The sequence below is a fragment of the Monodelphis domestica genome, chromosome 7 (assembly GCF_027887165.1).
Source record: "Monodelphis domestica isolate mMonDom1 chromosome 7, mMonDom1.pri, whole genome shotgun sequence".
Classification (NCBI taxonomy): Eukaryota; Metazoa; Chordata; class Mammalia; order Didelphimorphia; family Didelphidae; genus Monodelphis; species Monodelphis domestica.
The window spans coordinates 285,956,926-286,245,283 of record NC_077233.1 but is presented as its reverse complement, the minus strand read 5'-3'; the positions used below and the strand labels follow the sequence as shown (position 1 = coordinate 286,245,283).

The following is a 288,358-nucleotide window of genomic DNA, read 5'->3' as shown; positions in this document are numbered from 1 at the left end:
CATGCCATGACCACTAGATGAATGTTGTCTCAAATCACACTGGGCAGTGTGCCTGGAGTCCCTCCTGGAGGCTGTCCTGTTGGCTAACTAGGTGGATGGCATTGCTGGGACTCCGGCTCCCTGACTTGTGGCCACTTTCTGTCCTCAGCCCTGACAAGGGGTTTGAGCCATCTCTAGGACTCCTTCACCTGAGAGGAGCACCAGGAGTCGCCACAGCCAGAAACAAAGATGGAGCCCGCGCTCATGGTCCACACGTGGTAGTGGAGGTTCCAGGCAGCCGTGGAGAGGGCAGGATGTCATCAGGCATCATGGAGCCACCTCCAGCTGTTCTGTTGGACCACCTGTTTCCCTGGTTATTTCATCATTCCGTGAATAAAAAAGGACTTCGAGCAAATCAATATAATGAGAAGGGTTTTCAATCATTCCAATTTCACAGCCATTACCTCCTCAATGAAGCATAGCCAGTCAGGAAGGATGACTGAGCCTCTCTATATCCAGTTGGTATTTTTGGAGTGCATCCTAGTCATTTTGACTAAACAGTCAATCAATAATAGTCCATCTCTTCATCATTTGCCTACCAGGCAAGGACCAATTAAAGAATATATACACTTGTGGCAGTGAGGTGGCTTAGTGGATAAAGCACCAGAGCTGGAGATGGGAGGTCCCAGGTTCAAATTTGGCTTCCAACAAACACTTCCTAGCTATGTGACTCTGGGAAAGACACTTAACTCCAATTATTTAGCCTTTACCATTCTTTTACTTTGGAACCGATACTTAGTATTGATTTTAGAATTTTTAAAAATATCTTTAAATTCTTTTATTTTTTTAATTTAAAAAAATTTTTATTAAAAAAGCCAGTGATTGAATAATGTTCTAAATGGACTAAATAAACTAATCCAAATGGGGGGAAAATAAAAAATAAAAAAATAAAAAAGCCAGTGATGACTCACATGCAGGAAGTAGTGTGAAAGACCAATCTCTTACACACTTTAAGTATATTAAAGAAATATATATTTGGAAATGGAGAGAGCCAATCACATGGCAAGAGCAAAGAATATTATAAGCATAGCCTGAATTCTGTTCCAGTAACCATGAAATATTAAATGACCTAGAAGAAGACATCCACTATGTTAGATGAATTATCTGTAAAGGATTTATGGAAAAACTAAAACAAATATCATTCAGAATGAGAAGACGTGAATAGGTTATGATCTGCACCAGCAGAGACACCCCTCATATCATCACTTCTCTGAGCTCATGAATCTAAAAGAGAGCGTAAGGAGGAAGAAGAAGGAAGGAAAAGATAAGCGCAATAGAATTCTGTGGAGGATTTTTTCTTTTTTCTTCCTCAAAATGCATATTCCTAAAGAGGAAGGCAAATGCATGAGTTCTTTTAATAGACTAAACTTGAGCTATATTTTTATTCGCAGTGAAGAATCAAAGAAACAAAAGTAAACCATCTTGCCTCTAATTCCTCAGCAAAGTTTAGGACTAATATCCAGAATTATTGACTTCCATTGAAACGGCCTGATTAATGCACAAGTCTCTTCAATTCATGCAAAATATGTTATAATTAAGCATTTCTTCAGATTTCAGATTTTGTTCATATCAGAGTAAACACCAAATTCAAAGAAAGAATTAACATGAGAAATGGTAGGTGATTACAGCAACTCAAATATGACCGGCTTAACTTTATAAGTTGTTGACTGAAAAAATGGAAAGTGGGAAAAAGTAAAGAAATTAACTAAAATGTATTTATTCAATACTTTAAGCTTTACAAAGAACTTATCACATTATCTCATTTGATCTTATTTGAGTCCTATACTTAGAAATCAGTACATGTGGACTCAAATCCTGGCTAAAATATTAATTCTTTGGCCATATTCAAGTTATTTAACCTCTCTAATCCTCTATTTTCTCATCTATTAAGTGGAATAATTGAATTTTCTGACTCAGAGAGTTGTTGGAATGTGTTTTATTATTATTATTCTCAAAATAAGTCTATAAAAGTGGGAATTATTTTATAAATAAATGATGAAGAAGATGAAGAAACCAAAGCTCAAAAGGAAAGCTACTTTCCAAGGATCCCATATCTTGTCTAATTAAGAGCAAGATTTGAATCCAGGACTGTTTGGACAGCAAGCTCAGCATTTTTCCAAATTTAAAAAAATAAAAAAGCTAAGAAACCAAGTCTTCCAGAAAACAATTAGTCCCCTGGTCTACCCAAATGTCATTTGATCTGAGAGTAATAGTGTACAATATAAACTCATTTACAAGAAGTTACATTACCACATCGGACTGCAAAAAGTAATAGAGGAGAAAACAAGCCCAAAGAGAGCTTGAAAGGAGGTAGAGTTAAACCAGACAGTCCCAAAGAGCACATTCAGATGAAAATGGAGGGAGAACAACCAGACTGCAAGCATTTTATAATGGGTTTTTTGGTTTGTTTTTTTTGTGCTCAGTACTAATGATGGAAATACTATAGTTGGACTAAAAAAAAAACCTTAGTCCCTGATGTTTATGGGGAAAATGAAATGTAGTACAAACTGTTTTGTTTGGATTTTTGTATCCCCAGTGCCTAACACAGAGCGCTGCTTAAGACAAATACTAAATAAATATTTGGGGAATGGAATGAACTAGAATCGAATCCCAACATTGGAAGGCTCTCAGAGGTTATTTGGTCCAACTTGTACCTGCACTTGAATCTGCCAAGTGGACATAATTTCTGGAAGATCTCTAATGAAGGGAAACTCCTGCAACAGGAATAGGATCAAGTTCTTCTGTCCAAAACTCTTAATTCTTAAGAAAGTTGGAGGTTTTTTTTTTTTTTATATCAAGTTGAAATGTGGCAATGAAACTTCCAGCTAGCACTGTCTTCTCAATCTTTTCAAGCATCCAATTCTATAAAGTGCTGGACTTGAGTTCAAAATCTGACCTCAGACATATGCTAGTTGAGTGACCCTGAACAAGTCAGCTAACTTCTGTCAGCTTCAGTTTCCTTATCTATTAAAAAATGTAGCACCTTCCTTCCAGGGTTGTTGTGAGGATAAAATAAAATTAGATTTGTAAAGCTTTTTGCAAACTGTAAAAGTTCTACATAAATGATAGCTGTAAACAAAACAAATTTAATTACACGTCCACCTGACATTCCTTCTGGTTCATTATTTCAGGCACACAAGTATGATCACCCTCTCTTCAAATGTAAACTTCCTTCTAAAATGTGACTTTATATTATTTATCCTATTTTATTAGAAAAGTTCTTTGGGATCTCAATTCTTTCATCTAGTACGTGAGCTACCCCTCTTATCTTTGTGTCAACTATAAATTTGATAAAGATACCATCTCTACCTTTATCCAAATCATTGACTTAAAATTGTTGAAAAATGAAGAGCTAAGACTAGGTCTATTTCTAGCTGGAGACCTTTTTCAGGTTGACATTGAAATGGTAATGCCTCTCTTTTAGGTCTGGATATTTTACCAATTCCAAATCCATCCCGTTGTCTGTGTTCTTTCCTATTATGCACAGAAACAGCATGAGGGATTTTGTCAATGCTTTGCTATAATCTAAATAGATCAGTCTAGTAATCCTGTCCAAAAAAGAAAAGAAAAATGAAGTTAGTATGCCATTAGCTCTTTATGATAGAGCTGTGCAACTAATTTGCTTCCACTGATTTGTTTTATGAATGTTCACTAATCATTCTTCTGATAATCTGTTTTAGAATTTTGCCAAAAATTGAGCTAAGCTCATTGCCCCATGGTTTTCACATTGCTTTCTTTTCTGTTTTTAGAAAATTATTTTTCTCCAGTCTCCTGCTGCTGTGCATAACATATGCAGATCTATGAAAGTTTCTCGACAATCCTATTTTCCAGACCTTTTAGTAACCTAGAATAGAATTCATCTGTAGTCCAATGACTTAAAGTCACTAACAGCAGTTCGGCGTGGTACTCTTCCTAATACCCATACTTACTTTGACCATCAGTTCCCATTTCTGTTCTGTCCTTAATAGTCCAAAGAATATTCTTGGACAGAGAGAACTGAAATTAAAGTTGAATAGTTCTGCCTTGTCTGTCATTAGTTATCACTGTCCCATCAAGAACAGCTGTCTCTTGTACAAAAATATTCATAGCTACGCTCTTTGTGGTGGCCCAAAACTGGAAAATGAGGGGATGCCCATCAATTGGGGAATGGCTGAACAAACTGTGGTATATGTTGGTGATGGAGTACTATTGTGCTAAAAGGAATAATAAAGTGGAGAAGTTCCATGGAGACTGGAACAACCTCCAGGAAGTGATGCAGAGCGAGAGGAGCAGAACCAGGAGAACATTGTACACAGAGACAAACACACTGTGGTATCATCGAACGTAATGGACTTCTCCATTAGTGGTGGTGTAATGTCCCTGAACAACTTGCAGGGACCCAGGAGAAAAAAACACCATTCATAAGCAAAGGATAAACTATGGGAGTGGAAACACCGAGAAAAAGCAACTGCCTGAATACAGAGGTTGAGGGGACATGACAGAGGATAGACTCTAAATGAACACTCTAATGCAAATACTATCAACAAAGCAATGGGTTCAAATCAAGAAAACATCTAATGCCCAGTGGACTTACGCGTCGGCTATGGGGGGTGGGGGGGGGGGAGGAAAAGAAAATGATCTATGTCTTTAACGAATAATGCTTGGAAATGACCAAATAAAATATATTTAAAAAAAAAAAAGAAAGTCACATGTTGAATTTATCAAACTTAGAGGGAAGAAATAGAGATTCACACTTTAGTATGTAATACTCTATGTCTTACCACATACATAAAATATTAATAAAATATTGTTCTGTGCTACTTAAAAAAAAAAAAAAGAACAGCTGTCTTGTCCCTTCCTTGATCCTCTTCCTTTCCGATATAACTATACGTAACAAGAACTACTGTTGAGTTCATTCCTTTAGTCTCCCACTAATAAAGAGCCCCTGTGCATCCTCCAGTAAAGTAGGAAGACCAGACTCAGCTCTTGAGGAGCCCTTGTCTCCAATAAAAAGAGCTTCTTTAGACTGGGGGAAATTCATATTCAATTAGAATAATTGTCATATGAAACTTTTCCTAAATGTGGAGTTTAGAAAGTCAGCCAGCTTCCAAGTAAAAGTAATTTACTCCCAGACCTCAAGATACCTTATTGAGCTAGCTTTTGTTGGAGCTCTGGTGGAAACCTGCTCCTTGTTTATCTGTAAACAAGATAAAATCCACAAGCTCTAGCCACTATACACTAGGCAGTTGCCATTTTAGATCGTCATGGCCTGGCCATGTGGCAAAATGTGGCATTTTCCAGGTCTGTTGGCATCCTTGGAACAACTCCCTTCCTATGCTGGGTAGGAGGTCTCTAAGTTGACTTCCAATGGGACTTTTTCTCTGGGGAGAGACTGAGTGATGAAAAACAAGATATTTTGGCTTGCACCACAGTTCTCTTTTGCCCTTCTCTTCTGATTAAACTCTTCCACCCAATTCTCCAGCCCAGCTTCTTGAGATTTTTACTCTATCTCAGGCCTGTTTTTTGCCCCTGCTCCTGTTCTTTGGCAGCTGTTTCAACTATAGAAAGATACCACTGGCTAGAGTTTCTGGAGCAGTCTTTTAACAAACATTTTTAAATTAGTATATACAATTTTCAGAGAACTCCATTCCTTAGAACAGCAACACCCAAAAGCCCCAGTAAAAATGATTTAAACTTAGATTTGCCTTAGATTTCAGGTCTCGCTAAACTAGGGGGGTACAAAAATCTTCAATATGCTTTTCATGACATAAATAATAATCATTAACATTGAAAGAGCACTTAATATATGCCAGTCACAGTGCTAAGCACTTTACAGTTATTAACTCATTTGATCCTCACAACAACCCTAGAAGATAGATACAATCATTATCCCCATTTTATTTTGCAAATGAAGAAACTGAGACAAATTGGAACTTAATGACTTGCCCATCAAAGGAATAATGAACTGGAGGGATTCCATGTGAACTGGAAAGACCTCCAGGAACTGATGCAGAGTGAAAGGAGCAGAACCAGGAGAACATTGTACACAGAGGCTGATACATTGTGGCACAATCGAATGTAATGGACTTCTCTACTAGCAGCAATGCAATGACCCAGGACAATCCTGAGGGACTTATGAGAAAGAATGTATCCACATCCAGAGAAAGAACTGTGGGAGCAGAAACACAGAAGAAAAGCATATAATTGATCATGTGATGCAATGCAGATATGATTGGGGATGTAGACTCTAAATGATCACTCTATTGCAAATATTAATAATATAGAAATAGGTCTTGAGCAATGATACATGTAAAACCCATTTGAATTTTGCATTGGCTACAGGAGAGGGGTGGGAGGAGGAGAGGGAAAGAGCATGAATCATGTAACCATGGAAAAATATTCTAAATCAATTAAATAAATAAATTTTAAAAAGAACCAGGAGAACATTGTACACAGAGACTGATATACTGTGGTACAATCGAATGTAACTGACATCTCTACTAGCTGCAATGCAATGACCCAGGACAATTCTGAGGGACTTATGAGAAAGAATGTATCCACATCCAGAGAAAGAACTGTAGGAGTAGAAACACAGAAGAAAAACAACTGCTTGATCACATGGGTTGATGGGGATATGATTAGGGATATATAATCACCCTGGTTCAATTATCAATAATACAGAAATAGATCTAGATCAATGACACATGTAAAACCCAGTGGAATTGCGCATCAGCTACAGAGGGCAGGAGAGGAGGGAAAGAATATGAATCATATAACCATGGGGAAACATTCTAAATTAATTAAATAAAATGTTTCAATTCTCAAAAAAATTAAAAATTATAAAAAATAAATGACTTGCCCAATGTCACATAGCTTGTAAGTGTCTGAGGCTAGATTTGAACTCATGTCTTCTTGAATCTGGCCCAGCATGACTCTATCACTATACCACCTATTTATTTAGCCCCTCCAAATAAAAGATATGTTTACACAAGTGATTCACAAGCCTACACCAAAAAAGACAAACTGCAGTAATAACTTTTTACTACTGTTATGCTCTCCTAGGCAGCTGGCACTTGAACTACCAAAAGCAAAAGGCACCTTCACCTCACCTCTATCCTGTCCAAACAAATCCCCCCCCCACCAGCTTCATGCCTTCTGGCATGCTAGAACAAGGGTTGGGTTTATTCTGTCTTCTCCAAAGAACTCTTCCTAAAGGGCAACTGCTACAGATGGAAGACCCAGAAGCTTTTAACTTCCCCAACTCACATACTCCAAACTGTCTCCCAAACTAGACATTTTCCTCTTAAGACTACTGTTCAGTCACCTCTACTCAAGAAAAAACAAAATCCAAAAAGAAAATATATTCAAGAGTTCAAGGTCCACGTAAAGGCTCACTTTAGCCAAACTCTGTGCTTGCAGAACTTGGGGAAGCCTCTAGACCTTTACCTACCCCATCCTCAGAGAAAAGCATGAAGATTCCTGCTCACTCAGCAGCTGAGAAGAGAAAAGTAAAGATAGAAGGCAAAGATGCTCCCTTTAAGGACCACTAAGGGGGTCCCTTCTCCTGTCTTAGTGGCAGGGGTGTACTGGTGTCAGTTGCAACCACAAGTCAATTGTTAAATACTCACTGTGAGCATTTATGCCTCAAATATCAGCAAATGTGACAAACCAAATCTTGATTTATTATTTTCTTGATTGACTAGACTTAGGAAAGTGTTAATAATGCAGATTAAACTTAAAACTGTTATGTTTGGTAACTGCCAAAGTCATTTTCCCTAAGTAGAGTTCTGAGGATGCTATTCCCCTACTCAATAAAATTCAGTTGCTCCCCATTAGCTTTAGGATGACATATAAACCCCTCAGTTTGACATTTAAGGTTCTTCACAACTTAGTTCCATCCTCTTTTTCCAGGCTCATTTTATGTTACTCTCCTCCAAGCACTCCAACCAAAGTGTTGGGATCCGTCCAAACTGGGTTTCTCACTGTCCCCCCCCCCAAAACATATCTCCCATCTCTGCACCTTTTCATACACTGTTCCCCATGCTTTGAATGTCCTTTCTATTTTCTGTCTTTTGGCATCCCTGGTTTCCTTTAAGATTTAGGTCAGATACCCCCTCCCAGAGGAGGACTTTCCTGGTCCCCACAGCTACTCTGCTCTTATATAATAAGCCTCTGATAAGCCAGAAAACAAGATTGGGGAGCCTTAGCCTATACAAGCCAAATCTGGCTCTCAGTTTAATTTATGCTGTCATTTCACGTCTTCCAAAATTCAATGCTCTCATACTAACAAAACTCAAATATACTCAAGTTGTAAAAACGTAGCATGGCTTCCAAAGTGTTTAATTACAGTTCACCGGATGGGGCGAGCACTTCATTGAAGAAGACCTTCCCCCCAGGAGATAGGAAATGAGTGACAGTGGTCACCACAAAACCAGATCTAGCATCCTGAAAGGAAGAGAAATAACAAAGAAATCAGTCCAACAGTGGTTCAATCCTGGGGTTTGGTGGCTTTTTTGTCCTAATATAACAAAATGCAGACATTAGGAGAGAAAACTGAAAGGCAACATTTTAAAAGTCAATAACCGGCCAGAAACCTGGAGATTCTTTTTCAAGACCTTATTAAAAGCCCAAGATGGATGTGTTCTAGCTCAGAAATAGCAGGCACTGAGGAAAAACAAGCCCAGCATGCTTCACTAGCGCAGCGGAAGGAGCTGTCACAAGGGGGAAAGGCATCTTTTCTCCAAAGCAGAAAGACTGCTCGAATGGGTAGAACGAAGAAGGCTGTGTCAGCTGCAAATTAGAAATGAAGCAAGCCCCAAACACATCGGCATTTGGTACTTTTCTCTTTCATCCTCGTCATTTTCTATGTGTAATGAGATTTATCGGCTCTCCCTGCTGTTCGCTTAGTGGTCCTTCGAGAGAAGAGTCCAGGCCTAACCCTTTTTGTTTCTCCCCCCACATCTATACTTGCTAAAAGTGTTTGTGGAATTTGATGGAGAAATAGCTATGAGAACAGGAAGTTCCTTAAGTACAAGATACAGACAACTTCAGAAGGAAAGGAGGCACCATATGAAGGCAGGCGCTGCAGAAACAGCTGTCTGACGATTGATCGTGGTGAGAGCCAGAATAAAGAGGAGACATTTACCTTCAGAGTTCCCTTCCTCGGGATCTTGGAATGCATTCTTCCTGGGTGCTCAGTGTCCTTTCTTCCCCTGATTCAGGAATATGCTGAGGCCAGACAAACCACAGGCTTTGAAGTTTAATCCATTGTTTTTCACCAGAACTTTCTCCAGTCTAGACAATCAAAAAAGCAATAACTCAAGTCCTGATTTGGAGCATTTAAATGGTTAGACTGAAGATTTAATTACTGAGCCTCCTGGTACCCCCAGCTCACCTCCTAGGGAATCTGAGAGGTATAGAAATGGGGGGAGGAGGGGGACAAGCACAGTTCACCAGGCTCTCTCTCAAAGAAGTTTACTCCTTCCTTCCTTTCCATGCTCGACACTTTCCTTGAAAGAGAAAAAAAGTTTCTAATTGATTTGACTTTGTAAGAGCAAATCTCAGGCCAACTCTTCCAACCAGTGGACCTTGGCAAGTGGGGAAAACTCTGAGTGCTCCTAAGAGCATGCACACCCTTATTAGCCATTCTTCTAAGGATTCCTCAGTTGCTGTTTGCATTTTTCCTGCTGCCTCACAAGTCAGTGGGCAGTGAAAGCCTGACTTCTGCCCTACTGGCCCATAGAGGAAGTCATAACCCTAGGGGGGCAGAGGTAGAATGATCTAGAAAAATCAACAGCTCATTCACAACTGCCTCTATTTGCCCAATAGGCAAAGACTATCCATCTTCACTTTCCCTCTGTTGGCAATCCAGTCTCTTCAAAGCTATCATTAAATACCAGGAAATAGTTTTACTGTCCCTATGAAGCTCCTCATGCATACACAATGGTTATTCCACGAAATGAGAGGAAGGAAGTTTTCCCCTGATCCCTCTGAAAGACTCCCCAAATACCTCAAATACCACTTTTGACATGAAACCAACATCCTATATATCATCCCATTACCCAAGACTCCCTTTCTTCCACAGTACCTTTCCACCACTTAAAAAAATGAATTTGTCTGTAAAGACACTATAGAATAATTCCTCCTGGTGACCTCAAATATTCTTCTCCAGGAGAAGTACATGCCCCTAAAAATAATAGAATTCTTTTTGAAATTTGTTTGTTTGTTACATTGAAGTTTCCAGGTATCTCCCTCCCTGCACACCTCCCCATACTAAAGAAGGTGATAGTGTCCCATCACACTCATATGCCACAACTTGTTTAGTCATTCCCTGATTGATGGGAATCCCCTTCATTTCCAGTTCTTTGCCAGCTCAAAGAGAGCTGCTATAAATATTTTGGAATCTATAGGTTGTTTTCCTTTTTCCTCTGATCATCTTGGGGGAAAGATTTAACAGTGGTTTTGTAGGGTCAGAGTTTATACAGCTTTGTAACTTTGGGGGCATAATTCCAGATTGCTCTCTAGAATGGTTAGATCAATTCACAGGTCCACCAACAATGTAGGTGTCCCTATTTTACCCTTTTATTATTTTAGCCAATCTAATAGATGTGAGATATTGTTTTGATTCACATTTCTCTAATAATGATAGAGAATGTTTTTAATATAACTACATATAGCTTTGATTTCTTCATCCAAAAACTATCCATATCTTTTGGCTATTTATCTGTTGGGCAATGGCTAATATTTGTATAAATCAAGTTCTCCATATAGTTTATATTTTAGATATGAAACCTCTGTGAAACTATAAATTTTCCCCAAATTTTCTATTTTCCTTTTAATTTTGCCTACATTAGTTTGTACAGAAACTTTTTTGCTTATTGTAATCAAATCATCCATTTTATATCCCAGAATGTTTCCTAACTCTTATTCATAAATTTTTCTCCTAGTCATAAATCTGATAGGCAATATATTCCTTCTACTTCTAATTTGCTCATTATATCTCCCTTCATGATCTTTATGGTCTCCTTTTTGTTCTTTACCTAGCTTCTACCAGACTGCTTTATAGTTTTCCCAACAATTTTTTACCAAATAGTGAATTCTTATCCCCAAAGCTTAGGTCTTTACTTTTATCAAACACAGGGTTACTATCATTTTTTACTACTATTTGTTGTATTTCTATTCTGTTCCATTAATCTGCTTTTCTCTTTCTTAGTCAGCACCAAATAGATTTGATAATTATTGCTTTATAATACCGTTTAAAACATAGCCCTGCTAAACCTCATTCTTTATATTTTTTTGTTAATTCCTTTGACATTCTTGACTTTTGTTCTTCCAAATTAATTTTATTATTCCTTCTAGTTCAATAAAAAAAATGTTGGTCATTTAATTGGAATGGTATTGAATAAGTAGATTTATTTAGGTAGGATAATCATTTTAATTACATTGCCTCTGCCCACCCATGAAAAAATAATATTTCTCCAATTATTTAAATCTGACTTTGTATAAAAAGTGTGCAATGAATAAAGTTCTCTGGAGACTGTGTGTTTTTTTTTTACATTTTAAAGTATTAACTTATTAATGCCCACTAAGGATTTCCATCTAGCCAGTGGACTCTCTCCACAATCTAAATAAATACCAAAAGCTCAATTGGGGTGAGAGAGAGAGAGAGAGAGAGAGAGGAGAGAGAGAGAGAGAGAGAGAGAGAGAGAGAGAGAGAGAGAGAGAGAGAGAGAGGAGAGAGAGAGAGAGAGGAGAGAGAGGAGAGAGAGAGAGAGAGAGAGAGAGAGAGAGAGAGAGAGGAGAGAGAGAGAGAGAGAGAGAGAGAAATGTGAGCTTGAGCATCCAGGCAGCTAAGATAGGCCAGAGAGAACAGAGACTTAAGCACAAGTAACTAAGTGGTGAGACTGCACAAGAAGAGAAAGAGAGCATACCCAGAATATAGAGACAAAGGAAATCAACTTCCTCTCCTGCTTGTCTTATGTACCCCTTGTGGCATCATCATCCAGTTCCTCCTCATGATATCCTAAGATGTCTCTGATCAGGAAATAAGCAACAAGAAGTGGAATCAGAGCCTGGAACTCCTTCATCTCAGGAAGGAGTATGCCCAAGGACTCCAAGAGATGTACCATGATGTTGCCAGAATGGCTGCACAGCCCAGGCTATCCAACATGGACACTACTAGCCAATTTCATTATCTAAGGTTCCCATCCATAGACATACAAAGAGCAGGTCTTCATACTTCCTGTGAAAGATCTGGGCAAAAGAAGGGAGGATGCAACCCAATTTCAAAGCATGGGGGGAGAAACTGTTTGCCTCAGCTTTGACCCCAAAGTGGGGGGGGGGGGACACAAATGGGGAAATAATTTTTAAATAATATCCCAATTCAATATTAATTTTTCACAAGAGTTTTATAATTATATTTACATAGTTCCTGAGTTTGTTTTGGCAGGCATGGTCATAGGTATTTTTCCCCTATGTATGGTTAAATGAATTTATCTATTACTATCTCTTCTTGTGGAATTTTGTTAGTAATATATAGGGATGCTAATAATTTATGTGGATATATTTTAGATACTAGTACTTTGCTAAAATTAGTGATAGTTTCAACTGTTTTTATATATATTTATATATTTTCCCATATATACCATCACATCTTCTTGAGAAGAGAGTTTTATTACTTCTTTTAGAGCCCTTTGTGCATAATTCCAAATTGCCTTCCAGAGTAGTTAGATTAATTCACAACTCCACTAGCAATGCATGAGTGTTCCAATTCTGCCACAACCCCTCCAACATTTATTATTTTTCTTTGCCAATATTGGCCAATCTCCTAGGTGTGAGGTGGTACATCAACATTGTTTTGATTTGCATTTCTCTAATTATGAGGGATTTAGAACACTTTTTCATGTGCTTATTGATAGTTTTGATTTCTTTATCTAAAAACTGTCTATTTGTGTCCCTTGATCATTTGTCATTTGGGGAATGGCTTTATTTTTTTGTACAATTGACTTAGCTGCTTATAAATTTGAGAAATGAGACCTTTGTCAGAGGCTTTTGTTATAAAAATTTTTTCCCAATTTGATTTTTTCTCTTCTAATTTTGGTTGCATTGGTTTTGTTTGTGCAGAAACTTTTTAATTTAATATAATCAAAATTATTCATTTTACATTTTGTAATGTTCTCTATATCTTGCTTGGTCTTAAATTCAAGAGGGAAGATTCTAATTGCAATACTAGGTACCATCTTTGAGCTTACTGTGTTTTGAAACCTCACAACATAGATGAAGGTATAAATGACCTATGCTATAGCATAAATCTGCAAGTTAAAAGAACTAGGACATACACAGGAAAAATATCTTAGCAAGATCTTTGGGCCAATGGGCGAAACTGAACAAAATAAAATTTATAGGTAAATTCAATATCTCCATACCCCAAAAAAAGTTCTTCAGGTATAGGATAAAGAAGAGGTAGAAAGTCTGTTAACAGTTCCTTTAAAAGAGTCCTGAGGCTTAATAGATAACAGTCATAGAATAAGACCAAGGTAGAGGCTGGATATCATGAGAACAATCTAATGCCTTGTGGCATAAATATACTACTCAGCATTGCTTTGTTACTTACTATTTATGTGAATTGAAAAAAGTCACCATTCTGGGCCTCATTTTTCTTATCTGTAAAAGAAGGACGGCATCCTAGAAGAAGAAGGTCCCTTAAGCTCTCCCATTCTGTTTTTGAGTCTTAGAGCTCTATTTAAAAACAACAACAAAACACTTTTTGCAATGCAGGGCTGGAATGTGCATGGGCTTTCTCCATCCCCTACCATACCTATGGGAACTGCCTTTTTCCATAGACTGCATAGCCAAAACTGTCAGCATCTTGTATATTGCCAAAGTCCATTTTTACTTGCCCTGCATTCTGATCTAAGGATAAAGGACTTCTTTACTCTCATCACCTAGCTAGGAAAGAACTTCTTCACTTCCCCCCATTAACTCATATGGCTCCAAGGAAAAGGCATAGTCGATTGGCCTTTTTCTTTATCCTTTTTTATTACAGGTATAAGGAATAGAATCTCCGGCCCAGGAACCTGGAAATCCAGAAGTCTGGGAACCAAAGCGAGATGTTGCATCCAGTTCAACAATGAAATGGTGGAGAGCAAAGGTCTGGGGAGTACGAGATGTGAACTCAGTGAGGCTAACGCTTTAGACCAACCGAGCTAAACTGGAGTCTCTATGTTTATTCTCATTGTATTTTTTAAATACAATTTTTTTAATTTTTAATTAAATATAATTTTATTATATATATTATTATATAATATATATTATATAAAAATTTTAATTGAATACAATTAATTAAATACAATTTTAAAATACAAATTTTTAAACTTTGCAAAAGTTAATTTCCCTTCTCCCATTTTCCTCTCTCCCTTCATCCCTTCTCTCTTAATCAATTCAATATTATTTATAGGTGCTGTTTTCCCTTTGTAGTACCTTCCCTCCCCTTTCCAAAATGCAGATGTAACAAAACACACAGATTTTAAGCTCATTTTGATTTATTCAGAGGAAAAAGTCAGTGAAAACCTCCTCTTCGTCCTGAGATTGGGCAGAATGACCCTGGTCTCTGATAGCTGAGCTTCCGTCTCATTACCCATAACCAGCTTATCAGGGGACTTCCTAGATAGCTTCAATTCATATCATATATATAGATATGTATTTATATTTATATATATTACCTGCTCTTCCCCCACTCACAATGGAATTTAGACTCCTGCTCGTTTGGGCAAGCTTTTCCTTTGACTTATTGGATACAGGATTATTGGACTTCTAAAGGGTTTTTAGGTAATTATCTATGATTTTTAAATGCCTCCGTTGCCTCAAACAGAAGGGCTGTTTTGAAGATGACCAGTTTCGATTGTTCACATTCTTAGCAATGATTTAGCTGAAGACACACATGGCGTACTTATCAAATTATATGTTAGGGTTAATAAAAGGTTATTCAAAGTTGGGGTGCAACAGACACAGCTCTGGGCTGGGAGTCCTGAAGTCCAGAGGTCAAATCCAACATCAGACATTCATCAGCTGCGTGATGCTGAGGAAGTGACTTCATTTTGTTTGCCTCGGTTTCCTCGTCACTCCTATCAAACATAAATACTTCTTGCATTTAAGACTCTTCTCATTCCTCTTCTTGAAGTCACCGCACACTCCAACAATTCAGGCACTCACTGTTTCCTGGCACAAAGCACTCCATCTTCTGTTTCTGACCCTTTGCCTTTCCCTCTACGTTTGGAGCATCTTCTCTCCCCACCTCTGCCTCTTGATATTCCGGGCTTCTTTTCAGACAAAGCTCAAAGGCCACTTCTGCTGGAGATCTTCCCAGCGTCCTAGTCTTCTAAGTCTTCTCCTCTACGGTTGCCATCCTTTTACTGTGCCTCTGCCGTGTCTACACTTGTATGCTTTGATGCTGTCTCCCTAGTCAGCATGAGGCGAGGGAATGTCTGTCTATTCCCACTTACAACTGTGTGTGGCAAAAAGTAAGGGTTGACATTTGGTCAACTCTAAAACTGGCTCATTTAGGTCTGATTCAGGATATTATCTGGTTTAATCATTATTCGAGCTTCCTCCTCTTTTTACTTCTTCTCACGCTTTCCCATTTCTTTCTCTTTCTCCTTCTTTGGCCAAAAACGAAAGAGGAGAAAAAAAATTAAATTAAAAGTTTTGGAGGAAACATTAATTTGCTACAACTGGAAGCTTGCTGTAAAGCCATGTTATGCAGAAAACTTTTATTTGTATAAACTATCTTAAAACAAAGTCCCTTTTGGCATTTGAGTAAACAAATCCCTCTGGAAAATAGAATACAAAATGAACTAGCCTGATTTCAATTCCATTTCTTTTAAACTCTTAACTTCCATCTTGGAATTAATACTGTGCATTGGTTCTAAGGCAACAGAGTGGTAAGGGCTAAGCAATGGGGGTTAAGTGACTTGCCCAGGGCCACACAGCTGGGATGTGTCTGAGGTCAGATTTGAACCCAGGACCTCCCATCTCTAGATCTGTTACCCAGCTGCCCCCTTCAATTCCATTTTTTGTCAAATATTTTTAAAGAGAAGTGTCAATGTAGTTTATTTTAAAAGAATTAATTAAATAACAAATTAACTAATTAATTAAACTAAAGAAAATATTTGGATGAGTTATGGATTTCTATTTACCCTTGACATTTTTACTCCTCCCAGCCCCCAGTCTAGCACAGTTTATGACATCTATCAAGTGATAAAGTATTTGTTGTCATAAATAATTAATAATTCACCATATAGAAATCACAGGAAAAAAGATTTTGAAAACAGAAGGAAGAAGGTGCACCACTTTTCTGACTTCGTCACTAAGACTGGGACAGAATTGGGGATTACAAATGTCTTTCCAGAAATTACAGAACGAGGCTCCTGGAAGCCAAAGGATGGTACGTAACTCATCCTTGAAGCTCCTTTGATGGGGTCACGTGTCACGCACATAGTAGATGCTCAGTAAATATTATTGACTTGAACTGAAGTTTAGTTCAAATGAGAGTGGATTTGTTCTGTTCTTCAAAAGCCCATCTAAAAGGCTGAAGCATCGTGAGCTCCTCAAACGTTTACCTAAAATCATGCAGCGACTTGAGAAATAATTTCCCTGTCTTTGAAAGGTTTGACCTGGTGAAGATTACATTTCGGGGAGCCTTTTCATGTCCTATGTATAAGGGAAGGCAAGGCCTGGTGAGCAGGGAAATGATCTTCCCGAGGCGTCCAGAAACCAACAGAAAAATAGGCATTTCCTTTTTAGTCCTGTTTTCTGTTGATGATTATCTTGTTGACACTCCAGTCCCCTGAGTAATCGTGATAACAGAAGCCACATAGGCTTAGCTGAGATCAAAGTATATATAATAGCAGGGTTGTTCCTACGGAACCAAATCTTGCTGCGAATGTTAGCAATGTTAGCTTGTTCCTATTTGCTCAGAAACCATGAAAGGAAAGAAATGGGTTTTAAAGCATTTATTCCAAATCGTTTTTTGCCCTTTCTTCCTTTAAAGGTAGCTCGGCTTCCAAATAGTCATTTCCCATCCACTAAGAGATATTCTGGGTGGAATAGTTCTGTGATAAGAGAATTTTTTCAGGTATTCAGATATAATTCACATCCAGCCTCTTCCATCTCTTTTAACTCTTGCTCCAAATCGTGGGCAAACATTCCATTCCCAAATGACAAGATTCTCTTTCTCCTTCTATCACCCAACCAAGCCCTCCTCGTGGGAAGGTGCCTCTAGAGATACGTCCTTATCTTTTCTCCCCCAGCACAGACGGGTCAGCTTTTTATTTTCATGGAAGAGCAGGAAATGCCCAGTTCTTCCACTGTACGTAATTAGAGCATAGAAACTCTGTTAGCCCGTGCCAGAAGTGAAAAGACCAATTCTCATAAACCATCGAATTGCCTGACATTGGCCAAATCAACTCTGAGCCCCAAGCTTTTTGCCATTAAAATGGAGAATTCGACCCAAAACTAAGAGCTAGCATTTATGTGCTGCCTTCAAATATGCAAAGCACTTCATATCTATTATCTTGTTTGATCCTCACAACCACCCTGGCAGTAGCTATTAGCATCTTCATTTTGCAAACAGATAAACTGAGGCTAAGTGCCCAGGAACACAAAGAGAGTCCCTGATACAGTATTTGAACTTGGGTCTTTCTGACTCCAAATCCAGTACTCTGTGCTATCAGCTGTGCTTTCTTGAGGAAAATCTATTCACCTCTTTGGGTTTTCCTCATTTGTAAAATGAGTTGGGAGAGTTGGGGAGGGAAGGGGGATGATCTATGAGGTCCCTTTCTCTTCTAACCTTCTGTTATTCTGTGGTTCTAAACTCATCCTCAGTTCTTTTTCCTCTCCTTCTCTTTCATGGACACGTACACAGGAAAAGTCAGCTTTTCTTAACCCCTCTCTTCCTAATTAATAAAAAGGATGAGAGAGAAGCACAGATTCTTTACAAGATTAGGAGTCACTATAGCTACTTACCCACCACTTCTAAAAAAACTTCTTCTGTTAGAGTGATGCTCAAGGAGATAGTTGGTGGCTCATTGAATGGAGAACCAGACCAACAGACCAACAGTTCTGGGTTCAAAATTGACCTCAGACACTTCCCAACTGTGTGACCCTAGGCAAGTCACTTCACCCTGTAAAGGGTGAATATTATGGTTGAGACTGAAAAAATCTAAATTTAAATGGTCGCCAAGGGAAATCCCAAATAATAAAATACCCAAGTCAGCTGCCAAGTTTTTATGGTGATTTAATTTCAACAGGAGGAGGAAAATATTAGAGAGAGAGAAGGGGGGGGGGGAGAGAAGGAAAGAGGGAGAGAAGGAAAGAAGTTTAACTCAGAACCACTCTGGCTCAGGCTGAGCCAAAGTGGGCATTAAGGCCTTGGAAAGCCAAGGCAAAGAAAGAGGTCTAAAGGAAAGCTGTCTGCAGGGCTTCTCCATGCTCAAGTTCCAGGATCAAATTGCACTCTAGCCCTCTCTACAGGAAGTCACGAGAACTCCAGAGGCTGTTCTCTACCTCACTTCCTACATCTCACATGTGTCGATGGTGGCTCAAGCTTGACTTAGGACCACCCAGAGGTCTGTCCTTTTTTTTGCACATGTCTGTTGAAGGTCATCTCCTCAGATAATTAAATCTTGAGCTTAATGCAGACCTTCCTAATCTTGTTAAACTAAGAAGGGAGGAGAAATGTAGTTTCCAAGACCTAATTCTCTTATTCCAAGTATCTCTATTGTTATTGATCAGGAAATAGCTAAATCAGATCTTCTAAAGAATGGTCTGATTAGGGTGGAATAGTTTTGAAATTCATAACCCCCTTTGCCTAGCCCTTACCACTCTTCTGCCTTGGAACCAATACACAGTACGATTCTAAAAAGAAAGGTAAGGGTTAAAAAAAAAGTGATGCTTAATTTGTCCTTCCTGGTGTATTGTATAACAGGTGCCCATGTAACAAAATCCTAGAACTGCTCTGACAGTCCACAATAGCACTGAGTATCCAGAGGAAGATACTTGTTCCAACTTCCCCTTGGAGTTCAAGAAGAATCTTCTAATGTTATTTCCCTGATCCCTTATCCAGTGTTTTCCCTCAATCTATTCAAAGTCCCTTAAATTGACGCTACTTAATAGCAGATACTTTTACAAAAGAATACTCACTGAAAGAATCCAAGTCTCATCATCTGTGCCATGGAGGGCCCACTCTCCCCTCTGGGCTCTTCCTCAGCCCCTTGGAAAGACAGACTCAGAGGGGAGACTACAAAACATTTCTAGCGCCATGTTCACTTCTAGCTGAGGGATGGCTGATACAGGAGTTGCTTCCTTCCTTTGGACATGACATCTCAGTAGCTGGGCCAATCAGCAGTGGCTGGACTAGGTCAAGCGGATCTCTCCACTGTGCTTGGCTACTGGGGGTCCTTCTGACCTTTTGAAGCTCAGGACACAGCCTGATCGGTCCCACCTTTGATATTCTTTCATCTAAGAGTAGAGGGACAATAGGCACAACAGACACCGAAGAATCGCCATCATCCTATACTAGATGCCTCGGGTTGGGAGAAGAGACCATTAGCAATGCCCATCTCCAAACCTGGAGCCCAAAAGAGCTACTTCTCCCTTCCATACCAAGAAAGAAATGAGCCCATCTCCTCTATCTAGAGCATTTTGTACGCAGGCGCAGCTTTTTCTCCGCCAATTAAAGGGTTTTCTTTGTCATTCAAAAAATAGATTTTACTAAATCACAGCCCAGAAGGGTTCTTCCACTAAGCATCATGGTGGGCTGACACCTTCAGGCTCACCAAGCCCACAGCAAGGGCTGACAGCAGGCAGAACATGCTACACGGGCTCCGAGAAGGAGGCTCAGCACCCTGTTATCCTGGATATTCTCCGCCTGTCTCTGGGCTGTTGGCTTCTGGCCATGCGTGACTCATCTGCTGAGTTTCCTGTTTGGCTTCTGATCCAGACGAGCTCATTCTGCTGGTGGAAGAGGAGACGCTCTCCAGCTGGCAGCCTCTCTGGGAGCCATCCTTACTCTGGGGCACAAGGAACTTGGAGGAGCAGCTCTTTCCTTCCCTCCACAGAATAGTGTCTGGGGACGCTGCTCCCACTGGGAAGAGAAAACTCCACTTATGGAGGCTCTTCCCGGAGCCTCTGGCTGCCTCAGTCTCTCTTTTAATCAATCCTGTGAGCATCCAGACATCTGCAGGAATAACGGCCATTCCCCCTTCCCTGCCTGCAAGAAAGCAGCGGGGTGAAGAGAGTGCCTCAGCATCCTCTAGAGGAGTCTAGAACTAGTCTGGGTCAGCTTCAGGGAGGGCCCTGGAAAAAGCAAAATCAGCTTTTGGTTGGACAGTCCCAACAGGGTGAAATAGAAGAGGGCTAATTAGCTGTCCTGGAAAGCCTGTCCTGAATATTATCCTCCCGGCGGTAGCTTGGCGATTCTCTCGTGCTCAGCATGGTTTTCTGTGTGGCGATAAATGGCCTGTCCTGGACATGATCATTGTGTGCCTTGTCTGTCTCTTTTACTCCCCTGCTTGTTAGACGAGAGTCAAAATTAGCAGCAAGTCTCCTCAGAGGAGCTGGGCAGGGATGACGTTCCAACAAATGAATGAGTGAAAAACCTCGGGTATCCCTGACAAGGAACCCAGGCGCTCTCCAGGACGAGTGTGTCCGTTCTGAGGCGCCATCCAGCGGTCCCTCAGCCTCCAGGCTGGACTCTGCCATCCATTGAACACTCCCCGAGCATCCAAAGACGGTGTTTCCCAGCCCTCAGAGCCCTGAAGAAAATATGCACAATATACCCAAGGAAGGGGCAGGAGAGAAGGCAGTGAACAAGCGGAGGGGCTTCTCCAGTCTGATCTGAGGAGCTTCAGGACAGCCTCTCCACACCAAAGCTCTGCTGCCACTTCCTAGCTCTTCTGCCTTCCAAGGTCCCCATTCAATTACAATTGCTTGTCATAGGGATGCTTAGACTAGAAAAAGCCCTGAAGTAAAGGGAAGCTCATAGAAAGTCTCATCCAGATGAGGGCTGCAACTAGGGAATTGGGGGCAGGGGGGGGCTGTTGTAAATGGGGAAATGATTATCCCTGAATAGCAGAGATTTTTACACAAACCCTGATCATCTTTCAGACCCCTCCACTGAGGTTAGACCCCGTGGATTCTCCCAGCCTCCCAAATCATGCTACAACTGGGGACTTTGTTACCCTCAAGCAAAAGGCATCATTTCCCTCCTAGAAACCTCAAAAGGCAAAGGATGCTCTAGGCTTCTTCAAGGCAGGAACAAGGCAAAAGTGGCTGCTTATCACTGGTCTCATTTTAAAGTTCTATTTTCCTGACAAAGGAATGATGCTCTAAGCCAGCTGCGCTAAAAACCAACAAATAGCAACAACAAGAACAAACAAAAAAGTGGAGGCCACCTAAAGGGTACCTAAGGGCACCTACGGCCCAAATCTTGCCTTAGAAAATCACATGTTAACATTTTCTTTTATTAACATAAATATTTACATATAAAAATACAATAAAACAGAAAATATTTAATATGATATTAAATATTTCCCAATTGCATCTTAATCTGGTCCTGCCATGCCAGGGAGATTTGTGAGCCAGACATAGCCCAAGGGGAGCATGTTTGACATCTCTGCTCTAAGCTGGTGCTAACAAAAAGGGAGCAGAATGATTCTGGAAGGGTATGTATGTGCTGGAGCCAGTTTTTGATCTATAAATGTGAAAAGACTAAAGATGGTCGGAGAGGTCACAAACGTCTTGTTAGCAGCAAATCTAAACAAATCATATGCTGCCATATTACTACGAAGCTGAGACAATTGATGCTAAAAGTGGACTATCAAGTGAAATGAGAGGTTCTAAAATCAAATTTAATGATAAAAAATTAAATGAATGCCAGAAAAGATTTATTTACTGTCAAGTTTTTCCAATATCTTATTAATCTACATCTCATTAGGCAAACCTTTTATCTCGTTAGATGTGTCACAGTCTGTAGTTTATGAAAAAGGGAAGAGGCTACTGAAGAGAGACAGCATATGAATCTCAATGCAGTGAAAAGAATGGTAGGAGACCCTGGCTACTTGAAAGTAAGCATTCGGATATATTCCAACATGCAAATGAAATAGGACAGCTTTTCTCCACTTACTTAGACATTTTCTTTGGCATCTGATATATACCAATGCCTGGCACATTCCGAACCTTGAGACTTTTACCTACAAGAATCAATGATTCTGATCCACATTAGATATTGAATAGTTATTGGCTGTAACGAGAAATTCCCAAGGGGTCATTTCTAAAACAGAGGGTCTCCTGTCCAAGTTAAACGGTTCCTTAGTTCCATTGGAGAGTGAGCTCAGCTTTAAAATGGTGGCTACAAAAGAAATGTATTACAAGGTTCTCTTCTCGTCGAGGGATAGTGGATAGATGAGTTCCTTCCTTTTAGGACATGCCATCTCAGCTGCTGGGCCAATATGTTCCTGGGAGCCTTCAGAGAGGGGTCCTCCCTGGGCTTGGCTGCTGACCTTCTGGTGGCTCTTCCAACCTTTTGAAGGTCACAGCCATCTCTGATGCTCATTCACCCAAGAGTGGGGGGAAACTGGCACAACAGAGGCAGAAGAATCGATGTCATCATGTATCAAAATCCTCAAGTTCCTCCCAGGTCATGAGAGTAAACCCTTGGCAGTAACTCCCAACACCGAAGCAATCATTTCCACCTTCGATGCCAAGAAAGTGACTCTTGAAACGTTGACCTCTAGGATGAAAAACCAGGAATCCCATCTGGAATGAGTCACTTAGGCTTACTGAATTTCCAGTTTCCCGTCCATCCAATGAGAAATTTGGCCTAGATGATGTCTAATACTACTACTAGGTTAAAAAAAAAAGCTTGCCCATTCAGAGGAGGGCCATGTTGAAAGTTATGAAGCTCCTTCCTCCTGGCCCACCTCCCCAGGACCACTTCAAGCTTGCTTCTAAATGAACTCGTCTTTCTTCCAAATCTCTTTACCTTTTTTCATGTTGTAGTAAATAGCACTTGGTACTGCCCAGGTCAAGGTTGCTTGTCTGAATCATACCACTTGGTACCCTCTTTCCCGTCCCTGAAAAAGAGTAGAACCCGAGACTTCCCCCTCCAGTCCTATCTCAGCCCCCAGGATAAGCCTTCCCTTTTGGTCGCTGCTCCACTTTCTCCTCTTCCTCTCTACTGGAAGAGTAGGGAGGGGAATTCCTTAATCCCAGACACCTATGTTTAAAAGGACCTCCTTTACACAAAAAAATGGCTCGCTTTGCTCAGGGGGAAAAAAGCAAATTTTGTCCATAAGGAAAGCCATCAAATTATCCATTTTAAAAATAATATTTTATTAACTGTGTTACATGTGATGCCTTACTATATAACTCATAACAATGATAAATGCCTTTTAAAGACCCCAAATCTGGTCAGGGGAACAGAACTGACCCAAAGCATCTGTTTCGGATGCCAGGGTCAATTTCACCTCATCTTTGGCACCTTCCATGGCCTCCTCCTCCGTGCAGTGGACAAACACATAATTCACACGTTCATGGTCAGCTAGAGATTGCATGTGAAGAGAAAGCAAATAAAAATACAGCTCTAAGCGCAAGAGGGCAATATAAATGGATTCCAGTTAGAGATTGGTCAAGGGAGGAAAGCATTGGAAAGAGAAAAACGCTGCTCACCTTCTCAGAAAGAAGCAGACGAGCCACCTTTCTCCCAGAAGAATCCTCCGTCATTGGAGGCTGAGCCTCTACCCTCAGCATGTTTCCTCTCTCTGGTCATCAGAGCTGTTCTTCGCCAGCTTCCTTTTCCTCCAGTGCCAGACTGAAAACATCACAGACGTTGCTGCTACCTGGCTTCAGCATCCGGCTCCATCATCTTCTACTCTTTTTGAAGCCTTTATTTCCTGTCTTTGTAACAGCTCTAAGACAGAAGGACAAGAGCCAGCAAACAGGGCTAAATGACTTGCCCAGGGTAACCCAGCTAGGAAGTGGCGGAGGTCACCTTTGAATTCGCATCCTCCTGACTCCAGGTCTACTGTTCTATCCTCTGTGCTGCCTCCTGCCCATCACCTTTTACTCTTACAAAGCAGCTCAAAAGCTTCCTATGGGCCAGGTGATCTGTACTCTACCCAACCTCCCAACCTCCTCAGACCAGGCAGAGTTGCCAGTGTTGCATCTTATCCTGGGAAAGGCTGAGGGAAAAAAATATTACAAATCCTAGAGTTTGGGGTTTTTTTAACCCTTACCTTCCACCTTAGAATCAGTACTTTATATTGGTTCCAAAGCAGAAAAACAGTGAGGGCTGGGCAATGGAGGTTAAGTGACTTGCCCAGGGTCACACAACTAGGAAGTGTTGAAGGCAATATTTGACCCCAGGACATCCTGTCTCTAAGCTTGACACTCAATGCACCAAGGCTGCCTCCAAGTTCTATTTCTGAGCAAACGTTTCCTCCATGAATGTTTAAATTTTCTATCCCTCATGTAGGGGAAATAAAAATACCTCATTACAGCATCAGCCTGGCTGATTATATTAGCTGCTTGGCAATCTCACTGTTGCTGAGTGGTGCAAGAAAAGGGGAGAGCAGACAGAGAAAAATGTCTCCTCTGCTGCTTCCATCTCTCCCTCTCCCTCTCCCTGGGGATTGGGGTTTTCTGTTTGGGGGTGGGCTTGTCTTCTCTTTGAGGATGATGCTTTCGGAAGAAGCACACACTTCCCCACTGCAGCCAGTTGAGGGAAAGCTGAAAGAAGGGTCAGCTTCATGTGACCAAACCTACAAACACTCTCCAGCCAGCCACTGGGTGCTGCGGATTGTGTCTAGAATTCAGAGCATCCCTGCTTCAACTCAGTGCTTTGGCTCAAGTCTCCGCATCATCTCTTGGCTCAGGGCAGATTCTGCTTGACCCTAGTACGAGCTCCTTCTGATCGGGACGTTGTCTCCAGCCTCCAGCCTCTCAGCTCACGAGCAATCAGTGCAGGGAGTACAAAAACAATTCAATATTTTCACCTCCTACATGAGTCGGACCTTTCCAATCAACCTCTCTCCACTCCCCGACATTCAACAAGAGGTCTTCGATCACAGCTGAGGGCAGATCTCCTCTCTAGGCTTGATGAAGTGTCCACTGATGGAACACAAATGTACTGTAATAATATTACTCTTTTGTAGCATCTTGTGAGTTTTGCACTGACGTTCTCCCCTCTATTGGCTCAGATGATCAAGAACAAACTGCAAGTCATGCTAATATTCTTGCCATAAAAAGTGCTCAATAACTACTTTGCTCATTTCTTTCAAACTGGAGAATTTTTTTCCATTTAGCAGGAACTTAGACAAGCCTAACGCTGTTTCTCTTCTCGTTGACCCATGCTACACATAGGCAACGCATTTCTTACACCACAGATTCTCTTACACCGAGATCCCTAACATTTTTGTACGTCATGGTCTCCTTTGGTATTCTGAAAAGCTTGTGGGCCTTTTCCCAGAATAATATTTCAAAAAGCCTAAATTAAAATGTACAAGATCACAGAGGAAACTGATCCTGTTAAAATTGGGTTATGAGGATGTTTTTATAGTTTGCTGATACCGGATTAAAAATCCCTGTTCTGATGAGAGTGACATTTGGCCCACCTATTCTGGAATCCTTTGGGCAAAGATAACAACAGTCTAGTTCTTTCTCTGTTAGGAGTCTTCCCACCACATTAAGAGTTGTATATCTCAGGACCCAAGCCATGGTGCTCCCTCGTCTCCAACCGAGTACCTCTTTAGCCCCACTTAGATGAAATTGATGTGGTGTCAGACTCTCGACATACTCAAACCTCCTGACCCTCCTCAGGGAAAAAAGGATGTTGCCACCTGGGGCTGGGCTACCTTCATCTCTTCCCTTATCCAGCGTCAGCTTCCATTTTATAAGTTGTCTTCTTTCCTTAGACTGTCAACTCCTGGGGAGTGGAACTGAATAGTCATCTGGAATTATTCCCAGAGAATTAGAAAACTGTAAAGCCCTTCAGGATCTAGCAATTGCATTATTGGGTCATTTCCCAAAGGAGATCAGGTGAAAGGAAAAGAGCCTAAATATCCCAAAATATTTATAAGCGGCTGTCTTTGTGGTGGCAAAGAACTGGAACTTGATGGGATGCCCATCCATTGGGGAAGGGCTGAACAAGCTGTAATATATAATTAATGTAATGGAATACTACTGTGCCAAAAATAAAAATTAACCTGCTCATCATTTCTTAATTTGGAAAGAGCTCTACAAAATAATGAAAAGAAAAATGTGTAGATCCAAAAGGACACTAAATAAAGTTTCATAATTACTATTCGAAGAATAACCTGTGAAAGTCCACCTCTAGAGAAATAGCTGCTAAATAGAAAGACATGATTTATACTTCTTCTGGTCAGTCGATGCCTTCTATGGTTTGGGAAGGGAGGGAGGCAATGGGAATTCACTTGGGAATTCAATTTTTATTGTAGAAAGAAATTTCTAAAAAAGAATGTAAGCTCCTTGAGGGAAGAGACTTTCTTTCTGCTCTTACTTGCCTTCCCATCAATTAGCACAGCATCTGATACAGAAAAAGCACTTAATAAATGTTTGTGACTTGTTACATTGACTACTGACTAGGAAAAACGTCAAGTGAACCAAGAAAAGAATCTATCTGGGAGTTCTGGTAGCAAAATTGATTTAGACAGAAAAGGGGGAAATGAAGAACGATTAAGGATAAAGATGAGTCTTTAGCTACACTTGGGAGATCAGAGAAAGACAAAAGGGTCATCTATGCCAAAATATTTATAGTAGCTCCTTTTTGGTGGCCAAAAAAATAAAAAATGGAAACGAAAGCGCCGCCCATTAATGGGGAAATGGCTTGACAAATTTGAGCCTATAGATGTAATGGAATACTACCATGTCATGAAAATGGAGGAAAGGGAGAGCCAGGTGGCTCAGGGCACTGAGCACCAGGCCTAAAGACAGGAGATCTGGGGTGAGGGTGGGGTTAAAGGTCTCAGACGCTTCCTAGCTATGTGATCCTGGGCAAGTGACTCGACTGCTTAGCCCTTACCACGCCTCTTCCTTGGAAACAATACACAGTATAGATTCCAATACAGAAAGTAAGTGGCTTTGTTTTTTTATTAAGTAAAATAAAAATTGAGGGAAAATGTCATTAAAAAACATGCAAAGACTTGTTTGAACAGATATAGAGTAAAAGGAACAAAAGTAAAAAATACATTATATACCAAAATCAATTATTATAAAACTGCACAATTCTGGAAAGCATAAGGACTCAGCTAAATGATTAGCCTTGTTCCTAGTGTACTGATTAAAAAAAAAGGAATGCTATTCACCTTGTGGCAGAAATGATGGGCAAATATGAAGAATAATGGATTAATTTTTGGATAATATTAATATAAAAATATTATTTACTTCCCTGGGCTTATTTATGTAGGGGCAAAAGAAGAGAACAAACAATGTCTTAAGCAGCTCCTTATGTGCCTTGCATTGTTCTAAGCACTTTTAAACATGTTGGGTTTTGTTTCATCCTCAAAACAACCCTGGGAAGTACATGTGTGGTCTTATTATCCCTATTTTACAGTTGAAGAAATTAAGGCAGACAAAGGTTAAGTGAGTTGCCCAGGGTCACACAGCTAGGAAATGCCTGAGGCTGGATTTGAACTCAGATCTTCTTGATGTCATACCTAGCACTCTATTCACTATTCCACCAAACTGCCTATATAATAGAAAGAATCTATATTTCTTTCTTTTCTTCCAGTGGGGAAGGGAAGTGTGTGAAAAGGGAAGCAAGATTACTTAACAATTGATGAAAATGACTTTTTTTTAAGAGAGCCCTTTGCTTAGGAAGAATAGAAGGGAAAAGAGAGCTTCCTGCGAGGACTGTGGCAGGCTAAGGAAAGCTTTTATTCAGAAGGAGAAACCAGTGACAATTTCCTTTCCAACAGCTTTTGCTGGATCACCTAATTATCCCAAGGGGATCCAGGACTAACTTTGCAGAAATTGTCTGGTGGTTTCTCCTTTTCTCCTTCAATCGAGTGGGTACAAAGAAAGAACAAGCTGAGTCGTTTTCTTACCATTCAGCTACAAATGTCTGAGTCTCTGCTTTGGAAAATGTATGAAGGTTTTTGTTGTTATTAATTGGTTGGTCCGCTTGCTTATTTATTTGAGCACAAGTGACTTGGTATAAAACGACTTCATCCCAAGAGAATCACTAATCACCATGTTCTCTTTTCATTATTTCAAGGACTGGGAGCATTTTGCTTGTCCCACAAGGGGGCAATAGCATGTTCATCTAAGGTAGAATTGGGGAGGGTGCGTCAGAGGCTACACTGGCAAAGAAAGGAGACCTCACAGAGATTTGGCCTTTTTTTAAATGGCTGTCACTTCTGAAGATAAATATTTTTAATTAACCAAAGCTCTATGAGAACAAAAAAGCAGACATCAATCATCTCTATGTCAAATATAAAACACTATGACATGATATTCAAATGAGGTTCAATTCATTATCATATTTAGCCTCTACTCCTTTATGACAGCTAGTTCCATGGAAATATGATATTTTCCATTTTTATATATTAATTTTTTCTTTTAATAACAAACTTTGACATAACTTTTCCAAAGACACATAACTCATATTGTCTCCCTCCATTCTTCCCTCCCCACTCCCACAGCTGACAAACAATTCAATCTGGGTTCTACATGTATTATCAAGCAAAACATATTTCCGTATTATTCATTTTTGTAAGCAAATAATCTTATAGGACCAAAACCCCAAATCATATGCCCAAATAAATAAGTAATAAATCGTATCTTTTCATCTACACTTATACTCCAACAGCACTCTTTTTCATAAGTCCCTCAGAATTGTCCTCAATCATTGGACTACTGTTAGTAGCAAAGTCAATCACATTTGATCGTCCCACAACATTGCTGTTACTGTATACAATGATTTCCTGGTTCTGCTTATTTCCGTCTGTATCAGTTCACAGAGGTCTTTCCAGCTCTTTCTGAAATCATCCTATTCATCATTCCTTATAGCACAACAGTATTCCACCACCATCATATGCCATAATTTGTTTAGCCATTCCCCATAAAGGACATCTCTTTAATTTAGTGCCACCACAAAAAGAGCAGCTATAAATATTTTTGTACAAACAGGTCCTTTCCCATCTCTTTGAGATGGGAAACACCTACACAGCTACTACTACTTACACACCTAGTAATGGTATTACTTGGTCAAGAGGTAGGTGTTCTTGTATAGCCCCTTGGGCATAATTCTAAATTGCCCTCCAGAATAGTTGGATCAGTTCACAGCTCCACAAGCAATGCATTAGTGTCCCAATTTTGCCACATCTCCTCCAGCATTTATCATTCTCCTTCACTGTCATACCGGCCAATCTGATAGACGTGAGGTGGTATCTCAGAGTTGATTTAATTTTCAGAAAATAAGATTCTTGATGATCTCTTCTCTGGACTTATATATAAACCAAGGGAATTGGATGAGATGACTTCAGAGGTCACCTCTAGCTATCAATTCTATCATCCTATGATTGCAATATTTAGCTAGACTTCTATAAAGAGGTAAACCTTCTGAAGTAGGAAAAGTATTTGGAGTTTCTTTTCCTCTTCCCTTTTTTTAGCCCTTTGACCATTCTCCAGTCCTACTGCCTGGTTATCTCCCTCTTGCAAGAATCCATTTAGGGTACTGAGAAGAACCACTGCAAGGAAGGGCCCTTCTCTCCCTCCTCCCAACATGCTTGACAACTTACAAGGCTTTGATGAGACGGGTGTTCACAATTCCATTCCTCCTTATGAGGTGGAAGACCACTGGGCTTATCATCTGCTCTGTTACCAACTCCTTGAGTCTTCCAGATCTTGCCAATTAATTGTCATGCACTATCATCCAACTTATTTACACAACCTAAGGACCCCTGGGACTTCCCATCTACTCCACCACTACATATGTAGAACCTCTGGGCCAATGACTTCCAGCAACATTTTCTCTTATTCATTGTCTCTCCTACTTACAGAATGAGTTCTTTAAGAGCAGGAACTATCTCATTTTTTTCTTTTTTGTATCCCCAGCACTTAGCATAGTGCTTGACATATATTAAATGCTTAACAAATGCCTTGTCATTCATTCCCTTGTTTATGGGCTAATACTGAGCCCACTACAAACAATCGCTCCATCTCTAACATGAAATGAATTAAATACATTTTAGGAATCAGAGAATCTCAGTGTTAAAAGTCACTGTAGAAATTCAGGGTCCTGGAGCTGAACAGGAATTGTCTCCATACAATCTCTGAATTGAAGGCCTCCAAATGATGAAAAAAAAGTCTTCATAAGGTCACTCATTTCACTTTCTAAGTGTTCGAGTTGTTAGAATTGTCTTCTTTATGTTGAATTGACCTATGGGTTTCCATCATTTCAACCTATTCTTCCTTGATATCTGGGCTAAACATAAATAATTCCTCTTCTCTGAGTTAGCTCTCCAAATATCTGAAGGCAGGTATCACATCTCCCTTAAATCCTCTGTATTTCAAACTAAATATCCCGTTTTCCGTCCATTGATTCTCTAGGTATTCTCTGGTTTCTAACCCACTAATTACATTTGTTGATCGGGAATAAGAATGTAATCCAGGGACATGGCACAAGTTGGAAAAGTAACTGGCTCCTAATGGTGATTGAATTGGCAACTCTGGCTTCATTATCACCCTGCAGCTACCCACCCAGTAACTTTTAGGGACTGTAGAATGATATGCTAAGCCATTGTGGATGGAGCTGCGAAATAGTACAACCATTTTGGAATACAATTTGGGATTATAAAACAAAGCACTAAAATGTCCCTAACTTTTGAACTGGAGACTCCCAAAGCTATCCCTGTATACTCCAAATATTTGTAGCACCACATTTATAGCAGCAAAGAATTGAAAACAAAGTAGATGCCCATCATTTCATGAATGGCTAAACAAATTGTGGTTCATGAATATAATGGAATATTACTGTGCTGTAAGAAATGATGCATGTCATGAATTCAGTGAGGCATGGGAAGAGATATATGTGCACTAATGCAGATTGAATTAATCAGAGCCAAGAAAACAATAACTATACAATATAAATGGAAAGAACAATGGACGACACCCCAGAAAATCAAAAGTAAATGTAGCAAACTAATAAAGAACTTAACTGAAGAAATATGAGAAGACACCCCCTACCCACCCATTTGGTGGGATGTAAGGGGACCACAGACAGGTGTTTCACATCAAATATATCTTCAGACTTTTTCCATGTACTGATGAGTTGCACTGATTTTTTTGCCTCTCTGGAAAACACTGTTTGTTGTATGAGATACCCCTTGGGAAGGGATGGGGAAATCAAGGAAATCAAGACCCAGGGGGGTCTAAGTGATTTGTCTGAGATCCCACGGAGAATAAGTAGCAAATGTTACATAGAATTGTCTGATTACCCAATTGGCAACTCTGTTTTTCAAAACTACAGAAAACGTAACCACTAACTAGAGTTGTGGTACCCATCTGTCTGGACTCTCCTCACTCTCTCTTCCAATGAGAAAGTAAATGAGATAAACATTCCCACAGACCACACCCATCTCAATGCTGTAGAGCTGGCTCGTAGCTGGACATTTCAACCTAACTACCACCTTCTCCTGACTTTTTCTTTTGCCTTTTCCTGGGTCCAAGCCAAAGCAGAGACTTAGCTGTGCTCTAGTGGTAAAGCCATGGCCACAATTACAACACAATACAAACAAACGACAGCTGAGAGGCAAAAAAAGAATAACCTGGTTCCATTTAGAAATTTCATCTTTTGGGGCGAGTTACAAAGTTACTCATACAAATTGAAAAAAATAATAATATCATCATATTCTTGCCTCCAGGCAGCATTTAACTACCAAGCTGGAAAGAATTTTCCTTAGTCAGTTACATACTATGAAGGAAAAATATTCAAAGGCTACATACTGGGCATGAAAACAAGAACAAAAACAAAAGGAATCACTGGAATCCCTTCCATCATTTATCTTGAAGAAACAGACTTAACAATATTATTGAAGTCATACAAAACAGCTTAAAGGGAAAATGTCAAACATCGGGTTTAAATATCCTTCTGAAATAATGGATGGGTGGATAGGGAAAAGCAAAGAGAAAATGTTCCACCAACTACTTCCATTTTGCATCTGGGAACATTTCATTCAGGTCTGAGTTTGCCTCTCCATTTGGTCAGTGTTGTCCAGTATAACCCCAAAAGGGAGGGAGCCTCTGGCTACTTGGGTACACACTGCCCTCATGTTGTTCTCTGTTAGCTGCTTCTTTTCCATCTCTCCTCCCTACTTCTAGCTGTTGCCACCAAGGAAGGGGAAAACAGAGGAATCACTGTCTCGGATCTTTCTCCTCTGGCTTCATCAGCTCAATTTCACCTTCTTATCCAAATCTCAAGCAGCCATTTTAAAACTTCACAATAACCCTTGGGCACCTTGAAATACATTTTTCAGGAGGCTTTGTGGTTAGGACTTAGAGACCTGCCTCAACTGTGGGATCTGTATCTGGAGTGCTACAAAAGAATTAGAGGATATTACTAAGTATAACCCCCTCAGTTCATAATTCCCATATAATTACAGGAAATGTAGCTACAAAGGAAACCAAGAAAAAATATATCTTCTATTTCCCTGGCAGCTTTATTACAGTATTTGAATGATTTGTTGATTTTTTACAATGCTTTTCTTCCCAATACCATCTCCCATTAAAATTTTCTACTGTAACAAAAATGCAAAACAAACCTACACATTGAACACATCCAACAATATATGTTTCATCCTGCATCTTTAGTACAGTCTCTCTCCAGACAAAAGAGGTATTTTTCATGCCCGACCCTCTGGAAGCAAGAGTGGTCGTTGCATTCTTCTTTTAGTGTTGTAGTGTTTTCCTTTATGTTATTATGTTCACTGTTTATGTCATTCTCTTGGTTCTGTTTTCTTCTCTTTGAACCAAATCATACACATCTTTCAGCCTCTGAATTGTTCATATTCACTGGTTATGACACGATCACATGCCACTACATTGACATTACACAATCTATTCAAAATTCCCCAATAAATGTTGGGTCCTTTGTTTTGGCTTATACAATGAGGGTTACTCTAAACAGGGTCTTTCTATCATTTAGCTCTTTAGGACATATGTTCCAGGAAGGATCTTTCTGGTTATCTAAACAATTGGATAAACTTCCAGCTCTACCAACATCGTATTAATGTGTCTTTCTTCCCAAATCCCTTCCAACTGTAATGAGGGAGACTTGGTTTTCTCTCATCAACTAGATGATATATCACAAGTGCTGGGGGCCATCAGACCACGACACCTTGACAGAGTCACACGTGGTAGCTGGGGAGACCACAGAGTGGTCCTTGGCGAGATGTGACTGCCCACTCTATCCCCCTTGCATGACCTCTTTCATCAACGCCCCTTACCTATGAATTGGTATGATTATTATTCCCCCTAGTCTCAAAAGAAATAATGCAAGAGCAAATGCCTGTACCCTAATTCTCCAAAACATCACCAAAAGATCACACCCTCAAACCCAATCCCAAAAGACTATCATGGGTTAACTTTTACTTAGATACATAATTCCCAGCAGAACTGCAGCTACAGCCCAAGCCCAGAACTTTCTCATGAAGCCAGTAAACAAATCAATCATAGAGGTCCATACAATACGTACAGGTACACTAAGCTTCAATATACCTCAGTGACGCAATTACACAAATCAGTAATTCAAACTCCCTAGAAAGCCACCTGTGATGAAATCATTTATCTTGTATTCTGCCTGTAATCACAATACAAAAATATAGAATGTTAATCAAGTGATTTGTTCAAAGTTAATGTATCACTTTTCCAATTATCTCTCTTTGAACATGTGTGTTAGGTAATGTAATCTGCCTGCCCAGAAAATGGGTATAAAAATAAAAACCAAGCCTGGGAATGGTGGAGCAGCTGTTAGATGCAAAGCAGTCCCATGGTCATAATGATTAAGCTGTCTTCCGTTTGTTATTTATTTTATTTTATTTATTTTGACTGATCGTTCACCACCTGCCGGGAACCCTGGAGTCACGAGTGAGTCTGGACCCTGACCATGGCACACAAGAAGTTAGGGACAGATAACAGAGAAATATTAATATGTTGAAAAGAAGTTCAAAGAAAATATCTATGTTCAATGATCTTTTTATGAAGTATGGAGTTCTAATTCTAATACAATTGGGTACATTGGTTTGCCATAGATTAGCCTATTGTCTTTTTAAATATTTTCTTTTTTCCAATTATATGTCTAAAAATATTTTAACCTTCCTTTCTTTTATAATTTTGAGTTCTGAAAGGAAAATTGTTTTATATTGCTTTCATGTTTTTTATCATAAACCAAGTGATCACTTATAATCCTTAACTATAACTCAACTATGATTTAACTTAGAAAAAGTTAAACCCAGCTAGTAAGCTGTGAATAAGATGTCAATTATAATATTCGTTTGGCATATTAGAATATTATAGCAACTCGCTAGACTGAGCTTCTGTTGGGGGAATAAAAACTTTAGGCTTGTCTTGTTATCCAGGGAAGATGAAACTCCTGCAGCAGAAAATAAGCTGTGCTCATCTGGCATGGTGAGTGGACAGCTGCCCTGACGAGATCACAGGAAAACAACATTGGCACGGCCAGGTGTAGGCTGATCCTGTGAAGATGTTTGCCAACTACAGGTACCCCCGAGTATTACGGCCAAGAGAGGTCACTTTGCCCTGATCCCTCGCAGAAGCAGTAGATAGATAGTTCTGGAGGACTAATTGAATTTTCTTATCTTAACCTTGTACTGGAACTTATTGCGTTGTACCCCATGTTACAAACCCTGGTTACCAAACATTATAGCAGGTTTCTGAACACCTTTTTGGGGACTTACGCTACTTAACTGCCCAAAACCAACACAACACACTATTGAATCTCTAAACTGGGTCTTTGCCACAGGCTGGATGTGGGGAGACCTCCGGCTTTAATATCCACAGTTGAAATCTGGGCTTCATCTCAGAATGATGGGCTTTATTTCCTAGAGTTCCATATTTTCCTTAACTCTCTGCCCCCCCCCCCCATTGAGAAAGCAAACAATTTGATGAAGTTTATGCATGATCAGTCAGGTAAATAATATTTCCGTATGAGACAGAGGGATCGCAAGAGAGAATACTTCAATCTGCGCACAGATTCCATCAATTTTTTCACTGGAGGTCCTTCGGCATTATCTTCAATCTTGGTATTACTGAGAATAACTAAGCCATTCACACCTTCACATCTGATCATTGTGCAGTATTGCTGTTCCTTGATGCAATGTGCTCCTGGTTCTGCTTATTTCACTCTGCATCAATTCATATAAATCTTCCCAAGCCCGGCACATTTCTTTGAAAACTGGCCTTTTATTCCTGAGGATCAGCTGCAGCTGTGACCTCAGGTTCCCCCAGCACAGAACAAGCTAATCAGCTTCAAGAGTGGTGACAGAAGAGCTCCTCAGTGCCAGGTAGTTCCATATCAAAGCTCAATAAGCAAGGGAGCCCTGAGCAAGCGCAGTGAAGGAGCATCAGCTCAACCTCAAGGGTATGTGCATTGCCTCAAAGCACCACTGAGGCTGCAGGAGCCTGTCTGTGGCAATGGAACCTGAGGAGAAGCTGTCTGTTCCTTGAAGTCCTCTGAGCATCTGCCTGTTATGCTCTTCCAAATGGCATGTGGAAAATATCCTGAATTGCCATCCGACAAGTAGCCCCGTGCTCACATGATCCCAGTTCACCGCCTAGAAATTCTCCTTGAAATTCATGGCCAACATTCAACATCCATTTTTCCCTGTTGGCTACCCTGAGTGGTGTCTGAAGTACAATTTGGAGAGAAAGGGCTATGATAGCACTTTGTCATGATCATCAAGTAGTAGTATTTCTCCAGACGTGTTCGACTCTTCAAGACCTCATTTAAGGTTGACAGAAAGCCAAGTGATTTTTCCATGAGGATCAAGAACACACAAAACTCAATGGCACTTAAATGAGTACAATGAACTATAGGACCTGTTGTGACAACTACATGAGGAATTAATAACTTCTAGTCCTCTAATTGCTTCTAGGTGGCACAGTGGATAGAGTCAAAGAGTCGGGAAGATTTGAATTCAAATCCTGCCTCAGACACCAGCTGTATAAACCTGGGGAAGTCACTTAGCCTCTTTTTACCTCAGTTTCTCTGTCAATAAAATGAGGATAATAATAGCTCCGACTTCCCAGAGTTGTTGAGAGGATAAAAATGTGATCATATCTGTAAGAATTTTGTAGACCTTAAAGCACTACATAGTAATAATAACCAGTGTCCAAGTGGAAACCAGTACAGAAAATGTTATGCAGATTGCCATTCCAAACCTTCCCTAGCCTTTATTATGAGTACCATGAAAATGTAATGATAGAGTCCTAGATAGTCCCTTCATCTCCTCACCATCAATTCTGCACTTAATATTTCACGCTCACACACAGCAGATGGTATGAGATACTGTTGTCTTGGAGACTATTCTGTGCCTCAGAGGATCCATGTATTGTCCTCTGCTTAACCAGACCCTACCCTGGTGATGACACAAATGGACAACATCTCTGAATCCTAGATGTATGAAAACAGGCCAGTGAGGCAGAGGTAGCTCCAGCTCCCCCATGCCAGGAACGGTACGCCCACTGGGACTTACTGCCCTGTGCCAAATCATACAGCTACCATTGTTAGCCCTTCAGTAACAATCTCATACAGCCTTGTTATTAGGAACCAATCACAGTAAAGAACACGCCTGAAAAACTAAGGCAGCTTTGGAGGAATCCTTGGGTCAGGATGTGTGTGTGGCTGAGCAGAGCATTATCAGGAAGTCCCAGAATACCAGTATCAGACCCAGAAGAACTTCTGCTATATTTTTCCCTGTTAGCACTGACTTCTCACTAATGGAGCAGCATCCTAATGCGATCAGTGTGCAACAACCAGTAACCAAAGCAGTGGCCAAAGGAGACTATAATTGAGGCACAGAACCTCTTCCTTTCTCTAGAAGGGAATTGCCTTGGAGATGAGGGTTTGGGATAAGGTGGCAAATTGAAGAAAATACTGTCAAAATTACATGACTGGAGTTTATTACTTACAAATTCTATGCACAGAGTAGATCACCAACATATTTGTAGCCCAAAGTCCTAAACATGGATGGGATGGATGTCTAGAAGGATCCACTCTCAGGTTCTGAGATGCCCAATGGTATCACGTTCCTAAAAGTATAGCTCATGAGCTCCCTACCAGTGAACTGATTTTCAATAATTAGCCAGTAAATGCTGATATGGCATAGTAAGGACAAGCACTCCTCCTGTAAATCTGGGGTAAACTCTCAGTGGGAGGAGTTGGTCCAAATGCAATATGGTAGTGATAAGTCATACATGTGGAAAACACGTGTTCCCAAAGCAATTCTCTTGTTGTAGAGTCCTCCCTACAGACAGCCTCCCCGTTGAGTTAGTCACTTGACAGATCTGCTCTTCTCAGCTCACCTCAACTGCCAAGACTATTCGTACAGAATCAACTCTCTTCCCTGCTACTAGAGATCTTGTTCCTCTCTGGATCTCGGCTCCCTGCCTCTAACTTCTCAACTTTCAAACTTCCTCCATGGGATATGCCATCCTTTAGTAGCTCGCCATGCTCATACACACCATGGCTAATGGCGGGGAGGGGAGGGGAGGAGACACAAATCTCTTTTACCCCACTCTTTTCTTGTTGTAGATGCGCAGTGGAGTTATACTCCACCAAACTGCTCCCTGTCTCAACTGGCTCCGAATTTCAACCTTTTCAACTACTTTCAGGACTCAACAGATTCAGTCTTAGAAAGATCATCAGGAGCATGGTGAATTTTATTTTCCAGGCAATGGCTGTCTGCCTTTACAAGTCAATCAGAGAACTCCTTCTCTGATTAAGAGATTACAATTGTACACAAGTCTTCACCCTTCTTTGGCATATTTACCTCCATTATCTGTTCCTTGCTTTTTGTGATTACATCAACAAGCTGAAAGGAGGAACTAAAATCTCCCCAGGACATACTGAAAATAAGTTTGGAGAGCACCAAAATCAGGGAGTGTGGTATTGATGTTTAACCTTTTAGACATGTTAGATAAGAATGTCTAAAGCTATTTGAAAGAATGTGCATATCTGATGACATGAGTAGCAGACCATTGACTATCTTCAATGGACAAGAATTACAGGGTCACATTTAATCCTTGAACTCTATACATGCAAACCTAGCAATTATATCATATCTCAAAACATAAATGAAAATGGATACAATTCTCAGAAATCTAAATAATTAACATCAATTCAGCTGCCTCATTAAAAGCATTCTGTAGGAGCCACGGACACAATGGTCTCCTTTCCATTGCTAAGATGGTGAATTTCAAGTCACCTTGACTCCTTCCCCTGCCTTGATGGCTCCCTCTCAAACATGCCACGCACTAGGTCCCCCACAAGCATAAAGACTTCAAGGCAATGACTTGCCTACAAGTTCTGGTTAAGCTCATTCTGAAATAAAAGTATATTTTATGCAAGTGATTAAGTCAGATGAAATTGTTGGTGTTATAAAGGGCAACGGCTTCGACAGGCTGGCTAAACCTTGTGAGGGTAGCCATTGGGTCGTCATCGACCCCTGGTGAACTAGGGCTTTGCTCACCCAGCATGTGAAGACTGCTTCAGCTGAACAGATGGAAGAAACTAATAAGAAGGTTCAACGACTGAGAGGGCGACGCAGCAAAGCACTGTGGAGTGCTCAGGGCGTGTTGGAGCACAAAAGACAACACGGCCATCCAATGCAGCTGAGGAAGTCTCTAGGTGTAACGACTTTTCGTGCCACTGGACCCAGGCTTCCAACGCCGAGAGAGTTTGACTGTCTCTGTGCACTGACTTTTCCACTTAAATCTCTTTCACGCACAAGTGTCTTTGTGCACACTCATCTACATCACAGATGAAAGCCCACAAAGACAATTGTCATCCTCGGTTACCGAGAGACTACCACTACTATAAAAGCACTGTTGAGATGGCACTAACTTTTGATGGATGTTTGGGACCTTTTTTAAAACAAATGCCCCTTTTGGGCCCTTTAAAACCACTAAGAAGTGAGGGCAACCTCAGTTAGTGCGAATGTTCCTGGAATTGTTCAGACAAGGACACCAGCATATGCTGAATTTTCATTCCACAATCCGCAAACTGCTGATAGTCATCAAAGCAATAAAGCTTTGTGTTCTTAATTAGACAAGTGGAAGGCAAGGACAGAGACCTAGTCAGGAGGGGTTCACTGGAACAAGGGGCTCTCGTTCATTCATGTAAGTCCCTCCTGGCTAGGGAAACCTAACATGAAATAAAAAAAGGAAACGTTTCGGTTTCCAATAAAATAAGCCCCAATTGAATAGCTTGACCCAACCTGGCAATTATTACAGCGCATCATTTGTTTTTGGAAATATGCTGTCAATGGAGTTGGGACAACAGAACAGTAAAGCATATGGTACGAACAGGATTTCTCTTCTACTGGGTAGGACAGTTCATAGAACAATACCTCATATATGTAAAGCCTGGTCAGGTTTGCAAAACACTTTTTTCACAACCCCATAATGAATAGACATGAATTATGAGATAATTATAGAGAGGGAAACTGAAGCTCGAGAGAGATTTACTCATTTGTCCAAGGCCCCCAAATTGGGAAGTATCTCCTGATTTTTAATCCAATGCTCTTTCCATTGGGCCATGCTGCATGAAAAATCATTTCCCTCATAATTATTTTAAAATGTGTTATTATGTGCCAACTGCACCCCGTGCCATGAATCCTTTTAACTCTGAAAGCTACGTTCCTATCTCTCAGAAGATTGGGGTCACGGAGTAACAAAGAAAAGTTTGAGGCATTTAAAAAAATAATGAGGAGGCTTTGTTAACGCATGGGAGTAGGACGTACCCTATTCCATCTCCCATCCTGATTTCTTTGTATAGCTTTTCTCTGGACCTACAAGGCATTCTCTCGTCTCTCTACTTTTTCCCCCAGAATTCTTAGCTCCCTTCGAGGTTCATTTCAGTTTCTATGGTTACCCTTTTCTGATTCTCTTCATAATCTATGCTATCTCCCTTCTTAAATTATCTTGCATTTACTTTTCTATGTACGTGTTGTATATATCCAGTTGAAAGTAAGCTCCTGAGGGCAGGGGCTGATTTTTGTTTCAGTCCCCAGAACCTAGAACAGGGCCTGGCACACTGTCGTTGTCTGAACATCTTCATGACCCCCAGGACCATAGCAGCACAGGCCATGCTATCCTTTGCTACCTCTTTATATTTGCAGCATTTAAAACTGTCCTTAAGGCCTCTTGGCAAAGAAATTGAAATGGATGGCCATTTCCTTCTCCAGAACGCTTCACCATGGCAGGTCCATCCTGGGTCACCTAGAACACCAGAGCTCCTAGTTTCATGCCAAGGCAGTGATGGAGAAGGGGATGGGGCACAGTAGGTCTTAAATATGTGTTCAACTTAATTGGATTGAGCTTCCCCTCCTTTCCATCACCTCGACTATTTCCTCCCTGTACTCACCCCAGAGGTCTGAAGACCGCCATCATGATGTGGAGGCAGCCTTTATGCGTGCTCTAGACTTTAATAGAAGTTCCCGGCCATCCCGTTCCTTGTTCTCGTGTCAGTAATTACTGTATAAACTTTGCCTGTCTATTTTCTCGGTTCCCCTCCTCTCTGATCCAGACCAGCCCTGGTCCCGGGTCACCAAAATTCTTGAGAACGTCGTCCCATTTCCTAGGAAGGGACTTGAGGGAGTGAACAGAACCGCCTCCACAGGCTCCCCCAAGCTGCCCAATACCGTGTTCAGACTTGGCGTCTTTGGCCTTGACCTGGTTCTCCTCAAGCCTACCTTGCTCTGCAAACAATTTACCACCTGAGATAGAACTCCAGAACCTTCATCTCCACACCTGAGCTCTAGCCTAGAATCTCAGAACGCCCCTTTGGACGATCTTCTCCAGACCCAAATGTGTTCTCTTGCCCATGAGCCCACGCCTTGGGCTTCTCTCATGGCTGTCAGTATATTTGTTACCTTGGTGGGAGCTCAGCCTTATCTTGTTTGTCTCCCCCTCCTCTCTATTCCAGGAGGCAGGAGGGAGCTCTTGGAGGCCAGGCCTGGCTCTGGCTGGTCCAGGGGTTCAGTTTAGATTGGAATGAAATGAGCAACCCACCTATCGCCTAGTAATTGGCAAAAGGAGGTTTGCTCGGTGACAGCATGAAAAATTATATATCTATATATGGTGCATATATATGGTTATAAATGGTTCTGAGCCCCAGAAGACTACATCTCCCAGGATCCTCTGCCCCAACTTCCACAGACCCCTCCCACTTCCTTTGGGGGAGGTGTCTGAGAAGATATAAAAGGAAGAGAAGAGAGCGGAGTTTGGGTGCACTTTCCAGAGAATGAGAGGAGAGCCTTTTTCCCCTGAGTAGCTGCAGGAGATCTAGTTGTCTCTAGCCTTTCCAGAACATTATTTTCCTATACATCTACCTAGCTATTCCTAGAGTCTGGCTTGATTCAATTTAATTTCAGGGGATAATTAGAGCTAAAATGAAAAGCCAGGTCAATTTCCCTACTGGAGAAAGGGGGGACCCCCGGCTACTTTCCCTTCCTTTCCCTACCTTTTCCCTCCATTTTTCCATCAACAATATATTCAGCAAGAATATAATGCTGATTCAGGTAAACCCAGCGTCAGGAAAAACTAGCTCAGGCTAGGCAGCAGGGGATTAGTAAATGCTTGCTGTGTACCACACACTGCCCCCTAGTGGGTTTTCTGATAGGTTATCTAAAAAGAACGTAGCCCCCCAAAACTCCAAAGCATAGGAATTAAATGGAAACATCGTTGGATGAAATGCTTAACAAAATAAATAAAAATAGAAGGTTGTTTGTTTTTTCCATAGTATCCAACTCTTCATGGCCCCATTTGGCATTTCTTGTCAAAGATGGTTGACCATTTCCTTCTCTCTCTAATTTTATAGATGAGGAAACTGAGGCAACCCTGATTAAGTGATCTGCTCTGAGTCAAATAGCCAGTAAGTAGTGTCCGAGGCCAGATCTGAATTCAGGACGATGAGTCTACCTAATCCCAGGCCCAGCACTCTAGCCATGGTGCTACCCAGCTACCTGAAAATACAGCATAGATCATGTTCATTTGTGGGTTTAGAAGTCAATAGGTGGCGCTCAGAAATCTGTTTCTATTTAGTCTGGCACCGCTATTCTTGAGGACTTTACAGGACAACTCTAATCTCACAGATGTTTGAAGTCTTATCTAGGCAGCACTAGAGAAAAGACGCCGTGAAGGTAAAAGTAAACCCAGAGGGACAAAGGAACAAAGCGAGCTCTGGGATGGTCCCCTCAAATAGTACAGTGGCACAGCGACTGAATATAGAGGACGGAGCCCAGAAAACTCAGCCGTGGCTTCTGAGTGTCAGATACAGCCGATGGTGGTGGCTTTAGAAGATGTTTGCCATAAATCTCCCTATACAGAGTAATATACGAGCAGCTGTACAACGGGGAACATCTGGGTCACAGGACAAAAGATGGCACCTGTAGCATCATCCAACACTAAGAACTCATTGTTCCGTTGGCATGGAACATGGCCAGGTGCAGGATCAACATTGAGGCTTGACTTAGACCTACCATCATCCTTTCAGTCTTCCTCAGCATACTAGCCTTCTCCCCTTGATGAGGATAGAATCTTTCCCCCTTTACAAGCTTCAACTGAAGAGTCTCCCCCTTTTCATTATGAATGCAGCAAAAGGAATGGGTTTTTTTTCATTAAAATATTCATCCCAAGGATAATTAACAGGATTGGAGTTGTGTTAACACCAGTGAAAAGTTATGAGATTAGTTTTTCAGAGCTAGGGACGCTTGAGATTGCCACAGTATCTGTTAATAATTGGGTGCATGTGGATGCCTAGTTTCAGAAGAATTAAAATTATATGCGGTGGTTATGTATAATCAACTTCATCACATTACAGAGGGAAAATAGCTTCTTCTTCATCCTTAGAACTGTTCTGATGTGAAAAGTTTTGTTTTTTTCCCGTTAGTCTGATACTCATCATTTCCCTCCCCATAAACATGAATCTCACATTTTTATTTGATAAGTAAGTTTTCACACCTCAAGATAAAGCACTTCAGTGGAGGCTTTTTCCATAAGGCCACAATCTGATGTATGCCAATATTTTCAGCAACTAGAATATCTATTTGTACTCAATAAGTTACTGAGGCTAGTTGCCTTAATACTAAGAAAGCAATCTGCAAATAGGCCTTCAGCATCTAAATGCATGTATTTGACTACAACCAAAGAAGCCAATGGTTATCTAATCTGATTTATATGCAAAAAATTCCTACACAGTTTATTTCTTTTGAATAAGAAGTACAGATAGCAAATACAGTCTGTGATGTATACTTTGATGACCACAAAATAAAGGTAAACTTTAAAAGACTATAATACAAAAGAAAAATCATTAAAAATGTATTTCTTGGCTTAAGAACTATCTCCCTTATAATATTCATTTATAGCCTAACATCACAGCATACACACCAATGCAAAGAAACCTAATAAACCAAACAGGTAGACTAAATTTTTTGTCCAATATTTTAGGGAAATCTCTGAATTCATAGTAATAAAATACTTCTTCCAAGATCCTGGTAGCATGAGTTTCTTTGCTTTCATTATATAAATAATCATTGCTATCTTTAGAAACCTGTGACACAAAGGCTTTTTTTTTTAATAGAAACATTTTGTAGAAGACACTGAAAGGTAATTTCATAATACTTTCATTTTTCAATAGAGTAATGCCCTACAATCCCAATTTTCCCAGTAGTTTTCTTATCGTCCATCACTTAAAATGGACAACTTAGATAGTCCAATGGATAGTGTTAAGCCTAGCGTCAAGAGAACCCACAAACAAGTCTGACCTCAAATATTTACTAGATGTTTGAGCTCTTCCTGAATTCCTAACTTGGCTGCTTAGGGATACAGCACTTATATCCTTTTAACTTTGGAAATGTGTTCTTTTTTAATGTCTAATTCTACTGGCTCATATGTTTAACAACCATTCCAATCACTCATTAGGTTATTCTTTAAACTTAACTTGAAACCTCCCAAGTTCCTTAGTATAAAGATTAAAATTAACTCTCCCATGATGGTGAAGATTAAATTGTAACTCCTGCCTATTTTTAGATTTTTTTAATCACCAAAAGTGTAAACGCCCTACTTAAAAGTTGAGTATGGAGATCTGCCCATTTTTAGATCTAATCGCCAAAAGTGCAAACATCCCACTTAATCATTAAGTGGGAGGTCTGTGACCCACGTGTGTGATAGTGGGTGATGAATCAGAATTGACTGACTGCCCCATGGGCAGTCCTAAAGCAGGACTTCAACTATGATTGGTAGATGTAGAATTAGGGGAAGGCACAGGAAATGATGCAAGAGAAAGTGTCTTTAAAAGGGAGTGACAACTTCCTGAGTGGAGTTCTACTGACACTTTGTTCTTTGAAGTGGAGGCTGAAGGAGAAAATCTGTTGACTGGACCTGAGACCCTATTCCTGATGAGAATGTTGGACTGACACATGGTGAGTAAAAGAGTTAACTCCTATACTGGATATTTTCTGGAGAAACTAGCCTCAGGAGAGACTAACCTCTTGAGAGAGTTTTCCCTAGGTCCTCAGTTTTGCTGAGGCCAACTAAGTACCAACTCGTCCTGCCTGGGTTAGGCTAGGGGCCAGAAATAAATTACTTAGTGCTTAAGTATCTTACCTATTCTCTCTGATTTTCTTACTTCACTCTTTCTACATGTTGTAAATAAATTGTAAATAAATCTCTTTGGAATATATTAAATTCCTGGTGACCACACCCTTAAATAATCCAGTTCAACCCTTTTATACTTTTATAAATTACCCCTTTTTCTCCTTACATTAGTGATAAAAACCTGCCCACCTTCCAATTCCTCTTTAAAGGAAATCAAACTCTGGAGGGCAAAAATAATATAAGCTCAAGGCATTTTTACCTTCAGGGTACAATTTTTGAAAAGTAAGAGTTCTATCTTAAGCTACTAAATGATCACAGTTTACTTTCATTGGCTTTCTTTTAATTTTTTTTTTTCATTTTGAACCACCAGAGTGAGCATTTCCATATACATAGTAGAACAGAAGAGGATTGTACATGAAACTGAAAATCTCTATTATGGAGTAATTGCATTTCTTTTTAAGTATTTGATAAATGGAAACTGTAACTTTCAAAACCTGTGATCTCTTCTTGTCTTCTTTCTGTTCTGTGCATTTTCTTTCTTTTTTCTGGAAGATAGATTTAAGAGTTTATTAGGATTTTCATCTTTCATTTTTAAAAACGTTAGTCCATTCAAGCACTTAGAAATACGTATACAGAAAAAACAAGGCACTTTAAAATATTTCTATTCAAATTAAACCTTTCAATCTGAAACTTAATGTATTCAGTCATTGGAATATTATGCTATGGCAGCCAAGTAATCTAACCAGTTGAGTTCTTAATCCTAAAAGCTGATTTGTTGCAGACACTCGCTCTTGTGTTATCTTCCGTCATCTGTCCTTCAGAATTTTCCTTTGGTGTTCAAGTGGCCATCTGAAGAGCATTCTCCAGCTCTACTTCTTCATTGCCTTTTTACTCAAGAAAAGTTTCCCACTTACATAATACTTTCCTATTACTGTAACTTTCCAAGCTATGTCAGCTCCAGATGGATCAGACTGTAATAAATAAGTCAGCCTTCATTCCAGCTGTTCTACATATAACATACAGCTGTTAAGGCAAACTCAGTCTGACCAAGGTGACCGAAAGGACTTGAAAGTGATCGGCGAGAAGTTGCAGCTGTGTTCCTGCATCTTCCCCAACTGCATAGAGACTTTGGCCCAGTTCCTCTTTTGTGAATTTTCAAAAAGTGCTTCAGTCATTCTCTTGTTTGTTTTCTTTTTTTTCTTTTTTGCAAACTCATCGCTAGCACTCTTGCCTTTCTAGATTTCCTGCAGCTATGATGCTTTTAAGAACTACATAAATACAGCTATAAAATGTGGTTTACAGAAATATACAGGCCTAAATAAATAGATAAATATTAATTGCTTGTAAGGAGGAAGTTAATATAATAAAAATATACTCAAATTGATTTACATATTCAAGGCCATCCTAATCTGTCAAAATTACTTTAGAGAACTAGAACACATCATGACAAAATTCATATTGAGGCACAAAAGACCTAGAATTTCAAGGGAAATAGTGGGGGGGGAAAGTGGCAACAAAGGGATCCTAGCAGTACCAAATATCAAACTACATAACAAAGTAGCAATTCTCAGTACAATTTGATATTGTCTAAAAAATAGAAAAATGGATGAGTGGTACAGATTACACAGTCTACGGAAGAATAAACTATAGTTTAAAAGCCCCAAAGACCCGCCCAGAGGGGCTTTGCTTTATGTAGGTTGCAAGAACAGATGCGTTTGGCATCTCTTGCACCCACTCCCCAGGTCCAGGTCCAGAGGCAGGGCAGGCGGAGGTGGGGCTGTGTGCTAAGGGTGAGAAACAGTTATAAAGCCTCATTCGGTGCCCCTATAAAGTAAGGAGCAGATTCATGAGCATCCGCTGTGTGATTCGGCACCTACAGAACCCACTAGCAGCTTCTCACACAGTGTGAAGTTCATAGCTGGAGAAATAGGACAGGAATCTCAGACCGAAAGTCACCTTCAGCAAAGCTTTCCAGCTGACTGATAGTGGCTGCCTCCACCACCAGTTACTGAGACTTAAAAGGGAAGAAGGCCATGGACCTGTGGGCAAACCCGGTCAGGAACTTAAGGAATGCAGACCAGAAGGTCAGCAATCAGACTTTGCACTGGATCAGACCACCTTGTCAAGAAGAGCTTTCAGATCCCCTTCCTGAGATCCTATCACAACATAGCGCTCATTATTGCAATAAAGCAACAACAGGATGGAAGCAGACACAAACTTGGCTGAGACATTTTCTCCAGGAGTGTGCAAGAGCCTCTCTCGTGACTCAGTTTACCTTTTGAGAAACCCGCAGCGCCAGGCACCCCTGTTTTGTATATAGTGAAATGTTATGTACTTTTGTTTGTACTCTGATCAAGAGGCAGAGTTGGGTGAGGGCCGGAGGCCAGTCTCAGCCCCTGGCCCAGTTGGGTTGGACTCTTTCATCAAGAGTTCTTTCTTTGGCCATCTATAGATTGTTTCATCTTAGAAACCAACCAGGAGGATGAATTCGATTCTGGGGTAGACAGTGAGATTTGGGAAATGTTAACCAGAGATAAGTAGGGGATTAGGGCACAGCAAGAAAAGGAAGAATTTCCAGGGAGGGACATTTAGAGGGGGGAGGCTAGTGAGATTTCTGAGAGCTAGGAAGCCCTGTCCCTTAATCCTCCTTCCCTAATCCTTTGTTTATTTTAAATCAATCCCTTTTACCTGTTTACCAACACTGTCCTGGAGGCACTATCACTCCCAGTGAGTGAGGCTCATCCCTACTTCACTGAGGGTTCAACCATGCCTCAGTCTACTAACCTTATTTCCAAAGGGATATACATTTTTAGGAACTCCACAGATTCAACTATGCCAATGCGTTCACCTCTTCAAAAAATAGAGAAAAACATTTTATAGTGGACAGAGTTCTGGTCTTTAAAACAAAATCCTGGATTCAAATCCTGACCCAAAAAACTTTCTAGTTCTGTGACTGGATAAATCACTCCACATCATCCTGGCCTCAGTTTTCCTGTCTGTAAAATGAGGGATGGGGAAACATACTCCATGATCTCTGAGGTTCCTTCTGGCTTTCAGCCTTATCCTGTGTGTATGTCCTTAAATCAGGAGGCACTAGTCCCTTCAATTTTAATTTCCATTTGGGATTTCTTACCTTTTTTGTGTATCATAGACCACCTCAGCAGTATGATGAAGTGTACCCTTCTCAAATTAATGGCTGTCTTTAGTTCATCCTAAAAGGAAATAAAACCTTTCATTGGAGATGCATGAAAATAAAGATGAATTTTTTTTTCATCCAAATTCATGGAACCATTGAAATGGATCCACAGAATCTGAGGGTCCATGAGCCCCAGGTGAAGGAATTCTTGCTGTAACTATTTTATTTAAATGCCATCTCTGACTCTTTCTAGCTATGTAACCTTAGAGTAGTGTCTTAACCTCTCTGGGCCTCAGTTTCCTCACCTGTAAAATGAGTGTATAAACCAAATTGCTTCTAAGACCTCTCCCAACTCTACATGTATCATCCTAGGAGCCTCCGGTTTTGCTTGTTTTGTCTTTAATAAACATAAAGAAGCCAACGGAGTTGATTGGATGGAATTTTTAAAATGTCTCTAATAGGAGTTACTAAATGGTTATCGATTTAATCCATAAGCCCTCAGAGGGTCCACTTCCTGCTAGGATGCTCACAGAGGCCTCTGACCATGCTAAACGGTGCCGTTCTCTCTTTGGGTTGAAGAGTGTTTATACAGACTATACAAGCCACCATCATCATTTCATGAATGTTTGTCTTCTTGTCAAAGAGTAATTCCCTTCCTGACGGACAGTATCTAGGAAGTGCCGTCTATGGTGAGCCTTACTTGGTGGACAGGCTCGCCTGGCTCTATTCAATTTCCTGTAGACGTTCTCCTTCGGGAGAAAGAAGACAGGAGCAAACGAGCTTGGCTTTGGAGGAAAAAGTCAAGTTGGGTGAACAAGCACTTGTGCAGCACCTTCTTGCTTCGGTCAGGCATTGGGCCAAGCACCGAAGACAGCAGGACAGAAGCAGCTCCTCTTCTTAGGGGGTCACCATCCAAGAGGAGGGGAACCCTCTAAACAGCTGTACAGAACAAGGTCCGGGCAGGAGATGAGCCACAGAGGGAAGGCTCTCACCTCAAAGGACCAGCAAGGCTGTCTACTGGAATCTTAGCTGGGAATGGATGGACGCCGGGACACGCACACTCGTTCTGAAATGCCTTTTAGCTGTAGCCGATCTCAGAACGCAGGCAGTGAACAGCGTGTGGATGATGGAGGGCAGCCTGGGTTCAAGTTCTGACTAAACTCACTGTGACGTTTTCTCTCTATTTCATTTCTCCAGACTTCCCTATCCCCATCCCTAAACAAAGAGGCTACGGCTAGCCTTGACTAGGTCAGCAGCACTGCTGCGGAGGCATTTTTAAAGACTGAGCAGCACTCTATGAACGTGAGGTATTCCTTGTGGCTCACTGTGGCATCACTTGCCCAGGCTGCCCATCCGGGTGACCCTGTGGATGACATTCGTCAGGCGTAAGTTCAGACGGTCAATCATCCCTTCTGGCGGTCTGGAGCTGGATTGATATCCCTGACAGCACATTCTTTACAGCTCCCAGCAAGTTCCAGTAAAAGCCCTGGGGAAGAAGGCTGCACTGAGCAGAATCAGCACTCAGGACAAGCTGCCCCTCCCCTTCCTATCGGTCCGATGGGTTCTAATGGCCTTGGCTGACTCCGCAAAGGCTAAAAACCCCGTCAAACACGCGTCACGAATTCCTCTCTCCATCAGCCTTGGAGACGGATGTAAGAGAAACTGGAGCTCTCTACGCTTTGCTCAGGGGGTCACCCACTTCCACAGATCAAAGCCTGCCACCCTTTCCTCCGCCTCCCCCCCTTTCCCTTCCCCGGCCTCGAGCGTTGACCTTTCGGAGCAGCAGCAGCAATGCCGATCCAATGGACTCCGACCATCCTGTCACAGCTCTTCCTGCAAGCGTTTGCTCCTCACGTCAAGCCCTCCTCTGGATCAGGGAGAAAAGCAATGTTGACTTTATCAAAAGGCGCAGACTAAAAGCATCGAGTCACAGAGCCATGGAGCGGGGGGGGGGGGGGGGGGGGGGGGGGGGGGCAGAAGAGAGCAACAGCAAGCCATCTGAAGGAGGAGCAGCCCGTGGAAAAGGCAGGCCAGCAGGCAGCACACGTGGCGTCTATGGCCATCCCCTTTGCAAAGCCGATAACTAAAATCATAGTCGTGGCTGAGGAATACGTGGGCATCAGCTGTGCATTGGGGTCACTCTGGGGGATCTTGTACAGAAGCCTGTCCTGGAGGGGTCTCAGAATACAGCTGGCATGAAGGTTTCTGCAGATTCTCAAGCAACCAGGCAAACATCTAACTTCCAACATAGTTCAAATCTATTATCGTCTTTATTTTACCCCCAGAAAATATACAGCAGCCTAAAGGACTCAGAAATCCATGAATTATCCATTCAATTCTCTGCTCTTTAGCCAACCCCCCCCCCCCCCACTGGCTACCCCTCAAGGAGTCGTCTAGTCTCATAATGCTCTCCAAGGTTTAAATTCCTCCCTCCCAGAAGAGAAATAAATGTGGAATTGGCTAGAGAATCAGTCCTACACCTTGTAGTATGGGCCACCCCTCAGCTCCCTTGGGAGCTAGTCAGTACTCCAGAAGTATAAAATTACTCTAATTTGGGGATTCTCCAAAAGGAATGTGGCCCTTGAGATCACTGGCGTGACAGCCCCCTTGTTATTGGATCCTCACATTTTTAATAACCCACAGCTGTCCTTTAATAGGTTTACATCCCCATGTTGGACCCTTACTTCTCTAGCTCTAGAATGCTTCTTTTGCTTCTCTTCTCTCCTGGGTTCTCAAGGTAATCAAGGACTCCTGCTGGTCTCCACAAGGCATCCCCCCTTTTGTAGCTGGAAGGCTGGGTCCTGGAAGGCTAGATACTCGTACACTATCCTGATGTAGTCATTACTTTTGCCCCACTTTCCCAGAACAAGGCCAGCTCCATACAGCTTCAGGATTCTAGTTATAGCCTAGAGGGTCTGGGATCTCTTTCTCCATGCTAACACATATCCAGTGTGTTCTCCCCAACCCCGCCATCACCACTTTCAGTCACCACTTACCAATGCCCCAGTTTAATTTAACCAATTAACAGAAATTATTTTAGAAATGAATATTTTATTCAAAGCTATAGGAAGAACAGAAGTGTAAGCATTTTCTCCCAGCACTGAGGGAGACTTTTCATGATATCACTTTGGTTTCTAGAGAAAATGAGCTTAAACTTAAAGTGGTTACTACATAGCATTTGGCTCCACCAAGTTCAAATAACGGATCATTTCTGCTAGATGAGCCCTTGGCTCCATTGCTATTGAGCTACGTCCAACCCCAAAGCCCTCCTATTCATCTATACAGTCAATCAAAAAAGTTTGTCATCATCAAATGGAAAGCAGACCAGAACAAGTTGCAGAATGTCTGTGCCTGCTCCAAGCTTGCTTCAGCCAAGCACTCTGCATATGTTCCCAAGATTCTCCCTTACACTCACCATGCACTCCCAACATCATGTATTTTCTCTTTGTAAAACAAAACAAAAAACCTTTATCTTCAGTCTTAGAACAAGGCAAAGAGTTGTAAAAGCTATGTAAGGAGGGTTAAGTGACTTTCCCAGGGTCACATAGCAATGAAGCATCTGAGGTCAGATTTGAACCCAGGTCTTCCCAATTCTAGGTATGGCTCCCAATCCACTGAATCAGTTAGCTTCCCCCCTTATGCACTTTTAAAATAAAAGGGAATTAGTACCTAATTAATTTTAGATTCAGAGACTGTCATCACTGTGCAATTTCCTTGACCTCTGCTACCTCCTAAACCACTTATTTTAATAAAAATCCAAGATTTTGAAAATTTTGTTCGAGAAAAGATCTTCAAGGAAGAAGCTTGCTAACTCCTAAATCCAGAGAATGAACTGTTGCAGAAAGATGCAAGAAAACCTACACTACATCAAGAAGATACAGAATGAACTTTGGGTGTGGTTGATTGGACTGAAGTTTGATTGAACATTTATTGTAAATGTACACTTTTATGCCAAAGGGCACTGCCCCTAATTTGGCTTTTTGTCAATGTGCCTAGCAAAACATTTGTTTTGCTTTCTCTCTTTCTATTTCTCCCTAATTATTGTAATTTCCTCTTAGAGACTGAATATTGTATACATCTGTAGTTAGAAGTACTTTAGGACTACAAGATGATTGTGTTAAATGATCAATGGGGAGACTAGTCTCCCAATGATCATCAGGGGGGATTGTGAAATTTAGATTACTCCACCCTACTTAGAACTTACTTTATGGAGAAGATGAAATTGTAATCTCCTCATTGAACAGTGAAGGTACTTAGTTCTTACTTTATAGTGAAGCTAGAACTTTAAGCTAAGTCTATTTTTAGATCTTAATACAAAAAGGTGTTAAGTAACTATAAAGGTTAAATTAATCACAAAAAGGTTAAGTAACTCACAAAAGGTGAATTTAACAAAGAAGTGTTAAGTAACTTTAAAGATATAATCTAATCAAAGAAGATGAGAACTAAAGAATGGGCATTTAGAGGAGGGGACACAAGAGTAAAATGTCTAGATATTTGCCTCACTTCCTCTCTCCAGGACCTTTTGGCAGTGGAGATTTGGCTGGTGGCAGCATGCTGGGCCTTTCAGCATCTTGACATGGCTACAAGCTATTTTCCAGTTCAGTGGTGAGTTTCTGGCTGAGTTTTTTCTCCTTTACTTTCCAACTTACCCTCTTAGAAGCCTCTAATCTCCTTTAGAGAACTAGTGGTAGAAATCTGGAACTCTCCTTGGCACAGGCTAGGTGGGAGAAATCCTATACCCTCTTTCCTCTTTCTCCTTAAATCCTTCCCTCTATATTAATTAAAATTACCATAAATTTCCAGACTGACCTTGGTATTATATTTGGGATTTTCCCCCTGGTGACCAATTAATTTAGATTTAAGTCACAACCCTAAAATTATCTTTACACTCAGCTATAGCCTTTCCATGGATGGATCCAGGAACTCAGGGTCCAAGGACCATAAATCCTTGACCATGATGGCCTTCAGCTATGGTCTCAAGCTGAGGGAACCTGCTAGTTAGTGCTGGAGCCAGGGCTGGAGAGATGTGTGAAGTATTATTATTCTAATGGATAATTATTATTACCCTACAGGAGCCACTACACCATCCATTGTGTTTTTTATTGTTTGTGTCACAAGAATGTCTCCCACCTGTAGCATGGAGTTGTCCTTGTGTGGCTTGAAGAGAGACAACATAGAAAGCCTTAATCCAACAATCCCCAAGAGAGACTTTATTTTCTGCCAAGAGGAGAAGCAAGAGTTTGGAGTCAAGAGCTTGGCCATTCTGCTCTCCACAGACTGAGAGAGATACAACTGTTAAATAACTGATATCTCTTAAATATTGTTAGTCTGGGGAATGTAATTTTCAGGGTTACGCTCACACATTCTGATCATTGTTTCTTAATGGGGAAGGAAGGTGCAAAGCTTTATTTCCAGAGCTTGACTCCTTTTCCACCAAAGACCACTTCTACAATGAAGATATATACAAGTAGGAAAAAAATTATCCAAAAGCAATAGCAAAACAGAAATCAAAGAATGTCTACATAAGAGGATATATACCAGATGTTGTGTGAAGGAGTTCTCCCATTGGGAGTGGAATGATTCAGCAAGAAAGAGACAGAGAGAGAGAGAAGGAGTCCCTGGTCTCACCCAAAGGGACATTCTCCCAAGTCTCTTAGTGTAACAAGCTAGGGATGCTGACCCATTGGAGACTACCACCTCCTCTCCTGTCAGCTTCTTCCCAGAATCTCACTCTCTCTTCTGCAATCTAATGTGAGATTGCCATCATCCATCTTCACTCTCCAAGCTGTAAATCAGAAGCACCCAAAGTGACCTTTGAAGAAAGTCTAAAGGTGGTGACCCAGAATCTCCACCCTCCTGCTCCTTCCAACTTGGCCTCGCCTCTCACACAAGTACAGGGCATTGATCTCTATCCATGAAGGAAGAGTTCCATACCTGTGAGCTTTTAGATTTGGGTTATATTTGGTTTGCCTTTTCAGATTGCAGCTCAGGTCCATAAGAGTTCAACATTCAGATAAAGTTCAGCCTAAAGGCCAAAACTGGCTTGTTTTTATACTGCCCAAAAGCTAAGAACTATTTTTACATTTTTTTAAACCTTTGTTTTCTGTCTTAGAATCAATACTGTGTATTGGTTCCAGAGCAGAGACAATGGGGGTTAAATAACTTGCCCGAGATCACAGGGCTAGGAAGTATCTGAGGTCAAATTTGAACCCAGGTCCTCCCAATTCTAGGCCTGGTTCTCAATCCAGTAAGCTACCTACCTGCCCCCTACATTTTAAAATATAATGAAATTTTATTTTTAAATGTGACAAATATTCTTAACTCACTAAATTATATTACTGTATTTGGCCTAAGGGCTTTGGGGAGAGAGTTAACCCAATCAAATTATCTCAAACAAAGGCCTCATCTTTAAACTGTAGTAAATTATCTGGGATTACCCTTGATCATACCTTTTGCTCATATTTGAATTTTGCTGTATATGCCTGAATAAAAATTGAAAATAGGTCTTCACAGATGATTTTTTCCTTTCTTCCATTTCTACTATGATATTCTTCTCTATAGAATAGAAATAATTAGTGATCACTTATAGTTGGGGGAATCATGAAGTCATTGTACATTAATCTTTTCCAGTTGCCCAAGTTAAGAATAATTTGAAGTTTTCAAAACTAGTCCAACATTAAATAGTCAAAGAGAAAAATTTACATTTAAATTTTTAGTTAATTTAGTTTATACATTTAATTACATACTTCTGATAGCCTTTTAGTTAAGTCTGTCCCTTCAATCATGCACTGTTATTTTAAATCAAACATAACCAGGACTCCTGATATGCCCTTTCATCACCCTTAAGTTACTATGTTTCCCTAAGGCTGTGATGATGAGCCTATGACACACATGCCAGATGAGGCACTCAGAGCCCGCTGTGAGAATGTACACCATTGCCTCAGCATAGAGTTCATGACTAGAATGCCAAAGGGACTCAGGACTGGGCTGCTTCCCTCTCTCTCACCTGAGGACATTTCTCCCATCACCTGTCCCTGTAAAAGTTTCCCCATCACTGCCCTAAAGGCTAAGGTATTGGCAGTGTGGATATAAAGAGGAATAATAGAGCACTGATAATGATTACTGTGTTTTTCCTATTTGCGCAAAGGAAAGAAACTGCTAAATAAGAGAGTAGCTGGTGGCAAGATTTTATGTTTGGCCTATGTAGGTCTGCCCTTTCCCTTCCCTTTTCTTTACGATTGCAAGATATAGGAATTCCATTCAAGGACAGAGAACAGAGTAAGACAGAGAACTCCCACACAGTTTTCAATGGCTTTTGGTTGTCATTGAAATCTGCAGACACAAATTAAGTGACTTAGTTGGGGTCATATAACTGTCTGGGACCAGATCTAATACTTTGTCCACTGTGCCATCTACCTACCTCTGAAAGGAGGCTCTGTAGTTTCTCCCATCAACCTTGCTGTAGAGTATAATAGCCAGTCAACAAGGTGGCATAGAGGATAGAGTGTGGGACCTGAAACCAAGAAAATGCATCTTTGTGCATTGAAATCTGGCCTCAGACACTTACTGTGTGACCCTCAAGAAGTCACTTAAACCCCTTTGCTTCAGGTCCTCATATATAAAATGAGCAGGAGAAGGAAATGGCAAACGACCCAAGATCCCTGCCAAGAACACTCCAAATGGCGTCATTGGACACAACTGAAAAATGGCTCCACAACAACAAAGAAGGTAACAAGTATTCCTTTCTGCAAAGTTAACATTCACCCCAACTGAAAAATAAGTTTTGTTCTCTGGCTCTATACTAGGTAGAGACGTAGTCAGCACTTTGGCCATTCATCGTTGGCTCTTCACAGGTCAAGTGTGCAAAGAATGTAGTAAGACAAATAGCCATTTAGCTGGTACCTTTTCCCAGGTTCTAAGCCAACCTGGGTTGTGTTCATTCTAAGCTAGGATCTGGGTAGGTCCTAAGACTTTGGGACTAAAACAGATTTATGAAATCTCCTTGGAAAGAATCCAAACCACTCAAGAGCTCTCAAAATCGAAGTTCTCATGGCTGAGCTAGATTTCTTTCCCAAGTCTGCTCTAAACTGATACAGAATCAACTAAAACTCTGATGGCGGAACCATGAGATGCCAGGCAAAAAGTTGTCCCTCTTGCTAAATCCCAGTCTCTAAGTGACTGTTTTTTAGCTCGGAATGCATTCCTATTCATTATTGTCATTCTTACATCTTCTCCTCTATAGATCAAAAGACTCTTCGGGTGAGCACTGCCTGCTTACAAGAGGTGTTAGGAAGGACCAAGAAAGTAAGCCTATAGCTTTAGAATCTATATGGCCCATGACATTCCATCCTGATGAGGACAAGTTCCATTTTCCTTTAACTAAGGACAAAAAAGTCTGGATTATCTATTGGTTGTAAGATGTACCAAATATGTTCTGTCAATGAATAGGGAACTAGGAGAAACCACAACTCTTCTAACAACTTTCCTTCCTCCCGACTTCCTTTAGCACCTTAGTAGTAGAATGAATAAGGCACTGAATGAAATTGAGGGAACAAAGAGAGTGGATTTTCATAGAGGGGACCAGTTATGCCATCTGTGCAAAAAAGAAAAGACCTCAAAAGGTGAGGGGGTGCAGGGAGAGCCATATCTACTTGCTTGGCCCCATCACTCCACAATCCTTAATTTTTCCCGTTAAGTCACGTTTTCCAATGTTTTATTCCTCCTCAATGCCCCTGTCCAATTCTGTTGGTTCTTTTCTTTCTAAGGAGCAAGTTATGTGAATATTGTATGAGAGATTGTTTCAACATATTATTAAAAAGATGTATGACTGTAGTTATGTGTCCTAGAAGAGAATGATGCCTTGCAAATATTAAGAGCAATTAGAAATCTAATCTTGGGCCATTCCTTTACTTTGACAAAATCTCAGCTTTTACTTTGCTTCTAACTCTATATTTCCCATGCAGGTTTCTAAATGACCTTTCACCTTGAGACTTTTGTCCTTTAAAAAAACTAACCTGATAGAAATCTCACTGGAACATGGAAGACATATTACTCTATTGTCAGGCACTGAGTAGGCACAAAGCTTGAGAACTTTAAAACGTTTCAAAAATTTTCTTGTAAAATAGAAAAAGATGAAGTACATTTTGGCAGGATCTTGGACCCTAAATTATTTAGATAACCTTTATGGAGGGAAGGAGACATGTTAGACATTTAAAAGTCATTCTTTTCACTCGGTGCCATTTGACATCTCCCTATGTATGCCTGACATTTTATCCACTCTACAACGACTAAATCCTGGAATTTGTCATTTAAAGTTAGTACCACTAAGTCAGATGTGCATAACTATTGGTTGATAAAAGATATCTAATAAGGAATATTTGCCTTAATACTTAGGACATAGCATTATAGGTGATTTACAGAAAAATTGAACATTAAACTTCATGCTTTAATGAATTTTTAAGTTGTAATATTATCTTCCAGTTAATCTTTATTTTTCAACTACAACTTTCAAAGGTCTTGCCCTTTAACCTGGAATGCAGCTGTTCTAAAATGGAAGAATATTTTTTATTTATTCTAGTCTAGATCAGAGAACAAAGAGCTTGCAAATCATTTGCATGAGTGTTAAAGAATTTCTTTTGGTCTTGCAGTTCATGCCATTTGATAGAACTGTGCTTTGCATCAGAGATAGAAACTTCAAATATGATGCTTTATGCACAAAAGGAACTTAATAAATGCTGGTTCAACAATTCAACTAGACATTTATTAAGTACCTATTAAGGACCTGAATCATTTTGGGTCTTGGAGAGACAAAGTCAAAAAACAGAACAGTCTCTACCTTCAGGGATCTTACATTTTACTAGATTTATTTAATAGGCACATAGCTATCTTTATACAAAGTGATTTCAAGAAGGAAAGAGTGTTAATAACTGGGGGTATCAGAGAATGCTTTCTGTAGGAAGTAGCATTTGAGCTGTACTTTGAAGCAAGTTAAAGGATTCTACAAGATGGCGGTAAAGAGGGAGTGCATTCCAGACATAGGAGATCATTTGTGCAAAGGCATGGAAGCCAGAGATGGCAATGAAAAGTCAGGAAATTCACAAAAGGGAGTAATGTTTAATGTCTAGAAAAGTTATTGGAAGTTAAATGATGGAGCTCTTTCAATGCCAATTTTAGAAGTTTGCATTTTATTCTAGAGGAATTATTGAAAACATTTATTATTGACACAACCATCTCTTTGTAGCCATCATTCTGATAAGTAATGTGGCAGATATGGAAGAGGAAGAAGGGAATAAGAATTTCTTATTTATAAGAATAAGAATTTATATCACTCTTACTATGCTAAGTGCTTGAGAGAGACTGGAGAATGGAGAGAATGGAGGTATGGAGGCTACTAAATGCATCCAACCAAGGGATATTGAGGATCTACTACTGTAAACTACTGTAACTACTGAACTACTGTAAATGTTATATATATGGAGAGAAGGAGTTAGCTATTAGAAATGTATAGAGCTAAGAACAAAAAGACTGGATCAATTTGATATTGGATCTAAGAACAAGAAGAGCGTCCATGGTTGCAAACCTAGGGTACCAGAAGGATAATGGTGCCTTCAATGAAAATAAGAAAGCTTGCATAATAAATGGAATTGGGAGAAATATATAGTGAATCCTGACTGATATTATCTCTCTCCTCAGAAGGATGGATTCCGGAGTGTGCTAGAGTCAGCTCAAATCACCTCCAAAACTTAAAAATGTAATGTCAGTATATTTTCCCCATAAAACCAGTTGTTAAACATTTGCCAGCATACCACTGTTTAAATGGGTCTCAAAAATATCATCCAAGGCACTAGGGCAGGTGGGTAAAGGTATACAGGAGTAATAGAAGTACAAGTTAAGACCTCTCAGACCTGGAGACAAATAAGGCACAAGAGGTGCACAAGAAGCCTGGCACAGGAATAGAAAGAACAACCCTAGCCTTCTACCATTCTCTCCTCATGAAATATGCTCCAGAAAAGAATGGAATTTCAGACTGACTTAGAAGACTAAAAAAGTTCTTTTCTTAGATTTGTAGTTTGTGGCAATGTTGCCTATTATTTTGGAAACAGAGAAAGATGATCATACTCATCAGTGGATAGTATATATAAAGCCATTCAAGAATAAGAACATGTCACTGCATGTGAAGAAAATCCCGATTCCATTTCACAAACCCTATGGTAGTCCTTTGGGCAGTTAGGTGGTGCAGTAAATAGAGATCTGGTCAGACATACACTAGCTGTTTGACTCTAGGCAAATCATTCAATGCTATTTGCCTCAGTTTCCTCATCTATAAAAGGAGATGGAGAAAGAAATGGCAAACCATTCCAGTGTCTTTGCCAAGAAAATCCCATATGAGGTCACAAGGAGTCAAACTGACAGGAATGTCAACAAAAAGACAATCCTTTCAAGGTTACTACTGGTCCTCTTAGGAGATTACAGAAACAAGCAGGAATTGTTTGGAAATAATCATTAAAGCATTTTTCATCTGTAACCACAGGCTCTAGAGCTGTTACCTGGAAAGTGTTGCCCTAGAAACATGACTCTGAAAAAGGGCAAATGAATAACATCCTAGAGTTTACCAATGTGGTGATATTTTTTATTTAACTTCAGTCTTGGAGACTTGAACTAATATCATGACAGGTGTAAGAGAGAAAATCAGATCCAGCAATGCAAAGGAACAGCCCAAACAGGGGAAGGGCAAAGAAGACCCAAGATTCCAGACAGGAACAGATGAGCTGGGGAAGTTGAAACTGTCAGATCACTTCTTGTCAGCTCTCCTGGAGTGGATGGTCTGAGAGAGGACCTCTGAGTCAGAGGATCCCTCTGGACATGGACTACCTTCCAGTGGACCCCTAAATCTCTGTTTCCAGCTGAAGACAAAAAGTGTACCGGGACTTTGTAGAAAGCCCTCTACTAAAGAAGATTTCTCTCTATCCCCCAAAATTGTCCTTGGACTTCATCTCATAGCTAGATCAACTTAAGAGGAAGAACATACCCAACAACTGGCCTAAAGGAGGGTCAGGCAGATAGCCTGAACCCCTCAGGACTTGGGGGGGTCAGTTGTTAGTCATAGGAATTCCCATCTCCTACCTTCCTCACCCAACGACCCCATTCTCTTTGCCTTCTGTGTCCCCAAGAATAAAGTATTATCCCTTTTAGATCAGGTCTGCCTGTTTTCTAACATCAAGGAAGGGGAATGGAGATTTGGGGAGGATCTTATCTTTCTCCCCAAGGAGGGGAATTAGCTCCAGACCAGGACTGGGGAGTATCTCAGGTCTCAAGGGAGAAAGGTGGCAGTTGGGAGATTGGGAAAATCCAGAGGCAGGAGACTTACTGAGCTTCTCAGCAATAGCCAAGATCAAGAAGGGAGGCGAGGCAGTGGATCAATTCTCTAAGACTTTCTCCTCCATTCCTTAACCTCCATATTCAGCCCAGTCTCTGAGGAGGCATATTCTGCCCCTCTGGAAGCCAAGTTGTGCTACCTTCCCTAAGGGGAAGAGAGGGGAGGATCAACTCTGCCCTCTCTCCATTTTAGCTCTTTCACATCCTTCTCTCCCTAGTGGGAGTGTAGGCGACCTCGTTCTGGTCCTGTATTGGACAGGGTAGCCAGCTGGTACAGTGGGTAGGAGCACTAAGCTTGAAGTCAGGAAGACATGAGTTAAGTTCTGCTTCAAATGTTCTCTAGCCAGATGCTCTGGGAAAATCATCTGTGAAATAGGAATAATAATAATAGCATGGATCTCACAAGGTTCTTGTGACTATCAAATGAGATAACATGTTTAGCACCTTGCAAACCTTGAAGCATTATATAAATGCTAGCTAGTATTAGCAACTAGTTACAAATAATTAATAAACAATTTGATTCTACTGATATGTAATAACACTATTAACAGTAATTGTTCACTATAATTTCACTGTTAGATATTATTTATATTATAAATATAAGTAGTATTATTTATGTTCCTATAAATAACAACAGCTAAATTAGTGCTTTAGTGGGCACACACACACACACATATATATATATCCAAGAGGCACAAGCCCAAGTCTTCTGCTCTGAGATGCTTACAGAAGCAATGGCTCTGCCTTCACATGACTGTTTTACCTTCTCTCTCTCTTCAGCTCTTTCCTCTGCACTTCCAGACCCACAGAACTGTTTTTCTAGTTCTATCTGGTTCCTTCTTCCTATGAAAATGTCTCAGGGCGTTGCGAAGTTTCTCACTCAATGGTATTGATTGATTCAAGCAGGTGAATAGGCTCCTCAAACTCAATTGTGATTGATTTATTCAATCAATACATGTTCTTGCCCAACAAAAATAATTACTGTTAAGTGAGATGGGATAGTCAATGGAACCCAGTCATTACAAATGGATTAAAAAAAGGAAACTGAACACCATGAAGCTTGAAGACCCTGGAGGTCGATATACCTTCCTCCTTGCTATGCTACGATTGTATAATGTTATATAGAGACTGTCAGAGTTTCTGTGTTGGTTGCTTTGGCTGAGCTACATCTTTCTCTTTCATTCATTAATTCTTTCTTCTAAGGATGCTGTTCTGGATGGGGCAAACGGAGGGATAGGTACCGAACGTAAAGGGATATAAAGGGGAAACTGCCAACAGTCGTTGTAAAAGAAGTTTTAGATAATACTGTGGCAGGAGTTCACGCTTGTTTCCCAAGAGGCTGTTATGAAATGATTCTTTCATTCAATTGAGAAGGAAAGGTAAAGTGGCTACACCATTCTTCATATTGGTCTGAAGGGGACTGATTTTTAGAATAAGGTCAATACAGATTTATGAATTTCATTTCTTTTAGGATCTCTACACAGCAATAAGTTAATCTGCCTTAAATTGGTGTTTCTAATTTTGTTGGTCCTCAGAAAGAACTTGAATAGGAAACAAAGAAAGGAACAGAGCTGGCTGCAGGCAAGCAGACTTTTTTTTTTCCCATGGCTCCCTCCTAGAGGTTTCAGGCTTTACAAACTGAGGGAAAACAGCCATGTGAAAGTATGTGTCTGAGGGAGTCGGGGAGAGATCAGATCTCAGCATTGCCAGACCACTAACTTACCCAGCGCCTACCACAGAGCCTCGTATAGGAAAGGAGCTCACTAAATGGTTGCCAAATGAACAATCATTACCACATGATCTTCCTGGGAAAGCTCTCTTTTTCCTCTTTTTGATTGTTGATTTATTGTAAACTTGAAGAAGGAGGAAAAATGAATGACAGTTTTAAAAGAATGTTGAGCCCAAGAGGAAGCTGCCTACATTTGTAGGAGGCAAGGAAAGAACCAATAGATGAGGAGAGACGAAAGACTGGCAGAGGACATGTTTAAGGTGGCAACTTCCCAGAGGAGACAGGAGGTATTGGCTGGGTCAATGATGCCAAAGACAGAGGTCTTTCACAGATTGAAAACACCTGATTCTAGCCAATGACCCAAACTTGATAAATCAGAAATTTACCATCAGGAAAAAGATAATAATGATGGCGTCCCTCTCCCTGATAATCCACACTGGAAGTGAGTTCCTCCCCAGTCCCAGGGAGTTGAGTGGGCTTTCAAGAGTGGTCTTTCAGAATTCCAGAGTCTTTCTCCCAAGAGGCCTTCTTGGAGATCTTTCCAAGGTCCCCCTAAACTGATTTTGCCTTGCTTCTGTTTTTTTTAACCCTTACCTTCCATTTTAGAATAAATACTATCTATGGGTTACAAGGCAGAAGAACGGTGTGGACTCAGCAATGGGGATTAAGTGGTTTACCCAGGATCACACAGCTAGGAAGTGTCTGAAGCCAGAATTGAACCCTGGACCTCCCGTCTCTAGGCCTAACTGCCCCCTTGCTTTACTTTTTAACCCAGGTTGGGGCATTTTATGCTTACTTGACATGGGCACCAGCATTTCTAATTATAACTCTGGAATGTTAATAAAAAGAAGCACCAGAAATTCATATTAGGTTTTTTTTAATTACCATAGTGAAATTGATGACCATTATAGCTTACTTTAATAAGTTTTAAATATTATAATCAAATAATATGGACTGCGTGTTGGTTATTGTCTCTATGTGATAACGACAGTCGCACTTATTCGCTGTGGCCCAGTCATAACTATGTCTACGTTCTCTAGTCCCTCTTGGAGACTCTTTTACATACTTAATGTTGTTTAATTATTTTTTACGTAATAACAGCTTTCCTTAATATATTAGGAAATAAAATATCCATAATACTTTAAAATAGAAATAAAATAAAATATCAAAAGTGCTTTCACCACAACTCTATAAGCTCAGTATAAATTTTGCTATGATTTATTAATTGATTTATTACGACTCAACAATGAGGAGATCCTTGCTGAGGAAGGGGGTTGTCGCCTTCTTTTTGAAGGTTTTCTGTTGCTTAGCTCTCTGCCATGTTCACTCAAGATGGAAGAAATTGTGAACAACCAGTGCCCGGCCTGCCCCCCTCCTCAATTTTCTGAGCTATAATAGGAGAGGAGTTGCAAACATGCCCAGTTCTTTGGATACTCTCAGGGAAAGACCAAAATGGCAGCAAGTGGAAAGCAATGCTTTAATCATACTTTCGTAAGGCACAGATGATACAAAGGCTCTAGGACAGAGGATTGGGTGATGGAGGGGAGGCAGGCAGTGGGAGAGAAGGGAGGCAGAGAGGGGAGGACAGAGAGTCCTTTTCTCTATCGCACATGGAAGAATGATGGAGAGGTGGGAATTTGGGGTGCCATTTTGTCACTTTTTGTTGGGGCAGAGGGGAGAAGAGTACAGACTAGCTCTCATCTGTGCTCCCTTAAGCTTAGTTCATAATGTTATCTGGAAGTGAACAAATTCCTGTAGGGAACCTCATTTACTTAATGGTTTGCTGATTTTGCCATGCATGTTTGGAACTTTTCTGGAGCTTACAGGCCAAAGGTAATCAGTGGAATGAATAGAATATGGCTTAACCAGCGTCCCCAGATTTAGCATATTGTCTCAGGATATGGCCTCGGTTAATGTAGGAGGAAGCTGCAAATGGCTTCAAGGCTCCTTAAATTTAGGAGACACTTTGTAAGTGATCCTCTTACAGTCTTACTTCCCATTACTATTACCTTATGCTGGCTACTTATAGACTGACAATATACTAACTGGGGAGAAAAGGGAAGATAGTAGTCAGGAGGACCAGGAAGAGAGGCAATTCCAACACTCTATGGCAAAAAATATCCTCCTCATCCTCCTCATCGAATAATCTGGTCACAAACTACCCCATAGGAGTCAGATGGCCATTCATTTGTCCCATAACTCTTCAGTTTCCATAGTGGTAGAACCCACCAGAGATGGTCCTTCGAGGGCACAGCTTTATGCAGATGTGCACACTTCTGTGAGGCATTGATGAGGAATCTTAGTAGAACGTATAGAACAACAGAAACAAGCATTATTAAGAATCTATCATGGGGGAGGGCAGCGAGGTGGCTCTGTAAATTGAGTTCGGTTCAAGTCTGTTCTTCCTAGCTGTGTGACCCCATTGCCTCATCCTTACTAGTCTTGTGCCCTAGACCTGATGCTTAGTATGGCTTCTGAGCAGAAGGTAAGGGTTCAAAAGAAACTACTGTGAGTATGGAGCTGTGTGTGACCTGATGGATATACAACAGTAAGTATTTTGTCTATTCTTCGTAACCCCAGTGCTTACTTAGCACAACATCTGGCACACAATTCGTATTTTAAAAGCACTTGGTGATTGACTGAATAATTACAATATCAGAGTGAAGATGTCACTAATGAATGTGCTTCCCAGATGGTGCCTCCCATACTCCATGAATCTGTCATTTCATCACTGTGAATATTCCTTCTGCCAATGTAGATTATAACTCATCAAAGCATTTTTATCCTGCGCAAATTTTCACTACGTTCTTCCATAAATCTTCTTTAAGGATCTGCATGACACACTGAAGAATTTCATCTCTGCACTTCTGTATTTTTTAATTTCATGACAAAGAGTTAAAACAATGTCACCCAATAAACAGTGGGAAAACGCTACAGCAAGAGTGAAGAACAGCCCATATAATCCTTTAGTAACTATGAAGCATTGAGTTATCTAGAAGAGAACCCGGCAGGTTAAATGAACTCTTATTGATAATCTCTGGAAAGCAACAACAATGGTAAGCATGGATAGTTGACATCTACAGAGTTAGAGAAACTACATATGTTGGAAAGATCATAGATGTCAGTGTAATACTTGGGCTTTCTGTCAATTTTCCATCTCTTCTGCTCCATGTAATATCCCCACTTTGGAGAATGTTACACACCATCAATGATATAATTTTCATTTTTTATAATAATACCAACAAATATAAACAATTTAAGATTTATAAAACATTTTGCATGCGTTTTTTCATTTGAGCTTCACAATAATTCTTGCTTAGTAGGTCCTGCAGATATTATTTTGATCATGTTGTAGATGAGGAAACTGAGTCTTAGGTACTTTCCTAGATATTGCATAACTAGTAAGTATCAGAGGTAATATTCAAACCCAGTTTTCTCTCAACTCCTAAATCCAAAGCCCATGTTAATACATATTGGCAAATCTTCTTGCACTCCAATCATTGTTGGAAAGATACTGGCACTACCAACATCAATTAGACATCTTTTCTTTGCCCTTGGGTCATATACAATTTTGATTCTTTAGAGATCATAGAATTCTGTGATTCATAGTTATAGATCAAATCTAGGAAAGTCTGGTGTGGAAAAATAACCTTTAGTGTTCAGGGAGACTTTATGATCATTGAAAATACATAGAGCTTTCTTGAGGAAATGTCCCTCAATTGGGAAATGGCTGATCAAATTGTGGTATATGTTGGTGATGGAATACTATTGTGCTCAAAGGAATAATAAAGTGGAGGAATTCCATGGGGACTGGAACAACCTCCAGGAAGTGATGCAGAGCGAGAGGAGCAGAACCAGGAGAACATTGTACACAGAGACTGATACATTGTGGTACAATCGATGGTGATGGACTTCTCTACTAGCAGCAATGCAATGACCCAGGAAAATTCTGAGGGACTTAAGAGAGATACTATCCACATTCAGAGGAAGAACTGTGGGAGCAGAAATACAGAAGAAAAACAACTGCTTGACTACATGGTTCGATGGGGTTATGATTGGGGATATGATTGGGGATGTAGACTCTAAATGATCACCCCAGTGCAAATATTAATAATATGGAAATAGGTCTTGATCAATGACACATGTAAAACCCAGTGGAATTATGCATCACCCATGGAGAAGTCGTGGGAGGAGGGGAGGGAAAGAACATGAATCATGGAATCATGGAAAAATATTCTAAATTAATTAATTAAATAAAATTTTTCAATTAAAAAATAAAGTATACTTAAGGGTAAAAAAAATACATAGCTTTCTAAATTAAATCCATCCTATTCTATTCCTTTTATCCATTTCCTGACTTACTTCATTTTCTGTCTGCAAGTATCTACATAACATATGGGTAGTTAGCTTGATTGATTAATTAAATGGGCTGAACATTTAACAATATGTCATAATCTGGTAATACACATTCTTCATCCGCTTGATTGATACACCTGTCTCTTCTATGTAACTGTGCACTGAGAAGGCCTTTAGCATTCTGGTATTTAATTCTATATCAAAGACAGTAGTACTATGATCACTACTGGAGGAATGAGCCATGGAGCCCTCAGCAAGTCAGAAAAAATGGACCTTGGATGAGTTGCTGTTAAGAGAGTTGTGATGGAAACAACATTTTAACCGCTTACCTTGAAAAAATTAGGCTAGTTTATCCTTAAATCACACTGAAGCCATCCTTGAGATTTCATTAGCTCCAAGGTATGAAAGATCACTGACATCAGGTACTGGTCACCTAATTACAAAATGGGCATGAGAAGTCCCAGCATTCTCTGATGTTTAGCTGGAAGGGAGCTGCTGCTCTAGCTCAACCCATTCATCCTGTCCTTGGCAAATATCCTTGCTGAATATCCTTCCTCTCTTAGGGCTAAGCAAATCTCCTTTTGTTCACTATTAAATTGCCATTGAGTGTCTTTTTTCATTCCAATTGACTTAAAATACGGGGTACCTGGCTTGAGTCAGGCCCAGCCTTGACTAAGGTGAATGAGAAATCTGTTCCTTTGGGCCATGTGCTCAGAGGAATGAACTGCAACTCATTGCTCCTACCTTTCTAGTCTTCTTACACTCTCCTATTCATTCCCCGAGCCAGTCTGCCGGCCTCTTTGCTGTTCCTCCCACACAATTCCCCATTTCCTATCTCTAACTCCCTCCTAAAGTCCCAGCTTCCTTCAAGACTCAAATCCCTTTTCCAGGCCCCACATCTACTTGGGCCTTTCTCTGGAAAGTGACTTTCCATTTACTCCACAGGGATCCTGATAACCCTGTTTATTTGCATGCTGTCTCCCTAGTAAGCCCCAGGAGAGCAGGAACTGGTTTTTGCCTTTATTTCCCCAACCTTGTAAGTGTTCAGTCAATGCTGGTAGACTGAGTGGCTAAGTGAGAGGTCATCTACTCTGAGCAGGCCCTCCGGACAGCCAGTGTCCAGACTGTCCTTGGCTGACATGGCTCAAGAAAACTGCTTCAGGAATGGCTGTTTCAGGAATTGTCCTCTTTGGCACAGACCCCCATCCCCGTCACTCAGAGAAATGGACGGACAGAATCTCCTGGTTATACCTGCTCCTTTACAAGGGGCTACTTGTTAGCAAAAGGAGCCCGTGTTTAGGGCCCGCTCTAATAGCGTGATGCAGGCTCAGCTACATCATTTTTGTTTCACAAACACACAAAATCACAAACAAATACTACCATATAAGCCACCTCTATATAATTCATTTTCTTCAACCTAAACCATATTGTTCTTCACCAGTCAGGAGTTTGAGGTTTTAAAGTTGAATTTAATTAAATGGAAAACCCAGAATTTTCTGACTTACTCAGTTTAATAAAATGTTATCTTCCCAAACTTACATCCTCGATATGCAAGACAAAGTATTCTTACAAAACTAATAAGCTGTTATTTTTCTAAATTCCCATTACGGATATGGATGAAAAAATCTTCTTATTCAAATTAAAAATGATAAATAATAATACTGAGTCACTATTATTTAATATTTACCCAGGATTCTTGAATTCTTTGTGGGGTTATTTGAAGTTTAAAATTGGAAAATCATCTTTCTAGACTTTTACTCACAGAGTTTTAAGGGGCTTTTCTTTCTTTCTTTTCTCTTTTTTACTTCCAACATCCAACACTAATATATGTTTCTATTCTATCAGGTGCATATCCCATGGATTCAAGTTATCCCTTCTATCTTCTCATTGTCCTAATGGTGCAGAAATGGACCTCTGAAGCTTCTCTTAAACTGAATAAACTGGGTTTGGATGAATGTTGGCTTTGGATAGTCCAAATAACGATGGGATTTTTAAGGATCAAGAACTCTATATAACATGGGGTAATTGGTTGGCCAAGTACAGTCCCAACAGTGCTTTAGGGTTCCTTCCCCATTTATGCCAGATTTAAAACAAGGGGAAAGAGCAGTAGCGAGCTGGTAAAATGGATAGAGTCAGGCCTGGAGTAGGGAGGACCTAGGTTCGAATCAAGCACATTCTAGCTGTGTGACCCTGGGCAAGTCACTTGACCCCCATTGCCTAGCCCTTACCACTCTTCTGCCTTGGAACCAATACACAGTATTGACTTCAAGATGGAAGGTAAGTGTTAAAAAAAAGCACACAATGCTATTGATAGGAACTTCCCAGTGATTGTGTCTCTCTAGCCCTGTTGTAACCCAGGGCAGGGTTCATCTTTAATCCTCTGGCTGCTTTCTGCTTACAATTAATGCGGTGCTCCACATTATATAAATTTATAAATATATTTTATTTATATAATATACATATATATATTTATAATATATAAAGCAGTGACCTCAGCCTCTTCCATTTTCTCACCTCCCTTTGCCTAGACCTCCCCTCTGCACTTACCAGTTCTTTGTGCAATTCTCTCCTCTCATTAGGTTGAAAATTTTCAGAGCAAGGGTTGTGTAATGTCTATTTTGTACGCTCCCGGCACTGACAATTGTGCCCTTAAACCGGGTAAGCATTCAATAAGTGCCCACTGTACAAAATTAAGGACAAGCAAACTCTGCCCTAGAGTAGAGAGAGAGTTCGACCATTCTCTAGACTGTAGAACTTTCCTGGTCCTGCCTTTCTTTGCTCAGCTTCCTGGACTTCAGCCCTTCCTGCTCCCCTAAATGTTTGGTATCCTCATGGCATCTCCTGCTTGGCTTGACTACGTATCCTTCCCATTCCTGTTTCATCGCTGTCCATGTACCCCAACGATATTCTCGGTGTTAGATGGCATAGGGGCACCCCTAGAGTCAGGAAGACCCAAGTTCAAATCCAGCTTCAGACAATTACGAGCTGCCCAACCCTGGGAAAGCCTCTGCCTTTGTTTGCCTCACTTAACTCAACTGTAACGTGGAGATCACAAACAGCAGCTCCCGCCATATACACGCTTGTTCCACGTCCTCCCTCTCTCCTCCTCATCCACGCAATCTCAGCGGAGAACTCAAGCCCCATTTGAAGGACTTGACTTTTACTGTCAGCCCACAATGACTGCACGCGACGTCACCAAACGCACTGAAAAGCGAGACTTCTTCGATAGAATTAACTTCCACCAAAGCTGGAGGAAGTTTCTAGTCAAAGTGACTAAAAACCAAGACAAGACCACAAAACGGTCTCATGGTGTCCCGATGAATATCTAGGAGCGGAAGAAAAGCCGCTCTTGTACTCGCATCTCCCTCTACAGACAGCTCCATTCAGTCCTGGTTAGGTCTGGCTCTCGCCATCATCGTGTTGTGGTGTGAAGCCGGGTCCGTGGGGTGTGTGACCGCGGGTGGAAGGCCGTCACGATAAATGAGAGTAACTGAAGTCGGGGCGCATAAAAAAGCTTTCCTAGCTGTCAACAAGGAGTCTGTGAGGCAGGCAGGGAGGCATATTACAGCTGTAATTAATTTAGGATGACGAAGACAGATGTGCAAGCACGAGCTCAAGTACACAGTATGGTTCATTAGCAGAGCTTTTCCACTTGTCCAGCCAGAGCTGAAGGAGAGGTCTGAAAGCCAGCCAGAGAGAAAAGCTGAATCGTTACACAACCCAAGAGTGTAGCGTATGAACATACAAACCAGATGTTAAGAGGGCCCGTGGTGGCTTGGCCAGAGGCACCGCCATTCTCCGATGTCTCGGCCCCCCTTTAAACCGCCTTCTTGGCAGCACCAAAGTCTCCGTCCCCTCGTTGAGGTTGAAAACTCGAGTGATCGGGTTATGGCGGCTGCCTTGAGGGAAGAACTTCCCAGTCACGGCTCTGCAGATACGTGATCCTGTAACAGGATCTTTTGTTTGTTTCTGTTACGTTCTTAATAAAAAAGAACATTTTAAATCATCAACAAACCAAATATTTCAATAAGTGAAGCACAAAAAGGTTGTATGTGGAACCGATCTTCTGTTACAGCCTCTCTTTCGTAAAACTGAACAAGGCTGACAGTGACGGCCCTGGCACGCCCGAGTGTTCTTTTTGGAACCTGGTTGATTTTTGTGCCTTTTTAAACTTCTCTTTTCTTGTTTTACTCGCTGTACTCCTCCCCACCCGCCCCCCACAAATACGTGTAAGGAAGTAAACAATTAAGACTTCGTCCATCTCTGAAAATGGGCGCTCCTAGACAATCAGGAGAGACACGTTTTCTCCGGAGTCTTCAAAGCTGGCCATTGGCTGGAGCACCCGCCTCTGCTTTCTCCTGTAAATGAGACCTTTGCTTTGGACTCCACCTTCTGGTCTGGAGAGGTTCAGCCCCAGGGAAGCCTGGTCTTCGAGAGAAGGTGGGCTCCCTCTGCTGGTGTCTTGGGGAGAAAACTGCGGACTGCTGACTCCTGTTCAAAGAAACCGCTAGATGGAAAGGACACATTCCCTCCCTCTCCAATCCCTGGTTTCTCGCATTCACAACCCTAGAACCCAGGGCTGAATCTTGCAGATCACAGAGCTGTACAGTTGTGCAGTCCATTCCCTGTAGACCTAACCCTCCCCTGGAGTATACGGGCTGTGCAAGGAGGACCAGCATCTCCGGTGGGAGCATTTACAGAGCCCTTTGCTGGGCTGCTTATCCACCTTGCATCCAGCTCTCACTTGTGGCTTCAAAAGCGCTGTAGCATGAAAGCGGCACACACCAGGAAAGCGTCTTGGCAGACAGAGTGAGGGTAACGTGCTGCTGAAGTAGGGGGTGTCTATACCACATAAGTGAAGATCCCCTGGCAGAATGGGCAGATGAGAACAAGTTACTCCAATAACCACAAAGGAGGCTAAGGATCACTTAGAGCAGGCAGGGGTGCCCAAACTACAGCCATGTATCCAGCCCCCACCGCATTTCCGGAAGGGGCCCCTCTTCCACAAAGCACAGCGTCCACATACAGCATACTTCCGGTGACATCGTCCTTTGCGTGGAGCCTTGTTCTGAGAGTAACTGAAGGAGAACAAGGTGCTGCGCAAAAGATTCTGTGGATTCACAATGGAAGATGTTAGCATGGTGAGCGGTGATCTGGGGGAGGGGATTCTGCACTGTGTATACTGCTGTTTGTTCATAGTTTTTTGTTGTTGTTGTTGTTTTTGTTTTATAGTACAGCTCTCCAATGGTCTGAGGGACAGTGAACTGGCCCTGTGTAAAAAGTCTGGGGACCCCTGCCTTAGACCGTGGTCAGACATCCAAGAAACCAAGGCCATCCACTGAATTCTGGGTCATTCGCAGCAGTTCTGACTTTAGTCTTGCTATTGCATTTAGATGACTGTGAGAATCGAGCCAATGATGTTGTACAATCCTACATCCCTTAATTACAATTTGAAGTGTCACTTTATGACATCATTGTTCCTCTTCAAAAATGAAAGATGAGAATGCTGGAGGGGATGTGGCAAAGCAGGGACATTAATTCATTGCTGGTGGAGTTGTGAACTGATCCAACCATTCTGGAGGGCAATTTGGAACTATGCCCAAAGGGCGACAAAAGAATATCTACCCTTTGACCCAGCCATAGCACTGCTGGGTCTGTACCCCAAAGAGATAATGGACACAAAGACTTGTACAAAAATATTCATAGCTGCGCTCTTTGTGGTGGCCCAAAACTGGAAAACGAGGGGATGCCCATCAATTGGGGAATGGCTGAACATTTGTGGTATCTGTTGGTGATGGAATACTATTGTGCTAAAAGGAATAATAAAGTGGAGAAGTTCCATGGAGACTGGAACAACGTCCAGGAAGTGATGCAGAGCGAGAGGAGCAGAACCAGGAGAACATTGTACACAGAGACTGATACACTGTGGTATAATCGAACGTAATGGACTTCTCCATTAGGGGCGGTGTAATGTCCCTGAACAACTTGCAGGGATCCAGGAGAAAAAAACACCATTCATAAGCAAAGGATAAACTATGGGAGTGGAAACACCGAGAAAAAGCAACTGCCTGAATACAGAGGTTGAGGGGACATGACAGAGGATAGACTCTAAATGAACACTCTAATGCAAATACTATCAACAAAGCAATGGGTTCAAATCAAGAAAACATCTAATGCCCAGTGGACTTACGCGTCTGCTATGGGGGGTGGGGGGGAGGAAAAGAAAATGATCTATGTCTTTAACGAATAATGCTTGGAAATGATCAAATAAAATATATTTTTAAAAAAATGAAAGATGAACAAGCTCTTCCCACACTCATACTACCTTCCCTGCCTGGATATACCTAATTGTAGCCCCTGCTCCCCTTTTCCGTCCCTCAGCCTTTTACACCAAATCCTCTGATGCTAAGAATCTAGAACCCATTATTATTGAGCCTCCTCTTCTCCCATTCCCAGTGCCATCATATTAGCCATCAGCATCCATTATTCTAATCCATCTCCTTAGAGTGCTGAGTATTCTGTGCATTCCCATAAAAGCCTTCAAGAGTCCAGTTTCTGTTGCCTACATTTCTTGACTAGCCAGGGGTAGAGGACATCGCATGGTCAACCATGAATTCTCCTTTGGTTATGAAACGGAGGTCCGTTATGAGAAGAGGGGAAGGAAGATCCGCATTGAGATCATTAGCCTTTCTGCCAGTAGGGAAGTCAATTAAAATTTTGTGCCTTAATTTGTCAAAGCGTGTGTGTGTGTGTGTGTGTGTGTGTGTGTGTGTGTGTGTGTGTGTGTGTGTAACTATACGAGGGGGACTAAATAGTATAAGGGGAATTGCTAATATTGTTCATTAGAGCACTTGGATATTTCTGACCAAAATGTTATGTTTTGCTATTCAGATCATCTATTCAAATTATGGTCATATAATGGATTCCCACCAATGCTAAAGTAGGACATTTAATAATTTCAGCGTGTAACTATTATTGTTTTGTTTTGTTCTTTAGTTGTGTCTGATTCTCTGTCACTCCATTTGGGGTTTTCTTGAGGAAACTAAACAAACAGGCTTAAGTGACTTGCTACTCACACAGCTATTAAGTGTCTGTCTGCATCTGAATTCAGGGCTTTCTGGCTTCACGTCCAGGGCTCGACTCACTATCAACTAACTGAGATTTAGAGGATACAGTGCTGGATCTACAGTTAGGATCTACAGACCTGATTTGAAATCTAGCTTTGGACATTTACTAGCTACGTGACCCTGGGCAAGTCACCAAAACTTCTGATTGCTTCAATTTCCCCATATGTGAAATAAGAACAGAAATAATAACAGCACCAACTTCCCCTTAGAGCATTATATCCTTGTTTAAAGACAACGTCCTTCCCCAAAAGTCACTATGCAAATGAGTCATCCTGACTGTTTTGAGTTTCCTCTTCATAAGAACTCTTTGTTTTTCCTGTTGAGAATTTATAGGCTCATGCAGGCTCCAAATCTCATATTAGCACCACTTCTTCAATGTTCTTTGGAGTTCGTATGGCTAATCCAGCATGTTTGGATAAAATATACATGACTATCCTTCTGAAGGTAATAACATAATTTCTAAAAGAAAATTATGTTGGAGATCTCCATAACGGGATTATCGATATTAACAAAAGACGAGCTTTGCCAGACAACTTGTGAGAAGCCATATGGGGCAGTGGTGCAGTCTGGGAGAGGGGCTACTTAGACCTTGGCTAAGTCACCTTTGATTCTGCTTCCCCATCATAATGCCTACCTTGTATACCTCTCAAAGGATCCCTTCAGGTCGGTTTTTCCAAAGAGAAGTGAGGATCAAGTAAGATAATGTATGTGCGTTCTAACTCTAAGTGCTCCCAGATGTTTTCTGTAAAGTACTATGCAAATGTAAGGTATTAAATTATTCAATTAAATCTGGCCCACAGGAAACCTGCTTTTGGCTAGAAGGAAAATTCTTGACAACAGGAGTCCGCTTCATTATGGGGAATGTGCTCTTTGCGGGCTCTAAAGGATGCCTTTGTTTTTTTAATATGAGAGCTGATGTTTCATTTGAAGCAGTAAAGTACCAGTGTTGCTGGAAAATGACTCCGAGCACTAGCATTCTACCTGAGCCCATGGAGCCCCTCCCCAAGACCAACAAAAATTAGCATCCTCATACAAGAACTGGACGCTCTCTCCATTACTGACATGGAGATTTTTGTGTGATCTTCAACAATTCAGCCATTATGCCCAAGTCAACGCAAGAGTTGTACTAAGTGATCTTCTGCAGCCTCCTTCCTGGGTGTGTTTCCTGTCTTCCATACAAGGGTTTTTACTTTCATGCCAGTGATCATTAACAGATGGGAAACTCCAAGCCTAGACTGCAATCCACAAATGACCAAAAAAGTCTAGAAAGACATTAAGCCGAACATCATTGGCAAAATCCAAAGCTTCCAAGTAAAAGAAAAAATGCTGCAAGCAACCAAAAAGAAGGAATTCCGTATCAAGGAATCCCTGGGACGATTGAATAAGCTTTATAAATATCAGTATAAAGAAGTGGAGGACATGAAAGGAGGGAAACAGCAAATGCCTGAAACTAAGAATAACACCCAGCGAAATCGAGTATAATTCTCCTTTCTGAAGAAAAATATGGATCTTCAATGAAATAATGGGGAAAGAGTCATAAGAGGGAAGGTACATTCAGTGAGGGTTTAGCCTAGGTCAAATGAACCATAGTCATAGAGAGGGAATGGTAAAGAATATGTTAAATAGAAAGAAAGAGAAGGAAGGACTTATGCTAAAGGGGAAATGATGAATACAGAGAAAAATATGAAAGATTAAAATGGAAGGAAATAGACACTTAATTATCCTAACTGTAATGTAATTGGAATGGACTTATCCAGAAAATCAGGAAATATTATAGAATAGATAAAACGTGTTATCCCAAAAGGTTTATAACAAACATACTTGAATCATAGACACACACACACACACACACACACACACGCACACGCACACACACAAATTTTGCTTTTGTGGCCCCACAAAGTATTAAAATAAAAGGTTAGAGCAAAAGCTATTCTGCCTCAGTTGAACCCACACACACACAAAATGAGAGTAGCAGTTATAATTTCAGACAAGGCAACAGCAAAAATAAACTTAGTTAAAAGAGATGAAACTACATTTTGCTGAAAAGAAATATAAATAATGAAATAATTTCAATAGTTGGCATCTATGCACCGAGTGACAGAGCATCTGAATACTTTAAAATTCAATGAATTATAAGGAAAAAGAATAATATTCTAACAGTGGAGGACCTCAATGTGTATCTGTTAGCCCTATATAAAGATAAACAAGAAATAAATTAAGGACTGGAATGTAATTTTAGGAAAATTAGATTTGATAGACTTTGGGCAGTTATTGAATGAGAATAAAAAGGATTGTGGCTATTTCTCAATTTCAATGAAACCTTTAAAAATTGATCATGTCTTGGGAAATTAAAATCTCACAAATTCAGAAAAACAAAAATATTTGCTAATCACAGTACAATAAAAATATATTAAATAAAAAGCCATTTAAAGGTATTTTTACTAGATACAATATAACTTAATAGTAAAGAATTGGTAGGTTAAAGAATAAACAGTAGAAATTATAGATTTTTTTCATTAAAGATAATTACAATGACAAAAATACCAAAATTTGAGGGATGTGGGTAAAGTAGTAGGATGGGGCAGGATTTATGTTCCTAAACTCCTTCATTAATAGAAAAAACAAAGAATAGATTAATAAATTGGAGATGCAAACTAAAAAATCTAGGAAACCAATAATTTTTTTAAAATCCTTACCTTCCATCTTGGAATCAATGCTGTGTATCGGTTTCAAGGAAGAAGAGGGGTCAGGGCTAGGCAATGGGAGTCAGTTGACTTGCCCAGGGTCACACAGCTGGGAAGTGTCTGAGGCCAAATTTGAACCCAGGACCTCCTGTCTGCAAATCTGGCTCTCGATCCACTGAGCCACCCAGCTGCCCCCCAATAGTTTTTTTTTAACTTAATTAGACAGCAAACTAGAATTTTGAAAATCAAGAAAGGAATTTAAAAACTTGAAAACAAAAATATCTAATAAATAAAACTAGGAGCTAGTTTTTAAAAATATGTGAAATCCATTAGCTAATTTAAGTGGAAAGAAAAAAGAGGAAAACCAAATGATCAGTGTCAAAAGATGAAAAATAATTCACAATAAATGAAGAAAGAATAAATGATATTATAAGAAACTATTTTACCCAACAATGTCAATAAAAACAATAATAGAAATAATATAACTGGATATTTACAAATAGACAAAATGTCCAAATTACCAGAATAAGGATAAAAGAATTTAAATAATCTAATCATAGAGGAAGAAATTGAACAAGCCATAAATGAATTTTCAAAGAAAAAATAATTCAGGACAAGTTGGATATATAAGTGAATTCTATACAACATTCAAAGAATAATCAAAGCCAATGTTATATAAATTGTTTATAATTATTTATATATTTATATATATTTATATATATAATAAATTATTTATAAAAATAGCAAAAGAATTGATCCTACAAAATTCCTTCTGACACAAATATATTATTGTTAATTATTAATAACCAAACCAGAGAGTTAGAATAGACAAAGAAAATACATAATTCTATTTTTTATTTAATTATGTATTTAGTAACCACCACCAAAAAAAAAAAAAGAAAACATTAACTAAACAAATGGCTTCCCAATACCTAGTGAGTAAAATGTAAAATTTTAGTTTGCTATTCAAGGAAATCAATTTGGACCAAAATCATCTTTCAAATAATACTTATTTCAAATTGTCGTACTGATCTATTTAGTTTATTTTTCAAATATTTTGATTTTTTATTTCTGCCTTAGCATATGAGTCTTTCTGCTTGGGATGGAATCTCCTCTCGTCAATCTGAATAATGCAATACTTCCTACAAAGTCAATCCCAAGTTCCCCTGTAATAAGCTTTCTCAATTCATTTCAAATTTCAGTGATATTTCTCTCCTCTGAATTCAGAGGAAGGAATCCTCATTGACATTCTAATATTGCTCTTCCTCCTTTGGCAATTGTGGGCATATTCTTTCATGACATCATTTGCATTATTGTTCTTGGATGTTTAATTTTTCATGTTATTTCCTTCTGCTTAGACTATAAGCTACTTCAGTGTAAACAATGCTTTTATAAATTTTTTATCATTATATACTTACCACCACCAACAAAAAAATTTAGACAAATGCATTAAAAAATCACAAACTCCACATTGTTAACAATTAGCTTAAAATATGTAATCTCTACATGTATGCTAACATAAGCATCCCCTGCTTTTGAGTCCCCTTTGCATTTGCTTTATTTTGATGCTCTTTCCTCTTGATTTCGTGACTGTGCTTATTTTTTAAATGAATGCTTTTTATTTTATTTTCTTCTATTTTCATCTCTTCTTATTTTCCCCTTATTTTCTTTGTTTCAAATATTTGCCATTTCTAATAACATAATACAATTCATTACATTCAAATATCTCAATCTATTCGGTCATTTCTCCCAATTTGTGTTATTTTTCATTATTTTGTCATATCAACAAATGATGTCTAGGTCGATCAGCTTTATAGCTCTGAAGGTTTACTTTTCAATTGTTTCCTAAGAAAAAAATCCATAGCTGCTCTAGCAATGTAATATTAGACTGTTTCTCCATGTTCCTGTCAACATTTAATTAAATCTCTTTAGCCCATCTGATTCTCAGTTAACATATATTACTCACCGTGCTCTTTCCAAAGGCAGTTCTTCCAGCTTGGCCAAGCCCAGTGGAACTTTTGTTCCAGTGTCATAACCCCTCTAAGGAATTCAGGATTTCCTCCATGGTTTGAGGGATGTCGAAGTAAGACTTTTGTTGAATATGTTCTCCACGTGATTGTTGTCCCACCAGAAACTATATTTGGATTATGTGTATGCTCAGCTTTAAATCTGCTACTTACCTCATGCAGGCATGTGTGGACTCTCCAGATATCCATCTTACTTAATTTATCTATTTTGCTTTTCTTCTCCTTACCGTTTTTCTTATTTATTTTTTGTTTAGAATTACCTAATTCTGAGATGAGAAAATGAAATCTACCATTATTATTATTTTGTTATCGATTTCCACCTGTATTCCATTTAGTTTTTTCTTGAAAAATCTGGGTGCTGTGACATGATAGCATGTTTCATTATCATACCACCCCCTAACATAGCATAGTTAGGCTGTTCATCTCTTTCAATTACACTCCTTTTAGCCCCAATTGTGGCAGAGATCATGACTGCTAGCCCTGAATTCTCTGAATCATCTGGGACAGAAGATTCTGCTCCAGTCCCTCATCTTCAGTCTATGTTTGTCTCTCATTTCAATGTGTTTCTTGAACCCAATACTTTGTCAAGTCTTGGTTTGTTATCCTTCCTGCTAAACGTGTTCTTCCCGTGTGTGAATCATAATTATATTCCTAGTAAACATTGGACCAACTTTTACATTTCATATCAAAATAAAATCCAAATCAAAGTATGACCTCGATGGAATTAAGTTTATATGATAAACAAATTGGAGAAACAAGGGAGGAAATTGTCTTTCAAATCTAAGGCTAAAAGGAAAGTTTGGAACAAAAGGATAGAAACGTAAAAGAATAAATGTACAATTTCAGCCATAAAGCATGATTTTGCACAACCAAATCCTCTACAGCTATGGTGACAAGGCAAGCAGTTAAGTGAAGGGAAGCATCTTCCCAGAAAGTTGCTCTAAAAAGTTTCTTTTCAGGTATGTAAGAAATGGATTAAAATGAATAGGAACAAGACCCAGATCCTAACAGGCAAATAATATGAAGAAGGGAACAAGTAGTTCTCGAGGGGAGAAACTCAGGCTATCGAGAGCCATATAAAAGATGCTAAAAATAATAAATAGAGAAATCAAAAGTGAAGCAATTCTGATATTCCATTCTACATCTACAAGATCGGCAAGGATGATCAAAATGTTTTTGGAGTAGTTGAAAAACAGATGTACATTATTGATGAACTTGTGAAATAGTTTGGAAAATAGTTTGGAATTATTAAGTGACGAAGTAGCACACTTTTTTTGAGCCAGCTAAGCCAATGCTTGGCCTATACCCAAAGGAGAAAGAAGAAAGTAGGCACTGTTAAAACAGCTGCTCTTTGTCGACCACAAGCCTCCAGTGCCTCATTCACTTTCCCATAAATCACTCCCCAAACGATGGGCACCATGTTTTTGTTTTCCAGTTCTTTGCTTTGAACACATTGGACCTTTCTTTCTTTCACTTCTTTAAGTATATGCCAAGTATTGAAAATTCTGCTCACTGGAAGTGAATAAATACTTTAGTTACTTTTCTTATATAATTTCAACTCTTTATTTTTTCCCTTTTATTTTTTAAAGATTTTTCCATGTTTACATATTTCATTTTCTTTCCCTCCCCTCTTACCTCCCTCCTCCCAGATCCAATAAGCACTTCCACTGGGTTATACAAATGTTATCACTTATACCTATTTCCATATTGTTCATTTTTACATAAAGCAATCTTTTAAAACCAAAACCCCAAATCATATATCCACACAAACAACGTTTCAGATCTTATAATGTTGTGGCATCTCTATTCATAAATTATTCACATTAGTTCCATGAGATTTTTTCTTTTTGCTCTTCCACATCAATTTATTATAGTGTCTCGTTTTATAAAGTATCACCTCTGTCATTTTATTGGCTTAGTACTAAATCTGTGAGCTAATTTCTGTGAGATCATTATTTTCTTGAATTGGTGGAGTCCAACCAAGAGAAGAGAATGTCTCTGCTTATCGATATCTCATTATTTTTCATTAATCAACAAGTGTTTAAGTGCTTTCTAAGCAGTAGGCACTGTGGTAGGCTCTAGGGGCACAAATGAGAGATAAAAAACATATACTAGATATATATAGGAATAGCCAGGTGGCACAGAGTGCTGGGCCTGAAGTCAGGAAGACTCATATTCCTGAGTTCAAATCTGGCCTCAGACACTTATTAGCTATGTGACCTTGGGCAAATCATTTAACCATTTGCCTCAGTTCTTTATCTGTAAAATGAGCTTGAAAAGGAAACGGCCACCCACTCCAGTAACTTTGCCTAAGAAAATTCCAAAACGGGGCATAAAGAATCAGATAGGACTGCAACAACTGAACAACAAAATAAAATAAGTGGCATAAATGTAAAATGAATTAAATAAAAATTTGGTATAAGTAAACATTTGGAGTAAATGCCTTCTATCTAGAGGCAGATAGAGAAGGAGGAATTGAAGCACTCCATTGATTTTTTTTTAAACCGTTGCTTTCTGCATTCTAATCAACAGTTACTATCAGTTCCAGGATCACCCAGCCAAAAAGTGTCTGAGGCCAGATTTAAACCTCCCAATTTACCTCCCAACCCTAGATCTGGCTCTCTATCCACTGAGCAACCTGGCTGCCCCTTATTTCATTGATTTTTGCCTCTCTCTCAGAGAAAAAACAAACCATTCAGTCACACATTTATCAGCAAGAATGTTAATCAACGGGTACCACCTCAACATCCTTACTCTTCATTTCTGGCTCATTTGCTCCCTCTCCTACCTCTCTAGAAAAAACAATGAGCCCCTGAATTCTGTTCCCTCCTTCCACGGCTCCTGATTTCCTGATCTTTCCCTCCTTTCCAGTACAAGAAGACAATGCAATTGTCTTGGTTTGGTCAGGTTTCTGAGTTTTTCCCTCCCTGTAAGGAAATCCATCCGAATTCCTGATTCTAGGCATACTAGTGAGACTTTTGCGTCAGATTTTTGCATCAACATCCCTATTGAAATTGGTCTATCGGCTCTCTTGTCTATATTTGTCTGTCCTTAGTCTAGGTGGCAGAACCATAATTATGTCTTTAACCTATGCATAAGGGGACCTCAACATCTCTAAACTACCCAGACTGGGTCCCTTTTGAGCACCTTACCCAGAGAGGGTGTTTCTTTTCCTTTGGTTGATCACTCCCACCCAATAATGTATACAAAATAAAAGCTAGACCCAGGACGTGTCCAGGGCATCCAAAATGTGGGATCCGGGGTCCTCCGATCCTATATAGACACGCAATGGATAATATGGATATTAGATATGGTACAGCTTTTATTGCAGCCTCAGAAAATGCCCAGGTTGCTAAAGATTCAGAGAAGCCCCTTAAAAATCAATGAAGTAAAAGAAAGCTCTCAATAATCCATCAGATTCAGACATAACATCCACCTGCCTCTCCTAAAAAAGAAATTGAACTTCAGTTTCCTTTCAGGGAAAACCTTGTCATTCCAGTGAGTCCCCTAACTGTGGAGATCCAGAGTTCTTTACAACTCCCTAAAACTAATAGAAATCTCCTTAGTTTAATTGGGAGAACTTTGGTCAGGGGATTTCCCTGTCTCCCACCACCACCTTCTTACATTCATGTATTCATTTGGCATAGTGGCTTCTGTCTCTTTTTTGGAGATTTTTTAATTACATAGATATCAATTAAACTTTAAAAGTTTGGCATAATACATTGTAGCTTCAGAGTCCTTGGGAGGGTTCCCCTTGGCAATTAATTTATGACATCCTTTTTTTAATACTCCATTGTTTAGGATTTCTAGTTCTTGTTTTTATTCATTTGAATATATTTTATAGAATCTCTTTTGTATTTTATGAATCCGTAACATATGATGATATATAGCATTTTAAATCTTTTCATTTCCTCTGCTGTGAATTCCCAGTGATCATTTTAAAAAACTGGGGATTTAATTTTCTTGAACAGATTAGCTTATAATTTATCAATTTTGCTAGTATTTTAAGGAAAAAAACAGATCGTAGTTTATTTTCCAGTTCTATAGTTATTGTGAAGCTTCTCAATTATTCTTTTAAATTTCAAGATTTCTCCTTTGCATTTGTCTTAAGGTTGCTAATTTATTTTACAATCTTTTTAATTACATGTTCAGTCCATTGATTTTTTCTTTTCCTAATAGGTTTCTATATGGGTTTTCAGAGATAATTTTCTTCTCAGGGTTGCATTAGTTGTGCTTTTAACATGTCGTTGTGTTATTATTTTAACACATTTATTGTTTCTAGAGCTTGCTCTTTAAGTCGGTTTTTAAGGATATAATTTAAGTCTGGATCCTTTTTTTCCTATTTCCTTTAGTCAGTACCATTTTAATTTTGTTCCAGTTTATAAATTTAACATTCATTTTATTTTATTACTTAGGGATACACTTTATATTTGCTAAGATTTCTTTCCATCATCTGGTGGGATAGGAAAATGGTCTTGAAGCAATGTTGCAAAAAATAATAATAGTTTACTGCAAGAACAAGATTTTTATGTCATATTAAATTTTTCCATATTTTTCTCTAGTATTTTACTAGAAGAGTCCAACCACTGACCTGACTTGCCTAATAGGATTGAGGTGAATGTAAAATTCCGATTCAAAAGTCCCAAAAAGTGCTTCACATTTTGATGTATTAAGTATCAACCTCAAAGGAGAATAGAATAGTAGTTATAATTATAGCTCCGTGTTTGAGTCCTTTTCAATGTGCCCTTGCAAGTCTTTTGTGGCTAAAGTATTTCTTTTGTGTGGAGGAAATAAATAGTTCTGTATCTGAATTACGTTGTACATTAAATATTCACCTTTTGTGGCAATACCTCTGACATGAGCCAAACCTAAGCTTGAAGTGCTCCCCGTGGCTCCAAATTGACATTTAAAGAACTAGAGATTGTGAAGGAAAGCACCTGCCCCCTCTCTTTAGAGCCCAGGTTTCTCTAGGTTTGAACCCAGCCTGAAGGTATGGCTCCAAAGCCAGGGGCCCATTTAGGAGGCAAAGAAGAGCATCTCAGCCCCAAGGGTCCAGCCATAAGTTATATGCAAGTTATCAAATATAAGGTAAGTTATACAAAATAAATATCAGATCATTTGAGGAGGTGGATCAGGAAAGACCCCAGATAGATGAAACCTCAAGGATACAAGGGGATTCTAAGAGGCCAAGGTGGAGATTTCATTCCAAGCAAGGAAGTCAGTACAAAGTCTACATGTTTTTTATTTAAAAAAAAAAGAGGAGGAATATTAAGTACGAAGAACAAGAAAGCCAGTTTGACTAGATTATAGATAAAATAAGATAGAAGTAAAATAGCTTATCCATCCTTCCATTCTCTGCCCTCCCAGCCAAATACATGATTTGACATTTTAAAATGTCACCGTAATTTTTAATTCAATTTTCCAAGAATTGTTTACATTTCACTCTTTGTTATTCCTTACGCCTTTAGGATACGTTACCAATTGTCCCTAGAAATGATTCCCAGTGGAGTCAACATGATGCAGTGACAAGTGTTCTGTGGGGCATGCTTATACATGTTTAATAAGTGGCTCTCCAGGGAAAAAAATGTAGGTGTCTCACTTTAAGTTTAATCTTCATTATTAACATTTTCTCCATCACCTTATTGACTTTAGACAATCAACAAAACAATAAATCAAACTTTGTTTTGTAATGTTTGCTGATCAGTTTTTGAAGTGTAAATGTCCACACTGAAAATCTAGCATTCAGTTCCCAGGAGGCAGCCTCATCTATCTCTAGCTCATCTTGTCTGCAACCCTAGATAAGTGTCATCATACTGTTCTTTGTCTTTTCCCTTATCAGTTATCCCTTTTAAATGTCATGTCAGACATTCTTGCTTGGAACCTAAAGTCCATTTTGAGTCCATTTTTAACCCTTTGCAGGACAAACCTTCCCAATGACCTGATTGCTTCCTCATCCTTGGTGGGAGTTAGTGACTCTTTCTCAGAAAAGCTGATCTCCATTCTCACACCCATCCTCTAAGAGAATTCTTTGTAATTATAATTATATATATATATATATATATGTATATATATATTTGTATTTTTCTATACATATGTATACTTGTATTATAAAAATAAATGTCGATGGTGAGGTACATAAAATATAGATAGGATAACTCACCAATACAGGTTCAAAACTGTTCAGATACTTTTGATAGATGTAATCAAAAGTATCTTCAGTGATGAAGTGAAGCTCAAGTGTGAACTTCCCTTCAGGGCCAGGTGCAAGGACTAAAGAGACTCATAAAAATGAAATATTTAGTGAAATATACAAGGATAAAAAAAGGATTTCTAATTCTAAGGGATTCTAAATCCATCCCAATAAACTCCCTGGTTTCTCAAGGAACCACTTCTCCTATGATTCACAGGCTACACTACTCCGCCCTGATCTGACTAACTCAAATTTATACTATCTAAATAAAAATTACTACTATTATCCTTATAATTCTTAGCTTCACCTTCAAATTATAAAATAGCAAAGGTTAGCTGGTTGAGTCTCAACAAGAATCAAGTTAGGACTCTGAGCCTTAACAGACTCAGAGTTCAATCCAAAGACTAGGTTTTTCTTTAGTCTTCTCAGGGTTAAATCAATCTATAAAAACCTCAATAGATAGTCAATAGTGTTTCCCAAGTTGGGAAAAGAAAACTCTGAGCTCCTTCAGATCTTTCCCTCAGACAGAGAGAGGCAAAGATGTTACCTCTTCCAGCCTTGAGAAAGAGTCTCTAAGTACATCTCTACCAACTGCCAGAAAGAGTAATTGACACAGAAAAACAGTTATAACTGTCAACATCTGAAATCAACATGCTCTCTCAGCTCTGCTTCAAACTCCAGTTATTTCTCAAGCCAGCACTCTACTATTTAATCCCTAAACTAATAAAACAATACTTATTTTCTAATATCACCCTTACAGTATAAAATATAATTGTAACTATAAATTCAACAAGGGCCACTTAAACAATAATGTCGCTACTCAAGAATTTCCAGAGTATTTTAGAAGAGCAATTTTTTTTAAAATTCAGTGAAAAATTTAAAGAACAAATGACAATTGATAGAGCTTGGAATCAAATCCTATCTACTCTCTATATACTTACATATTATGGACATGTCTCTCCCACCTCATTGTAAGCTTCTTATATATTTGTATGAGTTTGAGGAATAACAAGAAGACCAGAGTGGAAGAAAGAAAATGGTGCATAATAAGACTGGAAAGAAAGGTTGGAGTCAGATTATGTAAACCTTAACTAACAGAGTTTATATTTTTATCCTGGAGTTAATGAGACACTGTAGTTTTTTCAGTAACACAATGAGAACAATGCTTTAAGAAAATCATTCTGTCATGTATGGAGAGGGGGGAGACTTCAGGCAGTAAGACCAATTAGGAACTCATTTTAATTGTAAGGATAAAAGATGATAAGAGATAGGGTGATGGCTGCATGAGTGGATAAAAAGGAGCAGATGTAAGAGAAATGGTGAAGACAGAAATCACAAGATTTAGCAATTGTAAAATATGTGAGCTGAGTAAAAGTGAAGCATTGAGAATGGCACCAAGGTTGCAAGCTGCAGTAATTGGAAGGACAGTGAAGCCCTCAACAAAGACCAGGAAACTGAGAAGAGTGGCAGGTTTGAGGGAAAATAATGTAATGAAATCCGAGGTGCATCTTGCAACCTCTCCATTTCTGCCTAGACTGCCTTGAACTAAAAAAAAGGTAGGAAGCAGATCTTTCTCCCTGATCACTGTACTAGAGTAAAAAATTCACCTTCCAAGAGGTGCCTGCTGCTGCCTTGCAGTAATTTGAGTGACAGGAGCTGGATATCTTGTGAGGAGGGAGCAATTATTTTCCTAGTGATACCTGGCACAGCTGCTGCTGTGGGTGCCCTATCAAGGTGCCCTGAGGTCCTAAAGGACTGATGTCACCCAAGAAGGAGAAAAGTTGGGGGCTTGGACAACCATGGGGCATATGGTGGAAGATAATGAGAGAAGAGGACATGTGATTGTTAGGGACGAGCCTCAGGATTGGTTATCCTGCGTTGGAGATTGGGGTAGGGTACCACATTTGAAACCACTCTTCTAGGACCCTGTTAAGAGGGGGTGATCTCAGAAGCCTTTGCACTGGATCTCTTAAGCTGATTTGGGTTTTCTGGTGGGTTGTTTCCTTCTCGGTAGTATTCAATATAGTTCTAAGCAATATTGTGCTTTTGGTCCTACATCATTTCTACTTCCTTGATTTTGGGGTTCCACAAAATGTCCCCTTATCAATGTTTCTGCTTTGACCTTAGCTGGCTCTGGAAACAGTATCTCTGTCCTATAACCCACCTCATCTCCCTACCCTACCCCTATGCACACTGGCTTGCTGGGAGTTAATCCCCAAAGTCAGTTCCTGAAACTAAAATACCTCCAAGGATCCCAGGGTCACTCTAACCTCAGGCAAGTCATTTGTGGTTCGTAAATGAAGAGGAATCTGGGTGTGGGAATGCCACAGGGGTGCCAAGAGTAATAAGGTGATCAGTTAGTCTTCAGTTACTTTTTCTGTAACAATGATATTGTAGCAGATTCTTCCACTTTTCTTCTTCCTGCCATTGTTGAGTTTCCTATATCTGAGGGGTTTTGATATTATTTTGGTGGGTAAGGAAACTTCCCCCAGGACATTTCTTACTTTACTAACTTCTCAGAATTTTTCAAAAGATCAGATATTAAGCTAACAGAATGGCTGTATGAAATGGATTAAACAAATTAGATCATCACATTTATTTTTTTCCAAAAGGTCCAGATAATGGTATTTCCAATCTGATCTCTATTAACTTCATTTTCCATTACTTAGAAATGTTTTCTGAGGTCTCTTGTTGTCTACATTGTATTCTGAGAGATCCCTGAACCCTGTTTTCTTGGGATTTGTGGGATGGGTAAATCACCAGACACTTGCATCTTCTATTACAGTAATGGAGGTTGTCAAATACTCCTACCACATTATCACACTTTCCTTTCAAGTTCCTTACTTAACCTAAACACTTTTAAACATTTCTTCTACTTCAATTTCACAGATTTCTGGGTAGTTATTAACTTTCTCTACAGAGAATATTTTGATAATCATCTACAGACAAATCCTGGTCTTGAGTTCCATAGTCTTATTGTTATTATTGTTGTTGTTAGTGTTATACATACATCACTTTATGATCAAATTTTAAACTTACTTTGGTTATTACTCAGAGCCTGTGACTATGCTATGTAGATATCTGTAGGTATGCATAGATTTCCCAACCAATTTAGTTATTCTTTTTACCTGATAATCAATGGGTACCATTCCTACTACCCAATAATACAGATTTCCTAACACAGATTTAAAAAAATTGCCACCAAAGCAAGCTTTAGCATCAGTGATGGACTTGATCTGATATGTGCTAAAAGCAAAATTCTGCTCAAAGTGGAGCATCTGATAAATTCTTAACTTTATTTGCTGACAATTTCATCACCCAGAAGTGACTGGAATTCTGAATTTAATAGCAACTATTAAGGAGGAACAGGTTCACAATGCAGAAATGACAAGAACCTTTTGATAGAGTGATAGTGCCATCCTAGAGTTCTCAGGATATAAATTTTATGAAAGTAGATTTCAAAAAGTTCACAGAAAAGAAAAGTAACTCTTTGGTGCTGACTCTATGAGAGAATATAGCTCATAATGGATTTGTGGTGCCATTTGGGGAGGGAGGTCACTAGAAATAATTTTTTTTAGTATGGAGATCTTCTTCTGAAGCTTAAAGTAAATTAGTGGTTCTTTAAAAAAAAAGGAACATGAAATTTCTAACTATACAATTACAAGTGGTCTCAATGAAGGAGAAAAAGTGGCTAGCTCTTTACAACTTTGGCCCACAATTCCACATTTCCCCTGATGGTGCCAAGAGGAACAAATCTGAATCTCTATTCCACAAAACAATACTTCTAATACCTGAAAACATTTACCTCATCTCCATAATTCATGGATGATCCATCAGCTAGCCCTCGTTTTTTCAGGTGACATCTTTTTTCCCAATCATACACTTCTTTGATGACATTCTTTATTCCTCTTCTCCTTTGTAATTATTGTTTACAATATTTTAAAACCTGAAGTCACTCTGCGTCTATCCATCGTCCTTTGGATCCTTTTCAGTTTCATTTCTTTCTAAATTATTTGTTGTTTAGTCAATCAGTCATGTCTAACTCTTCATGACCCTACAGACCATAGCATATCAATGCTGTCCATGGGGTTTTGTTTTTTTGTTGTTTTTGTTTTTGCAAGGAAACTGAAGTGGTTTACCATTTCCTTTTTCAGTGAATTAAGGGAAACAGAAGTTGTGACTTGCCCAGGATCACAGAGCTAGTGAGTTTTTAAGACTGGATTTGGACTCCAACTTTCCTGACCCAAGGCCCAGAACTCTATCCACTAAGCTCTCTATACTGGTTAGGACCACTTTCTAACTCCAAGAGTATAGTAAAGTGCCCATCCTGTCACAGACCCTCAAATGATTGTCATTTTCCTTTTGCATCATTTTATTAATCTCATGAGAATGAATGGAATCTCAGAGTTGTTTTATTTTGCTTATAATGGAGCATTTTCAAATACTGTTGATAGATTGCTTTTCTTTTTTTAGAATTAGTTATAGCCTTTGAATATATTTGAATCTATTAAAGAATTGCTCTCAATCCTACATATTTGTTCCAATTTCAATTTCAGACCTTTATCAGAGAAACTTTCTACAATGATTTTTCTAGCTATTTCCCTTCTAATTCTTTTTTAAAAACAATAGATTAGCTAAAAATATTTTATTAGTTTTTCTTAAATTAACTCCTAGCTAAATTTATCAATTCAATGTTTTTCATTTTGTTTATGCCTTTTCGACTGTTAGGAATAAAAATTAATCCTGGCAACTTTCTATGAACTTTATTAGTATTTATTATCAAAGAGAAAGAAAAGGAAAAATAAGGTTTCCAGTTTTTCTAACTTAATATAGGATCAGGTCTGAGAGTCCAGCTGGCCTACCACTGCTTGCCAGAAATGACAAGATAGATAAGAATTGCCAGGGCAGCCCAGAGAAAAAGAGAGACTAGAAACCTAAGAGTCCCAGAGAGTTTCCCCTGATGGTTTTTCAAACCTCATTCAATCTCCCACCCCAGATCTATCGATTGGCTAGTGGACTGCATAGTCATTTTTATGAGACCTTGATGACTTTCACTGGTCAAGAATCTGGCTGCCCTGCTGGTAGCCCAAAAATGTGACTCCATTACTCCCATGGTCAGTCCTTCTGGGATTGGACTGGATTGGAGGTCCTCCAGATATTTAATTTACACATGACTTTTCAGAATTTCTATTTATTTTGGTTTGGAGTTTTGGATATGTTATCTTTCTAATTTTTTTTGTCTTTTCTTGTTGTTGTTAAATGTGTTTAGAGATATAAATTTTCCCTGCAGGCCTGCTTTGGCTGCATCCCAAACACTTTGGTATGTTGTCTTAATTATCTATTGTTTTATTGATTTGTTCTTTGACTACATCCTAAACACTTTGGCATATTATCTTAATTATCCATTATTTCACTGACATTCTTTGGCTCACAAATTTCTTGCAATTAAGTTGTTTAGTCTGTTCTTCAATGACCTTTCATTGGTTATAATTTCATTTCATTAGAGTCAGTACAGGATTTTCTTTCTGCATCTGATTATGAGGTTTAGTAAATGCTTAATTTATATAAAAGAAGTAAAGGATAAAATGTTAAGTGATCTCATTAATCCAGTTATCATCTCTAGGAAGATGATTCTCATTTCTATTTATCCAGCCCTAACCTCTTTCCCAACCTACTCATATAACTCCAACCGTCTATATGGATATCTCAAACAAGATGCCTCATAGACATCTTAAACTCAACATATCTAAAATTGAAACCATCTTCCCTCAAAAACCTTCCCTCCTTGCTAACTTCCCTATTATTACTGATGAAGGATTATTACCAGCATCATCCCAATTACGGAGTCTCACAAGTGTGATAAGGATTTTTCATTTTTCTTTAATTTCATTTTATTATGCTCTTGGAATATTTGGAATTGAAGCTTGTTTCCTGTTCAGACTAACCTCATTTGGATAAAATCTAAATCATGGAATGATAGTCTTAAGGGAAGACTTGATGTACCCTCAGATAAGAAGCCAAAGGGGAGTTTGAACTTCCCAAAGTGGCCTAACTACCAGTGAGAGGATTCTCTGTCTCTGACCCTTTGATTAACTTGGTGATATGTAAATCTCATCCTTTCAATTAGTCCAGTGTGACTTCTTTAAAATATAACCTTATAGTTTTGTAGTGTAGAATTTGCAAACTCATTGTTCAAATCTGTATTTAGGCCATTTCCTACACCTAACTTAGTTTGTTAAACCTTAATTGAAGGAAGCAATAAATAATGAATCTGTCTGACTAAGCAAATATGATCTTAGATTGTTATATGTAAAAAAAAAAATCATTTCTGTCCTTCTGTCATCATTTTCTCTCCAAAGGCTTTGTCAGAAACTCCAGTCTTTGTTCATGGTTATTTTTCTACCTCCCGAAATTTTCCTTAATCATAATAAAATGTATGTTTTTACTATAATTTACTATAATAAGCATTCCTAGCTAATTACAAGCTGCTCCCTTTATCAGAATGTGAGCTTCTTGGGGGCAGGAACTGTTTTTGCCTCTTTGTAGCCTAAGTTATTAACACAATGCCTGGAACAGACATCACATTTAACAGAACCACATTGAAGCCCCATGTCTCTCTATTCCCTCTGTGACTGAAAGATATTAGGGATCTGAAGGGACAGTTGAGTCAATTAAAATATAAATGCTCCATCATCATTTAGTTCCTTTCAATAGCTACAAAGAAGGCAACATTCTTGGATTCTCTTGACTCTGGTGTTTTCATTAAAAAATTACTATTTAGAAATTACTAATTTATTACCATTTAGATTATTTAGAAATATTTTCCTCAGGGGAGTTTGAGTGTCTTCTGTTCAATAAAGATACTCTTTTCTCATGGAGGATTTACACTTAATTTTTTAAGAGTAAATTACTCCTTATTAGAAATTTTTTTCTTGCTTTTAGAATGACATTTATTTTTTTCTCCTTTATAATACTTCATTCTGGAGCCAACTCATTATTTAATTGCTGCATTTGAACATAATATGTTTCTTAATGGCAAGTTGTAGAGATTGTTTCATCACACTAAATATAGGTAATTGGCACTCACCCACTTGATTTTTTTCCATGTTGATAGTTAAAGAAAACTCTTTTTTTAAAACCTGTGCTTTCTGTCCATCTTGGAATTCATACTAAGTATTAAGGTTGTTAGGCAGAAGAGCTGTAAGGGCTATGCCATGGGGGTAAGTGACTTACCCAAGGTCACACAGCTAGGAAGTGTCTGAGAACAGGCTTCTACCAAGGACCTCCAGTCTCTAAGCCTGGCTCTCCATCCACTGAGCCACCTTACTGCCCCCTAGGCAAACTCTCTTGACTAATCATATATGTCTTTTAGGAGACTCAGTAGTATTCTTAACCTCGATACCATCAGTACAATAACACACATAAACCAGAACATCTGGAGTATTTGATCATGGAGGAAATCCTTCAACTTGTATTCTGCACTGGACTTAAATATAATAACAATGAACAACTTTGGGCAACATAAATCTCTCTGCTTAATACTGCACCATATCAATCATCAGCGTTGTCAACCTTATTTCTGTGGTTAGGTATTTCAAAGCTTTGACACACGTGGGAAACACATCTTGGGAAGAGTGTCTTAAGGAGGGTTTCGCACATAGTGAGCGCAATGGAACACTGTATTCCCTCTCTTTCAGAAAATTCTGCGATAGCGTGAAGAGGAGGTCTTTTGTAGATTATCTCTTGCAAAAGCCTACCTTGTTCTTATCATCTCATCTTCTATGAAAACCTCCATCCACACTGAGATTCTTCTCATCAAAAGAGGGAAGTAAGAATATGAGTTGGCAACAAGGTAATATTTTCCAAGTACTCCCTTTTTTGGTAATAACATGATTTCTGCACACAGACACAGACATACATATTTCCCCTGCATTCGCTGTCTTCTCTTCCCTGTGATTCCTTGATATTCAGTCTCTTGATACCGTTACGATTTTGTGGGCTCCATTCCAGGTCTCTTCTGAACAAAGATGAGCACTCAAATCATGGAAGTCTTGTTTTCTTGGCAAAATAGGTCTATGGAAAGGGGAGGGGGGGGGGAGCTGGAAGGAAAATCCAAGAGCAACATCAACAGCCTTTAGCAATTGGTTGAAGGACACCATAAAAGGATTTTGAAGGTGTTGAGTTGACAAGCAGGGATTGGTGCAAGATAAAGCAGATAATATAGCCTAAATCAGACATGAGATTGGATTAGCTGCATTGCTTCTATCCACAAGAGGAAATGGGTTCAAATATAGATTAAATAGCTGCCTTCAGGCTCCCTTTACACAGGTAGTTGGTGATTCAGAAGTGCTTGGTCCCTGGAGTCAAGATTCATTTAGGAAAGAAAAGCTATAGACAAGACAAATCCATCTCTTTCTGGGGAAAAAGTAGGTAAGAGTTTTCCCTTGTCTAGTGCTTTTCTGAGTCCCTCAAAAAATGGGTCAAAGCATATGTCTCTTTTCGACTCTTACCTAAAAAAAAAGATGAGCAATCTTTTTTTTTTTTAAACCTTCACCTTCCACCTTGGAATCAATATGGTATATTGGTTCCAAGGCAGAAGAGCAGGAAAGGCTAGGCAATGGGGGTTAAATGACTTGCCCAGGGTCACAAAGCTAGGAAGTGTCTGAGGTCAGATTTGAACCCAGGACCTCCCATCTCTAGGCCTAACTCTCCATCCACTGACTTACCCAGCTGCCCCTGAAAGATCTTCTTATGAGAAGGAAATAGCACCTCACTAAAGGACTCCAGTTAAAGACAAACTGGGAGCAGAGAAAATTTCCACAACTATATGCCGACCAAGAGAGTAATGCTTAGCAGAACCTGAGACTAGAAGCCCTCTGCCCAAAAGAGATTCAGGCAGCAGAAACAACACCAAGCAGAGACCATCAGGGTACAGCTTGATAATGAGTAATTATCCTGACCGAATGTACACTCCTTGAGAATAGAGGTTGGTTTTTTGTTATGAAGGGTTTTTTAATCTACATCCTTAGCATCTACAATGATGCCTGGCACAAATAAATGCTCCTATATTAATAGCATCACCAGGAGGTACCGCAGGTCCCTCACTGTTGAATTGAATTATCCCTCTCAATTTAGGTCCTGTCCCTACACATCTCCTGTTTGTGAGCCCTGCCCATAGATTTACTCTGATGACACAACTTCCTTTCATTGAATCAGAAGTCGTTTTTCTGGAGGGATTCTATATATATTTGGTCCACAAAAACTGTTTTTCTTATTTTTTTGTTTCTTCAATATGACTTCATTTTTTAAATTTAATGTAAAAACAGTTTTCAACATTTTAAAAAGAATTCTGAGTCATGAATTCTCCCTCCTTTCCCTCACCCTATGGGGTAAGAAATGGCATATAAATTTTAAATTTGCAATCATATAAAACATTTTCTATATTAATACTTTTGTGGAAAAACATGAGGAGAAAATACATTAAGAAAGTGAAAAAGGTTTCCAATGCCACTTCTTTAAAAAAGAATATTGAGACTATGATATTAGAGGCAAAATGTGATGGCTTTCCTCTCCTTGATGTTAGAACAAGTATGTTATAAGCCTTTTGATAGACCTTTTCCGATTTTTTGTCTATCATTCTTCTGGTTTCACAAATTTGTTAAATTACAACAAAAGTAGAAGAAAAAAGAGATAGTATCCGACTAGGACTCCAGTATGTCTTGACTATTTCAAGTTAATAACATATAAAAGTAGAAAATGGACAGAGGGAGGGACACGGACAGAGCTTATTACAACTTCATACCAAAATGAACCAATACAAAAACCTCTATCATGAAAAGGAGACCAAAAGATCCTCAAAGCCATCACCCTGGTCTTTGCCAAATAAAGACATATGGTAGCCAAAACCAGCACCAGTACAGAAGACAGGATCATTTTAAAAAATTAATTTATTTAGTCAATTTGGAACATTATTACTTGGTTACATTAATCACATTATTTCCCTCCCCCCCCCCCTTCCCTTGGCTGACACACTATTCCACTGGGTATTACTTGTGTCCTTGATCAGAACCTATTTCTATGGTGTTCTTTGCATTAGGATGTTCATTCAAAGTCTACATCCCCAATCATATCCCCAGGACCCATGTATTCAAGCAATTGTTTTCCTTCCCTGTTTCTACTCCCACAGTTTTTCCTCTGAATGTGGAAAATTCTTTCTTGTAGATCCCTCTGGGTTATTCTGGATCACCGCATTGCCACTAATGGAGAAGTCCATTATATTCGATTGTACCACAGTGTATCAGTCTCTGTTTACAAAGTTCTCCTGGTTCTGCTCCTTTTGCTCTGCATCACTTCCTGGAGATTGTTCCGGTTCCCATGGAATCCCTCCAGTTTATTATTGCTTTGAGCACAATAGTATCCCATCACCAACATAGACTACAATGTGTTCAGTCATTCCCCAACCAAAGGGCATCCCCTCATTTTCCAATTTTTTGCCACCACAAAGAGCCCAACTATAAATATTTTTGTATGAGTCTTTTTCCTTATTATCTCTTTGGGGTACAAACCCCACAGTGCTATGGCTGGATCAAAGGGCAGACAGTCTTTTAGCGCCTTTGGGCATAGTTCCAAATTGCCCTCCAGAATGGCTGGATCAATTCACAATCCTACCAGCAATGCATTAATGTCCCTACTTTGCCACATCCCCTCCAGCATTTATTATTTTCCATTGCTGTCATGTTAGCCAATCTGCCAGGTGTGAAGTGATATCTCAAGAGTTTTCATTTGCATTTCTCTGATTATAAGAGATTTAGAACACTTTTTAATGTGCTTATTAATACTTTTGATTTCTTTAACTGAAAATTGCCTATTCATGTCCCTTGCCCATTTATGAATTGGAGAATGGCTTCATTTTTTGTACAATTGGTTTAGCTCTTTATAAATTTGAGTAATCAGACATTTGTCAGAGGTTTTTGTAATGAAGATTGTTTTCAAATTTGTTGTTTCCCTTCTAATTTTGGATGCATTCATTTTGTTTGTACAAAAATATTTTAATTTGATGTAATCAAAATTATTGATTTTATACTTTTATGATTTTTTTCTAGCTCTTGCTTGGTTTTAAAGTCTTTCCTTTCCCAAAGATCTGACAAGTATACTATTCTGTGTTCACCTAATCTGCTTATAGTTTCCTTCTTTATATTCAGGTCACTCACCCATTCTGACTTTATCTTGGTGTAGGGTGTGAGATGTTGATCCAAACCTAATCTCTCCCATATTGTCTTCCAATTTTCCCAGCAGTTTTTTTTTTTTTTATCAAATAGTGGATTCTGGTTCCAAAAGCTGGGATCTTTGGGCTTATCATAGACTGCATTGCTGAGGTCACTTACCCCAAGTCTATTCCACTGATCCTCTTTTCTGTCTCTTAGGCAGTACCAAATTGTTTTGATGACCACTGCTTTATAGTATAGTTTGAGATCTGAGACTGCAAGTCCTCCTTCCTTTGCATTTTTTTTTCATGATTTCCCTGGATATCCTTGATCTTTTGTTCTTCTAAATGAACTTTGTTATGGTTTTTTCTAATTCAGCAAAAAAATATTTTTGGTAGTTCAATGGTATGGCACTACATAGGTAAATTATTTTGCGTAGAATTGTCATTTTTATTATATTAGCTCATCCTACCATGAGCAATTAATGTTTTTCCAATTGTTTAGATCTAATTTTAATTCTGTGGAGAGTGTCTTGTAGTTGTGTTCATATAGTTCCTGTCTTTGTCTCAGCAGATAGATTCCTACATATTTTATATCATCTAGGATGATTTTAAATGGAATTTCTCTTTCTAATTCTTGTTGCTGAGATGGGGTTGGAGATATATAGGAATGCTGATGACTTATGTGGGTTTACTTTGTATCCTGCAAGTTTGCTAAAGTTGTTGATTATTTCGACTAGCTTTTTGGTTGATTCTCTAAGATTCTTTAAGTAGACCATCGTATATCTGTCTTGTTGTTAGGTTTGATTTTCAGTCGCCCAGGAGCATTTAGTTTGTAATTGGTAAGGAAGGGTTTTCAGAGGTCTGAATTATCACTGCCTCTATGCTGCCGTCTTGACTCCTCCTCAACAGAATAATTTTTAAAAAATATTTATTTTTTTAGACACTGAATTTCCCTATTTCCCCCAGACTAGAAATGCAGAGGCTATGGCTTAATCCCACTATTGACTGACTCAGGAGTTTTGACCTGCTCCTTTTCCAACCTGTGCTCATTGATCCTTTCTATGGCAAACCGGCATTTCCCTCACCATCCTCAAGTCAGAGCCCAAGGACTTACCAGATTGATGCTGAATTTATTACAGGCACTGATTGTTATAGCCCACCACAGCTCAGAACTCCTGAGCTTGCGAGATTTACTAGCCTCAACTTCTCCATAGCTACAAATTCCAGCTGTGCTCCACCATGGCAGGCTTATTTACACAACTTTATAGGGAAGGTCTTAAGCAATATCGTCTTATAAAACAGCAGAAAGCAATGGAACAGAAAAAAAATTTTTTAATAAAGTGTTTTAAGTGACCTGACACAGCAAAATCATTTTGAAGAAATTCAAGAATGAAACTGTCCAAGACACAATAAACCTCTTAAAAGCAAAGTAAGACTGTGATTATTTTGTTTTGTTTTTGCTTCCATCTCAACCCACTGTCAAAAATTTGGATTTTTGCTTATTTTTCAAGCACTTATTTTCTCTTCATTGGTTTGTGTCCTTCAATAAAGAATTTTCTCAATAGAAAAAATATGAATAAAATCTTGAAAACAAATATGAGTAGTACAGCAGAATAAATTTCCACTTTGGTCCTATTCAGAAATATATATCTCCTGGGGGAAGCTGGGTAGCTCAGTGGATTGAGAGTCAGGCCTAGAGATGGGAGGTCCTAGGTTCAAATCTGATCTCAGACACTTCCCAGCTAGGTGACCCTGGACAAGTCACTTAACCCCCTTTGCCTAGCCCTTACCACTCTTCTGCCTTGGAGCCAATACACCGTATTGACTCCAAGATGGAAGGTAAGTGTTTTTAATTAAAAAAATATATATATATGCAGGGTATATATATATATATATATATATATATATATATATATATATATATGTATATGTATATATATTTATATACTGCATTTTAAGACCATCACCTCTCTGGCAGAATGGTGGTCCTCTGGATTCATAGTTTATTCTTGCATTGATTAGAGTTCTAAAAAGTCTTTCAGAGTTGTTTCTCTCTATACTGTTGTCATTCAAATTGTTTCTCCTATCAAGCTGCTTGCTGTCTTAGGGAAGGGAGAGGGGAATGGGTAGGAGAGAGGGCAATGACAAAGGGAAAGAATTCAGAACTCAAAATTTTAGAAAACAAATATTAAAATTGTTTTTACAAGCAATTGAAGGAAATATTTAAAAATTATTCTTCTAGTTCTACTCATTTTACTCTCTATTAGTGCAGAGATGTCTTCTCTGTTTCTTCCAAAATTGTCCATTTCATCATTTCTTATGACATAATAATATTCCATTATAATTATTTATTATCATTTGTTCAGTATTCCACAAGTGGTTGCTATCTCTAGTTTTCAGTCTGAGACTACTAAAAAAAGAGACACTTTCAATATTTTTAACATATAAGTCTTTTTCTTATTCTTTTGTCCCAATTAAATTCCACATTATTAGATTTAATGTAAAGTTCTAGCCTGTCAAGTTCTTTTTTGCATGCTGATTCTGTCATGCAACATGATAAAAATAATTCCTTTGTTTATTTCATCTTCAAATTCTTTTTTTAAAGTCCCTCCTACTTTTGTTTCATCTATTCATGGTGTCTATGCCTTTATCCAAGTTGTTAATTTTTTAATGTATTAAGTGATATTAATCCAAGCAGAGATCTTGAGGTCATTCATCATAAGTCCTTATAACCATTTGACATTATAATAACAACTCTTTGGGTCCAATAATTCAACCCACTCTCAATTTACTTTATACTCTTTTTTAGTACATAATTTCCCATTTCAAATACAAAAATATTATGGAAAACCATAAATTTTTTGCTAAAATTTAAATAAACTATATCTATAGCATTCCCTTGACCTTCTCAGTCTAAATAATATGCCAGCGAGAGGAATGAGATTAATCTTCATAGCCATGGACTATTTTTTTAAACCCTTACCTTCCATCTTGGAATCAATGCTATGTAGTATTTCCAAGGCAGAAGAGTAGTAAGGACTAGACAATGGCAGTTAAGTGACTTGCCCAGAGTCACACAGCAAGGAAGTGTCTGAGGTCAAATTTGAACCCATGACCACCTGTCTCTAACCTCGTTCTTAATCCACTGAGTCACCTACCTGCCCTCCATAGCCTATTCTGGATGAATCCTCACTGGCTCCTTGTGATTTTTGCATTCTTTTCTAGATATTCACTAAATGTACTTTTAATACATCCTGGCTGTTTTCCAGTAATTACTGAAACTAAATCTAATAGCCTATACTCTGTAGACTCCATTCTCATTCCTTTTTTGAAAATCACATTTGACTTCCTCTAATCCCGTGGTATCCTCCTAGTTCGTTCCACTCTTTCAAAAGTCATTCTCTCTCTCTCTACCCCATTCTCGACCATAAAAATCTCAATGTCTAAGCTTTGGTGTTTTCCCCAGGTTTTTGCTCATATCATTGACCCAAATATCCTCGAACCCCGGAGGGATCCAGGTTTAGATTTCAGGATATCTGTGAATTTGAATGAGAAAAAAATCACATCATTATTTGAAGAGAATGGGTTTCCTTGTAATCTCAAGGCATATAAAAACATTATTCTGAGAAGAGGTCCAAAGACTTTACCAGAATGCAAAGGTTCCTGATACCAAAAAAAGGCGAAGGTCTCCTGACTCAATCAGTCTTTACGATTCATTCGGATCAAAATCCGTCTCAGTTATAAATTATTCCACCTAGAGATTGAGTACCCCAAAGCTAAGTATAATGGGCCCTGCCTTTCCCTCCTGATTTGGAGCATCCACAGATATTCTATGCCTGCTTCTGAGGGACCAAATGCAAGCCTGACTACCTGAAGACATTTCCTGCCACGTCCTTCCAGACATTTTTAGCCGGTTGAAGAGCATGAACCCAGTAGGCATACAAAACTCGCTTGCTCTCTTGAATTCAGCCTTTCTCATGACACGCTATTATATCAATAAAGGATTAGGAGCTATGGTTCTTCTCGACCATCACTACTATGGGGAATATGGAGTCAACTAGCTAAGTTTGTTCTAGGGAGACCCCTGCCTGCCTGAGCGTTCTCTGTGATTCCATTTATTTACCAGACACTCTTGTGAATTTGAAGTATGGGGAGTCTGAGAGTGGTGGCATCACCTGGCATTCTCTTCCCGTACCCGAGGAGCCAAGGGGGGAGAATGCTTAGGGATCGGTAAGTGCCAGGGTCAAATGGTAAAAGGCAACAAGTGCCAGATCAGTTGTGATTGCAGTAGCAACAGCAGAAACAGAGTGGTGGCAAAGAAAGATTCTGCATCAGAGAGAGAGAAATCAAGCGTGGTATGTGGCAAAATTGTGCTCAGTGAAGGTAAACTATGAAATGTCTTATTAGCAATATGTCGAAAGCCAACAAGGCTTCAATATTAGCCTCTAATAGTAATATGTTGCAGAATTCTATTCTTATTCTGTAAAATATGCTGTGATCCTTTTTATAAGTTGAATTTTATTTTCTGTGTGGGAATAACTGACTCAAGCCATTCCTGATTCATATTTGTACATTGAGAACTTTTCATTCTTCCCCTATTTGGAGAAATCATATACTGGAACCAAACATAACATCACCCCAGAAAACAGGTACCCTAAAATCAGGCTCCCTTCAAGCTGCAACGTGGGAAAACAACACGTAACGGTCAAGGATCCATGCTAGTCTTCAGCCTCTGGAGTCTCATCCTAAAGGTGCATCTAGCCTCTGTGCTAGGCAAGAGGTCAATCAAGCCTCATTCAAGCAGGTCATCAAATCTTCCCAGAAATGATTCCTCCTTGGAAGGTAGAGGAAAGAATCACAACTTCCCAAGGACCTCGCTTCCACCTATGCAGAGCCCAGTCCTTGTCAGGTTAGGCCTGGGCTTATTGAGGCTGCAAGTTCATTTTAAAAACATTTTTAAAAATATTTTTTTCATATTTACATGATTCATTTTCTTTCCCTCCCCTCTTTTCTCCCCCTCCCAGGGCTGACAAGAAATTCTACTGAGTTATACAAATGTTATCACTTGATACCCATTTCCATATTACTCATTTTTGCAATAGAGCAATCTTTGACCAAAACCCCCAATCATATATCCTTATAAACAAGTGATAAGTCATGTTTTTTCTTATGCATTTCTCCTCCCACAGTTCTTTCTCTGGATGTGGATACATTCTTTCTCATAAGTCTCTCAGGATTGTCCTGAATCATTGCATTGCTGCTAGTAGAGAAGTCAGTTACATTCAATTGTGCTACAATGTATCTGTCTGTGTGCAATGTTCTCCTGGTTCTGCTCCTTTCAATCTGCATCCGTTCATGGGGGTTCTTCCAATTCATATAGAAATCCTCCAGTTCATCATTCTTTATAGCACAAGAGTATTCCATCACCATCAGACACCACAATGTGTTCAGCCATTCCCCAATCAAGGGACACCCCATGGGGCTACAAGTTCACCAAGCAGAGGACTCAGGTCCTTGGCTAATTCCATCCACCTATTGCAAGCAGCTAGTTGCCTTGACCAGGGAGATGACTGGTTTCATATTGATGCTGCAGTCATATTATCTCACTCTCTTCTCCTTCCCTTTCCATTATCTTTAGTGTTTTTGCAGCAACCCCCCATTTCATAATCCTTCATGGCTTACTTTTACTTTTTTTGCAATAATGCTCTTAGTGCTGCAGTTACTAGACTCCTCAGCCTCTTCTCTTCCATAGACACATCTTCCAGAAAGCGGGAAACAACAAATGGAAATATAGCTACCTTATTACCACATGCCACGGCCCATTAGCTTCCCAATCCAAAACAAAAATTTACTTTTCCTCTTCCTCCAGATTTCTCTCCCTTCAACACTATTGCTAAATTCTCATTCCATCTAATTGGCTCCTTTCGAGGTTTAGCACAATGGAATTACTAGGTATACATAGTTCTTGGCAAAGGTATTTAATAAATGTTTATTGATTGAGATTTTATTTACATCAATTAATGGAAAGAATTGGAAAAAAGAAACGCTAGTATTTCAGCCACATGGATCATGACATTCTGGGGACTCAGAATTCTCTGTTTTAAGACAGGCAGGGAGTAATTCACATCAATTAGGACAGAATTCAAAGGCGATTCAACCATCTTTCTTAGTTATAACTTTTAAAAGATGATCTGGGAACACTTGCATGGGTAGTTTGACAGTGGTTATTATTAGGGCATCCATCAAGCTGGACTGGAAGACTTTTCCTATAATATTCGGTAGATAAAAAAAGGACTTTCATATTAATGAACAATATTATTAGACTGAAAATGTGTCCAGTACCAGGTGTACCTACATTGGTTCCTTTTCTCTCAGAGCTCTACTGTCAGAGGATTGCATTCACAATTGAATTATCATAATGAATGGGAATAATATCTGTTCCTTGCCTTAGCTGGGACATCAAAAATAGAGCGACTAAAGGGCACGGATATGATTTGACCATTCTGAATCTGTCTTCAAGTTAAGGACACCAAAGTGGCATATCTATAAAGAATCGGGGTCACCCCTACACCGTGAAAAGCCATCCCCGGCTTCATGGATGAACTTTGTTTCCAGACAGTTGAAGTAAGAGATGGACTGTATTTCAGATCTTGTCAAGCTCTCTTTGGCAATGTCTTTCTTTCTAAGGAGCCACATTTTAAGAGAGTCATTGAAAAACGCTGGTATTTCCAGAAGTGGTGAACCAGAATGGCAAAGAGCCTAGAAATCATGTCATCTGAGGACTAGATCAAGGAAATGCATGTGTTAGCCTGGAGACAAGAAGACTAAAGAGAGTCACGCTAGAGGTCTTCAAATGTTGGATGCACTGACATGTGGAATAGGAATTCGAGTTATTTTGTATGACTTGAAAAAAGCAAAACCAGGGCCAAAGGGTAGAAGTGATAAGGAGGGAGATTTCAGCTCATTATAGTCTGAAAGGCTATTCTAACAAATAGGGATGAGCAATCGTGGAATTAGCTGCCTCGGGAATGATGCTACTAGACGCCACATGTCTGGGATTTGATGATCCCAACCTCCACACTCCTTCCAATTCCTAATTCAATAATCTTTTCAACTGATGAACATATTAAATACACACTCCACACTCTGTATATAAAATTTTTATATAAAATTTTCTATAAAGGTCTTTTATTTCAAAAGACATTAAACTTCTAAGTGGTATTTTGGTTGTTATATGTGGGAAACATTTCATATAAATTGCCATTTTTGTCACATATCTGCCAGCTTGCTTTATGTGTTTTCAACATCTTGAATTCAATAAGACCCTGCTATCTAGTTATACAGCTATGATTTCAAAACCAAAATAATAAGCTCCAACTGCTTCAGGATTCAAGGGGATACTTTAAAGTTTTTTTTCACAAGGTAACAAATATTTCTTGCTAAATGATTGACTTACAATCAAAAAGGAATATTTTATTAACTTTCACCTACGTTCAGATTGTTCTTTTTCTTCTCCTTCTCTTCCTTCTCTTTCTCCTCCTTTATTTTCTGTTAGGGTTTCAGAGCACTTTACATATATTATGTCATTTACAAGAACCCTATAAAGTTCTTAGTATCCAATACTTGGAGATACAGCATTAAGGCGAAGGGACATTGAGTGACTTGCCCAGGGTCACACAGCTAGGAAGTGTCTGAGGAAAGGATCTGAGTTCTTTCCTGACTCCAGTTCTAGCATTCTATTTATGGCGGCTCCTGGCTGCCTCCTCCAGCTACCAGGCTCTCCGTGGCCAGAATTTGGACTATTGATGCCCAGCCACGGACGACCTACCCCCAATCGAGGATAGTGGCAGTGAATAAACAGCATCACGTCACGGCAGACAGGACCAGCCTGTCAAATGAGATAGTATTTGCAAAGCAACTAGTTCACTGCCTGGCACATAGTAAATAGAAAAACTAAAATGAAAAAGGAGTAAACAGGCATTAGACACGCGTGTTTCTTCCCCCACCATCCCGCCCATCCCGCAATCCCACATGGATTATGCTGATATCCGGCGTCTCATACAAGCCTGCCCCCTTGTAGTCTGCGGTACTGGATGCCTGGAAGATGGCGCCTCCACGACACCCAGTGCACGAGGGGGATGTGCAGAGACTAGACCTCTGCTGAGGCACTGGGGGAAGCCAGGGCAGCCTCCCAGAGCTGCACAGACACCCCGAGAGACGCCTGCACATCCGTGCAGCTCCCACAGAGAACCGTGTCGGACCCATGAAGAACAACAGAATGACAAGGGGAGAGAACGACGTGTAAGCCAATACGTCACGGATGGTCCTTGAACTCCAACTTCCACAGAAGAGCAAAACATGCTTCTGACTGGGCCGGAGCCGGAGGAATCCACCCACACCAGCGCTGCAGTCTCACTGAATCTTTTTTCTTCAATTGTGGATAAACTTCTTGGTACTCGTATTGTCCGGTGCGTGACTGTTCCGTGGATTTGCCATTTTATTCTGCGTATCTGAAAGATCAGGCTCCCCTGGACACCCGTACGAGGCCAGTAAGGGTTCTGGTCTTGGGGGGTAGGAGCTTTGGGAACGGACGTAAATGGCTCACCTAGGCTCACACAATTATTCTGTGGCAATCAGTCAATAAGCATTTATTAATATGTGCCAGGCACGGGGCAAAGTGCTGGGAATACAAAAAAGGGGGCGAAAGACAATTTCTGCCCTCAAAAATCTCAGTTTAAGAGGAGAGAAAACAAACCTAAAACCTCATCAACAATTACACACGGGATACCAAGGAGCTAAATGAGAGAGAAGGAACTGGAATTAAAAGACGTCAGAAAAAATGTCCTGGAGAAGATGGGTTTAGTTGGGACTTGGAGAAAGCCAAGAAGAAAGAAGGAGAACCTGTCTGGGGCCAAAAGGCAGGACGTCTTCTTTGGGGAATGGCTAGGAGTCCAGGGTCACCGCCAGGGAGGGCTCTAGATCTGATCCTGCTGGTAAGGGCGCCCCTGGAGCTTTCTGCATGGCGGCACGACCGGATTGCACTTGGGAAAACCCCTTCAGTGGCTGAATGGGGGCTGGATTAGATGAGGGAGAGCCTGGAGGTACGGAGACAGCAATTGAGTCGCGAGATGAGGAGGGCCTCTACTGTGGTGGCGGCAGTCCGAGAAGAGAAAGGGGTGTCGAGGGATGTCACCGAGGTGAAAACCAACAGGCGTGGCAATGACTTGGGCATGGGGAGTGAGAGGTAGTGAGAAGGTCGGGATGGTGGGGACCTGGGAAGAGAGGGACGTCCCCTATGGTAATAGGTGAGGTAGGGGTCAAGGGCATGATTTGAACCCATATCTGTCGACTCCAGGACCGTCCCCTTATTCACGCTGCCCCGCTGTCTCAATGTTGTTCCTGAGACGTTAGAAATAAGAGATTGGGAAATATTCAGGGATTTCCCAGGATGGCTAAGTGACAAACAGCCAAGAGTGTTGGGAGAAAGCCATTGTAGGCACGTCCCACGTGCTGAGAGCCATCTAGGTTTTTCCTTCTTTCTTTCACGTTTTTAGCAAGACACTCGAAATCCATCATCTGGGAAGCAGGTTATAGAATTCAGAGGCGTTCTGAAGCCCTCTCTGCCGTCTGCACAGGCTCTTCACTCGACCGTAGGAGCAGGAGACTAAACACGTGAAGGGGGGGTCAGAAGTGGGAAGTGAGGGGATGCCGGAGGGCTGTGGTGGCATGCTGGGCCGAGGCGGGGACCCAAGTCTAATTTGGGAAAACGTCCCTCACACAATCTCTCTGGTTCCTGACCTCACCGAGAGAATACCACGACGACGTCAGTAACACAGTCCCCCACAGCATCTTCCCTCTTCTGCCACCCACAAAACTTCCCTTCCTTCTCTCATCCCTGATGCACTCATGGCCGACAGGCCTTCTCTCCTCTGGTAGTTGTCTGTTGAGTCGTGGATGCCCAGGTTTATCTCTAGGTATCTGGGCAGCTCGGCATCCATCTCTTTTATCCGTGGTGCTCCTATCTGGCGCGCCTCCTAGCCTTTCTCTATAACATAGGCTCTGGCCTGTTTATCGTTCGTTTTGAAGAGTACCAATGAAGGTGAACTGGAGTCAAGGGCGGCAGAGCTGCACAAAGTCACCAGCCTCTTTCTCTTCCACCCTCATCCAAGTCTGGTGGCAAGACAAAGGCCGGAACAGCCGCTGATGGCCCGGGATGCAGCGGAGGAGCTTAGCATCTTTGGTAACGCGAGAGGCTGGGCGACTTCCTGGAAAAGGCACTGGGCTCAGGGTCAGGAAGACTTGGATTCAAGTCCCACCCCAGACACTAGTGTTCTGGGCCCAGGCACGTTGCGTAATGCTCTCTGTACTTGACACTGATGTGCCATCTTCCTGCATACATAGTGCCCTAAAGCACTGGCCCATCAGCACAGTCACTAGCTGGATGATATGGTCACACCTACAGTGACTTGGTGATCCCATTCATTTAATCTCCCCATCTTCAATGGGGGAACAGATATCCTGCAGTCTGCGAGCCCCGAGTTGGAGGAGGGAGCTTGGTGGTACCATGGATAGAGTCAGGGAGGTCCTAGTTCAAAGCCTTTTCTCGGATACTTTCTAGCTATGTGACCCTGAACAAATCACAAGCACTAGAGAGAGACTTTTATGTCCCAGATGCCCTGGAGACCTATCCTCCATTATTAGCCCCCCAGAACTGTGAAGTCTGGAGGATGCTTTCCTTGTGGATAAAAATATGCCTATTTGATTCCAATAAAAGCCAATGTTTTGTACTATATTATTGGGGTAATTAAACTAATCAACACAAAATTTAGAAAACCAAAACAAGCATTTTAATGAGCTCTTTTCCTCTAGAACTTGAAACCTACACTATTTTTTACAGGTTTCTAAAAACAAAACATATTTTCTCATCAGTCAGAAAATACTGTTATGATATGAAAATATGGTTATGATAAGAGGAGAAATTAAATCCTAAGAAATACAGAAAAGCTTAAATATGGTCCTTTGAGTAGAAAATGAAGAAAATAGACCCCATTTTAGAACTGCAAACATTTTGACATCATAATTATAAATTTATTTAAACCCTAGAGTGAATCTGTGTCTTTGTCCACACTTTTTGGAGCATAATGCAGTTCTGACAACAGAAATGCAAAGGAGTTTAGACTTGAAACGGAGGAGGGGGAAACCCAGATTATATACTTTGCCTAAGGAAGGAGATGAGGTTGTGGAATTAGCAACTCGATTTAGAGCCCAGCGCAAATCCTGGTTGCCACTGATTTCCTGTGATCTTGGGCAGTCGTTGGACCTCTTTGGATTGGAATTCCCTTCTCTGTGTGTTTGACCAGATGACTTTTAACTCTTTCTGGTTCTAAATCTATAATCTAATGCAGCGGTGTCAAACCCAAATAGAAATGGATCCTGGGGGACTACAGAATGACTTAAAGAAAACAAGTTCGCATTCTGTTGCACTGCATTTTGTTAAGCGTCTCCCAATTACATCTTCCTCTGACTTGGGCAGCCCTGGGAGCCAGGCTGAGAGTCTAACAGCTCTGGCGATGCAGATCCTGTCAGAGGGTAAATGCAGAGCTCCATTTTCACCTTTCAGATCAGTGAGCTCAACAAAGGAACTCTGAAGTATGAGAGGTGACTTTTGGGGAAGAATCTAGACAACAGGCAGAATTCTCCATAGCTTTCTTTCATTTTGGATTCTACTACAGAGGAAATTCTTTGTCGTAAATGTCCTACGAGTGATGAAAGAAGAGAACAGCGTTCTTCTGAGGGCGCTCATTTGACTGCAGGCCTGGTCAACGAGCAAGAGAGGGGAGGAGTCAAAGTACCATCTCCCATGCAGACCCTGAGGGAGACAGCCTGGGCTCTTCTGATTGGTAGAGTGGTCAGGAGGGACACGGATGCAGGTGGGAGAGACGTGACGGGATCGTAAGGACTGGTGAAGCCGTGAGCTGGCATTACCATTGTGGAGAGCCATCTGAAACCATGGCCGAAGGGCCCTTTGACCCAGAGACGCCACTGCTGGGCTTACATCCCAGAGATGAAGGACGATGGAAAAGGACCTGCTTGTACAATAATAGTTATGGCAGCTCTTTTTCTGGTGGCCAAGAACTGGGAACTGGAGGAATTTGCTTCAGTTGGAGAATGGCTGCCAGTTGTATGATTGTAATGTCATATTATCATAGCGTAAAAAATGACAAACATGATGACCACAAAACTTCCTGGAAAGACTTATGTGAAGGGATACAAAGTAACAACGGTTTGTGATGATCAATTGAATTGCTAATGATTTAATTATCAACAAGGCAAAGATCCAGGACAACTCCAAGGAATTCACCAAAAAAAGGATCTGCCACCAAAGAAGGAAAAGAGTCTGAATGTAGATGGAAGCAAACCATTCTTTTTTTTCTCCATGCATTTTCCTCTAGTGTAATCAGTGTGTGTCTTGTTTCACAACATGACAAACGTGGAAATGTGTATTGTATGATAACATATGTTCAACCTCTATAATATGATCTGCCTTCTTGGAAGAGAACATGCATTATAAAATGTCAGAGACAAATATTAAAAATGGTATTAAGGTGTAATCTGGAAAAAGGAAAAATAATCTTTAAGAACAAAGATGATAAGCCTTTGAGATAATTTGGTAAAAACGTCTAATCCCATAGAAGCTTAGAGAAGCAAGTAAATTGCTTAAGATGACCCAGATCCTTGACACAAAGCTCCTTGCAAGCATCCTTGAAGCAAAAGTTCAGATTCCACTCTAGATCCTCAAATCCAATGATTTGTCCATCATACTACAAATATTAACCGAGGAGGGGAAGGAAAGGAGGAAGTAAATTCCATCAATGGCCCCCTAACAGACGTTGCTGAAGAATATGGGATCACATTTAAGTGACTCTTTTTGGCATGAAAACCTTATTTCAAGGATTTCTTTTCCTAAACTATCAAATGACGTCTCTGGGAACTTTTGGAGAGAGTGGTTACTTCTACATTAAATTGCTCTAGACCACAATGTTTTGCTTTTTTAATTCCAGTGTTTCTTTTAAAAGGAGGTTCCTCCTTCAGTATCAACTAGGCTTCTTGTACCCCCATACCTTCTACTTCTCGCTTTTAATCGGGGAAACGGACATCCCTGTGCTGTTTTTATTTTTAGAATTGTGCATGGATGGAGGGTCAGAAAGGGCCTGGGGAACGACGCGAAATGCACTAGCTGGTGTGCCAGCATCCATGGCGTCTGTTCTGAGTGCTCAGACACGTGTGGGGCTTCCTGTGCCCACGTAGGGGGGGTTTCTCCCACGGCTATTTGGGAAAAAGACATTAAAATCTGGACTCTGTTACTGCAATCAGCCTCTCTAAAGCATTTTGCTTTAGCCCACCTGCTGGAATGCGTTCGTACTTTTTCATTTCATCCGTCTACACAAATCCACAACTGCTTTAGAAATCATAATTACAAATTGCAGATGACTTTGTAGCCGGACGAACTTCTCCCCTAACTATGGCTTGGCCCATCTTAGGTCCTCCTGGTGGTTTTGGACACACCTTAAGAAAGAAACAGGCTTCCAAGTACATCGGAGAACCTAGCGGAGACGGACTACAATGGGCTCCTCTTATTCATCCGTCACTTCGGACGGTCTGTGTGGACTTCCATCTACTTTAGTCTCTGAAAAGGACAACTAGCCACCAAAGCTCCGTGTGAACAGCAGGTAGGTAGCTCGTCAGAGGGCATTATGGGAAGGAGACAAGGAAAAGCCATCGATTTCATTGCTACGCCATGTGAACGGCATCTGCGCTGGTCCACGCTCTCAGAGGCCTCCGCGCGCCTCTCTCCTTCTCTTCTCGACTCTACAGTGCGGTGTGTGACCTCCTCGTGGCACCGAGACGGCTCTCTCCAGGGACCAGTGATCTCGAGCTCCGCAGCTCGATGGCCTTTTCTCCTCGACACGCTTCCTTTCAGGTTTTCACACCGCCGCTCTCTCCAGGCTCTCCTTCCTGGGTGCTCTGTCCCCCGTCTTTTCTGCTGGCTCTGCAGGTGGCTGCTCTCTGCAGGTCGCCCTCAGGGTTCTGCCCTGGGCGCTCTTCTCTTCTCCCTCTGCACCGCTGCACTTGGGGATTGTCGTCAGCCCCCGACGATGTCCTGATGCTCTCGACGCTAATCGGAGTCAAGTCCACCTCTTGCCTCTTCCTCTGCTGACCTCTGGCCTAGCATCTCCCACTGCCTTGTAGAAGTCACAGCAGAATTCTCTTTCCTCCTGAGCATTCCCCCTCACCACCGGCCTCCTCGCCCCTCAGGACCACAACCTCAGAGGCATCCTAGACGGCTCCCTGCGCCTTGGCATCCATAACCAAGCGGTTCCCGCCTGCTGGTTTCCCCTTTGTAGCATCTCCCGTGCTTCTTCCTCTGACACTGTTCCCACTGTCGCGGAGGGCCCCGTCCGCTCGTGCCTCTGCTGACTTTCCTAAATCATGTCACTCCACTACTCAATACACTCCAGTGGCTCCCTACTGCCGACAGGATAGCATACGGAGTCCTCTGTGTGGTATTCAAAGTTCTTTACAGCCTAGCAGTCTTCTTGTCTGTACTCCTCAATGCAGAGACACTGCACTCCTGGCCGTTCCATGAACAAGAAAGTCCATCCTTTAGCTCTGGTTGTCCCCCATTCCCGGAATATTCTCCTCATCTCTACTTATTGACTTCCCAGGCTTATTTTGAGAACCAACTACAGTATCATTTTTCCTGCTAAAATCCTTTCCCCAATCCCTCTGAATTCTCTTGCATTCCCTCTGTTAATGATTTCCTATTTATTCCCTATATGGCTTGCTTTGTACATGTTTACTTATTATCTCCTGCATTAGACTGAGTTCCTTGTGAGCAGGGGCTATCTTTGACCTCAGCGTGACTCCAGAGCTTAGTACAGTGTCTGGAATATAGCAGGAACACAGTAAATGTTTAGCCATTGAGTGAGGTAGCCAGAATTGGCAATGGCAGGAGAAAGGGTTCATTGGGGATATGCCCATGAAGGAGACCTTTTCACAGAAATGCTCAGGCTGAGGATATCTATGGGACCTGCCCATTCTCCTAAAGTACATAGCTATTGTGAGAGTATGAAGCTCAGCAATAATCCTGGGCATCTATTACTACTTGATTTTAATCATTTGGGATCCTTTGAGCAGACTGGCACTCTCTAATGAACTACTCCCCAACTGAACTGGACCAGGCTGATGAAAAAACCAGCCTAACCTGGGATGGCCACCCCATTATCCAAACAATTCCATCTCCATTACTGCTTTGTACTGACTTATCATGAAGATGGGGAGGAAACTCTAAGTATTCTCTTATCTTTATCTGCAGAGTTGTCTTTTCCCCTTGGGGTGACTCCTCCCAAACTTTCCAACTCCAAGAGCTTCCATGTCGAATATGAGTAAGGTGCCCAGAAATAACAATATCTGACAGACTCTTAAATATCTGAGCCCCAATTTTCTACCCAATACACTATCAACTGGGTACGGAGTCCCTGATGTATCTATGTGTGATAGAAGGAACCAAATAAGTTTCGTCCCATTCCTGATAATTTTTAGATTTTATCAGGTGAGGAGGATACAGAGAAGTTGGAGGAGATGGAAAAAGAAACTTCTTTCTTCCCCTAGTATTTCTTAACCAGAGTGCCAAAGGATTAGTCTTTCATGTTTTAACATTCAAATATACTATCCTTGACTAGATAAAGTCTCCTATTTTTCTTCATTTTTGAACTGACACACTCCAAGAGGTTGGCCCTAAGTAGGTTTTTCACGGGGTAGTAGCAAGGACAGGGGACATGTTAGCTGATGATATTACACAACAAATAAAGAAATCCTAACTCTTTCAGCTAAGGAGAACCTTTCCTATTTCTTCCTCCAAAGAGGTCCTGAGCAGGCTGGAAATTTATCTGCAGAGGGTCAATCATTCCTGAATGCCTCAACCATTGGAATAGTTAGAAGTTTCCTAGCTTGACTGCAAAAGAAAAGGAGTCTTTGGATAATTCACCCCTCTACTATTTCCCCAAATTAATGGAATCTATTAATTCAATTGGAGTTCAAAACCAAATTAATGGAATCCAATTAAACGAATCAGTGACTAGCGCCCCTGTTGTCCATAAAAGAACCAGGCAAGCTTCTGACTCCTCTACAAGGCCATCATTTAGACTACAATTAGTTTATTTCCTTCCCAGAATCCTCCTTAACTTCCAATTCACAATTTGGACTAATAACTGGGTATATCTTATAAGCCCCACTATTTGGTAAGGCTGGGACTGGGATTGCGACAGATTTATTAACAAGAACCAACACAGGAAGAATTCTCATTATTTCATTGCTCACCTTTCCTCAAAGCTAAATGAGGGGAACAATCCTACTGCCCATTCAGAAGCAATAGAGGGAACGGGCCTTCATAGCGTTCATTGATTGCCCTCCCCTCTTTCATGCACAGTGGAAACCGGATCAGCATCATTAAATCGTGAATTCATCGACAAGCTTTCCATAGCGATCTCCAAGGCATGGGGGATGTTCTTCTCCTTTATCCTTGCCCTGAGGACCTGCCAACTCCTTTGGGTCTGCAAAGGCTTCCAAGTCCTCCCCTTCATGGAAATCCTCACACACACAGGCCATAATTGCTCTGCCACCCAGTAATGAGGATGGATGATGGGCTGCCCCAAGAATGACAGCCATCCACCGATCTTTCCTCATCGCTGCTCTCCCTCCTCCTAATAACTGATGGTATATTTCTTCCTCTTGAAGATGATGTCAAATGTCTTGGGCCAGATGTATCTGGATCTAAATGCAAGTCCCCAACCTGCAGGGACTGAACTAATGTGGCAAAAAAAAAAAGAGATCCCCGCATCTTTCTAAGCACAAACAAGCACTAAGCAACTGTACAAACCCAGATATTCAGCAGGTGTCCACGCCTCCACTGAGTAGCTCCTCCAGTACAAAGATCTTCTTAAGATGGTGCTGGTCAAACTCTCCACCCGCCTTGGGGCGTTCAGCCTGTCCCCAATATAGATGTCCACGACTAAAAGATACTTTAGCTTTCATTTAGTGTTGATCTTCAGCTTAATCAGCCCCTCAGGACCCAAGGCCTGGGCAGAACAAGCAATTTCAAGAGAAGAACAGAATCCAACTTACCTGTTGCCAAATATGGCTATACTCTAAAAAAGCTTATTAAACAACAAAAACTCCATTCAAAACAGTGTGATTTCCACTCGCTTGAAAAGCTTTAGAATTTCAAGGGATTGTGGAGGAAATGTACGGCCACAGCAGGCCTCCTCAAAGCCAGCCATTGCTTTTTCTACCTCTGAGACCTGTCTACAAGCCTACAAAGTACACTAAAGTCGGGGTTTCACATAAAAGTGACCCGTTACCAGGGCACAGAAAAGGACGATAACACAAAAACAACGGGCAAAAAGGATTTTTAAAGGATTTAATTTTTCTCCCAATTTAAACATTATTTCCAGATTTCAAGATGTTGGGGTTGAACAGTTAATATCATTAAGAAATGCAGACCTAAGAACAGAAACATACAGCTTTGCCTTCCAAATCCCTTTCCAGCAACTTCAGTAATCAAATGACAAATCACTGGAAAATGACAACTTGAACAAACATGTACCTGCTATGCAATTGCTCTCTTTGCCCACCAACGCTGGCGCTCTATCACCCCCAGGGCTGGGGGAGAGAAGTGTCGGCGGCCCCTCAGAGCTTGGCGTGGTCTTTAAGAATCATCTCCAGCTTCTGGCTCAACATGATGTTGCCTTTGACCTGAAGCTTGCCACTAAAGAAAGCCTGAAAGAGGAGGAGAAGAGGAGAGGGAGCGGGTCAGTTTGTGTGTCCCTCTACGAGGCTTCGAGCTGAGCCAGAAACGCGCACGCGCTCCTGTCTGGGACAGAAGCACTAAGAAGACGCGGCCTTGCGGGGATTTCGGCCTGCACCAGTGAATGAATCGGGGCCTCCGAACCTCGGCTACCTGCCCAGGCACAGCCGCGGCACACAGACACACAAGACGCGAGGCCCCCCGCCCGGCTTCTTAAGCCGGTGGGTGTTCTGTGTTCGCACCGCAGCGCCGAGTCGCGTCACCGCAGCCCTCGGTCATGCCAACAGCCAGAGACGCACAGGCGAGACAAGAGGAAACGCTCATCTCTGACTGGGAAGCGCGATGAAATCCTATTTGGGAACCCGGCATCCGGGACAAGAGCTCCCCTGGATAACCTCCCCTGGAGGCTGCTGACACGGTTACCCGAGAGCAGCGCAGCGGGGTGGCGGGCCGGCCCTGCCCCTGCCTACACGGAGCGCAGCTCCTCTGCGTCGCAGGTCTCACCAGGACTCGAGGGACCTGCTGTGTCACTTGTGTCCCAGATAAGAACAGCAAAGTTCACCGGGCCCAGGCGCCCCAGCCCACACCGGCAGGATCGGAACCCGCGCCCTCTTCCCACGTGAGCCGCAGCAGGGCCTTGTGCGCGGCGCCTGGCCACGACTCTGCCTTCCGATTCGCTTCCTCAGTAAAGCGGGCAGTGATTCGTCCTGGTTTTAGATGACCGAGAGAGAACAAGCAGAGGAGGGCTCCAGCGTCTCCTGGCTCTGCCTCCCCTCCTTCCAGCACAGACTGAGAACAGTTTCCTTTAGATGTGCTGCATTTAGATACCAGCAACATCCCGAAGTCTGGCCTCGGCAAGCGCGGGGTGGCAGACAGTCTGGCGCTCGCTTTGTTCCAGAAGCACAAGGAAGGAACCACCCCCCAAGGTAAAGGTCCGGGCCCTTTGCACTGCCTGTGGAAACCATGACTGATGACAAACCAGCTCTGAGAGCAGAAGAGGCTGCAGCGGTCGCTGTGCCCCTAGCACCTAGCGTGACGTCTGCCCTAGAACTGGGTATCAAATACATATTTGTTGTTTGTTTTCCCCTTGACTGGTGATCTGAGCTCCTCTGGGAAGACTCTTTACTCCTAAAGTCAGTCTGTCTGTCTGTCTGTCTGTCTGTCTGTCTTTCTTTGTCTTTCCTTCCTTCCTTCCTTCCTTCCTTCCTTCCTTCCTTTTTCTTTCTTTCTTTCTTTCTTTCTTTCTTTCTTTCTTTCTTTCTTTCTTTCTTTCTTTCTTTCTTTCTTTCTTTCTTTCTTTCTTTCTTTCTTCCTTCCTTCCTTCCTTCCTTCCTTCCTTCCTTCCTTCCTTTCTTTCTTTCCCTTCCTTCCTTCCTTCCTTCCTTCCTTCCTTCCTTCCTTCCTTCCTTCCTTCCTTCCTTCCTTTCTTAAAAAAGCTTCATCTTCCATCTTAGAATCAATACTATATATCAGTTCCAAGGCAGAAGAGTGGTATGGGCTAGGTAATGGGGGTTAAATGACTTGCCCAGGATCGCACAGCTAGGAAATGTCTGAGGTCAAATTTGAACCCAGGACCTTCCATCTCTAAGGCCTGTCTCTCAATCTACTGTGCTGCCTAGCTGTCCCCTTACTCCTAGTTTTCCATAAAGTATTCAGTTCTGGATATGCTTGTAACTTTAAATCAAAAACAGCATCAAAAAACCTTTCCAAATTTTCTAGGAAAAAAGATGCTTTATAGAGCAAAATTATTTTCTTGCCATTCCCATTCTTTCAGAAGGCTGCTATACCAAGAAAATGTCTCTCTGTTAAAAAAAATTTAATAATATATATTTGTGTCATTTGTTTACCAATAAATATTTAGCTACAGAAGACATATGTAGTTACTGCTAATTGTCGAGAGTAAATGCTTTTCTTGTTGTATGTAAATTCTGTTTGTCCCCCCTTGTGTAGCAATATATAAACACAGAAACGTTGGGGTTATGCAGGTTATGACAGAGTTTTAACCATGAATTTTGAGTGAGGCTTAGCTGTTGTATCTGGATGCCTCTGAGCCAAAACAGGAACACTTTTCTTTTGAATCTAGACAGTGAATAAGAATCCGAAAACTAATTTTGAAATTCGAATTGTTATGATAGAAGGAGGGAAGGTGAACAACTCAGCTGAATGAAATCATTACCTTTTGAGGGTTAAGTTTTCCCAGAACAACCTCCATGAAATTTTCATCTGAAAGAGTGAAGCTTGTGTCAGCAGAACCTCTTGCAGGCCCTTGGTACAACTCTCCAGAGCCGTTTTTTAGGTCAATAGCTGAAAAAGGAAGAAAGGAAAAAGAAAAAAAAGGAATCAATTTATCTATTCTTCACCTTCATAATATGGAAACAACAGAAATATAGACATTTTGTATTTCCTGAGTTAGTCATATTTATTCTATTCATATTTTTGCTTTTTCTATTATTTATGAAATTATATTTTCTTTGGGGCTGAGTAAAGAACTCCTCTAATATTGGAGAATATAGTTCCAAGAGAATTATGCCAGGGAGTAGATATCAAAACTCTGTGAAAATAAATATTGCTTTGTGGGTCTGAATGCAGGAAGAGGAAAAAAATAAATCCCACAGTCTCACCAATTACACTCAAGAAGTGGACTGGAAACAAAAGAGAGCGAGAGGAGTCATTTGCATACAGTGTCTCATCTCTGCTATCATATCATAGCATTTCCTTGACAAGAGTTTCCTTGGCAAGAATCATAGCACGTGCTTCCCAGTACTCCTGAGAGCATTCTGCACACTGCTAATAACAGAGAAATATGGACACTGAATGGAAGATACATAAAGGCAGAAAAAGTGAGATTACAAATACTCAAGCAAGGAAACCAGAAGTCATATTTTAGAAAACGTTAATTAAGGGGAAAAAGACAATTGGCTCAACTTAATCCAAGGACAAGTTGATTGATGCTTCCTGTTAGCACTTACACGCCAAAGATGCACTAGATTAGCCCTTGCAAGCCTAAAGTTTCACAATGCGGGGGTACAGACAATTTGTCCTATGTAAGGGCAAATCTAGTGCATCTTGTCCTTGTAATGAGCTGAACGGGCCCACCATATCGGCCCTCTCTTCTCATTCTACCCTTTTCCCTTCTGTATTTGGTCAAGATCATGGAAAATACATTTTTCCCCAAGTGTGCTCAACCCTTTACTGCAGACATCGATTTGTCTTCGAGGATGAGCACCAGGGTAAAAGGCAGGAGTGACTGAAGGGGATCAAGAATGGGTGCTTTGGACCTTCAAGGAGAGAGACAGTTTCCCGTTCTTTTCAGATCCTTCGATATGCTGTTAGAACCCTGTTAGGAGACGTGATTGTCTAACAGCCAAAGACCAAATTGCTATGCAGTCCATAGTCAAGGCCTGGGTTTGCCATGAACATTCATGTAGCCTTAATCACGGATATTTAATTACAGATTCATGAAACCAAATTCACTTTGTTGCTCATGAAAAATAGTGAGACATGAAGGCATACATAATATTTGTAATCTCTGACCAAATGTGAAATGAAATGATGTTATTCTATTGGAAATGATTCTAAGGACTCGGAAGGAAAGAAAAATTTCCTTTTAAATGGAAAGCAAGAAAGTAATTCACTGTCAACAGAACTTAAAGCTATTAATCTAAAAAAAGTGAGTCTTCACTTAACTTCACAATACCATTGCATAATAAAATAAAGCTTTCTTTATTATAGATTTTGGTGACAGAGGTATATTATAATGGGTAGCTACAGTTAAACAACACAGAATGGTCCAGAATGTCATTCTGGTAAACCCACAGAATTTTTCATGAGGATCTGAAAGCCTAACATCATGATCAGAATATAAAAGGAAAAAATAAAAAGGTAAAAATCATTATGGCATACACTAAACCCCAACGATAGATGAAAAATTGTGTGTTTGGGAGCCAGATTGAAAGCAGTGACAAAATACCCCAGGGACTCTGCTAATTCTACCAAACAAAATTGAGAAAAAACATAATAGCTCTGTGGTAATAAAAAGAATCATCACAGCTCTTGGGCCCAATGCTCAGTTGATGGTTATTATGTTCTCACTTCACTCATGGAATAAGAGAGAATTGGGACTGCTACTCTGGAATGTGAATAGGGAGAGTAAGTCTCTTGTAGCATAAAAACAGTATATTGCAAGTTGCTTTTTAATACTGCACATTCAGAAGACTCTGCATCCTCTTCCTGCTCAGGTATTCAAAAAGGGAACATATTCAGTCCAACATACCGATTTTAGAAGCCCAAGTAGATGTCTAAAATACTTTTTTAAAACAGCACACAAAACCTTAATTAGAAATTGTTCTTTGCATATTCAGCAATTGCTCAAAGCAATTTCAGAATTCCATTTATCAAAGCCAGACACCCTGACAAAATAGTCTTTTATGAAATGTAAACTGCAGGTAGTTTCACTGGTTGGTCTCAAAAAAAAAAATATATTCTAGAACATACTTTGCGAAGGCAGCTGGGTTGTACAGATTATCCTGGACCGAGCACGAGGAAATCCTAAGTTAAAATATTGCCATAGCTGGCAAGTCATCTAGAAAGCAAGGCAATACAGTGAATAGAGCCCTGGGCCTGGAATCGGGAAGAACTTCCAGGTTCAAGGCTATCGCTTTCTAGCTCTGTGACCATGAGCAAAGTCCTTCACTTCTCTGTGGCTCAGATTCTAGAGATAATAACTACCTCCCAGGGAGGATCACATGAGATCATGTTTGTAGAGTGCTCAGCACAGTGCTTGGCATACCAGCTTCTTAATAGAAGCATGTTCTCTTCCTTTGCTTCTTTTTAAATCTTTCTTAGCCTCGATTTCCTTATTTGAAAATTAGGAATAATATTAGCACCTACCTTAACAGGTTGTTTGTGAAGACAGGTGAGACAATCAAATATAGAAAGCTCTTCAAAACAAAAAGCTCAACAAAACTATAAAATCCTTTTCACACAATTAAAACAAGATCTAAGCAATTAGATAAACATTAGTTGCTCCTGGGTAGGATGAGCTAATATCATAAAAATAACAGTCCTATCCAAATTAATCTACTTATTCAGTACCATACCTACCAAACTACCAAAAAACTTTTTTATAGAATTAGAAAAAATTATAACAAAGTTCATCTGGAAGAACAAAAGATCAAGAATATCAAGGGAAATAATGGGAAAAAATGTGAAGGAAGGGAGCCAGCATTACAAGATCTCAAATTATACCATAAAGCAGTGGTCATCAAAACAATATGGTACTGGCTAAGAGGCAGAAGGGTGGACCAATGGAATAGACTAGAGGTAAATGACCTCAAGAAGCTAGTGTCCGATAAACCCAAAGACCCCAGCTTTTGTGGCAAGAACTCACTATTTGACAAAAACTGCTGGGAAAACGGGAAAACAGTATGGGAAAAATTAGATTTAGAGCAACATCTTACACCTTATACCAAGATAAATTCAAAATATGACTTAAATATAAAGAGTAAAATTATAAATAAATTAGATGAACATAGAATAGTATACCTGTCAGATCTGTGGGAAAGGAAGGAATTTAAGACCATGCAAGAGATAGAGAATATTGCAAAATGTAACACGAATGACTTTGATTATATCAAATTAAAAATATTTTGTATAAACAAAACCAATGCAACCAAAATTAGAAGAAAAAAATGTTTGTTGATTAATTGATTCGTTTCTGGTTTACTAAGAAAGCCATTATGTCATCTGCAAATTGAGATGATTTTGCCTCCTTTTTGCCAATACCTATCGCCTTAAACCAAACAAAAACCAGAAGTTGTGTGGCCTTGGTCATGGCCACACTGCTGCACATTTTCAAACCCGCGTCTCTCCGGACTCTAAGTCCGGCAAACTCTCTTTATCTTAAGAATTCTATCAAAATTAGATGCTAAAATAAACTCAGGTTACAAATAAATGAATGGCCCCTTTACTTTCTTGGCACGCTAAAATCAGCTTTGGATTTCACGGAGAAAGTTTGATACTGAGTTTGAAAGCAGTCCATTCTCTGACCCCGCCCTTAAGATCCGGGATAAGATGGATAGTTCTGGCAGCCTCCAGAGGCCTCCAGGCTCGGAGAGACGGTCGCCAAATTAAAGGCACTCAGAAGAGGAACATCACCGGAAGTACCCCTTTGGGTCCGTAAGGGAAGTAGCTCTCTGGCTAGAATGTTCAAATCAAGAAGGCCTTCTTGGACCCGGCTCCCGGCGGCCCGTGTGCCAAGAGGCCTTTTCCTTCTTTCTCTAACCCGCGTTTAGTTTATTTAGTAATTATTATAAACGTGAGACCTCGTCTCCAGAGATCGCTAACCCCAATAATGCCAAGTTTCAACAGAGCCAGGTCCAACCACAGAACCACACGGGGAACCTCGGTTTTGGCCATATCCCCAGGCATGCTTTCTGCTCTGCTGGCATCGGTGACCCTTGTAGGCCTCTCTAGTAATGGGGTTACTCCCAGGCAGTGGCAGTTTAATTTCCTGTCGACTTGTTAGCATCGTCTCGTATCAAGCACGGCTTTCTGCTTTGTTATTCCGAGCCCCAAAGATCCTGCTTGTTTTTCACGTTAATAGCAGCTAGAAATAGATAAGCAGATGCTTTGCCTAAAGGGGAGTAAAGGCCCTCTCACTTGACACTCAGAGGAGCATCGTCCGCATCGAAGGGCCTCTGCTCCGAATATCCGGGACTTTGGAATGAAAATGATAGCAGGAACTGAACACAGCGTTACGTTCAATGCTGAACATTTTAGCTGAACATCTGTCCAAGAAAGGTACGTAAAAGAAAACGTTCCAAGAGCACCAATTTCAGGGCTTTGTATGACGCAGGTACGTAACCAAAGCTGGCTTTGAAGTGTAGCTTAAGTCTGGATACCTACTTCTACAGTCAAATATTTACAAAGAAGTCAAATGTCTTTCTCATCCTTTCTATGTCTTTGTGGGCACTAACACAGGACTTTCTTTTTTTAATCCTCACCTTCCATCTTAGAATCAATAGAGTGTGTTGGTTCTAAGGCAGAAGAGAGGTAAGGGCTAGGCAATGGGGGTCCCATAGCTAGGCAGGGTCTAAGGTCAGATTTGAACCCAGGACCTCCCGTCTGTACGCCTGCCTCTCCATCCACTGAGCCACCCCGCTGCCCCCTAACACAGGTCTCATGTGGCTGAGCTGTAGGAAAGCTAAGTCCACCTTAAAGACATACAATTGAAATGAGTCATCTCTGCTCTGAATACCCCAATGCAATGGTTCGCGTAACTTACTCCATTGTGCTGCAGTCTGTCCGTGCTTGGTGATGTTCCACTGAAACACGGCATTGACCTTCTTCACCAGTTCCTTTCCCACGTCCTTGATGCGACGGCCGATTTCCTCAAAAACAAGGGTGCTCTGGAGCGTTCCGTCCTAGCAAGTGATACAGGAAATTGAGCCCGGAAGGCTCGGGAAGCACCGCGACGGTACAACTCGTGGCCCTCCGCCAAGAGCGCCCGCGAGCGCGCATCGAGCACCCACACGCCCTAAGACCATGACCGAGCCATGATCATGCGTGGATGAGGTGCTGTAATCGGAGTCCTGGTCGTTTTCAAGAGGTTACAGACACAGTCCGTCAAGGTGTGCAAACATAAAGAACACCACGTACTCGAGCACCAAACGAAGAGAGCAATGAACAAAGGCGACAGGAGGGCAACAACATGGTAGTTCAACCTCGGTTAGGGTAATCTGAGAAGGCGCTGTGGGGAAAACTGGCTTTGACCAATGAGTTGGATCTGAATAAGTACATAGGAGTGGACTGTATAAGGAGAATCGTAAGAAAAGGAGGAAAGAGGTAAAAATTGGCTTTCACTGCAGTGAGTACACTGAGGGAAAATACTCCGACCTTTTCTTAAGCACAAAGGAATTTCACCTCACCATAAACTGTGTACAAAGTTTCCATCTTCCAAATGTATTTTCCTATCAAATATTTGCCTGAAAATCTCTCTAGACAGCAAAAATTCAGTTAATTGCACAGGAACATAAAAATTTTCTATTGCATGTCTGATTATTTCCCAACTTCTCCAAAATACCCAATAGACAATGGAATTAAACTTTTAAGCCAGCAATATACTGGTTGCTATTAGTTCATCACTGATTTTGCTTGATTTTTAAAATTCGATTAGATGATACTTTATTGGCAACAAGTCACTAATGCACTACCTATACCGTCCCATACTTATTTAATTTCATCTTTCTTCTCAGTGTTCATAGTTTATCTGAAATTCACCAATTAAAAACTCAATCTGTGACTAACTATCCTGTTAAAATACCTTAGAAGAAACCTTAGTTGAGAGAACATCAGAGGTTGGCACAAGATCCACATATGCATTTGAGAGGACAATGTCTCCAGTTTCTTGGACCTGAAATGTGACAAAAAGGAGACGCAAATTTATTTTGATCACATCAAAAATCAATACATAATTTCTTGCATAGCACCACCAAATCATATAAAGCAAATCTCTCTTCATCTTACAGAGGAAAAGAAATCAGAGTGAAAAAAAGAAATTTCTGCAAAAAGTCCCAAAAAACAAATAATCATGAAAATTAAGTGATCTAATGGACATTAAAATTGAATATGGTCCTCCTCACATTTAATGTGTATTAAAAATGCAAGGAGGAGGTTGTAAATAGTAACATCTGGGGTATAAAGACTTTTTTAAAAAGCTCTCCTACTTCCTGCTTCAAATATGAAATATACACATTATGCAAATTAAGTCCCTAAATGAACAAAAATGTCTAGTGTTAAGTTATTAATATATTCATAGAAGAAATACTCTTTTATAGAATAGCATTCACTTTACCTGAAACCATCCATGCTATTAACTTTTACAAGAAATAGGCAAGCTCATTTTAATTTCTGGTTATACTATACCATGTGCATAAATTATAGGAATAAAATCAGTTTTCTGGCTAAGTTTTTGACATAAGACCAAACAACTTATATTTGAATACTGACACCTACTCGAAATGTTTCCCAAGAGTCATTATAAAGACAGTCTGGTGTGCTGTACATCCAGCAAGATCAAGTCAACCTTCAATAGGGTAAGAAAATTCTTTCATTTTACCTAGTAGTAAAAAGAAATGTTTCCAAAGAAATTTCTCCGAGGAAGCTTTATAGCAGGAAGCATATTTTTTCAAAGACAAAATTTTTGACAGTTTCTATACCAAGTGTCTCTATTTCACAGCTTGAGGAGGGGAGAGCATGCCCACTCCCTTCAATTCCCACCTAATATCCTTAAGTTCCTCCACTTGGAAGGAAAAGGATAATTTCAAAGTCTTCTGGAACAGTAGATGCCTTTTAATAATTTGGCTTCTCTTCTTCCCTGGAGTATTTGGTAGTAAAATTCTTCATTGACTTAGCCTCGAACTCTCAGTTCACCTTAAGAAGCTTAAGCATTTTCTAAGACACAAGAAAGGGCCCATTATTTTGGGAGGTTTGTTCTTTGGTTATTTGTTTAGGGAGATGGGTGGCTGGTAAGGGCACGAGTTTTCCAGAGAATGAACCAGGAATCTTAGGATGAGAGAAGGCATTTTCCCTCCCACCCTCTATCTCTAGGTTCATATATGGATTAATTGTTCTCTTCTCCCCCAGTGATGCTAAATTCCACCATCCCCAATGCAGGTACTCAAAGTATAGGAATAGGGGAAAACTCCTATTTCCCTGGGAAGCAAAACATATATTAAATAAGAAAATCTAGGGTAGAACGAAAAGCCATGTAAAGGCTTCAGGCTAAAGCAGGGTTTGTTACCAGTACAATACTTAACCAGTATAATTTCTGGATATTTAGAGAAATCACACATCCATACACACATACACACACTAGAATATGTATTTATGTTCAGGTACGTGTGTATGTCTCTATACGTTTATACACATACACCTAGGTGTAACATATGCATGTATGTACACGCACACACATATGAATACTGAATAGAAGTGTCTTTTTTCATGAAAAACATAAACACCAACATGCGCACTTCTTTATCCATTGGGCACGTGTACAGAGACAGAGACAGATCACGTGTGGTTTTTTCCAGTCTTTGCTCTCTGCCTTGCACAAGCTCTGTCCCACGGCTCAGCATCACAGAAGATTTGATCTCTTCCACTTCGGATCTTAGTCCGTTTACCCTTTCTTAGGCAAGAGACAGATTTCAGAAGAGAAGCTAAATGTGAGCTGAACCCTAATGGCAGGGAGCGTATGAGTAAGGGAAACGACAAGGCATTCCAGGGAGACGGAAAAATATTTTGTGTAACAGCAATGGAGGAAGACGTATTAACCTCCTCCCACCAAAAAAAAAATTGCTAACCTTTTTTTAACTGCAGGAGACAGCAAGCAGTAGCAAGGCTCTGTTGACTAGTTTAAGCAAAAGTAAAGGTTGAAATGGCTCACAGAATTGTTCTGCTATTGAGTGTGCTGACCCAAGAAGGCTAAATTAAGTCAAAGACAAGATAATTGCGAGAATTTATTTTTAGATACTGTATTTTTTTATATGAGGGTCCTGGATATTATATTAAGGAGAATTCCTGAGCCAGAGCTCCACTGTCTATGAAGAAGATTTTCTTCATTCTTTGTTCTGAGGAATGTGATCTTTTCAAAGACTTGGACTAACAGGAGAAGTTCTATAATACTTTTCCTGCAGATGTGCAAAACCTTACCTGTCAGTTTGGGGGAAGGGCCACCTCTTAATAAGCTATCACCAATTAAAGACAGCTTGGGATATGTAAGGAAGGGTCTGAATAATGAGCTCCCAAAAATGTATGTACCTGGGCCAAGGAGTTTCCATTTGTCTTATGATGGTCAAGAGAGTCATTTAACTATAATCAGGATGCCTTGACTAATAATTAATAAATTATTTTAAAATTAAGAAAATTTAGTCTCTCGAAATAATTTTAATTGCTACATCACTAAGGTTGCAGTACAAAATCATGTATTCTTTTTACCTTTAAAAAGTTAAAATCAACTCAAAAATTTCATTTATATAAAATAATTATCTTTAACTGATTAATGCTATATATATTATTTAATTTTAGTATTACTAAATTTAAGTTAAGTTAAATTTAGTACCAAATTATTTAAAAATCATTATAAAAGTGGAATAAATCCAATTTCTACAATAACAACCCTAAATGTGAGGAATGTGGTATTGACAAACAACTGAAATTAAAATTTTGAAAATATAAAATATATCACACAGTTTGGTTTTTACTAAATCTATTTATATAATACCATTATACTTACTTTAGTCTGAAAGTGAATTCTGTTTCCTTCCTTCCACATTTCTGTTAGTAGAGTTTGGCCTGGATATACTGGTTTTGCAAAACGGGCCTAAAAAACAAAAAACACCCTGCTTTCAAGTGTCTCTTTAAATATAAATTTCCATTACTCCTAATAAATGAATGAATAAACAAAGCTTTCATTAAGTCCTTACTATGTACAGAGCACTGTGCTAAACAATGGGAATACAAAGAGAAAGTCAAGCAATCCCTGATCTCAGGGAGCTCACATTTTAATGGAGACAACAACACAGATGGAAAAGATAGAAAAACCTCATAGTCCTTAGGGTGTGGCAAAGTATGTAGAAATGCCTCTTTCATTTTATTTCATTAAATATACAAAATCATGTCAATTTATTTGATAAAGGATAACTGAATTCTTAATTTGGAGATAACATCACTGTAAACTGATTTCTTACATACAGACCTTTATCAAGTATGAAAATAAAAATGTTGGTCATCAAATCTAAAATCAGCCATGTGTAGAATACTATAATGACTTCACATTTTGGAGTGAAATCACTAGAACTCCTTTTATATTCTAAAAATAATGATCAAATGAAGGATTGTTCAAATGATTGTATAAACAAGGAACTTAAAAGGAACTACCAAAAAGGTACCTTAATTGCTCTGAATCTAGACACATCATTATTTCCAAATTGCTGTAAAATATGCCTGGCTGCATATCCAAACGAGCAAAGGCCATGTAATATGGGTTTTTCAAAGCCTGTGGAAAAAAAAGAAAGCTCATCTTAAAATAGACATCAAATATTAAGTGTGAGCACACTATCTGTGTTTCAGATATATGCATACGGTTTCCTAAATATTTTTAATTTCATTGTTCTAAAAAACATTTTTGAAACCCAACCTTCCAGAGCAGCACCAGACTTTGCCGACAGGAGTATCCCCTGTGATGACCCAAATCATGATAAATAGACGCCTCTCGAGCCTCTGCTGTTCTTGTTCTCAGGCGCCAGTTCTACAGCTAAGGACACTCTTGGCTTTCTCTTGCCATTCTAAGGATATCAACAGAATGAAATACTCGCCGATGGAGCATTCAGCTCGAGGCCAAAGGGGACGGGGAAAGGAAACAGGAAAGACTTCATTGAGAACTCCGGTACTACAGAAGGCCTTCCCATACCTAGTCACCGGAGGAACTGCAGCTAAAGTGCTGACTAAACAGATCACTCTGGTTCTAGGCAGGTAGCGGAGAAGCACAAAAGCCGGACTTCTTAGGCCCGCCTTCTCGAGGGCGGCGCTTCCTGCAAATACAGACTAAAAGGAAAAGACAAAAGCAGAAGGCTCGGGTCGCGGTGCTCCGCTAAATCCCACTGTGGTGTGGTTCTACGGGGAGCATGGACGGAGGCGCTCCAAGGTACTCAAAGATGAGGGGGTCACGGGGAGTACAAGCGATGGGAAGTCCTATCAACTTGGAGAGCTTTTGCCTGGGGGTCCAGCCAGCCTGCCAAACTTCAGTCGCCTCATTCCTATCCCTAGAACGTCCCACCGTGCCCGCTCTATCCCAGGCACTCAAATCACGCGGAGCAAATGTGTGTTAGCGTTTCTTCATGGAGGGCATCGTCTATGAATGACGGCACGTGATCGATGTTCCAGGTAAGAGCATATGATAGGCCTCTCCGAGAAAGCTTTCCCTTGAAGATATGGGCGCTCGCTCTCGTTTTTCACTTGACTTTTAAAAAAGGCTTCCATGTCCTTTATATGAGCGTGTAGCAGAGGGGCTGATCACATCTCGCTCCCATTTTCAACCACAAGTGACTTCTAAAACACCATTTTTTTCCCAACAGTAAAATTAAACGCAGACTTACCTCCGAGACTGGCAAAGCTAGGATCGATGTGTAAAGGATTCCAGTCTCCACTGAGCCGATATAGGACAGCCTGTGGAAAAAGGAAATGTAAAACGAACTAGCAGTTCATAGTCTCTTAAAAGAAACGGCACCCCAAACAAAGAATAAGAAAAAGGAGCAGAAATGGTGAAATACTGACTACATCCTAGTCCTAAAAATAAGCTTCTAGGCTTAAAGTTGCAACAGACAAGTTAAATATAAAGAAGATAGCACCCGTGAGATTGTCTGAACCACAGAAAAAATGTTTAAAAGATGGGGAAAGGCATCAAGAATTACACACGGTCTAGGTGCATGATTGAGCTCTCTGGGCGCCAGAGGCACTCCTCTTTTAAAATGTGGAAATGGGGGCAGCGGGGTGGCTCAGTGGATGGAGAGCCAGGCCTAGAGGCGGGAGGTCCTGGGTTCAAGGCCTCAGACACTTCCCAGCTGGGTGACCCTGGGCAAGTCACTTGACCCCCTTGTCTAGCCCTCGCCTCTCTTCTGCCTCAGAGCCAACACCCAGGATTGACTCCAAGACAGAAGGGTTGAAAGTTTAAAAAAAATTTCTTTTGAAAACGGGATAAATGTTTTTGTTGATTTGAAAAATGGCATAAAATTCATACTAAGTTAATGCGATACTTTAAGTGAACCTTCCAAGGCTTATGGAGATAAATAACAAAACGCTCTTTATAAACGCTGATTTTCTTACGGCCAGAGACATTCAGGCCAATGGGGCCTGTGAAATAAAGACACGGAGTGAAAGAATTCAGCCTCCTCTATTTACAATCCTTTCTTTCTCGTTCTCTAACATTACTAAGAGGATGCTTTCTTTCACAGCGTATGAAAAAAGGCTGGACTTTAGTCCTTGTGGCAGTCGTGTGACTTGGGGCAAAGAGATGTCCTCTCTGAGCCTCAGTATCCCCAGCTGTACAAAGTAGTAACCCTCGCCCTGTCTCATGTGGCTGTCATAAAGACTAAATGAGAATGAATATAAAGGACTTTCTTTATATAAATGCAAAGCGCATCCAGTTCTTTTTTCCATTCCAAAAAATACTGACTCTAGTATACCGAGTTCAAGAAGAATGTACAGATCAGAGGTAGGAAAGAAAAAGAACTGGAGAACGAGAGGAGAACGGCCTAGTCATCACAGGGCTGAAAAGGCCCCTAGAGTCCGAGCCCCTCATTCCACAAAAAGTAACCTGAAGCTGAGAGGTGAGTGACTTGCCCAGGATCACACTATTAGTGTGTGCTGAGGTAGGATTTGAACTCGGGTACTTGTAACTCCAAGATAAGGTCTCTAAACACTGTCCATCTGTTTTCTCATAATTAACCCCCCTAAGCAGCAGGGCCCATCACCCGTGAGGGGCGGAGCTACAAGGGCAAGAACAAGCTCCCGAGGACCCTACATTCCACGGGAAACAACGTGCACTGAGAAAAGTGAATGCCAAATGGAGGCGGAGAACTCCCTGGGGAAGGGCCCAGGGTGAGGGAGGCCAATCAGGCCAGGCCTCTCCTGCAGGAAATGGCCCTGGGCCTGGTCTTTGAAGGACGCTGGGTGCTCTGATAGACAAGTACAGTCTTCCCATTTAGAGCGGATGTTTGGAGAGCTAAGAACTGATACTAATCCAAGGGCTGCCTCATTTCGGCTGCTGACAATACATTTTAGGTGAGTGACCCAATGCATAGAGGAGCAGGCCTGGCGAGGAGAGGTCCTGGGTTCAAATTCAGACACTGCCCAGCTGGGTGAGCCCCCTGCCCAGCCCTGCTGCTCTTCGGCCTCCGCGCGACACTTCCCGTCTTCTTTGTATCTTTTGTGTCACTCTAAGGCAGCAAGCGAAGGTTTGACGCACACACAACTGGCGGCGGCGCTGGGAAGCAGGCAACGTGCCTGTCCAGGAGCGTGTCGTTCCTTAGGCCTGCCTCCAGGCATCGCACGGAAGGGACGGGCCTGGGCGCTCCCTGCAGGGTCTCCGATGGGGAAGTTTGGCCCCTGGGCCCGTCCGGACAGAAGAGCCAACGAAGCGGAGTCTGAAGGGCCAAGAAACTGAAGCAGGTTCAGGCAGCAGAGGAGGGGTCGCGAGACGGTCCAGCGCGAAAGACGCCGCGCCCGAGCGGCGCAGAGTACGGGGGACGCGAGCCAAAGCGCGGCCTCGAGCAAAGGAAGAGTCGGGGTCACCTGCCAGGGCCGGGGAGCGAGCGGCGGCCTCCCCAGCGACCCTCTGCCAGGTGTGCGGCACGGTCTGAGGCAGGGCGCGAGCAAAAACAAGTCGGAAGGCGCCAGGGCTCGCTCGGTCCTTCGGGCGCGGCCTACTCTTTGGGACCCGTGTGAGGCTTCCTTGGCAAAAACAACGGCGCGGCATCACGCTTTCGTGTGCTGCTCGCTGTACGGAGGAGGGAACGGAGGCAGAGAGAGCTACGGCGTGTCCGGGGCCCCACGGGGCCTCAGGAAGACGAGCCGAGCTTCCGCCAGCCCGGCCCTTGATCCACGGCACTGCCTAGTAGTCCAGGACCCTAATGATCCGTGCATTCAATGAGAAGGGGCCAAAAAAGGGCCGAACAGCCACCAGCCCCTGGAAAGGGCTAGAGATGCATCGGACAGGAAGAGTGATGAAGGGGGAGTCCAAGAGGGCGCCATTCAGTTCATGTTACGGGACCAAAAAGAGAGTACTCCATGGTTCAGGGCCCCGAGGATATAGGCCGGCTCTCGGCCGGGAAGTGTTCCGACGGCACGGGAAGCCCAGAACTAGGGATTAAAAACATATCGGGGCCTCCTCAATTCCACCCACTTTCCCCCCTCCTACTCCACGCCCAGAGTTCCACATTCTGGTGCTCCCATGCCCTCCAACACCACTCTCAGGACTTCTATGCTTCAGAACAAAACAAAATAAAGTTCCTTTTTAGGGGGTTCCCTTTTTCTCATCTTCCCAAGCAATGGTTTAGCCCAGGAGTTTGTGAAATCGCAGAGCTCTGCAGAAGGATGATGGAATGAAAGGATTTCGAAAACCAATACATAATGCCAACTTTATATACTATTAAATGATTCAGGATTGTCTAAAAAACACCAATTCTGTCCAAAAAAAGTGATATCTTACTAAGAAAGCTAAATAAGAACAAGTCCATAAAAAATCATTCATAAAATCGATGACGCTCTAAAATTTTTCTTTACTTTCCTTTTGAATTATTTTGTTTGATATATGTGAGAATCTAACTTTTAGGTAGAACCCAGTGTGTATTCCAAAACCAGATGCTGGTGTTCTTTTGGGGAGATGAGAAACAACAGAAGGCAAGGGCGATCAATTTTGAATATTTTGGAGGTACCCTAAGCGCATGTACTACATGTGTTCTTAAAGAAAAAAATAGAAATATCATCTGCCAAACTTTAATATTAAGTAACCTGTAAAGTAACAAAGAATTTTCTGAAAAAAATTCAAAATAGCATTTAAAAAATAAATTCCTCCACTACTCCCTGTCTGTCTCACTGTACCTCAAGTTTTTGGCTTTTTAAGATAAATTGAAAGGTACAAAATTAGGATAAATTTCTAGGTCTTAGACAAGGGAGGGCCTTTAGATAGCTAGTCCAATTCCTTCATTTTATAGATAAAGGAAAAGATGCCTGCCCAGAAAATGAAGTGACTTTGTTTAAAGTCACACAATTACTAACAAGGACTAGATTCAAGCCTAAGCTCCTCTGACTTCAAAGCTAGTGCTCTTACGACTACATTGCATTTTTACTTCATATCTGAAAATATTCTATTTAACTGCCACAATTTTCATACTGGTATTATTAGTATTTCCTTATATTGTGCCTAAAAGCAAAAATATTCTTTTAAATTACATTAGCATAATTTTTCATAATTATGCCAAACAAATTCTAAAAAATATTCTTACCCAACTGGAAAAGGAAGTAATTTTTGAGAAAAATGTGGCTTCCATAGAGTGTGTGAAATTATAAACACGGAAACCATTCAGCCCCTTTTTAATGACATACAATAGTGCATTCATCTACTTCAACATAACCTTGGGATACATGTTTGTTGAGATTTCCTTAATATTTTCTAAATGTAAATGGTAAATTAAAATGGATTAGGGAAATATTTTTTCTCTTTAGCACCCTAATAAAATTAATGTTTAAAAATAGCCCATGATTTTTTAAACAAAAAGAATAAATGCATGTACCTAAAGAAATTGTTAAGACATAGTGAGGGATGAAAAGAAGAACCCAGAGCTGAAAGCTTAAGAAATAGGTAGTAAAATAATGTAAAGCTGTCTTTTCCCTTCAACTGTTTCATTCAGTCAGGAAAAAATAATGCAATTTATTATCATCCTTATTCCTCTTGGCCTAGAAAATTGTATTTCTAGCTGTCAACAGGCCTAACATCCTGAAAATGTAAAATTGACACATCTCAGAAGTAACACCACAAAATGTAATGAACTCGCAGAGTCATTTGCTGTTGTTATTAGGTGCTCACTCACTACATAATCTCGGAAGCATAACAGTGTTCTCTGCATGCTAATCCTCTGGCTGCATTAAAGAATCTTCAAAGCTCCAAATGGATCTGCTTCTTTCCTTGCCAGGCCTTCCTTTGTGGCTTCAGTAGATCTTTCAGAGAAGCACTTCATTGTTTCCATTAAGAAACAAGCCTCCTCCAGCCTCCTGGCCCATGTGTGGGGGACAGCCACAGAGGAGGCTCTGAGGCAGGAGACAGTGTCTTGTTCCTTTGAAGTAAGAGTCAATGTCTCTGCTTCCCAGAAGTGAATACAAGACGGAGAGAAAGGTAACATTGGTATTTTACCTTTTTTTCCTCCCTTACCTATGATTTTTACTACACTCTATCAGTATTGCCTACCTGCTGACACGGTTTCTTTACATACAAGTCATGCTTGCCAAGTTCTATGAAGCTTAAATAAGTTTTACACTCAGCAAAAGAAAATTCAGAAGTAAAAATGTAGACAAATGGATTTCAACTATTTTTGCTGAGGGATGTAATTACTCTACTAGCTTTAACACAATCATATGTAGAGTCAAACCAAAGACTGCACAAAAATAAAGACTTTAATTCCAAAAGGGATAAAGCAACAAATGAGATAATCAATCCCTCTTTTGCTAACTTGCCATTCAGAGTTGTCATTTCACCAGTGTACGGGGTAAAGAAAAAACTACAGGAAATGATCCATGAGAGCCCAAGCCCCGAACTTCAATTGTGTCTTAAAGGATGGTGGGAAAGAACTTCAGCCTGGAACTATTTCTTCTATGGGTCAGCTGTAGTGCCTGAAATTAACACTGGAGTCATTTCTTTGAGTTACAACATCACTTCCACAAAGTCTCTATTAAAATGCAAATGTCTTACCTGGAAAGGGTATTACATTAAGCTTTTGTCAGTCATTAATAATTTATAGAATATTCGTTTATTGGATTCACAAAGAGCAGAGCGTGATGAGATCTGAACAAAGGAGACAGGAAAGACATGGAGATGGAGAGGGAATGCCAAGTCTCTGTAGTGGGAGGTTACGGACAGCATTAAGCACTAGTTGCCTACTACAAGGAGAGAGAGAAGACTAGTAACAGAAGACAGCTAAGAGAGCTTGGTCAATTTCCAAGTTTTACCAGGGGCCATTTTGGGGTCTAAGATTAGTTCCTGGAGGGCCTGATAACTCTCATTCACCCGAAAAGCAACAAAGAATAATGTCTGACAGAACAAAGAGCACTCGATTTTGAATCAGAAAAATTGGGTTTAAATCCCAGCTCTGACATTTGACAAGTCTTACTTAACTTTTCTGGACTTCAGTTTCCTGATCTACAAAATAAAAGAGCTGAGCTAAATAATCTCTAAAGAAAAGCAGGAGAGCATGGAGAGTCCTATGAAGAACAGTGGGGTAACTAGCTCACAGGGGGTGGATAATAACTTCACCTGGAACACTTTGTCCAAATTTATTTCCATTTATTGACCTGAAACAGTTGACACTTGGAAGGAAAGGAGTATCCTAAAACGACACAGACCTCTGAGAGGCACCCCTGGCAGAGAGGAAAGAGAGCTGGCCTCAGATTCAGAAAAATCTGGATTCAAGTCCTCAAGTCTGGCCTCTGATGCATACTACTCCACAACATTCTTGGAATATAAATTACAAAGCAAGGACCAATCCATCTCAATAGAGGTAGTTTCCTAATTAGGAGTTTCCTATACCAATGAAATCATGGTTCTAATAAAATAAACACAACAGGAGTAATCTATAACAACAATAAAAATTTCCATAATTTGTGAAATAGATTTGGTGCTTATTAAAATAAAACATTTGATGTTTTTAGGACTTGGAACTAAATGTGTCCATGATCTCATTTCACAGAGATAACTATGCATTGGTGGAGACAACACTTCATCATCAGGAAGCACAATTTAGTGAAGCAATCAGTAATTATTTATTATTATGTGTCTCTTGAGCCTAGCACTGAGCTAGGCACTGGGAAGTAAAAAGAATGAAACAATAATCCCAATTTTCAATGAGTTTAAAATAACTACAGATATGGCTATGCTGGGAACCATTTCCTGAAAAATGTTTGCAGAAAAAAAAAGGCATCCTACTTTTAAGTATCCAAATTTTTAAATTATTTGATTTCTTGGCAATTAGATGAATTTTGATTTAATAATAAACTATAATAACAACAATAACTATATCTAGCGTTTATATAGCGTTCCAAGGTTCACAAAAAGCTTTACGTAAGTCATCTCCACGACGGTAAACTTGAGAGACATTAAGTAAACTGCCCATGATTGCATGGCTAGAAGCTAGGGCAGAAATTAAATCCAAGTTTTCCTGACTCCAAATCTAATATTCAAACCATATGCTATACACAGCCTATAAACTGATCAATGTGCATCAGCAAAATAGATCATTCATATTCTCAGGTCAAACATAAATCATGGTTTATAATTTTACATATAATTATGTAGATATTTTGATTATTTCAAATGAATAAATCAATCAACAAGCATTCATTAAGACTTGAGACAGCCAAGTGGCACAATGTTAACACCTGAAATCAGGAAGAACTGAGATTAAATCTGGCCTCAGACACTTATTAACCCGGAGTCCTGGGCAAGTCATCTAGCCTGTTTGCCTGTGTTGCCTCTGTCTGTAAAACGGGAGTGGTATTGTATTAGCACCTACTTCCTAGAGTAGTTGTGAGCATGAAATGAACTATTTGTAAGGCATTTAGCACAGTGCCTGGCATGCAGTAGGCACTATATAAATGCTTGTTTCCTGCCTAATGCTGACATTAATTTTGTGTCTGTGGATAGGCTGCATGTTCTCTCTGAACTTCACCTTCCTCATCTATAACAAAGCAATTATAAAGCTTTCACCACCTTAAGATGTAATAGAGCAGGACTTGGCAGATGGGCAGAGTTTAGCGAGGTGAAGAGGCAAAGAAAAGGCACTCCTAGTTACGGCAATCTGGGGAAAGGGAAAGGCTTTGAGGGAGGAATAAAAATGACATGTCCAAAGAACAGTAAAGCAGTTGGGTTAACTAGCAGAAATTGCTCACGTTGAAAAATAATGGCAATTAAGAGGAAAACCAGGCAGAGAAGTTCTGACAATGCAAATAAAGAATGAGTAAATATTTTGGAAGAGAAGAGTGATACGTTGTTTAAGAAAGTCTAAGAATGATGCTGGCTTAATGAATGCTTGCTTGATTTATTGGCTTTGAAAAGAAGAAAAGAATGAAAAATTTGTAGGAGAAAAAAGTCAGGACAGAATTTAGACTAGAGAGGAAGGGGAAGAATGAAGAGACAGTCTTCCCATAAGTGATGAAGTGAATTAATTTTTTAAATTTCCTTTTTCATTACAAATACAGATATAAATATTTCAATATACAAAAAAAATTTAAAGGGTTATTGTATTTAAAATGGTGAGCTTATGTTATGTGTAGTTTTTTTAAGAGATATTTTAAAAGAAAAATCAAGAGGCATCATAATCTAGAAATAAGGAACAAATGAGAAAAAAGAAATAGATAATTCAAGCTAAGAAAATGGGGGAATGGTGGTGGTTCCATTAACAAAGACAGAAAAACAGAAAGGAGAAACTTCTTGTTAGAAAAAAAAAAGAGGACGAACTCAGATTTAGACATGTTGCATGGAAATAACTGATGGAGAGTCAGAAACAAGGGCCTGGAACTCAGATGAGAAAATAAAATTGGGGCTATAAAGTGGTCATTTTCACCAGAGAGCTGATGGCTGAAGGGGCACCAAAAGTAATCCCTAAGGAAAAAGAATTTCAGAAAAAGAACAGAGTCAAAGGAGTCTCAAGAACTCCCACAAGTAGGTGGCAAGAGGGAGAAGGTGAGCCAGCAAAGGAGAAAAATTCTTCTTGAACATAATCGACCACAGTATTGACTGTAGTAAGTTTAGAGAAAGGGTTCTTAACCAGGAGTCTGTAAATTTTTTAAGCATAAATGTATTTCAATATAATGGGTTTCCTTTATAATTCTATGTATTTTATATTATGCATTTAAAAATATTATTTTGCAAAAAGGTCCCCAAGCTTCCCTAGACTGCCAAAGGGGTTCAAGACACCAAGAGGTCTTAAAGAAACCCTTGCTTAGGAAAATAAGGCTAAAGCGAAGGACACTAGCTCAAACCACAAGGACATCACTGGTGATGTTCAAAAAAGCAGTTTTCATACAGTGAAAGGAGTAGAAAGCATAGTGCAAAGAATCAAGGGCTTAAGCGGCAGCAAGTGAATGGAAGTGGATCTACCAATGGATCTACCAAAAAAAGTCAAGGAAAGAAATTAATATGTTGGCTGGGGCAGGCAGCCAGGCTAATGGTTATTAGTTTCCTCACACCAGTAGATTTGAAGAAATATGAGAAAGGTCTAATAAAGAGTACAACACTACACTTCTTAGGGAGAGGGGAAAAGTGCAAAAACTCATCAAGAAGCTGAAACAAGTAATATCAATGTTCATGTCCCTACAATGAAATCTTACCTGATTGAGTGAGGTGGTATCTGTAAGTATGGCATCAGGTGGTCTCTTTGGTGGTGGCACAGTTACCTGAAAGAAAAAAAACAACACCAAATGTTATGAATTTTTACATCTTAATGCAATATGTCAAAAAAGAGAGACAACACAGTGTAGTGGATAGTGAACTGGCTTTGGAGTCAGGCAAACCTGGGTTCAAACCCCTGTGATGATGGTTGCTGGCCCTTACCCTTCTTGCAGTGCCTCTGGCAAGTCTCTAAAATTATAAATTACAGAACAAAATTCTGTTTCTCTGATAGGAATTTCAACATCATAAGCTCTATTCACTAACGATATTATAACTCTGGGCAAAAAAAAATTAAACAATAACAGATCTACATATAATTTTAAGAGCATAAAGTCATATTCTTTGCAACAATGTTCATAATATTTATCTAAAATTATAAATATTAAATAATTAAATAAAATTTAATAATAAAGAATACAAATTAAATTAAAATAATTATAAATAATAAAAATAAAAAGATATATAATAAAGGGCTAAAAATCAGATGAGAGTAATCCCACCTAGTGAGGTCAGTACTGGTATGACCCTGGGCACCTTACTTAACCTCAGGATCCTTGGGTAACTTTCTGGGGCTATAAATTGCTGAGCAGGTTCTGACTGGAAATGGAAGAGGAAGTTTCCTTACTAAGAGCTCTCTATAACACAGAAATCACAAGTCACCAGAGTTGTATACATATGCATATATAATAGTTTAAATTGTCTTAGGTAGACACTAACTAGAAGGATTATGCTAAAGATAAGTGTTTTCCACTATTTGCCACAACAGCTTTCAATTCAAGAAGGGTGGAAATGAGTAGGAACTACCCATAACTCTAAGCTCTAATTCCTCAGGATGAACTGGGGGAGCTGGGAGAGAGAGAGAAGGCGGGAGACTAGCCCTAAAAATCTAAGGGAACTTACCTTACTGGTGATGAATTCTAAGAAACTTTTCCCTTACCTGACCTCAAACTGTTGATTTTCTTATTTCTCATTCCAACTTCTCAATGTACAGAATAGCCTTTTGTCTCTGTCCTTTTCCAGGGTTCAGTATTTACAGGTAAATTTCTGCTCATTTGACCCACTGTGGCCCTTTATACATTCAGAATATACTGAGGTAATATGCAGCAGAAATAGCAGAGGTTTTTAGAACCACAGGATGGTAGGTTTAAAACTATAAGGAAACTTACAGGTCACCAAAAATAGTCCCTTCATTTTAGAAATGGGAAAACTGGTGCAAACTAAGACGTGCACTGGGCAAAGGAAAGAATCTCAGCAGCCCAAAGGCAAAGTAGGTAGGAAAAAACCTTTTCAGAACACACAAATATAATCAGTGAAGCAAATAACTGGAAATTAGATTCAAAGATATATTTTGCTGCATCCAAGATGGACCAGTTTAACTGGTAAATAAATCTGGCACATCTGGATTTCAGAAAAGCATCTGACAAATATTCTAGTCTACCTGAAGCTGTTACCAGACATCATCATTCTCGCTAGCTATAAAGAGGAACTTCTAACAATTAAAGCAGTCTAAGAAGAACTGTCTCCTTCAGGAGGGAATAGGTTTCCCACCAACCATTAGGCAATATCCTCAGCTCCACAGGCCCTTGCAATGTCATAGCGAACAACTGACACTCCTAGTCATTTAAATGGGGATAAGGGCAGTAGAAGAGACTCCCTTCCAAGCCCCTGCTTAGCTTCTACCAGAACAGGAACATTCATGCATGTTCCCTGATGGCAGCTTCCTATCACAAAGAGCAGAATTCTCTTAATCCAACAATTAGGTCCCTGTGGGGGCTGGGGAGACGGGGGAGGCAGGCCTCAGTTTGTTTAGAAATAATCATTCTAAACTGTATATCAACCTGTATAAATGAGAACTTGTGATCTTTTCCCCAAAACCCTGTTTCTAAACTTTTCTATTTCTGACAAAGATACCCCTGTTCTCCAGTCTCCCAGATTTGTAGCCTTGGCATTATTATGGAATCCTTTTTCTCCTTCACCCCACAAATACAATCAATTGCCAAATCTTTCCATTTCTGCCTTTATAACATCTCACATCCAACCCTTTCTCTCACCCAGCCACCACTTTGGTTCAGACCATCATTACCTCGTGCCTAGATTACTGCACTGACTTCCTTACTGATCTTTCAATCTCAGCCTCTCCCCACTCCAAACAAGCCTACATACTGCCACAAGTGATTTTCCTTAAGCATAATCTGACCACATGACTCCTCTAATTCAATAATCCAATAATTCAAATTCTATGAATACATTTTTAGCTTTAAAAGTTAAAAATCCCTCTGGCTACCCATCAAAGCTTTTCACAACCTGCCGCCATGATTATCTTTTAAGGCTCCCTGGAAGTCACTCCCCTTATGACAGTCTTCAGTCTATACCAATTGGCATTTTCTGTTCTTCTCACTGAACACTCCCATTTCACATCTCCATACCTTTGCAATGACCATCCCCAATTCTGGAATTCCTCCCCACTTCCCTCTCCCTCACAGACTCCATCACTCCTTCCAGATCCAGCAGCGCAAGCACCACCTTCCTAATTCCCAGTCACAAATGCCTTTCATCTCATACTGCTTTGTACGTAAGTACTTCATTTTTACTTGTAGTTGTTCTCCTTATTTTTATTTTGTAGGTATTTATGTGTGTGTTTACGGACACCTTGATTAGAATATTTCCATGGAGACTGTTTTATTTGCTGTATACTTGTATCTTGGGCTCTTAACACCATTCCTGACACAGCAGGCACTTAAAACATACTTGGTGGCTGTCTGATTGATGCCCTTCCAAAGGGATGCCTACTTGAAGAGTTTTACTTTGAACAGACATTGTTTCTAATACAGAGAAGCACTGCATTCACTCTAAGGGACGAGACTCATCGTGGGACCTAGTTTAACCTGAAATATTAGGCAGACGATCAGAATTCCCTACTGTCACTCTCCCAGGAAGGGGGGCAGCAACCTGGCTTCACTCCCTTTCCTTTTCCCTTGACAGTCGTTCTCTTCCTACCATTATCTCTAGAAATGAGAAGAAACTAGAAGCTAGGAAGAAATCCCAAGAGCTGTTTCTCCTTGCTTTCCCTTCTAATGGCTCAGGAACTTGGGGTCCTCTACTAACCCTGCCTGCTGATCCAGGACTACTCTTCAAGTGGCAGAGACCTGGCTCTTTCCTCCAGCTCTCTTCAACTTCATCTTCCTCTCCTCTCTACACTAGGAGTTAAGAAGTCTTTTTAATATAAGCAGACCGTCAAGATGTAGTCCAGCGCCATCTTCATAGGAATACTTCCATGCCGTATATTTAGGATGATTACAGGTAAGTCATATTTTTTTTTTAAAACCCTCACCTTCCGTCTTGGAGTCAATACTGTGTATTGGCTCCAAGGCAGAAGAGTGGTAAGGGTAGGCAATGGGGGTCAAGTGACTTGCCCAGGGTCACACAGCTGAGAAGTGTCTGAGGCCAGATTTGAACCTAGGACCTCCCGTCTCTAGGTCTGGCTCTCAATCCACTGAGCTACCCAGCTGCCCCCAAGTCATATTTTTTTAATTATCTAGAATTCATAGGTGATAGATGTGTATCTGAATTAAGGATACCCCTAATGACTAAGCCAATGTGTATGACCAATACCTTATGCCATATATTAAGTTATTGAGCTCAGAATTATCCTGGAGTTCATATTCTTATTATTTCCACTTCTGTCTCTGGAGCAAATCTATATAGTTATTTTGTGGATTCAGCTTTGATGCTAAAACCAAGGCCAAAGATCATAAAAGCCTTGGAACCCCAAAAGATTTAAGGGGTGAAGAACAGGTAGAAGGGGGGTGCCCCAAGTTCAGCAGGCTCATTAACACCACTGAGAATCTTCAAATGAAAAGTAGAAGACCACTTAGCACCAGGACCTTTGGAAAGTCATTTAATTTCTTAATCTGAAAAAGGGGAATATTACATGCATTATCCACCTCACACAGTTGTGAAGAAAATACTTTTTAAAATGCTAAAGAGGGAGCAGCTGGGTGACTCAGAGGTCTAGAGACAGGAGGTCCTAGGTTCAAACCTGGCCTCAGACACTTCCTAGCTGTGTGACCCTGGGCAAGTCACTTGACCTCCATTGCCTAGCCCTTACTGCTCTTCTGCCTTGGAACCAATACACAGTATTTATTCTAAGGTGGAAGGTAGGGTTTTAGAAAAAAATGCTAAAGAAATGTAAGGAGAGTTTCTGTCATAATTTTTTTCCTTCTGAGCATATTTATTAGAAAGGCAGGTTATACTCGAACAATAAAGTATTGCCTACTTTCATATTATTATCATTTCCATCAGAGATAGAGAAGCCAACATGAGAAATTAATTCTAAGCTATCTGAGTACAAAGCACATAGCCATCAGGTTAAACTAAAATATGCCTAAGTAAAGGCTAAGAAGAATAAGCAAGAAAAGAACTTTTCTAATATAAGACTTCAAAAGAAAAAAGTATGTTGCATTCTCGTTTTTAACAACAAAAAAATAATCTGTTTCTCAAAACCATATTCCGTGACCATGATCTGATAGCTCCACAGATTTATGTTTTTACACTAACTGCAAAAAAAAAAAAAAAATCATGTCTTTTTTCAATAAAGTTGTGAAAGCCTTTTGGTTATGTTTTCCTAGGACTCTGGTTTTCTTAAAAATTATCCAAGCCAGGAAGCCCCCTAAATAGCTGACCATTCAAGGCATGGCAATGGCTCTTTTGTATAATGATTTCATTAATTAGCACAATATAATTTGCTGCCTTCCTTAACAAGAATTTAAACACAACTCTGAAGTGGCATCACCCATTTTATCTGAGTACAAAGAAAGTCACCAATGAGAATCATCTGTTGAATTATTAAAAAGCCCAGGGTGAAAATAAGATCCCTTACTCAGGCAGAAGTGTCCAACTAGGGGGCAGCTGGGTAGCTCAGTAGATGGAGAGCCAGGCCTAGAGAGGGGAGGTCCTGGGTTCAAACCTGGCCTCAGATACTTCCCAGCTGAGTGACCCTGGACAAGTCACTTAACCCCCATGGCCTAGCCCTTACCACTCTCCTGCCTTGGAACCAATGCACAGTATTGACTCCAAGGTGGAGGTGAGGGTTTAAAAAAAAAAAAGTGTCGCACTAAATCCTAAAAGGAAAGAATCCTTGTAGATAATTAGAAAAAAATAAATAACATACAGTACCGCATGATGTTTGTGATTCAATGGCATTTAACATAGTGCCTTGTCATTCAGCTAATATCTAATAAGGTGATCTTCACTAGGAGAGAATTAAAAATAGGTCTGTGAATAATCACTAGACTGAAACAAGAACTGTGCTTGGAATATTTCTTGACAAATATTTCTTTGACTGCTTTCAGTAATGTTTTCTTCACTCTGAATTAGAGAATATCCACTCAACAAATAGTGAGCATCTAAGGTTGCAGGGGCTCCATACCCTACTGCAGCTAGGTCCTGATTAGTCAGACAACTGAAGTCCATGAAGTGACTCCATTTCCCGGGTTCACACTGCATATTCCCATTGAGCTGGGACAATTTCTACATTTCACATAATTATAACTTCACATAGTGTGGATTTGAACACATGTAACCTCCTCAGTGGATTCGTTTTCCACACTAAAAGAAGAATTGTGAAAGCAGTGGAAATTACGCAGCTTCTAGAAAATAGAATCCAGTGAAGGTTCTCAGTTCATCTTGATGAACTTTTTTAAAAAATGTTTTAATGCCTTTTAGTGTTTTAAAGGACTGTGAAGTGCCTACTACGTATCATGTAATATAATGTGTACTGTAAATGACAGAAGCCAGACACTGTAGAAAATGCAGATTAGAATAGAACACAAATTCCGACATCATGAAAATGACAATCTAATAGGGGTAATGAATTGTGTATTCTTTAAATAATCTCTCAATTATAGGACAAGTTTCTGTGTGGATGGATGGAGCTCTCAGAGGATTAGAACCTCAATATGAGTCAACAATACGGTATAACATTCAAAAAACGCTACAGCTTAGTAAGCTACATGAAGAGAGGAATGAATAGCAGCCAAAACAAAGCGGGTAATATTTGGATTATATTAGCAAAAATGCTCTTCTCCCTGTTCCTCACACAAAACACTCCATCTACCCTCTCAGGGCCTTGGCACTGGTTATCCCCCCATCCCTAGAGATGAGAGATTGAGAGAATAAAAAGCTTCCTAAAGCTTCAAGGTACAGCTGACTCAGAGATAGCAGGTTCCTCCCTACAGGGCTTCCAGCACAGGTTGAATGACCACGTATTACTGATGGTGTCCAAGAGATGCATTTTCAGGTATAAGTTGGATGAAATGGCCTCGGCTGCCTCTTGCAATGCTGAGACTCCAAGCTTTTATCTTTGCGTTAGATGGTACTAACACGCTGAAAGATAATTCACTCTGGCACATAATTTAAACATACAGCAATAATGGCTACATTATAACTTATTCAACAAGTCTTTTTTTAAAACAGTTCATCTGAAAAGTAAATATCAGCCCAATGTGGTGTCTGAAAAAATAATTTCTTAAGCCTATGAATTTACCACAAACACTTAACTGGATTATACATGGTTTTCACAAGTAAAACTTACACTTACCTTGGCTTTATCGGATGTCTTCTTTCCACCAAACCCTCCAGAACCAACAACAAAGACAGTGAACTGATTGAAGCATATGAGTTCTTTCCCACTGTAAGAATAGACTTAAAAAAAAAAAAAGCAAAATAAGTTACTAATCAAGGATGCAACTACCTGATCAAGACTATCTATATGTTCACGATCAAGTCCCTTTAGCTGTCTAGGCTTCAGTTTCCTTATTTGTAAAATAAGGGAACTAGAGGAGATGATCGCTAAGGTTCTCTCTAGTCCTATCATAACTCTGATTCTATGAAAATTTTCAACAAATAAAATTTTCCATGTTCTGAAGAGTTTTGTAATAAGAGATTTCCAAGTTCTGGTAACAAGTTTTAATGATTTCATAATAATAACAGTTGTTAATGGTCATATTAAAATAAAAGCACTTGAACTACATTGTCTCATTTGAACTTTACAACTGTGAAGTAGGTACTACGGGTATTTTTATCTAGTTGTTGAGCATATTGAAAGCCACAGATGCTATTTGATATGTCTATGTCCAATTTGTAAGTAGCAGAGCCAGGGTTCAAATTCAGGCTTTTCCATTTTCAATTCTAGTACTCTCTCTACTACATCCTCCATTTCTCTGTTCAGAAAAGTCCAATATTTTTCAGTAGTGGACTGTGCACATAAGAAATGCTAAGGATAAAAAATGGTGGATGGCAAATGACACACCAAACCAACTAGTATAACAACAGGTAGCTAATTACACCACAGCAGCAGGCATTTGGCCTTACTGGCTAATTCTTGTGGCTAGGCTAGCTCTTCCATTTTGTTTTTGCTAACAAACTGTGTTCCAGGAATAAGCAAGCCAAATCTGGGCCACAAGTTGTAGTCTAAATAACTTTTCTAGACTGTGAGTCAGGAAGAACTGAGTTCAAATTTAACCTCAGATATTTAATTTTACTCTGCCATCATAGGCAAATCACTTAACCTTTCTTTGCTTTCTGTTTTATTCTTCAGTTAAATGGAAACAGCAATACAGCTACCAGGACTATTGTGAAAATAAAATAATAAAGTACTTCACAAACCTTAAAGTATAAATGCTATTCATCTCCCTAACTTCTTTTTTATTTATTATATGTTGCACATATTTAAGTATGTAAATTGATGTTCCTCATTAGTATACTTTTGCTATTTCCTCTTTAAAAAATTATTTTAAAAATCAAATGAAAGCTATGGAAGAAAGAGATAAAAGGAGAATTAAACAAACTACAAAACATTACTGAAGAAAATAACTTCTTTGGAAATTAGAATTGGCCAAATGAAAGCCAATGATTCCATAAAACTTCAAGAAATAATAAAACAAAGTCAAAAGAAAATGTGAAAAATCTCCTAAGAAAAAAAATTGAAAATAAACCGAGGGGACCAGTTTAAAAATCACTGAAAGCTGAAAAGAAATGAACAACAACAAAAAAAGAGTTTAGACATCATATTTCAAGAAATTATAAATGAAAACTGCCCAACTACCTCAGGACCAGGACAAAAGAGAAATGGAAAGAATCCACTAGCCCCTTCTTGAAGGAAACCCTAAAATTAATACCTTAAATCCAGATCTCCTAGGTCAAAGAAAAAACAATGAAAATGAGCTCCATGGAGCCACAGTTAGTATTAACCAAGATTTAGTAGGAACTATTTTAAAGCAAAGGACAATTTGAAGGCAAGCGATCCAGGATTATAATAAAAAATAACCTACCCAGAAAAACAGTATAATCCTACAGGAAGAAAAATGGATTTCAATGAAGTAGAGGATTTTCAAACATTCCAGATGAAAAGACCAAAGCTGAATTAGGTGATATAATAAATCAAATTCCAGGTCTGGAGTCATGAAGAACTGAGTTCAAATCTAGGCTCAGTCACTTATTAGGTGAATTACCACGGGTAATTCACTTAATCTCTGTTTGTCTCAGTTTCTACATCTTTAAAATGGGGATAATAATTAATAGCACCTCTCTACCAGGTTCGTTGAAAGGATGAAATGAGATAATAATTATAAAGCAATTAGGACAGTGTCTGGAATAAAGTAAATGTAATACAAATGTTAGCTATTATAATTATTATTTGATATTCAAGTAGTTCTCAAGAGAAGCATAAAAAACGAGTAAGAAATCATGAGGGTCTAAATAAAGTAAACTTTTCACATTCTTATGTGAGATCACACATGTAATATCCTAGAACATTATTACCATCAGGCATCTTTAAAGGAATTGGCCTCAGGTAGCATTCCTTTTTTCTCCCAGGACTGGTTCAGGGATCCAATGGGTTCTCTTTCTGTTCCTGTCCTGGTGTTTTGTCTTAGCTCTCTTTCCATCTCTTTGTGCTAGAATGTCTCCCTGCCACTGCGCGCTCCTGGACAGCCTTGGCCCCCACGTTTGGAGACCTGTCTGTCTAACCAAGCTCCTCTGGGCTGAAAAATATGACTCACTAGGACTCTTTCTGAACTTTCACATTCAGAATCCAGTCTGGTGTGTTTTTTAAATTATCGTAGGGGAGGTAGACTTGGGAGCACCAGCAAAAATGCTGCGTTTCACTCTGATATTTTATGTTTACATCACATTCATTTCTAAATATATTCCTACCCCCAACCAAATAGTCATCCCCTATCATAAAGTGTTCAAGAAAAAGAAAGAAAAGTAGTTCCTTAAAACTAATGAACACATCAACCGAGACTGATGGTTACACAATGTTCAACAACCCTAAGTCCCATTGTCTACTTAAGGAATGGAGATGCATTTTATCATTCATTCTTTTGGAAGATTCCAAGCTTATTCATTATAGTTACAGCGTTCAGTTGCTCCCTCAAGTTTTTTTATGATATAGTTAACTTGATTGCCAAAGTTTTATCTCTACATACATCAGGAATTTGATGTTTTTGATTTTATATTTTACTAAATAGACCCTCTAAGTATTCTCTAATTAGTCTTCTCTAACCTGGCAAAATGGTAAATTCCTAGTCTTGGAATCATGTCATGTCTTTTATAGCCTACAATTCTTTCAAAAAGAAATCCTTGTTCATTTCAACAACCTTGAGCTTACTTTTTCATAGACTACAGAAAAGGTATACCTGAATGTCTGTCACAAACCTGGTCTGAGATATGGGCACTTGCAGCACGACTCTGAAAGTAGCAGAAGTGGTAGTATATTCAAAAACAGGAGAAAAAATTGAAGTAAACCTATCCACTATAATAGCTTTTGTTTTGAGGATTGCTAATGACTTACCATCCAGAAGTATAACTAATCCTGATCCTTTATCCAAGATATCAACAATGATGGCTTCATTAGTTAATTGTCCTGTAATGAAAAGTAACAAATTATTATATAGCCATTCATATATCTTAAATTACTGTATAACATAATTAACAATAATTAACAACTTCTATTAATTGTGTAAAATTAAGACAATGTATTAATAACTTTCACTTTAGAAACATATAAAAATTTAGTATTAATATTACTACTTAAATTAAAAGAGCCATTCAGTATTATAAGGAAACTGATGTTTTCCTAATTATTAGTCCTTTGGCTAAATCCAATAATCTTTTTCAATTATTGTCTTCAACCTTTCAGCTACCTAAATTCATAATTTCTTCTTTTTCTCTCTACTCACTCATCTCTTATATCCAAATAGTTGTCAAGTTCTACTGATTCTATTTTTCCCAAAGACTCTCATAAATGTCCCCCTCTGTGGTTTTTCACGGTTACTATTCTGGCCCCCATCATATTATACTTAGGAAATTGTTATGGCTTTCTGGTTGGCCTCCTTTTCTGGAGTTTCTCTTCACCCTCCAGGCCAGCCTCCATTCAGTTGTGAAAATGTTTTTCCTAAAGCACAAGTCTGACCAGCATTAACTCCTACTTCAATGAACTCCAGTGGCTCCCTATTCTTTTAAAGCCCTTTATCACCTGGCCCCTTTCTATCTTTCCAGAATTTTCATACTTTCATACCTCATTCCAGAAAATCCATACAGAGTTTACTACCCTCCAAATAATCTTTGATCCAGTGACATTGGTTTCCTTGCTATTCCTCACAAAATACACTCCATATCTTTTCATTTTCCCTATAGCTACAATACTCTCTCTTTCCCCTCCCCTCCCTCCATCCCTCTTTCTGTCTCTGCCCCCTGGTGTCTGTCTGTCTCTTTCTTCTTCCCCTCATTTCCATCTACTAGACTTCCTTCAAGTTCTAGATAAAATCTCCCCTTCTGCAGTAAGCCATTCACTCAATGCTGGCATCTTCTTTCTCTCAGCTCCAATTTATTCAGCTCCAATTTATTTTCTGTACACAAAGATATGCATTTATATACATTAACACAGGGATATGTATATACACATGTACATATATAAAGTGAATTAGAGATAAGAGGGAATATATATGTATATATATATACACACACACACACATATACACACACATACATAAGATACATATTGTTTCCTCCATCAGACTAGATGTCTATAAAACCAAGGATTGTTTTTGTCTTTCCTTGTATTCTTAGTGTTTAGCACTGAGCAGGGCACACAAAAGGTACTTAATAAATGTTTGTTGACTTAACAAGAGTTGAATTAACCTAATTAAAAGCCACTTTTTTAATCAAGCAACTTCTCATCCAAATCTGACCGAATAATATTTAATATATTAAATTAACACATCTAATGTTTTTACTTCCTACTCAAAGACAGAAACAGAGAAACAAGATCCCTTATCATGGATTATATTGGATCACATGACCTGATAGCTAGACACTTTCCCTAATCTTCACACCTCTCAAAACTCTTCAAAACAGTAAATTTGTACAAAAGTTGAGACAATTTCAGCTCTCTATGATCTAAGACACTAAAAACCCCAACGAGAGGAAAACTTGATGAACCAACAGCAAAGACTAACTCCCAACCCTAATATGTTCATTCAGCATCCATTCCCCCCCACCAGCTATCAGACTCTGACAGGGATGAATAAACTGCTCCAAGGCTTCTATGAGAACTCTACCCACTGCAGATGAAAGAACCCCAGAGAATCAACTAAAAAGCTAGTGGAAATAATCAACAACTTTAGCAAAGTTGCAGGATACAAAATAAACCCACATAAGTCATCAGCATTTCTATATGTCTACAATAACATCTCAGCAGCAAGAGTTAGAAAGAGAAATTCCATTTAAAATCACCCTAGATAATATAAAATACGTAGTAATCTATCTGCCGAGACAAACACAGGAACTATTTGAACACAACTACAAAAAAACACTTTCCACACAATTAAAACTAGATCTAAATAACTGGAAAAACATTAAGTGGTCATGGATAGGATGAGCTAACATCATAAAAATGACAATCCTGCCCAAACTAATTTACTTATTTAGTTCCATGCCCATTGAACCAAGAACCTTTTTTTCTGAATTAGAAAAAAACTATAACAAAGTTCATTTGGAAGAACAAAAGATCAAGAATATCAAAGGAAATAATGAAAAAAAATGTGAAGGAAAGTGCTCTAGCATTGCCAGAGCTCAAAGTATACAATAAAGCAGTGGTCTTCAAAACAATATAGTACTGGCTAAGAGACAGAAAGGAGGATCAGTGGAACAGACTTGGGGTAAGTGACCTCAGCAAGACAGGCTATGACAAGCCCAAAGATCCCAGCTTTTGGGACAAAAATCCACTATTTGACAAAAACTGCTGGGAAAATTAGAAGACAGTATGGGAGAGATTATGTTTACATCAATATCTCACACCCTACACCAAGATAAACTCAGAATGGGTGAATGACTTGAATATAAAGAAGGAAACTATAAGTAAATTAGGTGAACACAGAATAGTATACTTGGCAGATCTTTGGGAAAGGAAAGATTTTAAGACCAAGCAAGAGTTAGAAAAAAATTACAAAGTGCAAAATAATTTTGATTACATTAAATTTAAAAGGTTTTGTTCAAACAAAACCAATGCAACCAAAATTAGAAGGGAAGCAACATATTGGGAATGTTCATAAAAAAAAAAATCTCTGACAAAGGTCTAATTGTTCAAATTTATAGAGCTAAATCAATTGTACAAAAAAATCAAGCCATTCCCCAATTGATAAATGGGAAAGGGACATGAATAGGCAATTTTCAGTCAGATAAATCAAAAGTATTAATAAGCACATGAAAAAGTGCTCTAAATCTCTTATAATCAGAGAGATGCACATCAAAACAACTCTGAGGTTTCACACCTAGCAGATTGGCCAACATGACAGCAGAGGAAAGTAATGAATGCTGGAGGGGATGTGCCAAAGTTGGGACATTAATGCACTGCTGGTGGAGTTGTGAATTGATCCAACCATTCTGGAAGGCAATTTGGAACTATGCCCAAAGGGAGATAAAAGACTGTCTGTCCTTTGATCCAGCCATAGCACTGCTGGGCTTGTACCCCAAAGAGATAATAAGGAAAAAGACCTGTACAAGAATATTCATAGCTGCACTCTTTGTGGTGGCAAAAAACTGGAAAACGAGGGGATGCCCTTCAATTGGGGAATGGCTGAACACATTGGGGTATATGTTGGTGATGGAATACTATTGTGCTCAAAGGAATAATAAAGTGGAGGAATTCCATGGAGACTGGAACGACCTCCAGGAAGTGATGCAGAACGAAATGAACAGAACCAGGAGAACAGTGTCCACAGAGACTGAGACACTGTGGTACAATCAATTGTAATGAACTTCTCCATTAGTGTCAATGCAATGACCCTGAACAACCCGGAGGGATCTATGAGAAAAAAACAATATCCACATCCAGAGGAAACACTGTGGGAGTAGTAACACAGAAGAAAAACAACTGCTCAATCACAAGGGTGGATGGGCATATGATTGGGGATATAGACTCTAAAGGATCACCCTAGTGCAAATATTAATGGTATGGAAATGGGGTTTGATCAGTGACACATGTAAAACCCAGAGGAATTGTGAGTCAGCTACAGAAGGGGGTTTCAGGGAGGGCAGGGAAAGAACATGAATCTTGTAACCATGGAAAAATATTAATTAATTAATTAAATTTAAAAAAAAATTCTACCCAGCCTTTCTTACTTCACATCCTTCCATAGACATCAAAAACCAAAAAAAGCAGAACCTAGGACTGCAGTAAAGTAGTTCTCTGTGCTGCAGCAGAGATTATCCAGGGAAGAGAGAAGAAACTGGGACAGAATGCCATCATGTTTGCATGAGTGGAGCTCGCTTAGGAAATGGGCCTCACTGGCCTAACTGGCTAGGGCCAATTCTCTGTCCTCAGAACTAATTTGGAGCAAAAACTGAGTCTGATGAACCATAAATAGCCCAAGATAGGAAGAAGCTGAAACAGCTTTAAAACCCAGGCCACACAGTAACTACCATCAAAGCAGGTTAAATCAGTAAGGTAGTGATAAGGTAAAATAGGAAAAGAAAGACTGAAATTAGCAAAGCTCTCAGAAGGAAGAAAACTCAGTTAAAGATGTTGAGCATAAGAAGATAAAGCATCAGGACAGGATGGATAAATAAGGGGATAAAGCAACAGAAGGGACTATGGCCTCTAGATCAGTTAAAAGTACACAGACCTCTAGGAATACATATTACAAGATAAAGGAAAATAAATGAACATGTGATATGGTAGAAGACCTGTAGATTTCCAAGAGAGTATAAAACCACATCAGAATGTTTCTAAGTGGTTTAAAGGAAAAATAAGAAGTAGGAGAGCAGAATTTATTGCCTGGAAAGAAGAAATGAGCAGCAAAACAGAAAATTCTATATTTCTGGTGGCAAATCTCGCCAAAGAAACAAAGAGAACAACTGATTAAGAATACAAATATACCGAAATAAAGGACAATCCATACCAAAGGTTACTGATTTAACAGAGAAAACAAAAACAAGTTATTGCTTCCCAGATATAAAGTTGGGTGGTACTGATAGAGGCATATTAACTTACAAAGGGTTGAACTGCAGGCAAGAGGACCCTGATTTACATGGTCCTTCTAAGTCTTACAAATACATAATGCAATATCTCAATTTCATGACAAATGGTCTACTCAGATTATATTCTTCAGTATAGATTTCTGATTTATTTTGGGGGGCCATTTTTTAATAGTTGATTATTTTACAACTGCAAAAGCCACCACCCCCCTTTCAAACTGCTTTATTCTCATCCTTTCTTGTCTTCCCTAGCGGATTGCCCCTACTTTAATCTTTACTCTTTCCCTATTGTGTGGATAGAATTTGCTCCCCAGGACTCTCTTAGCTAGCATCATGTTTGCATCCTTATGTTACATGTAAATGCTACATGGGAATGCACTGAAGATAAGTTTTGGGGTAACCCTGTCCTTGTCTCTCTTCTTCCCAGAACATGGCTATGGAGGCTGGGGGGAGAGTTTGGCAGGAAAGTTTACTCATGTAGTCATACTTCAGCTTTGTACTTCTATTTTTTATTTCTTCTGCTTCAAGTGACTACTAATAAATATTATAAAATAGAATACTTGGAGTTATTAATTTTAATTTAAATCCTACATTTTTGATGACCATGAAAACATCCAAACTTCACCGGGAAAGGTTCCCAATGGACATGATAACTTTCCACAGTTCCACATTGTTCTCATAGATTTTTAAGACAGTATTTGGAAAATATTAGGTTTAAGGAGAGCTGTTCAATACAGTTTGTAGAAGATTTGCTCTTGGCCTCACCAAATGCCACATTATGCCAGGAAGATAGCAAACATCTTTTAGAGCTACATAAAAAGACCACAAAATTTCTAAGGTAAAGGTTCAGTGGGGTCTCCCCAAAGAAAAATATTTAGGGTTCATTTTAACTGCTAGTGCCTGCTCCATTTTCCCTAAGCACATTGAAGATATTGAGAAATTAAGCACTCCTCCACTAAGAAACAGTTGAGGACAATTTTAGGAGCAACAGGATTTTGTAGCCAGTAGATCCCTTGCTATGGGGAAATCACCAAGCCCCTTATAACTCTGACAAAAAATTTAGTCCCTGAACTGCTTAAATTAGAGGCAGAACACTTGTTCGCTCTTTAAAAATTAAATCAGGCTATCCTGTCTGCCCCTATTCTAGGCATTTCAGATTACAAAAAGCCATTTACTTTGTATGTACATGAACAGAGAAGGATAGCTTCAGGTGTTTTAACTCAACCTTTGGAACCTGTTTAATGTCCAGTAGCTTATTATTTAGCCCAATTAGACCCAGTAGCTTCAGGAGCACACCATGTCTTAAAGGTGTAGCTGCCACAGCTTTGTAAGTAACTAAATCTGCTGATTTAGTATTGAGATGCCCATTAACCATAATGTGCCCACGTGAAGTCGAAGTATTATTGCTAAGATATAGAATACAGGCATTTTCTGATTGAAGACTTGCTAGGTACAAGGTAACCTTGTTAGGTAATGAGAATATTACCTTGAAATGCTGTACAGTTCTTAATCCTGCAATCTTGCTTCCTGATTTACAAATTTCAGGAGAACCACTGCACAGTTGTGAATCTTTAGTGTCCATGGCTGAAAAACCTTGAGATACTCGCCTGGACACTCCTTTAGAGAACCTAGACTTAGTCTTATTCACTGATGCTTCTTCTTTCATGAGGGATGGCACATGCTACACTGGAACTGCTGTATACACAGAATTTGCCACTGTGTTATGAGCTTCATTGTCCTCAAATGTAAGTGCTCAGGTTCAGAACTGATAGCTCTAAAATATGCCTGTATAATTGCCAAAGATAAGAAGGCACAGACTCTAGATATGCATTTAGAATATGCCATGCAATGAGTATTCTATGGCTTCAAAGGGGATTTTTAACCTCAGCTGTGTATAATTGAAAATCTGTTACCCTAAAAAAATCCTATATTTCCTGGGAGCCCAATGACTTCCTGTCATTATGTACTTCCTGTAGACAGGGGACCAATTCAGTGGGTATGCCTGTTCTGCCTCTTTGGCTTCCTGGCAAAGACGATGGTGATAAGCAGGGGGTTTTGAACAGGCTGATTAGCCATGAGCATGGGTTGTTTATTTTGTTACCTTTTTATTCCTTTATTTTTAATGATCATTAATAAATCTCTTAAAATATATTTTTATTGTTGAACACTAAATTTAATTTTACATTTGGCAACCAGAAGTTGGAGAAAAGAATTTTCAATTTTTTAAGACAGCTTAGATGAATTTTTTTAGTCATGTTTTTCCTTGCCATGGCTTTTCCCCCCACCCACCCTCACAAACTCCAAACTCTCTTTGGAGCTGCTGCTTTACTTCTGCAGACCCTACTTTTTGATGGTCATCCACCCTACCAGCCTGGCTATTTTAAATTGAGGGACTTGGTGGAGAAGAGATAACCTGCTTCTCTCCTCCATCTGGTTAAGCCAGAGTTCCTCGCAGCTGCCTATACTGCCAATCCAGTCTTCTGGGTTGTCTCAGCCATCCACTCCTGATCCTGCCTGATCCTAACTCCCAGTAGCCTGCTTCTGTTTCTGACGCTGCTTACTCCAGCCCCAGTCACAGCTGCTGTTGCTGATCCTGCTAAGTTGCTGATAGCTGCCATTGTGTCTTTGGAACTCACAAACTGGAAGTCCTTGGAGCTACTCTCCAGGCAGCTGGTAAAAACTGGGGACAGGGGAAGCAAACTGCTCCCTAGTGTTTTACCTCTAGGGGAAGGGGAAGGAAGGTTACTCTTCGAAACAGGAAGTAAAATTGCAAGCATGGCACACTCTATGAAAGAGTAGTGCATTACATATCTCAAATAGCTCCCAGTTTAAGGATGTTTTTTTTCTTCCTACCATTCCTGGGTACATTGATCCTTTTGATTATCTTGCCTGAAATTCAGTGAAGAAATTAAATCTCTCTACAACCCTTTGCCATTTGGGCCTGTCCAGTCTTTAACTTTTTTGATCTTGCAGTAATATAAGTTTAAAATACATTTGCCGTAGTGTCAATACATACCCAAAAAGCTTTAGACTATAAAAATGATGCCATCGATTGTTTCAAAGAATTATGGGACTTTGCTTAGTGATTCTGTCTGATTCCAGGAGAAGGGAATACAAAAAGAGCCATTGCACAGTGCCAACAAAGCACAAAGCTAAACTGCATAGTGCCTATCGAGTACAAAGTCAAAGAAAGCAATCCAAGTGGGATTGATGTAAATTTGAGCCAAGACAAGAGAACTTGAACTTGTTTGGGGTTCAAGGTTGCAGCTGTTTTGACATATGTCCAAGGCAGGTCTTCCTTGTCCCACATTCTAACAAGTATCTCAATTCTGGGTCCATCCTGGCTCCCATTTGCTACTAAAATCTAGTCCTTTTTCTGTCTTTCATAGTGTAGCAAACTTTCTGTAGTCCTGGCTACTGACTGGGTATGAATTTTAAAACTATTCCACCCTAATCAGACCATTCTTTAGAAGATTTGATTTAGCTATTTCCTGATCAGTAACAATGGAGATACTTGGAATAAGAGAATCAGGTCTTGGAAACTCTACATTCTCCACCTTACTCAGTTTAACAAGATTTTTAAGGTCTGCATCAAACTCAAGATTTAATTATCTGAGGAGATGGCCTTCAACAGACATGTGCAAAAAAAGAACAGACCTCTGGGCTGTCCTATGTCAAGCTAAGTCCTCATAGGTACAGATGAGATGCAGAAAAGTGATGTAAAAACGTCCATATAAGGCATGTCAGTTTCTGTCTCTCTCTCTCTCTTTCCCTGGAGAGATGACTCTGGCTGGCAGTGTGCTAAGCGTTCTGACATCTTGGAGTGCTGGGTGGTGAGTTTTGCCCTGGAGCTGATTTCAGGTTCGGGTATCGTAGCTAAGCCTCTTTGGAGGTCAGGCTGATTCCTTCCTCCTTCACACTCAAAACCTTACTTTCTAGATCTCCTATCTTCCTTCCTGGTACTAGCCCCTTACTTCCTCCTTCTTCTTAAAATCTTCTCTACTATAGTAGTAGTAACTAAATCACCATAAAATTTGGCAGCTGACTTGGGTATTTTATTATTTGGGATTTCCCTTGGCAACCACTTAAATTTAGATTTTTTCAGTCTCAACCATAATTTCACCCTTTACATGGGTAAATGCAAAATTGCATAAATCACTTAAATTGGGCCCTGATTCAAGGACCTGTTATAGGTTTATTTTTCCTTTACTTAGAATTTTTACACATAAGCTTTTGATATTCTATATTTCATCCAGAAATTTTTTTCTCTTTTATTTGGAATTTTTTGATGTTTTTTATTTATCTTGCTAATTAATTGATATACCTCATAAACTCAGCCATGCATCCCTAAGTGATCCCTGTGCTTTTTAACATCCTCTTCAGAGGGGGATGTATTATTATTCTAAAATGCAAAGTTTAAATTCTTTTGAGATAAATTTCAGGATAAGAAACATGGTACCTCTCCGAAGTCAGAAAGTGAACTGTTTGTAGAAGGTGCCATGAAGATGCCTGCACAGACAACACACTGCACCAGAAGATCCAGAGTGAACTTTGGGGATGTGATGATTTGAACTGTGTGGGGTTGAATGCATTTGTTTTGTGTGTATACTTGTATACCAAAGGGGACTGCCCTCCAACTGGCTTTTTGTCAATGCACCTTGCAATCACTGGTTTGTTCTTTTTCCCTTTTATCCCCAAATTATTGTAATTTAAAAGTTGATTATGTTAAATGATCAATTGGGGAGACTAGTTTTCCAATGATCATCAGGGGGAGTATATAATTGAAAATCTGTTATCCTAATAAAAAAACCTACATTTCTCAGGAGCCCACTGACTTCCTGTCATTATGTACTTCCTGTAGATAAGGGATAAGTTCAGTGGGCATGCCTGCTCTGCCTCTTTGGCTTCCTGGCAAGGATGGTGGTGGTAAGCGTGGGATTTTGAACAGGCTGATTAACCATGGATACTTTGTTTTTTGTGGGGTTTTTTGGTACCTTTTTATTCCTTTATTTCTAATGATCATTAATAAATCTCTGAAAATATATTTTAATTATTGAGATTAATTTTAATTTTTACAGCTGTAAAATATATAGCAAATGCAGAAATTATTAATGAGGTTCATTCTGCCCTTCAGTTCCCTGAAAACCGTAGCTGTGGCTCATTGGTCTGCCCATACAAGTGGAACTGACCCTGTTTCTAGAGGGAACCACCGGGCAGATACTGCAGCGAAACTAGCTGCCTGAGAAGGACTTGAATTAATTTTAACATTTATAACTAGCTTAAATTTATCTCTTTCTTAAAATGAACAGAAAGTGGAAAAATGGAAACAAAAATTTAAGGCAAAACAGACAAATAGAATATGGGTGTCATCTGAAGGAAAACCCCTACTCCCTAGAAGTTTTTATCACCAAATATGACTATCCATTCACAAAAATGGCCACTTTGATATTTGGGGCATTGTACTCTATTAAAAGAGTATGGATAGCCCCTGGTATAACTACTACAGCATCTAAAGTATGTGCAGTCTACCATACCTGCCAATCATATAATCAGCACACCTTTCATGACAAAGCTTTTTGATGGTTTCCTCTGGCTTACACACCTTTTGAATACCTATAAATTGACTTTATCACTATGCCAAAGGCTGGACAGTATAAATTTTGTCTAGTCATAGTGGATCAAATGACCAGATGGCCAGAAACATTTCCTACTGCCTGTGCCACAGGGGCTTTTGTTGCCATGGTGCTTTTAAAAGAGATTATTCCTCACTTTGGTCTGCCCGCACATTTTGATTCAGACAAGGGAACTCATTTTACTGATTCAGTTTTATCTAAGACAGTGGTTCTCAACCTTTCTAAAGCTGTGACCCCACAATACAGTTCCTCATGTTGCAGTGACCCCAAACCAAAAAATTATTTTGGTGGCTCCTTCAAAAATGTAATTTTGCGACTTCCGGTCAAGATGGCGGTGTAGAAGCAGCAAAAGTTCAGACCTCCGAAACCCTTCCCTACCGATCGCAAACAAAGTGCTCCTAGGCCACCGAAATTCAAGCTGAACAACAGGATAGACCTGGGGAAACCTCCTCCTGGACCTGGATCAAAAGGTACCGCACCCCAAAAGCCAGAACCCTAGATCACTCAGATCTAAGGGGTAGACAGAAAGAAGGTCCCAGGACCCATCCCCCCCAACCCAGAGTGCTGAGCCCAAGGCAGCAGCGGGAACCTCAGGGCTCTGAGGACTCACCTTGAAAGCAACCCGAGCCAGTCTCCGGAGCGCCCAACACAGACGGCAGGGAAGCATAGAGAGAAGGGGGAAGCCTGTGGCCCCCTGGCTGGGTTCTTCCCTCTGGGTCTCGGGGGAGGACCCAGCTTCGGGGCACCAGCTGAGCCCAATCCCATCGGGAGCCCTCAGAGCTACTGAAAGGACAGAGGGCTCAGGGCTGGCAAAGGGGTGGCTCCGAAGAGCCTACCTTGAAAGTAACCCGGGCCAGTTTCTGGGCACTCAACACAGACTGAGGAAGAGGAGGTTGCTGCTTTTCTCTTTCTTCTTTTTTTTGGCTCCGAGATCATTCGGCCCACACCACCTTAACCTAATCCCATCAGGAGCCATCAGAGTCCAGGCAAGCCACTACCCCTCCCCCCTTAGAGAGCAGGGTCTTCTGAAAGAACCAGTTGAACCTAATCCCATCAGGAGCCCTTAGAGCTGCTGAGAGGACGGAGAACTCAGGGCTGGCAAGGGGGGGGGCTCCGGGGAGCTTGCCTTGAAAGTAACCCGGGCCAGTTTCCGGGCATTCAACACAGACTGTGGAAGAGGAGGTTGCTGCTTCTCTCTTTCTTCTTCTTCTTTTTTTTTGGCTCCGGGATCATTTGGCCCACACTACCTGAACCTAATCCCATCAGGAGCCATTAGAGTCCAGGCAAGCCACGACCCCTCCCCCCTTAGAGAGCAGGGTCTTCTGAAAGAACCAGCTGAACCTAATCCCATCAGGAGCCCTCAGAGCTACTGAAAGGACAGAAAACTCAGGGCTGGCAAAGGGGTTGCTCCAAAGAGCTTTCCTTGAAAGTAACTCGGCCAGTCTCTGGGCACTCAACACAGACTGTGGAAGAGGAGGTGGCTGCTTTGTTTTTTTTTCCCTTCCCTTTTTTGGCTCTGGGATCTTTCGGCCCACACCACCTGAACCTAATCTCATCAGGAGCCCTCAGAGTCCAGGCAAGCCACAACCCCTCCCCCCTTAGAGAGCTGGGTCTTCTGAAAAAACAGAAACCTAGAGGCGAAGTCAAGATGGCAGCCTAGAAGGAGCATAGACCTGGCAGCCTGGCCAGAGCTTTAGAGATCCTCCATATCTGCTCCAGCCGTCCAGGAAGTTTAAAACTCAGAATAAACCCATCCCAAATAAGCTGAACTCAATCCCATCAAAAGTCTCCAGAACATAGGGAAGCCCAGGCTCCCCATCCATCCTCACTGACTGCTGAACTTTAAGCCAATCAAAAGCCTCAGAGGACAGGAAAGCTCAAACCCCCAACAACCCTCCCTCAGAGATTACACCAAGAGATCCTCTGTTAAAGCTCCAAGAGGGGAGACTGATAGAAGTCCCTAAAAAACAAAAAAATGAGAGGAACAAGAGCACAGACAAATACAGGGAGGAAAGAAGGGGTGAATTTGAACAAACAACAGAAACAGAAGAAAGAAACTACAATAGACAGCTACTACTCACCAAATGGAACAGAGGGGGAGAGATCAGCAAATGATAAACCAGAAATCCCAGCGAATTGGATACAGGCTGTGGAAGAACTCAAAACACAGCTAAGAGAGGCTGAAGACAATTGGGAAAAGAACTTAAAAATTAAGATAAGTCATCTGGAAACAGAGGCACTTGAACTAAAACAAGAAAATAGTGTCCTGAAAGCCAAAATCACCCAGCTGGAAAATGAGGCAAAGGAGATGAAAGATGAAGCAAAGGAGATGAAAGACGAGATAAAGAGGATGAAAGACAGTCTTCAAAGAAACTCAGACCAGAAGGAAAAAGACGACCAAAAAGCCAAAGATGAAATCCAATCTTTAAGAACCCGAGTAAAACAACTAGAATCAAGTGACCTCACAAGGCAGCAGGACACTATAAGACAAAACAAAAAGAATGAAAAAATTGAGGAAAATGTGAAGCATCTCATTCACAAAACAGACGAGTTAGAAAATCGTTCAAGAAGAGACAATTTAAGAATAATTGGACTACCAGAAGACCACGACAAAAGAAAAAGCCTGGACATAATACTAGAGGAAATTATCCAGGAAAACTGTCCCGAAATCCTAGAACAAGAGGGGAAAGTGGAGATTGAAAGAATCCACAGATCACCCCCTGTTTTTAATCCCCAACTGACAACACCAAGAAATGTTATAGCCAAATTCAAAAACAATCAGATAAAAGAACAGGTATTACAAGCTGCCAAAAAGAAACCATTCAGATACCATGGAAACATGGTGAGGATAACACAGGATCTGTCTGCATCCACACTGAAGGACCGAAAGGCATGGAATATGATATTCCGGAAAGCAAGGGAACTAGGCCTACAGCCAAGAATAAAATACCCATCAAAACTGACTATATTCTTACAGGGGAAAGTATGGTCATTTAACACAACAGAGGAATTCCAAGCATTCATAAATAAAAGACCAGACCTGAACAGAAAATTCGAAGTCCAACCACAGAATTCAAGAGAATCATCAAAAGGTAATTAAAAAAGAGGGGAAAAACAACAACAACAACAAAGGTTTTTTTTAAGAGACTCAATAAGTTAAAATGATATGTATCCCTATAAGAAAAGAGGTCATTGGCAACTCTTAAAAACTGTTGCTATCACCTAAGCAGCTAGAAGAACTACACTCAGAGGGAACAGTGACAAACTGTATAGGATGAAAGGACAAGACATAAATAGGTATATAGAGATATGCATGCATAAATACATATACATGTGTATGTATATATATATATATATATACATGACTAAAGCTAAAAAAGAAAAGAGGTTATGACTAAAAGAAATGGGAAAAGAAACAAATGGGGGTAAATTTATATGTCACAAAGAAGCTCATGGTGGGAGGGGGGAGAACATCGATACACTGGAAGGGTAAAGAGGTCAGAGATAGGAAATATTCAACTCTTACGTACTTTGAAACTGACCCAAAGAGGGAAGAACAATCCAATCCATTGGGGAAGAGAATAGATTTGCGCCCTATAGAGGAGTAGAAGGGTAAAAAACAGACTGGTGGGGAGGGAAGCAGTACAAGGGAGGGAGAGGGTGGGGGGGGAATTTTTAAAAAGACTACAGGGGAAATTAAGGGAGGGAATTAGAAGGGAGGGGGGTAGAAAGGGAAATACAAGGGGGACTGATTTAAAGTAAATCACTGGACTAAAAGGTAGAGCTGAAGAAGAAAGGTTAGAATTAGGGAAGGATATCAAAATGCCTGGGAGTCCACAAGTGACAGTCATAACATTGAACGTGAATGGGATGAACTCACCCATAAAACGTAAACAAATAGAAGAATGGATTAGAATCCAAAACCCTACCATATGTTGTCTCCAAGAAACACACATGAGGCGGGTAGACACCCACAAGGTCAGAATTAAAGGATGGAGTAAGACCTTCTGGGCCTCAAGTGACAGAAAGAAGGCAGGAGTGGCAATCATGATATCTGATAAAGCCAAAGCAAAAATAGACCTGATCAAAAGGGATAGGGAAGGTTATTATATTTTGTTAAAAGGGACTTTAGATAATGAGGAAATATCACTAATCAACATATATGCACCAAATAATATAGCACCCAAATTTCTAATGGAGAAACTAGGAGAATTGAAGGAAGAAATAGACAGTAAAACCATATTAGTGGGAGACTTGAACCAACCATTATCAAATTTAGATAAATCAAATAAAAAAATAAATAAGAAAGAGGTAAAAGAAGTGAACGAAATCTTAGAAAAATTAGAATTAATAGACATATGGAGAAAAATAAATAGGGATAAAAAGGAATACACCTTCTTCTCAGCACCACACGGCACATTCACAAAGATTGACCATACATTAGGTCACAGAAACATGGCACACAAATGCAGAAAAGCAGAAATAATAAATGCAGCCTTTTCAGACCACAAGGCAATAAAAATAACGATCAGTAATGGTACATGGAAAACCAAATCAAAAACTAATTGGAAACTAAACAATATGATACTCCAAAATCGTTTAGTTAGAGAAGAAATCATAGAAACAATTAATAATTTCATCGAGGAAAATGACAATGGCGAGACATCCTTTCAAACCTTTTGGGATGCAGCCAAAGCAGTAATCAGAGGTAAATTCATATCCCTGAGTGCATATATTAACAAACTAGGGAGAGCAGAGATCAATCAATTGGAAATGCAAATAAAAAAACTCGAAAGTGACCAAATTAAAAACCCCCAGCAGAAAACCAAACTAGAAATCCTAAAAATTAAGGGAGAAATTAATAAAATTGAAAGTGATAGAACTATTGATTTAATAAATAAGACAAGAAGCTGGTACTTTGAAAAAACAAACAAAATAGACAAAGTACTGGTCAATCTAATTTAAAAAAGGAAGGAAGAAAAGCAAATTAACAGCATCAAAGATGAAAAGGGGGACATCACCTCTGAGGAAGAGGAAATTAAGGCAATCATTAGAAATTACTTCGCCCAATTATATGGCAATAAATATACCAATTTAAGTGATATGGATGAATATATACAAAAATACAAACTGCCTAGACTAACAGAAGAGGAAATAGAATTCTTAAATAATCCCATATCAGAAAGTGAAATCCACCAAGCCATCAAAGAACTTCCTAAGAAAAAATCCCCAGGGCCTGATGGATTCACCAGTGAATTCTATCAAACATTCAGAGAACAGTTAATCCCAATACTATACAAACTATTTGACATAATAAGCAAAGAGGGAGTTCTACCAAACTCCTTTTATGACACAAACATGGTACTGATTCCAAAACCAGGCAGGTCAAAAACAGAGAAAGAAAACTATAGACCAATCTCCCTAATGAATATAGATGCAAAAATCTTAAATAGGATACTAGCAAAAAGACTTCAGCAAGTGATCAGAAGGGTCATCCACCATGATCAAGTAGGATTTATACCAGGGATGCAGGGCTGGTTCAATATTAGGAAAACCATCCACATAATTGACCACATTAACAAGCAAACCAACAAGAACCACATGATTATCTCAATAGATGCAGAAAAAGCCTTTGATAAAATACAACACCCATTCCTATTAAAAACACTAGAAAGCATAGGAATAGAAGGGTCATTCCTAAAAATAATAAACAGTATATATCTAAAACCATCAGCTAATATCATTTGCAATGGGGATAAACTAGATGCATTCCCAATAAGATCAGGAGTGAAACAAGGATGCCCATTATCACCTCTATTATTTGACATCGTACTAGAAACACTAGCAGTAGCAATTAGAGAAGAAAAAGAAATTGAAGGCATCAAAATAGGCAAGGAGGAGACCAAGTTATCACTTTTTGCAGATGACATGATGGTCTACTTAAAGAATCCTAGAGATTCAACCAAAAAGCTAATTGAAATAATCAACAACTTTAGCAAAGTTGCAGGATACAAAATAAACCCACATAAGTCATCAGCTTTTCTATATATCTCCAACACAGCTCAGCAGCAAAAACTAGAAAGAGAAATCCCATTCAAAATCACCTTAGACAAAATAAAATACCTAGGAATCTACCTCCCAAGACAAACACAGGAACTATATGAACACAACTACAAAACACTCTCCACACAACTAAAACTAGACTTGAGCAATTGGAAAAACATTAACTGCTCATGGGTAGGACGAGCCAACATAATAAAAATGACTATCCTGCCCAAACTTATTTATCTATTTAGTGCCATACCCATGGAACTCCCAAAAAATTTCTTTACTGATTTGGAAAAAAGCATAACAAAGTTCATTTGGAATAACAAAAGATCAAGGATATCCAGGGAAATAATGAAAAAAAACACTAATGAGGGGGGCCTAGCAGTCCCAGACCTCAAACTATATTACAAAGCAGCAGTCATCAAAACAATTTGGTACTGGCTAAGAGACAGAAAGGAGGATCAGTGGAATAGACTGGGGGAAAGCGACCTCAGCCAGATAGTATACGATAAACCCAAAGATCCCAGGTCTTGGGACAAAAATTCACTATTTGATAAGAACTGCTGGGAAAATTGGAAGACAGTGTGGGAGAGATTAGGAATTGATCAACACCTCACACCCTACACCAAGATAAATTCAAAATGGGTGAAAGACTTAAACATAAAGAAGGAAACCATAAGTAAATTGGGTAAACACAGAATAGTATACATGTCAGACCTTTGGGAAGGGAAAGACTTTAAAACCAAGCAAGACATAGAGAGAATCACAAAATGTAAAATAAATAATTTCGACTACATCAAATTAAAAGGCTTTTGTACAAACAAAAGCAATGTAACTAAAATCAGAAGGAAAACAACAAGTTGGGAAAAAATCTTCATAAAAACCTCTGACAAAGGTTTAATTACTCAAATTTATAAAGAGCTAAATCAATTGTACAAAAAATCAAGCCATTCCCCAATTGATAAATGGGCAAGGGACATGGATAGACAGTTTTCAGATAAAGAAATCAAAACTATTAATAAGCACATGAAGAAGTGCTCCACATCTCTTATAATCAGAGAGATGCAAATCAAAACAACTCTGAGGTATCACCTCACACCTAGCAGATTGGCTAACATGACAGTTATGGAAAGTAATGAATGCTGGAGGGGATGTGGCAAAGTAGGGACATTAATTCATTGCTGGTGGAGTTGTGAACTTATCCAGCCATTCTGGAGGGCAATTTGGAACTATGCACAAAGGGTGATAAAAGAATGTCTACCCTTTGATCCAGCCATAGCACTGCTGGGTTTGTACCCCAAAGAGATAATGGACAAAAAGACTTGTACAAAAATATTCATAGCTGCGCTCTTTGTGGTGGCCAAAAATTGGAAAATGAGGGGATGCCCATCAATTGGGGAATGGCTGAGCAAATTGTGGTATATGTTGGTGATAGAATACTATTGTGTTCAAAGGAATAATAAAGTGGAGGATTTCCATGTGAACTGGAACAACCTCCAGGAAGTGATGCAGAGCGAGAGGAGCAGAACCAGGAGAACATTTTACACAGAGACAAACACACTGTGGTATAATCGAATATAATGGACTTCTCCATTAGTGGTGGTGTAATGTCCCTGCACAATCTGCAGGGATCAAGGAGAAAAAAACACTATCCAAAAGCAGAGGACAAACTGAGGAAATAGAAACACCGAGGAAAAGCAACTGCCTGACTACAAAGGCTGAGGGGACATGACAGAGGAAAGACTCGGAGCGAACACTCTGATGCAAATACTAACAACATGGCAATGGGTTCAAGTCAAGAACACATATGATACCAGTGGAATCACGCGTCGGCCACGGGGGGGTGGGAGGGAGGAAAAGAAAATGATCTTTGTCTTTAATGAAAAATGCATGGAAATGATCAAATAAAATACTATAAAATTAAAAAAAAAACAACTAAAAAAAAAAGAAAAAAAATGTAATTTTGCTACAGTTATGATTCGAATGTAAATACCTGATATGTGTTATGTATTCTCATTGCTACAAATTGAGAGGTTGAGAACCACTAATCTAAGATATATTCTTGTTTGGGGATCATTCCCAAATTCCATGTATCATATCACCCCTAGAGCTCAGGCCAAGTTGAGAGAATGAATAGAGATCTTAAAACTATGATTGGCAAATTGTGCACAGAGACTCATTTAAAATGGCCTGAAATTCTCCCTCTGGCTCTATTTTATCTTAGATGCAGGCCCAGGGGAGATCTACACATCTCACCATTTGAGATGCTTTTTGGACTTCCCCCTATCCAGGCTAAGCCTTTTTCTCCTGCATAAACATCATTACTAGGGGGAAACACTTCTATTGTTTCACATATACAGGATTTACAGATCAAACTGCAAGAATTCCATGAATCTGGGGCTGCTATACAAGCAGGTCCTATAGACTTCTTGTTCTATGCCCTACACCCAGGAGATAACATGTACATAAAGAACTTCCAGCACAATGGGGAAACTCAGCCTGCCTGGAAAGGTCAATTCCAAATCCTATTAACCACTCCAACAGCTGTCAAAATTGGAGTAAAGGACTCTTGGATTCATTGCTCACATGTAAAGAGAGTACCTTCTGTAGACACTGAATGACAATATCTTGTCAGACTTATCGTATTTGATGATTATTTGTTTTAAGATTTTATTTTGTTTTTAAGTTCACATATTGATCTAATCTGATATATTCTGTTACACTATGTCACTTTACCTTATTATGTTTTGACCATTAGCTATATGTTTTGTTACATTGTCTTTACTTGCACCTTCCCCCTATGACTGGACTGGAGAAAATAACATTATAAAAGTCCATAAACAACTTGGACAAACCCTTTTCTGTGGCAAAACCATATATCCTTATAGATGCTGGATTTGTCACCAGATCCATCAAGGTCACATGTTGCCGTAATAGCCTTTTGTTACTTTTTGCCTTTTTTAACTGTCACATAGATGAAGTCAAACTGGTTACAACCTGTATCAGTAACTTTTGGAGAAGGTAAATGAGCTAAAAAAAATTTTTTTTCAATTGATTTTAATGGGTCTTCAGAAGTGATTTTCAGATATTTAGGAGCACCACTATTTCTGACTGATCATTTGCCTACCTTTGAGTCATTTGGAACAAGAGGTAATGATCCATTTAGTAGTTGAAATGAAGTGCAATAGCACTATTATATTTCCCACCTCCCCATTTATAAAGATGTAATGGGTAAGACATCAGAAGTGATTTTCACTATTGTATTCCTTGTCTCCACATTCCAATCGATGGGACATATTAATACATGCTTTTTACAGTTGTTACAGTCTCATACAAGAAGAGGCGGGGTTTCCCAAGGGGCTTTGTTACTTTGTGATGGGTTATAATCTCATCCAGGAGGGGGGAGGATTTCCCAAGGGGCTTGGTTACCCATGGACAAGTTTTGTCTTTTTTTTTTTGTAATCTTCAGCTTACTCTACCCTTCCACCAGAATGATCTAGATTCTTGGTGATATTTTAGACCCAAAAGGTCTTCATCAGCAGTACAGAGGTTTTTCTGGGTTCTCCTGCCAAATTTTGGAATGATGGCAATAATAGATTTTGTTAGAAATATCTCAGCTAAAATTTGGCTAGATCTGGAGAACTTGTGACAAGTATCCATGAGCTTCATAGATTTTAAAAATGTCACAGAGCAAGTGGCTATAGAGACTCATGGGAACCCTAATGATAGAGGATTTGCTTGCTATTGTGATTTGGGGGATTTGGGTACTTCTTAGAATGTGCATTAGCTGTTGTACTACTGTTTTTTTAAAAAGCTGTTACCTAGTAAAACAATTATGTACACTCACACTGTGGATCATGGCCAAGTTAAAAGGCTATAGATCTCATTTTGGGATGAAAAACCTTTGTGTTGTGCCTCTGCTTGGCTGTGTAAAAAGGTAAGAAAGGAAATGGGTTTACAATATGTGAAAGAGAGATTTTTTAAAAGAGAGAGCTGACTGCATGCTAGCAACAAAGGGACAAGAGTTATGGAATCCAGAGAAGAGATAAAAAGTGAACAGCAACAGTTACTAGGGCCTCTTAGATCTCTCTCTCTCCCTCTCCCTCCCTCCCTCCCTTTCTTCCTCTCTTTCTCTCTAAAGAGATATGATTCCTATCCCCTGGAACTGAATATACCTCTGTTGTTCCTGACTGGAGAAAACCCTTCCTTGCTGTGCTCCTGCATGCTGAAAGTACCTGCGCCTAACCAGAAGATCTATGACCAGCTAGCCTGTACAAAACTGTCTGTGGTGGGAAGGCCAGAAGCCAACTCCGGCCTTAACCAACTAGGGTTGAATTCTGCAATAAAGGGTTCACCCTGAAGATACTAGAAGACCTGTTTTATCCTACAAAGTAATCTGGGAGGATTAAGGACAGCAAGGTTAGCCAGTCAGCCCTGGGAATTTAGACATTAAATTTAAAATTTAGGGCCTAGGAAGCATGAAAGAAAATGAAGCAATCTCTATGAGGAGATTTTAGGAGGTGGTAGGCTAACTAGAACCCTTAGATGTAGGAAAACCTAATACCTTAACCCTCCCCTTCAATTTACCTTGTTTTTTAAAATAAATTCTTGACCTGTTTTTACAAACCTATCTGAGAGGTTTGAATAGCACACTGATCACTGTGAAGTAGGCTCACAGGCCTCATTCACTTATATACTGAGGAAACAAATCAACCTTAGTATCTCACCATCATCAACAACATCCTTTTTAGGGTCAAGTATTTCAGCTGACACTTTGTCACATGGAATGTGCACTATGAATTTTTTGTTTTTTTAAATTTTATTATTCTTTTTCCTTTTATATGCAATAGGATGTTGAATTTTTCCTCTCTTATTTTTTGTACTTGTACTACATGCAACCAGAATTAATGTTTTTTTTTAATTTTGTACTAAAATAAGTTTACAAGATCCATTAGCTCTAATATCAATGCATACCCAAAACCTTTACAATGTAGAAACCTGCCACTGACTGTTTAATATTATGGGGCTTTGACTAATAATTGTGTCTGATTTCAGAAGAAAGGATCACAAAAGTGCCATTGTACAGTGACAAGAAGCACAAGGTCATGGAGAAGAACTAATCCCAGTGGAATTGATCAGAATTTGCACCAAGACAGAGGACTCATTCTGGAGTTTGAGGAAGCGGCTATTTGACAACATCAGATGCAGGATTTCCCTGTGCCAGATTCAGAAAAAGTCCCTCAGTTTGGCTGCCATTTTGGCTCCCTCGGTAGGTAAAAATCAGACCAAGGAATGCTATTTCCCTTTTGCTTCAAAGTCTAGTTCATTTTCATTCTTTCATAGTATGGTAATTTTCTGTTGTCCTGGCCGCTGATTGGATAAGTGCATATTGCTGCAATGGTCCTATAGGCTTGTGGGACATAAATCACTTTATTGGGCCCTGATTCTAGGACCTGTTATGGGCATATACTTGCTTACTCAGAATTTTTATATACAATTTAATTTTGATTTTTTTTTCTTTTCTTCTCTTTGTTTTTTTTTTGTGTGTGTTTTTTACTTTCTTTTGACAATATATATACCTCATAACTCAACCATGTATCCTGGGGTGATCTGGGTGTTGGTCAACATCCTCCTCAGGGGGAATTGTATTATTAGCCTATAATGCTAAGTTTAAAGTCTTTTGGAGAAATTTTTAGGATAAGAAACTCACTAACTCACTGAATGAAGAAAGTGAACTGTTTGGAGAAAGCACCATGGAGATGCCTGCAGAAACCACACACTGCATCAAAAGATCCAGTATGAACTTTGGGATGTAGTAAACTGAACTGGGGGGAGGGAGAATGGACACATTTTACTCTAAATGTAAACTCTTATGCCAAAAGGGATTGCCCCCAATTTGGCTTTTTGTTAATGCACCTACCAAACATTGGTTTTGCTCTCTTTCTCTTTTATTTCCCTCTTATCCTGAAATTATTGTAATTTCCCTTTAGAAAGTACAATATTGTATGCACCTCTAGTAAGAGATCTCTTGAGATATAAGCTGGTTATGTGTAATGATTCATTGGGTAGACTAGGCATGTAAATCTAGGCGATCCCAACATGCTCGCCTCCCAATGGAATCAAAGGGGGATTATGTGGATAGAATTTGCTCCCCAGGACTCTCTTACGCAGCATCCCATTTGCATCCTTATGTTAAATATGCACGTTAAATGGGAATGCACCGAAGATAAAGTTTTGGTGTAACCCCACCCCTGTCTCTCTTCTTCCCGGAACATGACTGTGGAGGTTGTGGGGAGAACTTGGCAGGAAAGTTTACTCACATGGTCATACTTAAGAAGCTTTATACTTCTCATTTTTACTTCTTCTACTTCAAGGGATTACTAATAAATCTTATATAATACTTGGAATTATTGATATTAATTTAAATCTTACACTATTTAGTAGTCTTGCCTACTAGTACTCCTATGTTTCTCTTATTTCAGCTAGCCATCATCCTATATTTCTCTTTCCCTTTTAGGCATACTCAATTCCTCTAATTCTACTCATCTCATTCTCTTTTAAAATCTGATACTACTTCAGGGTAAATAAGATCTATGACTGTAGTTAGATTGTGAGTGACATAGTCTATCATCACACTTAAAGTAGCTCATTTTACTTCCTTTCACTGTTAGTTAGAGGATCAGAAATGACAGAAAAGACCAAACACTGACACAACCTTTTGATCAGCAAGAGATACATCTTTTAAAATTGATAGTTTCTGTAGTTACCAGTTATTGCTGGAATTGAAGCTTGAAGAGCTCATTCTTTTAGTTAAGAATTGTTTCTCCAGTCATAATTGTGAAAGGTGTTTTATCTTATTCACTTTAAATCTTTTAGAGTGATCTTTGATATTTAAGTTGCATATCTATTTTGAGCTTACTGGGTGGCATAAGGTATCAGTCTAAAATTAATTTCTGCCAAACTGTGTTCCTCTTTTGCTAGCAGTTCTGGTAAAAAAAAAAGAGAATCTTTCACCCAATAATTTACATTTATCAGACACTGGGTTACTATTTTTTAATTGCTTCTGTTTCTCGTTTATCAAGGCAATTTATTTTTCATGACTATTGCATCATAATATAGTTTGCAATTTAAAAATACTGGACTTCATACCTTTTCACATTATTTCCCTTTGAAAATAAATTTGTTTTTGTTTTGTCTAGTTCACCCAAGTCTCCCCTTGATTTGACTAGTACAGTCTAAATTTTTAAATTTATGTACCGCCATCATGGTTATATTGGCAATTTCCAAATGTGAACAGTGAGCTATTTTTCAATTCTTCTCTCCCTTTACTTCTGAAAAGTGTTTTTTTAGATATATTTTACAAAGTTTTCATAATAGATTATTTCCAAGACATGTTGAACATTTTGTAGTAATTTTGGAAGAAATTCTCTTATTATTTCTTCTTGCTTTTTTTATAACACTGTATAGAAAAATTGATAATTTCTATGGATTTACCTGGTATTCTGACATCTTGCTGAAGCTATCTATCATGGCTGTCTCAAGTTTTTAAAGTCATATCACCTATAAATAAGAATAATTGTGCCTATTCTTTGACAATTCCTAATACCTTAAATTCTGGTCTTTTGGGGGCAACTGGGTAGCTCAGTGGATTGAGAGCCAGGCCTAAAGATGGGAAGTCCTAGGTTCAAATCTAGCCTCAGACACTTCCTAGCTGTGTGACCTTGGGCAAGTCACTTAAGACACTTAATCCCCCATTGCCTAGCCCTTGCCACTCTTCTGTCTTGATTCTAAGGTGGAAAGGAAGGGCTTTAAAAAAAAATGTTTTTTTGTCCTCTTGTCTTATTTCCCTTTATGGTTCTAAAATGATGTCAAATAATAATGATAAAATGGAAAGGGGCTTCCTTGCTTAAGCTCTTCTAGCTGAAAACTACAAGATTTGTCCATTCCTTTCTACACTGATGCTTTTTAGAGTTTTTGACATAAGTGAGTAATGTATTTTGTGAAAGGCATTTTATGTGACTCTTAAAATAATCATTTCTTATCCTTATTAATATGATTAATTATTTCCTAATGCTGAACAATAGTTGTATCTTGAATATGAATCCATAACTGTATGCAGTAAAGATTGTTTTAGGTTTTGTCTACTTTTAATTTCTTCCTTAAATATTCTAACATATTTACTTATTGCTTTGATATGTTTACATAATTCTTTGAATTTCAATCTATTCTAAGAGTTCTTAGAGTTGTTCCAATGTTCCTTGAGGAGGCCTTAGAGAATTTACTATAATAACTTCATTTATCTCAGCAGACTATGACTTCAATAGTTACAAAGTACTTGTCCATTAAGAAAAGATTTTTAAAAATATATAAATAATAAGAGCTAGGATTTATATGGTACTTTAAGGTTTACAAAGGGCTTTATACATATTAAATCAACAATTATTTATTGAACATCTAATACATACCAATTACTATTCTAAGCACTGGGAATATAGGTACAATGAATGAAACAATCCCTACTTTCAAATAGCTTACATTCTTATGAGGGAGATGAGAGCATATGAAAATATATCTTATCATTATATATGAATTATATGTTTAAATTAATTCTACATTAAAATATATAACAAAAATATATCATTACATAAATGTAAGAATTATATACATATATATACACACATATACATACACACAAAGTAATTAAATATAAAATAGTTTTAGAGGGAGGGAGGGAACTAGCAATTGTAGGGATCAAGAAAGCCATTCAGGAAATGGTACTTGAGTTATTTCTAAAAGGAAGAGAGAGACTCTTATGAGATGGAGTTAAGGAGATGATACTTTATAAACAAAAGGAAAATAACCAGTACAAAGGCACGAGATGCAAAGATGAAATTTCATGAGTAAGGAACAAAAATAAGGTCAGTTTGTCTAAATTAAGAGTATGAGAAGAAAAATGACGTGCAACAAAGCTGGTGAAGAAGGTTGGGGCTGGGTTGTGTAGAGTTTTAAAAGTTCAACAAGAAAGTTTTATTTTTTCTTCTAGAACCACTGTAGCTGAATAGGGGAGCCATATGATCTAATCTACACTTAAGGAAAATTACTTTGGTAGCAGTAGGATGGAGCAAAGTGGTAAAATGGTTAGTGGGCTATTGTAGTAATCTAGGTGAGAGGTGATGAGACTTTGAATGAAGACCCTGAACTTTGTTCAAAAAGGGAAAAAGGGCTAGATGCAAGAAATGTTACAAAGGTATATGTGAAGTAAAAGAGTATAGAAGTCAAGGAAAAAGCTGAGAATATGAACCTGAGCCTTAGAAGACTGGTGATACTTTTAGCAGAAATACAGAAATTTGGAATAAAAAAGAGTTTATGAGGGAAGGATAATGGATTCAGTTTTATGTTGTCTCCAGGACATTCAGTCTGAAATGTTTAATAGATGATGATGATGATGATGATAAAGGACTAGGGGCAGACACCCGAACTATATATATATAGATTTAGGAATCAACTGCATAGCTAATGAAATTATCAAGAAAAAAATATAGAATAGGAAGAGAAAATAGCCCAAAACAAAAATTTGAGTTTCTTGAGTTACATAATTGGAGAGGATATTCAGTAGTGCCAGATGCAGCAGATAGGTTGAAAAAGTTTTGAACTCAGAAAAGATTTCACAAACAAAACTGATGTTGCCAAAATCAAAAGAGAAACAGAAAACGGGGGGAAACTGTGTGAAAGACTTCGCTACACGTGAATGATGATTCTGGCGTGAGCACTTGGCAAGCCTTTTCAGGGCTGCTCTTCTCCTCTGTGGCTCATCTGCCGCCCTGCTCTCGCCTGTGGCTCCAAGAAGCTGTAGCACGCATGGTGGCCACACGCTGGTGAACTGCCTCGGCAGGCAGGCTAAACCAGGTCTGAGGCCTCAAACCCATCGGCAAGTAAGGGGAGGGTCTCCTCCAGGCATGAGAAGACTTCCCCCGACACAAGGGGCAGAGGAGAACAATTTGGTACTACAGCTATGAAGGGACTTGGTTAGACATGGAAGAAGCTAAGGTTATCCACTACAAACTAATCTAACATGAGTCATCCTGACTTTTGTCTTGCCACTGGGATTCTATGGCTCTAAAAATGAGCCTGGTGACTGTGCAATTCTGCGATTAAACCAATTTATGCATCAGTGATGCATTTTTGCTCTCTTTGAGTACAATGAACAACTGATTAAAACAGTGATCCAAGACAATTCAAAGGGCCCATGATAAAAATAAAAATTCTATACACCTCCAGAAAGAAAACTAATAAACTTTGAGTTCAGGTTGAAACATGCTTTTTTAATTTTATTTTTCTTGTTTAAGTGTGTTTTCTTTTGCATCATGGTTAACGTGGAAATGTTTTGCATGAGTATACATGTATACTCTACATCACAATGCATGCCTTCTCAAGGGGTGGGAGGGACAGAAGAGAGAAAGAGAATTTGGAACTCAAAAATTTATTTATGTGAATATTAAATTTTTCTTACGTGTAACTGGACCACATTTAATGAAATAAATTTAAAAGCAATTTTTAAAAGTTAAACAGAGCATTTGTTTTCTTCTAGAGCTCCTACAATTGAGATGGGGAGTCATATGGTCTGATCTATACTTAAGAAAATGAGCTTTGGCAGCAGGAGGGCTGAAGTAAGCAGTAAAATAATTAAGAGGCTATTGCAATAATCTAGGTGAGACGTGACGAGGCCCTGAACTGAGGTGGTAATTGTGCAAAGAAAGAAAAGGGGCTGCATGTAAGAAATGTTGTAAAGATAGAAATGGCAGGATTTGATCCTCTTTGTCAAAGAATGGAGAAAAGGAAAAGAGAATTAACTTAAGATTTCAAAGAGCTTTCAGATAAAGAAAATGGGAAAGAGGGGATCAAACATCCTTAATTTTTTCAGTAAAGTAGAATCAAGGTCCTCAGCTGAGAAAGGAGGGAGAGAAGAAGGTAGACTTGAGGGAAGAGAAAAGTCTGGAATAGCTTCTGGGGGGAGTGAAATAGGGAATCAATTAGTGAAGATTAAAAGTTCTATTGCTGCAGGGAGGGCCCAGTTGAGGCTGAATAACAGGAATCTGCAATGTATCCAGTTTCATTTAGTGGTATATAAACTGGATTGAAGAGGGATTATGACTTCGATTGGGTTGAGGATAAAGAGGGAGCAGAATAAGGTGAGAACAAGGGCAATAATCTATGAAAATAATTATGTTCATTCATTGCTCTTTCTTAGGTCACTTTTGTCTATCTTGACCACTACACTGTTGATTTTTTTATCATATTCTTGCTGAAAATGTGTTTCTAATCTCCAATCCTTGAAGGCCCAAACATTTTTTGCCTTTTGTTCTTTGAAACCAAGGGTAGCTGAGGTCTTTGACTTTTGGAGGGTGAAGAATATGGATAAAAGCCCCTCAGGAACTGATTTTTTTTCTTGTTTGATGGGGGGGGGCAGCTTTTGTGGTGTGCTCTACAAAGAATACAATGAGGCTCTTCACCATTCTCCCATTCCTACTGGCTACTTGTTTCCTTAATTCCATAATAAATAATGACAATAAGAGTTGCAGTTTGGGTTTTCTCCTCATTGATTCATCCTTAAGGTACCACCTTCCTTCACAGCTATCTCCTCTCCTATTGCTTCAATCCTAGAAATCCATACGATTCATAGATCTCAGGCTGTTCTGGAAGCAAATTTCTTCCCAGAGATTCTAATAATGGGTCAACTCTCAAAGCTAGTGTCTAAATTGTGCCAGCCAGGAGGGTTGTGGGACCATCTGAGTCAGAGAACAAGGTATGGGAGTTAGAATAGCTGATCAGTATTAGTTATTTATTAGCATTGTTATTTTTTCTGTAACAGCGATCTTAAAGAAAGCTTCTCCTAATCTCCCTAACTGCTAGTTCACTCCTTGAGTGGAAAAAAATATTTATTAAGCACTCCTCATGATTTAGTCACCAGGCTAAGCTCTGATTATACAAACACATAAAGCAAAACCACCACAGCCCTCATGCAACTTGCATTTCAATAGAAGGCAACAGGCAGAGATAGACAAAAAGGGGGATGGCCAGAGTCATTTGGTTCTGATGAGTCACAGTGATGCTGAGTCACAGGACACAATTGAGCAATACATTCTTTCCTGGAACAACAAGGTGGTTTGATGTCTTTGACCAGAATAAGAGGAAGAAATATAAGGGGAGAGGTTCGGAGGGAGTGCTCGAAATCATTGCAGGAGGGCTAAAATGCATCATGGCGAGTCTAAGGACTCCTAGATATAATGAAGCCTCATTAAGCAACAGCACAGAACTCCAGGGGAAGAGATACGGTAGAAAAAACAAGGCAAGGAAATGGTCTTCCCAAATTAAATCATGTTAATTTTGTATTTTTTTTATAGACATACATGTTGTCTTACCTAAATGTCGGACCTTTCAGAGCAGAACTGTTTGTTTGTCTTTAGATGTTCCAATGTTTAACTCAGTGCCTGGCACACATTAAGTATGAAATAAATGTTTGTAGATTGACTCACTGTGATATTCTTTCACTTTTCCTCTTGACATTGATTCATTCCCTTAATTTGGAGGCTCTTTATATGTATAATTTGATATGGTAGAAGGAGAGCTGCCTTTAGGAGACATTTACTCTACCCTCTTTGCAGAATCCTAAACAATAAATTTTACATTTAATCTTCCCTCTTCATTTCTATAGCAACTGAAGTATAGTCTTAGGTGTCTTTTAAGAGCAGAACGAAATGAAAGACTCAGTGCCACACTACTGCCTACAATGCCTCATGTGGGTACAAACTGACCTACAGTTAATCTTAAGAGCTAGCACTCATTATGATACTGCTCCTTCTTCTAAGAAGACCTTGATTATTCCTAAGTAAAACACATAAAACTATCATCTCACACACACAAAAGTACAGAACCAGAAAAATTAAATTCATCAAAAAAAAAGAGTAAAAAATCTCCAGAGGAATAACAAAAAAAAAAGACAGAAGGAGACCTGCCAGTAACAGATCTCAAACTATATTACAGACGAGCAATTATCAAAAAGATTTGCTATTGATAAAAAACTGAATAGTGAATCAGATTAGATGAACAAGTTAAGAAGCAATCAAATGTGTAGCATAGCATTTAATAAATCTAAGGGCGCTCAATTACTGAAGACAAGACTCATTTCACAAACTGCTAGAAAAGCATAAGAAAAAATGCTCCAAATCACTAATGATAAGAGAAGTACAAATTAAGACAACCTTTAAGTTCTACCTGATACCCATCAAATTATAAAAGATGACAAAAAAGGACAATTCATTGGATGGTTAATAAAAGCATATACAAGATAAAGCAATTCTGTGAAGCTATAAAATGGTCAAATCATTTGGAAATCAATTTGGGACTATGTCCCCTGAATCACTAGACTGTGTGCATTCTTTTAACCAGTGAGGCCCCCATTAAGTTTATACTGTAGAGATCAAAGAAAGAAGGAAAGGATGCCTTTGTACAAAAATATTCATGCATTAGCATTCTTTGTTTTAACAAACTGGATGTTTATCAACTGAGAAAAGGCTGGTTTTTTAAATGCCTCAGCAAAGATTTATCCCAGAAGAACCTATGTTCAAGCATCCCTAGTATTGCTTGCTCATTGCTGAATGGAAGAGAGCAGCATCACAGACATTTCTGATCCTGGCTCTACGTTTCTTTAATATTATTCCCTCCCTTTTCCTCTGTGTTCACTACATAGTGTTTCGTTTTGTTTTGTTTGGGGGTTTGGAGGCTTTTTGGTCTTGCTTCAGATTTTCTGAAAAGGTTCTTTTTGTGAGCTCTTTTTACCCCTCTAGTATTTATCATATTTAATTTCTTCTTTTTCCAGGGATGCGCTGAATCTATGACTTCCAATTGCAATTCATGCCTTTTGAGTTCATTTCCATTCCTATGGCAGAGGAATATAATGCTATATTATTGCACCAAAGAAAATGAGCCTCACATATTTCCTTACACAGTAAAATTTTAATGAAGGAAGGAATTGGGAAGAGAGAGCATCATAGGTCTAGAACTGAAAAGGGGCCTATAGAACAATCTAGTCCAGCTGTTCATTTTATAGATGAAGAAACTTAAGCTTAGGAAAATTAAATGACTTGTTTAATGTGTTCCAAGGTAGCAAATAGAACTGGAATCCAGTTTCTACTATACCCCACTGCCTACTGAAGGGAAGAAAAATGAAAAGAGGGAGGAGATGAGTGGAAAACTAAAAAGGTGGAGTTATGTATGCTGAGAAAATAGCACCCACAATGTGGTAGTCAAGAGGGTACGGTGGCCACGAGCTGAAGTGATCTGAACCTAGGAAAGAACTAGCTTGAGTTTAAAAATACAAAGGCAAATAACACACCTAGTAGCTTAAGGGAAGCTGTAAGAGTTATTCTTCTAACCCCTCCCTAACCCTGGCTTAGTTTAAAGAATGAAAAGAAGAAAAAAAAAGAAAAGCAAGAAAGAACCATGACTACTGTCAAAGATAACGGACAACAAGATCTAGAAACAAACTCAATGTACTTTCTGCTCAGTGATAGGGATAACTGAATGTACATAGATGACGACATAATGATAAGCAAATAAATAAGTTAGGATGTGCAGAAGTAATAACTGAACAACATTTGTAGAAGAGTAAGAGAAGAAGTGTAGTATACTAGATATGGAGCTGGCCTCTGAATCAGGAAGACCTAAGTGCAAATTCTACTTCTGACATATCTGTGTGACCCCAGTCAAGTGACCTAACCTCTAAGCACATCATGCAATTATGTAAAATTACTAGTTGAAGATAAGATCACAACAGATACATGATCTAGATATAAAAGGAGGTAGCATGAGTAAATTAGAAAACCTAGGAACATACTACCTATAAGACTTATGGATAGGAGGGGAATTTATGAGTCAACAGGAGATGGAGAGCACTGTAAAATAGATAATTCTGAATACCTTAAATTGAAAAATTTTGTACAAATAAAATAAATGCCACCAAGATTTGAAGGAAAGCAAAAAATTGGGGGAAGAAATTTTTATAGACAGCGCCTCAGAAAGAGGTCTCATATCTAAAATATATAGTAAACTTAGTCAGATTTATAGGAATAACAGTCACCTTCCAAAGGATAAATGATCAAAATATATGAACAGTTTTTAGATGGAAGAACTCAAAGCCATACATAGGCATATGAAAATGCTCCAGATTGCTACTGATTAAAGAAATGCAAACCAAAACTATTCTGAGATATCACCTCACACCAACAAGACTGGCTAAAATGATGAAAAGGAAAGGGAACACTAAAACACTGTGGTTGGAGCTGAGAACTGATTCAACCATTTTGAAGAGCAATTTTGAATTACACCCAGAGGGTTATAAAACTACATATGCCCTTCGATCCAACAATACCAAGGAGTATTAATGAAACAGGGAAAGAACCCATATGTTCCACAATATTTTTAGCAATCTTTGTGGTGGCCAAGAATTGGAGGGGATGCCCATCAATTGGGAATGGCTAAACAAATTGTGGTATATATGATTGCAATAGAATATTCCTGTGCCATAAGAAACAAAGAACAAACTGATTTTCTTAAAAGCCTGGAAAGAAAGAAAATGAACAGCGAAATGAGTTGAACCAGGAGAACATTATGCCCAGTCACAGAATTAACACTAGAAGAATAAACTGAGAATGTCACCTCCAGAAAGTGAACAGAAAGATAAAACATAAACGACTTAATTTTTATATGAACACGTTGGCCTCCATGACAATATTCTGTGTGATGCAAGGAGATAGAACACTAGTGTATGGGATCAACTATATAAATATGAAGAAAAGGAGATCTGTGATTTCATTTCTATAAAATCTTCTTTTATTTTATTTATGAAAATGCTTGTTTTGTTTGGATTTGCAAACATCTGGAACAATAAATAAATAAATAAATGAATGAATGAATAAATAAATAAATGAATGAATAAATGAATGAATGAATAAGCAGGCAAATAAATAATGTTTAAATAAATAAATAAAATATGAATAAATAAATAAATGAAAATAAAAAAAGAAATCAAATTATTAGTTGTAGAAAATGCTATTTTGCTTTGCTAGGTAACTTAAAAACCATGAAATTAAAAGTATAGATAAAAAAAAAGGGGGAGAGGTGCCCATGTCACATGAGGATGGGAAAAAGGTGAAATGTGAAATAGTGAATATAATGTCCTGTATTTAAGTACTAAGGATGGGGAGGGGAAGAAAGCAGAGTAAGGATTTGGACATATAAAACCAGTCTATTCCTCATAACCTTTCATTATAGTTGTATGGGCTTATGGACACAATAGAGAATCAATGAGAAAAAAAAACATTAAAAAATGCTGGGAAGTGGAAAGTTGACAGGATTTTGGCATCTGTCACCCTCCACATCATGCAATGTGAAATGTTCAAAGTAACTCTGAAATGTGAAATGGAGGCAGAATATTTTAAATGCTCTACAATTATTTAATGAACTAATTTTACTGAAGAGAAACATAATATATTAAAATAAGTAAGAAGAGAATAATCTAACTGAACTAGTAAACATCACTAAAGTGAAAAAAATCATTTCTTATAATAGGAAAAAGAAAAACACATTAAAAGAAATTATGCCCTCTTTGCTTTTAGAATACCATTGGTGTCAAAGGTGTCAAAGCCCCAGAGTGTGAACACTGTCTTTGACCTTTATTATCGGTGGGACTGTAAGTCAGTCACTTTACATCTCTGGCCATCATCTGTAAGAAGGTATGGGTAAGGGGGCAGCTGGGTGGCTCAGTGGATGGAGAGCCAGACCCAAAGACGGGAGGTCCTGGGTTCAAATCTGGCCTCAGACACTTCCCATCTGTGTGCCCTGGGCAAGTCACTTGACCCCCATTGCGTGGCCCTTACCGCTCTTCTGCCTTAGAACCAATACCCAATATTGGTTCTATGACAGAAGGTAAGGGTTTAAAAAAAAAAAGGGAGGTACAGGTAAGCAGGAGGTCGGAAAAAAGAAATCTAGACGACCTGTAATTACTAAGAAAAGAATAGCTATTCTCAATCAAAGGACTTCTTCCCAAGGGTACATCGTACAAACACACCCCTTACATAAACAGAACAGTCATCTGTTTGCCAGACTAGCCAACAGGGCGTAACACACGTATCGGAATCAGAGTCTGGACACTTTCACTGTGAAACAGAAAGCACAAAGAACTGACCTGTCTTGGGAAGTGGTTTATACAGCTCCAAGTACTGCTCCCCGTGAAGCACCTGCGTTGGGATAAAGAGAACTGGGTTAACAAGTCTAGTTCAGTCAGACTGCAGCAGGACCACATGAAAGACTGCTTCACTAATAATGAGGGAAATGCAAAAATAATTACAAACTTTCCAAACAAAGAGGTAAAGATTAAAAAATGACAGCAATGGTCAGTGCCGAAGGCTTCTGATGGAGCCATAACTTCATTCAAGTGTTCTGGAAAGCAGTTTGGAATTAGGCTAAAAAAGGTGAATAAAATGTCCATCCTCTGACTCAAAGATCCCAGTAAAGGTGTATCTTCCAGAGAGGTCAACGTCATAACAAAAGGTTCCCATAGACACCAAAATATTCACTGCAGAAGCTGAAGAGGGGGAAAAAGCTGGAAACAAAGCAGATGCCCATGAACTGGGGAATGGCTCAGCAAAGGTGATATAGGAACAATGGAATATCACTGCCCTACGAAAAATAAGCAATATGGAGAATTTAAAGAAGCATGGAAAGATTTGGATGAACTAACAGAATAAACAGAACCCAGAAAACAATATACATGATGACCACATAATGTGAATAGGAAGAACAAAAATGAAAGAGCGTTGTGTGATGACAATGTTGATCATTAGGCCAACTCTGGCCCTTGAGAAAAGTTCTCTTTGCAGAGGGACGACAACATGGAAACATTCGTGGCATTTTGACGGGTTCTACTGAACTCTTTCTCTTCAACTCTTTTTTTATGAGGGATCACTCGGTGAAAAGGGGCAGGGATGTACTCAAAAAGAAGGAACTGTTCAAACAAAGGAAGTCAATAAAAACGAGACTTTTTTCAAAAACTGTTTCCTATGTTTTTGTTCAACACTGGCTCAGGCAGCTCTACTCCCGAGGGATGCACCCACCACCCTTATATCATGCCATATCTAGTCCCAGAAGGCTATGTTCCCAGATTAGTTACTTCCTTATTGAGCGGCCACATAGCATGAGTCAAAAAAGCCCTAGATTGCAAGCCAGATAATGTGTGCTTTCAACCCACGGAGGACTTGGCCAACTCTCTGAAGCTCAGTCTAAGAGACAGAAGCACCGCCTAGTCACTGCCTACCTGCACCGTAGTGAGGGTCAGGGAGGTCGTGGGTGGGCTGCAAAGGATACACTGAACCCCTGAACCCTGCCCTAGCCTGACCCCTCTCGGGGTTACACGGAACAAAGTGCTACTGGGCAGGAGCTCGTCTGAAGTCTTTGGCCTGATCTAAAAGGAGAAACGCATGGAGACGAGCAATTCCAGGACAATGTCCTACGCTAAAGTCATTCCCGAGACCTGATCAGAGAGAGTCTGACCAGCCCAGGACTCTTCCCTAACATGACTATGGTAAGGCTCATATTCTAAGAAGAAGAGAAAGTCTTTTGTTGTTCAGACTGATTCTTCCTGTTGTGGCGCAGCCTCCAAATTCAGTTTGGAACAGCCTGCGGCCAATTTCACCTTGGCAGCCTCTCTGGGTGAAATGGTTTGGGCAATGAAAGCAAAGCCTTTAGAACTTTTCAGAGACTACATGATCTGCCCTGCCTCCCCCAGTCTGCATGTCGTGCCCCCCTTGCATTTGGGGACAAGGACTGGGCTCCCAGCCCGCTCACACCTCAGGGAGAGCTGCCTCCTGCTACAATGGGGACCCACTCTGCACCCAGTCACTTTGGGAGCAAAGAGAGGAGCTGCTGCCGAGTTTCACTGGGCCAGAAAAGATGAGCAGGACCAGGAAAATGGGGGAAGGCTGAGGGGAAGGTGGCTTATTACAACAGAGGTACATATCCTGGTCAAGTCTAATTCAAATGCCGCATGGCCTCTGCTCAGCTCTGTCCTCTGTTGTAGAGATGCAATATCAGAGCCTTTTAGGCTGCTTATATTTGCACAACAATGGTGTGGCCCTGATACCACCAGCACCATGCTTGGAGGGAAGGTGCCTACTGGGCTGTGGCCTATATGGGGATGGGAGCAGGGGGTGGAGGGAGCACAGTGAGGCTTTGGTGGGGTCACCCCCAGTCTGGTAGCTGGCGGGGAAGGTAGGAAATGGAGATCTTTTAGGGAGGTGGGGCCAGGGCCAGTGGCAGGAGAGGACAAACAAGTGCTTTGCTCAGGGGAGGGAGTAAGTACAGAGAGGATAAGGGAGCAGCTCTGCCTTTCCAGTAACTAAGTTGCTGGGAACAGTTTGTGTGCCCAAAGAGAGGTCTCTGTGTGCCATCTTTGGCACATGTGCCATAGGTTCACCATCACAGGTCTAGCATTAAACAACTAGTAACATGTCTGAGATAGGATTCAAACCTAAGTTCTTCCTGATTCTAAGTCCAGCACTCTATACCAAGCTGTGTCTGAAATGCAGTCATCCCTCATCATCTCTCACCTAAAAGTCTCTGAGCTGATCCTACTTTCAGTTTCTCTACTCACTTGGTAAAGTAAATATGGCCATGTTACTCTTCTGACCAAAAATCTTCAGTGGTTTCTAAATGTATCTAAAAGAAAATGTAAAGTCTTCAATCTGATATTTAATGATTCTTGAAATTGGGTCCTCATCTGCCTTTCAAGTCCTACTCTCTTCCTTTTCAAACTATGTTCCAACCAGAAACATCTGTTTAAAAACTTAATATCCTCCACCTCTGTTCACATATATTGGTCATCTCTCATGCTTGGAATGTATTTCATCTTTAACTCTCAGCATCCTTGCCTTCCCTCAAGTCTCAAAACTCAGGTGCCACCTACTTACTCTATGATGTCTCCCTGAGCCACCACAGTTGTTAGTGCTTTCTCCCTCTCCAACTTTTTATATATTCTATTGATGTAGACCTCTCCTACTCCTCAAGGTAAACTCCTCATTCCTCCCTTGGGCACGTGTTACATAATAGGCATAATGTCTGTTGAATTGGACTTAATTTTTATATCATCTGAGTCCATATTCACATTTATAAAAGTTGACATTAAGTTAATAAAGATTAAAAGAATAGTGTTTATTTTTATGTGATAAATTTCTCTTAGCTCTTGGAAAAAGAAGATAAAGTTAGCAAACCCAATCAAGTAGTACGTAGTACATGAGGAGAAAACTAGTTCCCAAGAAAAAAGCCTTCTATTTGCTTTGCTATGGCTTCAGCTTATCCCATATCGTCTATTCTCACCCTTAAAATAAAACAGACCTAAAACAACACCCATCCCCCACGAATTCCAACTAGGAGGCTGCTATTCTGCATGGAAATGAAATAGGATGTGGGCACAGGGTATTTTCATCAGTTGCTCATAAAGCCAACATAATATCCCACTGCCAGATATAAGTTTGACCCCTCGTGCCCCTGTGTTTGCAGCAATGCGATAGATAAATCATATGAGGGGAGGCAGAGGAAGACTGATTGTGATGCTGCTTTTAGCTACAGATTCATCTGCAGTCCCACTACACTGGGCAGCCGTCCTTTTATCCTGCCTTTCTCTCCACTCACCTCGATCCAGAAAAGCCGTCCCACAGGACATCTTCTAGTATGTGAGAGCACAAATACTAACGGACTGGGAGAAAGAACATGTGGAGTTCGCGTCTCGCCTCAAAGTATCCCCTCCTTTTTCATAACACTTTCCCATAGTTCCTTAGATGCTTCCAATCACGAGCATTCTTAGGTGGCTTCACTCGATGTGTGATTCAGACACTGTCAGCCTCTCCACGCCTCAATCTCCTCGTCTCTAAAAGGACGCCTGAATGACCAGCTCACTCATGCCAGCCTGCAATGACTACCTATGAGAGTCTGGAGTCACAAAGCTGGGCTCTACGAGGACTCCACCCCAAGTTCAAAACATCTGAACCTACGTGTGAAGTAAACATCGACGACCTCAATGCCAGCTTTGAGCCCTCGTGCCCAAAGGGGAGACACGGGGGTCACGTGCCCTATCTGAGGCCTGACGCTGGCGCTCCCTGACATCAGCAGGGCCAGAACCAGCCCAGGCTGCCATGGTGGGAGGAGCTCGTGCGGAAGGGAAGTAGCTCTTTTACTTCCACCCTTGAACTGACTGACTCGCTGGGCTGAAATCCAAGACGGACCTGATCTTCCCCTTAATTAGAAAGGCTGAGATCTCTCTCTACCTCTACCAATCTTTCTTTACTAACAAATGCTTCTAAATCTCATCATGACCTCCAGATCAATTTTTCCTCATAACACATACAAAACAATAATTCGACAAAGCGTAAAGGATGCCAGGTTTAGACTAAGACCTAGGTTTACATCCTGTGTCTGCCATTTCCTACTCATATGCCCCCAGACAATTACTTAACCTCTCTGGGTATCAGAGCCTCCTCTTTTAAAAGCGGCCTCTATAATACTTTTCAGCTCTAAATCTATGATACTACAAGCCTTTGAACAATAGATTGAAATAGCTTTCTTTTATAAATCAGGCTCTTCCCAAGGTAGAAGATGAGTCCCCAATAACAGCAATAAAAGAGATAAACATGAAAGAAAAAATGGTGATGCATCCACCTTTAACCCAAACTACTTTAGAAATGTCATTTAAAAAAATGTCTCCCAAAGGTCCCACGGTATTATGGAGGGTCTCTGGTCTGCGAACTGAATCCGGTGTTGAGAATTGGTTGTCCCTCTTCCTAGTCACTCAACTTATCTGAATCACATTTTACAAAAACTGTCCATGATTTGTTAATGTGTTTTTCTTATTAAAAACAGCATTAATTTTCTAAATAATCATATATATTTTACTCTGGAAAATAAAATTAAAAGCAGTGTGAGAGGCAACTTGGTAGAATGGATGGAGCTAGGCTAAAGGACAGGGTCACTTGGGTTCCAATTCCATCTCTGACACATCCTGGCTCAATCAAGCCACTTAGCCACTATAAAACTGCAAAGAAGGGGAACCAGTAACGGATATCCCTCACCAGGAGCATCCTAAGTTTAGTAATTATCTCAATTCTAATCTAAATATGAAAAGTCTTGCCAAATCTTCATGTCTGAACCTCTACAAGATAGTGTGCAAAAACAAAATATACACAGAAATAAAAAAGGTGTTATTCTCATGCACAGAGTTTGAAAATAAATAATATATTTTTCTTAAAACACGTACCTTTGTATAGTCAATTGTAAGTCCTGGAACTTCTGAGAGTCCTCCATCCATCATACATTTCTGAGCTGGGATGACACCGAAGGTAGGTAAACAGGAGAAATCAGAGTTTCCCTCATAAACAAATTTTAAGTTTTCTGGATTCTTAACTGATGCACCCACTCCAAGAGCATACATAATAGCTTCAAGTTCAGTATAAGAAAATGTCCGGGGAGGCAGCTTATAGCCAATTGCTGTAGTCTGTGAATAAAATTTGTGGGATCTTTTTTATCATTTTACCTCATAAGTTATTACTTACTTAAAACTTAATATTAAAATAATAAAATTATTATTTTACTTCATGAGAACTCAAATTTTTTGATTTAGAAAAAATATGGTAAATGAGAGGATGCCTTTCAATGGGGGAATGGCTGAACACATTGTGGTATATGTTGACGATGGAATACTATTGTGCTCAAAGGAATAATGAACTGGAGGGATTCCATTTGAACTGGAACGACCTCCAGGAAGTGATGCAGAGTGAAAGGAGCAGAACCAGGAGAACATTGTACACAGAGACTGATACATTGTAGCACAATCTAATGTAATGGACTTCTCAATTAGTGGCAATGCAGTGATCCTGAACAACCTGCAGAGATCTACGAGAAAAATCACTATCCACATTCAGAGGAAAAACTGTGGGAAAAGAAACACAGAAGAAAAACAGCTGCTTGATAACATGGGTCGAGGGGATATGATGGGGATGGAGACTGAATGAACATCCTAATGCAAACACCATCAACATGGAAATAGGTTCTGATCAAGGACACATGTAATACCCAGTGGAATTGCACATCAGCTACAGGAAGGGGTGGGGTGGGGTGGGGAGGGAGGGAAAGAATATGATTCTTGTAACCAAGGAATAATCTAATAAATTGACTAATTAAATAAATTTTTCAATAAAAAAGGTGTGTGTGTGTGTGTGTGTGTGTGTGTGTGTGTGTGTGTGTGTGTAAAAAGAGAGAGGTGGAAGAAAGGAAGGGAAGAAATCGCTATTTATAAAAAGAGAAGTCTTTTTTTTTTCCCCTTCTCTGAACCTGGTCATAAAAAGACTAAGTTCAGGAATCATCTCATTTTCACTTCTCCCTCTAAGTTTTGCTGCTAAATTGCTCTCTCTAGTCTTTATTATAGCATCCCATAAATATCATATGAAGGCCATCTATTGAACTAGCCTTCTTTAGAATCAATATAATAAACGTATTTATTAAAATAGGATTATATCAAGGCATCCATCTGAATAACAGCCCCATAACATGATTAACTAGACTGCAATCATCTTTAATGGTAAGCTTAATTTTTAGGATATGAATGCCAGACATGTTACACCTGATTCATTTTCTATTAGCAGTTTTAAAGGTTTATTTTCTACTTTTCTATTATAGACAATCTAACATACAATAAAGTTTTAAAAATTCCTATCTTCTACAGTTTGGACAGTAAATTTTTATTTTTATAAATGTTTGTTCCCCGATTACAAAACATCACACAGTATATCATAAAAAATCACTTAATATCTGTCTTTTTCATAATAGGCTATAAAAATAAAATTAAAATATAAAAATGATGATAAAAAACATAGAATATATACCAGCTTATAGCTACATTTGGAAATATTGACAAAGTATGAAATGAATAGTCATAATATAAGTTTTCAGACTATAATAATAATGAAAACTTTCCAAAATAATGTGCAGATGGTTTCTAATAAAAGGAACAAAGGAATAGGCTAATAGAGAAAGTAAAATAGTTCTAATAAATATTCCAAGCTGAAAAGCTAACATCTCATATAATGATTATACCAGATTCTTAATGGATACTGTACAAACATTTATTTAATCGTGCCAAAGGGCAAGATGTTAAAATGTCATCCTCTAATTCAGATTATCTTACTTAGAATTTAATTGAGTATATCCCTCATTAAAAGATGAAGTCCTTTTTCTTATAACTAGTTTCCTAGTCATTTTGAAAACAACTACTTTCCTAAAAAGGAAATGTTTGAAATTGTGTATATTAAAAACTGAATTTGGTCAAGACTATGCAAATGGAGTACAGACCCCAGAGCAAATCACACTATGCACTTGCCTCTTTGGAAGGGAAGGCAGATCAAAATACTGGGACCCACACAATGGACCTTAATCACTTCAGCTCACCTACCTTTATGTCTAGAGAAGATGAACTAGACAATAAAGGAAGGAGAAGAAAAGATTATTTAGGGCACAATAGCCAGAGACAGTATTCATGTTTTAACATGTAATTGGGGGCAAAATTAATTTAAAAAAGAAAAAAGAGAGAAAGCATTCATTGGCATCACGGAGTGAGAAGCAAGGAGGAGATAAAGGGGAAAAAAAAGAGTTTAAAAAGAGCCTAGAAAGGTAAGCCTTTTAAGTATCAGAACCCAATTTCCCCCCAGTGTTAGTATCACTGTTGTAGATTTGATGAATGTCACCCATACCCACACTCTTATATCAAAGTCAAATGTGAATGACTCTTCTTTGAACTATTTACGCACCTGGCTCCTTTCCACTATTACCGATAACTGAAAGGTGACAAAATCTACCCCCCCAAAAAAGGGCCCAAGAAAACAGATGTTTGGGGGTTATTCCCTCCACTTACAAATGCTGCAGTGGTTGCTGATGCCGCCTGACTTGTATGATTCATGGAAACGCCTCCCTGAGAGTCTATTTTATTTAGGACTTCAATCACACTTGCAGTTGACTCTAAAATAAACAAAAGGACGATACTTAGCATCTGTAAAGGTATTGCTTGAGCCACAAGAAAAGCTTACAAAACATGTCTGTACTAATAAACGTGGACAACAAGGAGCTTTTGACTCAAATATAAGGAGCTTGGCACTCAGTTTGAAAAGTGATCAATTATAAGCCCAAATAATTTGGCACCATGTTACATATCTAGAAACTTCATTGATCACCTATTGGAGTGGATGGCTCTGAAATTATCTAATCGTGTAAGTCAGTAGACATCACCTAGATTTCCCTCTTTACAAATAATATTGATGGAGGCCGCCTTATTTTGAGGAGAGTGGTTGTCATTGCTCAGAATAAGAGTTTTCTCTCATCACATGACTTCTGGGGACAATTATTGTTAAAAATCCCTTTCCTCCTACTTCACAGCCTCCTCACTCTCTACCACAATTGGCCCAGCCCTCATAGACAAAATGTGCTGGGAAAAGATGGAAGAGCAAAGCAATGCGCTGCATTAGAGGCTACCTACATCAAAAGACCTTTCTGGCTGCCATGATTCCTCATCCCCTCCTCTTACTTATCTCCGACTATTACTAACATTTAAGAGGGCAGTGGAACTGTGTCCAACTGAATCAATACTACATCTTTGATGAGTATCCTACTGCTAAGTAAATTTCCTTCTGCTTAGCATCAGATAGTCTATGAGTATCTTGTTTCATTCCAATTCCAATACTGAACCACAGGACTGGCCTGAGTCAGTCCTGACCAAGAAAATTGGAATTGATTCCTCCTCCCCTCTGCCATAAAGAATCTTTCTTTTTCCTTTAAAAATTCTCTAAAAATATCACGTTTTACACAAAACCTTTCCTGGTTCCTCAATTGCCTATGCCTCCCTAAGAACTTTTGATTTATTGTATATTTATTCTGTATAATATGTAGGCACAAGTTATCTCCCCAGATAGAATCTGAACTCCTTATGAGCAGGGACTCTCATTTTTTTACATCTGTATCCCAAGGACCTAGCATATTGTGGAATATACAGTAATAAGACATTGTTGATTGAATGACTGATTGCAGTTTTAAGGAAGGAAAGAAATTGCCGACTTTGAAATACAATAAGTAAATAAATGTCTATTTAAAGACTGCATCAAAATAAATACATAAGAAATAACTAAAGACCCAAAAGAACAATAAAAAGTATCGAAATCTCTCTAGGAAAGGTAATCACTTCCCTGTTGATAACTTGATTAAAAATAAACCTGTCCTGAAATTAGCACACACACACAACCTTATATTGTCCCACTCCTTGGATATGCTCTGTATCAGTGGTGTTGAAGTCCAACAGAAATAGGGCCACTAAACCAAGTGTCAAACGTGTGGCCCATAGGTGCTGCAGTAAGGCCCAAACTAGATTAAAATGTAATTGGGAAACATTTAACAAAATAAATTAAGGTATAATAAAATGTAGATGATATTAACATCGTTTTCTAAGTTAACACAACTTAAGGGATCCTTATGTATGGTTTAGTAATGCCCTTTCCTTTCTATTTGGGTTTGATAACATGGCACTGAACCATATAGACGGATTCCATATTGAGGGCCACATATTGACTTAGAAAATCATATATTAATATTGTTTTATTTTATTTTTATTTATTTTGTTCAATACATTTCCCAATTATATTTATCTGCTTTGGACAACAATGGGAAATATTGCAAGGCTCTATGGTTGATCTCTCTGCTCCACCATGAGTTTTCTCTTAGGTTGGTTTTCTTTCAGTGAGTGCCACTGTATACTCTATTCCTCTCATGCCAGATGTGGGGATACTACTTGGCACTTTATCAGCTCTGAAAATTCCAAATGTTGAGTGCAGATTCTTGAAACATTCAGTCACACCACTGACTGCAGCCATTATATTCTCATAATCTAAAACCACAAAGTTGGACCAAAGTGCCTCCTCCGGGTCTAGAACTATCACGTTTACCAAAATTTTACTGATCTCTGGCACTCTAAATGCTTTTGGCAACTGAGTCAAAATGGAATCATGCCTTTGGGTCGCAGTGCCACTTGGGTGATGGTTACCATGGGATGTAAGAGAGAATTTCTTTTTTTTTTGCCCTGCACCAGCAGCTGTGCTTATTTCCTGAGTCAAATATTCCTGTACCATTTATAGAGACACATGGTCCAATCAGGCTATAATAATATCATAAGGGACTGGTGGTCAGCAAACCAGGCAACAGATCCCTATCCCTCGCTGTGTAATATAAAAAATGAGACTAAAGTCATAGAGATGATTGACTCTACCTTGCCCTGGTATGGTATGCCTATTTTAGCCACTGCTTGTAAAATTGATGGGAGAATCTGTTTGAGAAGATGTGCCAGATGACCAAAATCCTATTGGTTGCCCTTCTTTTTCTTATTTAAGTGGATTTATTAAGTTCACATAAGCACGCAGATAGTCCAGGAGAAAAAGGGTACTCTTTTTTTGTTTTCAGGTCCAAAATCAAGAGATTATAGTCATGATAGAGAATAACTGGTATTTCTATTTAGGAATTCCTGCAGAGTACCACGTTGTAAATTCATCTGGTGATATAATACTTAAAGTCATATCAGAGTGGGCAGCTGGGTAGCTCAGTGGATGGAGAGTCAGGCCTAGAGATGGGAGGTCCTGGGTTCAAATCTGGCCTCAGACACTCCCCAGCTGTGTGACCCTGGGCAAGTCACTTGACCCCCATTGCGTGGCCCTGACCACTCTTCTGCCTTGGAGCCAATACAGTTCTGATTCCAAGATGGAAGGTGAGGGTTAAAAAAAAAAATAAAGTAATATCAGAACTCAAAACAGGAAGCTGATAGAACTTAATAAGAAAACCCACCATGTCTGTTGAGATTAGTAACCTAACCCCATGAACCAAAAGCCACTCATAAATCACTCTATCCAAGAGGCTAAGGGCACTCGTTGGGACCAAACCATTCTTAAAATGAAAAAGAGACATAAGATAAAACTAAAGTATTAACTGCATCTAATTGCTTCCAAAATACTACCTGGTTACTCAAGCAAGCTAATTAAATATAGATAATGATCTTGGGGTGAGGGAGGAAAAGCACACTCAGGGGGTCCATAAGCTTGAAAAATGTACCTCCAAATTCCTAAGGGTCTCCTAAAAACTGAGGAGAAAAATGGAAACTGGCCTCCAGAATCCGAATGCCAGTGTAACCGGTGTTTGGGAGAAACCCCAGAGCCTGTACTACCTACGTTTTTAAGAAGTGGTCTTAAGGGGCTACTTTACCTTACTCCCAGAAACACAACAAAATACACTGTCAGGTAAACTGGCTCATTTTGGTGCCAACCAAAGGGTGTTATGGGGCGCAGAGCTACTGAATTCTTCTTCTTACATTCAAATAGGCTGTTCTACATGTACTCTTCCCTTATCTTACAGTGACGAACTGCAATAGAAAATTGTGTTCACTATATTCATAAGTTGACATAAGATCTTTCTCATATTTGCTGTTATATCCATTTCTAATATTCTAGTCCCCAAACCAATTACCTAAATCTGACACATAGAATTTTGCTATATCATAAGGAGTTCTAGCTGAATGGCAAGTTCTTATCATCTTTATTATAAATTTAAAACTACTAGAAAGGTGCCATTTTAAGACATAATTATTTTTAAAGTAACCTTTGTTCAGTTCCACTTAACAAGTATTAATTTAAGTGCCTACTATGTGTAACGTACCATGCTAAATGCAGGGAAACAAAGACAGACCTTGTTCTCCAGGAGAATAAAGTTAAGGAAAATAAAATATCAAGGAATAATAAGTTCTAACTGTTTTCTTAGTAAGAACTATAAGTTCTTATATAAGTTGCTGCAATAAAAGGTATATTTACTGTTAAATTAATGATATAAGAATAATTTACTTGGGACAACAATTTTTTAATCATTAAACATCTTGGACAATATTTTAAATACTGCTTGGCAAAAATCCTTAAATCTTAAGATCAGTCAAGTAATTAAAACATTAAAAATCCCCAAATTACATATAAGATTACTAATCATTTTCAAGTTCAATCATTTACACTACTTAAAATGGCAAATGCCTCAATAATTGGTATTTTCAATAATTATACATAATAGTTTAGCATGTAATTGCTTATCATAGCATCAAATTACTTAAATTAATGTTACTAATAGTTTTTAATGAAATCTTCTGGGAGAGTGTGAACTGCTGATATAGAAGGTAGCTTTTCGTTTGAAATGCACATATAGTAATTTCCTTTTTATAACAGTTGAATGCTTTAAGGCACTAACAGAGAATTTTCCATCAGAGGAAACCTGCTAATATATTTCTTAATGTTTTTCCTTGTACCATTTCTTAACTCTGACATTACTACCATTCATATACTATCTTCATTTCCTATATCAAAGTACAGAATGAACATGTAATGCTACATAGGTAATGTCAAAATCATTTTAACATTTAAATAAGAAAAGGCACAAAAGTAATTTTCAAGGAGAATTCAAGAAGATCAAGAAACTATTTTTAGAAATACAGGGAAATTTTTTTCAGACATTTATATTCCTCTAACAAATATAGAGTTAAAATGAAAGATAGGTAGAATAGAAAAATGTCTACAAAAAATTACCATGAATAAAGCTTTTCTTTCAAAAAGTCACTCTTTCCAATACTATTTAAAATAGATTTGTATGGATTATGCTAAAAGAGGGCAACCAATTATATTTTAAGTTCTGCAAGAATGTTCCATGCAGATTCAAAACAGTTTAAAAAGTATTTGAGTCCTGTGTATGGCAGTAAGCTGAATGTCAGTTATAAAAGCAACTAAAACATGGTTGTGGTCCCCAAAATGCTATGAGTAGATAGAAAACATTCTTATAAAACAGCTAATAATAGAGAGCTTAAAGTTTTACAAAGTGCTTCTTACAATACTAGGAAGTACAGACTATTATATACAGATAATGAAACTGAGGCAGATAATCAAAAGGTATGGAGCTAGCAAGTGTTTTAGACCAGATTCTTGACTCCAGGTCCAGCACTCTATCTCTTATGCCACCTAGATAACAGATAGTCACATCACTTTCAGGTTTACAAAGTGGGGAGTTATAACCCACCTTTTCAGATGAGCAAATTGAGGATCAGAGAGATGAAATTCAATGTCACAGTTAGAACTTAAAACCTCATGTTTTGACTATACAAGCAGTGCTATTTTTACCATTTAAAAAAATGAGCACATATATTTTAATTGATATTTCCCAATATAAAAATAAACATCCAAGGAAATTTGTTTTAATATTACTTCATATTTTCACAAAATATATTTTATGCATGAGTCTAATTTTTCAAACTTTTAAAAATCATAACTAAATTTTAAAAATTTACACATTTAGAGTAATATAATTAATTTGGAAAAAGAAAAGTCCTGCAAACTCATCTCTACTTCAAATGCTACAAAAATAATAGATACACCATAAATCTCAATGCGGCTAGGTCCCAATTAGTACAATGAATCCTATTAACTGATCACATTATTCAAATTCTCACAACTTCAACCAAATGGCTAAATGCAATAAAAAATTTATAATAATTTTATTTATTTATTTTTCTGGTAGCAAAAGAAAATGTATTTCTAATTTGTTTGGTACAAATTAATAAAGTATAGAAAGCAAAATTTTACAAGGTCAAATATCATACCTAATAAAATACCAAATAAGTCTATACTGATGATATAAAAAATTACTATTGTCATTTAAAATATTCTAGCAGCATTGACTAAAGTGTCTTCTTCTCATTTTCAAATCAATATACATATGCCAATAAGTCCTGAGAGCTTTATCCACATGTTGGTGAATAGCTATGCTCATATTCTTACACAGTGAGTCATCTATGGTTGGATGACCTGGGACATGGTCTAAAATAAGTAAAGCTTTAAACACAATATTATTGACTTGCAATATTTTTTAACGGTTGAGCTAAAAAAAATTGAAAAACAAATCATTCTTCAAAAACAGCTTTAAGCACTAATGCTTTTTATCTGACCACCAAAGAACTAGAAGCAATCTATGACTGTAGCCTCTCAGAGCATAAAGATTTCGAGACCAATAGATAAGTCTTGGATTTAATTTAAAATCTCCTTAAATTAAAACCTCCCCAAAAAGCATTAGGTGATGTTGGGTTTATTCTTTCTTAGTCCTAGAAGGTATCATTTTCCACAACAATTCTATTTCATCCATATTCAAATTTTATTGATTAGCATATCCATCTTTTCTGATTATTTTCTTCAAAATATCAGGATGGGGGGGGGGGGACAGTTAAGAGGTTTGGTGGATTGAGAACCAGACCCAGAGATAGGAGGTTCTGTCTGAGGTCTGACCTCAGACACTTCTTAACTATGTTACCCTAGGCAAGTCACTTAATTCCCATTGCCTACCCTTACCACTCTTCTGCCTTGAAACCAATACACAGTACTGATTCTAAGATAGAAGGAATGGGTTTAAAGATAGATAGATAGATAGATAGATAGATAGATAGATAGATAGATAGATAGATAGATAGATAGATAGATAGATAGACAGACGTGACAGACAGATATAGATATAGACATAGATATAGATATTTAGCTGTCATGACTTCATCTCCACTGGCTCCCTTTCTGATCGCTTTTAACATTATGCAACTATACTCAATTTTTAAAATAATCAAATCAATTAATGCTTGAAGTACAATTTTCTTCACTATCTATTTCTGTTTTCTCTGAGTGCTTTATATGAATTTGATACTTCTGTCTAAATAGCTGCTCTGCTAAGTGAAATGAATTTGTCTGATGTCAACTTTTAATCTGTATAGCTAAAAGATGCCCCATTTCTATCACTCTAACACTACTATTTCTTGGAGTGTTTGTAAAGCACAAAAAGCTGATGCAACTTTGCCTTTGTTTTATTTTGTGGCTTTGATTCAATCATTCTGATATCTCACCTTATTTTAGAGTAACTATGGTCATGTTTGTGCCATTTAATTACATCAAATTTCTGTCCTAATAACAAACCTCTTCTTTTTTAGTGTCAGCATTATTTCCATTTAAAGTATTCTTAATTATATCTTATTAAGAATTCTTTTTTGAAAAAAAAATAACACAGTTGTTGGTAATAGGGTATGTAGTAATACATCATGTCCATACTCAGTAACAGAAGGGAAAAGAAAGACAATAAAACAACATGTGAAAATTCTCAACTAGCTCACATGTGTCACATTATTTGGATTTTGGCTCATATTAAATACACTCTGGCATAATTTTTATTTTTGTTGTTGTTCAGTTGTTTCAATCATGTCTAAGGCTTCATGACTCCATTTGGGGTTTTCTTGGCAAAAATGCTAACGATTTGTCAGTTCCTTTTCTAGCTCATTTTACAGACGAGAAACAAAGGCAAACAGGGTTAAGTGACCTGCCTAAGATCACACGGCTAGTAAGTGTCTAAGGCCACATTTGAATTCAAGAAGATGATTCCTCTTGACTTCAGGCCCTGCACTCTATTCACTGTACCACCAAGCTGTCCTGAATCATTTTATAATTTGTACTAAATCAAATTTCACATTATTCAAACTCTCACTAATTATGGTTTAGTTGTATTAATTATCAAATCCACTCAATTAGTAGGATTTTTTGGTTTGGTTTTTGTTTTTTCAAATGAAAGTGGAGCAGGGAAGCAAGGAAGAATATAAAGTATTCATCTGAAGCTATGAAGATCTTTCCCAAGCAATGGAAAAATAGCTAAAAAATGAATAAATGTAGGGAAAACATGAAGTTTCTATATATTAACTCCCTGGTATTGACCTAATGTAACTGAATGGATGGGAAAAGTGTAATTCTTATATTTAATAATTTATAATTTTGCCTTTAAAAAAAACAAAAACACACAATGTTGTTGAAAATTTCAGAGCAATATTATCGAAGTGATTTTCCGAAAGTTCAATTCTGACCATGTCATGCACTATTCAATAAACTCCAAAGGCTTCCAATTACTTCAAGGAACAAATATAAATTCTCCTTTTGGCATTTAAAGTCCTTATAACTTGGCCCCCTCCTACCTTTTCAGGCTTCTTACACTTGACTCCCTTCCACATACTCTCTAACTATATTAGCTTTCCTGCTACTCCTTGTACTCTCTACCATCTCTAGATTCCATGCATTTTCACTGTTCCTTATGCCTAGACAGCTCTTCCTACCAACTTCAGCTTATTGGTTTCCCTGACTTCCTTCATGACTTGCTGGGAGCCATCAGGCCACGATGCCCTGACAGAGTCACACGTGGTGGCTGAGGAGGCCACAGGGTGGCCCTTGGCAAGATGTGATTGCCCACTCAGTCCCCCTTTGTATGACCTCTCTTATCAATGCCCCCTACTTATGGAATTGGCATGATTATTATTCCCCCTAGTCTCAAAAGGAATTTAATGCAAGAGCAAAACACCCGTATCCTAATTCCCCAAAACATCACCAAAAGATCAGCCCTTTAAACCCAATCTCAAAAAGACTATCATGGGTTAACTTTTACTTAGGTACATTAATTCCCAGCAAAATCGCAGTTACAAGCCAAGCCCAAAACTTTCCCACTCACAGAAACCTATTTTCATGAAGCCAGCACACAAATCAATCATAGAGGCCCATACAATAAGTACAAGTATATCAAGTTTCAATATACCTCAGTGATTCGATTACACAAATCAGTAACTCAGAAACTCCCTAGTAAAAGCCTTGAAAAATGATCAGTCTAAATTTGAATTGTGTTCCCAGTACCCCTCAATATCAATGGTATGATTGTTGAATTGTCTTTTAAGAACTTCTGATTATTCCACTTTATTAAAAGTAATAAGTAATTTTCCTTGATTGTTTGTAAGCTTAAAACTTCTCACAGGGTAATGAGAAAATTAAGCCACCTGTGACGAAGTGATTTATCTTGTATATTGTCTGTAATCACAATATAGACTCTTAATCAAATGATTTGTTAAAAATAAATGTATCACTTTTCCAATTATCTCTCTTTGAATATGTGTGTTAGGTAACGTATCTGTGTGCCAAGAAAATGGGTATAAATTTAAACACCAGGCCTGGGGATGACGGAGCAGCTATCAGATGCAAAGCAGTCCCATGGACTTAATAATTAAGCTGTCTTCCATTTATTATTGTTTTTACTGATCGCTCGCCACCTGTTGGGAAACCTTGGAGTCACAAGTGAGGCTGGACCTCACCCGTGGCAATGACTCAGTTCAGAGACCGTCTTCTCCAAAAAGCCTCTCCTATTCCCCTACTCACCCACACCTCATGTAAATGTCATCTTTCTAAGACATCAGTCTACTCTAATATATCCTAAATGTACATAATTTTTACATGTTTCTCTCATTAAAATGTGAATGCCTCAGGAGCAGGAGCAGAGAGAATTTCTCCAGTGCATGGAACATGGTTAAATGTTTAATAAATGCATAATTTAATATTTAATATATTTTTAAAATATGTATTGGGAAAATATTTTTAAAAGGACTCACTACCTAGAAACCAAAATTAATATGAATAAGCATGTCAGAAAATATGCAACTATTAGAACATTAATACTTTAAAAGTCATGTTCAGGCTAGTATGAAAATTTCACAAGTAATATCGATATCACATTGCTTGCGTTCTCAATGGTTTGGGAGAGGTGCTTAGGGTTGAGAATTTAGATCTCAAATTTTTTAAAATCAGTATTAAAAATAAATGAAAGAAATAAATAAATAAAACAGATGTTTAATAAATAAAAGTCATGTACATTTTCACTGCATATTGTTGTAAATATACCTGTAAGAGTTAATAAGATTACCAAGTGAGTGCAAAATGAGCATTACATGAAAAACTTATAAAAAAAAACAGAATTTTCCTCATCTATAAAATTAACACTTCACAGGGTTACTGTAATATCTAAATGAGATAGAGTGAAATTTTATTTTTTGTAATATATTAATGTAAATTATTATAATTAGGTATTAGAAGCTAGAAAACATTCAGAGAAAAACAACCAGAGGCCAGTGAAAGGCTTTGATTCCATTGATCTGAATATAAGTATTTTCTTTTTTTTCCCCAGCCTTTACCTTCTGTCTTAGAATCAAATTACATATTGGTTCCAAGGCAGAAGAGTGGTAAGGGCTAGGCAATGGGGATTAAGTGCCTTTTCCAGGGTCACAAAGCTGGGAAGTATCTGAGGCCAAACTTGAACCCAGACCTCCCATCTCTAGGCATGGTTCTCAATCCACTGGGCCACCCTCCACAAGTACCTTCTTGAGGAAAAGGATTATTTAATTCTCATTTTTATATTCCCAATGCCTAACATAATAGTTTACATATAGAGACTTATGAAGATCTTCTGTAAGAACTGGGGATGTAATTTAGCCTGGAGAAAAAAAAAATTTATAACAAAAATCTCTGACAAGTCTAATTTCTCAAATTTATAAGGAACTGAGTGAAATGTACAAGAAATCAAGCCATTCCCCAATTGACAAATGGTCAAGGGACATGAATAGACAATTTTCAGAAAAAGAAATCAAAACTATCAATAGGCACATGAAAAAGTGTTCTAAATCCCTCCTGATTCAAGAAATGCAAATAAAAACAACTCTGAGGTACCCCCTCACATCTAGCAAAATGGCCAATTTGACAGTAAAGGAAAATAACAAATGTTGGAGAGGATGTGGCAAAATTGGGACACTAATGCATTGCTGCTGGAGTTGTGAAATGATCCAACCATTCTGGAAGGCAATTTGGAACTATGTCCAAAGGGCTTTAAAAGAGTGCCTGCCCTTTGATCCAGCCATACTACTAAGTTTGTACCTAAAAGAGATAATAATGAAAAATGTTTGTACAAAAATATGTATAGCCATGCTCTTTGTGGTAGCAAAAAATTGGGAAATGAGGGGATCCATCGATTGGAAAATGGCTGAACAAATTGTGGTATCTGTTGGGGATGGAATACTACTGTGCTGTAAGGAATGATAATCTGGAGGATTTCTATATGAACTGAGAGAGCCTCCATGAACTGATAGAGTGAAGAAGCAGGTTTGCACTGAGATTGGATAATCCATGTTGCTTAGAACTTTGAAAACCATCCCTGAAAAGCCTAGATTTTATTCTGTGGGTAAATTTCATGTTAATATATAGACTGAGCTGAAGTACCCAGAAACCAGAAGCAAGGAGATCAATTAAAAGATAATTAAAGTAAACAACATGTTAGATGACAAGGAATAAAAGGAAGGGTTCTGGATAAGGGAGAAGTTCTGAAAGCACGAACAAAGAAATCTAGTGATTAAGCAGCTAAAGGGAAGAAGGAAGATGACAAAATGGCTGCAAGATTTTGAACCTGAGTGACTAGGAAATTGGTGATGCCACTGAAATTCTTATCACCCAACAAATCTTTATCAATTGCCCTGAGCATATAAAGCACTGAGAGAGATATGACGAAGAACAAGACACAGTTCCTGCCCATAAATCACTTAAGAGGCTGCCATATTCCCCTCAACATACTAAACAATAAATGCTGTGGTGGAAAGAGTGATGGACTTGGAGTCTGACGCTTATTCAGTCTCTGACTATGAGGACATAATTTAACATCTCTCTAAGTCTCAGATCACTCATTAGTAATATTCTTACAATAACAATTGTAGTACCTACCTCACAAGACTGCTGTGGGGCTCAGCACATTCAGGACAGTAAAGAATTCTATTTTAATATTTTGTTATTATATGCTACTATTTAATTCTAAAAATGTAACAAATGCAAATGTAGTAGCTCAACACTCTCAATCACACAAAAGGAGAAAATTGTGAACAAAAGTGAAAATTTAAAAACAGAAGTGGTACAAATAACAAATTATTCTTTCGTGAGACTTATTCTTATATAACAGAGATCAGAGCAATAAAAGTTCAAATTAATAGCGTGCCTACAGAGTTGTTAGAGCTTACAAAGTAACTACTACATCTAAAAACCACATTTGAACTAATAATCCTTAAATCGCAGCCAAAACTATTTAATAGAGAAGCCCTAAGGAAAATCATATAGGAAATCTGTCCTAGAATCTGACATTCTAGCTGGATAATACACTTTTACAAAAATTTTTACCATCAGTTTTAAAGAGATTCATGTTAAGGACCTAGAAACAAAAGTTCAATGATTTTACGATTTACTGAAGCAGAAAACAGGCTTTTATAGAATTCCTATATCATTAAAATTAAAATAGAGGTTTATGTCTCAACCAAGGAGGACCCCTGTCCGTTCCCTAGCCTCAGTTGTATGAAGTAGTGATTCACTTTACCTTGGATAGTCTGAGGGTGATTAGCATTTTCAAAATCACAGATCTTCCTCCAATTAGCCTTCACAGCCTCAGGTGTCATTGGCTGATTTTTCTGTCTGACAATGGCACCAAGAGTTCGTTCCCAACGTACTAGTGAATAAAAAGGAAAGACATCAAATCACATAGTTTAAAATAGGCACCTAGTTGATGAACTGGAGGATTTCTGTGTGAACTAGAAAGACCTCCAGGTATTGATGCAGAGCAAAAGGTGCAGAGCCAGGAGAACATCATACACAGAGACTGACACACTGTGGTACAATCGAATGTAATGGACTTCTCCATTAGTGACAATGCAGTGATCCTGAACAACATGGAGGGATCTACGAGAAATAACACTATCCACATTCAGAGGAAGAACTGTGGGAGTAGAAACACCGAAGAAAAACACATGATTGATCACATGGTTCAATGGGGATATAGTTGGGGATTGACTTGAAATGATCACTCTATTGCAAATAGATCTTGAATAATGATACATATATGACCTAATGGAATTGCTTGTCAACTCCAGAAGTGGAGAGGGAAGAAGGGAGGGAAAGAACATGAATCATGTAACCATGGAAAAAATATTCTTAATTATTTTTTTAGATCAGGAAAAAAAATAGGCATCCAGAAAAAATACAATTTACCCTCTTAAGAGTTTTCCATTTTAAAATGAGGGGGTGTCCCTCAATTAGGGAATGGCTGAAAAAATTATGGTATATGATTGTGATGGAATACTATTGTGCTGAAAGGAATGATGAACTGGAGAATTTCTATATGAACCGGAAAGACCTTCATGAACTGATGTAGAGTGAAATGAGAAGAACAAGAACATTGAACACAGAAAGTAAAATACTGTGGAACAATCAAATGTAATAGACCATGCCACTAATAGTGATGCAATGATCAAGAACAATTCCGTGGAACTTAGGAAAAAGAAATCTATCCACATCTAGAAAAAGAACTATGGGAATAGAAATGCAGAAGGAAAGCATATAATTTATCACTTGGTTATATGGGTATATGATTTGGGGTTGTGGTTTTTAAATGATTACTCTGTTATAAATATGAATAACATGGAAATAGGTTTTTGAGTAATAAGACATGTATAAATCAGTGAAATTGTCTGTCAGCTCCAGGAGAAGAGAGAGAGGAGGTGAGGAAGAGAATATGAATCATGTAACCATGGGAAAATATTCAAAATAATTTAAATAAAAATTTTTTAAAGTTTTCCATTTTAAAAGAAAAAATTTAAACATTTTTTCCTAATCATTAAAAATAAATTATGCTACATATTTATCAAAATAATTAATTCTTTTTTTAAGCAGAAATAATACCAAAAAATCCTTAACTCCTCACCTGTTAAGGAAACCTAAGAGGGCAATTTTTATAAAAACTCAGTTAACTAAGAGTTATTATGTTGCCCTATGTGGGCTCCCTCTTATCCTTCTCCTCTTTGCAACAAGTCTTAATGGTATTAAAAGGATTCTCAGTCACCACTATTTATAAAAAATGCTGTGAAACAAGGATACAACTTGCTTCTTCTGCTAAAGACATCCAGAAGAATAAATAACCATGAAAAACACTAGCTATTCCTCATAGTTCAACCTTGACAGTTAACAAGTTCAAGATATCTATTACATGAGACTAACAGAAATACCCATATTTCTTATGTACTCCAAGAAGGAGAAGAACATGAAACTCTGGGGCAAAGGAAGACTACCAGTTTATTATTACCTTACCTCTCTCAAGACTGCAGTCTAGAGTAATGGTCTTCTTTGCCACAACAAAAGCAGCTATCACACCTTTCCCTTTCCTGTTCTTAAGTATCAAAGAAGGCAGAGATGGCCAGAGGTGATAGAGATAGAGACTATTAAAAGTGATCATGGTTCAGAAGAATGACAGTGTGATCAGGAGAGAGACAAAGAACAGAAAGAGCTCCCTATGCAGTGATATGAAGATAATGAAAGAGAGGAAACTCTAAAAATGTTATGGAACTGAGGAATAGGTGAACTTAAGACATTTACATGTTCTAAAAATGTATGTTCATGCAGACATACAAATGGTCAAAGTGGCATAAAGAAAGAAGGTACAAATTAAAGCTAGCCCTCAAAAGCTCCTAGCAAGTTCTCTATGAGTTCTAAGTAGGATCATATTTGACAGTGTTGGGTTTAAAGAGCTAGAAACAATCAGACAAACCAACAACTTAGAGACACTTACATTTCCCAATCCAGCCTGCTCCCACCTGGGAAAAGAGAGAGGAAAAAAAAAATCAACATTATCTGATTTAAAATCTTCTCAAGAAACTTTAAAATAAAATATAAACCAACTATCTACCTAGAAAAGGCACTTGCCTAGGGATAGGAATGAATGATATGATACAGTAAAATCTAGTTTACAATTTTATCATATTGTGAGCATACATAGCAAACAAATAGATAATACCATATATATCCCAGGATTCATTATATGATAATTATATATTACTATTTATTATCACAATATAAAATATCTGATAAAGGGATGGAGAACTGAATTCTGTAAATAAGAAAAAGAAAGACCCACCCAGAGAATATTTACTGAGAAAACGTTTTATCTTGAATCAGTTTGAAGTCACTTTTTCCTATGCTGAAAAATCTACAATCTCTTCCATGTCTGCAATGCAGACTAATTTGAAAAAGATATTTTGGAGAGGGAAAATTCATCCATGGTATGCAAATGATGCCACCATATGTTCAAAATTCAATACTTAAAATCAAAAGCTATTTGTTATTGGAAATATCTTCTAAAAGAAAGTAAAATAATTGCCAGAAAGCTGCAGAGTCCACTTTTCAAAATATAGTATGATCAGTTCTTGGCATAGTTTGGAAGCCCATTTGTTTTTTCTTTACTACATGTATTTTTCTATGTCATCAATAATAATAACAACAAAGCAGTCATAAACTGTAATGGTTCTCACAACCTAGAACAAAGACTTCCTCTATAAAAGTAGGGAAAATGCTTGCTTTGAGACACTTTTAAAAGGGGGGGGGGATAGAAACCTGAGTAAAATTCTCTCCAAGGTTCATAAAATCATGATATAACATAATCTCAGAGTAGAAAAGGATCTGAACTCATATGAAACATAACTGGTAAATCAACAACAAAAATAATGGTTAATATTCATATAGCATTTTAAAGCCTGACAAATGCTTTCTATATAGTCTCATTTAATCCTCACAACCACCAAGTGAAGAAGATGCTATTAATATCCACACTACAGGTGAGGAAACTGATCACAAAAAGGTTAAGTGACTTGCGGGGGGGAGGGGGGCAGCGGGGCAGCAGACATTTGATAAATGTTTGAGGCAGCATTCAAACTGGGTTTATCTTGACTCTAATTCTGGTGCTAAAGGGAACTACTACACAACCTGGTTACCAATAGCCATTTATTTAGTGAGTAGCTACTATGTGCCAGGCACATAGAGACAAGTACAAATACAAGTATATAAATCATATACAAAACCAATACAAGATGAGCCTAGCATTGGCCAGGGGGATGGGGCCAAGCTGTGAAGAGCTTTAAAAGTCAAACAGAAAAGTTTAAATTTGATCCTCGAAGTAATAAAGAACTACTAAAGTTTATTGTGTACGAAGTGACAAGGTCAATCGTACTATAATTTAGGAAAAACACTTCGGTACAGCCATGTGGAGAATGTAACGGAATAGGAAAAGATTTGAGTCATGGAATCCAATTAGATGATTATTTCAATAGTCACAGAAAAGAGTAATAAGGACTTAAATTAAATTGATGTCTGTGAAAGTAAATAAAGGAAATCTATGGAAAAGAGGCGAAATAGCAAGGTTTGTCAAAGGATTAAATATTTTCAAAATTCAAACGAGAATTTTTGCTTAGCAAGAGCCATAATCAAGTATGAATTTACTCTGGGAACACAAAATTAACAAGAAACATTAACTCAATAATTTGATCATTGTTAGTTTTCTCATTTGGGATCTTGGCCAATATCTGGCCTTAAGCTTATAAAAATGTAAGGACTATAGCACCAAGATTATCAACCTGGGTTCAGAAGGGAAAAATAACAAGTTCTGTTTTGTAAGACACAGATTCCTACAGGATTTCACTTCAAAATGGCTGATAAGCAGCTGGCAAAATGTGATTACTGCTCAAAACGAACTAGGGTGGGCAGGATACACAGATCTGAGAGTCAATTGCACAGAGCTGATAATTGAAGCCATGCAAACTAATGAAGTTACCAAGTTAAAAAAAAATATAAAGAGAAAAATAAATCAACAAAGTAAGCATTTATTAAGTAGCTTAAGACTAAACTTTGAGGTACTTCATAAATCTGAGTCACAACATCCCATCAGTGTACAATTAGAGTGGACATCCATTTAAAGCACTAGGATAGTGAGGCATACATAAAGGGAATTACTGTTCTTTAATAAATGACAAAAATAATAAATGTAAAGAAGCCTAGAAAAGCATCCATGAACTGATACAGTGCTAAGAAAGTATACATAATGATTACAAAGTAAATGTAAGCAACAACCATAATCAAAAAAGTCAGTTTGAAAAATTATAAAAAATGAGAATAGCTCCCCCAAAACATATGAGGACACTACTAACCCACTCCTTTGCAGAAGTGGGAAGTCCATAGATATAGTGCACTGCACATATTTTCAGATTTCTTTAGTGTGATGACCAGTTTTACTCAATTTTTCTCTTCTTTTTCCTTTAAAAATATTATTTGTTATATTATATTTATTATATATATGGGAAGGTGAAAGGGACAGAAACTGGAGAAAAATTTGGTAATGTTAAAAAAATAAAGATCCATTTTTTCAATTTCCTATATCCTTTAGATTTGTGAATAGCAGAATTGTACTTATTTAATCTTAAAGAAAAGAAGTTGGTTCCATATAGATTAGTTCATTGATTTTACATGTTAATTTTGTATAATTATTTTTCATTGTAAACATGGGGTTTGTTTGTTTTTTTCCTTTTAAAGAGATATCTTTTTAAAGCCACAGCTTACTTTGGGGCTAATATGAAATTAAATATTTCGAAAATTTAAACATATTTGTAAAACTTATTTTCAGCAAGGGCTATAATTAAGTTTAAACTTCCTTTAAGAACACAAAATTAAAAGAAACATTAACTCAATAATTGAATCACTGTTATTTCTTCACTGAGGCTATTGGGCTGTAATAAAATGTATGTAATATCAAAAATCCACCTTCTGTAGGACCATACAGAATTCAAACAACGGGGTTTTGCAAACATTAAATATAGTAGCAATATATATACTGCTACAAGTATTAGTCCTAAAACAAGAAAATCTTTTCCTTAAAAAGTAGTGGAAAAATGGTCATCTGCCATAATGATGCTTTTATTTTTATTTCTTTACTTCTGCAAAAGAGTAAGCAACATAAAAGCTTAACAGACAAGTTTTCCCTGAGGCTGATGACAGAAGAGGCTGGTTAAGAATTTAAGAAAACCTGGTCCTCTCCTGTACTCTGAAACTACAACAGAGGGACACTTGCAAGCTCTCCCCTTGCCCAAACAGCAGGTTTTTTTATTTTAAATTGAGAACAACCCTTTATTATCTATACTAGAAGTCTTAGTTCTTACATCTTCCTGCTCTCTGTTCCTGATGGCATTTTTACAGAGGAGGAGGAAAAGAGAAGTAAATGCTCTAAACAAAGATTATCCCTACCCTTATTTTCTGCCAGTTCTTGCCCTTGTCAGGTAAAAATGAGATGAAAATAAGGGAAGAGGCTTTTTTGCTTTCTGTATCTGTATCCCTAGGGCCTATTAAATAGCCTTTAGAGATACTTAATAAATTGTTTTAAATAAACGCCACAGGATCCATTGCCCTTCAATGGCAGGAGAAGGAAAACAAAAAGTACCTCAAATAAGCCTCCATTCTCTTCACAGCTCTCGTGGCATAGCCAAAGGACAAGGGGAGCCACATAATCAGGCTTCAAAGCATCCACCAGATCTAAAATAAATATGGAAAAGTAAAATATAAAGTTTAAAGGACATATATAGCATTTTACTCTCCCAATACTAATATTGTATAAAGTATCTTACAGTTTACAAAGTGACTTTACATGTATTATCCTATTTCTTCAAGACAGGGCTGTACAGAGAAGCAAGGCAAGTATTAACCTCATCTTTCAAGAGAGGAAACTAAAACGACTTTCCCAAGGTCACATATTGGAAAGTAGTAGAGCTAGAACTTGAACTCGGGACTACTGATTCAAACTGCAATGCCCTTTTCATTCTCCCAACACCCACAGCCATTAACCTATCTGTCTTATTCTCTCTGTGTTTTAGAAACAAGACTAAAATTGCCTGAGATCAAGAGCTTATACATGCTGATGAGTTGGCATGCTACTATAATTGTGTGATGTACTCAATTCTTAATTATCTGTAGGGAAGTATAATCTACCTCCATATCATATTTTAGATCGCTAGTTAGCATAGTCTACTCAAATGATCAAGCATTAATTTTTCAAAGCAAAGTTCTTCCTAAAATTTAGCCAGTGCCTGACTTAACAGTCAGTGTTCAAAAGTTCCTTTATAAGTCAGGCATTTAGAATTTTAAGTGAATTGTGGAGCAGCTAGATGGCTCTATGGATAAAAAGCCCTGGAGAAAGGAAGTCCCGGATTCAAATGGGAACTCGGCCATTTCTCTGATCTGAATATTTCAGCCTTCCAAAAGAGCTCAGCACAATATCTCATCCCCATAATTCAGTCGCTGGCCAGATCTTTCTTGCTGACACTGCGTTCTTCCACCCCCTTTGACCCTCTCCTAGGCCCATCACCTGGACTACTTGCAGTACCTTCTTCCCATCTTTCTCCTATGAACTCTTTCTTCCACATAGCTACAAAATGAAAGCATAGATTTGTCCAGGTCATTCCCCTACTCAGGAAGCCTCAGTAGCTTTCCATACAAGCTTCACTCTGGCATCTGAAATCCTTCACAGTGTGGCTGCAGTACACCTTTGTAGACTGAGCTCTCAAATCACTGCCACTCGAAGTTGTCTCTCTGTCCCAGCTAGCCTCCTTGCTATTGCCATACAAGACATTTCTCCCCTCAATGCCTCTGTACAGTGGGTCAGCTCTTATTACTCAAAGGTCTCTCTCCTCAGGCCACCTCTGAGAGGCTCCTGCTTCTCTCGAGGATTGCACTGATGGGATTTTCTCCACAGGGTCTTTCCTGCCCCCACAATTATTAGAAATTACTCCAAAATGCTTCCTATTTTCCCTGCATATATCTTTTACTTATATATTCCTCCATATCTTATGTCATCCTCTAGGGAAATGCAAGTTCCTTGAGGGCAAGGACTATTTCTTTTTTGCTTTATACAGTATCTAGAGGTCCCTGATATAATGCTATAAGGCTTTTAACAAATGCTTCATGAATTGAATTGAAAAAAATTTCCTATTTCAGATTTTATTGGTACAAGTTAAATGTGAATCTTGGTGGTTTACACACACACACACACACACACACACACACACACACACACACACACACCATTACTAAAAACTTGGTACCAGTTATTGCCCAAAACAAGGAAAGACAGAGAGACAGATGGATAGCTGACGAGAGGTAATTTCATAGCAAAATTCCTACACTCAAATAGATCTGTGATCTCATTTAATTGGTGATAGTTGGTAAGCCATCCACATCTGCCTATCTACGCCACTCTCGTACATATCCTCCTAAAACACCATCAAAGGAAGTCCACCCAAAATATGGGAGGCCTTCTTTGCATTCCTCAATCCAAAACATGAACTATCACTATCTACCTAAAAGTATGTTTAAAAGAAAGTTCTTAAGCTCGGGCTTGTGAATTTGACTAGGTAGGTGGTAGGAAGATAGATAGACAGGCAGATAGTAGATAGATGATTATATTTAATACAATTTATTTTCTTTATAATCGATGTCTTTTATTTTGTTAACATAAAACCATCATTCTGAAAGGAGTTTAAAGGTGTCACTAGACTTCAAAAAGTTTCCATGACCAAAAAAATTTAAGTTCTTGCTTAGAAGGTTAATAAAGCAAGTTTACTAACCCTCTGATTTCTTTAGAGGCAAATTATTATTGATGCTCTGGAACGAAATACAGTCATTTCTTTACTTTCTATGCACAGGATAAGAATTCCTTCATTGGGTACAAATATTCAAATGTACTCCATTGAGCAGTTTGCTCACTATAGGGACATATTTAGAAGAAAATGAGACAACAATGTACCTGATGGTCCACAAACTGAAAAACAGGAGGCCAAGAAATTATATAGTGAGGCTAACATTTCTATTGCTCTATTAAGGCTTTCTTGGGAAAATGAAGGTATACTTAAATACTGGGTAGAGTGTATTCTCTTGGCTACTGACAGAATGGCTCAAAGTTGTCATCAAGGTGGAGAAAGGCAGGCAGTAAATATGTACATAGGCATTATGGAATGTTTTAGACTTTAGTATTTCTAAAAGTGTATATGCAAATTTGATCTAAAGAATAAATTGTTGAAATGTACTATAATTAAATCATGTAATTCCTTAGAAATTTAAAAATAGAAACACATTCAAAACCTTTATGTCTTCCTTTTTTATGGGTCTAATTGAATGATTCTTCTCTTTCATTAAGCTAAGAATATTATAAATTGAGGGTTTTTCCCCACAATATCCATGGATTCCTAGTCAGAATTCCCATTATTTCAGGAGTTTTATTACAAAAAGTTTAAAACATGGAATATGATTAGTAACCAATGTCTAAGTGCCAAAAACCCTTGTTTTTGGCTTGTTGGTGAAAAGAAAATTTCAGCAATTAAACACTTAGGCAAAGCACAACTTTAGAGAACTTGCAATTAAAGCTACTTACCCTGTGGCATAACACTTTCAGTCATTCGAGATCCAGCAGTAGGTGCAATAGTGTTACAATGGATGTTGAATTTCCTGCCTTCAATTGCAAGGGTATTTGAAAGACCTGCAAGCCCAAGTTTGGCTGCACTATAATTTGCTTGACCAAAATTGCCATAAATTCCAGAAGCTGAAGAAGTCATAATAATTCTTAAAAAAAAAATAAAAGAGAGACACTCAACATGTTGTCTTTCTAAAAATTAAAATTGCAAGCCTTTTGTCTACTCTCTTTAAAATATCAACTCTGACTTGAATGATGACATCAGCTTTTTCAATCATGACAAAGACTTAAAATACTATTAGTAAGCTTTTTAAGAATTCTTAAATAGACACATTTGTACAAAAAGATCTTCTTGTGGTGGCAAAGAATTGGAATTTGAGGAGATATCCATAAAGAGAGGAATGGCTGAACAAATTGAGGTATGTGATTGGATTGTAGTAGAGCATTATTGTGCTATAAGAAATGACAAGCAGGATGATTTCAAAAAAACCTAGAAAGACCTGTGAAGTGAGCTGAACCAAGAGAACATTTGACACAGTAACAGCAACAATGTATGATCAACTATGGATGGCTTAGCTATTCTCAGCAACTCAATCCAAGACAATTCCAAAGGACTCATGATGAAAAATGCTATCTACTTCTAGAGAAAGAATGGATGAAGTCTGAAAGCAGGTCAAAGTATATTATTTTTCACTTTATTTTCTTTGTGGGTTTTTGTTTTGCTTTGTTTTATGATACTCTTCTTCCACAACATGGCTAATGTGGAAATATGTGTTGCATCATTGAATATGGAAAATCTAGATCAAATTGCTTACTATCTCAGGGAGGCAAAGTGGAGGGAGGAAGGGAAAGAATTTGGAACTTAAAATTTGGGGAAACCAATATTAAAAATTGTTATATGTAACTGGAATGATTAATATTTACATTATATACATATTATATATATATATATATATATACATATATATATATATAATTACTAAAATAACCAGTTGGATTCCTTGTTAGCTCCAAGAATGGGGAGGGAAGAGGGGAGGGAGAGAGCATGAATCATGTAACCATGGAAAAATATTCAAATAAATAAATAAATAGATTTTTTTAAAGGACTCTGAAATAATAACAACAATTTTTGTTTTTAAGCCCTTACCTTCTATCTTAGAACTAATACCAGTTCTAAGGCAAAAGAGAGATAATGGCTAGGCAATTAGGTTTAAATAACTTACTCAGGATCGCACAGCTAGGATATGTCTGAGGTCAGATTTAAACCCAGATAGCAATGACTTTAATAGCACCTGGCTTTAAGAATTGCAAAGCACATTACATCTCATTTAACACTGAAAATGAATAAGATTGGGGGGCAGGGCAGCTAGGTTGGTTCTGTAGATAGAGAGCCAGGGTTCAAATTTGGCCTCAGACACTTCTTAGCTGGGTGGCCCTGAGCAAATCACTTAAAACCCATTTTTTAGCCCTTACTAATCTTCTGCTTTGGAACCAATACATAGTATTGGTTCTAAGATAGAAAGTACAGATTATTTAAGGGGAGAAAAGTGAATAAAATGGAGATAGGTATTGTGTAGGTATTTACTATCTACTACAAAATAAAATACACACAAACACACACAAATGTACATATCCATTTATGTGTTACAGGTTTTAGAAGTGACTGCTTACAGTATAATGATCCAGGACAATCCTGAGGGACTTGGGACTAAGAATGCTATCTACCTCCAGGGAGAAGAACTGTTGGACTTGTCATGCAGATCAAAGCATACAATTTTTCAATTTAGTTTGTTTGGCTTTTTATTTTGAAGTTTGGGTTTTATAAGATTCGTCAAAGACGGTATGTAAATATGTTTTGCATGATAGTACATGTATTACTCAGATAGAATTGTTTGACAGGTCTTGGAGGGGGGAGCAAAGGGAGGGAAGGAGACAATTTAGATCATATAACTTTGGGAAACATGGAAATTTATTACGAGTAATTGATAAAGTAAAATATCACATAAAAATCATTAGAACTCAATATTAATTTTCCATAATATATTTTCTTCCAGTCTGTATTATCATTATGATGACTCTTTACTCATGCTTCTTTCGCCTATCCATAAAAAATAATTTGGAGCTACTCAAAATTTATTTTTCCCATATTAGGCTATGTGGTATACTCTCAGCCCACTACTCAAATATTTTTTATGTTCACAAGTCAAATTTTAATTTGTAATGCCAGAAATTTGTCCAATCTATAATAAAACAACTGAGGCAGAGCTCCAAGCCAATAACTATTTATTAGAAACACCTGATCCTCTCCAACAACTAGGATCCCAGACCTTCCTCATGGTCTGAGACCCCTTCCTTCTCCAGAGTACAGCTTTTATTCCCTTCAGTGCCCAGTCTTGACCTCTGGTCAGTCTAGGCATCGGTGACTGATCTCATTGGTGTGCTCCAAACACGCATATCCCTGGTCATACTCTGCCACCAAACAGCAGGTAGCTTTTTTCCGTATTTAACATATCATTGGACTATATACTGAGGCCTGTGACATCTGGGTGGTGGAGGTTTCCCTTACAGTCATCTTCATTCCCTGGAAGTCATGTTGACTATGCTGCAGTCCAATATAGAACTGAGGAAAAAAGACTCATTTCTAATAATCATCAAATCCTGAGCTATAACTAAAACTATGACTAGTGACTTGTGGTGACTGTTTATAAATAAGTAAATGATCACTATTCCAATGGAATTACATCAAACTAGATAATATTGATTAGAATTAACCATAGGCAGAAATCTACCAAAAATAGGATAGGGGTAAAACTACTTCTCACAAATTTCTGATAAACATTTATTTGTTCTGCCTTCAGTCCAAACCATACCTGCAGTTCCCAACTTACTTGGGTCATTGTGTTCTTTTCTTCCCCTTCAGCTCATATCACTCCTTTTTTCATTGTAGTCTATTTTGTGTCCATCATAAACTTGTATCTATATTATTCTCTGAACTGCTGAACCTAGCAAATATCATTTCAGCACTCAAGCCACAGTGTTACTGAAACGCTTTAATATTTTTCCCAATTACGTGTAAGAAATTTTTAACATTCATTTTTTAAATTTTGAGTTCTAAATTCTCTTCCTCCATCCCTTCTCTACTCCCTCATTGAGAAAGCAAGCAATTTGATGTTACACATTTGCATTCATGCAAAACATGTTTCCATACTAGTCATGTTGTGAAAGGAAAGATATCCAAAAAAATTTAAGAAAAATAAATTATTTTTAAAAGTAGTCTTTGATCCACATTTAGACTCCATCAGTTCTTTCTCATGAGTCCTTCAAACAGTCTGATATCATTGTATTATGGAAAATAGCAAAGTCATTTTGCAGCTTTTGCAAGCCCTCTTGACAAATGACTTCAAATTGTTCTGCCCTCAGAGACCTTACAAATTCAAATTCTGGCCTCTAATACTCGCTACCAAATTAAACATTTGTTTTAGTTCCAACACATACCACCTACACTGGTTCTTTCCCAAGGGACATCTTATCTTAAGAGAATTTGTTTTACAAAGAATCTTGATATGGATCTCATGTGGTCTAATAATATTTTTTTCTGTGGGAAACCTAAATACATGTGAAGCATCTTTCTCCAAATTAACTAACTCTCTGTTTTTCTACTGTCAAAGCTTCTCTGCATATGAAATCATCTAATTGTTTAACTAACTCCTCAGACAGCTAGAAATAAATTTCCAGATACTACTTCCTACTGTTATATCACAGATTTTTGAGTAATCAAGTTTAATAATTCATAAAATACTGAGCAGTTTGCCTGGGTTTTATTCTCTTCATTTTCACTTTATAGTTCAATTCTTTTTAGCCATCTTGTAATATGCTTGATCTTACCTCCGAATCTATTACTATTTTATATTTTTACCACCTTCCCAAGACGTGTCACAATACTCTCACTATATACATCAACCTCAATTTTTTCAAGTAGTTATAACACAAACATCCTATCTAAAGTCTGTAGAAGAGTCTGTTGAAGCTGATGTTACATACATATTTGCAACATATGTGGCCAGAACTCTCTAAGTTGCAAGGAGGTACCAACTTGTATTTTTAGACTGTTTCCTCACCCAGGAGCTCCATATTTATATTTGTTTTTATTTTACAACCTTAAAGTTGAAAGAAATTAATTCATACTATTCGCTGGAAGGTCAAATACTGAAGTTGAAGCACAAATAGTTTGGCCACCTGAGGAGAAGACAGGACTCATTAGCAAAGAGCATGACACTGGAAAAGACTGAGGCAATAGGAGAAAGATGGCAGAGGATAAGAGGGATAGATAGCAGCACGGAAACAACAAACATAAACTTGCAGACTTTGAGAAATGGCGTAGGAGAGAAGGTCATGAAGAGTTGGAACAACTGAATGATTGAACAACAATAAGTTTTCTAATTTTAACTGCTTGGAAATGTGTTAAAATTTGAGATAATGGAATATGAATGAACCATACAGTTCAAACTCTTATACAAAACATTATATCAAATTACATTTAAAAAAAGAATGTATCCATATACATATGTGTGTATATATATATACCTAGAGACGTCTCCCTGGACAAAATAAGTTCCCTAATAACATTTGGCAATGAGAAAACTAGGTAGCTCACTGGATAAATAGCCAGGCCTAAAGACAGGAGGTCCTGGGTTCAAATCTGGCCTCAGATACTTCCTAGCTGTGTGACTCTTGGCAAGTCATTGAATCCCCATTGCAGAGCCTCACCACTCTTCTGCCTTGGACACAAAAACATAAAGATGTTCATCTTACAGAAGTCATACAAAGTCATACCTTCCAAACTTCTGTTTCTTCATGTGATCCCATGCTGCCCGGGTCACTTGGAAGGATCCCCGCAAATGAACTTTGTGGATTATATCTAAAATAATAAATGGTTATTGTTATTAAGTAGCTAATTGTCAAAACCTGAAAGGCATTTGATAAGCAAGACCCGAATAATGGTTATTTGTAGAAAGTTCACTTCATCTAAAACTCAAAATCCCTTTTATATACCCCACCTGTTACATCTACCACAAACTAGATATAATACCACAATCTTTTATTTTTTTACTTATTTTATTATATTTATTTTTACTGTATTATATATCCTCTATTAAATATGTTTATTAAATCACACTCCTCTAAATGATTTATTTAAAACACATATGCACGGCCATAATCGTCCTAAGTAAAGCATCGCCTTGCATTTCATGGGTATGCAAGTTTCCACTAAGACATAAAATTGATGGTCCTATATGTCTGACAATTCCGTTGACACAGAAGGCTCCTCAGCAACAAATGATCGCCAAATCCCAGGACCCCGAGCACGGGCTGCACAGAGCAGACGGTGCCTACTCTGACCTGAGATAACCCAGAGCTACTACAGGAGGCAACGTGCGATCTGAGCCCTTATCTGGCTCTGAGAGGGGTGTTAACAGTAACTACACTCCGCGAGACCCTTCAAGCTGAGTGATCGAGGCGACACGGGAGTTCAGGGAGGCACTAGATCAGGAGCGCACGCCCGAGCCAGTCCGGCCAGCACTTTAGGAGTGCTTCCATGTGCACTGGGTGAAGTGGTAAGAATAGTCAGAAGACAACAACTGTTTCTGACCCTAAAGGAGCTCACAAACACCCTGCTATAAGCAGTACAAGCACAAAAATGGCAAATCTTCCCCAGTAATATTTCACATTAAACATTATGCAATGACGTTTAAATGCAGCCAAGTCTTGAGAAAAAGAAGCGATGCTGAAACGTGAAGGCAAAGACGCAGCGCTCTCCAGGCACTGAGGCCGTGGTGTGAGGCCCAACTCCAAGTACCCCGCTGGTGGGTGTTATAGCTAATGGCGTCCCCTGGTGCCACTGCGCAACGCCCCCTTGGAAGGAGGAGCTGGGGGGGCTTACATGGCAGTGAGCGAAGGAGAGGGCTCTTTGCTTCTGCCCTTAGACTGACTGACTCCCTGGTCGGGCATTTGGCAAGCAGCAGCGGAGCACCAGGAGCCTCGCTGGGCTGAAATCTGGCCTGACCTTCCTTGTGAGGAAGGCTGAGACCTCCCTCTGCTGCCCTCCAAGCCTCTCCCCACTAATCAGTGCTGCGGACTCTGCTGCGGAGCCTCCAGACCAATTCTATTGGTTACAGCATCCAGATCGAAGGTTCGGAGCTACGAGCAACAGCAAGAGGGCCCCTTGGCTGCCCCACTGGGCTGGGAGGGGCGCGATATCTAAAAGCGATGTCGGGCCAGAACGAGGTTGGAAGGAGACAAAACACGGCCTGCAGCAGTTGATATTTGATTCTGGAGGTGACGAGGAGCCCGTGGAATTCAGAAAGGAGGGCAAGTAATCTGTGCGTTACGAAATCACTGCATTTGGCAGCTGTGTGGAGGCTCATTCAAGGAAGGAAATACCTGAAAAGCGTGTCATTAGGAGGCTATTACAGTACACCAGATGAGAGGTGATGAGCACCTAAACTAGGGTGATGGCAATCAGCACAGCTAGCGAAAGACCTGAATTTCAGCTTTATTAAGCTACATCACTGAAGGAAACCTTCCCAACAATACTTATTAAGCTTAAGAATCATACCTTGACTGTCCCAAATTTGCCCCATTTTATACTTTTGGAAACCCTACTGCTTTAGGAACCGCAAGAGTCTAAACAAAAAATAATCAGCATTAAGTGTGCTAGACATACAGTACACACAAACACACACACAGGCCTAGAAAATTTGGAGGACGGAGAAGACAAAAAATGGAAAGGTACAAATCTCATTTGGGTAACTTTTGGCAGGAGATTTAGAAGCTTTAACTTTTCCTGATTTAGGGGGGAAAAAAACTACTTCAAACTGTTCATCACCTTTACCAGTAAAAAATGTTCATCACTGAATTATTTCATTTTTTCTTTGTATTTTGTAATGAATATGAAGAGGGAAAAATGTCTGGTTTTGTTGTTGTTTTTAAATCCAGTTTCATAATTTTAAAGGGTAAAGTGAATAAGAATATACCAATGGAATCTATTTAAACAACTTACCCCAGTCTTCATCACTTATCCTAACAAAGGAACGGTCTCTCAGGATCCTAAAGAAACAAAATTGGATGGAGATGGGGAAAAGTTTTCAAAGTGAAAAATAAGTGAATCTAAGTTATATCATAATGAAGGGGGGGAAAGGCATTACTCACCCAGCATTGTTTATAACAATATCTGTCAAAAAAAAAAGTCACAATATTAGATGTATGCATACTAATCTGCATCTGATTATAACTTTAAAACTCATTTGTGCCTGAAATAATATCCAATCAGCTAGATGGCACAGTAGATAAAGCACTGGACTTGGAATCAGGAAATTTCATCTTCATTAGGTCATATCTGGCCTGATGTTGTAAAACTGAGCAAATCACTTAGCTCTCTTTGCCTCAATTCTCCATGTATAAAATAAGCTAGAGAAGGAAATGGCAAAACTCCAGTATCTTTAACCAAGAAAATCCCAAATTGGATCATGAAGAGTTGGACATGATTGAAATGACTGAATAACACCACCCTTCTGCCTTATTCTAAACTCTTGTGTCTGATGACTATTTCACTAATCCCTATTATAATTCCATTCACTTTCTCTCAGTAATTTCCCCTGAATCAGCACACACACCTATCTTTGTCATTTTACATTTCAGTGACAATCATCAGTCAGCCTCTCACTCAATTTGTTCAACTAGAGAACGGAACCAGAGAAAACAATTTTGTGTTTCCAAGTTGGTAACCTGGCAACTTGATAATAAACACATTAAAATAAACAGACTGCAACATACTATCTTCCTATCAAATCTTCATGTTGCAAGAAGATGGCAAAATTTACATCATGATAAAATTTTTATCTCAAGCTGGTTCTCTATTTCAGGCTAGAAAACTTCTGACCCATCTCTCCTCTTCTGCCAAGTAATATATAAATAGTAATTTCAGGCCAAAATATTAAATAATCTCTTGGAATTTTTGTTTAAAAATCTCTTTCCAAAAAATGTTAAATAAGCTTTCAAAATTCAACTAGCTATCAGATTTTACTTGCTATTTAGAATTTCCAGTGACAACCCTCCCTATTCACTAATTCAACAACTTTTAATAAGCATCTATTCTGAAGAACACTATACTAGATTGAACTAAACTCACTATACACAGTTCAATATTCTCCTACTGCAAAGATTTTGTTTCATTTGAATCTGTCATTGAATCCATTCATCTAAAAGAAAACTCTTTGTCATCTTTATGTCTACTTTCAGACTGTCATCTTTTTCAGTATTTTTCTGTGCTCATTTGAGATATGTATAAATTGTCACTATGTTGCACAAACAAGGTCAAGTTATCCTTATTAATATTAACAGGATAACAAGAGAATGTTAAGTTGATGACTTTTTTTGGACTAACAAGCATTTAAGCATTTGCAGAAAATAAACATTTATATTAATTTCATATAGCTAAAAAGTCTGATCCTTTGGGATGAACTTCAGAGTGTAAAAAAATAAAATAAACATGGAGATAAAATGAAGAGTAATTTGAGAAATATAAGAAGCATTGTTTTAATTATAAACTAAAGAAACATCACCTATTTTTCCAAAAGCATCAAGTGCAGTCTTCACAACCTTCTCTCCAGCTTCCACAGAATCTGAAAGAAAAAAGGTGCAAATGTCAGCTTATTTCACAAATATCTTCCAATATAAGTATAGCAGTATACGGCTGACATATAAATCCAAACCATGCCCAAGGAGAGTACATTTTTAATGGTAAAAATTAAATGAGAATACAAATGAATTAGCCCTAATGGAAAAAAGTATAAGAAAAGAAATTGAAAAATATTGTTCCATATTACCAGTACAGAACAATTTACACTTATTTAACTACACCATCGGTTACGTTTAATCAAAGAGCAATCCCAAAAAGTTCTAAAACCCTTTCCTATCCCCCTAAAATTTTAAAGGGAATTTGATTTTTATACTCAATGAAAATAGAATTAGTTTTTGAAGGGATTCTCATCACTGCTTTTAGAAAATAAGTTTGATCCTTAAGCATCTCCAATATTAAAAAGAAAAAAGTTTCTACTAGGGCTCATAATTTAATTTTCTATAAAAGATGAAAGATTTTAACAACTATGACAGCAGTAGTGAAATTTTTTCATTAGGTACTTCTAGTATAATAATATAAATGAAATTTCTTCTTATAAATGAAACAGAGGACAAAAGTTAATCTCTTCCCCATAAGCTCAAAATTCAAGGACCACATCTGAGACAGCCATGAATTGTAACCCAGAAAAATCATAGGCTTCAATAGTTGAGAATTCTTTCCGAACTATCAGGTATCTAGTCAAATTAGATGGACCCAGTTAAAAAATGTTTATAATCCAAGGTATTTCTCTTCTGAAAAGAGTCACTTTGTGAGTTTTGACACACACAAAAAGGTAACTTTTAATTAAATATTTCTATGCTTAAAATAAACAAAAATAGAAGAAAATTATTTTCAAAACACCTACCATAGTTGGCCACAGCTTTTCCCCCTCTCTTTTTTATTTCTTCAACAACATTATCAGCAGCTGAGGAACTTCTTCCCACTCCTTTGAAGTCCCCTCCTAAATCATTCACTGTAAAGTAAAAAAGAAACATTTCCTCAATTGTTTCTCACAAAAACATATACTAAATCTATCTAGCTGATTGGTTTTTTTTAAGCCATACTTGCCCTCAATATGGGAATAAATGTTGATTAAGCATCTACTATGTGGAGCGAAAGGCTTTACAAATATTGGCTCTGAGAACTGAAAGGAAATGTACCACCACCCTCCACCCCTTTAGAAAGAAGGATCTAAAACAATCAGATGATGTTAGTTGGTTTTTCTAAACTGCTTCCGCTTCCTTTTTAAATTTTAGTTACAAGGAATGGCTCACCGCACTTGAAAAGAGAAAGGTTACATTGAGAAATGATGGCAGGGGTAATTAAGAAATACTCAGAGCACACCAACCATCCTCTGTATAAACATAATAAAACGAAAACACCTCAAAATGAATCCTGGAATAGTGACACCAAAAGAAGACAAGGGTGAAGCAGTGCTCTGGCCCAGAAGAGTAAAGAGAGATAATAATAACAAGGAGGGCCCATCTCACTGGGATAGGTGAGGAGAACACAGTCCAACACATCAAGTGGACCACAGAAGCAAAAAAAAAGGCAAATAGACAGGGGAAAGAGTACAGCTAGACTCCATCCACATTCAGCAAGAAGTGAGCAAAAACTAATACGAAATGGTATTGGCAGCAGTAGGAAGAACATGGCCCAGCACAATCTAGCTGTAGCACCATCTTGGGGCAATCCAGTTCAGGTAGCAGTGAGAGGAACTCAGCCCAACAAAATTCAGCCTGGGGGTGTTGGTGAGGAGAAAAGGGCAGAATTCAAGACAACACAACAAAAGCATCATCTGAATGAAATAGCTACAAACCTCCCCACAGCAGGCCAACAAGGCATCTCTTCTGAGTGCTCAATCTAGGACCCAAGACAGCTGAGCCACCGCAGGAACTGGAATAGATGACAGTACAAGCTTGGGACAGTATTCCCTCCACCCTAGGAATGGAGCTAAGCTTCAACATGTAGGTAAAGTAAGGGAAAAAGCTCCCTTCTACCAAGATGAGCAAAAGATATGGGGAAAAAAAGTGAGGGGAAAATTATTTATGACCAGAATGCATGCTCAAAATAAGACAACAATACAAAAATAAAAATAAAAATAAATAAATAAAAGCATGTGAAGCTTCAAGGCAAAATATGAATAGATGTCAGACCCAAAAGAAACTCTTGGAAGAACTCTAAAATAGAATCAAAAAATAAATAATAAAAGATTTAGAAGAAAAATTAGAAAATGATAGAAAAAAATCAATAACATACTAAAAACTCACTGAAAACAGCTCCCTAAAAATGTAAATAGAAAACCTCAAATAAGAAAATAACTACCCCAAAAAAGAAATATAAAGCCTCAAAGAAGAAAATGGCAAGCTAAAAATTAGAATTAGACAAATAGAAGCTAATGACTCTATAGAGATAGCAAGAAACAATAAAACAAACTGAAAAATGAGGAAAATTTAAAATATTTCACTGGAAAAACAACTGACCTAGAAATCAGATCAAGGAAAGATAACCTAAGAATCACTGAATTGCTTGAAAGCCACGAACTAAAAAGAGTCTGGACACCATATTGAAAGAAATTATCAGGGAGAACTAACCTGATATTCTTGACTAAAAGGAGAAAAGAGAAATTGAAAGAATTCATCAGTCACCTCCAGAAAGATATCCCAAATTTAAAAATCCCAAGACTATAACAGCCAAATACCAAGACTCTCAGGCCAATGAGAAAATACTGCAAGCAGCCAGAAGAAAAAAGTAACAGTTCAAATATTACATAGCCACTGTAAAGATTACATAAGACCTAACAGAGTCTATATTAAAGGACATAAGCAAAGAATATAATATTCAACAAGGCAAAGGATCTAGGACTATAATCAAGAATCACCTATGCAACAAACTGAGTAGAATCCTCAAGGGAAGAAATAGATTTTTAATGAAATAAAGGTCTTACAGGCATTAATTATGACAAAATCAGGGCTAAAATGAAAATTCAATGATCAAATTTGACACTAAAGAGAAACAGAAAAAGCTCAAGGGACTCAATGGGGTTAAACTAATCATAAGAAAGTAATAACTAGGCTACTTATTATATCTACAATACAAGAGATACCTAGGCAATCAAGAAAAACAATGGGGTTAAACTGATTAATTAATACATAAGAAGATAATAACTAAGATACCTAAGATATATTTGATATCTGAAGTACCTAAGGTTCCTGAGGTATTTAGGATACTTAAGAACTTGATCACTGTTAAAGCAGTGAACAGAAGCATATAGAGAGAGCACAGAAGAATCAGTACAGTGGAGGAGGAAGTAGGGGGATGAACTCAGGGAGGTGGTAGTCAAAAACAAAAGCATCTATGAAGAGGAAAAAGCTGAAAAAAGTCAAAGAAGTATAAATGAGGAAAATAAGATGGAATGAAACACAGTTATTAATCATAGCTGTGAATATGAATGGGACAAATTCACCCATAAAATGGAAAAGGATAGAAAAGTGGATTAAAAGCCAAAATTCCACAATACAACACATTTATAGCAAGGAGTCACACACAAAGTAAAGATAAAGGGCTGGATCAGAATCTATTATGCTTCAGCTAAAGATAAAAAAGCAGGGGTAGCAATTATGATCTTGGATGAAGTGAAAGTGAAAGTTATCTCATTAAAAGAGATCAGGAAGGAAATTACCTCTTTTTTTTTTAATCCTTACTTTCTGTCTTAGAGTCAATACTATGTATTGGTTCCAAGGCAAAAGAGTGGTAAGGGCTAGGCAATGGGGATCAAGTGACTTGCCCAGAGTCACACAGCTGGGAAGTGTCTGAGGCCAGATTTGAACCTAGGACCTCCTGTCTCTAGGCCTGGCTCTCAATCCACTGAGCTACCCCGCTGCCCCCTGAAAATTGCCTCTTAATAAAAGGTACCATAGTCAATGAAGTAATAGCAATATTAAATATGCATGTACCAAATGGCATACCATCCAAATTCCTAATGGAGAAGTTATATGAGTTACAAGAAGAAATAGACAATAAAACTGTATTAGTAGGGGACATTAGCCTTCCTTTCTCAGAATTAGATAAATCAAACCAAAAATAAACAAAAAAGAATTTAAGGAGGAGAATAAAAAAATATTTTAAGTTTAATTGATGGAGCTCTGAAGAAAATGAATGGAAATAGAAAGACAGACATACCCTTTTCTCAGTAGAACATGGCACCTTCACAAAAAAAAAATTGGTCATACAATAGGACATAAAGACCTCACACCCAAATGCAAAAAAGCAGAAATAGTAAAAGCATCCTTTTCAGAATATAAAACTATAAAAATTACAATCAACAAAGAACCACAGGGGAAAAAAAGATTAAAATTAGGGAACTACTGTGACCAAAACACCAGGGACAGTAAGAAAGTACTATATAAACCAAAATATTTATAATAGCACATTTTCTGATAGCAAGGAATAGGAAACAAAGTAGATGCCTACTGACTAGAAAATACTTAACCAAATGAATGTAATAGAACATTATTGTGCTATAAGAAATAACAAATATGAACAATAAAGAGAAGCATAGAAAAACTTATGTGAACTAATGAAGTAGAGTCAAACAATACATATAATATAAACAGAAAGAATAACCACCAAAAAAAGTTGCAAATTTATGAAGAACAATCATAGCTTGAAAGAAAATATGAGAAGGCTCCTTTGAAGAAGTAAAAGGTCCACAAGTGTTGTATATTGCATATATTTTCAGACTTTTTCAATGTGTTGACCAGTTATACGATTTTTTTTTCCTCTTCTTTTTTCTGTTTGTGTGTGGGAGGGGAGATTGGGTTTTTGGGGTTGTTTTTTTTTTTTGGCCTTTAAAAATCCTACTAGTTATGTAGGACAGTTCTCTGGGAGGAGGAAGGAGAAAGATACTGGGGGTGATTTAAAAAACGAAACTTTTTTTTAATGAAAATGAGTCTTACAAGGTGGGCCCTACAGCAAAGAAGCCCTAATATTAAGGGATTTACATAACATCTTTGGAACTAATGATGGCTTAATAATTAAGTCTTGTTTTTTAATAAGCTCTTTCTTCTATAATTCTATAAATTATGTGTTTGCAAAATCAATCTTTGTATATTAGTTGTACCATAAATACATTTTTCCCAGTCGTCCTGGATGGCAGCTATGGTCAAGAGAAGTGTGAAAAATCCCCCAAAGCATACCTAGGATTTTTCATATTGACAGTTTCTGGCATAGTTTCTGTCCTTAAGCATATGTGTACAATTATGATAGAATTTATTATTTTTCCATTTGGCATTTCAAATCACCATCACTGATTAACTATTTTCTTTTCTTCTTTCATTCTTTAAAGAAATGAGTTTTTAAAGCACAGATTGGATGTTTATCTCCATGGCAATGTATTCCTATTGCTAACCTCACTACAAGAAATTCTGCAAACATACCCTGTAAAGAAAGGAAAGCTTATATTAACCTTTTTGCAATAAGATTATGAAAAAATTAATTTTGTATTTGCTGTATAAAGTGTCCATTTTCATAAAAATATTTAAATAATAGGAAAGAACTAATAGAAAATTTCAAACTCAAAATAGACACTAGTCCAGTTTTCTTTTAATGATCTTTTTAAGTAGAATGAAAAAAAAATGCAAATGTTTAGTGAGACCTATTCAATTTTTACATGATGCAAGACTACCCCCAAGTGGCAATAACATAGAATGCAACCTAACTTGCTTAGCAGCTTTGGTGTCTAGTTAAGTAATTTATTAGGATTGATAGCATATATTTTTTAAAAAAGAAATTCCAAGAGAATACTCAATAGAGATCCAACAACAGATCCAACAAAATTAGCATGACTATTCAGTTATTCCATTATTAATACAATGAAGTCACACTGTTTAGAAACTTAGCCACAGAAACATCTGTTATTAAATGCTTGGGTAGTATAATTCTATTATTGTGAGCAATAAGAGCAAGTTCCTGGTAGCTGCAGCTCCCTCTAACATTCTCCTATACCAAACTGCCTATTTACACGAACAGAAACTTAATGAAAGGTAACTTACCGGCTATGCCCATGTTACTAGGTTAAGGCTAGGAATGGTTAGGAACTATAAAGAATTACTGTAAATGTACTGTTTGGAGTCTTTTTCCAAACTTGCCATTCTAGTCTCTTTGCCCTAAGGAAAATACACTCGTATGTAGCAGAAATTCAAACACTGGGGGTGAGGGGAAAGAAAGTGCCACGAATATAGCCACAGTTATGAACATGAACTCTAAAAATATCAGTAAAGATTTGGTTATTTTCAAGGTAAGACTGAAACCCACAGTCAAAAGCATAATGTTTAATATTTGTCATACCAGGGGAATCTGCCAGCATATGAGACACAAAAATAATCATACCCTTTGACCCAATAATCACATCTTCAAGAAACAAAATATCCAAAAATCATCATTAATTAGAAATATGTATTATCTATAGAAATGTACATACAAGCATTATATAGTGACTAGTAAAGAACTAGAAAAAAACTAGAAATCTAACATTTGTTGAATGACTAAATAAACTATAATATATGTGACTTATTACAATGCCATCATTGAGAAACATACAAAGAATTTAGGAAAGATATATATAAAGTAATTTAAAGTGAGGAAAACAGAATGGTACAAGTAGAATGACCACTGGCACTTCCATTAGAGAACCTGAATGCAAATCCCACCTCAGATGCTTACTGCCTACATAACCTTGGGCAGATTCTTCATCTGTGAAATGAGTAGGTTGGCCCAGATGGCCTGTGAGGTCCCTTCTAGCTCTCTATGATCCTGTGAAACTGAAGAATAAAATAAACACATGCACTGTGTCCATATGAAGAGAAATGTACATACAAATATAGCAATGACTAAAAAGAGAAGGAAGAGAATAGAAAAGTAACTAATCAGCACCTACAAACATATTGTACAAAGAAATGCATTTTCAAATAGCTTCAAGTATATTTGTTTATCTTGTTTAAAACTAAGTCTATAGTCATTTTTTTCTTAAAACGATTTTCCACAAATATTTTGCAACTAGAGAAGAAACTTTAGGTGGCAGAGGAATGATATCTTTTTTTTTTCATTTTAAATTTTTCATTTTTATTTCATATTTTAAATTTTCTTTTTCACCATATTTTTACTTAACATTGATCTACATGTGACCAAATACTTAAATCAAATTTTATAATAATATATTGTAAATATCCCATAAAAGAAAAAAATGCAGACTTCTCAGGTACAAAGGGACAGCCAAAAAAATTTACAGATTTTCCAGATTGTGGGGAAAGTGGGGGGAGGCACTGCACTTCAACCCTCCACAATGTAAAAGGGAAATCTATACATATGTGTGTGTGTGTGTGTGTGTGTGTGAGTGTAAAAATATGCCCTGCATGTTTCTATTTCTCTATTCTTTTTCTGGAGGTAGACATTGTTGTTATTTAAATTTCAAAATTCCTGTTGGATGCAGTGTTCTCTTGTTTTCTGTTATTTCCCTCTTTGTTATTTCAGGCAAGTCTTTCCATGTTTTTCTAAAGTCAACCTGATCATCATTTTTTTAAAAATTTATTTAGTCAATTTAGAACATTATTCCTTGATTACAAGAACCATATTATTTCCGTCCCTCCCCTCCACCCACCCTTCCCGCAGCTGACATGCAATTTCACTGGGTATACATGTGTCATTGATCAGAACCTATTTCCATGTTGTTGATGTTGGCACTAGGATGCTCATTTAGGGTCTACATCCTCAATCATATCCCCTCGACCCATGTATTCAAGGAGTTGTTTTTCTTCTGTGTTTCTACTCCCAGTTTTTCCTCTGAATGTGGATAGTGTTGTTTCTCCTAGATTCCTCCAAGTTGTTCAGGGTCACTGCATTCCACCAATGGAGAAGTCCATCACCTTCGATTGTACCACAGTGTGTCAGTCTCTGTGTACATTGGTCTCCTGGTTCTGCTCCTTTCGCTCTGCATCACTTCCTGGAGGCCATTCCAGTTCACATGGAATTCCTCAAGTTTATTATTCCTTTGAGCATAATAGTATTCCATCACCAACATATACCACAATTTGTTCAGCCATTCCCCAATTGAAGGGCATCCCCTCGTTTTCCAATTTTTGGCCACCACAAAGAGTGCAGCTATGAATATTCTTGTACAAGTCTTTTTCCTTATTATCTCTTTGGGGTACAAACCCAACAGTGCCATGTCTGGATCAAAGGGCAGACAGTCTTTTATCGCCCTTTGGGCATAGTTCCAAATTGTCTTCCAGAATGATTGGATCAATTCAAAACTCCACCAGCAATGCATTAATGCCTGGACTTTGCCACATCCCCATCAGAATTCATTACTTTCCTTTGCTCCCATGTTAGCCAATCTGCTAGGTGTGAGATGATGCCTCAGAATTGTTTTGATTTGCATCTCTCTGATTATAAGAGATTTAGAACACTTTTTCATGTGCTTATTAATAGTTTTGATTTCTTTATCTGAAAACTGCCTATTCATGCCCCTTGCCCATTTATCAACTGGAGAATGGCTTGATTTTTTGTACAATTGACTTAGCTATTCGTAAACTTGAGTAATTAAACCTTTGTCAGAGGTTTTTATGAAGATTGTTTCCCAATTTATTGCTTTCCTTCTGATTTTAGTTACATTGGTTTTGTTTGTACAAAAACTTTTTAATTTGATGTAATCCAAATTATTTATTTTGCATTTTGTGACTCTTTCTAAGTCTTGCTTGGTTTTAAAATCTTTCCCTTCCCAAAGGTCTAACATGTATACTATTCCGTGTTCGCCTAATTTACTTACAGTTTCCTTCTTTATGTTCAAGTCATTCACCCATTCTGAATTTATCTTGGTGTAGGGTGTGAGGTGTTGATCCCAACCTAATCTCTCCCACACTGTCTTTCAATTTTCCCAGCAGTTTTTATCAAATAGTGGATTTTGGTCCCAAAAGCTGGGATCTTTGGGTTTGTCATAGACTGTCTTGCTGAGGTCATTTACCCCCAGTTTATTCCACTGGCCCTCCTTTCTGTCTCTTAGCCATTACCACAATGTTTTGATAACCGCTGCTTTATAATATAGTTTGAGATCTGGGACTGCAAGTCCTCCTTCCTTTGCATTTTTTTTTCATGATTTCCCTGGATATCCTTGATCTTTTGTTCTTCCAAATGAACTTTGTTATGGTTTTCTCTAATTTAGTAAATAAATTAATTTGGGTAGGATTGTCATTTTTATTATGTTAGCTCGTCCCACCCATGAGCAGTCAATGTTTTTCCAATTGTTTAGATCTAGTTTTAACTGTGTGGAGAGTGTTTTGTAGTTGTGTTCATATAGTTCCTGTGTTTGTCGAGGCAGATAGATTCCTAAGTATTTTATATTGTCTAGGGTGATTTTTTTTTAAATCCTTACCTTATGTCTTGGAGTCAATACTGTGTATTGGCTCCAAGGCAGAAAAGTGGTAAGGGCTAGGCAATGGGGTTCAAGTGACTTGCCCAGGGTCACACAGCTGGGAAGTGTCTGAGGCCAGATTTGAACCTAGGACCTCCCATCTCTAGTGTAAACCTTAAAATTTCTTAGACTTATAAATGTTGGAAACTTCACCATTGGGAAATTTCATACTTGAAAAATTTCCTACTGAGAGTCTATTGGAATGTGAAGCCCCTTGGCATGGGAGGTTCTTCTCCTCCCTACTTAAGATTACATTAGGACAGAAACCTTTTGCTGAACAATGGAAAGGGCTTTGACCTATGCTTAAGCATAGAACAGGAAGTTCTTTGAGTCATGATTGATTTTAGAACTGATACAATAGAGATACTTGGAATGACAGAACCAGGTCTTGGAACTTACAATCTCCACCCTACTCAGGGTAACAGGATTTAGGAAGGACTGCAGCAAAGGATCAAGATTTAATTATTTGAGAATATGACCTTCAACATACATGTGCAAAGCCACAGACCTCTGGGCGGTCCTGGGTTAAGCTAGAGCCACCATTGGCACAGGGAAGACATGGACAGTGATTGGTAGATGTGAGAACTGAGGGGAGGGAACTTGGATGGTTTCCTTAAAGATAGCAGGGTCTGAGGACTAGGGAGGTTGGTGAAGTTTTGCTCTGAGAGGTTGTGCTCTGAGAAGCTTGCTCTGAAGGAAGCTGGAGGTGGAGGCCCCTGAGACTGTTTCTCCATTTTGGTCACGTGAGTGATAGGGACTGATCTCTTTTCTTTGCCTCAGCTATCTAAGGGCTTGGGCCTTTTGGCCCAGCCTAAACAGAGGGGATATTTAAGCCCTATTTCTTTCTCTCTCTCTCTCTCTCTCTCTCTCTCTCTCTCTCTCTCTCTCTCTCTCTCTCTCTCATACCTTTCTTCCTCCTGTTTGTAATTAAAAACTCCATAAAAGGTTGACTGCTGACTTGAGTTTCATTTAGGAATTACAGAGCTGAATTCCTTGGCACCCTTAAATTAATATATATCAGTCTTTTAAAGTGATTTCCTTGTCACACTAGGCTGGCTCTCAATCCACTGAGCTACCCAGCTGCCCCCTAGGGTGATTTTGAATGGAATGTCTCTTTCTAATTCTTGCTGCTGAAATGGGTTAGAGATATATAAAAATGCCGATTACTTTTTGTGGGTTTATTTTGTATCCTGCAACTTTGCTAAAGTTGTTGATTATTTTGAGTAACTTTTTGGTTGATTCTCTAGGATTCATTAAGTAAACCATCATATCATCCACAAAGAGTGATAGCTTGGTCTCCTCATTGCCAATTTTAATACCTTCAATTTCTTTTCTTCTCTAATACTTACTGCTAGTGTTTCTAGTACAATGTCAAATAATAGAGGTGATAATAGGCATCCTTGTTTTACTCCTGATCTTATTGGGAAGGCTTCTAGTTTATCCCCATTGCAGATGATTTTAGCTGATGGCTTTAGATATATACTGTTTATTATTTTTAGGAAAGGCCCTTCTATTCCTATACTTTCTAGTGTTAATAGGAATGGGTGTTGTATTTTATCAAAAGCTTTTTCTGCGTCTATTGAGATAATCATGTGATTTTTGTTGGTTTGCTTGTTGATGTGGTCAATTATGTGGATGGTTTTCCTAATATTGAACCATCCTTGCATTCCTGGTATGAATCCTGCCTGGTCATAGTGAATAGCCCTTGTGATGACTTGCTGGAGACTTTTTGCTAGTATCCTATTTAAGATTTTTACATCTATATTCATTAGGGAGATTGGTCTATAGTTTTCTTTCTCTGTTTTTGACCTGCCTGTCTTTGGGATCAGTACCATGTTTGTGTCGTAAAATGAATTTGGTAGAACTCCTTCTTGGCTTATTCTGTCAGTTTGTTTAATATTGGGATTAGGTGTTCTTTGAATGTTTGATAGAATTCACTTGTGAATCCATCAGGCCCTGGGGATTTTTTCTTAGGGAGTTCTTTGATGGCTTGTTCAATTTCTTTTTCTGATATGGGGTTGTTTATGGAATTTATTTCTTCCTCTGTTAGTCTAGGCAATTTTTATTTTTGTAAATATTCATCCATATCACCTAGATTGCCATATTTATTGCCATATAATTGGGCATAGTAGTTTTTAATGATTGCCTTAATTTCCTCTTTATTAGAGGTGAGATCTCCCTTTTCACCTTGGATACTGTCAATTTGGTTTTCTTCTTTGCTTTTTTAATTAGATTGACCAATACTTGGTCTATTTTATTTGTTTTTTCATAGTACCAGCATCTAGTCTTATTTATTCAATCAATAGTTCTTTGACTTTCAATTTTACTAATTTCTCCTTTGATTTTTAGGATCTCTAATTTAGTCTTCATCTGAGGATTTTTAATTTGTTCACTTTCTAGTTTTTTAATTTGCACGCACAATTCACTGACCTCTGCCCTCCCTAATTTGTTAATATGAAGGATATGAATTTCCCCCCGAGTACTGCTTTTACTACTATGGAAATTGAAAGATACAACTCCCACCTCAGATGCCATTTTAGAGGACCTACGATAAGGAGACTGTCAGGGAAAAGGACAATACTAAATCATACCTCTATTGGCATTCCAGGACCCTAGGTATAATACCAGGCAATCCCCTGAGTAAGCTGTTGCCACTGCCCCAGCAGCCCATTAATTTCATTAAAAGAAAGCAAGTGATGTCCAGGTTCCTTCTCAACATGCAAGCAGCAAGGAGGGGAGGGAATAAACTAGTTAGACTTTGTACTGAAAAAGTTAAGGAAACTTGGCAAGCTGTGTCATCAGGAGGGGCAAGGTCTCAGTGGGAGTCAAAAGATAGGAGTGGGAAAGCAAAAGATTTAAGATGAAAATGTCATAAAAGTTTTTTATCCATTATTATTTGGGTCTAGCATGGCCACTTAATTATGAGGTGAGTCCACCTCAGTCCAGCTGAGATTTTCTAAAGAATCATTTTGATGGAAATTAAAAAAAAGGAGTGGAGGGACAGAATTTATTGATACGTACCTGACAGTTGTAAATCCAAGATTGTCCTCTTCTTAAGGATCACTGATAAACTAGACATGGTGTCATTTTTCTTTTTCAGTTACCTTTGAAATATAAGGCTTTACTTTCTTCTTTTGGGAGCTCTAAATTCCTTTCTCCTTCGGATAGTCATAATTCAAAATTTACATTATTTTCCTACTCTGATTTACTTAGGAACTATTTAAGCTTTAGGAAATCTCTGTTTCTGGCCCAGAGTTATTTGAGAATTCTGGACCTATAATGAAGCATATATATTAAACCTACGTTTTGTAAAGGGTAAAATTACGGTTGTTGACTGAATATATTAAGGGGTTACCAGGGATTAAAATTCGATCCCAATAAAATACTCAAGTCAATTTGGGATTTTTATGGTGGTTTAATTACAATAGTAGGAAGAAATTAAAAAGAAGAGAGAGGAAAGGGTATAAGACTGCTCTGGCAAGCCAGATAGGAGTTGGAGGTCAAGGAAAATAGGGATCAGTCACGTCACCAAGGTCACTCAGGAAAGATGCCTCACCTAAACCACGCTAAAGAGCTTCTCCCAATCACCTCACCAGTAAGCCGCAAACACCAAACCCAACAAGAGCTGCAAGCATGCCAAAGTGCCACCCAGAGCTCCCAAAGCTGAAAGAGCCCAACGTCCCAGAGAGAGACCAAGAGCGAGGCCAGAGAGAGGAATTGACGTGAAATACAGACCATTCTTTAATCACTTCCTGTGTCTCACATGTACCAATGGTAGCTTAAGTTTGACTTAGGACAGCCCAGGGGTCTGTCAGTTGTTTCTGATCTGTCACGTGCTAGCACATGTCTGTCATAGGCCATCCTCCTCAACACTTAATCCTTATATAGGGATGTCTACATTCCTGGTTACTGGAATTCTAAAGACTAAGCAGGGTGGAATCAATCTAAAATTCACAGTTTTGATTCCTAAATCTCTGTCTATTGATTGTCTTGACTGGCAGCAATATCTATCAATGAATGCATTAATATTTTCCATAACAGGAACAAATTTGTTACCCATAAAACAGGCATTCCAGAGAGCACAATATAGGAACTAGTTAGTTACCATCCCCTCATACCTGCATTCCTTATCAGGAGACTGATAAGACTTTACAACTATCCTCGGAGTTTTGGGGGGAAGCTGGATCAGCCTAGACTTTGTGAATCTTGAAATTTCTCAGACTTGTGAATGTTAAAAAATTCCCCATTGGGGAATTTTTCATTGGGACAATTCCCTATTGGGACTATTCCCCATTTTAAACAGTGAAGCTACTTAGATCTAAAATGTGAGAACTCTACCTCTACTCCACCCATACTTAAGACTGCTTTAGGGGAGAAAACTCCTTACTGAACAATGAAAATTACTTAAAACCATACTTAAGCCATGCCTATTTTTAGAATTTATACAAAGGGGTGCTAAGTACCTATAAAGGTCAGGCAACTTGTGAATTTACAAGGAACAAAGAACTGGGAAACTTACTCAGAGCTTTCCTGGTGTGAATTACTCAAAAATCCACACCTTCTTAGGTGTGGACTAAGAATGGTCTGTCCTTTGAAAAACGTCTACTGTGATTGGTAGATGTAAGAATTTAGGGGAGGTGACAAAGTAAAATTTCCCTTTATGAGGAAAGGAAAAGCTGAAAAACAGGATCTCTGGAACTCTCAAAAGATAGTCTCTAAGGAGGTTGTTGAGAGAAGGACAATCTCTAAGGAGGTCTCTCAAGGAAGGCTGACTCTGGCTGGAACTCCTTCTGGGGAGACTCTGTCCCCCTGAATCCTCACTTGAACAGATCTTATGGTGAGTGATAACTGATTGACTGATCTTTTCTTTTAGGGCTTAGGCCTGGGTTAGCCAGGGCTGCCTGGGCCGACCTATTCTTTTCTCATTTTATTCCTTTCTCTCTCTCTCTCTCTTTCTTTGATTCCTCATTGTATTATTAATTAAATTCTCTGTAAAACCCAATTGACTTGGGTATATTCATAATTGGGAATATTTCCCTGGCGACCACCTTATATTTGATTTAAAACAAGACACTGTAGTGAAAACATTTTCTGCGGTCACAATTTACTCACCCACTCTTATATCTACTACAATTTATATCTTCTACTATTTTACTCACTACAGTTTGAAACCTCAACCATTTTAACTCTTACAACTTTAAGGGCCTGAGTCACAGGCACTACCACCATTATATGTAATGGAACCAAATGGCTGCAGCCATCTTCCACCTTATTATAAATTACAAATTTATAATTATAAATTTACTATAAATTATAAATTCACCACACTGCAAGCTAACAAGTAAGTTTATAGCAGCTATCAGGGACATCAAATTAGCAAAAGCATAAGTCAAGGTCAAGGTTCAAATTTTCACTGATAATATGGAATAGGGAATGGGGAGAGGGATTAAGATAATAGTAACTTTGTGGAAGACAATTCCAATTGGGTTTGAGCTTTGAAGTTTCCTTAATATCTTTACCAACCATAAAAATTGTCATCATTCCCACATCCTCCCAGGCTCCTAACACTTTTACTTATATCTTCACCCAAAGGGAATACCTTCTCTCTAAAGTTATTTGGACTGGCTCAGAAACCTTAGCAAGGAGCCACACAAATCAGCAGTATTCCTATATATTACCAACAAAACCCAGCAAGAAGGGAGTATAAAATACTTGGGCATCCATGTGCCTCAACTGATACTAGAAATATGAGCACAATTACAAAATATTCTTTATCAAAATAAAGATAGCTATAAATAATGGAGGAAGATTAATTACTCATGAGTACAGCAAGCCAATATAATAAGAATTACAATATTACCTAAATGTATTTATTCAGTGCCATACCCATCAAATTACTAAAAAATAAAATAACAAAATTCATCTGGAGGAACAAGAATATCAAGGTAATCAAAAAGAAATGTGAAGGAAGGAGGACTAGAAGTCCTAGATCTCAAATTATACCAAAAAGATGTAATCATCAAAATAAGTTGTTAAATGCATAAAAAAGAGAGTAGTTGAGCAGTGAAATAGATTTGGTACTGTGAACTTTTGCCCCTTATTTTTATTATTGCTTTTCTTTTCTTTTTTGATTAGAATATTTGATTTTTCCCTTTTTTCTCATTTCTTGTACTAAAGGTACATACAATTAATATTATTTTTTTCTGCAGTAAAATAAGTTTTATATGTACATATATAGACTTGCTATAATATCAATGCATACCCAAAAACTGTGGGAACATGCCATTTATTGATAAAATGTATGGGACTGTGATTAATGTTTGTGTCTAATTCTAGGAAATGAGATAAAAACAAGGAGCACAGACAACCTGAATAGTGCCAAAAAAAAAACACACACAGGAAAAACTAGTGTGAGACGCAAGGTTGCAACGCTTGACAAAAATGTTAAGTCATAGGACTTCCTTGTAGCTACACTCTTTGTGAAGTACTCAGGCAAGTACCAATTTGACTATCATCCTGGCTCCCCATATCCCTGAGAATGACAAAAAAATCAGACCAGGGAATGACACTTCCCTATCAAAATAAACTTCCTGTAGTCTTGGCTGCAAATGGGTAAGTGAAATATTACTGCATTCTGTCCTACAGACTTGTGGGATAGAAATTTATTGAACCCTAATTTATTCTTGCTTACTCAACATTTTGTATACATAGATTTTGGTATTTTTATTCTTATTTTCAATTTTTTTCTTTCTACCAAAAGTTCAACTTTCTTCCATTTTTTTCTTTCTTTCTTTATATTTTTGGTGGTTTTGTTTTGTTTTTCTGTTCCTTTTGAAAATTGACTCATACACTCCCATAAGTCAACACTGCATCCTGAGATGAACTGGATGTTTTTTTAACACCCACTTCAGGAGGATTGTATTTTAATAAAAATTCAAGATTTTGAAATTTTGTTCAAGAAAAGATCTTCAAGGAAGAAGCTTGCTAACTCCTAAAATCCAGAGAATGTGAAAATTTAGGGGAGGTGACATAAGAGAAAATTTCTTTAAAAGGAAGGAGTAAAAAGTCAGGGGACAATTGAATTCTGTTACAATTGAATGGGGTGTATGGGGTGCTCAGGGAGGAGTAATATCTTTGGTATGGAGGGCTTGTCGTGCCCTCCTAGGGCAGCTCTCCAGCCTCTGACCCCCACTTGACACCCAGCTCTCACTGGTGGCTCCCAGTAGCTGCTAGCATGCAGTAGCGGCCACACCCCGGGCAATGGCTTCGACAGGCCGGCTAAACCTTGTGAGGGTAGCCATCGGGTCATTGACCTCTGGTGAACCAGGGCTTTGCTCACCCAGCATGTGAAGACTGCTTCGGCGGAACAGGCGGAAGAAACCAACAAGAAGGTTCAATGTTGGAGCACACAAGACAACAGGGCCATCCAATGCAGCTGAGGAAGTCTCCAGGTGTAACGACTTTTCGTGCCACTGGACCCAGGCTTCCAAAGCCGAGAGAGTGGGACTGTCTCTGTGCATCGACTTTTCCACTTAAATCTTCATGCAAAAGCGTCTTTGTGCACAAAAACGCACAAACACAATCGTCATCCTCGGTTACCGAGAGACTACTGCCACAATTGAATTCAGTTTGGAGAGTAATTTCAGTTTGGAGTGGAAGAACCCAGCTTGGAGACGGTCTTGTAGTGAGTGATAAAGACTGACTCGCTCTCCCTTAGGCTCAGGCCTAGGCCTTTTTCTACTGCTTGGCTCAGCATAAGCCAGAGCAGTTTAAATTAATTTTCATTCTCTCTGTCTCTCTCTGTCTCTCTGTCTCTGTCTCTCTCTCTCTCTCTCTCTCTCTCTCTCTCTCTCTCTCTCTCTCTCTCTCTCTCTCTCCCCCCTTCCCTTAATTCCTTCTTTCTTTATTAATTAAGATCTCCATAAATCCCAGCTGACTTGGGTATTTTCATATTTGGAAATTTCCCATGGTGACCACTTATTTAGATTTTAAGTCAAAACACTAAAATCATCCTTACAGTTTTGGTGCTTACATTAATGGATGGTCAGAATTTGCTACAGCTTCTGTCCTTTCTCTATAAAACAAACATCAAGGATAATAAAGAAAATTGATTTTAAGGCTGTATCATTTGATTTAAAATATTAACATATAACAGTTTTTTCTGTCTAAGCTCAAAAGATATTTTTTTGACAGCCCTAGAAATGTCTTTACTCTATCTTCTGAATTGAGAGAGTCCTACCCCAAGTAAGAATTTAAGTTCTGTCTTTTCTGTAAGCAGAACTAGCCTAAACCAGATATTCTTCAGGAGTGATGAGCTTCTGTCCTTGGTCCCAACATTTGAGAAAAGAGTATTTAGATACCTAGGTACACAGTGGATAGAGAACCAGATCTGGGTTCAAAACACTTTCTAGCTGTATAACCCTGGGTAAGTCACTTAACCCTAACAGCCTACCCCTTATTGCTCTTCTGTCATATAATTGCTACTCAGTATTTGGATACTAAGATTCTAAGACACAAGTAAGGGTTTAAAAAAAAGAAAGAAAAAAGAATTTTGTGACCTGGCCTCCTTCCTTATATGCCTCCTCCCACCACCAATGAAGTAATCCAGGATAGGCTGGAACTATTAGTCCACTTCCTCATTGTCTATCAATTAGAGCTATCTAATGTTGCATTTGTTATGGGGGGGAGGGGGGGGGACAAAGACTACTGGCACAAACTTCTTGAAAGAATAGCAAACAATTAACCATATTATGATTACAGAATTCAACATTACTTCAACTTTATATTAAAAATTCTGAAAGTCATGGGAAGATGTAACAGAAACATGTTTTAAGAGAATTTGGGGGGAAAACCCACAAAGATTTTATAAAGATGAGGGTTCAAAAAAGGGAGTAACAAGATTATAATATTAGCACAAGAACTGGAGCTAGAAGTGAATGAGAAAGATATGGGGGAGATGACCAAATCTCATGGAGAACTATCAAATAAGAATCTAATGTAGCTGCTAGCTGCAAAGGCCTGCAGAAAGAAGAGAAGCTTTACAACTTGAAGCTGAACCAAAAACGTTTACGCAAAATAGTTGGAAGAAGCATTTTGTCATTTGAGTGAATTTTTTTCTTGTATTAAAAAGATAGATTGAAATATTTCAAGATTTTTGAAAGTTCAAAGGAGAGTTGAGAATGATATTTCTTGCTATCAGAAATATGAAGGAAAAGAGAGACACAGTTCAACTATCTCTTGATAGCTTCATTAAAAAAAAGTTGTGCAGTCAACACAATTGATGCAATGAGTGGGTAACAGGCAACATCCCGTATACCTATATTATATGGTACTCTGCATGCTTATCAATAAATTGACCTTTCATTTCATAATTTTATTACCTTGGTACAGTATTTAATGTCTGCACTTTAGCACATCTAGTGACTTGCATAAAGGTGTTATTTTGTGTATGCCTTTATTATATAGACTAAGTAAAATGGATTGGTAGGAGCAAATTCACATTATAGAAAAATCACTTTACAAAGAGGTAAGCAGAATGGTACATTTCTGTTTAACAAGAACTGCCTGTACTCAAAACCAGTCAGTAAGCAAATACCTATTAAACCCAGCTAAGTGCTGGGGATACAAAGAAAAGCCACCAAAGGCTTGTGCCTGGCCTCAAGAAACTTACATTCTAACATGGAGACAAGTAAATACTAGACAGGTTTAAAAAACTGTTCTAGCCAGAAGATTGTGGGAAGATGGTCAAATAGGGCACAAAATTATCTCACTCTCCAAACTCCACAAAAATAATCAGAAATAATGCCTCAGAGTCCACTTTAAAGTAGCAGAAATAGTTAAGAGTCGGGGATGAAACAGAGCCGCCCAGCATAACTGGGGAGAATGGTCTCTGACCCCCTACGTGATAGTCTCACCTGACTGAAGCTCAAACTCCTCAGGGTAAATACCACTAAATCAACAAATACCACCGGGGGAAATCTATGCGAGTTCAGTATCAATTTGTCAACCTGGGAGCAGCTCGCGTAGGCAGTTGCTTCAATTCCAGAGATTTCCGCCCATCCACAGTGTGGGGGATAGGCAGCTGATGAGGAGCCCAGGGGTGCTGACCAGATACCACTCCATCCCAGCTGTGGCTTTGGGGGAGAAGCAAGGAGTAAGCGCACCTGGGTGAGTGCAGGTGCTGAGATGCCAAGACTCTCTATTGGCTGTGGTTACTCCCAGAAGAGCAAGAGTCCCTACCAGGGATTCCAGGGCAGAATGGCAGACTAACACTCGCAGCTACCTGGGAACCACAAGGAGTAAAAGCAGCGGCAGCATTGCTGGGAGCCTTTTTTGGAGCTCAGGGGTGGAGAGGAGCACCTGAGGTCACTCATAAGATGGGGTGTAAGCCAGAGAAGCTGGGAGCATGTATATTATTGATAATGCTTCATTATCTATGGCACTTTTTAATATATTTCTTTCCCTATTTTACCTTTCTTAATTAAATCTATTTTTAGTTTTAACGCTAATTGTTACCCTTGCTTTTTTTGTATCAGCTGAAGTATAGTATATTCCAGTGATGTCAAACCTTTTGGAGACCAAGTGCCATGCACCTCCCTCACACCAAATGCCCCTTACCCTACACAGCGGAGGGAGAAAATGCTCCCATTGGGCTGCTGAGCAGAGGGGTGGGTGATGTGAAAAAATGTCCTTAGGGAGGGTGGAGAAGGGGAGGGGAGCAGCTCCGCCCAAGTCCCTCTGCCTTTCTAAGTAATGAACTCTAGGGGAGGAGGGGGAGAAAGGGTGGCCACATGCACACAGAGAGCACTCTGCATGCCACCTTTGGCGCTTGTGCCATAAGTTTGCCATCACTGATATATTCTGTTCCAGCCCTTTTACTTGTATTCTATATGTAGCTCTCATTTTTAAATGTTTCTTGTAAATAACATATTGTTGGTTTTGATTTTTGATCCATTTTGCTATCTAATTCCATTTTATGAGTGAATTCATCCCCCTTACATTCTAAGTTATATTTCTAATTTTCCTGTTTGTCCTTCTCTCCCTCTCTTTTAACTCTATCCCTTCTCAAAAGTCTGATTTAATCTAACATCCCTAATCAGCACCCCTTCAAAGAAACCCTTGCCCTTATCCTGAGGCCAACTGAGGATGACTGGTTGCAAAAAAACAAAACCTTGCCATTACTTCATTGGCTCATCAAGTGTAGAAGAGGAATGACTTTACCCAGGAGGAGAGATGTCTACATCAAAGGGGAAGCAGTTAGTGCAGGAGCAGCTTTATGTCTTTCAGATTGTTCCTAAGAGGACCAAGGACACAAGGCATACAATCCAGAGTTGTGAGCTGTTCCGGACACAAGGGTTTCCTCACTTATGCCTTCCTGGTAGCTTCTATTAGACTATTCATTGTCCCCCAGAGACAATGTGTGGCTTGATAGGAGAACATGACCCCCAGGTCACAAATGAATGATGACTTAACCAAATAAGAGAACACAAATAAAGCACTTTGCAAACCTGGAAGAAATATACAAATGCTAGCTATCATTCCTACCTCTGTCTTTTATTGAGTTAAGTCATTCTTATTTTTGTTATTTTAAATGCAATATTTTTAAATATTCTTGCCTTTGCCTTATTGCAAAGTAAACAAGTTATATGTAAGATTTAATGGTATCATAGTAACTTTTTTGTAAATGAACACACTTATTAGATAAGAGTCCGGGGTTTTCCCCATCCCCATACAGATTATGGTAGTTCTTTTCATAAAAGTCAAGGGGCTAAGGCTCAGACCACCAAGCAGCAGCCAAGCAGCTTCCTAGAAGGCAAGTCACTCCTCAAACATCTGTTTGTGGAACAAACTTAATTTTTGTACTGGGCTGAAAACTACCCCACCCCCTTACCCATGTCTATAAATTACTCACTCGTTTTGATAGTACACTGTGGGGGCCTAGTCTGTGGAACTGGTCTTGAACACTGATCTTGGACAGACTGATAATAGTGTGCTTATTATGCTCATCCAAGCACAAAAAGCAGAGATAGTTAGTGGGTTAGATTTCACTTGAGAAAGTTCGCCCTTGCTCTCTAAAACAAAAAATTCCATCCTTTTAATACCTATATTCTTTCGGTGATATAATGTAGTTGTGGATCATGGAACACTATTATTACCAAAGAAAATGTGAAATGTAAACTCTTTGAGGGCAAGGATTTTTTCAGCTTTAATATTTGAATCTCCAATGCTTTTATTTATGATGGACATTTCTGAATGAATAAATTAATTTGGAAGAGACCTAAAGAGCAATGGAGAAATGTACAGAAATCAGACACTCAGAAATATATATGTTCAGAAAAAGGAAGTGAGAGGCAGCTAGGTGGCTCAAAGGATTGAGAGCCAAACCTAAAGATCTTAGGTCCAAATCTGGACTCGGACACTTCCTAGCTGTGTGGCCCTGGGCAAGTCACTTATTCCCAATTGCCTAGCTCTTACCACTCCTCTGCCTTGGAAACAATACACAGTATTGATTTTAAAACAAACAGTAAGGGTTTAAATTTTTTTTAAAAAGGAACCAAACCAGTCATGAATCAAGAAAAGGCCCAAGAGATAGATGCTGCATTTGTGTCAATATAAAGTTTATAGACCTAAAGGAAGGCTTTCAGCACACTGAGTAAAGACTAACTAATACAAGGTAGAAAAGTAGATGGATTATATATAATATGTACCATTAGGAAAAGTGCTATGAGATCAGATAACCAGTGACATTTTTACATACATTTTCTGGTGAGGCTATGTAGTTGCAAAGCCTCCGGTCACCACTCTCATAACAGAATCTAAACTTTCAATAACCCAGACAGATGCTGCAGGTAGCATGTAGGCAATAGTATATCATTAATGATGACTAAGTCAGTCATACAGCAAATGGGAGGGATAAACAATCCGAGTATTTCACTGATACCCAAAAAACATCAAGACTCAGAGAAAGATCCATTATGAAGCCCATTATATATACTTTATAAAAAGGATTTATGGAAAGACATGAAGAACTGCCACAGAATGAAAAGCCAAGCTACACCACGGGCAGGAGTGGCCACAACAATGAGATCACAGATCTTTCAAATGACTAAAAGTACCCTTATAAATGGGACACTGTTTACATTTTCATAGATCAAATTTGGGCAGTCCTAGAACAGAAACGCTATTTAATAGTAACATTGTTCCTAAGGGACTAACTAAACCGCCGGAACAAAGTATCACCTAAAGAATTTCCCCAGACTTGGTTAACAATGTTAGGCAGGAATTTGATGAAATGCAGCATAAAAGGAGCTTACAATTTAGTTAGGTATAAAAGGTATAAACAGGAGAAGAATCTCACAGGGTAAGCAATGATGGGGTTTCTCCAGCTTCCAGGCACAGTACTAAGCACTAGGAATCCAAAGAAGGCAAAAAAGGTCCCATCGATGTGCTCATCAACGGCAGAATGAACAACATTTCTTCAGTGTCTATGATATCGTAGGCACTGTGCTAAATGGAAGGGATACAAATTTAAATGAGAGAATCTCTGCCTTGTTCAAGGCTCTTACATTCTGAAGAGGGAAGCAATCTACATAGAAGTGGTACTTATGGAAGAGTGTTTTAGCCTGATCAGTAAACTACAGGTTACTAATTTACTAAAACTAATTCAGATGTGCATTAGGAAGCCATGGTAATAGTGATCTGATTGCTGTGCCTGGTGCAAGAAGTAAAGGGGGAGAAAGAGGACACAGTAGCAAGGCAGGAAGATGTCAGTGAACCATACTGGACAGATGAAGTCAGCAGGATAGGATGAGCTCTCACCACTCGAGAGAGCACTGCCCCAGGGCAGCTCCCGGGCTCTTCACCTTGGTTAAGAAAAGCACAATCTGTTCTAAAAGTAGAGCAGTAGCCAAGAAACTGAGTCACTGCTATTGCTTCTTCATGGGACACAGCTCTCAGACCATGGCCAGTTGTCTCATCTTGCACCACAGCCATCCAAATAATGCCCAAATCAGTTATTTATGTCTTGAATGGAAGAGAAATGAGCAGAAGTAAAAATGTAAGTATCCCCTCAAAATTAATTGGAGGCTATGAAAAAACTAAATTTAAATCTGCTAGAATCAAGCCACATTTAGTAATAATTGTGTGTCTAATTACAGCATCAAAAAATTTTAATACTTTAAAAACAAATTAAATTCTCCTAACTGATTATTTTGTTCTACACTTTTCAACACTAAAACTCAATGAAGACCCTCAAAAGTAACAAAGTAAAATCAATTTTCTTATTGACTTTGAATATAAAATAGGAAATGTATCCCACAAAAAAAAAATCACAAATAAATTGGGTTAAAAAACAAACTGATATTGTTGGCAAAGTGTTGGCAAACCTAATTAAAGAAAAACAAACCAGAAAGTCAATGTTGGAGGAGCTATGGACTATAAGAAAGGCACGGTAACACACTACTGCTTCTGTGAATTGTTCCAAGTCTTATTGGGAAACAACTTGTAATTATGCAAGAATAGTAACTCAACTATTCATGCTCTTTCACCCAGTAATCCCACTACTGGGCATAGATCTCAAAGAGGAAAATAGAAGAAAAACTCAAAATATTTAAATGAGCACTTTTCATGGAAGAAAAAAGGAAACAAAGTGGATGTCCATCAATTAAGGGAACACCTGAAGAAACTGTTAAATATGGCTATGCTATTATTGTGCTAAATGAAATGATTGAATACAATGAATTCAGGAAAGCATGGGAAGATCTGTATGAACTGGCAAAGCAAAGAGAACAGAACCAAGACAACAATATGCACAATGAATAAAATAATGCAAATGAAAATAACTCATAAAGGTAACTGAACTCTGAGCAACAGCAATGTCCAATCTGGACCTGGAGAAGAGATTGATGAAGTACACACATTGTCCTCAATTCGGTACAGAAAAAGAGGACTACACGGATTGAAGCACACGTTCTCTTACTTTATTGTTTTATTTGTTTTCTTTTGTAACATGTCTAATATGGAAATGTGTCTGGCATGATCTCACATGTATAATCCAAATCAAAGTCCTTGTCTTCTCAAGGAGGGGGAAAGGATAGGAAGGAGGGAGATAATGTAAAAAAAAGAAAAAAAAGAAAAGAAATTGCATGGTTTTAGTTAAATGGTAATGTTAACATACTAGAAATTCTTCTGTGGTTCTTTCAGGATACTATAACACTAGGCCTGATAGTAATCCCTCTTCTGCCAATATTCTGGCTTTTTCAAACCCCAAACTCTCTAACTTAGTTCCCTTCCTTTTATCGGTCTAGTCAATTATAATGACTACAGGTATCAAAAGATAAATACTATCAATGCCTTATACTTAGGGTTTTATATTTTATAATAAAATTGATTAGTGCCCTGACTTAACAATTCTTTAAGTTAAAAATATTGTGAAATTAGTTTGCTTAATATGAAGAGAACTCTGGGCTTGGGAAATAAATTTCCATGCAGAAGTAATGATTAGTATTCATTCTGACTGAGAGTACACATAATAATCCACAATAACATAATGGCAATTAGTGAAGATAAACAACTTTGGATTTAAGTTAAGAAAGAAGCAGCTACTGAAATTACAAAAAAATACAAAAACTTACCGACTACTGATGCACCTCTTTCTGCAAAAGCCAGGGCATATGCTCGTCCCAATCCTAGTTTAAAATAAAAACAAAAACTTGAACAATTAATATTGTTTTCCTTTCTCATTACACTCAAGTCATTTTTCAATAACTAGTAATTAGTATTATAATTATAAAAAATTAGCCTTATAGTATCAATTCAGAAAATAATGAAGGTAAGAAATACTGAGATTATTCTTATAGCTAGATAATACTGTTGAAAAATAAGCTTTTATACATTAAAATCTGCCACCAAAATGAGTTTTTTTAAGATTTGATCCACCTAGAAAGTTTAAGAAATGAGCAAAAGCAAGAATCTAAGCACCTTCTTTTCCTCAAGCTTTTTCATACTCTATAAAATAGAGAGGCCAAGAAACTTATCTGAGCATGATGGTTTTGGGAAACTCAAGTACTTGTGCTTCCTCTAATAAAAATCAAAGAGCTATAGTTAAATAAGACCCTTCCTGTTAGGGCAAAAGGACAGGGGAGGGTTGTAAAAGAGATGTTATCTAAACTAAATTGAGAATTGGGGTGCATCAGGAGAGAGAAGAGGCAATAGTAAAGCCAAAAAAAAAAAACCTTTAACTTCTGCAATCTTTTCCATAATATCTGGCCTCTGTGATTCTATAACCCTTTCTTATCAAGTATTTAAGGATGTGGCTTTTTTTCTTGGAATTCTGCAAATGCAAATGCTATGCTTCCTGATTCTTAGGAACACAAATTAATTAATATTGCTTACTATGGAATATTAACATGAATCAATATATTTATACATAGCTATGTTCATAAATAAGTCATTTCATCACTTCTGGGCTTCTGGACTAAGATCAAGTATAAATAAATCATTTCTCCTTTGTCAGGATCTAGACATACAGGAAGGTTATGCCCCCTCCCCTATAAAACCAAGAATTCATTCACATGTTGACTCCAGGGGAAAACACATATATCTCTATAAGGCTCCCGATTCTCATGTGAGAGAATAATACAGGGTTATTTTCCTGCCATTTAACATATAATTGATATGTATGCCATTAAGTGTTCATTCTCTCTTGATTTTTGTTTTTACCTCTAAAACCAACTATTAAGGTCTCCTCCCTCTTTGCCCAATAATAACTGTATGTATAAAGTGTACATATGGGTCCAAATAACCCCACAGCACCTGGCATCATACACAAGAACCTCTACGTTCCTCTTATTGGTTAATTTTGGGTAACTCAAGTAACAGGCTGTTTCCTTACTCATCTGCCTCTACTAATTACTACTCTCAAAGAAACCTGGCTACACCAATCACCATCTTTGAACCCCCCACAAAGGAGAGAGCGTCTCTTGCGCATGTCAATATAGGGTTTTCATACACAAAAAAGGGAGGTCAAGGAAACCATCATTATGATGACAGCACTATAATTTGGGAAGCTGATACAGCCTCCAATCTGTATGAAGATCCGAAGGGTTACAGTTTCCTACTCCAGTCTACAGCTGGCTAAAAGAATGTTCTTTAATAAATAAAGGGTGTTTTTAATCTTTAATAAATTTAATAAAAATAAATTCAAACACATAATTCTTACGTATGGGTTTCATTTCTTACTCCCTAGTGTGGACACAGAGTTACCATACAATTACTCACTTGTGGAGGCAATTTCTGCCAAATGAAGTGAGATGGGAAGAAGAAATGGATCAATTCTACTTATTTTTCAATTTTTCCAACTCAAGGAGCCTTCATTCTAATTACTGTTTGAGCAGCCCTGATTTATAGACCTCTCACTAGACTATAAGCTCCAGTAGCAACAGAGGACTGAATTTTCTTTTTTTGAAAATTGATCTTCCTAATATCTTTCATATAGTTTTTTATATCTCTCACTGTGCCTCCCTGGTGCAACATTACATAAATACTCAATAAATACTGATGTGCTAGATTGAAAGTTAGCCAATGACTTCCTTATGGTCAATTATAAAAGTTTCTAATCAAATCTCTGTCTTAAACATCTCTAGTTCACTCCTTAATGGGCTATACCAATAACCATCTCCTAAACCAAATTCTGAATCAATATGAAACTATAATTTTTAACACCATTCTCTTTTAATATACAGCTCTACCAACAGAGCTAGGAGCTAAATTCTAATGCTTTCTCTCTACAATCTCTCATATCCAGTCATTTCTTTTACCCCAGCCCTTGTCAAACAAAGCCCTAGTTACCTCAATTCTGCAAAACTGTAAATTCCTTCTTCTTGCTAGCCTCAATCTATCCCCATTCTGCACACTATAATTTTTTTTTTTAAGTTTGTTGTTTAAATTCCTCTAATTCATCCCTGAAATGACTTATTTTCCTCCAAATACAAATTTTTGACTAGGACTTTCAAAACTTTCCATTAGCTAGCTTTACCTTCACCATCCATTCTCAACACTTACTTTCATTATACCCTAGAACCCTAGAGTACTCTTTAAAATAGTACTAATACTCAGCACTATCCACTCATTATTATCATAAACATTTATTAAATGCTTAAAATCATGCAGTTTCCTAAAGAAAGGTGCAGTCCAGTGGATAAAACTGGACCTGAATTTACCCAAATTTATAAAGAACTAAACCAATTGTACAAAAAAATCAAGCCATTCTCCAATTGATAAATGGGCAAGGGACATGAACAGGCAGTTTTCAGCCAAAGAAATCAAAACTATTAATAAGCACATGAAAAAGTGCTCTAAATCTCTTATAATCAGAGAGACGTAAATCAAAAGAACTCTGAGGTATTACCTCATACCTAGCAGATTGGCTAAGATGACAGCTATGAAAAGTAATGAATGTTGGAGGGGATGTGGCAAAGTGGGGACATTAATGCATTGTTGGTGGAGTTGTGAACTGATCCAACCGTTCTGGAGGGCAGTTTGGAACTATGCCCGAAGGGTAATAAAAGACTGTTTGCCCTTTGATCCAGCCATATCACTGCTAGGTTGGTACCCCAAAGAGATCACAAGGAAAAAGACTTGTACAAGAATATTCATAGCTGCGCTCTTTGTGGTGGCCAAAAATTGGAAAACGAGGGGATGCCCTTCAATTGGGGAATGTCTGAGCAAATTGTGGTATATGTTGGTGATGGAATACTATTGTGCTCAAAGGAATAATAAAGTGGAGAAGTTCCATGGAGACTGGAACAACCTCCAGGAAGTGATGCAGAGCGAGAGGAGCAGAACCAGGAGAACATTGTACACAGAGACTGAGACACTGTGGTACAATCAATTGTAATGAACTTCTCCATTAGTATCAATGCAATGACCCTGAACAACTTGGAGGAATCTACGAGGAAAACCACTCTCCACATTCAGAGGAAACACTGTGGGAGTGAAAACACAGAAGAAAAACAACTGTTTGACTACATGGGTCAAAGGGAATATGGCTGGGGATGTAGACTCTAAATGAACATCCCAGTACAACCATTAACAACATGGAAATAGGTTCTGATCAAGGACACAAGTAATACCCAATGAAATTGTGTGTTGGCTGTGAGGGGAGGGAGAGAAATAATGTAATTATTGTAACCAAGGAATAATGTTCTAAATTGACTAAATAAATTAATTTTTTTAAAAATCTGGACCTTGCATCAGAAAGATTTGAATTCAAATGTCACTTAGCCTCTGTCAGACCCCAGTTTCCCCAAATATGAAATGGGAATAATATGAATACCTCCCTTGGTTGATGAGTCCAAAATAAGAGAATATTTTGTAAATGCTTGTTTCCTTCCTTCCTAAATTCAATTTCTTTTCATCTCTGAACTAGATCCTCTCATCTCCCTTCTTCCAGGTTTTGAACACCTGTTTCAAATGCATGGCAAATGTTCAGTTTTCTGTCATATACCCACAGTAATACACATCTAGAGCAATCCTAGTCTTTATTCATGAAAGTCTGTTTAAAGCTAACAAAAAAAAAATCTTTTTTCACATCATAGTTCCAATTTTTTATTTGGAAGATATGGCCACCATAATTATCCTACCTCTCTTCCCCTTCAAATTCTACCTTTCCCAAACCCTTGATCTAATCTGATCAGCCCATTCTCTAATCCAATGGCATAATTCAGTCATTTCAACCATCCCTAGGAGATCAAAAAATCATCTAATTTGGATCCCTTGCCTTTCAGAGATAGAAGCTAAAGCTAAGAAAAATGAAAAATTTGCTCATGGTCATATCAGTAGTAAAATAACAGGGCCAAGAATACCATGTCTACCCTCAACTCAAAATGCAGATTTACGCATATGATTTTTCCCATACTTTCCTAGTAAAAGTTCCTTTTGAAAAATGACAGCCATGTTCAAGCTGAACTAAAATAAGAAGGGATTTCCTTCCGTGCACTGGTCTGGATAATGAGAGAGAATGAGTGAATGCCTAGAAGCCAGAGGTGGCCAAGAAGAGTTGTAGCAACAGTCCTAAAAATATAAATAAAACTCCAATAAGAGTATCAGAGCTGAAGGATGCAGAGAGCTGAAAAACAAAGAGGTAGAAGGTACCAGGCAAGAAATAGAGGGAAAGGATGGGACACATAATAGTACTCATCGTTCCTTCCATATCTTTTGAAGTTTTCAACCAGAGGAACATGGGAAGATATGGGAGACTGGAAGTTACAGGGAAGAATAAAATGACTGTCTGGGCCTCATTTGCCACATCTGTAAACTGAGGGGGTTAGACAAATGGGAAGAGTGGGCTGTAACTCAGAGTACAAGGGTACTGAGGTACCCGTGTGGGATGCAACTGTGGCAATGATAACTTCTAGTACTGAAAGTCCTTCCACTCCCTTCCAAATCCTCTCTGCTGATGCAGGCTCCCAAGGATTGCTTCTTTCTCTAATCTTGGGTGCACAAATCCACAGTGAAAAGCATGCATGTTCTGGGAAACTGCCTGAGGTGATTATCTTGCCAAATCTAGTTGAATGCCTTTTCTACGGTTGCTCCAAAACCTCTGAGAGCCAAACAGGGGAAAGTTCACTCCTCTTTTTTTCCAAGCTCCCAGGTCTGGTTCTTCCTCAGTTTCTGGCTCTTCTGACTTTTGACACTTCTGGCTCCAGCTCTCTCCGACCTGATATTCTCCACTTTGGACCCTGACACTTGCACCCTTCTCAGATATATCTATAATCTTATCTGGAAAAGCACACTTTAAGCAACCAAAAGTACTGGGTAACTGTGGCCTCGTGCCTATAGTCAGGAAGACCTGAATTCAAATGTGGCCGCAGATGATTACTAGCTCTATAATCCTGGGAAAGCCACTTAACCTCTTTCTGCCTGTTTCCTCAACTATAAAAATGAGGGTAAAAGCACCTACTTCGCAAGATCATTGCAGAGATGAAACGTGGTACTTGTAAAGCATGAAGCCCAGTGCCTAGACTATAGTAGCTTCTTCATAAATGACTGCTCTTTTCCAGGCCCTTCCGAAATCAATACTGACTCTTGGACGTACCATGAACGTGGTTCCTAAGGATCCCAACTGTACTTACACCTCTGGTCTCCCTGCTCGCAAGCCCCGAATTACCACCAGACACATAATTTGTAAATGCATTCACTCCCAAACCGCTCCCTAATCATTTCGGCATTTTTAAGGAACGTTATGGGGAACGTGTCCTGCTCGGCTGGCGTCCACAAAGCAGGTGTGCTATCGTGGAATAGCTGCCAGCCCGGGTCCAAGAGTCCCTCCATGGGCAGAATCAAAGTCCTTTTCAGAGGACTCTGCTGCAAGTCAGGACAAACTTTGATCTAGTTCCATCAGGCCACAAGCAAAAACGCAGCGGTGTTTTCCCACTGAAAGGACCAGAGGGAAATGAGGGATACTCTCCTCTCTGGGCAGAAACAGCCCATTTTAACGTTTCTGAAAAGGTCAAGAGAAAGAAGGGAGGTGGCCACGGATTCTGCGGGTGGGGACACCACGTCCCCGCCACTGCGCGCCGGCACCACCAAGCTCAGCGACCACAAAACCAGGCCGACTAACAAGGCTTCTCCCTTCCCCACAAATAACCCCCCCACACACCCCGACCACCCCACCGCCCTCCCGCTTTACTCCCCAAGTCCTGGAAGTGCGCAGCAGCAGCAGCAGCAAGTAGAAACGGGCCTGAGCCGGAGAGCGTGCGCGCGCATCCCGTCGCGAGGGGGTGAGGACGGGGCTTGGAAGGAGCGCGGGAGCGCTCGCCGGGGGATCGACGCTGCCTCTTTGCTCACCTCCCCCCGCGCCGGTGACCAGCACCACCCGCCCGTCGAATCTCAGCTGTCCTTCCATGAGTCCCTTTCACAGATACAGTCACACAAACCCACACTGAGGTCTACTGGGCTCTGCGCGAGAGGCGTGGCGAGGGGGGCGGGGCCCTGGAGAAGGCGGAAGGAGACAGTAGTTACTCTAAGAACCGGACGGGGAGCGCGTGAGCAAATGAGAGTGTTCGTGTTTTTGCGCGGCCGCAAGGCACCTCGGGAAACGTAGTCCGGAAACTCTTCGGATTCATCCCTGATCTATCTATCCCAAGTTGCCTTGGGTCTGAGATTTCTACAGTAACTCAATCGGTCACCAGCTTTCTGCCATAGGTTTCCCCACGCGGTAGGAAATTTGGAAGAACAGCCATAAGGCGAACTCCATCAAATTCTATTTCATTCCAGTTGTGTTGGTGGAGGGGGTTAGGAGAGCCCTGGGGGACTGTAGGACCCACCCGGGAGGAAAGAGCTTGAGCTTGGAGCCAGAGGTCTTGGGCTTATCTTGTGTTCTTGATCAAACCACTAAACATCTTTGGTCCTCATTTTCTTCAGCTGGATTCGCAATATAATAATCATTCGGTTTCCTTGCAGTGCTGGGTCTTATGAATCCCTCAGCTCCTACCGTCACCATCCAGGCAAGCAGCATAAAGTCGGAGGGAACCTCTCCTTACCCAACTAAGTATGCCCATCCGCTCCCCAGGGGCATGAGGTGCAAGAAGAATCAAGGAAAGGCTCACTAATCTTGGCCCTATGTCCTGTTAAAGATCCACCAAACTATCTTAGAAACACCTTCTGAACTCTTCTCTGTCCGGCAATTAGATTTCTTTCCTGTCTTTATCTGCCTTGCATGCTAAATAATGGGATATCCTTTAACTACACCCAAATGAGCTTCCTCCCACTTTGAGAATGCCTTGGAGAATGGTATGGAAAAGACCCTGGGGTGCTGCAGGGTTCTCAGTAACAAGTAATACAGTACTTAAATGTAGGGATTACTAAACCTCCATCTCTGGATCTAGGAGAAAGTTTTCTTGATGTACAAAATACTGTACAAAGAGCAGTATGGTGTAGGAGAAATAGCACTAGGTCTTAGTGTGGAATGACTAAATGCTGGAATCTTGAGTTCACAGCTGTGTGATTTTGGCCAGTTAATCCACACCCTGGTTTCACAAGACCTACTGTGAATTGATGCAGAGTGAAATAAGTAGAACCAGGAGAACATTAGACACAGTAACTGAAATATTGTGGGAACATTAACTGTTGATCTTGATTTTGATACTAACAGCGTTACAATGATCCAAGACAATTCTGAGGGACTTACATAAAAGAATGTTATCCACCTCCAGAAAAAGAAATTTTAGAGTAGAAATGTAGATGAAAACATATGATGTATCATTTGTTTATTTGGGTATATGATTTGAGGTTTTGGTAAGGTTATTCTATTACAAAAATGAATAATATGGAAATATGTTTTGAATGATAATACATCAATGATAACCCAGTGGAATTGCTTGTCAACTCCGGGATGGGGAGAAAAGAAGGAAAACTTAGGGGTAAATTTTGTTGGAAAACTTATGTTTAAATTTGTTATTGGGATAATATTTATTTTTAAAAAATAATAATCCATAAGCATTAAGCCTCTGCAACATACCAGGCACTGTGCATTAAGTTTTCAAATACAATGAATGAAACAGTTCCTACTGTAAAGGAGTTTACATTCTAATAGGAAAGTGTGAATCTTAAAAATTCTCAGACCCTACTTCATAAGATTTGTTTAAGACCATTCCCCATTTGAACAATGAAGGAACTGAGATCAGGAATGTGAGACCTCTACTCCACCCCTACTTAAGCATGCTTTAGGGGAAGAAACTCCTTGCTGAACAATGAAAAATACTTAAACCCATACTTATAGTAAGGCAAAAGTTCTTAAGCTGTGCCTGTTTTTAGATCTAATACAAAAGGGTGCTAAGTACCTATAAAGGTCAGGCAACTTGTGAATTTACAAGGAGCAAAGAGGTGAGAACTTACTCAGAGGTTTTTTCAGGTGTGAACTTAATCAAAAGTTTAAGTCTACTTAGGTGTGAATTAAAAATGGTCTGTCCTTTGGAAAATGTCTACTGTGATTGGTAGATGTGAGAACATAGGGGAGGTGACATAGGAGAAAATTCCCTTTAAAAGGAGGTCAAAAAGAGGGCTCAGAGGACAGTCAGCTGGGAAAAGCTGAATTGGAAGAGGCAGCTGGTGTCTCTCTGAACGCGAGAATTTTGCTTGGGACAAATTTTGTGGTGAGTGGATTGAAGACTGACTGATTTCTCTCTTTTAAGGCTGGCCTAAGCTGGCCTAGCCTTTCTCTCTCTCTCTCTCTCTCTCTCTCTCTCTCTCTCTCTCTCTCTCTCTCTCTCCCTCTTTTTTTAATTCCTCATTTGTAGTTAATAAAATCTCTATAAAAGCCCAGCTGACTTGGGTATATTTAATATTTGGGAATTTTTCCCTGGCAACCACCTTATATTTGATTTAAAACAAGACACTGTCTTGAAACCACATTTTCTGTGGTCACAATTTAAGGCAACCACTCTTTTTATCTGCCACAGTTTATAACTTCCACTATTTTAATCACTACAAAAGATAATTATAACCTAAATATGTATATATACACATATACATACATATGTATTTCTGTAAATAAAAATAGGCACTGTATGCATAGGTATTATACCTTATCTGAAATATGATATTAAATATCAAGTAGAAAAGTCTTAAGAATTCTATATACTTATATACTTCTGGGTGTTAGGAGTAGGAAGATTGAATTCTCCCTAGAAACCTGAGAAAAACCATCCTAGAAAGCTACAGAAGCCTTGTCAGTTCCTAAGAGGAGTGTGATCCATCAGTGAGAAGAATGATTCAATCAGAGCTGGATAAAAAAGACCCCCCTTTCCAACCTACTGCTTTGGAAAGATCACTTCATAAGGAAGTGCAGAGTAAGCAAGATAACATAATGACAGTTATTTTAAAAAAGAAAAAAATGAGTTCTCAGAAGACTAGTTGAAGACATGTGTAGCCCATCTCACATTCCATTGGTTTCTGCCTCTGCCCTCATTGGCAAAGATCAAAGTCCCTGCTTTGACAAGAGTTAATAAGTTGAGTACAAAGGATTCATTCTCTTTACTCTCTTGACTATCTGTTCAGTCTCCTCATTATCTTCCCAAAGCTTTTCAGTCTCTGGGTTCTGCAATCACTTTGGGCACAACTTTCTTCCATCTTTAAGAGTTTGAGAGAGACAGAGTCAGGTAGAGAGCTCAGAGAATGCCAAACCCTACTTCAGGTTGCTGAAGGAAAATATTCTGGAAAGAAGCCAAAATGAGGGAGCTAGCAATCTTGTCCCTATCTGTAGCTTGCTATTCTAAAGATCTCAAGGAATTTTACCTTGGGTGAGAATTTGGACTCCTGGTTATGCTGAATTGCATCATTCCCCATAGGAAAACTCCTTCATTCTAAATTGCCTGTTATACCCAGCTGTGTGACCCTGGGCAAGTCACTTGACCCCCATTGCCTAGCCCTTACCACTCTTCTGCCTTGGAGCCAATACACAGTATTGACTCCAAGACAGAATGTAAGGGTTATAAAAAAATAAAAATATATATACATATACATACACATATGTATAATAAAGATAACATATGATAAACAATATGTAACAGATAATAAAGATAACATATGTATAGTTAATAAATACAAAGTAATAAAACAAAGTGTATTAGGAGAAAAGTCACGAGCACTTGAGTAGATCTAGAAAGGTTATATAGAAGGTATCTTTAAGGAAAAGGGAGATTCTGTGGGGCAAAAGTGAGGATGGAAACATTCCAATAATAGATAATGGATAGTAAAAAGCAGAGAGACAGGAGATGGAGTGGATTATGTGAAGAACAAAGAAAAGGCCCATTTAGGTAGATTACAAAATACAGGATTACAAACTGTTTATTAAAACTGTAAAGAAAGGTTGGGACCAGGTTCCTAAGGTTTTTAAAAGATAATAGAGGAATTTTTATTTTATTCTAGGGGCAATTGGGATCCATTGGGTTTGATTAAGTAGGAGAATTAATATGGTCACATATGCTATTTTTTTAACCCTTCTATTAAGTACTGCCTCTAAGGCAGTAGAATGGTAAGGGCTAGGCAATTGGGGTTAAGTGACTTGCTCAGTGTCACACAACTGGGAAAGTGTCTGAGGTCATATTTGAACCCAGGTCATCCCATCTCCAAGTGTGGTTCTTTATCCACTGAGCCATCTAGCTGCCCCACATACTCTTTTAAGGAAAATCACTTTGAAAGCAATGTGTAGGATGGACTTCCATCGATGATAAGAAAGCTGAGGCAGAGAAACCAATTAGAAACTATGTAATCTAAGATAGAAATGGTGCTGGCTTGAATTAAGGTGGTAGTGTGTGAATTGAAATAAGTGGTCAGAAGTGAGAGATATTGCAGAAATGGCAATATTTGATAAATGATTGTATGTATTGGGTAAAGGGAAGTGAAAAGTCCAACATAATGCTGAGATTACAAACCCTAGAAACCAGTAGGATAGTTGTGCCTTCAACAAAAAAAGGAGAGAGTTGAAAAGGAAGAGAAGGGAGCAGGGAGATAAATCCTGGGATATATTTTGGGATGTATTGAGTATATCCAATTAGTGGTGTGTGACTGCTGCTTGAGAGGTTGGGGATGGATATATAAATCTGTGAGTCATAATGATTATAATTCAATCCATGGGAGACAATGAGGATACTGAGAAGTGTAAGAGAGCCTAGGAATTGGGCCTAGGATAGAACTTTAATGTATACCCATAGTTGTGTGGAACATTAATATTGAATTATAATGATTTTTATGTTGTCTTTCTTGAACTTCAGGTTTTGAAAGTCAGTCAGCTTCCAAGTAATTTACTCTCAAGCCTCAAGGCATCTCATTGGGCTAACTATTGTTACAGAAAAGTTGGAAGACCTGTTCCTTATTTATAAGTAAATAAGAACTCTCTTAGCCAATGAAGTCACTAAGCCCTAGCAACCATTTTGGATTACATTGAAACCCAGACATGTGATGGGGGAAAAGGGAGGTGTTGGCATCCCCCCTGAGATCTATCTCTTCCTGTGGTGATATAATTAGGAAGGAGTCCATGTCTCCAAATTCATCTCCCTGATAGTCCTTGAGGGCTATTTGCCAGTCAGAGATGTCTTGGGAGATCCAGGGGAGGTACTAGATGATGAGGTCACAAGAGTTATATAAGACAAGTGCCAGAGTTCCCCTCTCTCTCTTTTCCCCCTCTCTTTTGCCTGGTCAGTCTACAGAGGGAATAATATGCTAAGAAGATGGGAAAAGGATGGGATAAAGTATAAAAGTAAAGTGCTTGGCCTTGACAAGTCTCATCAGAGACTGGGGAGAATAAAGATAGTGTGGGACTTTATAGAGTTAAAAGATGAAGAGAAATAAAAAAGAGATAGCTCACATTGATTGGTCTCAATTTGTTTACTATAATAAAAGATAATATCCTCAGCTTGTACTTGTAAGGGGTAAAATTTAGAGGTTATTGACTGAATATATTATATTAGTGGTCACCAGGGACTAATTCAATCCCAATAAATTACTCAAATCAGTTTGGGATTTTTTATCATGGTTTTAATTACAATAGAAAGAAGAAATTAAGAAGGAGAGAGGAAAGGGAAATTAGATTACTCTGGCAAGTCAGATAGGAGTTGGAGGTCGAGGAAAGGAGGAAAGAAGGAATCAGTCACCTCACCAAGGACACTCACCTAATCCACGCTACATAGCTCCCAACTTGGAAAAAAGACCAACGTCTCCACCTGAGAGCAAAAGCCAGTGCAAGAGAGAGCCCGGAGAGAGGAAGTGACGTAAAATATATAGATTGTTCTTTACATCACTTCCTGCTTCTCACATGTACCAATGGTAGCTTAAGCTTGACTTGGGACAGCCCAGGAGGGTCTGTCAGTTGTTTCTTATTTGTCATTTGCTAGCACATGTTGGTCATAGGCCATCCTCCTCAACACTTAATCCTTAAGTAAGGGTGTATACATTCCTGGTTGCTAGAATTTCTAAAGACTAAACAGGGTGTGGAAAATCTAAAATTCACATACTTGTACTACCAGCCATGCAAGATTTGTTTTTTGGGGGTGGGTTATTTGGGGATTTTTTGCTTTTAAAGAAAATGCTTTATACACTATGCAGTGGATATAGTGCTGAGAGCCTAAAGTCAAGAAGACTCATTTTTCTGAGTTCAAATTCAGTCTCAGACACATACTAGCTGTATGACCCTGGACAAGTCATAACCCTGTTTGCCTCAGTTCCTGAATCTATAAAATGAGCTAGAGAAGAAAGTGACAAACCACTCCTGAATCTTTGCCAAGAAAACCCCAAATAGGATCACAAAGAGTTGGACACTCCTCCCCCAAAGATTTATGGTATGGGGTTTTCTAGTTTCTCTATCATTTTCTTTCTTTCTTTCTTTTTTTAAACATTATTTTATTTGGTCATTTCCAAACATTATTCACTGGAAACAAAGATCATTTTCTTTTCCTACCCCCCTCCCTCCACCTCTCCCATAGCGGACGCGTGATTCCACTGGGTATCACATGTGTCCTTAATTTGAATCCATTTCCATATTGTTGGTATTTGCATTAGAGTGTTCATTTAGAGTCTCTCCTCAGTCATATCCCCTCAACCCCTGTAGTCAAGTAGTTGCTTTTCATTGGTATTTTTACTTCCACAGCTTATCCTCTGCTTGTGGATAGTGTTTTTTAGATCTCTGCAGATTGTTCAGAGACATTGCATTGACATTAATGGAGAAGTCCATTACGTTCAATTGTACCACAGTGTATCAGTCTCTGTGTACAATGTTTTTCTGGTTCTGCTTCTCCTGGAGGTTGTTCCAGTCTCCATGGAATTCCTCCACTTTATTATTCCTTTGAGCATAATAGTATTCCATCACCAACAGATACCACAATTTGTTCAGCCGTTCCCCAATTGAAGGGCATCCCCTCATTTTCCAATTTTTTGCTACCGCAAAGAGTGCAGCTATGAATATTCTTGTACATGTCTTTTTCCTTATTATCTCTTTGGGGTACAAACCCAGCAGTACTATGACTGGATCAAAGGGCAGACAGTCTTTTATTGCCCTTTGGGCATAGTTCCAGATTGCCCTTCAGAATGGTTGGATCAATTCACAACTCCACCAGCAATGAATTAATGTCCCAACTTTGCCACATCCCCTCCAACATTCATTACTTTCCATAGCTGTCATCTTAGCCAATCTGCTAGGTATGAGGTAATACCTCAGAGTTCTTTTGATTTACGTCTCTCTGATTATAAGAGATTTAGAGCACTTTTTCATGTGCTTATTAATAGTTTTGATTTCTTTGGCTGAAAACTGCCTGTTCATGTCCCTTGCCCATTTATCAATTGGAGAATGGCTTGATTTTTTTGTACAATTGATTTAGCTCTTTGTTAATTTGAGTAATTAAACCTTTGTCAGAGGTTTTAATGAAAATTGTTTCCCAATTTGTTGCTTCCCTTCTAATTTTAGTTACATTGGTTTTGTATATACAAAAACTTTTTAATTTGATGTAGTCAAAATTATTTATTTTACATTTTCTTGCTTGGTTTTAAAATCTTTCCCTTCCCAAAGGTCTGACATGTATACTATTCTGTGTTCACCTAATTTACTTACAGTTTCCTTCTTTATGTTCGTCATTCACCCATTCTGAGTTTATCTTGGTGTAGGGTGTGAGATGTTGATCCCAACCTAATCTCTCCAATACTGTCTTCCAATTTTCCCAGCAGTTTTTATCAAATAATGGATTTTTGTCCCAAAAGCTGGGGTCTTTCGGTTTGTCATAAACTGTCTTGCTGAGATCATTTATGCCAAATCTATTCCACTGATCCTCCTTTCTGTCTCTTAGCCAGTACCAAACTGTTTTGATAACCACTGCTTTATAGTATAGTTTGAGATCTGAGACTGCAAGTCCTCTTTCCTTTGCATTTTTTTTTCATGATTTCCCTGGATATCCTTGATCTTTTCTTCTTCCAAATGAACTTAGTTATGGTTTATTCTAATTCAGTAAAGAAGTTTTTTGGTAGTTCAATGGATATGGCACTAAATAAGTAAATTAAATTGGGTAGGATTGTCATGTTTATTATGTTAGCTTTACCCACCCATGAGCAATCAATGTTTTTCCGATTGTTTAGATCTAGTTTTAACTGTGTGGAAAGTGTTTTGTAGTTGTGTTCATATAGTTCCTTTTTTTTTTTAAACCCTTACCTTTCGTCTTGGAGTCAATACTGTATATTGGCTCCAAGGCAGAAGAGTGGTAAGGGCTAGGCAATGGGGTTCAAGTGACTTGCCCAGGGTCACACAGCTGGGAAGTGTCTGAGGCCAGATTGAACCTATCTGTCTTGGCAGATAGATTCCTAAGTATTTTATATTGTCTAGGGTGATTTTAAATGGTATTTCTCTTTCTAATTCTTGCTGCTGAAATGGGTTAGAGATATATAGAAATGCTGATGACTTATGCGGGTTTATTTTGTATTCTGCAACTTTGCTAAAGTTGTTGATTATTTCGAGTAACTTTTTGGTTGATTCTCTAGGATTCCTTAAGTAAACCATCATATCATCTGCAAAGAGTGACAGCTTGGTTTCCTCATTGCCAATTTTAATACCTTCAATTTCTTTTCTTCTCTAATAGCTACTGCTAGTGTTTCTAGTACAATGTCAAATAATAGAGGTGATAATAGGCATCCTTGTTTTACTCCTGATCTTATTGGGAAGGCTTCTAGTTTATCCCCATTGCAGATGATTTTGGCTGATGGCTTTAGATATATACTGTTTATTATTTTTAGGAAAGGCCCTTCTATTCCTATACTTTCTAGTGTTTTTAATAGGAATGGGTGTTGTATTTTATCAAAAGCTTTTTCTGCGTCTATTGAGATAATCATGTGATTTTTGTTGGTTTGCTTGTTGATGTGGTCAATTATGTGGATGGTTTTCCTAATATTGAACCATCCTTGCATTCCTGGTATGAATCCTGCCTGGTCATAGTGAATAACCCTTGTGATGACTTGCTGGAGACTTTTTGCTAGTATCCTATTTAAGATTTTTACATCTATATTCATTAGGGAGATTGGTCTATAGTTTTCTTTCTCTGTTTTTGACCTGCCTGTCTTTGGGATCAGTACCATCTTTGTATCGTAAAATGAATTTGGTAGAACTCCTTCTTGGCTTATTCTGTCAAATAGTTTGTTTAATATTGGGATTAGGTGTTCTTTGAATGTTTGATAGAATTCACTTGTGAATCCATCAGGCCCTGGGGATTTTTTCTTAGGGAGTTCTTTGATGGCTTGTTCAATTTCTTTTTCTGATATGGGGTTGTTTATGGAATTTATTTCTTCCTCTGTTAGTCTAGGCAATTTTTATTTTTGTAAATATTCATCCATATCACCTAGATTGCCATATTTATTGCCATATAATTGGGCATAGTAGCTTTTAATGATTGCCTTAATTTCCTCTTTATTAGAGGTGAGATCTCCCTTTTCACCTTGGATACTGTCAATTTGGTTTTCTTCTTTGCTTTTCTTTAATTAGACTAACTAATACTTTGTCTATTTTATTTGATTTTTCAAAGTACCAGCTTCTAGTCTTATTTATTAAATCAATAGTTCTTTGACTTTCAATTTTATTAATTTCTCCTTTGAGTTTTAGGATCTCTAATTTAGTCTTCATCTGAGGATTTTTAATTTGTTCGCTTTCTAATTTTTTAATTTGCATGCCCAATTCATTGACCTCTGCCCTTCTTAATTTGTTAATATATGAACTCAAGGATATAAATTTTCCCCTGAGTACTGCTTTGGCTGCATCCCATAGGTTTTGAAAGGATGTCTCATCATTGTCATTTTCTTCAATGAAGTTATTAATTGTTTCTACAATTTGTTCTTTAACTAACTGGTTTTGGAGATTCATATTGTTTAATTTCCGATTAATTTTCAATTTACCTCTCCATGTTCCCTTACTAATTATTATTTTCATTGCATTGTGATCTGAGAAAGTTGCATTGGTTATTTCTGCTCTTTTGCACTTGTTTGCAAAGTTTTTATGCCATAATACATGGTCAGATTTTGTGAATGTATCATGTGCTGCTGAAAAGAAGGTATATTCCTTTTTGTCCCTATTTATTTTTCTCCACATGTCTACTGACTCTAATTTTTCTAAGATTTCATTCACTTGTCTTACCTCTTTTTTATTTTATTTTTGGGGGGGGGTATGATTTATCTAGTTCAGATAGAGGAAGGTTCAGGTCTCCCACTAGTATAGTTTTTCTATGCATTTCATCCTTGAGCTCCTCTAGTTTCTCCTTTAGAAATTTGGATGCTGCCTAGAGACGGGAGGTCCTAGGTTCAAATCTGGCTTCAGACACTCCCATCTGTGTGACCCTGGGCAAGTCACTTGACCCCCATTGCCTAGCCCTTACCACTCTTCTGCCTTGGAGCCAATACACAGTATTGACTCCAGGACAGAAGGTAAGGGTTGAAAAAAAAAAGAAAAAAAAAGAAATTTGGATGCTGTGCCATTTGGTGCATACATGTTGATTACAGATATTTCCTCACTGTCTATACTGCCTTTTATCAGGATGTAATTACCTTCCCTATCTCTTTTAACTAGATTTATTTTTACTTTGGCTTTCTCAGATGTCATGATTGCAACTCCTGCCTTCTTTTTGTCAGTTGATGCCCAATAGATTTGGCTCCACCCTCTTACTTTCACCCTATATGTATCTACCTTCCTCATGTGTGTTTCTTGTAGACAGCATATGGTAGGGTTTTGGATTCTAATCCACTCTGCTATTCGCTTGCGTTTTATGGGTGAGTTCATTCCATTCACATTCAGAGTTATGGTTACTAGCTGTGTATTTCCCAGCATTTTGATTTCTGCTCCTGTTCCTGCTTTTTCTTCTTTCACTATTTCCTTCTACACCAATGTTTGCTTTTAAACAGTCCCCCTAGTTCCCACCCTTATTTTACTTCCCTTTCTACCCCCTGTCCCTTCTTATTGCCCCCCTTATTTTCCCTATAGTCTTTCTAAAATTAACCCCCCTTCCCTTCCCTCCCTTGTACTGCTTCCCTCCCCACCAGACCATTTGTTACCCTTCTACTCCCCTATAGGGCTCAAATCTATTCTCTTTCCCCAATGGATTGGATTGTTTTTCCCTCTTTGAGTCAATTTCAAAGCACATAAAAGTTGAGTATTTCCTGTCTCCGACCTCTTTACCCTTCCAGTGTATTGATGTTCTCCCCCCTTCCACCATGAGCTTCTTTGTGACATATAAATTTACCCCCGTTTGTTTCTTTTCCCATTTCTTTTAATATTAACCTATTTTAAGCTCTAGTTATATATTTGTATATATATGCATACTCATGTGTATGTATTTATGCATGCATATATCTATATACCTATTTATGTTTTGTCCTTTCATCCTATACAGTTTGTCACTGTTCCCTCTAAGTGTACTTCTTTTTGCTGCCCAGGTAATAAAAACAGTTTTTAAGAGTTACCAATGACCTCTTTTCTTATAGGGATACATATCATTTTAACTTATTGAGTCTCTTTAAAATTTTTTTTTGTTTTGTTTTGTTTTTCTGTTTTCCCTCTTTTTTAATTACCTTTTGATGATTTTCTTGAGTTCTGTGCTTGGACATCAGATTTTCTGTTCAGGTCTGGTCTTTTCTTTACAAATTCTTGAAATTCTTCTATTTTGTTGAATGATCATACTTTCCCCTGTAATAATATAGTCAGTTTTCCTGGGTAGTTGATTCTTGATTATAGACCTAGTTCCCTTACTTCCAGAATATCATATTCCATGCCTTTTGGTTCTTCAGTGTATATGCAGCCAGATCCTGCATTATCCTCACTGTCTTTCTGTGGTATCTGAATGACTTCTTCTAGGCAGCTCATAGTATCTTTTCTTTGATTTGATAGTTCTTGAATTTGGCTATAACATTCCTCGGCATTGTCAGTTGGGGATTAAGTACAGGAGGTGATCTGTGGATTCTTCAATATCCACTTTTCCCTCTTGTTCTAGGATATTGGGGCAGTTTTCTTTAATAATTTCCTGTAATATAATGTCCAGGATTTTTCTTTTGTCATGGTCTTCTGGTAGACTAATGATTCTTAAATTGTGTCTCCTTGAATGATTTTCTAAATCCTCTGTTTTGTGAATGAGATGCTTCATATTTTCCTCAATTTTTTTCATTCTTTTGGTTTTGTTTTATAGTGTCCTGCTGTCTTGTGAGGTCACTTGATTCTAGTTGTTGTATTCTGGTTCTTAAAGACTGGATTTCATCCTTCGCTTTTTGGTCATCCTTTTCCTTTTGGTCTGATTTTCTTTGGAGGTCATCTGTCATCCTCTTTACCTCGTCTTTCATCTCCTTTTTCTCATCTTTCATCTTTTTCACCTCATCTTTCATCTGCTTTGCCTTATCTTTCATCTCCTTTGCCTCATTTTCCAGCTGGTTGATTTGGACTTTTAAGACACTATTTTCTTGTTTTGGTTAAAGTGCCTCTGTTTCCAGATGACTTATCTTAGTTTTTAAGTTATTTTCCCAATTGTCTTCAGCCTCTCTTAATTGTGTTTTGAATTGCATTTTGAGTTCTTCCAAAGCCTGTATCCAATTTGCTGGGATTTCTGATTTTTCCTTTGCTGATCCCTCCCCCTCTGTTTCGTTAGCTCTTTGCTCATTAACTGTGCAGAAGCTGTCTATTGTAATTTCTTTCTTCTTTTTCTGTTGTTTGCTCAGGTTTACCCCTTCTTTGCTCCCTGTATTTGTCTGTGCTCTTGCTCCTCTCATTTTTTTTTTTGTTTTGGGGCCTGTCAGTCTCCCCACTTGGAGCTTTGTCAGATCTCTTGGTACAGTCTCAAGGGGAGGAATGTTAGCTTCCCTGTCCTCTGGAGGCTTTTAATTGGATTAAGTTCAACTGGGTTGGGCTATATGGCTCTAAGACCGAAGACTCTTGGAAGGCTGGGCCGCCCAGGCTCTCTCCAGTTCTCTCCAGCTGCTTCTCTGCTGTCCGCAAGGTTCCCCAGTGCCTTTGCCCGCCCTGAGGTTCCTGTTCTTGCCTGAGGCCCTGAACTCTAGGTGGGGAGGAGTCCTGGTCTCCCTGAGCTCTGAGGAGTCCTGATGGGATTAGGTTCAACCAGATTGGTCTGGATGTGCCCCGAGGCAAAAACCTCCCGGTGAGACTGGAGCCAGATGGAAGGACCCAGCCAGGGGCCCTGGTCTCTCCCTGGCTTCCTCCCCGCTGTCCACGCTGGAAGCTCCGAGCCCGGAGCTCCACTGCTCACAAGGTAGACCCTCCAAACCATCACCTTTGCCCGCCCAGAGGTTCCTGCTTCCTCTGGGGGCTCAGCCCTCTGGGCCCCTTAGACCCGAGTGTTCTCGGATTCTGGCTTTTGGGGGGGCATACCTTTTGATTTGAGTCCAGAAGGAGGGTTCCCTGCCTCTGTCCTGTTGTTAAGTTTGAATTTCAGTCCCCTAGGAGAATTCAGTTTGTGATCAGTAAGGAAGGGTTTTCAGAGGTCTGAACTTTTGCTGCTTCTAAGCTGCCATCTTGACTCCGCCCCCTTTCCTCTATCATTTTCTCTAGATGCCACTGATTATGTTCCCCTAATTTTAGAGATCCCCAAAACCTTAGTTCCACTTAACCAAGTAATAGGTTAGCTCTTACAAAGGAAAGTTTACTTCAAAGGTATAACCAGAGCAAATGTCTCCCTTTCTCCCATACATGAAGATATAATACTCTCAAATTTATGCCATTTTTGTGTCTGGGAAAGGAAGGAGGGATTATGTTCACTGCTTAACTAAGTTCTTATATGGAACTCTCTCACCAAGTTCCAAGTTCATGTTCCCTGTACCCTGACCTCTCAACCTTTCCTTCTAGATTAGCTGCAACTTCTAGTCTAGAATCCAGGCTCCAAGATCCACATGGCTTAAATAAAAGATAATGGAGAGATCAAAATCCCAACTCCTTTGTTCAGGGCAGCAGTTCCTAAAAGAGAGGAGGGAAATGGTAGCCCTTCTACCCACCCTACTTAGTTCTTGATGCCCTGGTTGAGGGTAAACAGTACCTTTATCCCCTGGGTGTAGCTGGAAAAAAAAAAGGAATGCTACAGTCTAATAGTTTTAAAGACATAATCTGCTCTGGCTACTCAGTCAATGAAAAGAGACTACTCCTACCCTTAAGGTAGAGAACACAAGTTGTCTTCTCCCAGAAACAAATTCCCACAGTCTTCCACATGATCTAGGCCACCTAATCAAAACCCTATTTCATGTAATCAAAGAGGTCTGCACACAGACCACTGTTTCTTCTCTCCTTTTAATCCATTCTCCAAAGTTAAAGTTCATTTTGCTTGTTTTTATCTCTTCCTGGACTCTTCCCTTACTCTGAAACCATTCTTGCCCTTCTCCATGTCCTTGTGTGTTTCCCTATAAAGTTTAATGGATGTTCAGACTCGTGTGTGCATGCATGAAATCCTCCTTTGTGCCATTCAGTGGAGTACAATTCATGAAATAGCCCCTCCCTTCTCCATGTTTGCACATCTTATATGCCCTAAATATAAAACACAGTAAATTTCACCCCTTCTACATTTCATCCCTAGTGTACTAATTTTTCACTACCTTTTATTTCCTCCCCCTAAGACTTTCAACCCAGAAGAAGAACTATTAGTCCCTTATTTGCCTTGTTTTATTCCCCCTTTTGACTCTTGAAGACATTAGGATACTTCTGGGGGTGGAGCCAAGATGGCAGAGTAGAGCAGAGAAGCCCAAGGTCACCAGGAAAATCCCCTCCAACAATATTAAAATAACACCACAAAACGAATACAGGAGTCAAAGAACCAACAAGAAGTCAGAGAAACAACTTACAAGAAAAGAAGGACTTAAAAGGTAGGCAGAGGAGCACTGGGATGAGAGGGGAGCACAGTCAGCAACATAACAGCAAGGAGCCAAGAGCAAACCAATCACACCCCCATCCCACATCTGCTGTGCCAGCTTCTGAGCCTGAGCCATCATTCAGACCTTGAGACTCTGCCTAGGCAAACAGAGGTCCAAGCCAAAGCACACCCCTTAGGGTTTCAAACCTGTGGTAAAGTCCAGAATCCCAGCCCAGGCCAGTCTGTGCTGAAGTGGGCTGACTTGTGTGGGCCCAGAGTGAAGCTAGAAGTCCCACCCATCCCCAAGAGTCATTCTAGAAAGGCAAAGAACTCAGGCAGAGCTGCTCCCTTCCCCTTCTCTATACTCATTGAGGACATTCCTCACTTCACCTATCCTTCTGTCCAGCAGCCCAATTGGAGTGCTTTCTCCCTCCCCTGTAAGGGTGGGTCAAGGTGCACCCAACACTTGATGGGGGGAGGGGCAGGGCACGCCTTCTGGGGAGGGGGCTGGGCTCGGCACTCCATCTCTAATAGGTTTGCCATTACTGCCCTAGATCATTGTTTTATTTTTTTACTTTCATTTTAATCCTCCCTTTATGATACACTTTCCAGAGGTGAAGTTTGTTTTGCTATTGCCTTCTCAATTTTACTCTGTCTCTTAAAATCTCCTTTCCATATCATACACGTTTTCCTGTTGAGTAGAATGTATTTACACAACAATATAGCTTCCTTTGTCCAGTTCAGATAAGCAAGATTCATGAGCTGCTAATTCCTCCGACTCTAAACTATGTTTCTATAGTTTTCTTCTTGTGCACCTCACTTAAAAGAAAGAATAAACTCTCACCCCTTGTTCCACATTTCTTTCTTAGTGTATTCTTTTCACATCTCTCATTTGGGAAAAATGAGACCTTAAAAGAGAGAACAGAATCAATCCATCTTCAAACCCTGTATTTTTCTTTCATTATTCACTCTGTGCCCCAGTTTATCATTTAATTCCTTTTAGTTACTCATGTATTTACATTTTGTATTTCTCTTGACTCGTTTGCATTTGAGTTTTTATCTGGCTCTTGTCTTTTCATCAGTAAGACTTAAAAATTTCTCTTCCAATAAAGGTCCAATTTTTTCCCCTCTAGTATTACACTCAGTTTTTCAGGTTGTTATTCACATATTAATACTATGTTCTATTGTATTTTTTTTCTAAACCCTACCTTCCATCTTACAATTAGTACCATGTATTGGTTCCAAAGGAAGAAGAGCAGACTTGCCCAAGGTCACACAACTAGAAAGTGTCTGAGACCAAAATTGAACCCAGGACCTCCTGTCTGTAGGATTAGCTCTAAATCCACTGAGCCACCTAACTGTCCCCTCCTCTAGTTCTAATAGATCTGAAAAGTTTTCTTCTTTGCTCTTTTGAAATATACAATCTAGATTTTTTTATTTAGTAATGATTTTCAGGTTGTCTCATGATTCTTAAGTTATCTTTATTCTGGCTGTCTTTTAGACTAATGGTTTTCTTCATTATTATTCAGTCTTTAAATTTTCATTCAATTCTCCCTTCTTGTTGTCTCATGAAGTCACCGAGTTATTTTTGTTCTATTTTTCAAGAAGTTCCATAGATGAATAAGGTTTTCTATCCTATTTTCTGAGCTATTATTCTACTTCCAATTTTACTCTCATATTCATTTATTTCCCTTACATTTTGAAAAATCTCTTGCTTCATTTCTTCCACCCATCTTTGAGGCCTGGTGGCTAAGCCTTTTTCTTTTTTAATCTCTGCTTATACTTGATTTGAGGTATTCTCTTTTTCTGGCTTTTCCTTTTATACTTTTGAGTTTCCTAACCCAGTCTTATGTCATTGTATTTGCTTTTTTCTCAATCCTATGCTTGGTTTCAGAGGTTAGGTTTTACCTTTCCTTGAATGTCTGATTTCACAGCACTTTGGGATGCGGATGTCTTTGTCCCCTTTCCCCACAATCTCCCTACTACCTTGTGCATTCATAGTCTGAGCACTGCAAATATCTAACCCTCCCGGGACATGCCCAATCAGCGCACTGCAGAATTCCAGCCCCTCTGGATCATTTGGTTAGTTCACTGCAGATTTCTGGCCTCCCATATTATCACTAGTAAAAGCCCTTTGGGCTTCTAGCTCTTCAGAGCATGCCCATTTAAGGGCTTGACAAAAATAAAAGAGCAGCTTTTAAACAATTAACAATTTCATTTTATGAAAATAGAGATAGAAAAGAATCTAGTAAATGAGGGAAATATAGGAAATTGGTAGAAAAAGAAAATTTCCAAAGGTCTATACTAGTTATCCTATAACTACCTATAATTACTACCTAAAACTGCCTATATCTACCTATAACTGCCTATAACTACCATTAATAACAACTACCCCACAAAGTTCCAACCCAATCCACCCCAATCAAAACTAACCCAGTCAGTGTTTAATCCAACCCCAATTAGGTCTTTCGACATAGACCAACCACCTCCCAAAAAAGTTCAAGAATGATAAAAAACCCCAACAGTCCAAACCAAAATCCCAAAACCCCAAAGCCAAAAAGCCCTATCAGTAAGCTCAGGCTCGCCTTTTCTATTCCAGCAACTAAATGCCAACCACCAACCAGCACCCTCCCAGCAGCCAACTTCCCCACAATTGTCGGCACCTGTCAGCAACTGACAGATCTACCAATTGACACTGACCCTTTTTATACCTTTTTCCTACCTTACTTCCTGTCTCTGGTTTCTACTTCCTATCTCTATGGTTTCTACTTCCTATCAGTGTGGGCTGGTTAATCTCTACATCTCTATGGTAAGAGGACCTCCAGGTCCTCCTTTAAACTGAAGAAAAGAATAAAGAATTCCTTTTTAAAAGTCATTACCCTTGGGAGTGTCCCAGTCAGCTCTGCAAGTTATAGATCTAACAAATCAACCCAAGCCAGACTGCTGGGGATTTCAAGTTCTCAGAGTCATGGTGATGAAGCTATGGCATGAATGCCAGAGAGCATGTAGAGAGCCCTCCCTGTGGGCACAAGTGCCATCACCTGCCATTATTAGAAAGTCAGAAGGACTCAAGCTGAGCTACTCCCTTCCCCATCTCCACATGCCTTAGGACATTTCTCACATGACCCACCCCTCTGCTCAGCAACCCAATGAGAACGCTACCTCCCTCCCCTGTCTGGAATAAGGTGGGGCAGAGAGGGGCACAGCACAGTCTCTCAAAGGTTCACCATCACTGCCTTAGAGTGTCCTTTAGAGCATTGGAAGGGACCTGCCTATTTGAGCTGACTCTGGCTTCCCAATTAGGCTTCTATCCCAGTACCTGTAGGCTTCTTACTTTCTTTTTGTACAGCTCTAAGCTGAATTTATTCCTCATAAGATTTTTTTATGTTAATCTTTTTAGAACTTTGCTGGAGTATGCATGATCCCCTTTATGACTTTTACCATGGCCATCTTAACTGAAAGTCCCTTGACTAAATTTCTTTCTGAGAATTAAATTTCATTTTATTTTCCCCCAATTATATGTAAAAATTACAAGTAAAAAATTCAACATTTTTCAAAGAGTATGGAGACTCAAATTCTCTCCCTCCCTCCCCCTCAACCCCAGATGGTAAGCAATCTCATATTGATTTCACATGTATAATCATTAATCCTTTTGTGGAAGGAAACTCAAATAGAAAAAAAAATTAAGAAAGTGAAAAAAAAGTTCTGGGTTCAGACTTAGTTCTTTTTTTTTCTAGAAGGAGACAGCATTTTTTTTAATCATGAGTCCTTTCAGATAGCTTTAGATTATTGTATTGCTGCGAATAGCTAGGCTATTCTGTCATTCATTGTATAGTATTCCTCTCACTGTGTACAATGTTTTCTGGGTTCTGCTTATTTCACTCTGCTCCAGTTTGTGTGTTTCCAGGTTTTTCTGAGTTCCTCCGGCTTGTCATTTTCTTCAGCACAATGCTATTCCATTATATTCATATGTTATAACTTCCTCATCCATTCCTCGATTTTGATGGGTATCTCCTCACTTTCCAATTCCTTGTCTCCCCCAAAAAGAGTAGCTTTAAATATTTTTGTACATATAGGTCCTTGCCATTTTGGGTTATTTTTTAAATCTCTTTGGGATACAAACCTAGTAATGGTATTGTTGGGTCAAATGATATGTACTGTTTTATAGCCCTTTGGGCATAGGTCCAAATTACTCCCTAAAATGATTGAATCAGTTCACAACTTCCCCCAAAAGTGCCTTCCTGTCTCAACTTTCCCATATTGCCTGAAAATTTTGTTATTTCCTTTTCCATCATAATATTCAATCTGAGAAGTGTGTGGTGGTACTTCAGAATGATCTTAATTTGCCTTTCTCTAAAAAATAGTGATAGTCATTTTGTATGACTATAGAGAGCGTTAATTACTTTATCTGAGAACTTACTATTCATAACATCTAACCATTTATCAATTGGGGAATAACTTGTATTCTTATACATTCAACTTATTTCTCAATGTATTCAAGAAATGAGACTTTCGTTAGATTTGTAAACAATTCTTCACCATTATGATTACTGTGTATTACTTTCCATCCTGTTTCCTTCTGTTAGTTTCTGACCTCCACTTTCCCCAATTTGCCCTTTCTATCAGCCCAACCCCACCTTCTCTTTTCCCCTACCTGTCCTACCTATAGGGTGTAAACCTTAAAATTTCCCAGACCCTACTTTATAAGATTGGATTAAGATCATTCCCCATTTGGGCAGTGAACTCTACTTAAAGCAGGAATGTGAGAACTCTACTTCACCTACTTGGGTCTGCCCTAGGGGAAGATAAAGTTGTAAACTCTTTTCTGAACAATGAAAAGTACTTAAACCCATACTTTTCTTAAGCTAAGGTCAAGCAACTTGTGAATTTACAAGGAACAAAGAACTGGAAAACTTACTCAGAGCTTTCCTGCTGTGAATTCAAAATGGGCGGTCCTTTAGAAACATCTACAGTGATTGGTAGATGTAAGGACTTAGGGGAGGTGACATAGGAGATTTTGCCCTTAAAAATAAGAGCTCAGAGAAGAGCTGGGGCTGATTCTGAGGGAGCTCATTTTGAGAAGACTCATTCTGAGGATCTCGATTTCTGACTCTCATTCTGAAGGAGAGCTCCTTGAGGAGCTCCTCTGAGGGACTCTGTCCCTCTGGGGTAGGAGCTCTGGAGGCTCTTGAGAGAGGCCCTTTGAAACCATCTCTGGCTGGAAGACTCTTTGAGGAAGGACGCTGGCCTGGTGTCATTAGAAATCCTTACTTAGACAGATCTTTTGGTGAATTATAAAAAACTGACTGATTTCTCTTTTAAGACTCAGATCTAGGCCATATTGGCTTTGAGGCCCTTCATACTTATTCCTTTTTTACTCTCTCTCTCTTTCTTTGATTACTCATTGTATTGTTAATTAAAATCTTTATAAAGCCCAATTGACTTGGGTATTTGAATAATTGGGAATATTTCCCTAGCGACCACCTTATATTTGATTTTAAACCCAAGACACTGTAGTGAAACATATTTCTGCAGTAAAACTTACTCACCCTCTCTTATATCTATCACAATTTATATCTTACACTATTTTAATCACTACGGTTTAAGACCTCAACTATTTTAAATCTCACAAGGATAAGATTACTTTCTGTACCCAATTGATTATGTAGGTTTTTCCTTCACTGAATCAATTCCGAAGAGAATAAGGTTCATGTGCTCCCCTCCCCACCTCCATCATCTTCTCCTCCACTTTAAATATTCTTTCATACCTTCTTAGTGGGATAATTTACCCCATTCTATTTTTCCTTTTACCCTCCTGCCAGTGCAATCCTCTTTCTCATGCCTTAATTTTATTTTTCATTTTATTCCATAATATTCACCTCAAAACTCTGCCCTCTGTTTATGTATATTCCTTCTAACTGCTGTGTAAAGGGAGCCCCTTTTCCCCCTAGGGTCTTAGACTTCCTTACGGTTCGACCCAGCTCATCCCATTTGTGTGCTTATACTGCATTACTGGATGTTACCACACAGGTGATGTATGTGGGAGAATAAAAGAGGGGGGTGTGGGAGCACGCAGTCTCTCTATTCCCTTGGATGGTGGTGTAGAGGACCATGGCTGAGAGAGACAGCCATATGGAGAGTCACATGGTCAGAATTAGATTAGATTAGGCTTTAATCTCTATATATCTGCTTTCTCTATTTCAAGTGATTGTTAATAAACTCTATGGAAACTAAGAACTTGGAGTTTGTAATTTATTTGTAACACTGTCCTAATGATGACAAAGTTCTTTAGTATTATGACAGTCATCTCCCCATTTGGGATGTACACAGTTTAACAGAATGTCTTTTAACTTTCCTGTTACCTTTTAATGAAATTTTCCATTCAATTCTGGTCTCTTCATCAGGAATGTTTGAAAGTCTTCTATTCCACTGAATAGCCACTCCAACCCACCACCACCTCCACTCAAAGAATTATGCTCAATTTTCCTGGGTAAATAATTCTTGACTGAAGTCCATCTCTTTTGCCCTCTGGAATATCATATTCCAGGACCTCCCATACTTTAATGTTGTGTTATCCTGATTGTGGCTCCACAATATATGAATTGTTTCTTTTTGGCTGCTTGCAATATTTTTCTCCTTGACCAGGGAGTTTTGGAATTTGGCTATAATATTCCTGGGAGTTATCCTTTTGGGATCTTTTTCAGGTTATTATCAATGGATTCTTTCAATTTTTATTTTGACCTCTGGTTCTAAAATATCAGAGCAGTTTCCCTTGATTATTTCTTAAAAGATGATGTCTAAACTCTTTTTTTGATCAGTGGCTTTCAGGTAGTCCAATAATTCTTCAATTATCTTTCCTAGATTTATTTTATGGGTCACTTATTTTTCCAAAGAGATATTTCACATTTTCTTCTACTTTTTCATTCTTTTGATTTTGTTCTTGATGTCCCATGGAGTCATTAACTTCCAGTTGCCCAATTCTAATTTAAATACATGATTTTCTTGAGTGAGATTTTGTACCTCCTTTTCCATTTGGCCAATTCTACTTTGTAAAGAGTTCCTTTCCTCATTAATTTTTGTGCCTCTTTTTCCATAGGGCCAATTCTGCTTCTTAAAAAATTTTTCTCTTCATTGAATTTTTGTGCCTCTTTTACCAATTGACCTATTATGTTTTTTAAGATATTAATTTCTTCAGTATTTTTTGTGCCTCCTTTACCAAGTTATTGACTTTTTTCATAATTTTCCTACATCACTCTCATTTCTTTTCCCAATTTTTCTTCTGCCTCTTTTATTTGGTTTTTAAAATCCTTTTTGAGCTCCTCTACTAATTCTTTTTGGGCTTGGGAGCAATTGCTATTTTTCATGGAGACTTTGGATACAGCAGTATTGACTGTGTTGTCTTCTGAATTTGAGTCTTTCCTACCCTCAAAATAGCATTTTTTGCTGAGCTCCTTTTTTGTTGTTATTTGCTCATTTTTCTTACTTTTCTTTTAGTTAAAAAATTGTCAAAACTGGACTTCAATAACTGAAGTGAAGCAGTACTTCAAAGCTTCAGGTTCTTTGTGCCTTCAGTACTGGCTCTGGAGATCTATCTGAGTTCAATTCTTCCAAGGTGGCATGATGTAAGGAGAGGTGCGTTTAATATTGTCTTGTTGTGAGTGCTGGTCCATGGAACTCTTTTCCACCTTAGAATGGTGAACAGGGCTCCCTTGTGGCTACAAATGCTGGTATATTCTAGTACTCCTCCTCACCCTGAGATTCCACCATTGGACTGCCACTTGGTTCTGTGTATGGTCAATGGGAGAAGAATTTTATCCCCACAATCAGCAAAGGGACCCCTGTATTCTCCTTCTGAGCAGTTGTTCAACCCTACTTTACAGTCTGTGGAGTTCTGGAAGCCTTTGTTACTGCTTGGGCTATGCCTATGGCATGTTGCCTTGGTGGGACCTGCCCTGGTGCTGCACTCCAACACCACACCAGTGTACTAGATCCCTCATGCCAGCCTTCTAAGCTGCTTTGGGCTAAAAAGTTACTTCACCATGACTTCTTGTGGGTTATACTGCTCAAAAATTTGTTTTGAGGGACTATATCACACCTTTTGGAGGATGATTTGGTAGAAATCAGATGGGTTCAATGTACCTTCTCCACCACCTTCCCTTGACTAGATTTCTAAAATCTCCTGCTAATTCAAAAATAAAACAAAACCTTATGATCCAAAATATCAAGATCTGAATTGTAGATAAGAATACAATAAGAATTCAAAAGATGGTAAGCTTTGAAGGCTGGGATGTAGTCAAAAAAATACAAATGGAGAAAAAAATGAAACTTAAGCTAGACTCAAAAGAAAGTCTGAGAGGAGAAGAGAGTGTTTAGGTATAAGTTCTGACACTATTAGTCAAACAAACCATTTTAGCATTTATTGGCAAAAAGAAAAGTTGAATCTACTATCTCTTTTCACTTGCTCAGATGGTTATATTTATAAATCTATAGACATAGATAGGGGCAGCTAGGAAGCACGCTTAATAGAGTACCAGGCTTGGAGTCAGGAGTCTTTCTGAGTTCAAGTACAGCCTTTGACACTTAATAGCTGTGTGCCCACCTTTGGCCATTGGAACAAATTGTTCTCACTTGCCCAGTTTTGGAGGGGATCATCACATCTCTGGGGTAGACTCCTCCTAACTCACCAATGAGTTTGAGGCCTTTTACTTACCCTCCACCTGGTTAGCTCATCTGTCAAGATTGTTTAAGTACATCTTCTTAGAGCCATAGATGAAAGTTGGATGGAAAATGGACACCTAAGGTGAAAATATTTGGCAAGCCCTCACTCTAGAGAGGACCCAAGAAGGGGCTATAGAGCGCTTAAGGATCTGATCAGAATCAAAGATGCCAAGGTCATCCAATACATCCTCAAAATCTTACCAGTTGCCCTGACTTTTGTCTTGCCACTCTATACTTTGATGGCGCTTGGAGAGTGAGGTTGAAAACTGTGCGCAACTCTACCTCACTTAAATTCAATTCACACATGAGTGAAGACATCACCCCATGATGTCATTAGTCCTCTTCTAAATGAGGGATGAAGAACAAATTGCATCACTCTGGCCAAGTCACTTAAACCTATTTGCCTCAATTTCCTTATCTTTAAAACAAGCTAGAAAAGTAAATGGCAAATCATTTCAGTACCTTTGCCAAGTGAAAAGGAAATTGCTTTTATATTATTGATCATAAACCAAGTGATCATACCCTTTAGGTAGGTAAATGCAACTATGATTTTTAGAAAAATTTAGACCCAGTAAGTAAATTAATTTTATATCAATTATAATAATAGAATACAACTATAGTATTATAAAGGATATAGTTTGATGTATTCAAATATGATAGCAACTAATTAGATTAAGAGTTTCTGTTTGAGGAATAAAAACTTCAGGTCTATGTAGTTATCGAGGGCAGAAGGAAGGAAGCTGTGCTCATTTGGAATAGTGAGTACATAGCTAACCCGATGAGATAATAGGAAAACAACCTTGGCGTGTCCAGATATTATTTGATCCTATGAAAATGTATGCTTCTCAGGCTCTCCAGAGTTTTATGATCAGGATAGTTTACTTGGACCTTATATTAGAATTTGTTACTTCTCATCAAATGTTACCCAAACTTGTTACCAAATGTTATAATATGATCTTAACATACTCTGAACATTTTCTCTTGTTAATCACTTATGCTAATTAACTGTGAAAAACCAATAATACACAGTATAGCACATCTAAATTGGGTCTTTGCCACAGACTAAGCTTTAATTTCCCACAGTTAAAGATGGACTCCAGCTCAGAATGACGGCTAAGAGATTTCATTCTTTTTTGTTTGTTTCTTTTGTTTTGTTTTACATTTTGGAAATTTTTTTATTTTTAAAATTTTTTTCCATGTTCATATAATTCATTTTCTTTCCCTTCCACTTCCCTCCCCCCTCCCAGATCCAATAAGCACTTCCAGTGGATTATACAAATGTTATCATTTATACCTATTTCCATATTATTCATTTTTGCAATAAAGAAATCTTCTAAGACAAAAACCTCCAATCATATAGCCATATAAACAAATGATAAGTCATTTGTTTTTCTTCTGTGTTTCTACTCCCAAAATTCTTTCTCTCAATGTGGATAGTGTTCTTTCTCATAAGTCCCTTGGGATTGTCTTATATTAGCAAAGTCCATACATTGGATTGTTCCACAGTGTTTCACTTTCTGTCTACAATGTTCTCTTGGTTCTGCTCATTTCACTCTGTAGCAGTTCATGGGGGTTCTTCCAATTCATATAGAAATCCTCCAGCTCATCACTCCTTATAGCACAATAGTATTCCATCACCATCAGATACCACAATTTGTTCAGCCATTCCCTATCAAGGGACACCCCCTCATTTTCCATTTTTTTGCCACCACAGTGTAGCTATGAATATTTTTGTACAAATATTTTTCATTATTATTTCTTTGAGATACAAACCCAGTAGTGGTATAGCTGGATCAAAGGGTGTATGCATTCTTTAAAGCCTTTTGGACATAATTCTAATTGCCTTCCAGAATAGTTGGATTATAAATGCTATATATTATTAGCAAATGTCTATTATAAATTTACTGGGGGGTAGGGGGTGGGCAGCTAGGTAGCACAATGAATAGAGAGCCAGTCCTGGAGTTGGAAGGACCTTGCCATTCATTTTTTTTAGAAGTGATACTAAGACAGAAGGCAAGGATTATGGTACTGGCTAAAGTGATAGAAGGGTGGATCAATGGAATAGAGTAGGGTTAAATAATCTCAGCATGCTAGTGTTTGATAAACCCAAAGATCCACCTTTTGGGACAAGAACTCACTATTTGACAAAAACTGCTGGGAAAATTGGAAAACAGTATGGGAAAAATTAGGTTTAGATCAACATCTTACACCCTACACCAAGATAAATTCAAAATGAGTAAATGACTTAAATATAAAGAGGGAAATCATAAATAAATTATGGTGAACATAGAGCAGTATAACTGTCTTATCTGTGGGAAGGAAGGAATTTAAGACCAAGCAAGAGATAGAGAGCATTACATTATGTAAATATTGCAAAATGTAAAATGAATAATTTTGATTATATTAAATTTAAGGGGTTTTGTACAAACAAACCAATGCAACCAAAATTAGAAGGGAAGCAACAAAGTGGAGGGGGGGTTATAACAAAAACTTCTGACAAGGACCTAATTTCTCAAATTTATAAGGAACTAAGTCAAATGTACAAGAAATCAAGCCATTCCCCAACTGACAAATGGTCAAGGGACATGAATAGGCAATTGTCAGATGAAGAAATAAAAACTATCAATAGGCACATGAAAAAGTGTTCTAAATCCCTCCTGATTAGAGAAATGCAAATCAAAACAACTCTGAGGTACCCCCTCACATCTAGAAGATTGGCCAATATGACAGTAAAGGAAAATAATAAATATTGGAGGGGATGTGGCAAAATTGGGACACTAATACACTGCTGGTGGAATCATGAATTGGTTCAACCATTCTGGAGACACTACTGTATGCTGGTGACTCTTGCTGAAGAGACTCTCACAGACTTTTAACTGGAGATTAGACCTAAAGGAGCTTTGTCAGTGATGACCCATATTCCCTTAGAAGTGGGTTATTTTGCTAAACTGCTCTCTACCTCTTTCCTACATTTCCCTCTCTTTACTATCACCACTTTGATATAATAAAGCTACTAACAGCCTTATAATTTAATTTTAATTATTATACAACATAGAAACCATCATACTACCAGAAGACAGCTGAAGACAATAAAGTTAAAAGCAGCAAGTAATTTAGGAAACTGACAAAGAACGCCTCCAAAGTCAGAGAGTCTCCCTTTCACTAAGTGGTTTACTAGAGTTGGTTACCAAATTTCCACACACACTCCAATCTCTTCAAGGTATAAGTCCCCTAGAAGCAGTTTCCTAGCATCCCCCAAGTGGAAAAATGTTATCTGCTCCAAGTGGTGTGCTATTTAAGTCTCTCTGCATGTATGCCAGACTTCCATTTCAAATAAAATATCTTTGACTTTCTTATTCCATGATTCCTGTGAAGGCCGAGGTGCCAACTTTAGAGTGAATAGCATTTTTTACCTTTTTTTTTTTAAGCCATTACCTTTCATCTTAGAATCAATACTGTATATTGGTTTCAAGGCAAAAGAACTATAAGTACTATGTAGTATACTATACATACAGTTAGGAAATGTCTGGGGCAGATTTGAACCCAGGACCCTCCTGTCTCTGAGTGGTCTGACCCTAAATTCACTGAGCCACCTAGTCCCCTCCTTGGTCAGTATTTTCTAAACCCAAGGCATGATCCTTCTTTGAGTCTTTGGGGCTCCTCCCATCCAACTGATCCTTTAATGGAGCATGTAAGAGGATGATCCTGAAAAAAGAATGTTAAAAAAAATGAAAGGAAGGAAGGAAAGGAGGAAGAAGGAAGGAAGGAAGGAAGGAAGGAAGGAAGGAAGGAAGGAAGGAAGGAAGGAAGGAAGAAAGAAAGAAAGAAAGAAAGAAAGAAAGAAAGAAAGAAAGAAAGAAAGAAAGAAAGAAAGAAAGAAAGAAAGAAAGAAAGAAAGGAAGGAAGGAAGGAAGGAAGAAAGAAAGAAAGAAAGAAAGAAAGAAAGAAAGAAAGAAAGAAAGAAAGAAAGAAAGAAAGAAAGAAAGGAAGGAAGGAAGGAAGGAAGGAAGGAAGGAAGGAAGGAAGGAAGGAAGGAAGGAAGGAAGGAAGGAAGGAAGGAAGGAAGGAAGGAAGGAAGGAAGGAAGGAAGAAAGGAAGAAAGGAAGAAAGAAAGAAAGAAAGAAAGAAAGAAAGAAAGAAAGAAAGAAAGAAAGAAAGAAAGAAAGAAAGAAAGGAAAAGAAAGAAAGAAAGAGTGAATGTAGTGGGTTGGGGCATATGGAGACCAGTTTCTATGGGCTACATTTCATACATTTGTATGAAAACCTCTGGAAACACAGAAACTACCACTGCTCCAGGAAAAGACAGTCCATTCTTCTTTCATCCTGAAGAAAAAGCGAAGAGAAAATCTAGAGAAGACCACCAACCAGAAATTAATAATTGTATGAAGGTTTAATTCCACAATAATTCAAAGAATGTGGCTTTTCTTTTGGTTTGGTGATGCAAGTAAATGGAAGAGACTGTCAGAGACATAAGTGAGAGGTAGAACTGGGGGCCCTGAACCATCTGACTCACTGTGGTCTGATGGAACATACCTAGGACATTTTGCAGTTTGTACACAGTTCTCTCCCTAGATGACTAAAGCCTGTCCTTTAGACATTTCTAGGGATATTTGTCTGTCTAGCTCAGGTCACTGAAATCTAGAACATCCCTGCCTCAGATCATCTGTTCAAATTTCCTTCAAGCATCTGTCTTAAAGCCATGCACAGAACAGATGCTCCAAATACTTCTTGGATAAAGTAAAAGCAGGGTTTAAATTAGATACACGTGATTTCAGATCTGGTCATTTTGGGAGGTGGAGGGAGGGAGAGTCCTAGACTCCTAGCCCTTTTATAAAAGCTGGATATCCAGTTTGTTTCTATCTCTGTGAATGATAGTTTGCTTAGTAAAGATACTCGAATATTTGCTTCTTTGCAGTTTAGAGCAATATAATCTTACTATTCCTGCTCTTCATAGTAACGAGTGCCATTTATATAGATCTCTAAGATTTGTGAGAGGGAACATGGTTTGGTGAGTAAAAAGCTCACCTTGAAAACATGAAGTCTTGGGGCATCGAGGTGGTATAGAGGGTAGAGAGCCAGGCCTGGAGTTGGGAAGACCTGAATTCAAATCTGACCTCAGATACTTTCTAGCTGGGTGACCCTGGGAAAATCACTTACCGCCATTTATCTGCTCTTCTGTCTTAGAGGTGTTACTAAGGCAGAAGAAAGGAATTATAAATAAATTTTTAAAAATAGGAAGACAGGTTCAAGATCTGCCTGTGATGCATGTTGACTGTAACACCTTACAAGTCATTTAACCTTTTAATATCTAAGATAACTCTCTAAGACTATCAGATGCAGAGAAGGTGCATATGACCTGTAATAGCAGTTTGTCTGCCTTTAGTTTTCAATGGCCTTTAAATAATTTCAGTTGAGCCCCATAAGACCTTATTTGACCCCAAGTTTCTCTGCTCACCTACTTACTGTGATGTGCTTATTTAGTAAAACCTTGAAATGATATAACATTTTACTTTTTCGAAGCACTTTTACATGATCTCGGAGGATGGATAGATACCCCCAAATGCCTTCAAACCCGAACAACACACATATCTGAATGCATGACTTATTATCTCTGCATACTTTCCTCAATCTTCCAAGGTGATTGCCAAAGAAACTGTAAAATGTCTGAGTTTTTGTGATCGTACACTTTCTGCTTTAAGCCAAAGCATAAATGGTTGCCATTAGAGGGAGCACAAGGCACAGAAATGCGATCCAGCTGACTTGCTATTTCTGAGGCGTCTCCAAAGTACGAGGAGAGTAGAGTCAATGTTTTTCAAAGGGTTCTAGAAACAAATTAGGCCTCTTCTTCCAACCATCCAGACTAGGTCAGCAACTTCTGGTGCTCTATTCAGGTCAAAGTGACATAGGGATAAAGACAACGACTGCAGCTTGATTATTTTAATGATCCTGAAGGGAAACTGTCTAAACGGAAGTTCCTCCCTTCTCATAGAAGTCATCCATATACGCTATCATTTCTCTAATGGGAGTTTTCCAGGAGTCTTGACAACCAGCATTTATTACAGGAGCATTTCTGAAATCAAAGGTGTGTTCTCTGTGTTCCAGTAAGGAAAGAAGTAGCTGGTATTGTTGGCTTATAATTTACTTTCTTTAAATAGTATCATAAGAAAAATGACTTCAAAAGTTCCAGAATAAAAAAAAAAGTCTGTTACTCAACACTAGACATTACAACGTTTTTAAAAATTGAGAACAAGATTTCAGAGAGTGTAAGGATAAGGGATAGAGAAAAATGCACAAATTGTCTTTAAAAGGAAAGAAGGAGAATGTAGACAAACTCTGGGAGAAGATTCTGGAAGGAGAGGAGGATCTTGGGAGTTTACTGGGTTTAAGGGTCTCTCCTCATCTGGCTTTCCTCTGAGCTGGTAAGGAGGATCTTTGCTCTGGCATCCCTTGGGAAAAGACTAAGATTAGGAATTCCTGGACTGGAGAACTGCCTTGGAGGAGACCTGCCTTTCCCTGAAGTACAGAGATCAACCTGTGAGAAACAACTTGGTTAAGGTAAACCCAAGAGTTTTGTCACCTGGGACTTTGGGTTTACCTAGGAAGCCAACCCCAGGCTTTGGGTAAGGACTCAGTACCTCTGGGGGTCCTGCATCCTCAGCCTTTTAAAGACAATCTATCCTCTATAAGTAGTCAGATAGCTTTTTAGGATCTAGATAAGAACAGGGAGTGAATAAGAAGGGCTTGAGAAGATCAGAAGAGTAAAGAGGCGGAGCATAGATTGGTGGGAGGAGCTATAGCTGTATAGATTTAGAACCTTATCTACCATTTCCTACCCTCAATAAACTTGTTGTTGATTTTTAATAATTGCCCTGGGAGGTTCCTAGTTGGGTTTTTTTCCCCATTCCCAATCCCTCTAGGTCCTTTCCATTAAACTATCTCTTTTTTGGAGGTAGTTTTCTCTGTCAGAGAGTTCTCTTGAATGGAAATTTCCTCCACTTATGTAGGACTCTATCTCAGCCTTAAAAAAGAGCTGCCTTGCACATTGAGAAGTTAATGGACTTGTCTATGATTGTACTGTTAATATTTGCAAGAAGTAAGACTTTAACTTGGGAGTTCCTGATTCTGAGGCCAGGTCTCCGTGCACTTTGCCAGGTAAAGGGGTTAAATCGTCACTATTTAGACTCAGTTTCTTCCAATTCAGACTGGTGCTTATTAATATCCTATTACAATAATGATAAAGGCAAAAGCTTCAATTTAAACTCTACGTAGAAGTCTAAAAAGTATTTAAACTCTATCATCTCATTTGAGCCTCTGGAAGTCAGAGAGATTACAGTTCTTATATATCTCCAGGATCAGAGAGTTATGGGGATTTGCCTACCATATAATGGTTGTGTCAGTTCTTGTCTTCAAGAAGAGAAGACAGCATACTAATCTCAAAGGAAAGGAATTAACACCCACCTTTAGGGTGATCAGGAAAATTTTCTTGCAGAAGCTGAAATTCAAACTGAAAATTCGAAGAAAGCTCAAGAAGCCAGAAGGTAATGCATTTCAGGGATGGAAAGAAGCCAGTGAACGTTCACAGAATCTGGAAGTGAAATGTCTTTCTTGTTCAAGGGACTTTAGGGAGGTCTGGATTACAGAGTACATGGAAGGGCGTGACATAGGAAGACTGGAGGAGCTAAGTTGCAACGGGATTGTAAATCTTTATATTGGATTTTGGATGCAATAGCAAGTCATTGTAATTTACTGTGTAGGACTGTGGGGAAGGGCAGGGGATGGATGACATGGTCAGATCTGCACTTTAGGAAGATTAATGTGACACTTCTGTAAGGAATGGACTGGAGAGAAAGCAGAAACTTGAGGCAGGGAGATAGCAACCTAATAGGCTAGGCATGAGGCGATGAGGGCTGAACCAGGGTGCTAGCACAGTCAAGAGAATGGAAGATGAAGTATATGCGATGTCACTAAAGTAGATTTTTACACTTTTAATTAATTTATTTTTAACATTCATTAAAAATTTTTGATATCCAAATTCTCTCTCTCCCTGCAGCTCCTCTTCCATCCATTGAAAAGGCAAGAAATAAACCAATAATACATGTGAAGTCATGCAAAACATTTGTCCATATGAACTACTTTGCAACAGCAAAAGAAAAAAAGCTAAAAAAAAGTGATAAAAACAATATGCTTTATTCTATACCCAGAGTTCATCAGTTCTCTCTCTGGAATTGGATGACATTTTTTAAAAACTCTTGCCATCTGTCTTAGAACTGATACTAACTGATCAGTTCCAAGGCAAAATAGCTATAAGGGCTAGGCAATGGGGGTTAAATGACTTGCCCAGAGTCACACAACTAGGAAGTATTTGGGGCCAAATTTGAGCCAAGGACCTCTTGTCTCTAGGTATGGCGGTCAATCCACTGAGCCACCCAGCAGCCCCAGAGGTAGATAATATTTTTTCATCTGAGTCCTTTGGAATTGTCTTAGGTAATTGCATTGATCAGAGTTTATTTACTTAGCTTTGCATCAGTTCACTTAAATCCACATCATTTCTTATACCACAATAATTCTATCACCGCCATATTCTGTTATTCCCCAATTGATGGGCATCCTCTCAATTTCCAGTTCTTTGCCACCACAAAAAGAGTTGTTAGAAATATTTTTGCACATATAGGTCGTTTTCCTTTTCCTTTGATCTTTTGGGATGCAGACTTAATGATGGTATTGCTGGGTTAAAAGGCACGCACAATTTTATAATCCTTTGGGCATAGTTACAAATTGCTTTCCAGAATGGTCGGGCAAGTTCATGACTCCATTAAAGAGTGCATTAGAGTGCCTATTTTTCCACATCCACCTCTAACATCTTTCATTTTCCTTTTCTGTCATGACAGCCACTCAGATAGGTGTAAGGTGGTACCTCAGGGTTATTTTAATTTGCATTTCTCTCATCTACAGTAATTTAGAACATCTTTTCATATGAACATACAGAGCTTTGAGTTCTTCAACTGAAAAACTGCCTGTTCTTATTTCACATTTACCAATTGGAGAATGTTTCTTATATTATATAGGCAGGAGGAAATAATCTCAGTAAGAAATTCCTTCATATATTTTCAATCTTCCTACACATCTCTGTCATTTATTTACCCTCTATTCTAGTCAAACAGGGAAATAAAGGAGGAAGGGAATAAATATTATTATTCCCTATAAATAGTATTTACTCTATGCCTGGAACTGTGCTAAGTACTTTTGAAAAAGGTTATCTCATTTGATCCTCACAACAACCTTAACAGGTAAACACTTTTTGTGTTCTCTATTTTACATTTAAGGAAACTGAGACAAAGGGAGATTAAATGACCTGCCTTCGGCCATACAGCTAGTAAATGTTTGAGGTCGTATTTTAACTCAGGTCTTCTTGACTCCAGGTTCAGGACTATGTCCACTGTGCCACCCTTGCCCTTGGCCTCATTGGCTCACACATCATGTTCCATCTCCAGTCCTCATGCCTTTGTACTAAATGTCCTCCAGGTCTTGGATATTCTCCCTTCTCACCTTTTCCTCTCAGAATTCCTGATTTCCTTTACCTCAAACATGAAGTCTTCCTTAATAATTCTCTGCTATGAAAAATCAAGTATGTTTCATTATCTATTTTCCTAACCTCTCTTCTGACTTCCAGTTTCCTATCCTTAACTGCCCTTTGGACATCTCAAACTAGGGAACTGAGCCAAATTTATAAAAGTAAGGAAGATTCTCCTCTTGCTTGGACCATACTGGAAGCTTTTCCAACATGGTAGAACTTGTCATAGCATAACGTTTAAGAACCTACGGTGTTAATGACCTCAAGCTTCTCCCTGAAATAAAAACCAATATCCCATGGGTGATGCAATATATCTAGGTAATAAGAAATCTCTCTGAAGAATCAAAACTGAAAGTCACCTAAAGGGCCATGGAAAGTGTTGGCATTGATCCCATCACTTCTTAGCAAATAAAGGGGAAAAAGAGAAGCAGTGCCAGATTGTATACTCTTCCACTCATTGCAGACAGGCGATTAGCTCTGAAATTGAAAGATGCTTGCTCCTTGGAAGGAAAACTATAGCAAATCTGGCAAAGACATCACCTTGCCAGCAAAGGTCCATATAGTCAAAGCTAGTGGTTTTCCAGTAGCAATGTATGGCTGTAAGGAAAGCTGAATGGCACAGAAGAGATGCTTTTGAATTGTGGCACTAGAGAAGACTTAAGAATTCCTTGAAGAGCAATGAGATCAAATCAGTCAATACTTAAAGAAATTAATTCAGACTATTCATTGGAAGGACAAATAATGAAGGTGAAGCTTCACGAGAAGGCAGGGCTCATTGGGAAAAGCTTGACGTTGGGAAAGATTGAAGGCAAAATGAAAAGGGGAAGCAGGAGATGAGATGAACAGATAGTGTTATGGAAACAATAAGCATCAACTTGGCTTAGAGATAGGAGAGGATAGAAGGACCTGCCATGCTATGGTCCATGGAGTCATGAAGAGTTGAGCACAACTGAATGATTGGACATCAACAACAACAAAAGCAATAATTTCCGACTCTAAGCTCAGAGTTCTATCCATTGTGTCACCTACATGCCTTAATATTACCGTGGTAACTATGAGAAAGGCCAAACTGTGCCTACATAAAGCAGCTGAAAGGGGGCTACCTTGCCATCTTGCACAACCATGTAGGCAATGGGCTCCCGTTTTAAACTGTTCACCCTCCTTTCTCACGTGAGGTTGAGGAGGAGACATGTCTTCCATTCCCCCCCCCCTTTTTTTTGGCCATTAATTCATCTGTAACTTTTCAAAACCTGTAAAATAACTGCACCCTTCCAACCTCATGCCTTATGCCCCAAATCAGAAGGAACATTTGGGAGGCTGAACCAAAGTCCTGGAAATCAGGACATTTTACCTTTCCTTCCTCATTACTCCCTCATTCTCTAGTGGTAGCACTTCTTGGTTCTTTTAGTCCCAAGGTGCTTTGCTTTCATCAGAGTACTTTGCAGAGGCTTGTAGCACTTCCCCAAGATGTTCTTAGATAGGTGAGGAGAGAGAGAGAGACCCCTCTCTTCTCTCAAATGCCTTCTTTATTAATGATGACATTCCTAGGAAGCCTAGAGCTGGCTGGAAGATGCTGTAAGTGTTTAGCCTTCCTATTAGTCTAGTTTTTGTTCTCCCATTCCCCTTTACCATTTGAAGGGAGGCAGGGAGAGCCTTCCTTCATGATGAAATGGATGGAGGGAAAACAGGGAGAATCTAGAAGAATTCTATTTCATGACTGGCTAGGAAAGTGCACAACAGTACAGCAGTTGCCTTCCTTACAATGACATTTGCTCATCTAGGAGAGTGGGGGCTTAGGCAGAGATCCACCCATTCTCGTGATGTCCACTCCCTGTATAGGGGGAAATTTAGGCCCAAATGGGTTGGGAAGCCTATCTAGGATTGCTGTATATTCATGGAAGGTTAGAGCTTGCCTCCAACAGGCTTCCCTGCCAGTCAAAGCCTATCTTCATCTGCCTTCCTCGCTAAAGGAGTTTGAACCCTGCTTTGCATGCATCATTTCCTTTCTCACATAAACCCTCCTGGTGTCATTCTCTCGTTGGCCTGGCTCCTGCGTAGTCTGGGGCCTTATTCATCATGTTTCTCAACGCAGTGGCTTGGGATTTGAGTTAAACATCCTGGTTTTACCCCATCCCCCCCAAATTATAAGATTGTTAATAAGAAAAATCTCCAAAATCTTTTTTAAATATTATGTATGCTTCTATACACGATGTACTTATCGACAGAGATCATGGACTCAAGCTGCAGAATGAGATCAACTTGAAAACTTGCTTGGTTGACTATGAATATCTGTAGGAAGGTTTTATTTTTCTTTTCAAAATATTTTTTGGGATAGAGAATGGAGAGATTGTGATTGCAGGGGCTAATGACAGGGCTAGTTTTAAAAGGTGTTTTCCAAAAGACCTAAGAACTGGCCTTTGACTAGGAGATTAAGAAGTCCTTCTTCTCCCATGTGTTCAGCCATGTGGAGGAGGTCATGCCATTCGACTATGTCTTTGAGCTGATCCATATACCTTGCCAGTTTAGCCACATCTGAGTGGATGGCGCCATATTTGACATAGCCATTGGCAGTTGCACCTTGGTGGGGACTATGTGGGCCTTCTCCATCCACCTGGAGAGTGAGTAGACCATCTTCTTCCTCCTTATTGCCTTTGCCCTGATAGCTGTCCTCATAGAGATACTTTTATTCCCTGTCTCTACTGTGTCACATGAAGCAGTCATTAGACCAGCCTCTACTCTAAGTCTGGAACAGCAGGTGCTGGTCCAAGCAGGTGGACTTCACAGCGTCCACCCATAGTAGCCACCTGCAGGACTACCTCACCTACTACATTAAGCTCTGCCTCTCCTCCCTGTATAAGTGTGTAGGCAGCTGAAGGATTTATTCCCTGTACTAGATGGTCCTGGACTGCCTTCTCCATGCCTTCCTCCAGAACCTGCCCCAGTCCTCTCTGACCAGAAATAAGTTGGGAACAATAAGAACAAGAACAAAAAGGAAGGAGGAGGCGTCGGCAAAGAATGAGTTGGAGAAGAAGGAGGAGGAGAGCTAGAAGGAAACAGATGAGATGAATAATTTGAAAGTTACATGTTGAAATCATTAAAGGGAAAAGCAAGCTATACACACTAAATATTTGTGGTTTCATGTACAGTCTTCTTTTTCTGTTCTACTTTATATATAGAAATACTCGTTTTATTGGGTATTTATTCATTTCATAATCAAAATAATTTTTTTAAAGAGTGTGTGTACCCAGAGGCCTGGTTAAACTTCAGAAAACATCAGTCAGATTTCCCTAAGCTCCTACCAGCATCAAAAGTTTTTAATATTTTATAGTATTGTGACCTCTTTGGCCATATGGTGAAGCCATATGGGCTCAGAAAGAACCTAAGGATTTAGAGAGGTCTGGAAAGACAACCTGCAAGCAACTATGTTTTATATATATATATATATATATATATATATATATATATATATGATAAATTGGAGGTAATCTCAAAGGGATTAATGGGGAGCTAAAACTAGACAGACTCTCAGATTTCTTGTCTTCTACATTTATGATACTATAGTTCGTGTATGATTAGACAACCTGACTTAGCCCAAAGGGGTCTCAGGTTTTAGATTTATCGACAGTCTTGAGATTTCAAGAGGGCTAATTTTATCTTTATGAAGATCATCAAAGGATAGAGCAATATTAGTGAGGAATGAGACATGATTAAAATTCAAGGTAGTAGCAATCAGATGAGACTTCTTCGATCTCTCTTGAGTTCCTCACAAAGAGTTTGTTCATCCTTCATCCTTATGTCAGCAGCTCTGCTAGTTGTGAGAGCTCCACCAGGTCAGAAGATCAATGACCCCCTTTCTCAGAGGCTGCCTTCATCACCCAATGCTGGATTGGACCCAAGCCAATTCAGGTTGTCCCATCCAAGAGAAACCATGGTATTGTTCAGCTTCAGTCTCCATTTTCTTGAGTTTCTGGTTCAGCCGAAATACTTGCCTCTGGGATTGCTGCTATTTTAGAAAAAGAACAACTGTAGTTGTAAAAGGTTGTACCTTTTCTGGTACAAGGCTGAGTCCTCTCAATGAGAGACCTTTTGATGGTGTGCGCTAACCATCCAATATGCTTCCTAAATTTTCTGTAGTCCAGGACATAAGCCAGGCCAAGGCCATTTCCCAAATAATCACAGACGCACTCTGATGTTCAGGGATTCTTCATTTTTTTTGCCTTTAAGCGTCTCCTCATTACCCGGTTGACATATCCTGGAAAAGATACAGCAATCAACACTTACAAGACGGTGTCTCTGCCAAGTCTTTTGCTCATTTCTGGCCTTTCCATTTGTTGATGCTGCTATTCAGAGTCTGAAAAGGACAGTGAAGGTTTTGCCCTCACACATTTATACAAATAAAAGCAGTTACCATAAATCTAAGATAAATTTAAGACCAATTAGAAGCTTTAAAAGCAGCACGTAAATCTGCTGAAAATGCCATTATTTTGGTCAAGCCCCCAAATTCCTTCTCCAGAATTTCCTCCTCCTCAGGGATTTAGTTTTGCCTCACAGCCTGTAATCTTCCATTCAAAACTATACAAAAGGATGGATGCAAGGAGAAAATGATGGGTGCTGATGTTGCCATAGGCTCAATATCCTGGGTGGCTGTTAATTTTCTTAAGTGCCATTAAGGAGTAAATGGCGCAGAAAATGACAAGGCGTAGTTGATGTGTTCTTGTCTATGAGATGAGTGGGGAGAACTAACTTCCTCTGAAGACCTTAAATAATTCATGATAACAGGAGTTGCTAAATGTGCTCTCTATTCCAAAGAGGAAAACAACATGCAACTAATTTTTCAAGCATTTTTTTCTTTGCTCTCTTGGAAGAATGTGTAAGCTGGGCTCTGTGGTAAGAGCATTAAATTGAGAGTCTCTTAAGCAAGTTATTTCACTCTCTAGACCTCAGCTGTGTCCTATGTAAGATGAGGAAACTCGTTAGTCTTTTCAACTCTTTATCCCCTGAATCAGCAAGCAGAATATTATAGGATTCTGTCATGCAATCGTGTAATCCCAAATCCCAAATTAATCTTGTCCAATAATTCTGGGAAAAAAGACTCTGCCAGAGGGGAGGGAGATGCAACTTTCAGATAAGATATGGTCCCTCCTTCATAACACTTACCTTCTAGGAAGAAAGCAACACCTATAAATCCAGATATGCAAAACTCCATCATTTGGGGAATGTTAGGTTCTATGTCAAGACACAGGAGGTATCTTAAAGGACCATTTTTTTTCATTACTTCTGAGGTTCTTTTATAATTTAGAAAAGCAAATACTTAAAAACACTTATCCTTAATTAACAAGAAAGAACCTAATCCAGCAGAAAAGGTTTAGAGAGGATTGTAGTTCTGGCCCATGATCAGACAACTCTACAAAGAAAGCTGAGTATGCACAATTATAGGCTTAGTCTCCAGGGATTGCTGAACTAACTTGCCATCACCTTGCCAACTATAATAAGAAGAGCACAAGTGTCCACGGGATAGTCATCCCTGCTTCAAGCAGTGCCATTAGATCCTACTTATTTGATTGTGGAAGTCTAGGAAAGGACAGAAATAATAATCATTGTGAACTGTAGTAGCGTGGCAGATGATATTGCCCCCATGGTGTGGCCTCCAGGCATTCTAGATGCTACAGGTCTCAGCACCTTCAGTAGGCATTAAAAACAAAACACTTTTTTTTAATCATAAAAAGCTAAAAAGTTGTGATATACAAGTGTATAAGTCTCTGGGAATAAAGGGTAATTTCCATGATGCGTATAGACCAGAAAGTTCAGGACAGGTAGAAAGAATGAATAAAGAATTAAAAACCACGATAGCCAAACTCTGTGCCCAAACTCATCTTAAATGGACAGAGGTTCTTCCACTTGCTCTGTTCTATCTGAGAACAAAACCCAGAGGAGACTTACATATTTCCCCATATGAGATGTTGTATGGATAGCCAGTAAGGATAGGAATGACTGCTAAACCATCTTATCTTTCCATGCTGGGAGGGGAATGGCAGTTACACACCTATCTGACACAGATACAAAATAGGCTGGAGGAACTGAGAAGGCTGGGACTACTAGTGAAAAGGGTACCACTAGATTTCTCATTACATACTATAAGACCAGGGGACAAAGCATATGTAAAAAATTTTGCCAAAGACAAACCCACAGAGCCCAGATAGATTGGTCCATATGATGTAGCTCTCACCACTCCTACATCGATCAAAGACTATTCACTCTTACATGCACACACATTAATCTTACACACATGCCTGATCTTGTAGTTCCTGATACCTGAGATCATCTTTCAAGGTGAGATGAATAGTTTGATGCTTGTAAGTGAGACTTTATATAGGATGTTCGTGCCATCCACATGTGTTCAAGTGAGATTTTTTTTTTATGTAATGAAAGTAGGAAAGATACACAGACAACTGGAAAAAACTTTGAATCAAAGACATTATGGGAAATGAACTTCAGGAAAGTGGGTCATGTAAGATTAATCACTGATCATGTTAACTTCACATATAGGGAAGTACATCTACATATACATTGGAATAAATTTTCATCTACCACGACAAATTTAGAACACAAACAAATTTCACATTGACA

General features: G+C 38.8%; 1 protein-coding gene across 2 annotated transcripts; it reads right to left on the bottom strand.

The window, feature by feature from the left end:
• Nucleotides 1-113,223: 113,223 nt before the first annotated feature.
• On the bottom strand, nt 113,224-248,660 carry HSD17B4 (hydroxysteroid 17-beta dehydrogenase 4). 2 transcript variants are annotated; one of them, XM_001378174.5, is made up of 24 exons: nt 248,441-248,660; nt 242,227-242,280; nt 217,994-218,101; nt 217,073-217,132; nt 215,661-215,682; nt 215,512-215,558; nt 213,285-213,369; nt 208,413-208,600; nt 205,431-205,522; nt 201,741-201,765; nt 199,500-199,628; nt 187,066-187,169; nt 184,417-184,653; nt 179,299-179,350; nt 145,691-145,762; nt 142,436-142,539; nt 135,777-135,842; nt 126,779-126,848; nt 125,573-125,679; nt 124,918-125,004; nt 121,948-122,037; nt 120,910-121,048; nt 115,801-115,928; nt 113,224-113,596 (listed from the first exon to the last, which is right to left on the bottom strand). In XM_001378174.5, exons 1-24 carry the CDS (start codon nt 248,496-248,498, stop codon nt 113,507-113,509), a joined length of 2,214 nt encoding a protein of 737 aa, XP_001378211.3. In that variant the 5' UTR covers nt 248,499-248,660; the 3' UTR covers nt 113,224-113,506. The 2 variants fall into 2 exon arrangements, with proteins under 2 accessions (XP_001378211.3, XP_016279236.1); XM_016423750.2 differs by lacking the exon at nt 248,441-248,660 and adding an exon at nt 247,554-248,226.
• Nucleotides 248,661-288,358: the final 39,698 nt, after the last annotated feature.

Bases quoted from the DNA above. Each gene is read 5' to 3' on its own strand.
- HSD17B4 (XM_001378174.5), bottom strand. From the start codon at position 248,498: ATGGAAGGACAGCTGAGATTCGACGGGCGGGTGGTGCTGGTCACCGGC. The intron at 199,629-201,740 runs GTAAGTGTCTCT...TTTATTCACTAG, and splicing joins AGCAGGCTGGATTGGGAAAT to TACGTTGGGAACGAACTCTT. The intron at 121,049-121,947 runs GTATTTTAACAG...ATCACTTGCTAG, and splicing joins CAACTAAGGTTTCTTCTAAG to GACGGAACGCTCCAGAGCAC.